The sequence below is a fragment of the Cavia porcellus genome, unplaced genomic scaffold, assembly GCF_034190915.1.
Source record: "Cavia porcellus strain 051 isolate PalLab524CR breed Dunkin Hartley unplaced genomic scaffold, mCavPor4.1 scaffold_14, whole genome shotgun sequence".
In the NCBI taxonomy this organism is placed as follows: Eukaryota; Metazoa; Chordata; class Mammalia; order Rodentia; family Caviidae; genus Cavia; species Cavia porcellus.
The window spans coordinates 65,195,581-65,439,213 of NW_026947497.1; the positions used below are offsets into that span (position 1 = coordinate 65,195,581).

Genomic DNA, 243,633 nt, shown 5'->3' on the forward strand with positions numbered 1-243,633 from the left:
GCATTGCATCTTGTACACATACATATGCATACATGGACATATGTTGTTTCAGCTTCTCACACTAGTGAGACTATTTGATGTTTACACATGCGTGTCTGATTTATTTCGGTAATGAGTATGGTCTCAAGTTGTATTCATTTACCTATAAAAGCCTCCAGTTTATCTTTCTTTATGGCTGAATAGTACTCAAATGCATAAAAATACCACATTTTTTTTTATCCATTCCTCAGACAATGGGCGTTTAGGTTGTTTCCAGGATCCAGCTATTACAAATTATGCTGCTGTGAACATGAGGGCACATGTATCACTTTGGTATGATGTTTTTAATTTTTCTGGGAAGATACCCAGAAGAGGACTAGCTGGGTTGAATGGTAGCTCTAGTCCTAGTTTTTTGAGGACTCTCCACACTGATCTCCACAGGGCTACATTCCCACCGACAATGTAGAAGTTCTTTTTTCCCGGTGCCCCATCAGCATTTGTTATTATTGGATTTTTAAAACGATAACCATCCTTTCTGAGTGATGTGGAGTCTCAGTGCTGTTTTAATGTCTTCCTGTAATGGCCAGCCATACTGAACACTTTTTCATGAATCTATCTGTACTTCTTCATTTGAGAAGCATCTGCTCATCTCAGTGACCCAGAGTTTTATTTTGGGGTCTAATTTTTAGTTCTTTAAATATTGTAGATATTAGCCCTCTGTCTGAGATTTAGCTGGCAATCTCTCCCCCAATCTTTAGGTTGTCTCTTCACTCTGTTGGTTGTTTCCTTTGCTGTACAGAAGCCTTAGAATTTGATAGGATCCCGTTTGTAGCTATTTCTTGTACAGCTGGAGTTCCATTCAGAAAGGCTGACCTGTGCCTGTGTCTTCAAAGTTTTACCTTCTTTATCTTTTGGCAGGTTAACTGTTTCTGTTTTAATACATCTTTGGTCCATTTTGAGTTTAGGTCAGTGCATGCTAGGATCTACGGCTCTAGGTTCAATCTTTTGCATCTGTGGGGCCAGTTTCCCAGCACCCTGTGCTAGAGAGGCCATCTTTCCTCCAGTGCGGGTCTTTGGCCCCTTTGTCCAAGGTCAGATAGCTGAATATTTCTGCACCCTCAGTTCTGTCCCATGGATCTGCTTGTCTGTTTTTGTGCAAATGCCATGCTGTTTTGATCACTGCACCTTTGCAATGTAACTTAAATCTGGGATCGTGACGTCTCCTATTTTGCTCTGTTGCCCAGAATTGGATTTGCTGATGTGGGTCTCTTCTGGTTCCATATGAATGTTTAGGGTTGTTTTCCTTAGTTCTGTGAGGAATTCAGCCTTACTTTGTTTTGTTTTTGTTTTTTATTGGTACCGGGGATCGAACTCATGACCACCTGCTTGCATGGCAGGTGCTTATGCCGCTGAGCTAAATCCCCAGCCCCCTCAGCCTTACTTTGTTATTTTGTTTCTTTATTTATGTTGCTTAGGCTTGCTTTGGCTATTCTGGATATTTCATGTTTCCATATGAATATTTGTTTTGGGTTCTGTGAAGAATGTCTTGGAATTTCGATGGGAATTGCATTGACTGCAGATAGCAGTGGTGATATGGACATTTTAACAATATTCTTCTTGCCAGTCGTGAACACGGGAGGCCTTGTCGCCTTCCAGTGTCTTCAGCGTCTTTCCTCAGTGTTTGGTAATTTCCACGTGAAGGTCTTTCATGTCCTCTGTTTAGTTGTTCCCTAGGTGTTTTAGTTTTCTGACTCTGAAGTTACTGTGCATGGCACTGTTTTCCTGACTTCTTTCCGGGCTCATCTACTATTGGTGTACAGCAGAGGTCTTCATGTTTTATTTAATGTGTTTTCAAGTGGAGCCTCTGAGGTCTGGAAGAAGGAGGGTGCATACAGAGGCAGCTGTTAGCAGATCCCTGGTGAGAGCCAGGAGGCTTTGCAAGGACGAGGCTGCTCCACGGACCCCGTGCTCCCAGAGGACATCTGGACCCAGTGTCCTGTGTTGGAGCAAAGGGATCGGCGTCCCCAGGCTGATTCTGGGGGCTCCTGCCTCTGAGTGAAGGAGAAATGTCATAGTTGGGCGCTACAGAACCAGCTGACGCCAGTTACAGACTTTCTAAACTGCCCATTTCCCACCAAAACGCTGGCTGTTTTGGGGGTGCATTGGAAGCCCTTGTCAGAGACTAAGCAGCGTGTTAGAGTAATTACAGACTCTAGGCAGCTCTGTGTCAGGACTGGGGCCGAAAGCAAACATCAGAACAGAAGCTTCTCTGAGCACCTCTATCTACAAAGGCTTTAGGAGCTCTGTCTGGGGCACAGGACAAAGACCAAATAAATATTTACACTTGTCTCTTTTATTTTTAATTAATGATCATTATTCTTTCTTTCTTTCATCTTTTTGAGACAGGGTTTCACTATGCAGTTCAAGCTGACCTTGAACTCACGTTATAGCCCAGGCTAGTCTTGAACTCACAGCGATCCTCCTACCTCAGCCTCCGGAGTGCTGGGGTTATAGGTTTACACTACCATGCCAGGCTATACTTATTGATTCTTATAGTACAATACAAGTGGTTTATTGTCTTTAAGAATTTTTCTTACAGCCAGGGAGCTAGCTCAGTGGCACAGTGCCTGCCTGGCAAGCACAAGGTCACACATTTGATGTCTGGTACCAGAAAAAAAAAAAAAAGAGGAATTTTTCTTCTATATAAGTAGTTGAAATTATTAGTATAAACCTTTCCCCTTCCCCCAGTCCTGGGGATTGACCCAGGGCCCTCGCACTGAGCTACATTCCTAGCCCCTTGTAATGTTTATCTGTTTAACTTTGACACAGGCTCTTTCTAAGTTGCCTGGGCTTGGCTCACACATAGTCATGACATATTTATGTCACATCCTATGTCTTTTTCTTATAAGGATATTAGTCACATTGGATTAGGAACCCCTTATCTCCTTTAACCTCTTAAAGACCCTACCTTCAACCAGACATAATGGCGTACACCTGAAGGGTAAAGCTGAGGCAGGAGGGATCCCATGTTCAAGCTCGGCTCAGGCAATTTAGCAAGTATTTTTGATACTGGCTATCGAACTCACAACCTTGAGCTTGCCAAGCAGACACTTGTGCTGCTGGGCTAAATCCCCAGCCCAGGCAAAATTTAGCAATTTAACATAACCCTCTCTTGAAATAAAACTTATGAAAGAGTGAGGATGCTTGCCTAGCACTTGCTGGGTTCAATTCCAAGTACCTCCAAAGGGGAAAATCCACCACTGCCTACAAAATCCCCAGCCGCCAAATACAGTCACATTCTTACTTGAGGTTAAAGACTTCTGCATAGAATTAGCTGGTGGTGGGAAGGGGCACAATTCAGCCCCCACAACTGGTTACCATGGTGAAGGCTGAACACCCAGCGGGGGACAATTCTGCTTCTGCGGTTGGAGTCCCTGCTCTGTATATGTTCACCAGGTTACTTCGGTCGATAATGTTATGCTGTGGTCCACAATCTTACTGATTTTCTTTCTACTTCCTGCTAAGCAGTTCTCACAAGGGAGGAACTGAAATCTTTGGCTGTCACTGTGGAGAGGTCGCCTCCCTTGCAGTTCTGTTTTTGCTTTATGGGTTCTGGATCTGTGTTGTCAGTGCCCAGGCTGGCCTCCAATTTGCAAAGGATTTTCCTGCCTCGGCCTCCAGAGTGCTGGGGTTACTGGCCGTCTCCTGCCCCGCCCCTCCTGCCCACTTCCCCCTCCCCTCCCCCTCTCCTGACAGAGGATCTCCTGTTGGCCAGGTTCATTGGAATTCACAGCAATCCTCCCTCCTCAGCCTCCAGAGTAGCCCTGGTCCCAAGGATGTCTCACTGGGTCCAGCCGCACCTGTTTGTTTTGGCACCTTAGTCTTTTGCATATGGGATACGATTTTCTACAAGAAAAGGGTTCGGTGCTGAGAGATGCATGGGGAAATTACGCGTCGTTTTTAGGAGCCCCAGCCTTAGGGTTACTTGTTACCCTCCTGCTCTGCACAGCCGCCCAAAACTGCCCCAAACTCCTGCCGATCGGCGGAGCTCTGAACCCCACGTGTTGGAGCTGGGGACCCCAGAGGACCCTGAGCACCACCCCCACCCAGGCCAGTCTTCTGCAGGAGCCCAAGCGGGGCGGCCCCTTCGGCTGCAGGAGAAGGTGCTAGGGGTCTTGCGGGACACACCCTCTTCACAGCGCCCCCTTCTCCCTAAGCGCTTCCTTTGCACTTTTTCACCTTTTTTGTTTTTTAATCTTTTTGAGACAGGGTCTCGAAATACCGTTCAGGCTGCCTTGCGCTCACTTTGTAGCCCAGACTGGCCTCGAACTCGCAACGATCCTCCTGCCTCAGCCTCCCCGAGCGTGCCTTTTATTTTTTTTTCTACTTATTTCTGCCCTAAAATACATGGTATTCTTTCCCACCCCCCCAATCGTCCGACCCTGAAAACGCTGCTAGCCCTTACTCCGCCTGGCGACTGTTTCCTCTACTGAGTGAGATCTGCTGCAAAACCGAGAGGGTAAAGTACTGTGTAGCAGTTTAGCAATGTGCTTTTTATTAGATTTTTTTTTGGTCTGGAATATTGTGGGATTAACTCACTGAACTGTCCTCCGTCAAAATACACCCTGGGTTGCTGGTCCAGAGGATTTAACTCTTCTAATACCGCACAACTCCTGGGGGTGTGGACCCCGACTCTCCGCAGGTCTCCGGACCCGGGCTGGGGTTTGGGTGCAGCTGCTTCGGCGCTTGCGCGTTTGGATGCCCTCTAGTGGGCAACAGGCGGCATTACAGGCACGTGGAGCCCGAACCGCTCTGAAGAGGGCAGGTGATTTTACCTGGTGACTTTGGATTCTTTCCCAGTGACTCAAATGGGAAGAGGATAGATACATTTCCCTTGCAGAAAACCCACTTTTTATTTTTATTTTTCATGTGTTGGAGATGTCTAAATATTCACAGCTATTTCCTGATTTTCTGAGTGAGCGGTGTGTGCAGGCCTGGAGTAGGGCATGCTGGGTCACCTACCGTGTGCATGGCTTTACGAGAGCCATCCCGCTATCTCTGAGAGCTCCCGGAGTCCCTTCCCGAGCTCAGCAGGGCAGCTCCACGGTGGGTGAGTGCTGCGTTGGCTTCAAAGAAGAGGCCAGAGTGAGGGGCAGGCAGTCCTGGGGGCATCGGAAATGATTGGTACCCAAAAGCCTCCTTGGTTCCCCAAATTGATGCAAGGTCTGCAGAGCGCCCTGGGGTGGCTGGGATACTGAGGTCCTGCCAGCACGCGCCATCCAGCGGGAACATTTTCACATAGCCAGAAAAGAAATAAAGATCGGTAAAAAGCAGAACTTAAAAACTGTGCTTTGAAGAAAAACTGCAGCTTCAGGGTACCAAAGTTACTTAAACCTTTTTCCCTTCCAGGAACTCATTCACTATTTCCACGTGTCTTAGAGATACAATAAGCATATATGTTGGGTTCTGGGCCTGTGCTTTTCACCTGTAAATTACACTTCCTCCCATAGACCTGCACCCTCAGAGGCAGCAATCTTGGTGGAATTAGTGGAATTACCTCAACTTCAAATGCATGTAAAGAGCTTGCAGATTTAGCCTGACAGGTGGGTAAGGCAACAGATCATAGGAATGTTATCATGTAGTTTCCTTCTAAAAGTGGCTCACCGAAAAGTGTTTTGTAGTGTTCACATCTCCTTCTAGAGTGGGTTTCCAGGGCCTTCTTTATCTTGAATAAAAACTTGGATGAAATAAGTGAAAAACAGCAGCGGGTTTATTTGAAAAAGTGAAACTAACAAGTGAGGGAGAAACTGGCTTTGTAGAGTATGCTTGAGCTAAGTAAAAAGAGGAAGAAGCAGGGTAAAAGTAACACCCTGGAGGACAAAGGTGGGCTGTCATGAGGAGAGGCGTGATAGTGGGACCTATGTCCCTTTACACTATCAAATCTCTAGGATGCCTGTGAAAACGTCTACATCTGGGTCCCAAGCAGCTGTGCTGGGGTCCTAACCTCAGGCTGATGTCAGGTCAGGGCATCCTATCAAAAACTTGCTCAAGCCTCATGAGAAGTCCTTGTGTGAGGCTTTGGGAACTGTAACTGTTCTGCCCATATGTCTGAGAGCCTGTAATTATCTGGTCACACCTATTTCCCCAGCCTGATTTATCATACCCTGATCTCCATCTTAGGAATATATCCTAGATTGCCCATGTTTCAGACATACACAAGCCCCACAAGAATATCCAGATCATAATGTGCCTCTCTCTCTCGAGGGCCCACACTCTAGTTTGCTCGTGGAAGTCTGGAGGAGGATTTCTGGGTCCCTGCTTGAGTGGCTCACATCAGACCCCAAAGAGAAGAGGACACAATCTGTCTTTCTGTCCATCTGTCTGCCTGCCTGCCTGATGGTGGTTAAGACCCCTGGGAGAACCCCAGTTAGCCTGTTGGTCCTGCTCAGTTTGAGCAGAAAAAGATCTTGATCAGCTCTTATTAGTTAGGGCCACCCTCAAGGGAATGGGTGTTGGGATGTTGAACTTCTGAATGCATGATGAATGAATCTGTGAGTGGAACAGACGGGGGAAGCAGTAGGCTGCTCCCTCTGTGCACCGAGGCTGGGAAGTGCTGGTCACAGTGGCTGACTGGGCCCCACGTGTGGTTCTGTGGTGACCAGCATATGGCAGACAGAGGCCTTGCACCTCCCTAGGTAAGTCATGCATGCCTAAGACCCTGTGCAGGATGCAGTCAGGCGGGCATCTGAATGGTCTCTGTCTGAGACCAAGGATACACAAGGGACACAGTAGGAAGTCAGAGGTGGGAACTAATTAGTGGAAACTGACAGTCCCTGACTGCAGGAAAAAGGGCTTTTATGGAGTCAAAAATGAAACCAAACTGCTTCTTGCATTTCAAAGAAAAAGAAAAAAAAGAAGCCCATTTTTCCTGAGAATTGTTGTGAGCCTTTTGCCACCACAGTTGCTGCCAACACCTACACCTTCACTCCCTACGCCCAACTTACCTGTTTCCAGCCAGCTGAACTGGTTCCGGATAGCCATGGTCTGTGTTTGATCATAGAGGCCCTCCCTCCACAGCTTTCTGCTTATGTGTCTATGCTGGTCAGATGGCATCATCTAATGCCCACCCGAGATGAAATTCCTTCTGAGCTCCACATTTTGACTGAGGAAAACAACTGTCAGCCCTGATGAATGAGTTGCCATGGTATTTTTAAAGGTCACCTCACCTCGAAACAACCTATGGAGCACTTCTCCAAGAAATGGGCAAAAAGTCCATCAACTGTTGTTACCCAGTGTCAGTGTCTCAGTTACTTTTCTCTTGTTGCTGGGACAAAATACCTAACACCCAAAACGAAGGAAGGAAAGGTTTATTTAGCTCACTGTTTGTGGAGGTTTCAGTGCACAATCAGTTAGCACCGGGGCAAGACTTCAGGACATCAGCCAGAGCAAAATGGGGGAAGAGCAAACCTTTTTTCCTTCTTATGTTTTGCACAGGCCACTCACCCCTCCAGGACAGGTGTAGCACTCACAAAATCTCCTTGCCCACCTTTGCACAGATGAGGATATTTACAAAGTAAGAAGAACCCTGGCTCCCTGCTGAGTTTCTTAGTTAAACTTCTCATGTCGACACAATGTATCAGCCATAACACCCAGAAACCTGATTTAAAAGAAAGCATCTAATATCTGTAAAAAAGAAAAATCCAGTCTGGTAGATGACCATACTCTTGGCTATGAGTTATTAGGACTATGATACTAAAAATAGATAAAAAGATGAAAACTCTCAAACCTGAATCAGATAACAATCCTATCATCAGTCTGATGGGCTTAGACTAGGCCACACAGGGCTGCCTTCTTCAGCTGGACCACCAGGAGCCCATAGTACCATCATCAGGAAAGCTGGGCCTCTTGCCTCTCACCCTTCTGAAACTAGGCACAAACTTGCATCCCGGGTGGCCAGCTCACCAAACACGACTTCCTGTATAAACCAATCTCCGTACCACTTCTGGAAAGGCACCTCTTCTTGAAGTTAGAAGTGACTGTCTCCTTTGCACCAAGCCAGACAGCCTCTCTCTTGTGCATCTTCACCTCTGACTGTTCCCTGAGAGGACAATGACATTGGCCTTAGCTGAGACAGATAACTGCAATCCCGCAGTTCTGAAAACTCTCCCCTCAGAGGTACAGACTAAAGACTTGTCTCTGGGCCTGGCCATCAACCATGCTGCCTCCTGTGACCCTCACTGCTGTCAGATGTCACAGGAAGCACACACAGGCATCCAGCCACACATCGGCCTGGTAGACTATTAATCACCGCTCCTGCCTGTAAAACCAGTTCAGGATCTTGGAGCTGTCAATGCTGCTGTGACTGCCCTCTCTATATGTTGCCTCAGTGTTCTGCCATACACAGCTTGCTGGTGCACCTGCCTGGACCTGAAGGATGCCTTCTTCTGCCTTTGATTGGCTCCTGTCAGCCAGCCTCTCTTCACCTTTAAATAAAAAGACCTCAGTTTGGACTCAAAATCTAACTGACCTGGATGCAATCTCCCAGAGGTTCAAAAACTTGCTTCTTTAAAAAAGTACTTCTGGTTAATGATACCCAAGATGTCTGCTAGAAAGACACAAAGCTCTGCTACAATATCTGGCAGAAACTGGTGACAAGAAATCAGCTCCACAAATTTCTTACAGCTTCTGGCTTCTACAGAATCTGGATCTTTGCATTCATAAGAACAATGAGGTTTACTGAGAACTCCAGTCCCTGGGAATGCCCAGTGGCCTATCTGTGCAAATGCTTGGATCTAGCCCCGAAGGGCTGCTTCTCACCTTAGCCTCCATGCTCTAACAGCCATTGTCCTTCTCATGAGAAGGCTGACAAGCTTACCTGAGGCCGAGACCTAACTGTCCCGGTGCCACATGCTGTACTGGACTTTGCTTGCCTAGCACTGACTGATGAACTGTTCTCAAGCCAAAATGAACCTTGGTTACGGGTGGAGGCAGATCTGTTGGAAAGGAGTGTGACAGGCTAGATATGCTGTGGTCACCTTGGACAAAATCTATTTTGGTCAAAACTCTGCTGCAGGGATGCTCTGCATAGCAAACTGCTTCCTGCTGCTGTTTGGAAACCTGCCCAATGATACAAAATAATTTGTTCCAGAGGACTAAGCCCCCTCTGGGGATCTGATTCATATAGCATCAACCCCGGCCACCAAACCTGCCCCCACAGTAAGTTCTGTGAGCTCACATCACTGCACTGGCACCCATACCCCTGCAGCCAGCTTAGCCTTCAGTCCTAACCTAACTAGTCCTAACCTCCCATTCCCTATCCATATGGAAAAGACAAGAAAAGCTGGTAGGGTCCTGCTGTAAAAAATCATTCCTAGATATAGCCTAGCCTTGATCATTGGCGGTAACAATGGGTCTATATTTGTAGCAGAGATAGACTAAAAAACTAGATTTAGAGCTGGGGATTCAGCTCAGTGGCATAAGCACCTGCCTGGCAAGCATGAGGTCATAAGTTTGATCCCTGGTACCAAAAAACAAAACAAAACTAGATTAAATAAAAACTACATATAGCATATAAACCACAAAGCTCTAGAAAAGTTAAAAAAAAACTTTGTTCCCAAGAACAGTGAGTTCTAGTTGGGCCTTGTCTCAGAAGGTTGCTCAAAGATTTGCTGAGGAAACTCACATGCATATAACCCAGGTGCATATTAACTACCTCTACAAGTTTCAGAAACCAGCCTTAGATCTGCTGGAAAATTTACCAGGACAGCTCCTTGGAGGCTCATTCTGAAGAGATAACATACTCAAAGCCCTGCGCTGATCACTCTGGATGCTGACTGGTCCATGCACAACTGAAGCCTGAGGCTATCATTCACACTGCTCTATACCCATTCCCTTTGAATTTTAGGTCTTTTCAGGCTGCTTACCCTTCCATCCCTTCCACTACCTGTTTTTTTTTTTTTTTTTTTTTTTTGCCTTAAACTCCAGCTGGTTGCCTCAAGAAAATAGAACAATCAGTCAAACACTTACCCAAGGTTTGATGAGTATCCAAGGCACATTAGATACTCTCCCAGACCAGATTAACTCCCTCATTACCTTACCAAAGTCATGTTATAGAACAGACTGGCCTAAATTATGTCTTTTTCTAAAAACAATTTAGGAAAAAACTCTGTAATAAGACAGTCTTGAGAAGCTTGGCTAGGGCCCATCCTAGGACCACTGACAACCCTAATGTTACTGCTTCTAGTTGGGCCTTGTCTCAGAAGGTTGCTCAAAGATTTGCTGGGGAAACTAAAAGATGGGGGAAATATAACAGAAAATAGCCCCCCTTCCAGTCAGTACACTTCAGTTTCTTAGATGCCCGGGTAACAGTTCTGTTCCTGTTTCAGTTCCGGTTGCTTCTGTCTCTTAGAAATGGCTGGTCACTGTGATACATAGCTGGTCACTATGATGTACATTGCATAAACCAATCCCTAATTTATAAGCCTTTCTGCTTCTGTATTTCTTGCTTGCTTATTCCTTATAAGCCGGAGGCCACCAGAGATCAGGAAATCAGGCGCTAGTACTCTTTGAATGATCCTGATCAGTGCCTGTCAGTGTAAACAAATCTGCCTCCAAATCGCAGGAGTCACTTTGCTGTTTCTGCTTGCTGTTGCACTCTGGTATGTCCGTTGAAGGTCAAATATTTAACCTTGAATTTTTAATTGTCCCACAGTATCCTACTTCCTTGCTAGGAAGAGATTCACTAGAAAAATTGGGGGATAATTCTCAAATTCTAGCAAAGGTCAAAGTGGATTTTACACTAGGCCGTGACTTCCTGACCTAATAAACCAGGTGGATGCTGCATGGCATAATGGAATACCTGATTTAAGGAAATCCTTCTTCCACATTTCAGAAAACAGAGGAATTGCTTTGGATGTTTTGACCCAAAGGCTAGGATAAGAATTCTGCTCAGTGGTATATTTTTCAAAAAAGTTAGATGAAGTGGCTGCTGGGTGCCACCCTGCCTGAGGGTAGCAGCAACTACAGTTATACTAACAGAAGAAGCTGCAAAATTAACTTTAAGACAGACTAGAAGTACTGGCCCCCTATCAGATCAGGGTTTTTTTCGGGGGGGGGGGGCTATCCTCCAAGACCCTAAAGAGGTGTGGTTCATTGATAGAAGTAGCTTTGCCTAAGGATATCAAAAGGGAGGTTATGCAGCTGTGGGTTCACAATAGGTCATTGAGGCCAACTACTCACAGGAACTTCTGCTCAAAAACACAGAGCAAACAGTTCTTATTTGGGCATTAATATTAGGCATTAATATTAGGAAAAAGTAAGCCACTATATATCTATATATCTATACAGACTCCAAATATGCTTTGCTGGTGCTGCAAGCCCAGGAAGTAATCTGGAAAGGAGTTTGCTGACTAATAAGCAATCATCTATAAAGCACAGGTGGGAAATTCTATGACTCTTAAAGACTGCCCATCTTCCCAAGCAGGCTGCTGACATTCATTGTAAGGGAGCCCAAGGAAATGTATCTAAAGTCTCCTCGGGAAGAGGGGCAGCTCCACAGCCTCTCAAGACTCGTGACTTATTCCCAGTTCCTGTGGAACCATTCTTAACCTTCCTCAAGAGACCCAGTGACAAGTTATAACAACCCTACACAGGCAGCTGTCGTCAGAATTTTCACAGGACCCAGGGGAAAGCTGTTCCTGAGAACCTTTGCAAGACCTGAGGCTCCTCTTCAGAAAGTGAGAGTCCAGTATCGCTTCAGGAGCAGATGAGTGGTGTCACTAATCACCCTAGTTCACCACAGCTAACGTGGGCCCTCTAGTGAGGGTTTTTAATTAGATCTATTGCATGGGTAATCTTGCTGAGGCTTGCAGTAACTTATCTGACCTCCGTCTTTGCATACCTTGTCCTCCCCAAGAAGCTTGGAGTTCCCACCTGCTCAGGTTACTTTCTTTTTCCCATGGAGCAGACAGCTCAATGGTCATTCATTCTTTTCTCATTGTCTTTCTCTTCCGGTACCCGGTGAGTTGCAGCACCCCAAGGTAGCTGGCACATAATCCCCAGTAGGTGGGATCCACATCCCCTCCCAGCTAGAAGAAGCTGTAGCAGACAGAGACCTTCACTCCTTTAGCATCCCAGAAAGAACTATAAAGATTAGGGTCTCCTAGGGAGGAAATGAGACGGGGAGACAGGGTGTGGTTAAAACTGCCTGGGAAAGGAGGTGGGACAGGATCCAAGGAGACTAAGCCGAACAGTTTCCAAAGCCCTGCACGCGCACTTCGTACTTCTCGCAAGACCTCAAGTGGGTTTGCCATCTGACAGCCTGGACTTGACTTCATCCCGAGTCTTGGGTGACACCAAAAGGACGTCCACGCTGAGACTCTGCTGTTGTGTTCTCTCTTGCAGGGTGTGAGCAGCCACTCATGCTGTAGGGTGCACCTCTTTTCCTGCTTGTACTTGGCACAAACTTTTCTGCAGAGCCTGTTTCTTTTCCAATTTTTATTAAGATGTTGCTACCCTTGGCACTGTCTCGACCTTTCCTAAGGACAGAACCTAGAAACTACCCCGGGAGACTCCAGCCCTCCCAAACCCGGTAACAATGGGGCCCTGGGACGGTTTTCCAGATTCTTGTGTGTGACAAAGAATGGGATGTGGCATGTGACACTAAGGCAAAGGCAGCAATGTTTAATGAAGTTTAATTTGGCACAGGGAGGCTCAGAGCGAGCCAGGTCATGCTGACCGAATGGAAAATGCCACAGGGCCTGAGCAGCTGGATTTATGAACAGAAGTTGTGCCAGGCCCAAGGCACCGTGCCCCTGGGTCTTTCAGAGCCAATGGACAACATGATTGACAGGGTGCTGAGTTACCTGCTGTGGACAACATGATTGACAGGGCGCTGAGTCACCTGCTGAGGCCACACAGCCCCAGGGATGGTGTCTTTCTGAGCTGCAGGGTCCACAGCCCTGTCAGCTTGTCTTCCTGCCCTGTGCCCAAGCATTAGCTGTTTCCATAGCCCAGGTCTCCTCCTCCTCGGTTCTGTGAGACCCAGGCCATCGTTGCCCCTCCCTGACCCCATCAGGAAGTCAAGGACTTCTGTGCCTCGGAGCCCTCATCACACTGTGATGTGACCATAGTGCCCCATGTGTCTCTCCCCTGGATTGACAGTGGCTCATTCATGTTTACCCCGTCTACCCCAGGCTCACCCCAGGCCAGTATCCTCTCCAGCCAGGGAGCCCTGGGGGAGGTGAAGAGGAAGTGAGTGATTGCATCCTGCATCTACACAAAAAAGTCCTTTCTGTTCAAAAACTGAGTCCTGTGGGTCAGAAAACAATGGACACGGAAGAGCCTCTGGTTGCAGACTGTACAGATCAGGAAGAAGTTTATTTTGTTGTGCAGAAGTCTATACACTTCAGACACTTAGCAAGAAAGACCGCACTGTAGCAGAGGAGACTAGAGAGGCAGGGTCTGCAGTTCGGGATCGCAGGACAGAGGTTCCCTGGGGCCTCCCCGACACCTGTCCCTGGGTCTCTGTCCCTCTGTGACCTCTGACCTTCCGTCATGGATTCAGTGGAACACACCGGCTTTATTTTCTGAAGTTCTAAGGCAGCTTCCTGTGTGCTCATGGGGAGACAGAGCGTCTTCTTGGGTCTGATGGGCTTAGCAGCTCTAGAAATAACCAGGACGCAAGACCGGGCCGCAGCCGGGGGACACTCAAAGTTTAGGCACCTCTAAAAGTTCCCAGCGCTGAACCAGAACTAACTAGTCCTGGGCTGGAGGTGCTGGGGAGGGAGCCTGGGACTTCTCTGTCTCCTCCTCTGTGGAGGAGACACAGGTGCCCTCATGGATCCTGCCAGCCTCCCCGGAATATCCCCACCCAGAAGTCATGGGGGCTCCAACTCTCCCGTCAACCCCTGTTGTTAACCGGGCATGGTGTATACCCCTGTAATCCCAGTCCTTGGGAGGCTGAAGCAGGAGGATTGCTATGAGTTTGAGGCCAGCCTGGGCTACACAGTGAGTTCAAGGCCAGCCTGAACCATATGGTAATATACCCTGTCTCAAAAATACAAAAACAAAGCAAAACAAAACCATCCTGTTGTGCCCCTGCAGAGACCCAGACCTGGTCTACTTAGAGCCCAGAGCCGCTGTCCCCAGATGTCTGAGTTTGGAGAATTCCAGCCTCTCCTCTTTGTCTCCACCTTGCCTCTGGGATGGTGGCTGCTTCTTGCAGGTAAAATCTCCACCATCTCCACCCAGTATCACTGCTTCCCAAACTCTCTGACTGCTGGAGCACTGAATTCCTCTGTTAACATAACTGGGCCAGCCTCTTTCTCTCTCTCTCTCTCCCTCTCTCTTTCTCTCTCAAATTGGTTGATATACTAAGTAATTCTAACCTTAACTGACTTTGAAAATAAATCAAAGGAGCCATGTAAAAATGAAGAGAATGCATTCCAATGGCAGAGACATAACTGGAAAGCCAGAGCTAAGCAACGGCAAGTAATGAAAAGAATGAAGTGAGCATAAAGATTCAGAAATACAATGTTGGAAAATAACCCTTGGAAATCAAATAATTAAACACCAAGTAACATAAACTAACTAATAAATAGATGAATGAAAAAATTCCAGACTCTAAAATAACGGAATTAAAAACTCTGTGGCCATGAGCAACTCTAAAACGAAGTAACTCAGGAGAGTCTGAGGCGACTAAGAACGTGTCACTCTAAAAATAGATAACTCAAAATCTTTCAGTGAGTTTCAGTCAAGTAGCTATAAAAATAAGTAACTCAAAAACTCCAAAAACCAAAACTCAGACATTAATAAAGATACATCATTAAAAGTAAGTAATTACAATCCAATTAATCTGAACTCTGTGGCTCAAAATAAAGTAACTTTAAATAACTGAAAAATGAAAACCAAACACAAATTTGCTGTGAAAATATGTTTGAAATGTAACTAAAAGTATAAAATAGAAACCCTAAAACAAGTGAAAAGGAATGAAGGTAAAATAAAAAATAGCTGAAAGTAACTAACATAAATTTTAAAATGTACAAATCTATAGCAACCGTGCGGAGCCACCATGGCGAGGGTCAGTGCTTGGCATTCTCTCGGGTGGGGAGAGGTGGCACACAGATGGCTCCCCTGCTGGCTGAGTGGGTCCCCAGGGACTTTGGCAGCAGTGAAGGCAACACTGATTGTCACTGTTCGGGGTGGGAAGGCAGGCATGGCATGGTGTGCCGCTGATACCTCCTGGGTAGAGGCCCGCGATGCCGCCACACATCTGACATCCCAGGATGCAGCGCCTGAAGTCAGGTGCCGTGAGTCCTTGGGCGTGAACTGGGGGCACATCCATGGCCGAGCTACGGCCTCTTGCCTTGAGGAATAAGAGTGTAATCACAGTACCACGGCAGCCTCTCTCTCCCTAGGAGGCGGATGGTGTGCAGCCTGGCCAGCTTAGAGCAATGCATGGCGCCGAAGGTCAGTCCTCTGGAAAGGGGACGCTGGGTGGCGCCGTGGGTGGCTGGATGCCTGCGTGCTCCTCTTCCACGCTGCTCAGCGCCCTGAAACACCAGCAAGGTCGGAGCAGGCCAGGCCAACACAGCCGGCAGCGCTTCCTTCCCCACCCCAGCTCACCTTTCCTGCTCATCACGGTCTCTTCCTGTCTCCAGGGTTCCAGCCGTTTCACAGCTATCGTCCAACTGGAAGAGTCCGGAGAGCTGTGAGGGGAAGAGGGGACACTGTTCATAGCCAGCGGTGGTGGGGGTGGTGGGGGTGGTGGGGTCCCACCTGAGCCAGGCCCCCTGGATGACCCCAGGTCCTCCCTCCCTCCTCCCATCGTGACCAGTAGGCAGTGCATGGCCGAGGTGACAGGGATGCGGGGACCGGGAGGGCTGGGGTCAGGGGACGCCACCCTGAAGGGTCAGGCCAGGGCCTCATGGGGGGCTCATGAGAGGAGTGGGCGATGGAGGACAGGGCCAGGCTGGGATGGGGTCGAGGGTGAGTTACACTCAGCGCGCTGCTGTCCCTTTCCAGGGCTTCTGCGCCATCGCCGCCTTCCCGAGCTGCGGTCGGGGTGACCTCCGGGCTGCAGCCGCCTGGGAGACAAAAGGGCGGGCTGGGCGCTCCTGCTGATCGGGGGCCGCAGCGCCACCTGCCGGGAGCCCGGGGAGCTGCGGGCTCTGCGGCCGCCTTAGCCAGAGCAGCCCGGGACCTGGCAGCCGCTCTGACCCCGCCGCCCAGCAGCTGGGTGACCCCGGGAAGCCACTTGGCCTCTCTGGGCATCTTTCCTTGTCTCTCAAATGGGGACACTAAGATCTATTTCGCAGTGTCGGTGTGAGGATTAGCGCGAGCTCGGCCTATCTACCCTGGGCTCCTCATAATCACAGGGGTCATACACGGCTCTAAACCAAGACACAGACGCTGGGTGTGGGGCGCACGCCTGCAACCCCAGTGTTCAGGAGGCTGAGGCAGGAGGATCCTTAGGAGTTTGAGACCAGCCTGGGTTACACAGTGAGCTCAAGTCCAGCCTGAACCGCATAGCGACACCCTATCTCAGACAGACAAAAAATTTAAAAAAAAATTAAGAAAAAACAAACAGAAGGGAAACATACCTGGAAAAACCAAAGCAAACTCACGGGGACCTGGACAAATATTTAACTGGATTACAGCAAAATAAGAAAAAAAGAAAGAAAAAGAAAGAAAGAAAACAACAGGTATGTGGCCCACACGCGCGAGGACGCGGCCTGGGGCAGGTGTCCCCGAGGGCCCGGGTGCGCTTAGGAGTGTGGATAGCAAACACTGTCGGTGGGGAAGGCAGAAAAAGAGTGGGTTCAGCAGCGATCTTCTCCTCCGAGCTCACATCACCAGCGTCTTGCGTGGTTTAGGAGACCTGGTTTAGCATTTGATGTAGAAGTTCTAAGAATTCTAGGGTTTTATTTTGCTTGGATGAGTCGAATATCTTCAGAATAGAGGGTTTTTGTTTTTGTTTTTGTTTTTGTTTTTGGTAAATGACTGATTTGGAAGACAAGGTCGTGGCTTTTTCACTGCTGTCCAGTGGCTGGTGCAATGGATCTGCTGTAGTTTTTTTTTTTTTTTTTTTTTTTTTTTTGGTACTGGAACTTGAACTCAGGACCTCATGCTTGCCAGGCAGGTGCTGTGCCACTAGCTCCATCCCTGGGCCTCTGCTGTGGATGTTGCTAGTTCCTGGCAGATTTTACACTGGCAGGCTGTTTCCCTTTCAAATTAGATTTTCCTCTATTCTTTGTAACCAGTTGAGGACCATCTCACTGAATGAAATGAGTTGCATCATTTTCACTCAGAGACTTGGGCCCTGAAGCAGTGCACCCCCCTGGGTTCTCCTTCCCTTCCCTTGGCGCCAGGCAGCAGCTCATCCAGGGCTGGGGACTGTATGTAACAAGATGCAGGCACTGGCCCGGGAATTTCCTCTCCAAGAGAAGACTGTATGTTATGACTCCATTGCACAAAACGGGACAAAAGGGCTTGAACCCAAAGAGGCACAGCTGCTCATGCCCAGAGGAAGAAAGCTGGGTTGAAGCCTGGATCCATGAGACTTCAGAGTCCCAGCCCTTCTCCGGGCCTGGGCCTGTGCTGCTGACCTGGCCGTTCTGTGCACCACCTTGGGGACACTTTCGGCCTGGTCATCCCCGCAGCCAAGATTCAATCCCAGGGAGTGTCAGCACATTCTGGGGGCTTCCAGGATGGAGAGGATGCTTTCGTTTGGGTTCCAGAGCATCAGCTTGGCTGCTGAGGCTGGTTTACTACAGAGGGTGCCTACTTTATTTGCAAACTGTCTTAGATAAGAGGAGGAAGCAGGACATTCTTTGTTTAGTCTTTTCTTTTTTTTTCTTTTTGGTACCGGAGATCAAACTGAGGATCAAACTCACAACCTTGTGCTTGCCAGGCAGGAGTTTATGCTACTGAGCTAAACCCCCAGATCTCCCACTTTTTAAATTTTTTTTTTTTTTGAGACAGGGTCTTGCTGTACAGTTCAGGCTGGTCTTGAGCTTGCAATGATCCTTCTGCCTCAACCTCCTGAGCATTGAGATTACAGATGTGCACCACCATGCCTGGCTCTGTTGCTTTCAAAGGCTTCTGAGGCCACCTTTTATGACCCAGGGGATTGGCTGTGCTGCCCGGTGGCCAGGCTGCAGCCTTGATTTCTGCCAGGCCTGGGTCCTGGTCCTGTGTCCTACCTAGGGCGAAACCCCCATGATGCTGCCAGCCCCATGCTTCCCCATAGCCTCGCTCTAGCCTTTAGTAATAGATGGTCAGGCCATACAGGGAGGCCGTAAGTGGCTGAGATACACAGGGCCGTGCCACAGCATCCATCCAGGCCACCCTGTCCACCTCTCTCCTTGGGGAGGTAGTGCTGTGTCCCACTTTTCTGTTACTTCCTGGTTCCCCCCAAACCCTAGCTGACCCTGTCAGACCCTCTGGGTGCCCCACCCGCTTCTGTCTCCATGTTCATCCTGGGCTTCTGGTGTCCTTCTCACACTCGTCCTGTCCCTATAGGGCACTTGGCCAGAGCACAGAGTATCACACCCAACAACCCCCTTGGAGGGGAAGGTGGAGGAGGACGGTGTAGGCATAAACTGGGGTGGAAATATTTACATGTCACAGCTTTGTAAAGCGCTGGACAGATGTCACATGCGGGTGTCCCTGACATTCCTGATCTTAGAGACTTGGGCACCCCCCCCTCCATTTCCTGGACACCCCGAGCCTCACTCTAGGGGCTCATGGGTCTCCCCAGGGTGCTGGCTCCCACTTGCTCCCCAGTCCATGGCAGGCCGCTCCCAGTCCTCGGAGCCCTCACTGTTTGCATCATTTATGGTGACGTTTCCCTCAGATCCTGCTTGGGGCCCCCGGCTCAGGAGACTCAGTTGTGCTGAGATAAATTTGTGTGGAATTGACCGTCTGCGAGGATCTGTGAGCGGAAAGGGGAGGGGTGCCTCCGGTCTCTCTTCCTGTTTGGTAGGGCTGTGCTTTGAATCCAAACTGTGGGCTGCAGTCTGGCTCCGCTTCTTATCTAGATTTGGCATTCCTCTCGCAAGCTCGACGCACGGTGCTAGGGGTGAGGAGGGCTTGAGCAGTGTGCGTCTGAGGCGTTAGCTGAATGCCTCCCAACAAACTTTATGGTTCAGGCCAGGGAGATTCAGTTAAAATTTAAATTGTACATTTAAATTTTCCTTGGTCTTTTTAATTTTTTTTTGAGAGGGTCTTATTAGGTAGTTCAGGGTGGTCTTGAACTCACTTTGTAGCCCAGGTTGCCTCAAACTTGTGGTGGTCCTCCTGCCTCAGCTTCTCAAGTGCTGGGATAACAGGTATGCACCACCATTCCCAGCTTTTTTTGGTGCTAGGAATTGAATTCAGGATCTTATGCTTGCCAGGCAGGTTCTATGCCACTGAGCTCTATCCCTGGCAAGCTTTCATACGTTTAAAGTTGGGTCGTATTAAAATCACTAGGGCCAGGGATTTAGCTCAGAAGCATAAGCACCTGCTTTGCAAGCATGTGGTCGTGAGTTTGATCCCTGGTACCGATAATAAAAAAAAGAAAAGAAAAGAAAAAAGTTAAAATCATTTGCACCTCAAAAGTTTCTTTCAAGGGAATGAAAAGATAGGCCAAACAGTGCAAGAAAATCCTCACAAAGCATTTGCCTGATAAAGAATACACACCTAGGAGATACTTTTTTTAAAAAAATACTTTCAAAACTTAATAATAAGGGAACAATGAATAAAAGATTTGAATGGTCACTTCATCGGAGAAGACACACAGATGGGAGAGAAGCCCGTGCTTATGAAGGAAAAGCAAATGAAGATCTGGATGGCCGTCACTGTCCTCTAACCAGAAGGCTGACAATTAAAAGGACCAGCAAGGCCAAATTCTGCCCTCACACACTGCGGTGGGAATAAGATGGCCTAGCCATTTTGGAAAATACCATCTCGTAAAAGGTCAAGACACATGCCTGTTGTGTGTCCTGACCGTTCCACTCCTAGGCATTTACCCATGAAGATGAAAACACACATCCATACAAAGATTGCACTTAAATGTTCTCAGCTCTCTTATACAAAATAAGCAAAAATGGAAGCAAAGTAACTACTCATAACAAGCAGATGGATGGAGGCTGGGGATTTAGCTCAGCGGCATAAGCACCTGCCTTGCAAGCGCATGGTTGTGAGTTCAATACCAGATACCAATTAAAAAAAAAAAAACAAAACAAAACGAAACAAAAAAAAAAAAAAAACCAAGCAGATGGATGAAGAAGTTGGGGTGTAACCAAGTGGCAGGATGCTACTTGGTGATGGAAAGGAATGTACTTTTGTCATACAAGGCGACCTAGATGAATCTCAGCATGGTTACCCTGAGTGATAGAACCAAGATTCAGAAATAGATATGCATACAGTGATACTCCGCAGAATTCTAGAGAACGGAAGCTAATTTACGGAGACAGGAAGTGGCTCTGTGGGTAGGAGAGGGAGGGGTAGGAGAGTGGCTGGGTGAATGGCAGGAGAGGACTGCTGGGGTGACAGACTGGCCAGCTCTGGGCTGTGGTGGTATTTGCACACTTGTGTGCAGGTATTAAAGGAGCTGGAGGACGTGTGAGGACCTGGGTTTGATCCCCAGACTGCTCCCCCCACCACGCACACGCACCTGTTATGAAAACAGACACTTAAATATATGTATCTTATTTTAAATATATGCATCTTATTTTGTCTTTCTACTTCAATAAAGCTGTTTAAAAAGTGGTAATGTAGCCAGGGATATGCTCCGTGGCACAGTGCCTGCCTGGCAAGTGTGAGGTCCTGATAACCCTCCACTCCAAACTGTAATATAAGTTCCCTGTCTAGAAAATTTAATAAGCCCCAAATCCATGTCCTAGCTCCGTTAATGCCGTGGTTCTGGAGTGGGACCTGGGTCTCCGTCTGTAGGGAGCCCTTCCAGTCATTCCCGTCCCTAAGCCACACTTACAGAAACACGGTTACGGGGAGGAAGGGATTCTAGGACAATTTTGTGACCAAATGTCAGTCCTGGGGGAAAACAAGTGACTTTCTCTGCTGGAGATGCTGTTTCTCTGTGACCATCGCCGATTTCGCACACTACCTGTTTTTCTTTTTCACAGTGTTAATAGTGAGAATCAGAAGTCAGTCAGTCTCTCCCATTCTTCCTTGACAGATGAAAATCAACCAGACAGTCTCACTACTCTGACCTGGAAGAGGCCTACAGTTTAAATCAAAAACTTTCACCTCTTGGTTACTGCGACAGAAAACTGGTGCTGCTGTTTCCCAGTCATGCTTCTTAGCTTTCCTTCTGTCAGTTTGAAAGAGGCGGAAAACCCAGAGTCGCCCCCATCTCCACCAAACCCACTGTCACATCCTCTGGACCAGCTGATAGCAGAAGAGATACAGAGAAAGTGTTTCCCAAGGCAAAATTTCTCTTTTCAACATTGTACACTGTTTCTTACCAACGCACAAATCATTGACCACATAAATAACAGCAGACAGGCTCTCACGTGAGACTGGCATTCCCTACCCTGGTGACACTGCCTGCAGGGAACTTGGCATGAATTTTCCCACCAAATATCCCTGCTGCTATGAGGATTGATAAAAACAAAAACAAAAACACACCCAAAAGAACAAAAAATTAAATGTAAAAGGCAAAATCTTATACAGGGTGATTTTCAGTTATTAAAAGTGAAGTACATTAATGGAAATGGTGGAGAAAAAGCCACATTAAAAAATCTTTTTTTCCATCAAAGCATGGAAAAAACTGGGAAAACTGTCAGAAACAATTTTTTTTCCTCCTCAAAAACTGGAAATTAAAGGCATACAGCAATCTGGACAGCATTTATTTACTGTCAGGATGAGCAGTGAGTTTTGTGGAACCCTAACTTGTTCCTGCCTTCCCTGCCTTTTGGGGGGCAGCCTTGGGAGCTAGCGGTCTATGACGGTGGTGAGACCAGCCAGAAAGAACAAATTCAAAGCGCAGCAAAGATATAACTGCATGGTATTGGAGGAAAGCCTGGTTGCTAATCTTCACAGCCTTGGATGAGGTGACTTTTTGGGATACTCAAAACACAGGAAACCAAAAGGAAAAATAGACAAATTAAACTTTGTCACAATCAAAAACTTTCGAGCTTCAAAGGACAGTATCAAAAAAATAAAAACAAAAGCACCCAATGGGGAAAAATACTTGCAAATTATATTTGACAAAGAGTTGTACTATTTAGAATATATCAATAACCCTTGCAAGTCAATCATAAAAGACATATTAATTTATGTAAGTGGACCAACACCTGTGACAATTGTAATTATTATGTCCTACAAACATGTACTAATAAAAATTTTTTTAAATGCAAAGGACACAGACGTTTTCCTGGCTGTGAAAAGACACTCGACAGGGCTGGTCCTGAGGGAACTGTGAGCCAGTGCTGCTGGGGGTGCTGCTTCATGCTGCCGAGGGGGTGCTAAATAATATTAGTGACAGACACTAACGGGTCTTAGCGAGGATGTAGACAGGTTGGGACCTGCATGCACCGCTGACGTGAATTTCAGACGGTGGCACTGCTTTGGAAAACAGTGTACAGAGATCTTCAGAACATGCACCAGAGTCACCGTGGGGTCCAGCCACGCTACGGAATACCCAGGACAATTAGGAATGGAGATTACCACAAAAAACTGTATGCAAATATCCATAGCATCTTTAGTTACAATGACCAAAAAATGCTCACAATCCATCAATGAATAAATACAGGCACTTTAACCTGAACACACCCTCTAGGGCTCCTGTGTTGGAAATCTGATGGCCAGTGCGGGAGGCCTGGCCCACGGGGCCACCGCACTCACATGTAAACTCATGGCCCTGTAACTGTGGCATCACAAGGGTGGGCTCCCGATCAGAGCACGAGTCCGGTGCCTTCTTGCTGGCCCTCACACATGCACCATGCTCTCCCTTGGCCTCTGTCCTCCTTCCCCTCCTCCCTCTGTTTTCTCTCCCATGGGACGATACAGAGAGGACCCTCAGGAGACGTAGCCCCTGACCTTGGGCTTCCCAGGGCTGGAGCTATGAGCCACTATATTTCTCTGCTTTATAAGCCACCCAGCCTGTGGCGTTTTGCTCTAGCAGCAGGACCTAGATAGACTCAGACAATGACCCATCTGTACACTGAGGACTAATTTATCCATCGCCTCCTGACACCTGCAGAACATGGGTGAAATTCAAAAAATGATGCTCAGTGAAAGCATCTGATAGAAAGAATGTTTTCCCATATTCCATTGACATAAAATGTCTATAGAGTAAGGAAACTCAGCAGCGGCCAAAAGCAGAACAGTGGCCGCTAGAGAGGGGAGGGGAAGACCGCATTACTGCTAAGCCATGCAGGACTTTTTAGTCGGGGGAGAGCACATAATTGTTCCAGAGTTAGATCAGAGTCAGACTGGTGATGGTCACAGCTTTGTGACTAGGTGGAAACCCGTTGAGCTGTGTGCTGCAAGAGAGTGAATGTTGTATATCAGCTTATGGAAAGGAAATTCTGGGCATTTGTATCTCAAGTTAACATCTTCTGGGACGGCACTGGATTTCTGATTAAGAAGCTGCCCTTAGCCGGGCATGGTGGCTCACGCCTGTAATCCCAGCACTCCGGAGGCTGAGGTGGGAGGATCATTGCAAGTTCGAGACCAGCCTGGGCTACAAAGTGAGCTCAAGGCCAGCCTGAACTGCATATTGAGACCCCATCTCAAAAAAGACAAAAAAAAAAAAAAAAAAAAAGAAGCTGCCCTTAGCAATTAGTGTGTAAGGAATACAACTGGAAAGGTATACACCAACACAACCACACACACACACACAACACACACTCCATTTAAGACAGGCACAGATGTTTCCAGGGACTGTGAAAATGTGGACACAGTCATTTTCCCCAGCAAACCCTTCTCCAATGCACTGATGGACACACCCATCATGAAACCAGAACTAGGTAACCTTTCAGACTGAAGTCACCTACCTTTAACATTGTTTCGCTGTTCCACCAACAATCTACTTATTTCTGAAAACCAACAGTCTTTGATTTCTTTGGATGGCGCCTGCAATTACAGATCAAAAAATACTACTATGAGAATCGCATCACCCTGAGTATTAGCTGCCAGGGCTTTTCTTCTCTGGGTGACCTTCAGAGGAATGAGACAGAATTTCCTCGCCAAATGACAGGAAGGCAGCAGGGGACGAGGAGGGGACATCTGGGGGAGAGCGTGAGCCTCACCTGCAGGACATATTTCTCAAGTCCATTTTGGCTGGAGATTTCAAACTTCTTACTGCTCCCCCTTCCAAGCTGGTGAACCGAAAGTGTCGCCAGCTATGGGAAAGAAAGCGGAGAAAAACGCTCTGCGCCACCATTTTGGATGCTAGAATTTCTGCTGCCCTGATGGCTTCTGTCATCTTCTGCCAAGTGTCTTGCTTTCCTCTCTTAACAGCCCGAGGTGGCAGAAAACACAGCGTGACACAGCATTCCATGTGCTGCGTGTTTTGCAGGACTACACTTCCCTGCAGCCCAGTCATGAAGCTAAGAAACCGTCTCTTTTAACACCTGTTGTGCAAATCTCTAACAGTAAATGAGTGTCAATTATTGAGAAACATAAGCATACACAACTACAACTAAATCATTAGTCTTAATCACGAGTGTGTGTGTGTGCGTGTGTATGTGTGCGTGCGTGCGTGTGTACGCACGCGCAGGTATGTGTGTGTGTGTGTGTGTGTGTGTGTGTGTGTGTGTGTGTGTGTATGTTTGAGACAGCTTGCGGCTATGGAACATTTCCTACTCAGGCAAGAGACAGGTGGGGACCTGGGTTTGCGGAGGCCTAGGGAAGGGTCAGGATGCTGCCTATACCCACACACGATGACATGCGTTTGAATAAAACATTTAAAGAGCAAAATAAAAGACATGATAAGACCAGGGAAATGGATCTTTTGCAAACAGGAAGGGGATGGGGAGCGGGAGGGGGGAAGGGGAAGGAAAATGATGAGAGGTGCCGTGTGCACCAAGATGACGCCATCATTATGTCCGGCAAACATGGATGATTGACAATTTGAAAAGTTTAAATATAGGTGCTAAAAAAAGGTTAGAAAAGAGACAAGGAAGTGTCACTTAGGTCAGGGGGTGTGCAACTGAGAAGGGTAGGTCTAAGATGAAATCCAGCTTGGGCCTAACCACCAAACTCTATCCCCTCTGCCTGCAGGAAAGAGAGTCTCTAATTAGTTTGTCTAGATACCCTAATGTACGGTCACCAACGGGGCCCTGTGCGGGGCCTGGCTGCGGGCCTGAGTCTGGGTCACCCCAGCCTGGGCGCGTATTCTAGCTCTGTTGCGAAGTACTTGGCAGGTCACCTTCACTGAAATTTTGCAAATCGAAGATCTTGCAAAATAAAAATAACTATCTGCAAACTGTCGGCTGTCTTCAACTCCCAATGCTCCTGCCTCAGCCTCCGGAGTGCGGGTAGGGGGCGGTTACAGCTTTGCCCACCTTCATCACTACCTCCTGCCCAGAGGGTCGCGCACCGCAGCCCCTCACCTTCAGACACTTCTTAAAGCTGTAGCGAGGCGATGACCCTTCGTCGCCGGGCTCCCCGCGGATCTTGCAGAACACGATGCCCCGCTGGAACAGATAGATCTGCCTCTGGCTGGGCTTAAATCTCACCAAGTCCTTCACTTTGTGCCGCTCCCTGCTAACCGTCCACACGCCGAACGGGCCGTCCCTCAGCAGTGCGCCCAGCTTTTCGATGTCGTCCTTTTGGAAACACGGATCCATAAGAAAAAAGCTGGAAAGGCCCTGCTGGAGGAAGAGCCGAGCGGTCTGTCTGCAAACTGGGAAGCAGGCTTACTCGAGATTGTTCCACCAGCGCCACTTGGGCCACTCTGTCACTACATCAACACGGAGCGACCTCACTGATGACCGTGGTGCCATCGGGAAAGGAATCAGTTCGGGTCTGTGAGGGGTGCTAGGGCTGTACCCCAGCATGCTGGAGGCTGAGGCAGGAGGACTGGAGGCTGGAAGCCTGCCTTGGAAATTTCAATTTAGTGAGATTCCATCTCAGAGAAGCAAAACAGAATAAAACCAAAAAGAAGGCAAAGTGTTGGTACTCAGTATTTTTGCCTTTCTTTCTCCTTTTTAATTTTTGTGTGCTGCTTAGTTAGCAGAATTCTGTTCCCTCTTTTTTTTTTTTTGCAGTTGATCCCAGTCTATTTTATTTCATTTATTTTTTGATGGAAACAATGCCCTTTGATTATATGTATTTTATTTTTCCCAGCTAGTTTTTATCAGTACATTTTAGATATATAGAATCACATTCACTGTAGAGGACTGGTACCTGTACATGATAAAACTTGATTGTTTTCCTTCCTATTCCCCTGCCCTCCTTTTAGATCCTCCTTCCCTCCTTACTTACAAACCCTTTGTTTCCAGTTTTTCTTTCTTTCTCATTTTTGTACTTTTCTCTTCTTTCCTTTCCCACTCCCCCATCTTTGTTCTCCTCCCCATTTAAACATTTTCTTGCTATTTCACAAGACCTATTACACATTTTGGTTCTAATTTACATTTTTGGTTTCTACAGACAGTCACTTTTTTTTTGACAAGGCCTTGCTATGCAGTTCAGGCTGGCCTTGAGCTCACTTTGTAGCCCAGGCTGCTTTCAAACTTGTAGTAATCCTCCTGCCTCAGCCTCGTGAGCACTGGGATTACAGGTGTGAGCCACCATGCCCAGCTCAGACAGTCTATTTTAAAAAGCAAGGAATGAACTTTTAAAATTATGTTCAAGGGAGACAATTTTGGCTGCAATATAGACCAATGATAATCCATATTTCATCTGTATCCTAACATTGGCTTCAGGTACCTGAGAACTCGAGATTTGAAAGAGACAAGAGAGGTACAGCTAGTTTTTTATGGTGAGTGCAGAGTGAGAAAATAATCCCAAACAATGCCTTAAAAAAAAATCTTGTTGGTTCCAAACACGTATCAGCGTATCTCTGCCTGCACCAACCAGCCTGACCTCCAAGTGGGCTACAGCTGGGAGAGAGAGAGAGAGAGAGAGAGAGAGAGAGAGAGAGAGAGAGAGAGAGACAGAGAGAGAGAGAGAGAGAGAGAGAGAGAGACAGAGACAGAGAGACAGAGACAGAGACAGAGACAGAGAGAGACACGAGAGAGAGCCGGCTGGTTCCCTGCACGCTCCCGGGGCTGCAGTAGTGATGTGGCCTGGAGCACAGACTGTTATCTGATTCTCCTGACAAAAAAATTCCCTTAAAGCAAAGCAGATGGCCAAACATTTGCCTTCACATCACCCAGAGGAGAAAAAGCTATATGATTCTGAGAGTAAAATACCAGAAATTTGTACACGGTTTGTAACTGGTTATTTTGTGGCTTATTATCTAGATGTAGAACAAACTCACTGTCTTTGAGAAAGCGCTGAGTGTAGGTCTGAAATTCTGAAACGCAAACACCAGGAGTGTTTACCCCAGTGATCTCTGCAGTGCTTGGTGTCTACTTTCTGGGTTAATTTTCTCTTTTTGCTTTGTAAAATTCACCTGTGAAATCGAATGCACAGCTCCCAGTTTGGAGCTTTCTGCCCCTCAAGTGCAGGATTTCCTCTCTGTGGCTGGTGCTTAGTCTGATCCTGCTCCAAGGCAGAGGGCTGGGCGGCTCGGGAGCACCCTGAGGGTCTCACTCTGTCTGCCCTACAGGGATCCACTCCCACATCATCACCTCAGGCCTGGGCCATCACTTTCACATGGATTTATTTATGCTTCTGAGTCTGCCTTGCTATGTAGCCCAGGCTGGCCTCAAACTTGCAGAGATCCTCCTGTCTCAGCTTCCCCAGTGCTGGAATTACAGGCACGGGGCCACGCACACCCACTCGCCCATGGAGAGCATGGTGATGGCTGTAAGAAGGAATAGGAGTGACTGTCCCCGAGGACTGAGCGCCAGCACCCTCACTTCGTTCTTCAACAGGTGGATGAGGACATTCTAGGTAAGGCTGCTTGTAGGAACCACCTAGCAGTGGACATGTCCATTCCTAACGTGGCTTGCAGGGCAGTTCTAAGAACCCAGAGTGATGGGGCTGGAATGCAGGGGCAGACCCAGGGCCAGGTGCACCCCAGTCAGGGTGAGGGAGGTCCGTTAGATGTCGCCTTTCCAGGCTTCATCACCTCAGGGTGTCCAGCTGGCCCAGCCACAGGCAGAGCTGCTCACGCCCCAGCCAAGAGTGCAACCCAGAGAGGAGCCAGGCACTGACCAGGCCCTGAGTAAAAGCGACACTTCAGTGGCCACCGAAGACAGTAACCATGAGGCAGCCACTGGCAGGAGTGCGATGCTTTCTGAGCGGCAGGTTGTGAGTAAATGAGGAGTGGGGAGAGCTCTGAGAAGGGGTCCCCAGGAAAGGATGAGGAAGAGGAGAAGGCCCGGGGGAGGGAGGAGCCCGAGCACGGGGTAAGAGGAGGGCACGGCAGGCGTAAGGGCGAGTCTGGCACCCAGGGGTGGGGTACACAGGCAGGAGCCCTGAATCCCTGCCCAGGCCATAGTCCCAGAGCCACACAGATTTTACTGTGAGCAAGACCGGCAGCCCCTGAAGCCAGGAAGGGGTCCACAGAGGGAGCACAGCCCAACTGACGCCTTCTTGTTGGCCACCCAGCCTCAAAACTGCCAGAGAATGAATTTGTCTTCATTTATTTACTTTTTTTTTTGAGACAGGGTCTTACTATGCAGTTTAGCTGGCCTTGAACTCCCAGCAAGCCTCCTGCCTCAGCCTCCTAGTGCTGGGATTACAGGTGTGCACCGCCAGCACCTGGCTTTTGCATTGTTTGAAGTTACAGCAGCCCTAGAAAATGTGTACACTGCCAACCATTTTCCACGGGAGAACAAAGCGTGGCTCTGCCTCATGCACTGAAGAAACCCAGTGGGATGGAGTGACAAGGCTCACAGTCTCTGCCCTGGGGCAAAGGTGATGGCCAGATAAACCAGAAAGTACTCTGTCTCAGGCACCAGGATTTCTCAGGCAAGCACTTTGAAATGAGACTGTGGCTACAGTGTCAGAGGCCACAAAGAGACCTCCTCGGGTGCCTGAGCTTTCGTTCCTGGCAGTAACAGTGAATGTGATACAGTCTTTCTTGCCCAAAGAAGCAGGATCCACCTGGACAGATGAATCGACAGACAGATTGCGGCAGAAATGAAATTTGGAAGCTGTGGGCGCCAGTGACCCCCCCAGCCAGAGATGAAAGGGCAGACAGGGCCTTGGGCAGCTCAGCAGGGTCAGGCAGCATCTGCCAGGCACCTGCTGTGCCAGGTGCCTTCCCTGTGACTGGGTCCTCATCCCTGCCTGACAGCACCCTCCGGGGTAGGCATGGTGAGGGTGGGAAGATTGCAGGCAATCCACGGGATCACAAAGGTTGTTAACCTGTGTGTGGCACGGTTACACACGGGAGGGAAGGGGGAACTGAAATAGACACAAACAGCTGGTTTCGGACACAAAGAGCTTGTAGCCCTGATGGATTCACTGCTGAATTCTAAAGAAGACCTAATGCCACCATGTCCCGGACTCTAATGAAACTGAAAGGGAAGCAATACTCCGAAATCCATTCCTGGAAGCAAGAAATACCTTGACAGCAAAACCAAAGAAGGACCCAACCAAGAAAGAGAACTACAGGCCCATCTCTCTAATAAACATCAATGCAAAAATCCTCTGTGAGATGCTGGCAAACAAAATGGAGCAAACCATCAAGGAGATTGTACATCATGACCAAGCAGGATTCATCCCAGGATGCAGGGATGGTTCAACATATGCAAATCAATAAATGTCATGTAGTATATTAACAGAGCCAAGGACAAAGACTATACAATTATCTCAATAGATGCAGGAAAAGCATTTGACACAGTCCAACACCCATTCATGATAACAACCCTGTAGGCAATTGGAGTAGATGACCTTTATTGCAATCTGCTAAAAGCCATCTGTGACCAACCAATAGCCAGCATCATACTAAATAGATGAAAACTAAAAACTATCTCTCTGAAATTAGGAACAAGACAAGGATGTCCACTGTCTCCACTCTTATTCAACACAGTCCTGGAAACTTTACCCAGAGCAAATTAGTCAACAGAAAGAACTAAAAGGCATAAAGATAGGAAAGGAAGAAGTTAAACTATTGTTTTTTGCAGGTAACATGATACTCTACTTAGAAGACTCCAAAAACTCCATCAAAGGACAACTAGATTTAATAATCTAGTACGTGAATAACAAACTCACTGAGAGAAAAATCAGGGAAACAACACCTTTCACAATAGCATCCAAAAAATAAAATACTTAGGAATCAATCTAACAAAGGATGTGAAAGACCTCTACATTAAAAAATATAGTACTCTGAAAAGGGAGATTGAAGAGAATATTAGAAAATGGAGAGATATCCCATGCTCTTGGGTAGGAAGAACCAATATAATGTAAATGGCCATATTTTCAAAACTGTTGTACAGATTCAGTGCAATCCCAATCAAAATTCCAATAGCATGTCTCACAGAATTAAAGAAAACAGTCCTAAAATTCATCTGGAATCAGAAGAGACCTAGAATAGCAAAGGCAGTCCTGGGCAACAAAGACAGGGGGCACTGCAATCCCTGACTTGAAATTATACTATAAAGCTAAATACAATGGTGAAAAAAAGCATGGTACTGGCAAAAGAAAACGAAACAAAACAAAACCAGACCCAAAGATCCATGGAACAGATTAGAAGATGCAGAAACAGCTGCAGACACACTAGGCCACCTTATCTTTGACAAAGGTGCTAAATACATTCATTGGAAGAGAGACAGCCTCTTCAATAAATGGTGCTGGAAAAACTGGTTGTACACATGCCAAAGATTAAAACTGGACCCGTATCTTTCACCGTGCAATAAACTAAATTCAGAATGCATCAATGATCTGAATATTAAAACAGAAACATCAACTCTGCTGGAAGATAGAGTAGGCTTGTGGAAGACTCCAAATTTGTAGTGACTTGTTATGACAGTGACAGGAACAAACACAGCTGAGTCAAAATCTGTAGGATGTCAAAGTGAAAAATAGCTGTCATCCAGTATTAACCATGGTCCCCACCCCAGAAAGATCAGACACTTAGGAGAAAAATTTGCTAGGAATGCCTGGGACCTGGCTGCTCGCCTCAGTCACTCACGGGCTTTCCCTGGCTCCCCGATTACATCTCTTGTGGGCTCTGTGATGTAAAATGAGTCTAGAGACTCTTAGGACGCATTTTCAGACTACTTTCCATGTTAGGCTGGGGCTGTAGCTGAGTGTAGAGGAGCCCATGGGTCTGATTTCCTGCATCACACACACACACACACACACACACACACACACACACACACACACACAGCGAAACAAAAGACTTGCACAGAGAAACCCTAAGGCAAGACGGAGATCTTTTAACGTTTTCATAGTAGCCCTGTAACAGGAGTGAATGAAACAGCAGTTAGGATTCTGTGGACACTATCGGGTGTCCTTTTACTGTCAGGGGTCCCCTGCCCCGTCAAGAGCATGTGATCAGGTGGGCACTGGCTCAGGGGCACATGGGCCTTGCCACACTGACCGCTGCATAGGCTGAACCCTAAAGAATCAGTCTCCTGTAGGGGTGAGAACCTCTGGACAGATGGGTGTCCTGATGTCCTGCTGGGCCCTCCTGGCTGTGGAAGCTCCTATTCCTTCCCTGCATGCTCTCTTCTGTCTGCAGTTTCATTTCTCATCACCCCAGGACACGACCTTGGCACCCCGGGGTCGTATCTGGGGCTCATCCAGGAGTCCACGAGGTGGTCGTGGCTTTCACTTGGTGGCTTTCTGCTCCAAGCTACTGACGCTCGTCAACCATTTAAAAGTGATGACTCGTTCACCTGTCTCAAAGACTCAGGGAACAGGTTTCAGGGGTGCAGGCTGAGCTGATTGCCCACTCTCTCGCAGTTTTCCTTTCCTGATGAGCTGAGCCGAGAGGTAAGAGAGGCCCTATGTTCTGTTGTGTCATTTTAATTGTCTGGTTGCTGTCTTGTGACAGGTGAAAGCCATCAGGGCATCCACTGCCTCAAAGGCTGCCAGAAGAGGATCATTCAGTCCGGGATGTGGGCTCCACTGGGCTCAAGACGACCCCCATGCGTCTTCCAGGTTTACATTTTATGTTGATATACAACAGGCTGACATACCTTTGTTACACAACCCTTTCCTGCATTCTAGGTGTTTCAGTACCAGGGAAGGAGCTCACCGCCTCGCTCCTGCCAGGCAGGTGCTTATGCTGCTGAGCTAAATCCCCGGCCCTCCTAAATGTTCTCCGATGGCTGCTTCTATGTTTTGGGGGTGGGGGTGAGGTGGTTGGGTGGGGGCGTCTTGCCTATAATCCTGTGTCTCCCCTCTGAGTTTACCTCCTCCCTCCATTCCTGCCGCTAACTGCTTTCCTGTCCTCTTGGAGGACCCAGGAACTGGGGCTTTTAGGCAAAGGCCACCGTGCTTTTTATCTGAGCTTCTGTAAGCGCCTCAGAAAGCTGGATGCTGGATGAGAACAGCAGCTCCTAAACAATACATAAAGTGCTGGAGGTTTAGCTCAGCAGCACAAGTGCCTGCCTGGCAAGTGTGAGGTTCTGAGTTCAATCCCCGGAACCAAAACGAACACACAATACATAAAGTAGCAGGGGTACCTGCAACAACCTTTGAGAAGTTTTTTTTTTTTTTTTTTGGTCTTTTTCGTTTTTTATCGGTACCAGGGATCAAACTCACGACCGTGCACTTGCAAGGCAGGCGCTTATGCCGCTGAGCTAAATCCCCAGCCCCCAAACCTTTGAGAAGTTAACAAGAGCCCATGGGGGCTCATCTTGGCTGATTGATAAATTTACTTTTGAATTACAATTTCAATGGATATTTTTCTCTAATTGGCATGCACAAAATATTACTTGTACATTGGGATAGTTCTGTCTCTGTCTCTGTCTCTGTCTTGAAGCAGAGTTCCACTAGTTCAGGCTGGCCTTGATCTCACTTTGTAGCCTAGGCTGGCTTCCAACTCACAGTGATCCTCCTGTCTCAGCCTCCTGAGTGCTGGGATCAGAGGTGTGCACCACCATACATGGCCATGGAGTAGTTCTTAAACTGCAGTTACGGGGTTAACTTCTCTTCTTCTGCTTTCTACTTGGGCTGAGATAAGGATGTTATTCAAGTTCTCTTTGATGCCTTTTGGTAAATAGCCCTACATTCATTCTGAGATCCCCTCAAAAAAAAAAAAAAAAGAAAAAGGCTACTAGGGGCATTTAAAAATCCAATCAGCTACTAAGCTTGTTACAAAACAAAACACCAATAAATAAGACAGAGAAAAAATATTTAACAGTTACAAATACAAAGATGTGTTTTTTTGGTATGAGAAAATTTTATGTCATAGGATTCTGCCTGACCAAGATGGAAAAAAGAAAAGATAGTAGCAAATCTCCACTTCGAGCTGGGGTTTGAGGCCACCTTGGGACCACCCCCAAATGCTAACACTATTATTCTTCCTGGTCTCACGGCTGCCCAGACCCTGCCCCACTTTAGCCCTGACTGCGCTTCCACACAGCAGAGTCTCATGGTCTTCAGTTTTACCCACAGAGACATTTCTGTCTTACTTGGGTGAAAAGAAAAAGGTCCAACCTCTGGTCACAAAGGAAGGGTTTCAGAGACACAGCACCAAGAGCTCGCTGCTCAGTGACCGACTCTACAGCCTCACCCCCTCTTGTTGGAGTTGGCATCACTAACAGCCAGGGCCTCTCAGGTGCCCACAACACACCGAGGCTGGAAAATGCTTCAACAAAAAAATCCAAAAGTGTCTTCTCTCCCTTCGATATTTTTCAGAATATCAAAAGCTCAGTCTTAGCTCCCATCACCGCTGTAAAAGGCATCCTCAAAACAGGCTCCTTTGCCCTGAGTGAAAAAATACTCCCTAAGACGAAACTACTAGGCCGTGAGCCAGGTCACATTCCTCCCTTCTCCTCCCCTCCCCTCTCTTCTTCTCCTCTCCTCTCTTTTTTGAAATGGGAATCTCACAAGGCCAGTTCAGGCTGGCCTTGAACTCACAGCAATCCTCCTGCCTCAGCCTCCAAAGTGCTGGGATTCCAGATGTGTGCCATCACGTCCAGCACAGTTCTACTTCTTAAGACTTCTTATTGCTTCTCTAACTTTATTGACACAGACCTATACTGGGGTCCCTCAGACTCTGTATCTATAGTGTCTCTTTCTAGTTCATATAAAATTACAGTCAAGAGATAAGAGGCCTCTATTAGCTGCACCCACCTGGGGTAAAGAAAATACACAAAGTGACAGATACTACTAATACCCCAGCTTCTCTTAGTCCTCTTTCTGATAGGAAAAGGAAATATTATAACCATTCAAAAGCATAGACAAGATCCATGTTAAGACTAAATAAGACCAATCCTCACACCAGGATTATCCTTTCTGTCTCCTAAGGAGAGAGGGGTACACTGCCGCGGGCACCCCCACCCTGAGCCCAGTTTGACCAGTCCACTTTCCCAGTGTCCAGATCCCTGATTCGAGCTCCCTCCCAAGCAGTGGCATCCCTCCCTCCAGAGCCATCTCCATGCCGGGTCCCACGAATCTCCTCGCTTGCTTTATTTCCGCTCACCCAGTCTGTTAAACTCTGGAGAGTCATGCAAACAAAACCACTGCAAAGACACCCCCCATTCAATTGCGGGCATCAGCTGAGCCCTTCCTGTCACCCCTATGTGACACAAAGCAACCACATCAGCGCTGTTTCCCCAATGGCGGTGAGGATTGCCTTGGGCGGGGTGGGGGGGTAATCACAAAAATGAATGAAACTCAGGCTAAGATTCTATCAGGCGATCAGAACAGCAGGCTCCAAAGCCCCAAATAGAGTTTGCTTTTTGGAGTCACAAAACCCAAAATAGAGTCCGGTGAGTCTCGACCCTCCAGGGATCATCAGCTGGAGTCCTCTGGCCACCAGGAACCTCCCCAGAGCACACTCAGACAGGCCACTGGCCTGAGGGCTCACAGGTCCTACAGGGACATTGCACACATGCTGCATAGATCAGACCCTGACACACATCCAGCATCCTGCCGGGCAGAGATTGTGCTGCTTACACACAGCCCGATCTGCTTTCGAAACCCTTAAAAACTCCTGGATGAAGGGCCTTCCTGGATATCTGCTCGGGCCCCCTGCTGGCTCATAGGAGCTCTGGTCCTTACCTCTGTGCCTTTCAGGAAGTCTGCCTGTGCCCCACCTCCTCCGTCTGCAGTGTCATCCTTTGTCTTTGTGACATATAACTGGGAGTTCCAGCAGCAGCATGGGTTAGAAAGTGAACTGCTCTGTCAGACTTTGCCCTCTATCCAAGTGGCAGCTCCTGGGTTTCTGGTTGGTTAGAGCGTGAGTCAGCCTGACCGAGAGGTCCCCAGGCCCCTGATCACCCCCAGGGGTGGAGCAGTGTTTTGGAAGATGACCGGGCAGACTAACAGTCTCTGCCCCATGTCCAGTACCGAGTCTAACTGTGGTGGTGTCCCCTATCTCTGTAATTCTGCGCCTGCCTTTGACATGAAACCTTCCCACAGTGACTAGGAAACGCACCGGACATCCGGATACTGCGGCGAGGTCCACGGCCAGTTCACAAGACTTGATCAGATCCTCTATAACAGCCAAAGCCTGGCTGAGTTCGGCTGAGCATGTGGAATCCTTGGTCTTCTTTGGCGCATCCTGTGGAAAGCAAATGCCTCGTTGGAAATAGAAAGAGTGTCCTCTGCCAAGCAAAGCCGGAAAACGGGAGAGAGCCAAGGAGCCCAGGCCCCGCTGGCACTGAGTGGAAGGTGGGTGTGTGGCCCCAGATGGTGGCCACAGTGCGTGGCCCCTGCAGTGACAAGCAAACTCAGGGGCACAGCGCTAAGGAAGAGTGAGGCTCGGAAACCCATGACACGACCTTCCTGCTGTACAGGGAAAACAGACAGATGGGGGCTGCATCAGAATCTGAAAATAACTGGTCTCTTTAAGTCACTTCTGCCCTTCTACCCTTTCTACCTCCTCAGCTTCCCCAAAAGGACAATCTAGGTGTCTACGCCTCTTTCTGAGGATGTTTGTCACTGCCTAGAGGCAAGGGGTGAGCCACCTTGCTGAGGGTGACTGAAGACTTTGGGGTCAAAGCCATAAATGGTGACATTAGCCCCTCTTGCCCATCACTATTAAAGATGCTGAACTCATTTGCCAGTGTCACCAGTATCCCTACACCCAGAGGCCGGACAGACTGACTGATAATCACTGCCAATTACTGGGACTGGAGTGCCAGTGATTATCACGGTGACACTCAGGACGGATGTGGCATGCTGAGCATTTCAGCTCAAAGGCTTTTTGCTTGATGTTTGGGTATTTAATCCCCTGTGCTACCTAGGTGGTGTATTATCAGTTACATGGTAAATAAGAGCAAAATGAGTAGCTGGGCATGGTGGTGCCTGCCTATGATCTCAAAACTTTAGAGGCTGAGGCAGGATGATGGTCACAAGTTTGAGGCTGACCTGGACTACATAGTGAGTTAAGGCGCAACCTATAGTATACAGTGAGAACCTGTCTCAAAAAAGCAAACAACAACAATAATAATAAAAATAAAGATACATAAATAAGAAAAAGTGATTCTGGCCAGTCTGTGTAATTTTTTTAACCCTTCAATTTCACAATCAAGAACAGAAAGCTGTTTGTTTTCTGCTTCCAGGTAGGTATAGCTTTTTTCTGTCCCCTACTGCATGATATAGTAAAAGGCAGTCTTTCTTTTTTTTGAGACAGGGTCTTGTGTAGTGCAGGCTGGTCTTGAACTTGCAGCAATCCTCCTGCCTGAGACTCCCAAGTGCAGGGATTACAGGCATGTACAACCCCAGCCCCACTGGGTGTGGGCATCTTTGTGTCAGAGACAGTGCTCATGAAGGGAACAGAGCAAGCTCCTCCCCATACGGTGTGCCGTAAACTCTTATTACACATGCTCCAGCTCCTGGTGACAGACAGCAGCCTGACCCCTGGGTTTACTTGAACATCAGTGAGCAAGCGATTTCCTCCTTCTCGACACTTTCCTGGCCTCTGCCAGCCTTCTGATCACCAGCACCCAGGCAGCTGGTTTCCCTTGGTGTAGGGGAGGGATGGGAAAAATCCTGATGTGCTGTATTAAAGCCTTTTAACCCCAGGCCTGCTCTTCCTTGTTGCTGGCCCTAAAATTATTACTTCTACCTTGAATATCTTCTATTTTCTAAGGTGGAGCTACAAAGAAAACAGACACCTCACATTACCCTGCTGTGCAGGAAAACCACAGTAGAGACCCTAGGTATTCACTTCTAATCTTTTATGGTTGCATTTGACACATCCATCGATTTCTTTCTTGTGCTGGGGATCAAACCCAGGGCCTGTAACACAGCCAGGCAAGAGCTCTACCACTGAGCCACATCCCCCCCATCTGCTTACCTTCCAGTTCTCATTAAAACTTCTGTTTAGAAATTTAACTAAGAGACTCAGCAGCTAGCCAGGATCTTTACTTTGTAAATATCCTCAGCTTATGCAAGGTGGAGGGTACAGAGGTCGGTGAGTGTTGCACCTGCCTGGGGTGGGGGGTGGCCTGCTTACAGCATAAGGGAGGAAGAGCGCTTGCTTTTGCCCCTCTTTTTGTTTTGCCTGCTTTTCCTGGCTGCTGCCTGGAAGTGCCACCTCAGAGCCGTACCACCCTGCCTTGGAGTCAGCTGATGACGGACTGAAACCTCCACAAACAGTGAGCTAAATAAACCTTTCCTTCCTTCATTTTTGGCGATGGGTATTTTGTCCCAGCAAGGAGAGAAAAGTAACCAAGACAACTTCCTTAGTTGGAAGGAAGGAAATATCTTACCACTTCTCAGTGAGTTGCAGAGCCCTACTTCAAAATTCTATATATTTTTTTTGGTGACTATAGATTATAGAACATGTACTGTTTTAGAAAGTTTAGACAATAAAGATCGTAAGCAAGGAGAATGAAATTGCTGTAAATCCTCCCACCCATCGGTAAACGCCATCAACAGTCCACTCTGTAACATGTGATATTAATACCCAGTACCTGAGGGAAGCTTCCTCCTGGGTCACCTGGATCCACCTTTGCATCTGCAGGAGACTCCAAGTCCAGCAGACCCTGCAGTAACCCAAGAGCCTTGCTGAAAATCAAGAAGTAGGCTGCCGACCAAACCCGCGGTCTGCGGGCCAGGCTTATGAATTTATGCTACCTGTGCGTAAATTCACAAGAAGGGAGAAGAATGAACTCATGAGCACAGGGTTCTTTCCACGGGCACAGAACAGCATTACACACACCGCTGTCTTGTGGCTTTTTGTCACTCAATGATACCATCAGGAACATTCCTCTGTGACATTAGTGGCGGAGTATCGTGTCATACAGTAAAGCATAATTAAATGATGCCCATGGATCCTCGTCTTCTCCACCATGAACTACTTAGGTTTGATCATTTTTACTACAATAAAAATTATTTTTGTCTTTTTGAGACAGGGTCTCGCTATGCAGTTCAGGCCGGCCTTGAGCTCACTTTGTAGCCCAGGCTGGTCTTGAATTTGCAACGCCCCTCCTGCCTCAGTCTCCCGAGTGATGGGATTACAGTAGTGGGCCACCACACCTGGCTACAATAAAAATTTTGAGCCTTTTTTCCAAGGATAAATTTCTAGGAGTAGAATTGCCAGGTAAAGGTTTGAGGAGTATTTCCACTGTGCTCTTGGTAGCCAGCAAGGAGGGCTGGCTGCCTCAGCCTCTGGCATTTAAACACAGAGTTTTGCCAACTGGGTGAACAGAGAAACCCTACCTTGCTATCATTTTAATTTGAATTCCTCAGATAATTAACGAAGAAAAACTTCGTGAGAAAAATGTTTGCTGCGAGTATTTACTGTCTCGCAAACTGCCTGTGTTCTTTGTTCATCTTTTAACTACTGGTTTTGAAGACTCCTTATTAATTAGTCTTGTTGGCCAGTCCCCACACATTTTGTTGGTATTTTCAGGTGCCTTTGTTTTGTTTGTTCCTTGTACTGGGAATCGAATCCAGGGCACTCTCACTGAATGACATCCTCAGACCTTTTTCTTTATTTTTGATTTTGAGACAAGAGTCTAGCTAAGTTATCTGGTTGTCCAGGTAGAGCTCAGATTTACAATCTTTCTGCCTCAGTCTCCCTGAGTGTGGGTTATCACAGGCATGTGACACTATGCACGGCTCTGTTTTTGTCTTTGATTTGCACTTAGAAATCTTTCCCCACACTAAGATTTCACGATCTTTTTCTAAGCCTCAGTCTCCACGCTCCTCCCACCAAGCTGATGGGCTGGACCTGCGGAGAGAGCTCCCTTCCTGGGGTGTAGAGAATGCCACCCAGTTCTCCCTGCCTTCGCGGGGATCCCCAGGTTTGAACTCACTTTGCGGGCACACGGCAAGCATAGTGATGGGAAATCTCGGTGACCTGTATCACTTCATTTAATGCCCCCAAACCACACCAGAAATAGTATCAATTCTACGGTGAGGAATCTGAGGCAGAGAGAGTTTGGGGGAACTGCGGGGTTCACACAGCCCTTGTGCTGGTTTAATGCACAGAAAGCATGACATGGGGAAACCGTGCCTCCCCTCTGGACAGCCACATCTCTGGGCAGCGGAGCTGCTGGGCTCTACCCCGGCTGCTGGGTCTCTCGTCCCCCAGCAGAGCTCCTAGGTGTTCATGGCCCAGGCTGGACATTGGAGCAGCCATCTCTGAGGCCCCTTCCAGCCCTGATTCTCCGGTCTTGCGCTCACCAGGGAGGGCTGATTGAGTCTTGGAGGGAAGTCCAGGCCCGGAGGCTGAGCTGCTCCTGAGCTCGGCCTACGTGACCGATGCCCGGGTGGAAGGAGCAGGGCACAGGGCACAGCGTCTGGTTCCCTGGCCCCGAAGGGCTTACTCCACTGACCTTACCTGCAGCAGTGCCTGGTATTTTCTCAGTCTCTGGCTTGGTCCTTTGAGATACTGAAACAGAGGGCAGCCGTGGTCCAGCTGGCGCTGGCAGACCTTTGAGAGACAAGGAGCAATGACACAGAGCAAGACAGTGAGGGAACCAAGACATTAGCGTTGGACACAAGGATCCAGCCAGAGGGGTGCAGAGTCTGCCAGCCCCACGGGGGCAGGAGCTCCCATGTGCCCCAAACAACAGGGGGAGACAGGGACTGCAGGTGGGGCTGGCTCAGCTGGCAGCCAGAGGGGCAGAGCCTTCTCCTCGCTCCTCGTGGATGCTGTCATACCTGACAGAGGACATGGCCAGGCTTTCTGAGAAGAAGGCAGCTTGGCTTCCAAGCTGGGGGTGAATGGATCTATCAGGATCATTTGGAGCTTGAAGGTGCAGATGGCTTACAGGATGACATTCAAAACCCATCCTAAAAGAGGATGTGGGTTTTCTAGCAGACCTCGGGGCTCCTTGCAGGCCTGGTCTCTAGAGACCCAGGGCACTGGGGCTTCTCTTGAGTCCCCATAAAGTGCGGGGGACGCCAGGCAGATGGGGAGTCCCATGCCAACCCCCCCTGCCTTGTGCAGAATTTTAATTTTTTAAGGATTCAGCGCACAGAAACCCTTTCCAGGGAGAACAGCTGGGAGACTTTGTACGCTCAGACGTTACCCCAAAGTAGGCACAGTCCTGACACTCCTCCCAGACTGCCCTGGCGCGTGGCAGGTTCTTATGGTATTTAAAATACATCTGGAGGTCTTCTTTCTGTGTGGGAAAAAATAGAGCGAATTATCTTCGGAGTGGAGGCAATGACCGATTCATCCAACAAGCCTGAGTATTTCAATGTGTGAGGAACTGGGGGTGCACCAGGAATGAGTTTATGTTGAGGTTTGTCCAGGATGGGCCAGTGAACAGAGAGGGCTGAAAACCCCCTAAATCTTTGCCACACACAAAAATGGTGCTCGGAGATACAAGGGCTTCTCTTTCTTTCTTTCTTTCTTTTTTTTGAGCAAGATTTTACTCTGCAGTTCAGTTTGCTTTGGTTTATAGCCCAGGCTGGCCTTGAACTCACAGTGATCCTCCTGCCTCAGCCTCCCTAGTACTGGGGTACCAGACGTGTACCCTTATGCCAGGCCCAAGGGCTTTTCCTAAGTAGTAAATTCACAGACAGGGGCTGATGTTTATCTTCCTCTGCTCTTTGGCCCCCTAAGAAAACCTCTCTGGGAACAATCTCTCCCAAGTGAGAAATCTGACAGAAAATGTTGGTGGCCCCTCTTTCTCCTCGACACCCTTTCCGCACCCGTCACAATGCCAACCTTACAAAGAGGCCTAAGTAGCAACCCAAAACTGAAAACACCTCAAAAGTTTAGATAATAAATCACAGATCTGAGTCACTTGGGCAACACTCAAGTGGCAAACCTCTGCCTCCGACATCAGATATCAAGGATGTCCCTTTCATCAGAGGTGCAAGACCTTCACCTCCCCTGCCCCCCCCCGCCTCTTACCTCCCCTTCCCTCCCCCTTCCTCTCCCTCTCTCCTTCTGTGAGGTCATACCAAGTGTGCTCTTCCACTGAGCAACACCCTCAGGCTTTTTTAGTTTGAGTCGGGGCACTGGGCAAGGTGGTCCTCAAAATTGCACAGGTAGGATTTGAAAATGCAATTCTACTTCTAAACACACCTCTGGGGCCAGGGTGTAGCTCAGTGGTACAGCGTGTGCTTAGCACCCCTGTGTCTGAATCCCTGACGCCAGGAAACAAAAACAAAGATGCACTGGGGAAGGGAATGACTTCCTCTTTTGCCGCTCTTCCCCCAGCCTCAGAGGTGACGAGCAGTCATTTCGCTGGGGCCGCTGTAACTCTGTCCTCCGCTGTTCCCGCTACGGAAAAATTATGTGCATGTGTGCACACACATACAAAGGAAGGGAGATGCTTCTTGGGAATCATGTTCAGATTTGTTAAGGAATAATCCAGAGCTTAGTCTACATATGTTCCCTCATTCAAGAGCTGCCTGCTGCGGGCCTTTGCTGTGCAGAGTACATTTGTGTATTTTATTGATTTTTGAGACAGGGTCTTTCTATGCAGTTCAGGCTGGCCTTGAGGTCACTTTGTAGCCCAGACTGCAGCGATCCTCCTACCTCAGCCGTCTCATCTACATCCAGCCTGATCACACATATATCAGCCCTGCACTCCTTAGGGAGGTCAGGGTTTCACTGCTTTCAACACAAGTAGGCTTTGGAGATTTCACTGCACCCCACGTGACCCCCTCCCTGGCATCCGGCCACCTTTCCCCAAACTGTCCAGAAACATGGAGACCTGACCCTACTGGAGACGATAGGCCATTGAAACCCCTCCCGGAGACCTCCCCAGCCCCTGGTCCTGACTGCGCCACCTGGAGCATTACATGACTCCATGTACCAGCATCTGGTATTGACCTCGAGTTCTTGTGCACCAGCTCATATTCCAGAACACCTTCAAGAAAGGATGCGCACTACCCAGCAGCACATGAGAGTGCTTGCTCCCCAACAGAACAAAATCGCTTCCCCAAACTCGCATGCCACAAGGGAACGTGACTGCTTATGGGTTAAGGCCATGATGAAGTACTATGGTCTAAAGCCAGCTGCTCAGTCAACTTGACCTCAGCTTCCTCATCTATTAAATGGGCTTGTAAGAGTACTCAGTCCGACAAACACAAAATACAGGACCCTGAAAAGGGCCACTCTTGTCCAGGTGCTTTATGTTTTGTAAAACTCTTCTACAGCATCTTTATATTTGCTTCCTATGATAACTTTGCAGATTGGTACCCTCGAGCCTGTGGCACACAGAAGTGAAATAACATTGCAAAGGTGCAGGCATACTGGAAGGCTGAAACAGGAGTATCTCAAATTTAAACCTAGCCTGGGCAATTTAGTGATTTAGTAAGACATTGTGTCAAAATTTAAAAAGGGCTGGAAAGACTAGGGAGTTAGCTCAGCAGCATAAACACCTGCCTGGTGAGTGTGAGGTTGTGAGTTCCATCCCCAGTCCCAACAAAAATAAATATAATAAATAAAAAGGGCTGGGGATATAGTTCAGTGTGAAGATCCTGGGTTCAATTCCCTAGTCCCACAACCCCCTCTAAAAAAGAAAAGGTTACATTTTGTGGGGGGTACTGGGCATTGAATTCATGATGACCTCATGCTTGCCAGGCAGGTGCTTATGCCACTGAGATAAATCCCCGGACCAAAAAGATTACATTTTATGAGTCTTATTCCATTTTACCAAGTGAAATCTCAGTGAGACTGCCACACTCCATAAAGTCCTGACAAAGACTTCTAACCGAGCAGGACCCTGGGAAGGAATCTTCCCAGATGAGAGCAGTTACACGGTCCAATTTGGACACTTGGTTGAAGAGTATTTCAGAATTTGTTCTCAAGGTGAGTGGGCCCTGCAGACACCATTGAGAAAAGGTAAATGGCTCCAGTGAGCAGCACGGAGGCCTCTTCATCCACAACAAGGGGCCCCCCGTGGCCGAGGCCAACATGGCCACAAGCACGGATGCTGAGAGAACTGGGGTTTCTCACTCCTCTGTCCCAGGAGAACCTTTGAGCTCCACAGGAATTTATGGCCTGCATTTTGTCTCCAGCATCGTAAATGAACGCAAGATTAGACGAGAATTCTGCAATCTGGATGAGTGATTTCCAAAGTTCCTCCTGCGGAGAGCCAGCACAAAAACTACAAATGTCAGAAGGAGCAGAAGGAGCTTGGTCCAGGGGAAGTGTTCTCTCAGCGATCCCAGACCGTTTCCTTGGATGCAAATGATTTAGATCGTGTCTCTCTCATCTCCAGGAACCTGGCTGTCTTCTCAGGCAACAATTTCCAATCTCTGCCAGAACCTGTGTGAGCAGCCCTTTAAATACCACTGTGGTCTGAAACCAGATTTCCCCAAAAGTGGTGGATCGAGGGCAGAAATTCGAAATGGCTGGGAACACCACCGAGGCTGGAAGAGCAATTCGAAAAGGCAGAGAATGGACTAAGGACATGACAGCCACAATTCCTGTGTGGAGGAGAAGCCGGGGAAGCCAGGCTGGGCTGCTCAGGTGGGCACAGGGGACTCGGTCTCTCCATGATGTCCAGCACCTCGAGGTCTGGGAGGTTTCATCTGCTCGTCTGCAATTTGTCTCTTATGTGGTCCTCACATGTGTCAGCCATCATTTTATTTATTTATTTTTGAGACCAGGGCCTTGCTTTGTATTGTAGGCCGGCTTTGAACTCACTTCCTGATGCAGGCTGGCCACAAACTCACAATGACCCTCCTGCCTCAGCCTCCTGAGTGCTGAGATTATAGGCATGCACCATCATGCCTGGCTTCAGTCATCATTTGAGTGCCTCAAAAACTTTTAAGTTGTTTATCTGGAGATTTGGACTCACGAAAGTAAAAACAAGAAAAAAAGCTGAGAATTAGAGTGAGTGGGGAAAGAGAAGAAATGGGAAGGCGCGGGAGGATACCACATTAGGGTAAGGAAGTATGTGGTGGGGAAGATGGGTGACAGGCTCCTCCGAGCCAGCTGTCCTGGCCCGAAGATGGGGTACAGAGACAGGCAGAGCCACTGGGGAGAGTCCTGGATGGTGGAGAGGAGGAGATAGTTAGGGACATGTTGTTTGTAAATTGGCTGCTAAGCATAAGAAAGGCCATAGAGCCAGGCATGGTGACACATGCCTGTCATCCCAGCACTCAGGAGGCTGAGGCAGGCACATTACAGAGTTCGAGGCCAGCCTGCGCTACGTAGTGAGTTCAAGGTCAGCCTGAGGTACATAGTGAGGGCCTGTCTTAAAAAATAAAACAAAACGAAGAAAAAAAAAAAAGAGAAAAGAAAGAACATGAAAAGAAAAGAAAGTCTAAAGATTTAAAAATTTCTGATCATTTCCTGTTCTCTAAAATGAGAGAACATTTATTTTCTGGGATTTTTAGTTTAACACCTAAACTCCTCATCTTGAGAGCATTAAGAAGCGCAGTGTGGGCTTTAAGCCTGCTCTTGCCCTGAGGCAGAGTCAGTCCAGGATCACCCCTGGGGGATCTCAGGGAGCCCCGGCCTGGGCACGGGTGGTACCAATCACCAGGATTGTAGCCTGGGTGGAATGGAAAGGGACAGAAAGAAGGCAGGCTGCTGCCGCCACTGCTGCGGCCACCGCTTCCTCCTCCTGCCTGCCTGCCACGGTCTGTTTCTGCTCTGTGATGCCCCTCTGCCGTGCCGCCCTGCCTGGGAACCAGCCAACTATGAACCGAAACCTCTGCAAACTGTGAGCGAAATAAACCTTTCCCCTTCTAAGGCCGGGTGACTGGTGTCCTGTCTCAGCCACAAGAAAAGTAACTGAGACGTCTTCTAAACTCTGCTTCTGTGAGCTCAACTTGGCCACATCTCACACACTCACACTCGCACTCACACCTGCGGTAACTACTCAAGGTGACAGATGTGCTAATCAGCATGGTTCTGGAGTCATTCTACAGTGAATCCCTGAATCAAGTCATCTGTTAGGGCACAGGCAAGTTTCATTTGTCAGTTACATTACCACCCAGCAGGGGTGTTTTTCTCACTGTGGGGTTTCCATTCGCCCTTGCAGAAAAATAAAGACTAACTTTATTCTAGGTTTGCTGGGGGTTCAGACTTACTCTTTTGAGAAAGCAACATGCCAGAAGTTCAGGGTTGTTTGCACACTTCTCCAGTTCTTTTAGAAAAGTCCTAGGGAAATAAAAGCACATAGAATAATGTCTTGATTTTTTAAAAACATGTATGGGTTTAAAACTTAAGTAAAATCACATAAAGTTTCCAGAAGTAGCTAGAAAAATGCCCCAGACTTTATTATTCTCGGCTCATCTTCTACACCTTGAATTGGGGAAAACAGTGTGGTCAGAGCATTGCTGTGGTGGCTGTGAACCCGAAGACAGTGGTGCTGGTCACTCCGAGCACTGGCCAGACTTGGGCAGGGGATGCACTGATGGAGATGGTGAGGTGGGGAACTGCCCGAGGCCACACGGCTGCTGCCATTCATGCCCCTGAGGGTTTACAACAAGCCAGGAAGACTCAGGGCTTCACATTTAACCTTCAGCCTATTCCTGCAGGCCAAGGTTTCATGCATGGAAACCCTGAATGACTTCGCCAGGGAAATCACCAGGAAGTAGCAGAAATGTGATTCCACTTCCTGGAATGACCAATGGGCCAGAGTTGGGATCAGGGGACAGCATGGGGCCATTCTTGCAACCCCGTCCCCGCCAGTAAATTAGTTAGGGCACTTTGGGCCACAGATGGGTGACCCAGAAGGTGGGAGGTCTCAGCTCAACACTCAAGTAGCCTGGGGCCGAAAGGGGACTGATTTTGGGTGGGAGCAGTTTCTGCCAGCACGCTGGAGGGAAGTACGGTTACAGGCAGGGGTCTGGGTCATCTGGGTTCCAGTGCTGTGCACAGTGCCTGGTACAGAACAGATGCTGCAGAAACTCGGAAACATTAAATAAACACAGGGGAACACGCGGCCTGTGCGCATCTGTCCTCTTCCTGGTGGTGTTTGTCTCCTCCTCACTCCCACGCTAGCCTGGAGCAAACCCCTTGCTCCGGCCCAAACAAGTCTAAAGGCTTTCATGTCCCAGTTCTTCGAGTCCGATTCTCACCCCTCACCTCCCTTTCTGTTTTCCTGGCAACGTGAATTGTGGTGTACCTGTTGTGGAATTCATAAAGTTCTTTAATGTTTCCAAAAAGAAAGTCCTTGTTAGTCTGCAAAACATCTGGAATGAGATGCTTTAGCCAAATAAAATCCATTGGGATGATGTAGCCCTGCAGAGATGGGACAAGACAGGTTTTATAGAGAGCATCAGAGAGCATATAAATGAGCAGTTCCTGAACCAAAATTTTAATGAAACAACCAAGGAATACAGCACACGAACTTCCTGAGAATGAGTCCATTAACTATTTTCTTTTGATATCATTTTCCTCACACTATCAGGTGATAGCTTAATAACAATATAACAAAGTGGTATTTTTGTTTGTTTGTTTTGGTTTTTTTGAGACAGGGTCGTGCTATGCCATTCAGGCTGGCCTTGAGCTCACTCCATTGGTCTGGAACTCACAATGATCCTCCTGCCTCAGCCTCCCAAGTGCTGGGATTACAGGTGTGTACCACCACACCCGGCTTCAACAAAATGGTATTTTAATGAGAAGAACAAATACTTTTTGTTAATAAGTTATTATATATGAAAGGCAATATATTTTGTGATATATGCAGCTACTATAAAGTTTTACTATGTTTCCTTCATAACTTGTGAAAAGGTCATTTTATATGGTTATAACTATGATATACATACTTTTGTATTTGCTCCGTATATATGTTCGTCTCATCATAAAAACTTTACATATTATTAACTTAGGCGTCTACCAGGTACATTTTTCAAAACATTGCTACATACTATCTGAAATAACTTTTAAGTGATGAAAATGTATATGTTTGGCACATATATTTTTTAATTTTTATTTTTTCACAAGAAAGCTTTTATTTTTGACACCCAAGGTAAGCTGAAATCAGTCCTCATCTCCTTTTATTAATACTGAAGGAAAAAGGCAAAGCTATTGTTGCACCACTATGTTAAAAATCCAGAAACAATCTGTTTTAAAGGTTTCAATTCATCATACTTTTTAACCATTTCTCTTTTTAGGGATAGTTTGGCTATGTCTGAATTTTCTACTGTAAAAATAGTATGGTAAACTAAGTGTGGTGGCACATGCCTGTAACCCGAGCACTTGTGAGGCTGAGGCAGGAGGATCGTTGTGAGTTCAAGACCAGCCTGGGTTACAAAGTGAGTCAAGGCCAGTCTGCAGTACACAGCGAGACCCTGTCTAAAAGAACAAACAAATGAACAAGCAAGCAAACAAAGCTATGGTAAATAATTTTTGTAAATGTAGTTTTTTCCTTTGATTATTCCATTAGGAAAAGAGAGAAAATATACAGGTTCTTAAGGGGGAAAAAGCTACTTAAAACATAAGTAGCAGGTGGTGGTGTATGCCTGTAATTTCAGCACTTGGGAAACTGAGGCAGGAAAATTCTGAGTTAAGGCCAGCCTGAGCTACATAGCAATATCCTGTTGAGCTAGAGATGGAGATGGAGATAGAGACAGAGATAATGGAGACAGAGACAGAGATGGAGATGGAGATAAATATTTCACTATCAAAAAACAGCTGACAAGCATATGATGAACCAATTTGGACATTGGTATAATCAGTGTAAACTGCTATATTCTCTGGACCTGCTTGGTTACATGGACCAAGAGCTACTGTGCTTTTATTCCTGCCCAAGAGACACATGTGAGGTAAGACCTGAATGAGCCATAGGGGAAATTCTACCGATACCTAACAAGTATTTTGAGGCTTTTCCTGGGACCACACTTCTTGCTTGAATAGATTGCCCAATACCCCGTCTACTTACATCAATTATGCTCTTCATTTCTTTTATGTAAGTCTCTTCGGTCTCGAGCAGATCATGGATAATGTGCCTTAGTCACAGCAGCAAGAGAGCGGGTGGGAAAGAAAGAGACAGGGAGGAAGAGTGCAGTTTTAGAATTCTTTTGGAGGAACGCTCCTGTCCGTCTCCCCTTAGCATCTCACCCCTCTGGGTCTGGGCGGTACTGAGCCCATAATCCAGCATCTCTCGAAAACACATGGTGGTCCCATTCCTACCACGAAGGAACAGCACAGCTGCAAGAAGCCAAGCTGTTTGCTGCACCCTGGTCTTTTGGGTGGGCCAAGCGGTACGGGGGGTCAGGGAAGGTGGGGGCACTGGGGGTCTGGCCAACTCAAGCTTGGGCCAGAAAAGCCTGCTTGGTGTCCACTGGTGGACATAGCTCCAGCTTTCTCCTGGCTCATCACTCACACCAAGACATCTGACGTCCTCAGAGGGGTACTGAAAGGGTTTTGGCCCAGGCCGGATACTGTAGCCAGTAAAGCCAGAAACCTCCTATCTCCTGCACCCTTAGGAATTGCCTCTGGCACCGAACTAAGACCAATGGGCTACCTGTGCATCCCTAATGCCCCCTTAGGTTCCACCCCAAGCCGAGGCTACTTATGTGCCTCACTCCACGTGTTCCACAGAGAGATTGCCAGCCCCGGGGTGGAGATGCCATGCCCCAGGGGGTCGAGGGTGTCTCTCCCCACATTCCCAAAATAAATGTTACTTATATTTCATACTTTTTATCTTTTCAGCTGCTGCCGGTCCTCCTCCTCTCCCCACAGTTCTATCAGATGGTTCCCTGACCAGGAACAGCAGGCGAGAGACTCTTGGGGCTGGTTCCCAGTTTTGAGTCCCCTGCTGTTCAGGACCTACCGGACTGCATCCTGCATTAATTCCTCACTTCTACACTCAGGAACTGTAAGCTTGGCTGCTGGTTTGCAAACAACACCCACCAATTTACCACAGGTGAGCAACTCCCTGGAGACAGCCACTGGGCCAGGCTCAGGTGGATTTTCTCCCCGCTTTGCGTGGGTTCGTGATGCTTTCACGTCTTTTAGACAGCCCAAACCAAGGCCATTCTGGGCAAGCTGGTGTCCACTCTGGACAGCCCACACTGAGAGGCCCTCATGTTTTTCCAGAGCTTTTTAAGTTCTTACGGGCAAACAGCCCAAACTAGGGGCTTTCTGGGCAAGCCTGTGTCCGTTCCTGGACCGCCCACACTGAGAGACCCTCACTTTAGAGCTTTTTAAGTTCTCATGGCAGAGTGGTTACTTGGCCCATGCAAAGTCCACTCTTAATATTGGTGATGGCCAATTATTAAGAGTTTAAAGCCATATAGCCAACCCGTAGGTCTGGGGTGCAGTGTGACGACTCTAATCCTGACAGACCACGGTCTGTTGCCTCATCTGATTGTAGCCCCATGGGCTAGACCCCACACCAGATTTTATCTCGGAGACCACTTCCTGTCCCCCCCCCTCCCCCAGAAACCATACCTATTTATGGCTTATCACACTACAGACAAGCTTACAAAACTTTCTTATCTTTGTTTTGGGAATGTACCCCTTCCCGCCAGCTTCCCTGTCCCTTTGTCTCCTCCAGGATCCCTCCGCCTCCCCACACTTAAAGAGATAACAGCGTCTCTTTGTTTCCCATGTGCGCCAACCCATCCCCCGCCACTGAGATTAAAAATAAGACCAAACAATGTTGAGATACACATAAGATTTTAAACAGCTTTTTGGCTCTCACACCGTGCTCCAATTCTGTGCAGTATCTCGACTCTCATGTGGCACTTCAGGTCCACATGGGGTTGGTGTTTCTGTGTGCTCCACAAACAGTTTCAGCTCCATGTGACAACTCAGCTTCACATCCAACCCATTCCCCGCTGCGCCGGCCCATTCGTGCCGGCCCATTCGTGCCGGCCCATTGGTGCCTCCCCATTCCGTTGTTGAGAGATACGCGTGGGACTGCTTTTCAAACAGCTTTTGGCTCTTGCACACCGCAGCCCCCAACCCCACACAGCGTGTTTCAGCTCTCATGAGGCCAGGTCCCGTGCCTTGGTCTGCACCACGGGTTCAGCGTTTGGGACTGCGCCCTGGGCCACGCGCCCTGTGAGTGGCTCCTACGGGTGACTGTTCGCCAGGCTGCTGGCCGTGTGCCCCTGGGAGCAGAGCCACACTTGGCTAAAAGCTGTGATACATCTCCCAGCCCCACCGCTGCTGCCACCACCCCACCCCCGCCCTCGCCGCCCTTTGTGCCGTACGCCGCAGGCTCCATCACCAACAGCGGGCCAGCCCCTGCACCTCGGGCCCACCGCAGCAGCCACCGTGAGCCTGCCCACCGTTGCAGCCGGCACTGCCCTCCCCCTCGCCGTCGCAGCTAAAATGCATATTTCTCTGCACCGTCCTACCACCATTGTTGCCGTTTCGGGGTGCGATCTCAGCCCGCCCCTGTGCGCTGTGTCCCAGCGCTCACCCCGCCCACTCTTCATGTTCCACCTACGCGCTACATGCCAGATAATCTCGGCCCGGCCCAAGCGCTACTATGCTCTCTCTACAGGCGTGCTCTGTCTGTCTCAGAGTTCCAAACTGTCTTGGACACTTTGCGTTTCCTAGACAGGCTCCTCCCAAATATAAGCACTTCTTTAAACACAAACACATATAACACCTTGGCGGCTCCGCTCAAACATATTGTTTTTACAATTCAGTTCCACTCAAGAGAGGCTATTTTTATTACAGTTTTTCCAACCATTTATTCAAGGTTAGTGGTCACCTGGTAATTTTACCAGTCTTGATTATCAATTAAAGTCTACACTAATCTCCTGTTTTAACCAGTAAAATTAAGAGATATTTATCAATTCCTTTTTGCTGTAGACCACCAGTAATGTTCTAAATTTATTGCTTCTACTGTACTGTGTTGTCACCAATCTCCTGTTTAACAACTAAGGTTATAAATTCCTTTTTGCTGGAAACCACTAGCTCTGTTCCAAGACAAGGGTTTTGTTAAAAATTCTAATGTTATCCACCACCAGTAATGTTCTCTGTTAAATTTATTGCTTCTACTGTACTGTGTTTTCGCCAATCTCCTGTTTAACAACTTAAGGTTATAATAACTTGAGAGTATATACTAAGTTATAATAACTTGAAGATATATTTGTCTTGGTTAAGACTTGTGGGTATATAAAAAATTATATGAGGCTCAAAAAGATATAATTTTTAAAAGCTTAAAAGGTGTTAACTTGAGAGTATATACTAAGTTAATACATCTATTCATAAGATTGGTAAACCTTTACTTCAAAAGGTTTCCATTAAAGCCTTTTTAGACAGACTAAAACCTTTTTGCTAATTCCACGTGGCCCCCTATAAAAAAGTGATATGCCATCCAGATAAAGCCTGCTTTCTGATATTAAGCTCCTACATACTTACTTAATTCTACAGATACGTTTTACTGTAGTCCAGATCTCAAGCAACAAGGCAAAACTTGACCTTCAAGCTCCACAGAGACCTTGATATGGTTTTTCATATTTTAAATAACAGTTGCAGTTCTGAGACAGACAAATCTACACAAGGTAGAGCTACCTCCTCCCATCCCATGAACCACGCTCAAATGCAGCATAAGACATTGGGCAAGAAAATGCCCCATCCTGGCGTTCTTTGAGACCTTACTCCAGGGCTGCTGGGCTGTCCTGGCCACCAGAGAGTGGGTGGGCCATCCTAACTTCTAGCCCTCACAGGACACTGCCAGATTTGTCGCCTACGAAAATTGCTGCCAAAGACTGAGAGGGGCTAAGGGCCAACAACAGCCGCCTTTGTGGGTGTCTGTCTCAGAGTCCAAGTCACATTAAAACTCTCAAGGTAAGACATTCTCTATATTTATGGACATAGAGGCCATATATACAGAGTTCTTACAGAGTTTTCAGGCTACTATAATAAATCCTCAATGTCTGACAGAGTATTAAAGGTCAACCTATGCCATTTACAAACAGGGCCTATTTTGTACAGGTCCCAGTCCTAAATCTTAAAATGCTTTTATTCCCTTTTATACAGGCTGATAGATACATTTTGTCTTCTCACTTTGTTTATACTTTTTCAGGATATATAAAAACCTTTCCCATAACCAGGTAAACTGCTGATATACTTGCCAAAGTTCTGTTACACCAAATCATTCCAAGAATTAAGTTGCTAGACTGCCATTCTGATTTCACATCACTCAGGCCCTAGATCTGACCATCCTTTTTGTACTCATCTCTGCCTTGCCAAGGCCTCACAGCCAGGACTTACAGGTTGTTATGTTTTGTTATCCACTTTGGTTTCTAATTTCCTACATTTTATTAATGATCATTTTTGCAGCAGGACTCTTTAACAGTATTGCCTACAGACTCCAACGTCATGCATACCAGAGACAAGCCTTACCGACCTACCTCTTAACTGTTATGCTTTCAGATGGGGGAGTAAGCACCTCTCATAACTTCACTCCTCCTAATCCCATGTTTAATTTTCAGAATTCTGCCTTACTGTGGAAATGATCCTACCTCAATATTGTCCTGATAAAATGACATGTCTAAATCAAAGACACCTTTCCTTCTACCTCACCTGGGTCCTTAAATATGACAGTGCCATGTCTCCTCTAAACATCTTGTCTCTTTGTTTTTTTCAGTCTAACATACGTGCATTCACCAGTGAAGTTGTCCTGGCTAAAACACCTGACACCAGTTTCTACCTAGACATCAACCGTCATCCCGTCAACTCCGCTAGACCCCAGTACAGTGCCCTCAGCCAGCAGGAAGTAAAGAGAGAAATCTTCACCCCTTTTCATAATAATCATAAGATGGGATATGAAAGGGTTTTGGCCCAGGCCGGATACTGTAGCCGGTAAAGCCAGGAAGCTCCTATCTCCCGCACCCTTAGGAATTGCCTCTGGTGCCAAACTAAGACCAATGGGCTACCTGTGCAACCCTAATGCCCCCCTTAGGTTCCACCCCAAGCCGAGGCTACTTATGTGCCTCACTCCACGTGTTCCACGGAGAGATTGCCAGCCCCGGGGTGGAGATGCCATGCCCCAGGGGGTCGAGGGTGTCTCTCCCCGCATTCCCAAAATAAAGGTTATTTATATTTTATACTTCTTAACTTTTCAGCTGCCGCCGGTCCTCCTCCCCGCACAGTTCTATCAGTACCTTTTTGGTACTTGGGATTAGATGGGTACTGCCCTGTCTCCTTCCTCTGGCGTTGAGTGCTTCAGTGTGATTTCCTCTTCCAAAAGCTACAGGCTGTGTTTTTCTGGAAGAAGGCAGGTGGAGGAAGAGGCAGGGAGAATCCTGGGATGCCTCCCAGATTTCTGCCTCTTGGTGTATGAACATCTCTTCCAAAGGAAGAGGTGTTTACTTGCTAAGCACTTGCTAAGCACTGCTCTGACAGCACATCGCTGTCCAGTTACTCTTGAGATAGACAATTTTCTTTTCTTTTCTTTTTTTTTTTTTTTCTTTGATAGGGTCTCCCTATATAGTGCAGGCTGGTCTTTTTTTTTTTTTTTTTTTTTTTTTTTTTTGTCTTTTTGAGACAGGATCTCGCTATGCAGTTCAGGCTGGCCTTGGGCTCTCTTTGTAGCCCAGGCTGGTCTCGAACTCGCAACAATCCTCTTGCCTCAGCCTCCCGAGTGCTGGGATTACAGACGTGTGCAACCATGCCTGGTGAGATAGGCAGTTTTGTGCTGGGCCTGTCCTAACCACAGAGCTGCGTCAGGGCTGGACTTACAGCTAAGAGAGACGCAGTACAGGGGAGCCCACCCTTGGCTGGCCCGAAGATTTGAGCAGCCATGTGCCAAGGAATGTGGGCACCTCCAGGGACTGACAGTGTCCCTGGCTGATGACCAGCGAAGGAGAAGGAAGCTCTGCTTCGATGGCAGAGAGGGACTGGATCCTGGCACCACCGAGAGTGCTTGGCAGAGGATCCAGCACAGAAAACCCAGTCCCACCGTGCCTGGTGCTCATGCCAGGGAGACTGAGCGAATCTCTCAGGCCCCTGATCAGTTTGCACACAGCAAGAGAAAACCAGGAGCCAGAGGGGAACTATGCCCAGCCCAGCCCAGCCCAGCCCAGTGCTTCCTATCTTGATTTAGGCCATGCAGCCACAGTTGTGTTCTTTTTTTTTGGTACTGGGAATCGAACTCAGGTCCTGATGCTGGCCAGGCAGACGCTGTTCTGCTGAGCCATATCCCCGGCCACACTCATATTCTTTTTTTAAAATCGATACCAGGGATCGAACTCACGACTGCCTGCTTGCAAGGCAGGCGCTTATGCTGCTGAGCTAAATCCTCAGCCCCAACACACTCATATTCTTTTAAGGCTTCAAGAGAGGGACTGAGTGTTTACACCAGCATTGATGCACAGTGTACACATTTACAGCTTCCTGTGGGCTCTCGGTGGGTTATGTACTCCACAGAAGCACATCATGGTGAAGAATAAAAATGAATACAACAAAGGGTGAGAATACAACCAGAAAAATCAGGCAAAGATAGGAAATAAGAAATTTGTAGCAGGGTGTGGTGGGGCACACCTGTAATCCCAGCACTCAGGAGGCTGAGGCAGGAGGATTGCCATGAGTTCAAGAACAAGCCTGGGTTCCATAGTGAGTTTGAAGCCACCTTGAGCAACAGAGACCTTGTCTCAAAAAAAAAAAAAAAAAAAAAAGGTACAATTATACAAATGACTTAATCCTAGGGGAAAAATAATCTCAATACTCTAATCCAGAAAGGCAGATTAAGGAGTAAATGAAAGGGTTTTGGCCCAGACAGGACACTGTAGCCAATAAAGCCTTAGCGGCAGAACCAAGGAGCTCCATCTTCCCTGCCCCTAGGAATTTACCTCTGGCGCGAAACGAATACCAATGGGCTACCTGTGCATCACTAATGCCCCTCAGCCTCCACCCCAAACCTAAGCTGCATGTATGTCCCCACTCCACGTGTCCATGGAGAGATTCTCAGACCCTGGGGGGAGATGCCAGACCCCAGAGGGTCGGGGGGGGGTGTGTCTCTCTCTGCATTCTTAAAATAAAGGTCGTTTATATTTCATACTTCTTATTATTTCAGCTGCACCACAATTCTATCAGTAATAATTTTCACTGTCTAGGATGGCAGATAACCTAGGCTTAAAGTCATTGGGACATTTCTTTTGTTTCTGTTTTTCTTTGTTTTTTGTTTTTTGGTTTGGTTCCTTTGGTTTCTTATTCTTTGATCATCTCATTTTGTTTTTTCATGAGTGCAAACATTGGTTTTATTTTTATTTTTTTGCTTTGTTCTTATTGTTTTTCCTTCTTTCCTATTCCCCTGTGTTCTTCACCAATTTCCTAAAGTTGGCATAATATTTCTGTGCCCTTCAGCCTGGCTTCTAATCTGTTTCTTTTCTTTCTTTTCTCTACTTTTTTACTCTTAACTCCTTTAAATTCTCTCCCCTGAAGGTAAAATCACCCCACTCAGTGGGTTTTCCTTGTGCATAATTTTCTGATGGGTTTCAGTTTGTGACGTTAACTAGAAGGCCTGCACCTGCGGTTTAAGGTGGTAAATGAACAGGCACCAGTTTGTCATTTTCTGCACTGTGCTGGTGCTGCAGTTGTTACTGCTCGTAGCCAAGGCAACAGGGGTGTGATCAGTTGCTCCTTGCTGTATGCCAACACCAACACTGTCTGGGCAGTCATGAACAACGTTATAGTCCTGAGTGCCACCCAGGACTTTACTCCCTGTAAAACTGGAGTGCCATGGTTTTGAGACAGATTCGCAGGCTAAAGACATCTCTGAGAAGCAACCACTTCCTAAAGAGGTCTTGGTACGCATAACAAAGCTTCCTATCATAGCAATTCACAAACATTAATGCAGAAAACAAATAAAATAGAAAATGAGAAAAAACAGAAGAAAACCAGACCTCCAGCTTGCCCGAGGCAAATCCAGGGGGGCACTGAGGTGGAAGAACTCCAAAGCCACCCAGCTGGACTTTCCAAAATGGTAGCAGCAGAAATTTTGTTTGAGACGAGATTTTGGTGGTGTGGCCCAGGCTGGCCTTGAACTCGTGTTCTGCCTGCCTCAGCCTCTGGAGTGCTGGGGTGAAGGGTGTGCACCACCTGCCCAGCGGATGTAGTATGTTCTACACCAATTTCATGTTTGCCCCGAGAACCCTCACAGGTGGCTTTTGCAGCTGCTGTGTTACCCCCAGGATAACTCTGATGATCTAACTCTACCTCCAAAATCGGCCATCAAAGATCTCGCTGGGGTTATGTTGTTCCTACCGCCTTAGCCTACTGACGGCCTTCGGACATGAAAGCTACCTTTCTATGGAGGAGTGTTCTGTTTTCATCAGTGGCGGTGCTGTATTTTAGGCTGGGGCAAAAGCTGAGCTCTGGATATTTGGCTCCATCTCCTCTCTGCTTCTTTTACCCAGTGGAAAGACTGGAGGATCCAGCCTCTAAAATTGGCAAATACAGCCGTGTTTCTTGAACAGCATCACTCAACTCCACAGGGTTGTGTTCAGTTTCCTAGGAAGCATCCTCTGGTTGGTGCACCCCAGCTCGCCCAGGGAAGAGGCTCCCTGCAGGAGTCCCTCTGTCAGAAGTCTGTCTTAGCTCATTATTATCAGTTTGCCCCCAGAGTTTTCTTCACTTCTGCAACCTTGTGCCAACATGCCTGTAAGAGCATGTGACAAGAGTCTCACTTTAAAGAGAGTCCACTCAGCACTCAGGAGGCTGAGGCAGGAGGATCACTGCAAGTTCAAGGCCAGCCTGGGTTACAAAATGAGTCTTAGGTCAGCCTGAACTGCGTAGTGAAATCCTGCAAAAAGATAAGAAAGAAAGAGCGAAAGAATGAAAGAATGAAAGAAAGAAAGACAGTCCAGCCTATCTCTTTACCTTACAGATGAAACAGACAGAGGGCAGGTGTCACAAAACTGACACCCTAAGATCACAGCTATGCTACATCTATTTCTCCTGAACAAGCCAGACGAGCACTAGACTGTGGAGCCGCACCTCTGGCCCTTTCCTTGTTTGTTTATTTCTTTCTTTATTAAACTTGGACTCAGGGTCTCCCAGGCTGGCCGCCAACTCTCTCCTTTCTCCTGCTTCTGCCTCCTGAGTAGCTGGGGTGACAAGCATGTGTCACTGACTCATTTCGCAGATCTCCAAGCTGTGGCCTCCTTGGAGTTCCACAGCCACTATGTTATCGGTCTCCCTCTTCAAGAATTTAAATAGCTTTCAGTTGCCTGTGAGAGAGAAAGTTCCTTCCAGGATCTGAAGGCTCTGTGCACTGATAAGAATCTTCTTAAGGGGCTTGTAGTAAACTGAATCCAGGCTTCTGCATTCCGAAAGGGGAGTGGTGGCTTGGGGTGGCTTGGGGCTGCCAGCAGGGCCTGCGATTGTCCAGGAGCACCGGGAGGGACCCCTCTACAGCACAGGCTCCCCGTTCACCTGAACTGCACCCCTTCAGCAGCTCCCCACGCCCTAGAGTTAGGCGGGACTCCTTCTCTACTGCTTTCACCTCTGAGTAACCCTGAAATCCCCAACAGCGGAAAGAAATCAGTAACGCGATCTTCTTGGATCTTGTTTCCATCCACCCCAAAATCATTACTTTCCTTTGTCAACACCTCCTGACTCCCTGCTACGAGCCAGGCAGCGCACCCTAACTCTGGCTCTAGTAAGCTGCACTGAACAGAAGGGAAGAGACGATCCATCATCATCTATTGCTGATGGCTGACGTGTGCAGAGCCAGCACTGGAGGCGAGGAAGCGGCTGCCTGCTGGGCTCGAGAGGTTCAGGCAGAGTTTTCTTGTGGTTTGTTGGCTGTGAGGTTGGGAGCTGAAGTGCTCAACTATGGAGCTGCATTCCCACGCCTAAGCAGGGTTGCTTTGTAAATAAGGGCAGAAGGAAGTGGAAAGTGTACCCCAGGAGGAGGGGAACGTGCTGGAGAAAGGAGGGTGCCGGTGCCCTGGGGTTAGGCCAACTGCCTTGGTTCATAAGATGCTAACCTCGAACACAAGCCCATCCTTTTACCTTACAGGTGAAACAGAGGGTGGATGCCCCTCAACTGATGGCCTAAGATCACAGCCACACTCATCATTGGGCTTCCACGTTTATTCCTGCTATTATTTTTTTGTACTAGAATGAAACCCAGGACTTTTGCACATGAGTCACAATTCTTCCTTCCCACTTTTTTTGAGTCAGGGTCTTGCTACTTGCTAATTCATTAGTTGCCCTCACTGAGATTAAATTTATGCTCCTTCTGCCTTAGCCTCCTGAGTGCTGGGATTGTAGGTGTGCGCCACCACACCTGGCCCCATGTGCCACTTTGATTAACTAGTAAGTAACTAATGGCATCTGGAGCGTAAAGGAGGGGGGGGGCAAGATGGGCCTCAAAGGACTTGGGGAAGAAGAGGTGGGGCCTCAGGTAGGAAGACGGGAGTGGGTGTCCTGGAGGAGTCAGGGCTACAAGTAGAGTCTCACAGGGGCCAGGCTGTGGGAGCAGGGCATGGTGCAGAGCAGGGCGAGGTGGGAGGGTGCTGGGGAGAAGGTGTCAGCGGGATGTCAGGGGGCTGGGAGGGGACAGGGCAGATAAGCATCTGGGAACCTGCACCACTGAACACAGTGAGGGCCTGAGGCTTCGGGCATGTTCTGAGCTTCAGGTCTTCCTTCTGTCTTGATTTAGTGTCCTCTAATTACACCACAAATTCCCAGAAGGATGAGTAGCGACTCGAAGCACTGGAGACCTGTGATGGCGTTGCAAGCATTACCAGAAGCTCCAATGAGCAGGAGCTCTGCTTGGACTCCTTGGGGGAGACCCTTGCTTGGTGGCTCAGCTACCTTTTCTTTCCATTTGCCTTTTTGTATTTGTTTGTTTGTTTTTTGAGACAGGGTCTTGATGTGTAGTCCAGGCAGCCTTCAGCTTACTGTGTAGCCTAGGCTAGTCTCCAACTCTCAGTGATCCTCCTGCCTCAGCCTCCTGAGTGCTGGGATTATAGGTGTGCATCACCACACTATGCTTCTATCTATTCCCATACTTTATCTTACAGTAATTGGCGATTTGGTCTCAATGCCTCAATGTCTTTAGAGCAAACTATGGTAACTATAGCAGGCCAAATTTTTTTTTGGAAAAGAATGGGACTCAAATAAGTTATTAAAGTGTATATGGATGGATGTTCTTCTGTGTCACAAACAACAGCATGGTTGTATGTATACTCTACTTTTTGAGACAGGAATTTACTCTAAACACGATCTCTTCCCTCCTAACTCAAGTTAATAATCTTTGCTTTTGTATACCATTTTAGAGGTTACAGGTTTTTTTTTTATTTGTTTATTTTTAAGCAGTCTTGTTATGCAGTTCAGGCTGGCCTTGAACTCAGTCTGTAGGGATGCGTTCTCCTGCCTCAGCCTCTTGAGTGCTGACATTACAGGCATGCACACCACACCTGGCTGGCTCTTCATTTCTTTCTAAAGCCTCTGTGTCTTCCATGATAAATATGTATCATTTTATTTATCCATTCATCTGTTGATGGACCCTCGAGTCGTTGCTACAGTTTGGCTATCAGGAATATTTCTGCTGAGAACATGGATGTACGATCTCTGAGTTCCTGCTTTCAACTGCCATTCTGTGCCTGGCAGCCAGATCTCCGGACCGCAGGGTAACACTACCTTCCAGCATCTAAGGAACTGCACCCTGTACCCCACAGACAGCAGCTCTGCATTTCACTGCCACCAGCAGGGACAAAGCTTCCCGCTCTGCACATGGGCATTGATGCTTATTCTTCTCTAAGAGGACGGTAGCTCCGCTGACCAGGACAAAGCAAGGCCTTTTCCTTACATGTGCACTGTGACAGCTCTGGCGAGGACGTCCTTTGGGGCAGGCGTGCTGTGTGCTTTCCCGAGGTCCCCCAGGCCTGCAAGCAGAGGACTCTGCACTAAACAGGAATGCACAGATGATGGATAGGGTTTAGGGGCAGACACCATTTCTGTGAGGGACGTAGAGACCAGCTGTTATTCTCACTTCACGGGAAACTGAGGCTCGGCGTTGAATGAATTGGCTGAACTGGAGTTGATGCCTAGGGGCTGCCATCGTGGGACCAGGACCACCTCACGGAGGACTTTGGTGCCAAGAGTGAAAGCCCATGCACAGAAACAGTAACCCCCTTTCCTAACTGCAGCATGGGGCCCCGAGACACCAGACCTGGACCGAGGGACAGGTCAGCACCCATCTCTGAGCAGAACTGGGCGGGGAGGGGCTCAGGTTGCAGAGTCCTGGCGTGAGTGGGCTCGGTTACCAGGCTTCCTGGAATACTGCGGTAGGGACCTGACTGTAACATCAAGTCACGGGGAGGGGACTGCCGGTGACCACTCCAGCAGGCGTCCACTACTCAGTCATCGGTAAAGGGAAGAAACTGTGAAACTATTAAGTGCTCATTTCATTAAAACAAAAGGAAATCTAAGGGGCTGGGGATTTAGCTCTGCAGCATAAGCGCCTGCCTGGCAAGCACGAGGTTGTGAGTTTGATCCCTGGTACCAGGAAAAAAAAAAAAAAAAAAAAGGAAATCTATTGCAAAAAGGAAATTCCCAAAGGCAAATGTTTCTAGGAAGCAGAACCAGAAGTGTCGTGTAGACACGCTGCTGTCTCCATCTTGGGCCACCTTAGCAGCTCCCTCTTCCTCGGTCAGCAGATATCCTCTCACCTGAAGGATTCCTTTCTCTCTCTCTCTCTCTCTCTCTCTCTCTCTCTCTCTCTCTCTCTCTCACATCTTTGTGACAGAGTCTCGCTATGCAGATCAGGCTGGGCTTGGGTTCATTTTGTAGCCCAGGCTGGTCTCAAACGTGCAATGATCCTCCTGCCTCAGCCTCCCAGTGCTGGGATTACAGGCATTTGCCACTCCATCTGGCTGGATTCCTTTCCTCCTAAGAAAGGTTACTTATGCTTTTTCTATGACACCCATATCTCTCACAGAAATTTCTCTCTTATTCCAAGATTCCTTAGCCCTAAGGCTGCAGGTACGATTAGGTATTAACATTGAGTTTTATAACTTTAGACCATCAGACCAACTCAGATGATTCCTGAGATATGTATGGTTTCAGATAGCTTCAAGGACCTCAGCACTGGCTTTTCAGAAGTGCTGTTACAAGCAGCCTTAAAACAGAACTATTTCTGAATCTCCCCTCCTTACTTGCTTGTTTTTGCAGTACTGAAACTGCACCCAAAGTCCCTGCCCTGAACCCATCCACAGCCCTTCTTTACTTATTTTGAGAAAGGGTCTTGCTCAGTGGCTGAGTTGCCTGATCTGCCTGACTCAGCTTCTACAGTGCTAGGGTTACAGGTGCACGCCACCATGCCCGGCTTATTTCCAGATCTTTTCTTTAATTAGCACACAGGTGTAGTAGTTTACATGCCTTGCATGGAGTTGCTTATTTTTAATCTTAACCAATGGTCTTTTTGTGTTAAATAATACTCAAGATTAACCTAAAGCATATTTTTAACTGCTATGTTTTGTTTTGTTGAGACAGGGTCTCACTATGTAGTTCAGATGGGCCATAAACTCACTATGTAGCCCAGGTTGGCCTAGAACTCACAGCAATCCTCCTGTTTCAACCTCCTGAGTACTAGAACTTCATGCCTGTGCTACCATACTTGGCTTTAACTGTTATTTTAACTGTTGCTTGGTTTGAATGGGATTGAGTCATACGCACTTATAAAGCACTTGGTGGGCAACTATTAAGAAAGGCAGCCTGGGGGTAGAGTTCAGCAGCACAGCATGCACCAGAGGCCCTGGGTTGACCCGCAGCACCCCAAAGAGGAGCATGGGAGTAGAGTTTAGCTGTGCTTTAAATATCAAGACAACCAAACGGAAGTGCACAACGCCCCACACAGACGTCCCCAGGTCAGCGCGGCCCCCACCCTATAATAACCATCTCTGGAACCCCGCTGGGCTGCAGTCTTCCTCTTGTCCGCTGTCCCCTCCTCAGGGACCCAAGTCATTCCGCTCAGCCCGGATGGCTGCGGAAGGCTGAGCGAGGAGCTCTGGGGGTGACGGTGCCACTCGCTGGGGTCATTGCGCCCTCCCGAACAGCTCGGGGGTGAGCATAGGCGGCCTGGGGACCTGTAGGGACCCTGGTGGCCCGGGATGAGGGGCAGGAGCCCAGGGCAAGGAGAGCAGGAGGCGCGGGACGGCTTCCCAGAACAGCCGCGGGAGGGCGCCCGTGCCGGGAAGGTGGGTTCTGGGTGACCGACAGGGGGCGCTCGCGGGAAGCGGATGGGGAGCTGCGGGCCGGAGGGGGCGTCCAGGCCTTAGCCGAGGCTGAGTGGGTGCCCGGGAGAGCGCGCTGGCCAGGGCCGGGCGTTCCTGGAGGAGTGACAGGGCAGGAGCTGTCAGGGCGGTGACAGCGACACGGGACTGTGCGACCCCCCCCTCCGCCTTTCCCTCAAGGACAGGGGCTCTCTGCAGCCCGTGGTGGCCCCGAGGATGCTGACCACGCACCCCGTCCGCTGGGATGGCCGCGGACACTGTGCACAGCGCCCATGCCTGTCGCTGTGCTTGTACTCAGTCCTCAGCCTGCAGGTGGCTGTCTCGGGGTGCAGGGAAGGTGGGTAACCTGCTGAGATCCTGCGCAGGAAGCGAGACTGGGGTCCATCTAGTCTGTCTGTCCCGAGCCAGGCCCTGCATAGACCCTGGCCAGCTCGGGCATACCCAGCCTGGGGTCCTGAATACAGGGCAGGGGCTGCTCCGGACCTGATGGGAAGGAGCCCAGAGCAAAGTCATCTGAGCGAATCCAGCAGGAAGTTGTGCTAATGTATTCCACTTCTCCTCAAGGTGTCAATCAGTTATCAACCCCACTCCTCCTTTCAGGGCTTCTGCAACACGGGCCCCTCCTGTACCCCATTTCCCTGGCTGTCTGTCCCTCAAGTAGTGCTGTGTGTCCTGCCGTCCTATTCCTTGTCACCGCTCCTAAAGCTGCTGTCTCATCTGTACCTTTCCATTCTAATGAGTGACTTCTCGGTTCACCAGTATGGGACTGGCTTCCTTTCCCTAGGGCTTCCCACCCACTCTCCAGGCTCTGGGAAGTGCGTGCCTGATGGTGGGCTTTGGGGTCACCTCTAACGTGAACTCTGGGCCTCTGCTCACAAGAGGCTGCCGTGGACCAGGTCAGCACATCAGGCCTGTCCTCCTTCCTCACACTGGCCTTGCTAGTGCCATGGATGCCCTCTAATTTTGTCTCCAACTGATGTGAGCAAGACAGAAGCCGGCTCACACTTCTGTCTAGTTCTAAATTTACTTCTTGGGGCCAGGGATATAACTCAGCAACACAGCACCTGCCCGGCAAACCTGTCAGGTCCTGAGTTACATTCCTGGTACCCCTCCAAATACTACATATGTACATAAGTTTACTTCTTGAATCTAAACTCACTGTGACAACCAAGAAATCAGTGTGCCTGTGTGATAAACCTGTGTGATAAACACATGGTGTGACAACCATACAGCCTATGTGCCAAAAACTTATCTCATGAACCACTTTTAAGAGGCTTAAAAAAAGTTTTCAAAAAAAAAATATATATAGGTGGTACTGGGCATCCTCAGTCCCTAAAAAATATATTCTTACTATAAAGAAAAGCATATTTTACCACCGCAGGGTTGGCACATGTTGTTTGTACCAAAGTCCCCATGGCAGCCTCGGGCTGCTCTGGGCTTGTTCTTCTGGTTCAGCACTTGAGAACTGGGCTGCAGGGCCTGCTCCTTGCAGAGCTGTCACTCAAGCACTGTACCTGACTGAGACTGTCACCGCCCACCACCCAGAAAACCCCATCTGGATCCCCAGCTGTACCAGCCTCCAGGTCACTGTGAGGGTATTTTAAAACTGTGGTCCCCACACCAGGGGAAGAAATGGGGTTACCCCATCTTTATTCCTTACAGGAACTGGTTGTCTTACAATAGCTGTCTGTAGCTGGTGATTGGTGGTGGCTTTGGACGTCTTTGGCTGGGGTTATGAATCAAATCAATCTGTACCTCATACAACAGGGTCTAACAGAATGCAAGGAAGTGACCATAGGACAAATCCATGACAGACAGCAAGCCTGATTTCTACTTGGAAACCACCAGTTTATTCCCCTATGACAACAGGTGTTGATCCTGCTATACAGACGCTGACCCCTGTTGTCTTCTGTAGACTGCAATGATACGCCAGCTTGTGTGGGTGACAGTCAGACGCTCAGCGCCTCCACCGCCCTGGTGGAGTAATTTCCAGTAATTTCCTGCCTCACAGATGCTGGGCAGTGGACCACACACCAAGTTGCGATGCTCATCCAAATCTGACCTTCCTAACTGTATCAGAGAGATTCTATGCAGGGATTCTTCTCGCACTGTATGGTGGAACATGCCATTATCCAAACACAATCAGGCTGGCCTCTAGTACATACATAAAAACACTGTTCCAGGGGACCTCTGTAATGAGAGCATGTCCTTGTCTGATGGCCACATCCACCAAGAAGCTCACTAGCAATCTGTCCCCTGTGTCCCAGAATGCCACTGTCTACCAAGGATGTCCAGGAAGGGCATTGGACAGTGCATACCCCTACTTTGGGGCCTTCCCCCGACATACTGGATATTGGCCCCTTTGCCCTGGCACAACACTCACTGAACACTTTCCTCCCACATTACCCTAGAGGCTCCTCGATGTGCTCTTTCCTCTCCGTCTCTTCCTAATCTGCACAAGGGGACCTGTTTCTCTCCAGATCCCATTGTCAAGGATGGCCCAGTCATCCTCCTTCAGAACTTCTCCTTTGCCTCTAGCATACTCAGTAGGCACCAATCACAGAGGGACACCTTTAGTGTATGAAATTCTCTAAGGTCCTCTACCTGTCAATTCTGACTGTTCTTCTAGTTGGCTACTTCCACAGAGGTCAGATTGGACTATACAGACTTGGAGTTCCAATCTCACCTAACCTATGGCTCTTTACTCCCTTCTCTCACTAGTTCCGAGCTTGTTTATTAGTGGAATGTGTCTGGGGAATCAGGTGGCTGCTCAGACATTTCACCAGGCCCTTGCTGGATTCACAGAGGTACCTAGGATAAATTGGCCCCATTTTAGATTCACGTCTTGTAGGTCTATTCAAGCACACAGACAACTGCTGTTATGGCTGTGTCTAGATGCTCTCTGAAGCCTCACGCAGTCATGGGTGATGCTTTTTCAGAGGTGGATGGATCTACAGCGTGCGATGCTGGGATTGATTCGTGGCAAAGTCCTAGGCTCCAAGGCACTAGGACTAAGGGTCCTAGCAGCCTGGATAAGATGCAAGACACAGAAGGAGCTGTGGTCGCCCCTTACTTGCTTTGCTACCTCCTGCTCGCCAAGAACGTTTTCTCCCTTGCTTCACCATCCTGCCTTGGAGCCAGCTGATTATGGACTGAAATGGAGACTGTGAGCTATGTAAACTTTTCCTCTTTTAACTTTGGGTGTCGAGTATTTTGTCTCAGCACCTGCTCCCTATTGGCACCCCTTTCCTTGCATCTCATTCTAAACCCGGGTCCTTGATCCTCAAACCCATTATCAAGATTTTTTTCATCTGCTTCATGGCATCTGATTTTGGCCTACAACCAATGACAAACACTGAATGCTTCACCTCCTCCATCCATTTCCTCCTGTGACCAACCTGTCCTGCAGGGTGAGTAGGGCCTTGTGTCTTGGGCCCTGCAGCTGCTACAGCCCTCCAGGAAGCTCAAATCGTAACTTCCCCACACGAACTCCGGGGATGAAGGATCTTCAACTCTTGCCCCAAATTTCTCAATTCTTATACTCTTCATCCCAGTCCTGAACAGAACTTCACATTTTTCCCCCAAATTTTTAAAGGAAGATCTTGTAAGACAAGACACGATCTCATTGTAACCAATACTGTTTCTTGAAAATCAAACCATCATGTTAAAAATCCAACAACAGTGAAAGAAAACCCAAACTTGCTGGATATGGTGCTTTCTGCCATCTCCCAGGTTTGGCCACCAGAGTCTTCACCCCTTCTGATTCCCCTTGGGCACTGTTCAGGGACCCCCAAGGTGGTATCAGGGTGCAACCTCTCCAGCAACCATGAACTGTATGCTTGATTAGCTTTCTGGGTGGTGAGACGGGGAACCTTCCTTCAGTTCAGGAGAGTTGGACGCCTCCTATCTCTGGCAACTCCCACTGATGCTACTGTTAATACTGGCTTGGGCCTGGCAGTTGCAACCAAGACCTACCCCTCACCACAATCCAATTATGCAACTCACAATTATGTATCACACAATGCAGGCAGCTATTTATGGCATGCCTCCTGGAAGTCGGTGATGGGCTAATTGCTGAAGGACATGGATTTTTTTTTTTTTTTTGGTCTTTTTCATTTTTAATCGGTACCAGGGATTGAACTCAAGACTGCCTGTTTGCAAGGCAGGCGCTTATGCCGCTGAGCTAAATCCCCAGCCCCTAAGACATGAAAAGAATCTCATATCACATGGACATGGCCCTGCCAGATAGATACAACACCCAGTCCGTTCAGCTTTGGATTATGGTGCTCCGACAGCAGCTGACCCACGACATTGGCATTTCAATTATGACACTCCTGGTGACTCTAACATGCCTGACACACCGGTCCTTACCAAACAATGTAAAACTTCCCTCCCAACACTGGCTGACAGCTCCAAGCCACTAGAGACACACAGCAGGTGTCTTATAACTCATTCGTCGCTGCTGACACGCAACCTAACGCTGACTGCTCTCGTGGCCCTAACATTCTCCATCAATGTGATGCCTGGACCGCCACACGGCACCGGCTGGGTTTCCCTACCTGTTTGGGCAGAGGGCAGTTGGGTACCTTTTGGTCATGGATTTTTGTCCGCTTGGCAAGGTTCATAGACTGACTTAATGTCCTCCCTTCCTGAAACACTGATTTCTCCATTTTGTACTGTATTGGGTTCATTTTTCACTCAGCTCTGTATTGTTTCACACATCCTAAAAAATACCCATCTGTCACATGTCTGGTTTGGTTCCTCTCTGCATCTTTTGAGGCACACAGTGAGTGTCAGGGGGTGGCATGAGGTGAGCAGGACAGACACCTTCTTACACTTCTGTCTGGGTTCTGATTTACTTCCTGTGCCTAAACTTCCTGGATGATAACCTGCATGGTAACCATATGGCCTGTGCACCAGAAACTTACCTTGTGAGATGCTTTTGAGAAATTTTAAAACATAGGTTTTCTAAGAAATATATTTGTACCAATGAAAACTACATTTTTGCCATCACAAGGTGGGCACATGTCATTTGTTATCGAAGTCCCAGCGGCATAAAAGGCAGTGCCTCAAGGTTCACCTCTGGCTCAGTGCTCGTGAGTTCTGTAAATGCCTGGGACATCACTCCAGTTCCCAGCTTAGCCGTGTGAGCCCCTCTAGGCCTGGTTGTGATTAGTGATCAATAAGCCACGGCACTCGGGAAATGACTCTGCTCTTGGGATCTTTGTGTGGCAGATGCATCCACTGCCTTTGGCTCCTCTGAGCCCCAGGGTGGTCTAATTCAGGGGTCCTTTTAGCCTCATGAGTGGCCTCGGTGTCCACTCCCAGCACCAGCCCATTTCAGTAGTTTTGGTAATGCATCCATCCTGCTTTCCGGTGAGCACCGTCTTCCCTCTCCAGAGAGCAGGGACAGCCTGCTCTACGAAATCTCACCAGATGGGCAAAGGGTCTCATTTCTTGGTCTTGAGTGTGCACACATGTGTGTGGGGCCTAGGACAAGCATCCTGGGTCACTTTGCCCTTCCTATTTCTCATTCCCATGCTTTCTCCAACCAAAGCCCCAAATCTCCCCCATTGCTGGCCTGACTTTTTTCTTTTAACTTTTTTGAGACAGGGTCTCACTATGCAGTTCAGGCTGGCCTTGAGCTCACTTTGGAGCCCAGGCTGGTCTTGAACTCACAAGGATCCTCCTGCCTCAACCTCCCAAGTGGTAGGATTACAGGCATGTACCACTATGTCCGGCACCTGGCCTGACTTTTGAAATCATTTCTCCCCCATGTCTATCTTTCTGCAAGATGAAATGAACATGACTTTTGTCAGTGTTCATCAAGTTTGGATCACTCTGTATTTACTTTGGGTGAGGGTCAGCGTGTGCTTACACTGGAAACACACATTTGCTCACGCCGCGAAGGCCTGGCTCCAAAGCACCTAAAAGGAGTGGAGTCACAACTGAATGTTTGGACCCCAATGTCTGGACATCCTACACCTATGCCCGGTGGGTGGGGAGCAGGCCAGGAGTTAGGGTTAGGACAGGAACAGCAATGGAATGCAACCGGGCCAGCACTCAGGACCCAAGTGCTGCTTTGAGGGTCACTGTCGGTGACTCCAGTGAATCACATTTTGGGTTTCTCTGCCAGGGGGATTTTTTGTGATTGCTTTAAAAAAAGCAATCACAAAACATCTGAAAAACCTGGTTTGAAAAAAATGCGCATAGGACGTTGCATTTACAGTTCCAAACCCTGACGAAGAAGCAGAGTTTACCTCTAGCTCCTGACTCCGATTTTTTGCCATGACAAACCTAAACTTTAGTTTCTCCTGAAGGATTGGGACTAATCTGTGGTGTGTCTGTCGCGTTCCAAAACACGCATCATTCCGAAAACGCTCCAGAAGTGACCTGGTTGAAAGGTTCACGTTTTTTGTTCGTATAAGGAGAAGGCTAGTGCAACCTTCGGGCAACAAGAAACTCAGCACATAAAGGATTTATTTACTCCTGCTCCCGCCTCAGGGAGATGTCTGCATTCTTCGGAGAGGTCTAGTTAGGCGCCCGGGGAAACAGCTGAAAGAGGACATTCATGTGGGTTCTGGCGCACGCCCGGCTCGTCTAGGTCAAGGAGCCCAATTACCCCGCAGAGGTGCGGGGACTGACTTCCTGGAGACCATCCACGGACGGGCGCGATCGGGCGGGGCGCCGCACTTGGGCTGCCGGGGCCGGGGCCGGGCTCCGGCGGTGACGCGGCCGGGGAGGGGACGCAGGGGACCGAGGGGAGGCCCCACACGCCCCCGCCCGCCGCCTCCCTGATTGGGCCAGCGCGGCCCGGCCCGCCGCTGCCCAGCCCGCTCCCTGCGGGGACACGAGCCGAGCTGGCCCTGGCGAGGCCCTCGCCCGGGATTTAAAGCCCGCAAGTTTTGTTCTGGAGACCACCGACCTCGGCCCCGTCCGGCCCGGCCCGGGGAGCAGAGTCGATCTCCACGAGGGACGCGTGAGGACCTGGGCTCGCCCTTAGTGAGTTTTGCATCCATCTCTCCGAAACAAAGGTGAGAGCGAAGGTAAAAATCCTCGCGATGACTGGCCGGGGGAGGGAAAGGGGCGCATCGGTAAGGGGCGCAACGTCCTTGCAGAGCGGCCGCGGCTCGAGGGACACGGAGCCCCCCGCCCCGGTCTTTGTTAGTCGGGCTCCAGCAGCTCCAGTGTAAGTGCATAGAGACCAGAAACCTTTCCAAGAGTCTCCCACTCTTGCTGGAAAACTAACCCAGGATGGACAGAGGCCTGAGGAACTTTGCGTCCTATGTGACTGTCGCGTGTCCCGAGCGAGCAGGACCAGAGGCTCGGCGCTTATCGCGCGGACGGACAGCGTCTGAGGCCGGTGGCTTTGCACGGAATGAGTGTGTGCGATCAGCCGTGTGATTCAAAAACCACTGCCCAGTAGCCCGCCGCGTGCAACTCGGCCCAGGCCCTGTCTGGGTGGAGAAGGTTCCTCCCCTTCAGTCGCCAAATGGAGAAGTCCGCAGAGCGCTTCGGTGAGCGAGCCCCGGGCTCCCGTTGGGTTTCCTTTGTGTTGTGGACCTGATCCACTCCCGGGTCCCTGGCGGAGCTGGAGGCGCCCTGCCTCTCTCCCGCTCGCCCCACCACGCCCCGCCGGCCCTGCCCGGCCGGTCCGCCCCGCCCTGGCCCGTCCACTGCGCGCCTCCCGCCGGTCCGCTCGCTCTGCGACCGAGCGCGCTCTCCCGGCCGGGCTGGGCCAGGGCGCACCGGGCCGGCCGAGGTCTCCCAAGGGCAGAAAGGGAAGAGGGGCGAGGCGCGGACGACGCGCGGGTTCGCGCGCGCGGCTCCAGGACCACAGGTCGGAACGCGCCCTGGGGTCGGGGTGCGCGCACGCGTAGGACTGGGGGCGCCGCCGCCGGCGCGGACGGAGGGCGCGTTCCCTCCCCGGGAGCCTTTGTTCGCCCCGGCCTGTGTGGGCTGCCGCCCGGTCGCCGCGATCGCGGGCCCCGCCGCCGCGTGGGTGCTGCTCGTAGCTCCGGACGCCAGGGTTCCGGCGGGGGCAGGGGCCCGGAGCGTACCCCCGTCCCGGGGAGCTCGGGCCAGCCGGCTGCCGCTCCGCGATGCCTGGGGCCGGCGGCGCGCGGCAGCCGAGAGGTGAACGCCGCGCCCCCTGCCCCGGTTTCCGGCGGGGTCCGGAGCGGCCTCCGCCTCCGGGCTGCAGCGCGGGACGCGCGCGGAAAGCCTGGGCCGGCGGGGTGGGGAGTGGGGAGACCGGCGGGCGGGAGGCTTTTGGCGGCGAGTTACAGGCTGGGGAAAGGAAACGGGGAAGTGGGCAGGTAGGGGAAACTAGAAAACTAAAATCTGTTACTGGAGAGAAAGTCGAGACTACACCTTGCTTTGACGCTGCGGGTTTTATTTGCATCGGGGTGACCGACAGACGGTTGCTAGCTCAAGTACCGTTTGGACACGAAGTATAAACTTTGATTTCGCCTCAGCTACACTAGATTCTTTCCCAGTGCTGCTCTTCTTAGGTTATGGGCCCTGCTGACGGGACACTCCCGTGGTCACCGCAGAGTGGCCGGCGAGGGCACAGAGCTGCTATTTAGGCTACGTCTCTAATGAAAGCACAGCCATCAGAATTGGATTGGTTCCTCTGTGCCTTTATTTTGGGAAACCTTACCTGGTCCCTATGCGGGGAAGGGAGAAGAATGGGAGGAGCTGAAATTGACCCAGAAAAGGGTTGATTGAAAGTAAATGGCGCAAGTAGTGGCGCAAAAAATGATCCCACCCTGATCACTCTGAAGGACGATTAGCGACGTGCAGGCCAGGTTTTAGCTTTTTCTAGAAAAACCGAGGGCGGATGTCACGGCTTGCTGCAACATGGGAGGGGAAACTTTCTTTAGGGACCAAGGCCAAACAAGATAGTGAATACGTGAAGGGTTTCCACTCTAGCTTTCCTTGTCCCCGTCTTTCTCCCCACCCACGCGTGTGTTTCCAGCATCCTCTAAGATGAGGCTGGTCCACCCGGACACCTAAGGTCCGAGGAATGTTGACAGGGAAAGGTCCTGTGCACAGAGATGTTCTTTTGGGGAGAGTGACAGAGGAGCACCCCAGAGAGAGAGAGAGAGAGTACAGACGCTTAGAACTGTTTTTCCCCCAGAGAAAACTGCAGATGGGGCTGGATTTTCAAAAATAAAGTTTAGTCTCTAGTGAGTTAAAAAAAAAAGTCAGATTGTGATTCATTAAAAGTGGAAATCAAATTTCCCTTTTGATAAAAGGCGTTCGAACAGTGAGAGTGTAGTAAAAGGAGACAACTTTCTAATTCTCAAATATGGAACAGCTTGAATAATCACTCATGGGTTTTGAAATGGGTCATCTTTAAAAAGGGGTCACTTGGGCTGGAATCCTGCACTTGGGGACTTTCACATCGGAAGGGTCGAGTTCGTCCAGAGGCCCACTTGTGTTAGAATTTGCATTTCAGAACACAGAGTTCTAGAGGGACAGAGCAATTTAGAAGGACACGGTCTCTTCTCGAAGTACCAAGATGTACCCTACTTTGTGTATGCTCGGTTGAATTTTGGACTTCAGGAAATCATTTAAAGGGCTTTGCCATTGGACCTCAGATCTGTGTCCAAAAAGATGCTAGTTGGAACAATGTAAATCTAGAATTACCTCCCGTACTGTGTGCAGTATCTATGCTGTGTTAATTTATATAGAGAGGACATAAGAATATTTATATATATATATTTTTATTTTTATTTTATTTATTTTATTTTTTTTATTTTTTTGGTCTTTTTCATTTTTATCGGTACCAGGAATTGAACTCACGACTGCCTGCTTGCAAGGCAGGCGCTTATGCCGCTGAGCTAAATCCCCAGCCCCAGAATATTTATATTTTTTAAAAAAAGCAACCAGGTAAGATGTTAACTTAAATTCAAGTGACTTTTTACATTTGGCTGTTACAGGTTTAGAGAGTGGCTTTGAGCTATAACTTACTCAGATTTATCTTCCATGTGAAGGTTTGAACACTAGAATCAGCAGGCTGCTACAGAAGAGAGTGTTCTACCAGCTCTGCAGGCAACAAAACCCCCAAACATCAAGTTCAACACTTTGTTATACAGCCTTGGGTTCAGCTAAGGTTTCTTATTTTTCTCTTTTCCTTCATTGTTACAACTTTTTGACAATGTTCTAAGCAAACAGCCAAAACACTGAATCCATTAGGTTTTCTTCTCCATAATTTACAGGGCTTTATGGCCTTCCATCTGTCTCATGTCACTGAAAGATATTTTAGGTGCATAGTGTTCTTTCCTGTCAAGACAATGGGAGACCTTTTTCGGTCAATTAAGAGAGATATTTCTCAGCCTCAGCAATGTTTGGAGATGTGTTAAGTGGCCCTTAGCAATCGAATGGGTATTTTAATAAACTCTTACCTTAAATGAATTAAATACATTCTTCTCAGATACGTTTTTGAGAAGAATCATAATGAGTCTAGCTCAGCATTTTGATAGCTAAAAAATGTTAGCTATCTACTAAGGAACCCACAGTGGTAAAGATACGTGAATGGCTTTTAGAGAAAGGAAGTTATACTTAGTCAGTAACTTACCTCAACTGATTCTCGGCAAACACGGCACCCAGTTTAGACGTCAGAGCATTTTCCAGTAAATAAGAGAGGCAGGCTAGAGACCTACTTTACTTTTGCCCCTCGTTCTAAGACCCTCAGCTTTTCCCTCTCTCATTAGGTCCTGATTCCAGGTTGCAGTGGAACGCTGAGTGGCCTTCTGTCGGGGCCTTCTGCACCTGAAACATCCCTGAAGTCTCCCCAGCGTCCCACCACTGGCCTCCCATATGGTAAGTGAAAAGCTGATATCTATAGAATCAGTTAAGTGGAGGCCTTTGGGGCTGCCCACTGTCATGCCTTGAGCAGTGCAGGTGCTTAAATAATGGCTTATTAGAAAAATGTCGGATGGCAAAGACAGAAATTATCATATATAACTCTTATGTACTATTTTGCATTTTGTCTTCTGTGTAGTAAAACCATCAATCAAATGTCCAGAATAAGACAGATAAAGTGCCTTATTTCTGAATTACCATTTTTCTTACCACTGTTTGACCTCAGCTCTTCATTCTAATTTCCTTGATTCCACCATTTCCCCTTTTCCCCTAACTTCTAGCAAATGGAATGGACTTCTCTGCTCTAACCACAGGTTTTCTCCTGTAGGCTTTCAAAAGTTCCAACACCAGTCTCTCTTAGAATGACTTCCCTCCTCCCCATCTTCCTTTAAATGCCCCATTACTGTCTTTCCTTCTGGAGCATTGCGTTTTGCCTCCCCAGACCCATAGTGGAATTCTGGCTCCTACTCTAGCTCTGCTCATTTGTGCCTCTCCCACAAAGCTGTCCCCAACTTCCCCCTTCTCCCCCTCCTCTCATCAGGGGAAACCCATCCCTCGCAGCACAGCTGGTTTAGTAAACAGCTTTCCAGTATCAGACTCCTCCTTAGATTCTCCACGGCCTCCCCTTCCCCAAACCATATGCAACAAAACAAATGTCCCTTGGCTAGCTTTACTGCAGGCAAAGCCATCTTCGGAAATCTCAAGACTGAAAACTCTTAGCTTGAGCGAATGTTGATTCTAGGAACTCAGGTGAAGGCATCACAGTGTGGGAAGAGCCCTACTAGGTGGAGTTGGGAGTCGGGACAATTTTCAGAGTCTCTGACATCACATTAGTGGGCTGGGCAATTGCATATTACTGAGAGATGAATTTGTATTTTTGACTCATGTCCTGGCTGTAACCCTTATGATGGCTGGCTGGTTTACAGCTATTAATCATGTTTACTCGTTGCTTGTTGTTTCATGAGCGAACTTTAATTGTGTCTGTACATGTTTTCTGCTCTGACTCATGAAGTTTTGATGCAGCTTTTTAGTAAAAGAATGATAGCGGGACATGGTGGCTTTCACCTGTAAGCCCAGCACTCAGGAGGCTGAGGAGGAGGATCGGGGCAAGTTTGAGGCCAGCCTGGGCTACATAGTGAGTTCAGGGCAGCCTGAACTATACAGCGAGAACCTGTCTCCAAAAACAAAGATGGTGGCTTCCCCAGGGTTAAGGTGTGGCTGTGTGCTCATGACTCCTCACTTTTCAATTTACCTGACACTTGCTCATCCGATGCTTGCTTAAAACATCCTCTGTGCAGTTCAGGTGCTTAAATAATAGTCAGCTTATTAGCTGACTAAGGAACCCACACTGGTAAAGATACGTGGATCTTTCGCTCAGTGCTTTTCCAAGGCAAGCGGGGCGGGGTTCAGACTGTTGGGGCTGTTTTCCTGTCCTCTCCTTTATTCCATCCCACCTCTTTGTCCTGCTTTCTGCCACTTTGCATTTTCTGTCCTTGGATTCCTGGTGTTTGGAGAAAAACTTTTTTGTCCAGACAACACAGCCTCCTGAGGTCACTTTTGCCAGATGTTTAGCGGGATTGGGTCGAAGCAAAGAGAAGAAAGAAAGTCTGTGCCCTCTTTGGAGGGTTCGGGAAGGTTATGTTAGAGAGGAGAACGAGAAAGACAAGGAATGCTACCAAAATGCAGGTCAGGGCAAAGCCTGATGGCTCCCGGGCAGCCGGGGGAGTGGACCTTTGGTGTTTGGGTCACTAACCTTGGCCCGGCCCCACCTACTTCTCAGTCCTCCCTGAATCCATTAGGTTCCACCTGATTGGGTGGAACCGCAGAGGCCATGCCAGGGAGCAAGGGCAGGAGAGGGACAGGGCTAGGGGCTCGGAGATGCCTGGGGCTTAGGACCGTGCCCGGTAATCCGGTATCGTGGTGCCTCAGTTTCTTCTGCAAAATGCGGAGATCCTTTCCGCCTATGGATTATTGGAGGATGAAAGAGTTCCTATGTTTGTAAAGCCCTGGTAAACATAGCCACGTTGTTTACTTTTGCTAGAATAAAGAAGCTTCTTTATTCTACCAAACCATCAAAAAACAAAACCAAAAACCCAGCAAGATTTATCTTTGAGAAAGCAAGCAGCCCCATCAACCCAAAAACTGTTGCATGATTGAATTCAGAGGCCCAGACATAGGAAAGTAAATGTTTGACTTCTTTTATATTTTCCTCTATTTTTGTTGTTGTAAATTCCGTGTCATCAAACTACTTACTGGAAAATATGAGGAGCTTACGGTGCCAGCACTAAAGTAAGTAAACCTCCTGGCACCAGTTTCCATAGTAAAGACTTAGGGTTTGTCTTCATACATTTCTCCATCTGGTATTTGCTTGTCTTTATTTCCCCTATAACTAGCAAACAAATCTACACCCATGTTTAACTTCTAAAGAAATGCAGAATTTAGTTTACATAGGTGGGGATCCTAGAACTGGATTCTCATGGTAGGTTTTATAACCCAACTTTCCTCTCTGTCCTTTGCTTACTAAATTGGAATTTAAGATCTCTGGACTAACCCTGAATCAAGAACTAACTCTATAAATGTATTCTTTGTAGAAGAGTGATAATTCCAAAAGGCTTCTACATTTTTCCCATAGCTTGAGGTACTGGGGTGTTTTTTTGTTTGTTTTTTGAGACAGGATCTCACTATGCAGATCAGGCTGGCCTTGGGCTCACTTTATAGCCCAGGCTGGTCTCAAACTTGCAACGATCCTCCTGCCTCAGCCTCCCAAGTGCTATACCACTACATCCAGCTTTAAGCTTCTGTTTTATGGGTGACATCATAGCCATAAAAACACCTGAAGATAACTAGTGGGTGAAATGTCCCTCTTTTATGGCACTCGACCTACAAAACAATATCACTGTTGAAAGGATATCCTATTTCTCACAGTTATAATGCGAGCTGTAAAATGAAAATTCAAGTTGCTTCCTCCCTTGCTGAGCACACCGTGTAGACAGTGCCACCTGGTTGTGTGGTTACAGGAAATTGTCTTTCTTGCTTTTGAGTCATGCCTGAGCAGGAACCAAAATTGTCTGTCACATGAAACTTTAAGCAGTCAGAGTTTAAATGCAAATAGCATCCAGTTCTAAGGCTTCTTTTAAAAAAAGGCTCATTCTTACTAGTAGAGGAACCTTATTAATTTACAGTCATACTTAATAATCATGCCACTTTGAAAAGGATTATCAATATTTTTAAGACTCAAGGGAGATGTTCTAAATACTAAATCAATTTTTAAAATGAAGACCATCATCCATTCAGTCCTGTTTTCTATGAAACCATTTGGTGGTAGGTTTTACTACATTTTATTTTATTTCTCTAACAAAGAAAAAAAAAACCCTAAAACTAGGATAGAATGGTTACATTACCTTGTTTCTTCTAATTAATGTATTAAGATTGCCTGCTGAAGTAGAATTTCAGGATTTATTTTTGCTTTGGCAGCCAGTGAAATAAGAGAGGACTATTTTATAGGCGAGTGCTCCTTTCATCTAAGCTGGTGTTTCCCCACTTTGTGAGTCACAATCTGTTGGTTGATGCAACAATTTTCGGAAGCATAGGAGTCCAGCATTAAGAAAGAGGAAGAGACACAGGATATCGCATGTGGCAAAGTTAGTACTGTTTTAGGATACTTTTATGAATGCAGACAGGTCCGTGGAAGTCAGCAACAGGGCTTAGGCTGAGATCTGAGAGACAGGGAGATGAAAGCACAGAGATGACTCCTATTTCTATCTACAATTTTGATATTTAAAAATTTTTTTAAAAATTAACTTCAACTTTTAAGAAGTCTTTAATGAACTATGATGGTTACTGTAGTTTTGCATCCCAATTTAGGTATCTCACGTGCGTCCCCAAACTGAGTTTTACCAAGGGCTGGCTGTGGGGACAGGAGCTGACAGCTGAGGTCGGATGTCCTCTCTAGGAGGCAGCAGGTGAAGGGGTCAGCCTCAGGGGACAGGCCGCCGAAGGGACTGGGAGAAGGTGTGGGTCCAGGGCAGGAACAGGCGTGGTGACCGCTGCCCAGAGCGACGGTGCCGTCTGTGGTGGGTCGCCTGCCTGCTTGCGTGGTAGGTGTCTCCAATATCCCTGAAGGTGCTGAAGGAGCAGGTCCAGGAGTGACCTGGTCCAGGGGTGGGGGGGTGGGGGAACACACAGGACACCGTGACAGGAGAGCTCAGGTTTTGAGGATCCTACACTTGGGATGTGGAGCAGGGATTGCAAGAAAGGTTGGGAGCGTGAGTGTGCTAATGAGTGGTGTCCTGGAATTTTAAGGTCTCCAAGGAAATGTCGTTCTGCGTGAAGCCACATAACTGACTTTCTCACTGCTATGTTGTGTCAAGTGTGTGGGAGGGAATGCAGCCAAAATGGTAGGCAGGTCATTACAAGGCTTCCTAGCTGGGCTTGGTGGTGCATGCCTGTGAGTTCGGCACTCTGGGAGGCTGAGGCAGGAGAAACCAAATTTCAGAAAGGAGAGCACAGCCTGGGCAACTTAATGATTTAGTGAGACCCTGTCTTAAAATTTAAAAAAAATAAAAAAAAAATAAGCTAAAAAGGCTGCAGGTATGCTGAGTGGGAAGGCCTTAGGTTCAACCCCATGCTACAAAAAAAACAAGTTTCCTTAGACTTGTGAGTGTTGTGTGAATACAAAATAAAACACAGAAATAGTTTCCCTATTAGGTGCTATTACTAGGACAGTGGCCATAAGAGGGGTCAAGAAACATGGACAGAAGCAAAAGTATACATGTTTTAGAAATTAGAATTTACTAACTGGATCTCTGTAACATTACTCAGCCCTCAGTTTTTTGTTTTTTGTTTTTTGTTTTTTTTTTTCCTCTTTTGGTACTGGGAATCAAACTTAGGACTCTGCACTTGCCAGGCAGGTGCTCAGGCCACTGAGCTCCATTCCTAGCCGTGAGCTCTTGGTTCTGAGGTTCGGTGTGGCTTCTGGGGCAGCCCCCAGCGTGGGATGGGGCCCATCTGTAGCCCCGCTGGTTGCTCCCAACACAACTCAAAAGATCAGTGTTTGTCTTTTGCCCTTGCAGCTCTATGGGCAGGGCCGTTCTGTACTCACCTACTCCACCTATTTTCTTTTCTTTCTTTTTTTTTTTTTTTTACCGGTACCAGGGATCAAATTCACTCATGACTGCACACTTGCAACGCAGGCACTTATGCCACTGAGCTAAATCCCCAGCCCCTCCACCTATTTTTTAAGCCCATATTAATTTTCTGACAAGCAAGCCCTTTATAACAACAGCTCCTTGTGCCTAGACTCCTTCTCCTCCGAACCCTTTCCTGCTGGGCCTGTCTGCTCATCTCTCCCTGTAGAGTTCACCATGTTCCCCAAATCCAATGTCTTCATGTGCTGAGCACCACGCTGGCTCTGTGGTCTCGTTGGGCTCCAATCTTTGGTGACTTGCCGGATGTTTGTACCTTGTCATCTCTCCCACAACTCAAACGCATCCTAAGTCTGAGATCAAAAGTAACCCAGCACGTCTTGCTCAGGGACCCGATTTCTCCTCAGTTTGTCTGTAATGCTCGGCACTGTGTCCACTCCTCCTCTTCTTCCACTCCTTCCGTGTATCCACCAGGCTCTGCTGGGCCTGCTTTTCCCGCAAAGGCCTTCTTCAGCACTGCTGTTTGGCTGGGATGTGGTCTGTCCCCAGGGTCCTCAAGCTGCAGGCCCCGACCCCAGGGCTGTGGTATTAAGATAAGAGGTGATGGGCCCTTGAAGAGGGGCCTGGTGCAAAGTGCTGAGGTCATGGGGGGGGGAGGTCATGGGGGGTGAGATTGACACTGTTTTCTGGAAAGAGTGAGTTCCTGCCAGTTAGAGATAAAATGGCCCAGCCCGTTCAGCTGTTTCCCTAGGGGCCAAATGGCTGGGGCTGCTGGATCTTTCGGCCTCCAGAATGGGAGCCAAATCAACCTGTTTGTGGTAAGCATCCAACGTCAGGTGTTTTGTTATGGCAACAGAAAGTAGGCAAATCGCACCCCTGGGTGGTACCTTCCTGGATGCCGGGCCTCCGAGGCCCTGACCAGCTGCTGTCCTGGGCTGCAGGCACTCTGCTTTCCATCCTGCAACATCATGGCCAGGTTAATCCCTCGTGTTTCAACTTCATAAATATTGAATAAGGGAGTTATCATTCCAAATCCAGCCAGCATGCCTGTGACTCAGCTGTTCCCTGCAGCCCCTGGGACTCCAGGTTCTCCGTAAGCGAACGATGACCTCCTTGTTTTCAAACACATCCATGTTTCTCCAGTGTCTGCCATGAGTATGTCCTCTCTCCTTTGATGTGAAGACTGTTGCTCTCCCCGCCCGTCTGGACCCTGCTCATCCTCAGGCCTTCCTGAAAGCCTCTCACTGACCCGAGCCCTCTGTCAGGACTCTCCTGTTGCACCTTCTCGGGGTAGGGTTGCTGGACTTGTGGGTGTCCGGCTGCCGAGGGGACGACATAAGTTTTTATGTGGGGAGATGGGCTTTATCTCCAATAGACCATGTGCTCTGAGCTTACAGATCTGCAGTGTGAGACTCACCTAGTAAATACTCACATCCCTATGGGGCTTTGGTGGAATTTGGGAGACTGAAGTTAATTTGAATTTAAAGGGCAGACCTCCAAGCCGGGTTCAAGCTTCAGAATTCTAACAGGATTTGCACATTATTTCAGGGTCATAAGAGTAGACTGGACAAGGAGATGATATGACAGCTGCATCGAGGTAGAAAAACCCAGGTTAAAGTAGGAAAACTTGTAGCGGAGGCACAATAATGAACGCTAGTGTTTGCCAGAGAACTTTAAAGAGCCTGAGTGACGCAGCTCCCAGACTGCAAAGTGGGGTCCGTCACCCCTTTCCAATGTTCTTTTCTGACTACTTGGGTTAGAAGAGTGGCTAAGAAGGATAGCAGCTCCTTTCTCATGCTTCTGATTCCAAACGCCTGTCTGGCTCCCATGTACTGTCCTCTCCAGTGCTCCTCTGCGCATTTCCAGGGGGTTCTGAAGTCACCTTTTTAATTTCAGTAGGATCGCATGGCTGTCTGCCCCATGCCAAGGGTGGCCTGAGGTCACACAATAGCTCTGGCCCCAAACAGTGATGACCCTTCAGTTCGGGGCTGCTGACTGGCCAGCCGTGGGCTGCAGGCACACAAAAGAAGCTGCACCCACAGCACTCGCCACGGCTGCTGCTGAGCTGTGCGTTCGCTGCTGCATTGTTTCCTGTAAGGCCCAGCCAGCGCTTTCTTCTGCCACATCAGCCAGGCTGGTGGGCTTCTCCCCACGGCCCTCCTGGCAGTCTGAACAGGAAGCGGTAACATGTGCTTGGAGGCAGCTTTTAAGACCCTTGTGAGAAGGCAGAAGGGCGAGGGAGCTCAGCTGTGTGTGCTGGCTTCCGAGGGCTTCTTAGCGAGCTTAGCCTGAACTGGGTGCTTTTGCTTTGGGCTGGAAAAGACCTCCGAGCCACCCTGTTCCCCTGGAGGGATTTGGATGTCCTTTCACCATCAGAGTGAAGGTGAGTAGCAGTGGAAATGGGCATCTTGTCTTCCCTGGAGCTGTAAACAGTGGCTACACATCCACACTGGTGTGTGGGAGAAACCTCGTTCCGGAACCTCACGTGCCGCACTGAGAACAAGTGTGGGTTGTTGGCTCCATGACGGGTTCTTTATCATTTTTCAGAAAACATGCAGCCTCACTGAGGTCCACTTGGAACAGTGGAAAAAAATATAGGAAAATCAGGTGACTGTATACAGTTGTCGGGGGAATCACATGACTTACAGCTTTGGATGTTAGCAGCAGTGACACGGGGTTCTGGACCTCGGCTCACTGCAGATGTGGGCACCTTTGGTGCACTTGGATGCCAGAAAAGTGGATCTCGGGCAGGGAGTGTGGTGAGCAGCTCAGGCTCCTGGACTCGGGCCAGGGTTCACAGGGGAGCTAGTGTGACACTGAGCCCAACTCTCTGGAGATAGGGGCTGAATTTGCCCAGAATTGCTTGGGTCCTGAAGATCGCTCATCTCTTTGTTCCCTTCCTGGAGGCTGCTGGGGTAGAAACTGCAGATTCTTTTCAGTTGGGAATTTCCCTAGAATTCTTAAATACAGATGCCGCCTTAACCCCTGCCAGTAAGAATTTGGTTACCTCACTTCGAGCGTCTAGGCCTTTTAACATGATCTGTGGAGGAGGCAGAGAGCCCCTTGCTTTTGGCCTTTAAAGCATGGTCATTGGCCCCAATGAGCACCATGGAAAGGCGGAAAGGAAGTGGCCCCTGAATGGAAGTGGTTTTGCAAGGGTTAGGCAGGTGCCGCCATCAGAAACCCATGTTCCCTGCCATCTTTTCCAGCTTCCTCCAGGGCATCCACTCCCCAGAGCCCACCTGAAGGGGACACTGCCTATGCCCATCTACCCCTTGAGCAGAAGGTGAAGCACACTGACGCCCTGTCCATCACCTCCACGACTGACACGTGCCTCAAACTCAGTTTCATGTGAAACTCACACTCTTTCTGTGTGCACCCTCTTTTCTCTTCTTTTTCTTTCCTTTTCTTCCTTCCTCCTCCTCCTCTCCCCCCACCCTGTGGCTCCCTAAGTAGTGCCTTCCATTTTAAAATCTGTGCTTCAAGGTGCAGGTGGCGAACTTATGGCATTTGTGCCCAGTGGGAACACCGAGCCCTCTCTCCATCTGCACAGGAGCCAAGTGGCCCTGGCATCTGAGCAACAGATGCAAGGTGTTTTTTTTTCCTAACTAAAACCTCAGTATTCAGGTTTAATTGCACTGTTGGCACTTTGCATTACATACTCGGGTTTGGGGTGGCAGTGTGGGTACTCGGTCTCTAAAAGGTTTGCTGTTGCTGCTCTAGGGGATAAAGTGCTGCCTGCGCGGAGGAGCTCTGCTTGGGCCTCCTCATTTCTAACACCAGGATTTTGCGGTTTTCACCCTGGGTGAGAATGGTCATGGGGAACGGGAAATGCAGCAGGGTCAGAAGGCCATAGGTGTGGACAGAGGCATCCCAGCGGGAGCCAGGTTCATTCTGTAGGGCGCGGGGTACACGCAGTTGGTTTTATGTGTGGTCAGTGGTGGGGAGACTGGAGAGGAAGTCTCTGTCCTGGGCTTGTGATGTTGGCCCTCTGTGACCCTGAAGACATCACTTTCTTCTGCCGAGTGTAGTCAAAGCCCAGGGGACAGATGCACCTTGAGAGACAGCACCTACTTTAAGGCAAGGAGGTGTCTGTGGTGAACGCAAGGGACAGAATCCTTGAGGACATGAGTGGCGCTGTCTCCTGGTAGGGAAAGGTCACTCCGTGCAGGCATGGTTCTTGATATCAGCGTTTGATAAACACCTATTGGGTGTCAGATGCTGATGGGTGCTGAGACAGGGTGTCTACAACATCGTACTGAGAATGTCTCAGTACAGGGAGCAGAGAGGGGCTGTGCGACCCAGATAAGGAACACATCTGAGTGCGTGGGGCCCCCGATAGGCTTCCCAGAGGTCTTCCCATAAGGTCTGGGGTGAAGGCACTTCCTGGAAGCAGGGAGTTGGGGCTGATGGGGCCACAGCACTGCAGGTGTGCAGGGTGGGACGTGTGGGACGGCCAGGTGGCTGTGATAGGTGCTGGAGGAGCAGAGCCTGACGGGTTCTGCGTCCTGGGTGCTGGGCTAAGTCATAATCCAGATGGCATGTCATCCTAACTAGTGATGGAGTCCTGGAGGAGTCTCATGGGTTGTCTGAGTTTTAGGAAGGTCACTCTGACTGTAAAGCAGAGGTCGGGCTGGCCTCCCAGGCGGGTGAGATGCTTGGTGCATGGGAGGGGTGGAAAGAGGTATGCACAGGGTGCATCATAGGATTAGGCAGCCGGTTATGGAAGCAGTGGAGAAGGCAGATTTCAGATTTCTGGGTTAGGTCAAGGAAGCACCGTGAGGCACAGATCAAGAAAAGCTGGAAATGATTGTTGGGGAAGCCAATCATGCTAGCAACAGCAGTCGTGTGCTTGGTAATTAACTGTCTGCTCCCTCTCCCTGTGTGTGTCTGCACATTCCTGGTTACTCCGCGTACAACCTTTGAATCAGGTAGTGCCCTCTCGATTTTCAGTTTCTGGGTAAAATGCCTGATTTACAGCAAATGCTACCCGGCTCAGATTCCCCGACTAAAAGGCAGAGCTCACAGCCTTTGCCCTGTCCTTTCCTAGTTTAGAACTTGTTAGGTTTGAGGAGTCTTATGTTAAGTTTCCAAATGCAGAAGGTGAGGAGGAAGGGAAGGAAAATGAATATATAGCTATTTGGGGTTCACCAAGTAGCTGTGATTGGAGAGAATTTGTACTACGCTTTGACTCCTTGATCGTGAGCTGGGATATTTTTAAAAGTTTTACTCTTGGCTGGGGCAGCCATTCAGGGACTTTTATGGCCATGCACTTTCTTTTCATCCAGTATTTTGCCTTGTTCTGTATAACTCATTTCATCCTGACTACACTCATATCAATATATTCACAGATAATCACGTTTGTGGCTTTTGAATTTTAAGCATATATGATGATAACCATTTGGAAGTTTTTTTTTTTTTTTTTGTAAAGAGGGAAGAGAAAAGGGTGTCTTATTGTGACTGGAAAGATAGTATCAAATTCAGTAGTTTTTTTTTGAGACAGTGTCTCACTATGTAGCCCAGGCTGGCCTCAAATTCTCAGCCATCTTCCCGCCTCAGCCTCCCATGTGCTGGGATTACAGGCATGTGCCACCATCCCCAGTGTTTTCCTGTATTTACTCTAAAAATTTAAACAGCTATCTGCTCTGCTAAATGCTAACCCCCTCATTGCTTTTTGGGGGCAATCACTCAGGTTACATTTGGTTTGAGGAATTAGGAGTATATGTATCTTTTCGGCAACACAGTAACCCATTCTTTTGCTACTATTTTCTCTTTTGGATTCTGATAGGTCACAGTGCCTGCCCTAGGGAAGCAGTACATGAACAGCTGCTCCAGATGTGACAAAGGATGCCGCTGTGGGCGAGTTTTGATGGGCAGTGTCCTCATTCTATAGCATGTTTTACTCTTCTGCAACCCTAGAAAACATGGTATCAGAAGCAAACACCGTGTGAAAGAGGAAGGTCCTTTCCATCTTCATGACTAACACACGTTAAGATGAACATCTGTCCTACAGAACACTCCGCTGTCTGTTCCCCAAGAAGCAAGCACTTGTTTCAAACTCATCTGAAATAAAAAAAACCAAAATAGACCTGAACGGACATGAGAATGTTCGTTAGTGGCAGAAGAGTAAAAAAATGGCAGTTTATTCAGTTATTTGCCACTTGTTTTATCCTGAGCCTCATGATTTTTTGGGGACCTATTGATAATCACATCGTGAGCCATATGAAGTCCTACTCTTACAGATACCTCATCAACAGCTACGACTTTGTGAATAACACCTTGTCTGTCAAGCGCAGTTGGGAGGGGCCTCACTACCCCTACCTGATCAACCACAGGGACAAGTGTAGGGCTCAAAACGTCCTCCTCCTGCTGTTCGTGAAAACCGCCCCCGAGAACTACAACCGGCGCTCTGCGATCAGAAAAACTTGGGGCAATGAAAAATACGTGCAGTCTCAACTTAATGCCAACATCAAAACGCTATTCGCTTTAGGAGCCCCCCATCCCCTGCAGGGAGAGGAAGTGCAGAGGAAACTGATCTGGGAAGATCAGACGTATGGTGACCTCATTCAGCAGGACTTTATTGATTCTTTCTACAATCTTACTCTTAAGTTACTCCTGCAGTTCAGTTGGGCGAATACCTTTTGTCCCCATGCCAAATTCCTGATGACTGCTGACGATGACATATTCATTCACATGCCAAATCTTGTTGAATACCTTCAAGGTTTAGAACAAATTGGTGTCCAAGACTTTTGGGTCGGTCGTGTTCACCGTGGTTCCCCTCCCGTCCGAGACAGAAGCAGCAAGTACTACGTCTCCTATGAAATGTACCAGTGGCCCGCCTACCCGGACTACACGGCTGGCGCTGCCTATGTCATCTCCAGTGATGTGGCTGCCAAGGTCTACGAGGCGTCACAGACGCTGAATTCTAGCCTGTACATCGATGATGTGTTCATGGGCCTGTGCGCTAATAAGATGGGGATAGTACCACAGCATCATGTATTTTTTTCTGGGGAAGGTAAAGCCCCTTATCACCCTTGCATCTATGAAAAGATGATGACATCTCATGGACATGTGCAAGATCTTTATGACCTGTGGAGGAACGCCACCGATCCTACAGTCAAAAATGTGTCAAGAGGGTTTTTTGGTCAAATATACTGCAGGTTAATGAAGATCTCTCTCCTCTGCAAGCTGACCTACATGGACACGTATCCTTGCAGGGCTGCATTTGTCTGACAGTACTTGAATGTGTATTTTCACTGTCTCTGAGCCAAACCTGGATGGAAAACCTTTAGCTGTCTGTGCCCCCTACCAAGCGAATATGAAAAGATACTCAAAGAAATATTTCGAACACCTAGTCTATCAGAATATTTCTTTGATTGTAGAAGCTGTTCATATGCCTTCTTGACTTCCTGGCCCAACCACGTTAGAAGGAATTCATATTTCGAAGTGGTTTATATTATGGATGAAAACCAAACTAATGTGAAATTCACATTCTCCTTCAATGCCACATGAGTTTGCAGTGTAGAGAGTTCTTAAGAAGTCTTGATGTTAAGTAACAGCTTTTGGAAATACCAAGTGATATTAATTTCAAAGAAATTTATGTATTATTAGATCAGGTATTCCCATTTATTTTTGCTAAAGAGCACTTGATGGTGAGGGCAGGAAAATGTTGGCATAGGAGAAAATATATAAATCTGGTCAAAAAAAAATCTACTTTTAAGAAGGGATATAGAACAAATGTCTACAACTTTATAAACAACTGAGTCACTAAATGGTTACATCCGTGTAGCTATTTACCTAGTTAGCATCATTTAAAATGTATTTATATCATTCTTTCAAATCTTAATGTGAAAGTTGAGAAGTCGTTAGCTCTGCCCTAACTGGTACTTTGTGTGGCGCCCCTCCCCGCCCCGCAATGTTAGAAAATGACACAAACATGGGCAGTTTGTTGCCAATAGGGTCCCTCTTTAAGGAGAAATTATTAATTCCAATAAGGTCTTTTGAACTTAGTGATTTTTCAACTTGTTTTTATGGATTGAGTATTGGTCTGTATTTAAGATAGTTATTTGAAATTTTTTTTTTTGCAAAGAGGAATAGAATAGTAGAAGAGATTTCAGAAGGAAGGATAAAACGTTAAGGGCTTCTTTTCTCTGTAACTTATGAAGTACAATCTTAGTGTCTGCATTGTACTGATGACCAAAATTCACCCCTCAGTCCCCAAAATCATCTCATAAACTGCAGTATTTTGTTCTAAGTTCAGTTTTAAATTAAGAGCACTGACCATCAAATTGGAGTGGTGTTATCTAAAACAATCAATTCTGTTCTTGAATAACTGTCCAAGCTGGTTTTTATCTTTTAAGTATTTCACACTTCAAAGCAAAATAGAAGTGATTGGGAAGTTGCCAGGGGGAGATGGAAAGCATTTTATGTGTAAAGCTGCATACTGTGTATTAGATGTGGCTGAGATCTAATAAATTAAGTTACATTTATGGTACAAGGTAGGAGAAGAATGTGGCTGTGAGTGATGTAAAACACTCAGCCCCTACCACAGAAAGAATGAGGTGATGTGTTTTGCTAGGAAGTTTCTAAAAAGGCCCAAATAGTGACTTCAGCAAAAACAACTGAACTGATTAGAAACCTTTGGCCACAGAAACACTGTTCTGGACAACTCAGATGACTTGTTTAATACGAGGATGTCAGACATGGGCGGAACAGAACTGAAAAGAATTTCTGTGTATACACAACTGGATGATGATATATTTCTTAGGTAGACTTTCAATGTTTACAACAATTTTTTTTTCTGTTTTGAAATTGGAAGTTTGTTTACATCACTTAGATAATTTAGTAGGTTTTTTGTTTTGTTTTGTGTTTTTGGTACCGGGAATCAAACTCAGAACCTTGCACTTGCCGGGCAGGTGCTTATGCTGCTGAGCTAAATCCCTGGCCTAGATAACTTAGTATTTTTAACTTGTGTCAAGACCACAGTGTTGAATCCCCTAGGTTGTAGTTACTGTATTTCAGGGTAGATTCAGAGTTCTAGACATCGCAGTTTAAAATTTCTGACCAATCTTAACCACCATAGAGAACAAAAGCACAATTTGACAAAGCAGCATTATAATTAATTTTATTAGTTGATTCTTTAATAACTACTTGTCCTTGGCCCATATGTGCCCCATGTAGCTGTACTTGGAACTGTTAAAATTTGCCATTTGTTCGAAGACGTCAGTATCTCTCTGACTATTGAAGTGATCCTGTTTACAGCAAAACTTTTGTGGAACAGTAATTTATTTGTTGAAAGAACTCTCTCAAACTCTTTTATTTTTGCCTATAATACAGTAGAATAAATTTAAATTGGAAGGAAACATGAAGGCACTTCCATTTTTTTGTAAGAAGGAAGTTGCTTGATAATTCCTTTGCTGGACTTTGAGGACTGAGAGGTGTGTTTGTAAATAGAAACGTTCTAACCTTTTTAAAAGGAAGGAAAAAAATTCTTGGTGCTCCAGTGCAGGACTGTCTTTTTAAAAAATGTCAACAAAGGGAAAATAAACTACTAGCCTAGATGGTCACTTGGGTAAAAGATGACTGTACACAGTGTTATTGTTTAAAAAAAAAAAAAACAAACCTTTTACCTCTGGGTTGGTTTGCATTCTTTTTTCCATATTATTAATTTTATACCAGAATGTTGAATATTTATACTATTTTAGTTTTGCTCTTTATGACAAAATAATTAGTGTGTTTAAAAAATCTATGATTTCCAATAAACAACTTGAAAACTGTCAGCACATGTGTACTTAGACTTCCGTGGACACCGAGTCCGTCCAGGCTGCCCTTTTCGTTCGATGTTAGGGAGGTGTGCACTCACAGGCTCAGTCCTCTTGCTCCTGCGCCCAGGGTGGAGCACATCATGTCCTCTGCGTTACAGAGCCTCCCGTGATGCCTCTGTTTGTTAAAATGACTTATACAGGAATGTCTAGGTGGAGGAATGTCTTTTCCTAAAAACCCGTTCAGGTAGGGATGCAGTAGGAATGTGCATCCGAGTGCCTTGGACACCATTTAAGAGGCTGCGATTTCCTTTTGGTTCATAGCACTCTTTGGTTGGTTGAAAGCAGATTCAAAGTCAGCCTTCGCCTCTTAGAGTCAGGAAAGCTTTCCTGCCTACTCGGGTGTTTGGCACTTTCATATATTTGCACGTGGAATGCATTTAACCTGCTTTTTGCCTGATTCCTGCTCTGTGGGTTTGTACATTTGTGATTCAATCCACAGATTTTATTAAAACCAGGGAGCATCGAGTGACTCAGCTGTGGAACTTTGCACTTGCCCAGCATGTGTGCAGTTGGGCTGACAGTGATGACTGACCATTTGGAAGATTTATCCTGATCTGTGTTTGGGGGCTTTGCTTGAACCCCACAGCTGCCATGAGGATGAGACCAGCGAGCTCTGGGCACGCAGGGTTATCTGTTAATGCATGGATGGCAGCGGTCTCCCTGACGTTCTTCCTCTGGGGCAGGTCTGCAGCAGGCCAGACCTCGCCCAGCTTTCTCTACAGTATTCCTCTGCCCCAGCGCAGAGGCGCCACACTGCCTGCAGCATGAAAGTTTCTATAGGCTTTTGGGGCCCTTTTCTCCACCCCTCCAGGTGGTTTTTCCCATGCCACTGTTTTTCACCTCAGATTTTCTTCATGACCTGGTTACGTTGCTTCCTGTTGCCAGGAACGCTGTTTCTCCAGAACCTGTTGAAACCTTGGAAATCCAACTCTCTCCTTGCCCTCTCAGTGTGTGTCTCTTACCATCCTCCTCAAGTTTATAATTAATCATGGACTACCCGCTAATTATTTCCTCATTATAAAATCAGTCCTGAAGGTAGAGATTCAGCACATTCTATCACATAGTGCTCAAAATCATCCTTTTCAAATAATAAGATACAATATTTTTTTCCCAAATACTAAGATAATGTTTTTCCGGTCAGCCATCCAACTATGAAAAGAGATAAATTATTCAGAACCCTTAATGGACATTCATGACATTTTATCTACACTACTTAAAAGTTTATAATTTATTCAGCAAAATCTAAATTCTTCTCTGTGCTAAGCATATTGTACTTATCAACTGTAGCTCCAGTGAATTTATATCAGTTATAAACTCAAACCTATAGAACTCAAGTTGTAAAATTAAGATTAAACAAGGAAAAAAACATATGAATTTTTGCAACAAAGATGGGTAATTGTGAAGTATTTAACATGATAGAACAATAGTCTATCTTAACAATAGTCTTAACAATAGTCTATCTTAACAATAGTCTATCTTAACAATAGTAAAACAATAGTCTTACAGATTCATCTGTCTTTGCATAAGTTGTCTGGCTAATTTTGCTTATATTTTTGTTGCATTAGTTAAATGGTGTAAATTTTTCCCTGGTCTTTTTCTTTTTTGAGGGGGGTAGTACTTGGGATTGAACTCATGACCTTGTGCTTGCCAGACAGGTGCTTACACTGCTGAGCTAAATCTCCAGCTTGCCTGGGTCCCTGGTCCTTTTCTTTCTTTCTTTCTTTCTTTCTTTCTTTTTTGGTCTTTTTCTTTTTTATCGGTACCGGGGATCGAACTCACAACTGCCTGCTTGCAAGGTAGGTGCTTATGCCGCTGAGCTAAATCCCCAGCCCCTTCTTTCTTTTTTTAAGAGTAGAAAAATTTATTGGAGAAAAGAAATGGGGATTAGGAATAGACCCTTAGAGACAGGAGGGGTCTCGAATGGTTTGCCCTCCCTGGTGTTTTTCATTAGAAGTGTGATTTAGTGGCCTGATATAAATTACTGTGACCATTCATCAACTGACTTTAAGGGACACATTTAACTAAGACTTTTGTAATTGTAATAATAGGTGTGGGTGTCAGTAACAGAGATCACCCCACTGAGCACCCTCACATTCATGAAGGGAACATTTTAATGAGTAAGAGCCCACATCTGTTTCCTTGAGTGTAATGAATATCATTCCTTAAAGTGAATGAATATAAAGTAGTTAATTAAAATGATAATTGGCTCTGATCGAGAGGCAAGTCCTTAGAGATGTTTGTTCATCATTCTACTGGGATTTTTTGGAGGCCCCCGAGAGCCAGTTATGAAAGACCCTCCCTGGGGATAAAAAAGTAGCTCACAAGTCAGATGGCATAAATAGGGGTTATAGTCTTTGAATTCTGAATACAAAGATTTTTTAAAAAAATGAATTTCCCCTTATGCTTTTGGTCTTTACCTTCCTAATTTAGGGCATCTGAGTTAGGCAGCCTTCACTATATGCAAACACCTTCCTGCAGACTAAAAATAGCTTCGAATTTGTATAACTTGTGCTTTTGGAGGAACCAAGAACTTTTAAAAAAGTGTTTAAACCCCTAGTTTAGTCAGTGTTACTTGTCACTCAATATTCCCCGGACCCTCCATTTTTAAAAACATCCTTTTCCCGTTCTCTTGCTTGTTGCTTTTGTGGGATGCGGGTAGGGTACACAGCGAGGGTTACTCTACGAACAAATACTGTGGTTTTTATCGGGGGAAGATTGGGAATAAGGTTTAAACCGGGAATTGCCTCCCTCCCACGCATGCGTCTCAAGAGCGCCCCCACCTCCGTCCGGGTCTGCTGTCTTACCTGTCCGGGGACAGGGCCAGGTCTTCTCTGCCCAGCTGCTGCAGCTCAGAGCTCCCCCCATCATTCCGATTCCTTTCAAGTGTCTCTTCATTCTGAAGTGAAAGAAATTTTGGTGAGGGTTTATGTTTGGGTGGGCTTCTTACCGGATCATTTTTCTTTTCCCCCAATGTCTGTGTTTGGTTTGGGTGGTGATTGTCCAGGGAAGCAGCATGTTGGTTTCTGGTCCTGGCTTTCTAGGGGTTTCTCCAGCCGCTGTGAGGGCCTGGTGCAGCTCCCCCTTCAGCTGTCTCCAGGAATGGCAAATCCTCCTCCAAAGCGGGAGTCCTGCCCTCACCTTGAAGGGCTACCACATCACTCTTGTCTCCTCTACTGATTCAGAGAAACCAAGGTTTGAGCTGGAAGGTACAACAGAAGGATCCCTGGATTCAGCATCTCCTTCTCTTGTCGCTGTTGTAAGAAATCCAGGTCTAGAGAAGGCCAGGGGAACGAGGGTGAAGTGAGAGCAGGGCTGGCTTTCGCTGGTGGCTACAAGTCAGGTTTGTCCCTCCACCCCTTTCAGCAGCCTGATCCTTTTGCAGAGGGGAGGAATGGTCATCGGCATGGAGCTGAAGGCGGCCCTGCTTGCTGGCAAGCTCACTTGACCTACCTGCCTTCATTTCCTTACCTATGACATGGCTCGGTGGCATTGTCCACCCAAGGTCAAGTCACAAGGTGTGGAAATGCTGAATATAGTACCTGCTGACTGGCAGGAAGGGCTCACATACCAGCCAATTATCTACTTGCTCTTTATTAGTTAATTATTTTATGGCAATCTCCTTGTTATCAGTGTCCTAGATATTCATTTTATTATTAAAACTGTACCTCCTCCTCTGTTTTCTTCTCCTTTTTGTTTTTTTGGTACCAGGGGTTGAACTCACAACCTCGCACTTGCCAGGCAGGTGCTTACACTGCTGAACTAAATCCCTGACCTCTTCTTTTTTAAGACAGGATCTTACTAAGTTGCTCAGGCTGGCCTTGAACTTCCAATGTCCTTATCTCATCTTCCCTGCATAGGGCCAAGATTATATATATATATATATATATATATATATATATATAGTAGTGAGGATCAAACTCACGACCTTGAGCTTGCTAGGCAGGAGCTTGTGCTGCTGAGCTAAACCCTTGGCCCAAGATTATATTTTCTTAACAGTAAACTCGATCTTGCCTGTTTTGGATAAATGCCTAGGGTTATTCTCAAAAAATCCTGCCTATTTAATTTTTAAGGTACTACTAGTACAGATTCATGTTCATGTGACATACGTTAAATGCTTAGAATGTTTCAAGGTGCTACATTTATCCCTGGATAGTATAAGAGAATAATCAAAGTGAATGTTGATGAAATCCATCACACTGTGGTGTGTGTATGTGTGTGTTTTTTGTAGTACAAAGATCTACCTCTAAAAACCAAACTACAATCCTTATGGAGCCAATCTTTGAAATTGTTTTGTTCATGTTTTTAGCACATAACAAATGCCTATAATTTAGATATTTTTGGACTCAGAAACCCAATTTCTGTGAAGTACTTATTTTCCTATTTACGTATGGCCAACTTAAGTTCCTAAGAGGCAGAATAAATAATTTACTCAGGATCAAAGTACTTATCGATGAGCACTGAGGCAGTGAATAGGCCTTGCTTCTGAAGAGCATTTTAATTCATTGCATCTTAAAATTTTTTTCACTTTTAGATCAGTTACAGGGCTCTAAGTGACAGACCATGACATTGACCTCTCCATATGTGTATGGTGCCTTTTAGCAAATGTTTACGTGGTGAACCATCAGTGTTTCACCCGGTGTGTTCCCTCCTAGCTCTTCTGAGCCTCTCCCCTCCTTCTGCCCCCAGCCCCCGGCTACATGCTGTGGACAGGTTCCCGGCGTGGCCGTCTCTACAGTCACGCACTCCTTACTGCTGGTGTCTCCTATGGTGCAGACACACCCGATGGGCTCGGCTCTTTCAACAGTTTTAACCACACATTATGGGAACATCATTTTAGCTTCATAGATAAAGTGATGGTTCCGTCTCAGTTTGTTGTCTTACATTCTCACCAAAGGGAACGGGGATTCAGAAACGTTTTGTGAAGGGCATTTTAATAAGCAGATATAAGTCTAGTTCCTGCCAGTCAGCAGGAACTAGAACTGGAAGCTGAAACGTGAGCCTCTCCCAGGCTGAGGAGCTGGCTCTGTGCAAAACAGGCAGTGCAAAGTCCACTGCCTAGTTGCTGCCGATGCGATGAGAGCCTCTCCCTGCCTGGCCAAGCACAACGCTCACCACGGGCGCGGGCATTTAAAGGTGTTCACTGGGCGAAGAAAACTGGACCTTTAATCCTTCTGTGGTTTTTGCCCCAAATCTGGTACCCTAACCAGAAAGCAAACTAACAGTTGAAGAATTACCTGGGATACTGGTTTTGCCGACCGGGCTCTAAAGTAAAGCACCAATTTTATGTTACAAATTTTTATATATTTCTTTCAAACAGGATGTCATTCCAGTAAGAGTAAATCAAGTTCCCTCTGAAATTCCATCTCTACCTCTGAGCACTAAAACATGTTCATGAGCCAATGCATGGAGGCAAACACCAGCCTCGGGGCTCAACTCCAGACCAGTCCAGCTTTTCCAGCACATTATTAAAGTTCTTTCTTCATAGTCTCTATATAAAACCGGGCTGATTAGCACAGCAGCTAAGGTTCCAGTGCGTCTTCTTTTGGGTTCTGCATTTTTTTTGTGCATGCCTGAATTACCCACTGGACTCTGAACTCCAGTCTCTGTTCTCTCCGGGTCCCCAACATGCAATACAAGGTTTTCATAAAGAGGAACCACTCTCCTCCCACTGTGAAACTGGCTTCTGCTTTACAGAGCAAACTGGATTCTTTCCAACTCCATTGATCTTTGGTTTGTGGGGCAGACTCTTGAGTCTCTGGTTTCATCATTACGTAGTGGTGGACGGGTACAAGAACAAAGCATAGCTTTGGACTCTGTCACCTTTTACACTGAACAATGACCAATCTGCAATTTACAAAGACTTTACCAGGCACAAAAGCTTGTCCGGGCCTATGGAAACACGTTGGCTGGGACTGATTGCATCAACCCACGTTCTCGCTTCTGCCTGTGTGTCAGACAGTAGGGACAGGGGCACAGCAGACGCTTCTTCCCACCGAACCTGTGGGATTACAACATCACAGTGCTGCTGCAGGCGCAGCAGAAGGGTCCTCGGATGGTGTCGGACTTCCATAAAAGCCTGCGGGGAGGTCGCTGCGCTGCACGCTGAGGCTTTGTCACCGGTTTAGGCAGGGTAGTTGCATTGTTTGTACTGGAATGACTTTCAAAGTCTGACCACAGCCCGATACATTTATACCATCTCACACAAACACGCACACAGAAAACTTTCCATTATGTAACTGATGTGATAGACTCTATTATTGTTTTCATTGTTGTTCTGATTATTACATTTATTATTACCGTTATTAGTGGTGCTGGGGATTGAAGCTATGGCCTTGCATACGCCAGCTGTGCCACTGAGCCACACTCCCAGCCCTGCTGCACTTTATTTGAAATTATGTTCTTCCCTGTTCATTCTTTTTTATTCATCTGTCTTTCAATGCTACTAACCCCTGGAAGCTGGGTTCACAATCACCATATGAGCGTTAATTTAAAACCTCTTACAGAGTGAAAAGAACACAGACATGAATGAGACAGGCAGCCCTCCATGGAAATTCTTGGCTTTTATTTTAAAATGTCCTTGGATTTCTGTGTCTTCACTATCTCGTGTAAAACAGGAATAGTAATATCTAGGTCAAGGGATTGATCCAGTGCTTAGCGATCTAGCAGAGAGAGAAAGATGCTAGCTGTGACCCTCAGTCTCTTTGGGCATCTAGTTTTTTCTGCACAAAATGAGAGAGATGTGTGGTTTAGCTACGAAACACCTCTCTGCGTATGAAACAAAATACAAGGCTGAGTACCATCACTTCTGATGTGGAGATGAAAGCTGACATTGTATGTGGAGTACTTCGGGGGAAAATTCTAAATCACCTTTCATGAAAGCTCGGGCAGGAAGAGGATGCACTCAGGTAAAAGCTCCTTATCAAATAGCAGAATCAGAAAACTGACCACAGACTGGGGAGCAGGGGCTGCTTTATTTCCTTGTGAGCATCCCTTACGCTCTGCTCCTCCCAGAATCATGAAGTGATACCCTTTAAAGGCCAGATACCTGCAGCTTCTCACCAAGGCCCATCTTGTTTTCCCTTAAGCCACCTGGAGGAGGTTCCAGGAGGGGACAGTGCAGGGAGAGGCTGGAGGAGGAGCTGCTTCATAAATTACACAATCTGGAGGCCAGTCCCGCGGGACAGCCCCCTTTTTTTTATGGTTATTTTGTCCTTAGGAAAAGGGCCTGGCCCTGAAGACAGGCGGCTGGGGGCTGCTTTGGGCTCAACTGTCAATCTCAAGCCACCTCCACCCCAGCCCCTTTCGCCTTTCCCAGTGACACCAACTTAATTATGGGTTTTCTAGCAGCGCCCTGCGCACTGGACCTCTGAAGTCTTCTCAGCAAACTCACAGTATCTAATTATTCTTTGTTATTTATAAAGAAATATGTACCTTTGAAAGTGGGAGTAAGTGGAGCTAATTCCTAGCCTGAAGGAATTTGTAAGACAAAAACAAAAACTCTCACTTTGGCTGGGGATGTAGCTCAGTGGCACAGCACCTGCGTGGCAAGCACAAGGCCCTGAGGTCAATTCCTGGTACAAAAACAAAACAAACCTTTACTTCAACTTTTTGGAAGAACATATAAATCTTTTAAAATGTGTACTTGGAAAAGTATCAATAGCTAATTTGAGTAAAAATTTTTTTTCCTAAAAAGAGAGAGCAACCTTTGAATGAAACCAAGTTGTCTCCCGAAGTTAAATGACTTTACTGTATGATTTTAGGAGTGTGTGGGAAGAAACATCAATTCCAGCTCTTTTAAAGCAATGACTTCTGCTAATTTAAGATGAAGGTATTATTTGCCATATTATCATGTTTCTTAAAAAAGAGCAGCAATTAGACCTAATTTTGAGAGCGGAGAGAAAGTCAGACTTGCAGGGCTTGTACCACCCTCTTCACTTAAAGCACAGGATGATAATGAAGTGTTAAAGCCTCGGCATTTTCTGGCACTATAAATTAAATTATTAATTATGTAAATGAACCATGAAAATGAGGGCTAAAATGAAGAATGTCAAGTGAGAATGGATATATAGTTACCAGAATTTTCTCAAATGGGAGGGGAGGGTAGAGAGTGGGAAGGAAAGAGAAACCTTTCCGAAGTGGCCATCTGTGGTGGGGGCCCTGTTGTTCAGTGAGATGCACCCCCAGAGTTAGAACCCCAGGCCCGGGCTGGTGGCTGGGCTGCGGGACTGCCCTGCTGGCTCTACCTCCCCGCTCTTTCCAGCTCTTTCCAGCACTTTCCAGCACTTTCCCCTACTTCTCACTGCCACTGCTGGAAACAGCCAAAGTTTAAGGGTATCTTTGGTCTCAGCGACAAGTCTTTCCAGGAGAGGAAAGGGCCATTGCTGTGAACTGGCACCTTCAGGCCATTTTCCACCTCCAGACCCCCTGAGCTGCAGAGATGGGGGTTTCTAGGGTGGGCAGGAAGGATTCGGGACATTTCATAGACTGCAGAAACCCAGTACAGGGGAGGGTAGCTTTGAGGAACAGGCCTACGTGGTCTCAGGGTGCGTGGAGATGATTAGAGAAAGAGAAGGAAACGGATTTCGAATGCAAATTTCACTATTTCAAATTTTTTCCCAGGATCCTTTATGTTTAAGATCTTCAATTTCCTATCTAGTTTTATTCCTAATCAGTTCAATTTTCTTATTCACTAAATAAGTGTTTATAGGCTAGACTACTCAAAGCAATTTGTAATATTTTCTTTATAGGGAAAATGTCTCCTTAAACTGACTGGGAACATTGCATTAACCATAATTTGTACATCTTTAATTCTCTTTAATATATCAGAAAGTGAGGGAGGTGTCAATGATACCTCTTTCTTCCCCATTTCCAAGCTAAGCAAAGGGTACAAGTGCACCAAGGGCATTGAAAAGAAGTTACCACACATCCTGAAGCTTCCAGGCTGTCTATTTCATGGTGATTTGTAACATTAGTGCATAAATTCCTGTGTAATTTAATTTTTATGGTGGCAAATCTTAACTCATCAATAAAATCACAAATCAGAAAAGTGCTCTATTAGGCCAATGTTTGGCTTGGCAAACTTGGCCTGAAAGCTCGTTCACAATTTATTCCCACATAGCTGCAAGGCCAATGGGTCAACTTGTCTGGTACCAGTGGTATGGGGAGGGCTGTGGTTACAGGGCAGCATCAGTCACGACACGAAGACAGAGTATAGGTTGCTATAATAGATTTCCCCAGATCCTACGACTCAGTCTTTATAAATCCTCCTCCCTATTGCCCCTCTTCACTCCTTCAACAAACCCATTCCATGAGGACTCAAGATGGCGACTTCAAAGTCTTCATCAGAACCTTCCCTTTGCCCCTACTAATAAAGCTCTCCCCCTACTTATCTCCTCCATCTTGAGCTATACTCCCTCATTCACCACACTTTATCTTCAAGTCTCGAGTGTTCCAGGCCATGTCAAAAACACTTGTGTCAACAGGTGTGATTCCCACCCAGCTTCCTTTTCCGCTCAGCATTGGTGTCATCTTCATCTGGTCTTCGCTGTCTGCCACGGCTGCCTTCTATCACGCACACGCCCTCCTCCTGTCAGCCATCCTCAGCCACAGCCCTCAGCAACCTGTCTCTTCCCCACACTCTTGAACCATTCCCAGAACAGCCTGTGGCCCTCAGGCTTCCTGGCCTCATCTGGAATCCCTTCTCGGTCTTACTTACCTCTCAAAGTGGCATTTGTCCTTTAATGTGGGGTTCAGAGTCCACCCTCCCTTCTCTATGCTTTAACCTACTCTATTCCTTTAAATAGATATGTCATTGTGCTAGATGTTACAAATTATTGCCTATCTGTATTTCCCTCATAGAATGTGCAAGTTTCCTGAGTTTAGGCACAAAGATAAAATAATTCGCATGACATGGCAGTTGTCCTGAAACACATTAAACTGAGCTGAATAAGTTTTCTGAATGAGATCCATTAAATATTTTGGTCATGTCAACTTTTATAGGTCAAAGTTCAGGCCCAACAGTCCTTAAGGGAATTCTCTTTTTTTTTCTTATTCACCTTCCTCAGTAAAAATAATTCTCATAGTTTAATATAATCACCAGTTCTCTCCTCTAAGTGGTGAGTTCCTTATTGACCTGAGGGTCCAGATCCAACTTACTGAGCTCCCTTTGCCCCAACTCTCCACGACCTTGGAAGCAGCCCAAGGCAGGGTTCTAGAGAAATATGACCCTGGTCCCAAATATCCAAGTAAGAATTCAGATTCTCACACCTAACCTCAGACTTCTTTGATTCGAGATCTTTGTGGGGGTGCCTAGGAATCTGCATTGCTGAGCATCTCCAAACCATGGTGTGCAGAAAACTCCGAGAATTGTCATCCCAGAAACTCCAGAGAGCTTGGCTCCCAGTGGCCTCAAGGATTTGGTGGCAGCCTTAAACCTCTCGTCAGCTGACGCTAGAAGGCAAGTCCGGAAACGTGGTCGTGGTTGAGATCGTTGTTTTGCACACAGAAAAATTAAACCAAAACTTGTGGGAGTCAAAGTGACAAGGAACTAATTATGGCCTTTGATCTGTTACCCTTTGGATAAAAAGGTTCCCATATGAAGGAGAATCCTATTTAAGGCCCAAAGCTCATCTTCCTTTAGCCTCTTTTCAGTTTTTCCTAGAATCTGCTGTCTCTAGACATAGGATTAAAGAGGAACCCAAGTCTACTAAGAACCTGGCACAGGGCCCTCAGCCTGCTAAGTGCTTCCCACGTGTTAGTTATCTCATTAACCACCCAGGAAGTTGTAGTGTTTGTTATTTATCTTCATCTTGTAGAAGAGAGATTTAGGGTGTGAGAGATTAATCTAACTGTGGGTTTAGTAGATTAAGTAAAGAATCATGTAGGTAAATTAGTCTAGGTAAAAAAAAAATGAACTGCTGGATTAATAAACTACTAGTTTCAAGTCCCAGTTCTGCTATTGACTAGTTTCCTTGGGGAAACTCAACTTTTCAGAGTCTTGGCAGCACTGCTGACAGAACATAGGGAGCTTCGTCCCCGGCACAGGTTCTGAGGACAGGAGATGGTACTCGCACGACGTCAGGCCTTTGGTCAGGGCAGTGATGGTCTTCTCGCCTTTGCTTTCCCTTCCAGCCTGGGCTCTGGAACAGCCACACCTTCTTAGACTGGCTCAGAAGCCCGGAGAGGCCCAGGGCCCAGAACAACGTTTGCTCTTCCTTTTGTCCCGTGGGTCCAAGTTCTCCTCAGCTTCTGGCTTCTGTCTTCAGCAGAGGCTGTGGAGTGACAGCCAGGAAAACTGCTCCCATGAGTCACCCTTTCGGCTTCCTGTTGTGATGTCAAGAACAGGAAATACCTGCATCACTGCCAGTAACCGTGGCACATCTCTGGGCTTTCCCAATGAGGTTGGCACATGGTGGCACCACGGCCAGAGGCCCTGGGGACAACCTCAGCCACCTCCTCAGTTTTGGCTTGTCATGCGTCAAGATCTGGTGTGTTAGGCTCACTCCGAGGGGAAGAGGGAGTGTCGTTCTGAGAACGATTCCCTAATCCGGTCACCTGCGAGGCTCTTCCTGGCAAACAGAGCAGCAGTGAACATAGTAGTGGGCTCAGATAGTTTTGATTCACAGCTGTTTTTCTCTAAGTGCTTAACTCTTCAGGATAAGAGGGGGCATCACCATGGATGACTCACCCTGCTGCACTGGCTGGGATTTCATTTCATATCTCAATTCTAGGCCTCCAGCCAAGAGCAGAGCAGAAGCCGCCCTGAGAGCCACAGGCACGCTCCCCACATCCAGGTCATCGTCCGATGGCCGCCTTTTGACACCTGTCGGATGCCCTTTAAGAACTGATGCTCCACGCAAACATGAGTCTGTACCTTTTTCCTCCCTATGAGTTTCCTTATATATTTTAGAATAAAATTTCCCTGGTCATACAACCCAGCTTATAAAACGTTCATCACATTTGTTGGTCCTAAATAAACTTTTCAGTCTAGGATCTGGGGACGTGGGGCATAATCTGCTTTCTTCCCACTCATGTTGTTGATGATTTTCCGGTTCTGCTTCTATTTCTTCTCCCAGCCATGAGTGTTTACAAGCCAGAGTTCCTACCTTGCTTCCTCCACCACCTTGACTGTCAGCATCCACATAGTCATGGGAAAAGCTCTTCATGAAACACAGGAAGGAAAAGAACAATTAAAGCCCAGAAACACAACTTTAACCTGTGCTGTGCTGCTTAGACGCCCTCTGTCTGCACACAGGGCTGGTGGCCTCTCAGGAGGATGGTCAAGGAGTCTAATTAAGTGAGCAGCACAGCAGGGGAAGGAAGACAGCAGAAGTCCAGTGGTCAGTGCTCCTTGGAATCCACCCAGTGCTTTCCAATCCTATAGGCCTCTGATTCGTTACCTGTTTCTGCTTATCCATTTTGTCCTTTTATGGCAAATAAAATAGTGGATCTCATATTTACCATGTGCAATTGCTGAAATGATTAACTCCAGTTTGAATTTTTGTTTTCAACAGAGAACCTCCATGTACTTGAAATTCCCATGGCATCTTCTAGAGTGTTCAGGCCACAGATATGTTGCCTGAAGATGATTCAAGGAAGTCAGAGAGAGGGGAATTGTGTTGACATCTGTCATGAATTAATAAGAGCCTAGAACTCAGGGGCCAGAGCGGGGCTTTGGTGCACAGGACACAGCCTCACCTTCAGACAGGATGTCCCCTCCTAAGACTGAGCTACAGAAAAGGACAGGCTGATGCTTGTTTCTGAGGAGGACCATAGGGAAGCCTTGTGAATATTACTCCGTGATCCCGAGCAGCTCGAGGGTGTCAAGCCCGGTGGAGTTCCATTGTGTTCACCCTGTTCCCTTTTCGATGCGGCTGAGCGTGCAGAATGTACTTGCAAATGGTTTCCTACCCCAGGATGCGGCGTTGCAGCCTCTCAATCACGGGGGAGTTCACTTGCCACGTTTTGAAGCAGTTCTGGAAGTCTTTATGGAGTGTGATTAAAAAACAATATGGTGACTGCCACCACTGAGTACCATCCAGCAGAAGGGGGGCTCCTGAAAACATGACAGTGCGGCCTTTGTCACCCGGCTCACCAGATCTGGGACGCTGAAAGTCCTGGTTCCTCCTCCAAGTCAAAGTGACCATAGGAGGGAAATGTGGGCTACAGCCCACGGAGGCAGCCACAGAGCACAGCTAAAGGACCCCAGAGCTGCTCCAGGAGGAGCATGTCCCAGATGAGCGGGAGGATCCTGGCGGGGTTTAGTGGCCATGTCTCTTACTGTAATGCATTTTATAAAAACACTGAACACTATTTTCTATCACAATTCATTTGAATTGAGTTTGTGACTATACCACTCCTTTACAATGAGACAGTGTTGGGAATTTTTTCAGTTTCCATTTGATGCTCAATGGAAGGAAAGGAAGGTCTCGGGTGGTAGCTGTCTTTTTGTTGCTGTTGTTTGTTTCTTTTTATAGTGCTGGGGACTGGACACCGAGCCTTCACAGTGAGCTACATCCTGAGCTGTTTTTCATGTGTATTTTTAATTTTGAGACAGGGTCTCACTAAGTCGCTGAGTTACCAGGGAGTAGGGTAGCAGGGAGAAGGGGCTCAGACTTGCAATCCTCCTGCCTCAGCTGTCCAGAGCGCTGTGATTACAGATGTGTGTCACCACATCCATGTCCTGTCATCCCTACTTTTACAGACAAGAAAATAAGGCTTAGAGCAGGGATGTGGCTTTCACCCAGGTCTGCCTGAGTCCAAAACTTATACTTGGCTTCTTTTATTTTGAAATAATTATATAGTGCCATGAGGTAGCAAAGAAATACATGGGGAAGTCCCACATGCCCTTTCCCCCACCTCCACCAGGGTTAACATCTTACACAACCCTAGTGTAATAGCAACACCAGAAAAACTCACATTGGCACAGTCCACTGAGCTTATTCAGAGCTCACTGTGTGAGTAAGTGTGTATGTGTGTGTGTGTGCACGTGCAGAGCTCTAAACAACTTTCATGCTTTTTCTACACACTGTTTTCCAACTTTAATTGTAAGTCAGATTATAGGAATGAATAAAATGACTTCTTCCCAATAAAACAGTATCTACCAGCAGTTACGTACACAAGCAAATGGTATTCATTTCTAGTTGCAATGAAAGAGAGAGAAAAAGAGGAAAAGAACCTTCTGCAGGTCTTGAAAGCTCTGGTCTGTGGACGCATCTTCAGGGCAGGGTAGGGGAGCAGAGCTGGCTGATTTCCTGGTAATTACAGCAGTGCCCTCTCCTCTCAGAAGTTTCTATCTCTACGAGGTGATTTTACCTTGACTTCAGGTTTCGTCTCGTCATCGTCTTCCTTTTCTGGGGCTGTCAAATCTGTCTCCCTGTGAGGTTTCTCCGCTGATCTCTGAGGAGGGGCTGGAGAGACAGAGAAAACAGGACATTAATTTGCTTACGTGACATGTAAGTCAGAGCTCAGAGGGCCTCCTGACTCGGACAAGGAGCTGGACAGCAAAGGTGTGGGTGACCGGCGAGGTCGACCTGAGCTTCTGCAGTGATTTCCCAGGCAGTGGATGAAATGGAGGACAAAGGAGAGAGGCAGCAAAGAAATAGAGCCCTGGATCCCAGGGCCCACACCTAAGCCAGAGCCCACTCCACATGGAACATGAAACCCAACAGCAAACCCGTAAATTTGATACAGTAAAAACAAGAGTTCCCATACTTCCTCCTCCTCCTCTCTTTCTTTTTGAGACAGGGTTTTGCTGTGCAGTTAGGCTGGCCTTTGGCTCACTTTGTAGTCCAGGCTGCCCTCGAGCTCTCATCAACTCTCCTGCTTCAGCCTCCTGACTGCTGGGATTACAGGTGTGTGCCTCCACGCCTGGCATCATTCTCAGTTTTTCGGTCCAACTAGAAGACAGCTTTCTCCCCAAAGTCTCCCTGGACTGGTGCGAATGTCACGGACGCTGTCTTCACTGCTATTTCAGCAGTATAATTTGTCTTTAAGACTTCACTTGATGCTGTTCTTGGATTAGAAGTTAAATATATCTTTCCATTTTGTGATGGAAAATTCAAAACACTAAAATCTTATTATGTAGACACAATCACTCGGCACATCACCTGAGAGTCTTCTTTAAAACACTCACCCTTCAATCATATTAGCATGTTCATGACTGCCCCAGCCTGACGATACATGGGTGGAATTCCAGAGCCGAGGCGTCCGCACGTATTAGCTGTTAGGATGACTGTGCAGTAGAATCTGTTGGCAGGGACAAGAAGGAGCTGGGCTGTCTTGCTCTTGCTGTCTTCTCTTGGCCACTCTGTCCCTTTGTGTCCTGCCGCAGGGCTCTCAGACAACTGAGGGATACCCTTCCTCCAGGGTCTGTGGCAGTAGGACTGGGACTTGGGGAGGAGAAGACCCGAGGCCCTGTGGCTTCCTCGCCTGCCTGAGCAGCGTTCTCAGTGTTGGGGGTAAGGGGCAAGGCGAGGAGGGAAGCAACTCTGTGGTCAGTTGCGTGCATCTTGTCCTCTCGGGAGACTGCTGACACATGGGACTGATCAAAGCAGGCACCGAATCTCCCTATATCCCATGCCAAAAAGCCACACATCGAATGCCACTGATGTGTGGCTCTGATTCTTCTCTCTGGTGGCTTCATGATGGTGGACTATCAGAGGCTCCTCTGATTTTGGGAGGCAGCAGGCAGCTGTCCAGGCTTCCTCTGGGTACTGAACTCTCTAGTGAGACACAGTCCTGGCCCCGGGTCCTGTGATCGCAGCAGCTCCATAATAATACAGGACGACACGTTGGGCTCCTCTATCTTGGCAGGATCTCTGTAAAGTGAGTGACTCCCGGCATTCTAATTGGATGCTAAAGAACCCGTCACCCAGTAACTGGTGACGTGTGTGACTAACAGGCACAGTACAGTGAAATCAAGGAAGGCCGCAGAAGCCACACTGTAGCGCTCACATCTTGCTCTTCCAGGCACGAGACACGCAAGCATAGCGATCTCTGTGCCTCAGCTTCTCCATCCATAAAGTGAGGAATAAGGAGAAAACCTGCGCAGGGGACGGGCTCAGACTTCATGGGTTCCTGGGTGTAAAGCACGCAGATCATGGTCAGAGCTCGCCCCATTGTAGCTGCCATTGTAGACACGTGTGTTAGGCACGTTTTTCACATTCTTTACACACTTTCTAGACATTAAATGTCGTGTTCACGGGAGGGCCTGGCAGGAAGCAGAGCTGAATGCACAGCTCTGGTGTCGAAGCCCTTCTGGCCACCTTCTTATACCGGGAAACACCACGCTTACCTTGGCCCAGACCTGGTTACTAAGGAATCAGACCAATGTGTTTGAAAGTTCTGTTAATGACCTGCTTGAGGCCACACCCGTGGTTACTTGCCATAAACAAAAGTGTAGAATTATTCCATAAAACAAGCTGGCTGCCTGATCCAGGGTAACGACAGAATGTTCAGACACAAAGGCTCGTTTACCTTGAAAAGCTGAAAAACAGGCTATGATTCCAGCTTTCCTTGTAACAAGCATGTGTCTTGAAGCCGTGAAAGAGGCCAAGCCAAAGAAATGAACATGTTTTAATTTGAGGAAGGATGCGTGGCCGGAAGAACCCAGTCCTGTCCCAGCTGTCCAAGAAGGATCTGTGTGTGTGTGTATGTGTGTGTGTGTGTATCTGTTCTATATATGTTTGCCTGAGTGTGCATGTGTATGTGTTGATGTGTTTCACAGAAAATTTCAGAAAAGAAATACACTAAAGTGTTGTCAAGGACAAGACAACATGGTCCACTGTCACCACTCATCTCATTATGCTACTTGAAACCTTAGCCAGAGTGATCAGGCAAGAGAAAGGAATAAAAGAGATATGTATAGGAAAGGAAGAAGTCAAACTATTCTTACTCTCTGATTATATGATCCTCTCTAGAGAAGACCCTAAAAACACCAAAAGCCTCCATGGTAAGTTCAGCAATCACAGGGTACAAAATCAGTACAAAAATGAACAGTATTCCTGAATACCAACCATGAACCCACGGAGAAAGAAATCAGGAAAACCATATCATTCACAATAGGTTAAAAGATTAAGTATCTAGGCACTAATCTAACCAAAGCAGTGAAAGACCTCTATAACAAAAAGGATAGTTCTCTGAAAACAGGAATAGAACACGAGAAAATAGAAAGACATTCCTTTATCCCAGCTAGGGATAAAGGCCATATCACCAAAAATGATATATAGATTTAATGCAATCACAATCAAAATACTAATATGAGTCTTCTCAGAATTATAAAAAATAGTCCTCAAACTTATATAGAGCCTGAAGAGACCCAGAATAGCAAAAGCAGTCCTGGGCAACAAGAGTAAAAGCGGGCATCAAAATCCTGGATTTCAAGTCATATCACAAAGCCACGGTGGTGAAAAGGAAAACAGAATGGTACCGGCATAAAAACAGACTGAGGACCCAGAACCAACCTCCGGCACTTTCAGCCATACATTCTTCAATCAAGGGGCCAAAACACATATGCGGGAAGAAGGAGAGCCTTCTGGACAAACAGTGCCGGGAAAACTTGTCACCCACTCTTGGAAGAATGGCTCTAGATCCGGATCTGTTACTTTGTACCAAAACCAAATCCAAATGGATCAAAGAGCTAGATAGCGAGACAGAAACACTGAGTCTGCTGGAACGTAAAATATGTAAAAACTCTTGACGGGCATGGGCAAGAACTTTCTGAACCCCAATTGCAAAAGAATAACACCAACAATCAACAAATGGAATCACATGAAAGTAAAAAGTACCCAAATGCAAAGGAACAGAGTGGAGAGAAACAGAATGGGAAAAATGTTTTTTGCCAGCTATTCCTCAGATAGAGGACTAATACTTAGAACAAACAACCAAAAAGTTTATCCTCCCCCAAACTGACTCAATCAAAAATCGGGCAATTGAAATGAACAGACACTTCTCAAAAAAAGAAGTACAAATAGCCAATGTTCAGCATCTTGGGTGTTAGGGAAATATAAATCAAAACAAGACTGAGATTCCACCCTACTCCAGAAAGAATGACTATCATTAAGACTTTGTTAAGCTGGGGATGTAGCTCAGCGGTACAGCACCAGCCTGGCAAGCACAAGGTCCTAGGTTTGATTCCTGGTAAAATAAAGATATAATAATAATAATAATAATAATAATAATAATAATAATAAAAGATTTAAATAGCAAATGTTGACATGGGGAAGAAAAAGAAACCCTTCCACATTGCTGGTGGGAGCGTAAACTAAGTATAATCACTATAGAAACCAGTGTGGAGATTCCTCAAAAAGCTAGATAGAAATCCCATTTGACCTAGCAAATCCCCTTCTAGGTATCTTCCCAAAATAGTTTAAAGTGTCATGTGACAGTCTTACACGAGTACCCCTGTTTATAGCAGCATGACTCATGACAGCTCAATCTTGAAGACAGCCTAGACAGTCACCAATCGATAATAGACAAAAAAAGAAACAATGCGTGTTTACATGCCGTGGAGCATTACTGTGCCATGAAGAGAGGTACGTGGGAGTAATTTGTAGGAAAATGGGTGCATCTTGAGACTTGAATGCTAAGTGGCACAAATATCATGTGGTTTTACTTCTATGAGGAATCAAAGTATAAATAATTCAAAGAACAAAGTAAATGATGGATGGAATAAAACAGGGAGATAGACTTTGTGGAGATGAGAAAGCAGCTGGAAATTGGAGGGACAGCAAGGGGAGAAGGGAAAGTGAAAAGGAGCAAGATGCAATACACCCATATATATGTTCCCCGCGATGAATGATTGATTATGTATCACAAACATACACGAATAAAAAGAGGAAAAAGATTATTCCTAAAATGTAGAGTATACAATGGGAGACGGGGGCCAGGAATTTTACTAAATGGAGAATTACTCCATAATTTACAGGTAAATGAAAACTAAAATCTTGCTGCCAACCTCTCAACAAGGAATGCTAACAGGAGCTCCTTACCCTGAAGAGAGACGCTGGATGACAAGATGCCACTTCAGATCTACGGGGAGGAATAAAGAGCACTGGGGGTCACAATAAGATGCTAAAGTAAACCCTGGGAGCCTCAGTGTCCCTCTCTCTCTCTCTCTCTCTCTCTCTCTCTCTCTCTGTCTATCTCTCTTTCTCTCTCTCCTTTTTCTTAATTTCATTAAAAGACAAATGACTATCTAAACATTTTAATACCAGTTCAGTGTCAGAATATGAGCTATCTTAAAACCTATTTGATTGATTATCTGTCTTATTTGGCTCTGGGGCATGAACTCTACGTCTTTGCATTGAGCAGCATCCCCGGCTCCTTTTTCGATATTCTGAGACAGGGTCTCACTAAGTTGCTAAGTTGCCCAGGCTGAGTTCAAATTGTGCAGTGTAAATTTTCCTGTGTTTATACAGAGTAACAAGATATTGATTCAAAGTAGGATTTGAGGCATGAAGGAAGTGCATGGTCATTCCTAAATAAATGGTTCAGGATTCCCCATTTTATTGCTTTGAAGCCTTATAATGTTTTCATTAATTGGAATGGTTCTATTCTGAGTTGTTTGATTTTGTTGTCTGTGATGGTATGAACAGTTATTTTGAAGAAAACAGGACAATATAATAGCTAGTGCTGATATAATATCATCTTATTTTGAAGTCCCATGTAGCTTTGGTTCTTCTGTCTCCATTGGTTTATCATGTTGTATCTTACTGGATTTTATTATATGTGATAGTATAAACAAAAATTTTTATAGACAAGGAGATAATATAGAAACCATTGTTCATTTTCTGCTAGTTGGTTCTAAATACCCTGTAATACTTTCATTCTCTTGAATGGTTTTACACTGTCATGTTGTGTTTGATGCTATAATATATGAAGTTATACTCAAATATTTCAAGGAAAGAGACACTATGGTAGCTACTGTTATGTCGGGTTACTTGTGGTGAAACACTATGTTGCTTAAGTTGTTCCGTTCTGACCTGTTATGTCCTCTTTTATCTTAATCTCCTTCTTTCTTTTAATTTTTTTAATTAAAAAAATGTATCCTGTTACCATTTCTCAATTTCTCTGGTCCCTGCTGAGAATACAAGCTAGATTATGGTAGGAAGTCTGGAGATTCTTCAGTTTGCCCATTAGTGGATCCAAATTAGCTACATAGGAGAACTATCAGCTGCTTTAATTGCTCCCAAGCTAATTTATTGCTATTAAAGGCTTGCTGATTTTAAAAGACATTTGACATACCATAACGTTGGTAAGAGCATGCAAAATTCTTTCACTGGAGGTGACAGTTGCATCCTAAGCCTGTTGGACCACTTGGATTAGTTAATCACTGCTTCCTTTGGGCTCGATACAACTTTTTTTTCTTTGTAATAACACATAGCTCTCACTATTCAAATTAGATACTTTCTGAGGTAGTAATCTAATTTATAATTGTAAGTTTCCATTTAGTAAAGACAATGAAAAAGATCACACTGAAACTGTTTCAAAATCTTGTATATATTCACTCCCATTATTGTGTAATTCATGACAAAAATGGCAAAGTAACAGAAAAAAAAAGAAGTGGTTCAGAATCCAGTAAAAGAGTGAGAGAGCGAGAGAGAAAGAGAATAACAAAATAGTAGCCATTTTGAATCCAACTATTTCAATAATTACATTGCATATAAGTAGATTAAACACTCCAATTAAAAGACAGATGTAAACAAAATATAAAATATATTAAGAAGATAAGATGGAAGTACATGTTCCCACAAAAATATGTCGCAAACATAAAGAATAAAAGGTAAATTGTAAAAAATATTTGCTGGCCTCCTAAAAATATATTCTTCCAAAATATATTGCAAACAGAAGAATAGAAATGCAACTCATGTGTATGTGAAAGCATAAAAAGTGGTGGCTGCCACACTAATATTACACAAAACATACTTAAAAACATTACCAGAGGTAAGGGGCAAACACGAAATGAAAAACAGAAACATTATGAATACACGCGGTTAGTAACGCAGATTCACGATATATATGTGACAGATGACTTACACGTCATGTTCAAGAGTAGTTTATCCCAAGAGCATACACCTGCTTTAACATTTGAAAAAAATCACTGTAATCTACTACACATATTAACAGTGGATTGCATGGAGAAAGCCAGGCAATATCTTAATGCCAAAAAGCCTCTGAAAATTTTTCACTTCAAAAGGAATCACTAACAGAGTGAAAAAAAAAAAAAAAACAACAACAACCAAAGAATGGGAAAGAATTTTAGGCAACTATCCCTCAGACAAAGAACTTTTATCTAGAACATATAAAGAGTTGAAAAACATCAGTCCCCCACCAAATTCAAAGACCCAATCCAAAAATGGGCATCTGAGATGAATGTGCACTTCTCAGATGAAGAAATACAAATGGCAAATAAATACATGAAGAAATGTTCAGCATCACTGGTCATTCAAGAAATGCAAATTAAAACAACACTGAGATTCCAGCTCACCTCAGAAAGAATGGCTGCCATCAAGAAATCCACCAATAACAAATGCAAAGGAATCCTTCTCCACTATTGGTGGCAGTGTAGACTGATACAACCACTGTGGAAATCTGTATGGAGATTCCTCAAAAAACTAGGATGGGAGGTCCCATTTCCCTTCTGGGTATTCTCCAAAAAAACTGAAAACATCATGCCATGTGATATAAATGCACCCATGTTTATAGCAGCACAGTTTGCTAAATTTGGAAACAACCCAAATGCTCATCAACTGCAGAATGGATAAAAAAGATGTATTTTATACAGTGGAGTATTACTCAGCTGTAAAGAAAGATAATCTTGAGGCTTTTATAAGTAAAGGGAGGAAACTTGAAGCCATACTCATAAGTGAAATAAATCAAACCCACATTTGTAAATATATTGTCTCCCTAGTATAAAAAAATGAAAGAGTAGTAAGATCCAAAATGTACAATAGCGATTGTGAAAATGAAAAGGAAAGAAAGTGCAAAAAAGGAAAGAACAACTGAGATGGAGCAAAGGAGAAAAGGAAAAAGAAAGAAAAAGATTATATCTATATATTTAGGTATACATATATGTGTGTGTATGTATATACACAAGATAGATAACTGTGCTACTAATCTCTGTTAGTTCATCAAAAAGAACAGTTTCGCTTTTATTGTTTGACTGATTGATCATTTTTTGTGCCTAAATCTTGTAACCTGAACAACTACTTCTAAGATAACAATGTGCAATATATTAACGGGTATTAATTTCCTATTTTGTTTTGAAATTCTGTATCATTTCTATCCTTTTTTCTGTTTTGCTTTTTTTTAAAAAAAAAAAAAAAAAAAAGAAAAACCTCTGAACAACTCAACCATCATTCCTGATAAAAACCCTCAAAAAACTAGGAATCAATCTGTATAAAGCATACACGGAAAACTTACAGGCAGCATCATAGCTAAAGGTGAAACGTGAACTCCTTCCATTAATACTGGGAAAAGACAAAAACATCTGTTCTCACCACTTCTGCTTGATATTGTACTGTGGGTCCCAGTTATAGCAAGTAAGGCGAAAAAGCACACATACCTAAGCAGGAGTCAAGCGGGCCCCTTCAGATTCTATGTCCGTACATTGTACATAAGTGTTTTACGTGAGTCGCGTACAGTAAACTCCACTGACCATATGGCAAAATGCCTATGACCTTTATACTCGAAACCACTACAGTTTTGAGGGGAATTAAACATGACGGCGGTAAGTGAGATTTATACCACATTCATGAACTGAAAGACTCCTCTGTAAGACAAGTTCTCCCCAAATTGATCCGTATGTTCAGTGCAACCCCAGTCCCAATGCTAGCAGAAATTGAAACACGATTCCAAAATTTATAAAGACCTAAAATAAGCAAAACAATCTTGAAAAAGAAAGTGGCGTGACCTGATCTTAAAGCTTCCTAATAAGCTACAGCCATCAAGACTGTGGGGCTGGTGTAAGGACTCATCCGATTTTTAAAACAAATCTTTGCAAAGAACCAATTTTAGCACCTGGCTGGTAATAGATCACAAACCTTCTACCACCCTTGAGGGGCTCAATTCCAAGCTAACTTTATTTATGTGACTGTATTATTCCTTTACCAGACTCAGAGCCTTTTGTTACACGGAGTCCCTGGTGTTATGGGAGTAAAGTCTTCCATATCTGCACTGTGTCACATAGACACTTCGCCTTCAATCATATTTGGCAAGGCCCTGACCACTTAGACGACCACGATCTCAGCTCTCAAAGAGGCACTGGGGAAGCAGAACCTACCCGAGGTGGAGGGCTGGCTGGGTTTTGGTGACACCCATTTTGGGGAGGACTCAGGATGGGGGGCCACGGGTTGCACTGGGCGGGTCTGTTTGGCCGCCAGTTTCATCAGGCTCACTTGTCTCTTATGAAAGATTTCCTGCATGTCAGCGAGCTTCTGCAAGACTCTCTGGGTTTTGACCTGCAGGAACAGAAACAAGTCAGGTTCAACAGGGCTCTGCTGAGCCCGCAGGCGCCGGGCATCCCCTTTCCTTCCCTTTCCCTCTAGCTCTGCCGTCTCTGGCCATCCTTGTGCAAGTCACTGTGCAAAGTCTTGTTTTGCTCCAGAATCTTTTAACAGCCTGTGTGCCCAGCTGAGAGCTCTGGGAGCCACGGCCATGTTCTCTCCATTCCTGTATCTCCAGCACCTGGGACACTGACTGGCCCACTGCTGTGGGTAACTGGTACTTGGTAAATGTTTGTCGAGTGGATAAATGTTCGCTTAACCATGCCGGTCCATGGTCAAAAAGATGTCACGTACAGTAAACTCCACTGACCATATGGCAAAATGCCTATGACTTTTATACTCAAAACCACTACAGTTTTGAGGGGAATTAAACATGACGGCGGTAAGTGAGATTTATACCACATTCATGAACTGAAAGACTCAGGTGAAGAGTTTTAGACCAATGTTCAAAACAGGAGGATTTCAAAGTCAGACACAAAGGCCCAATGGGAAAGGGAATTAAGTATTCTTAGGGGGAAAGAGTGGCTAAATTTTGAGGCAGGAGCAAGGGAGTCAAGAAGGACCTGTGATGAAAAGGACACACATTCACAGTTCTCCAGTGTGAAGCAGGAAAGAGACACATAAAAGAAATAACAGGGGAAAGACGGACTGCCTGCTTTGGGACAAAGGCTCACGTCCTTCAGCTCTGGTGGTCAGGGGAAGTGGGCAGCCTTTTCTTTGGCACACCAGCCTGACGCCTGTCTGTGGGGTGAACCTGTACCCTGCCCTTGTGGCTTAGAGATGAGCCCGAGAGGACCAAGACGTTAGTGTTAATGCTGCATGAAGGCAGCATGTGAAATCGGACTCCCTGAACCAACGCCAGGCACAGGGCAGACCACGCTGGTCGAGGGCTCAGGACACTTTGGGGTGTAACTTCCGGGTGGGAACAGGCAGACCAGGCCCTGAAGTCCTCAGCTTGAGTAAAGTCCTGCAACTGCACTTCCTGCTTTTCCCTGCCCTCTTTTTGCTTGCAAATCCATTGTCCATATTGCAGTGGTCACGATCCTCCTAGAATGTGTTGCTGATCACATAACTTGCCTGTTTCAGAGCCCAGCAGAAGCTTCCACCTACACCAGGACAAAGTCCCCATCCCTTGTCCTGGAGTGCTAGGCTCCCATGATTTGACCTCGATTTCCCTCCCACCAGGGATGCTCTACACCCTTCTGCCCCACGTCCTGCAGCCTGGCACCTCTTGTGCCACCTCCACTGCTTCCCTGAACCACTCTTGCAAATCCTGAAGACGTAATGTAGGCATCTTCTACAGTGTGGAATGTGAAGTGTGATATGAGGAAAATACAGCATATATTTACATTAGAAAGAACTTTGTTACAGTAAAGGGTACATCATCATTAATTTCTCTAAAACACTTGCTTCACACACACTTATCTCTCGCTCTGGCCCTTCTCTAAAGCAGTTCTGGAAGTTCTCTTTCCTGAGTGTCTTCAGTTGCACTGTGTGACTGCGTTGGCATCTTGCATTAATTCCACATTTCCCTTTCACAATCACTTTTACTTTGGGCAGAGCCAGAAGCCGTGCAGTGTCAGGTCTGGGGAATAAGGAGAGCGAGGACATGCCGTGATGTGCTAAGAGCCTGTCTTTCCATTGGATGGCGTTTGGCAGCGGTGTTCACTGATGCCTTTTTTTTTTTTTTTTGATAGCGGGAATTGAATTCAGGACCTGGTGCTAGCCAGGCAGGTGCTTGTGCCACTGAGCTACATCCCTGGCCCACTGATTTTTATCTTACCTCATAAAGACACTCAGGAAAGAGGACTTTCACAACTGCTTCAGGAAGTGGCAACAATGAGAGGACCCCTGTGTTCAAAGGAAGGGGAGTATTTCGAGGGGGATTCATGGCAATGTGTCTTTTATCATGACACATTTTTAACATGGAAGCATTCATCATATTTCTCAATCACTTCTTGTACTCTGGTCTCTCTAAGCCACGGTGACCATCTTGTCCCCTGTGTCACTGTCCCTTCCTTTAGGTGTTTTTGGAGAACACCTAGAGAACATCAACTGGGAAGGTGCTTGTCTTGCATCAGGCTGCTGCACCTGCATCATCAAAAGGACCGTGACTCTCATGGTCGTCCTCCCAGGAAGCAGCCCAGTGTGCTTGGTGCACACTGTGTACCTGATGGGGAAGTGAACAATCACACATTGCTGTTTGCTACTGAGGTGGTTTCACACCCTGTCCTCCATAGTGGGGGCAAATGAAGGCTAAGGGTGGCCCTATAACACTTCTGAGGGCTAAGGGTGGCCCCATAACACTTCCAAGAAAGTACTGGAAGAGCCCCTGACAGTCACAGAGTGGCTCCTCTAAGAACAGCAGTTGAATTTCTGTTGTGGTTCGCAGTCACTGGACCTTCAGTGCAACAGATCCAAGCTTTAGGCAGAGATGGGCCAGTTTTCAAGTTTTGTACTTTTTTTTCAGAAGAGATTGATGATAAAATTGCAAAGTAGGACAGAGAATTTCCTATACCCCGTACCAGCTCCCCCTACAGCTAACGTCTTTGAACTGATATTGCTAGGGCAATGATTAAAGATGTACTTTGTATTTCTTAGTTCCTCCCTAGGACAAAGCATTACATTCAGCTGTCATGTCTTCTTAACCATTGATCGTCTCTAAATTTTCCTTGGTTTTGATGATCTTGAGCTGTATGATGGGTACCAGTCAGGGAGGTTATAGAATGTCCTTTGGCTGGATTCGTCTAATGCCCTCCTCACAGTTAGACTGGGAGGAGAGGCCAAGCTTGTCATCCTGTCTTATCAAGGGAGCCTCGGGTCTGTGATTTGTCACTGGTGATGGTGGCCTGGATCATCTGGTATGGTGGCATCTGTGAAGCTTCTACACTCTCCTAGCTATGCTCTTATTTCCCTTTCTTTTATATTCTTTGGGGAAAAGTTTCAACATGCAGCCCACACTTCTGGGGCAGGGAATTACACTGAGGGTACAGTATTGACACAATAATCTGGAATTCTGCCTGGGCAATTCATTTCCTCTTTCCTGCTCATGTCATTTGTATCAGTGTTTTAAGTTGTAATCTCGGAGCTTTTTTTTTTTTTTTTTGGTACTGAGACTTAAACTCACAACCTTGTGCTTGCCAAGCAGGCGCTGTGCCACTGAGCTGTCCCCGGCCCCTTCGAGTTACAGTCTTAGCCCATTTTATTCATTTTTTGCTCAGCATTTCCAGCCTTGCCCCCGAGGGCTGCTCTTCCCCTCGGCTCTCACATCCCACCACTGTTGTTTTGCTCTACAGCATCCTTGCTTCCCGGCACCACCGTGCAATGCTCCAGATCGTCTTATGTGTTTCTGGAGGCAGCTGTCTCTCCAAGGAGCCCTGGTTTCATTTTTCTAACTGAGAATGGTTTTAGAAAACAAGGCCTTGGTGGTCACACGGTGGCCTTGTTGCTTATCACCCTTTCAGCCACCTGTGTAAGGAAGTACATGTGCCTGCACCAACCTGCATGTGTCCCCCTGTGTAAGGCAATGGAGAGCACTGGCGTTGAAAACCAAGTCATCACCTTCCAGTGGATAAAACTCACTCTCTGACTCAATGGGATATTTAATCTTATAACCTAGAATCACAGTCCAAAGAAAAAGAAAAGAACTGTGTCTTTTCTGCACATATGACAGAATGTCTAATACTGAGTACAGTAGTTCTCAAAAAAGCACCCAAATAATTTAAAAACATTTTTTTGGGTCTCTTTTTGCTATGCCATTTGGGCTGGCCTTGAGCTCACTTTGTAGCCCAGGCTGGTCTCGAATTTGCAGCAATCCTTCTGCCTCAGTCTCCTGAGTGCTGGGATTATAGGCATGCATTGCTACACCCGGCTAATATGTGGCCCTTCACTTGATGTGGACTGAGTAAATCAGAAGGTTGGAACCCAGGTCCTAAAGGATGTCAGGCATCGGAAGAGGCCTGTCTTGTTGTGCCACAACAGGGTGGAGGACATCACATGCTTGGGAAGTTTGTGTGTAAGACAGGAGCAGGCCGGGGCCAAATGTACCCTTGCATCTGGAGTAACTAACTCTCCAGTGGGGGTCACAGTTGAGACTGAATTCCACTGGGGACTTTGGAAAGAACATACAAAGCACAGCCATGCGCTTTGGTTCCTTTTAGAGACAGGATTTATGATGATTATTTTTCTTCTAATCCTTCCACTCAGCCATGCTTTGTGTGTTTCTTGGAGGTGGTTTATTATGTTTTATTCACCTTCTGGCAGGTGACTGAGGGGGGAAGGATTTATCTGCTGCAGGAGTTCGGAACTTCAGCTGCGGCAGGGCTCCCTGGCTGACGTATTTCACTTCTCTTGACAGCTCCAAGCCGGCCAGCTGGGCTGAATGCTCAGCCTCAGGAATTCTGACCTGGAGCTGCTGATGCTGTGATCAGCAGTGCAACACCACCTTCTCTTTGTCCCTTGTGCACATGTGGGGAGTGGCAGGGCCCCTGTCTTGGGGGAAGGTGGCCTACCCACCCTGCACCCCACTCCAAGATCCCATCTCATGACCAAAACTCACTGGGAGGAGGCAGGAAAAGAGCTGTCTAGGTAAAGCTCCATGCCAGCTGCTCCTGTGGCCTCTGCCTGCCCGCTGTTCAACCTGCACGGGCCGCACAGTAGGCAAAAGGGCACGAGGATGGGGGAGGCACAGACCCTGCCTGTCAGCAGCTGCCAGTGCCATAAACAAGACAGACATTACAAACAGATGACCAAAATGTAAGTAAATCGTGTCATATGACAGCGTAGATTCTTGACCTAGCTCCAGGGAAAAGCTACAGGATTTTCCCCCTGTAAAAAGTGGTACAGGCCATAGAGTCTCTATTAGTAGCCCCGCTGCATCTCTCCCTGTGCTGTGCCCCAAGAAACATCTTCTAGAACTCCATCAGATGAGTTTGTGGGCTTTTGGTTGGTTTACAGCAATGGAAAGTATCACTGCCAAATCAGAGGGAAACAAACAAACAAAAAAAAAGGAGTATATAGCTGTGTTTACTCTTCTGTTACTGTAACAAAACCCCTATGATAACCAACTTAAAAAGAAGAAAGGTTTAATTTGAGTCACAGTTTTTAAGATTCCACTCCAGGATCACTTGGCCCCATTCCTTTTGAGCCAATGGACAGGCAGGACGGCATCGGGGGGGAGTGTGCAGTGGTGCAAGCTGTTCGGCTCATGGTGGGAGGCAAAGAGAGAGGAAGAGGAGAAGCTGGGGGCCCAAGGGCCTTTTCTTTCTTTCTTTTTTTTTTTTTGGTCTTTTTCCTTTTTATCGGTACCGGGGATCGAACTCACGACTGCCTGCTTGCAAGGCAGGCGCTTATGCCGCTGAGCTAAATCCCCAGCCCCCCAAGGGCCTTTTCAAGGCCACACTCCCAGTAACCCCAAGATCCCCTCTTAACACTTCCACTATTAGTGCAAACCTAAGACCACGCCTCTAACACATGGGCCGTTGGAGGTCATTTCAGGTCCAAACTGTAGCAGTGTTCTCACCCAAATCCCCACTGCTTGCCCTTTCTCAGGGTCACAGCTCTTCTTGGGTTCCCCTTGGCCTTTCTGGGTTAGCAGGAGTAGCTGCTCCCTGCTTCTTGCTAATTCAGAGTTCGCCGCCATCCTTTGTTGTGTTCCCTAAATCCTGTCCCTATGGTCATCAACAATGCCTATGTTCACTCCTTTCATCCACTTTGCAAGTACAGAACCCTGAAAATGTTTGAGTCAGATACTGGAAAGTGTCCATTACTCATAAGGTGGAGAAGTCTCTAAAACAGAGGCCCACACAGGGTGCTGTTGACCTCCAAGGACGCTGTGCCCTCTACAGCCTGCTGACTTAGCAGAAGAACAATCTTCTCGGACTGCAAATGCAGTCACGCGTTTTTTCCTGGTTCAGTCCTTCAGTGGTTTCCCCCTGCTCACGGAACAAGGACCAAACTTCTCCATGTGGCCCATAAAACCCTACCTCATCTGTCCTTCTCTAACCTCAGCCCAAATAATGTCTCCTTGCTCTCTAGACTCAATCCTGACCTTGGATTTTGCACCATGTCACGGTCCTCTAGCTTTGTTCCTTCTGTCCAGGAAGGTGCTGCCTTCTCTGACCCCTGTCCAGGTCACATTCTCCTGTCACATGCCCCCCCCCCCCCCCGGCTCCTGCCTTCAGGGTACTCCTCTCTGCTCAAATGCATTCCTTGGTGGGATTATTTTATTAGGGTCCCACTAAACTGCAAGCGCCACGTGGGATGGGAGCAGGGCTGTTCCCACTCAGCACTGTGTCCTCGGCACCCCCTGCCACGCATGATTTACCAAGAGGCTCACAGGTCTTTGTGGGGAAATGAATGGCTGCAGGAGGTATGTGAGCAGTATTTGAATTTGAACGTCTCTGCCAAGATATTCTGGCCAGGAGCCTCAGAGGCCACCTGAGGGTTCAGGGAAAAGCCGGCTGTCTCACACAGCCTGCCTGGTTTCTCTTGCAGGGCCATTCTGAGGCCACAAGCAAAGTCCCTTTCTCCCTCATTCCTTTCCTGGCCACAGGGCCGAAACAACCCAGAAACGGTACCTTGACATCAAAGGTGAGTATCAGCTCAAACTGGTTGTAAAACTCCTTGGGGCTGAGCAACTGGTACTCCTTGGCAGTGCCTAGAAATGTCTTGATGTCATTCAAGGCCACATCGATTCCCTCTCGAGACTGGCACTTGTCCACAGCTTGGGATGCCAAGAGGTAGATGCCCGCCTCACACCACTGGCTGACCTTTCGAGAAAAAGAAACAAAACATGGCACAATTTACCTGACAAGAGCCACGCTCCCAGGTTGGAGCGCCTACAGGGAGGATGGTGGGCCCACGGGAAGTTGTTGGGAGCAGCACCAATTTTAGGGCACTCCCCATTGTAAAGAAAACTAGGAGGAAGACGAGGCCAACTTATTTCTACCTGGGCCTGCACCTCAGAGAAGTCATTCAATCCATGAAGTGAATCAGATAAATGTTCTTCACATTTCCACTCACCGCTGCATCTCCAGGAGCAGAAAGTTAAATTTTTATTTCCAGGCCAGTTGACCACAGAGAAATGCAGTGGCTTTGAGGCCCCTCCATCAGTGTGATGCCCACAACAGTCACGAGAACGCAGGGTGAGAAGTGAGGCGTTAGGCCCGACTCTGAAGGAGCTTCCTAGGGCAGGAGACATCCTTCTGACACAAATATGGCTTTCCTCTTTGGATTCCCACGGGATCCCCATTTCCGTGTCTTGGCATCTGTCTTTCTTACAGAAGAATCCTAGCATATGAAGCTTTGTAACTCAGAGACTAATCCTCAAATTTTCCCGATGTTTGGATAAAATCAGGGTATGGTAGCACATGCCTGTAATCTCAGCACTCAGGAGGCTGAGGCAGGAGGACTACTGTGAGTTCAAGAACAGCCTCAACTACACGGTAAGATTCTGTCTCAAAAAAGAAGGAGGAAAAAAGATGGATGTGACTTATTTTCTTTGCTCTTTTATTGGACTTCCCTCCGACACTAACAGACAGGTGGGGTTCTTGTGCTGCCTGAGTTTTCAGAGCAAGTACATCTGTGTTTACATTTATCATGGAACGGAAGAGTGGCATAAAATAATCACGCCAATGTAAAAAGATTACAAAAGAAAACTCTAAGGTGCTTATTTCTAAGTAGGGCAATAACAGACAACTTGAGTGTTTGTCTCCCCTCAAATTATCGACAAGAAATACATATTACATTTCAAATAACAACACAAAAAGGCATTTAAAAATGAATGCTTATTCATGTGGAGAAGGGAGAGGGAATGGGAGACATAGGTGGCCATGATTAACAGCTTTGGATCCCTACGGGTTTGGATATTCAAGCTAATATGACCCTGTGCTTTAAGACTTTCGCTTTACACACCATGCTTAGCTCTGTGGAAAACGCCAAGCTGGCACCCTCTGCAGAGTAAGGAAGAGGACTGGGCAGTGAGTTCGGCACCCAGGGCAGGCCATGCACCCCCTTCCGAGCCACCTGCTTCTGGACAGCTGTACTCACTGACGTTAAAATCCCTTGGCAGTGGGGTGCTATAAACAGCCTGGGTGGACAGAAGCAGCCGTGGGAATGTGGGGTGCTGACTCATGGCCATCAGCCGGCCATATGTGGCCTGGGAACAGCTGACAGGGAAGACGCCAGCAGTCCCAACTGCTGCTTCTGAGGAACTCAGCCATGGCTCGCCTCTGCCTGTGAGGCTTGCTGTGTGGCCTTGCTGTCTACCCTAAGGAGCTGCCCTCTAATCTGACAATCTGGCTTCCCCTGTTTACACCTTGGGTGGCCTTAGATAATCACTCCTCCTGGGATTCTCAGTGTGGACCCTGGACTGCCTGCACCAGTAGCACCATCACCTGGGTACTCCACTAAAATACAGATCCCTAGGCATCACCCAGGCTCAAAAAACCTGAGTCTCCAAGGCACTGCATCAGCGAATCTGCAGTTACAGCCCACTCACTAGGGAATTCCCACAGGGCCAAGTCTTCTGTTTGTTTGTTTTTTGAGACAGGGTCTCAGTACATAGCTCAGGCTGGGCTGGACTTCACTGTGTAGCCCAGGCTGGCCTGGAACTTGAGGCTCCTGCCTCAGCCTCCTGAGTGCAGGGATTCCAGGTGTGTGCCACCACGCCTGGCGCATGTGCCAAGTCCTGAGGCCCACTGCATACCACTCTCTGCTCTGTATGGTGAGGCATTAGTACTGTCCTCACAGGCTGCCTGGAGGATTAAACAGGTGGCATAGTGATGTACCTGGCAGAAACAGTGTGGGTGCCCAGATATGGTAGGGTGTACACAAAGCTCATTCTCCCTCGAGCTTCTCTAAGAGCATTTATGAGCTCTTGCCTCTCATGAGGCACTTTGCAAATCTAATGCTTGATTCTCTATGGACCTGGAAGGTACTTGAGAAATATGCCCACAGGACGAGGCCAAAACGTGCTTTGCAAGTCTGCTTCTCCATAGAAAGACCAGGGTGCTTTTTACCTCCTGTGCTGCTCAGACCTCAAATCCACAAGTTTTTAATGTCTCCTAAGCATTTTTTATTTTACATAGGGCACTTTTTATATAAAATACTCGCTCTTCTCAGCCAGCTCATGAGGAAGGAGAACCAAGATGACCGAACTGTTTTACAGCCAGTGGTGGTGGCTCTCATCTGTAATCCCACTGCTCCTGGAGGATCCCAAGTTCAAGCCTAGACTAATCAGTTTAGTGACTTACAGAGGTCTTGTCTCCAAACAAACTAAAAAGGGCTGAAGGTCCAGCTCAGCACACAGGCTGCCCGCTAAACCCTCTTAAAACCCAAACCAACTCTTGCATATTTGCCATTCCATTTGCTCACCTTGTCCAGCTGTCTGTGCAGTTCCAGGGACTTCCCTAAAATGTTGTATTTTTTCTTGTTTTCATTGATGAAGTCGTCACAGAGGTGCCTGAGCTCTGCACACTTGGGCCTGATGGAATCCGCTGCGTAATGGTGGCTCTGGATGAGCTGGTCTCCGGCCAGGGTGAGCAGCTGTGCCTTCTCCAAGGGCTCCTGCAGAAGGGACATCTATCAGGTGTGAGAGGCTGGCACAGGAGCCGGGCATCGTGAGGCTGACAACTGCCTGGCACTGCGTGCTGGGAACCCAGAAGGAGGCTGTGGAGGTCCGGCTGACTCAGGCCTGAGCAGGGAGGTTCAATGCCCCAGAAATCGCCTGGCCTAGGCTCACCCAGATCTGCTCAGGAAGCCCGACTGTGGGAAGCGATGCCAGCAGTTGCCACATGCTCACTGTGACATTCATGGAGTTCTGGGCTGCACACTGAGGTCATAGTTCCCACACACCAGGAATTCATGGTTTAATGGCAAATGGAGATAATAACTAAAGACAAACTATTACAATCCTGATAACCTCGAGGGCAGAAAAGCATAGCAGATCTTGCACATAATGAGAGACCCCGAATCTGCTAGAAATTGAAAGGGAAAGAAAGAAAGAGACCCTTGGCCCCAAGAAGAGGGGCAGGCAGGCTGAAGGTGAGAAAGGCATGCGGACCTCCTGGTAGCGTTGGCAACACGCTTGGCTCAGCCCGAGGTCCCACCTGCCCTCAGCCCTTCTGCTCAGCAGCTGGATTCTTTCCTCTTTCTGCATAACTCACTTAGTTCTAAGAAAATATGCCACATTTTCCTTTTCTAAGCATCCATTCACTTGCTTATCACCTGTCTGCATGTAGGAAGCACTGTCCTATCTGGGTGCCTGGGTGGGTGGTACAGCAGGCCAAACTCTCTGCCCTCGTGAAACTTCTAGGGTATGGGGAGATGTAGGCAATGAACAGCAAGCTGCACACAGGTCAGACAGCATCTTAGACAGAAACCAGTGCCATGGAGGAAAATCAGACAACGAGGGAAGGGCAGGAATTCTGCTGCAGTTTTTTTAAATGGGATGGTAATCTCAGTTACTAGGGAGGCTGAGGCAGGAGGGTTCCAAGTCCAAGGCCAGCCCAATAAACTTAGCAAGACTGTGCTTCAAAATAAAAAATAAAATAAGAGGTCTGGGAAGGTAGCTCAGTGGTAGAATATCTATGGGTTCAATTCCCAGTTTCTCAATACAAATCAAGAATTGTTTTCTTAAAAAATATGATGAGAGGTCATATTGAAAAGTTGTTTTTCAAACCGTGGAGACCTAGCAGGCCTGAGGTCACTTTCCCTTAGAAAGGTCTGATTTCAAAGTTGGTTCTTTTTTGTACCCAGAGACTCAGATTTGGGGAAGTTCCCTACCACTTCTTATAAAAATAATAAAAGTAGCTTCCTAGGAACTAGGAATGCAGCCCAGTAGTAGAGCACCTGGCCAGCATGTACAGGGACCAGGGTTCTGTCCCATCACCACCAGAAACAAACCCTCTCACAGTGCCAAAATGTTTGTGTGAACAATACAATTTACCAAATATCTGCTTTTCCTGTTTTCTTTACAGGGTCTGGAATTGGTACATGCTAGGTGGAGGCTACCAATCTACACAGCAAATCCTCAGTAAAACACGGGGTTCTGAGCAGCTAACAAGCCTCCTTAATAGAGAGCACTCCGAGAATGTTATTAGCACCCACTGGCGGGTGAAGGAACCTGTCCTGTGCTCACCACCAGGTGAGCACTCTTAGATGCTGCTGCCTGGTCTCAGAACTTCACCCTGTGGACTTCCCCCAGCTGTGCATTTCGCCAGGCTCCTCTCTCCCGCACAAGAGCATGCACTGAATATAATAACTCCGTGCGGGGTCCCCTGCGCTGTCCTAGCAAATCTTCAAATCTGTGTACAGTCCCTGGAGCCTGTGACACACTGGTCAGGGGGCAAGTAAGGGATAAGCCATGCAGGGTACACCGGGCTGCCGAGGGCCCGGCCGGCATCCTGAGGACTTCAGCTCTTACCCTTACTCATGAGGTGAACAGGCTGGAGGGTTCTGAGGGGAGGAGCTGCCTCCTGCTTTGAAAGGATTGTTCCAGTCACCGCGCAGAGGATGACAGAAGGAAAAGTGGCAGGGAGGCCACTTAGCAACAATCCAGGCAAGAGGTGAGGCTCCCACAAGGCTGTGGGCCAAGCCAGCTCCTGCCCCCGGTGGGTTTCCTCCTCCCAGACCCAACTATTGTCCTTAAAGACACACACACACACACACACACACACTCGGCCCACCCAGCCTGGGCCTCTCTTACTTTACTTCTTAAGCAGCATTTATCCCTATCAGAAGGGCATCTTCTTTGTGCATGTGATTCCTCTCTCCTTGAGCCTTTACCACCAAAATGTAAGCTGCACACGAGCTCTTAGAGGCATCTGATAAATATTTGATCAACCAAATGAACGAATGAACAGTGACCTGGATGACACAGGGATCTGCTTGGCGGGATCCTATGAAGCAGTACTGACCTTCACATCCACACATTTCACAGGGTATTGGAGAGAGGAGAGTTTGCAAGTAACCCACCCAACTACACCGAGAACGCAGTACACCACGGCTGCCCAGTGTCACTGTGCACTGTAAAACTCTAAGGAGTCCTGGAGACACTACGAAGTCAGTTGTCCTTCTGTCACCCTGTGCTGGTTGATGGTTTTAGCAGGTTCCAGACCTCAGCCCACCCATCCGCTGTACCTCACAGAGCCCACATCCTTCTTAAGAACTTTAGAATCCAGGGCCCCTGAGCACCCTTGCCTTGTTACTGTTCGGGTTTGGTGCCTTCCCCTGGGGACAGCCGGTAGCCTAGGCCTCCTTCAGGCTCTCTGTTAGTTAATTTGGTTGTGGACTGAACTGGCTATCTGGAAATTCAATGAGGCACATGTCTGGGAGTGTCTTTGAGGCCGAGGACGGGTGTGGGGACCCGTGAGTGGCCTGGGAGGGGAAGACTGGCTCTGGGCATCAGTAGTGTCTCTGATGGGCAAGCCCGGAGGGAAATACTAAACCGGAAGAGGGGCCTGCACACTGCACCAAGCAAGTGTGCTTTCTGCAGCTGGTGCCTCCGTGGCCATCAGTTCGCGGGACGGCTCTTCAGCCTTTGAACACAGATTTGCCCCAGCAAAAGCTTTCAGGTCTTGACTTCTCTCTTCTGAGGTTTCCAGCTTCTTAATTTGGGCAGCTATGACTGACGCCAGCCTGCAGAGAGCCACTGTGGGACTATCCAAACTCGGGCCTCGTAAGCCGACCTAACAAAACCCCTCTAAAAATTCACATATTGATTCTGGATCCCTGGGGAACTCTGACTTTAAAAAGTGTCCTTCAAATGATGCTCCCGATGGAAGACAGCAGCAATTCTGACCTTGTGTCCCCGTCTGTCTCCGTCATTCCTAAGCGTCAAGGCCTTCTTCAGGAGTGAGTTCAAGTCCCATGCAATGCACAAGGCCCTTTGATTCTATTTTTATTTTTTATCATTAATTTTTATTAGTACAGGTTTGTCCTTCCTAGTGACGATATTCATCATGGGGAATCTGTGCCTGCACCTAACATCATAATTCTTTCTGTCCCCCATTCTCCTCCCCTCCTTTCAACCCTTCTTCCCCTCCCCACCTACAAAAGCTCTGTTTCCATTGTGTTCTTTCTATTCACTCGATCTTTTAAAAATTCCCTTCTTCTTTCCTCCCCATCCTGTTCTCCTTCCGATTTGAACGCGTTCTTTCTACTTCTGAACATCTGTCCTCCATTTGCGCCTTATTTACCTCTTTGGATTTCTCACTCACTCAAAACACATGATACTAAGCTTGCATGTCTGATTTGTTAACGTTATGGTCTCGAAATGCATCCATTTTCCTAATATGAATTAAGTCAATCCTTCTTTATGGCACAGCACTACTCTGCTGAACATAAATACATTTTCTTTATCCATTCATCTGTTGATGGGCAAAGATTTACCTACTATGACTTTGCTGCTAAACATGGGTATACATCACTGTAGCATGATTTTTTTTAAATTTTATTTTAAAGAGAATAAAACCAAACAAAATAAAACAGACTAAAGTCAATCAAAACAAATCAGGGAAAGCAATACAGGATTTCAAAACAGGATAATAGGAAATCAACAAAGGCTAACATAATGCGTCTTTCTGTCTTCAAAATTGCTGCCCATACCTTCAGACATAATGAAATCAAACAAAGCAAACAGAATAAAATCAATCAAGATAGAACATTGACTAAAACAAAACCGTAATGAATAGTAACAGAACAAAACACAGAGAGAACAATATTGGATTTCAAAAATAAGACAAATGGAAGGAAGTTGCCATATTGTATATTGCTATCCTCTAAATAGATGCTCAGACTACCAGCTTTAGGCTTGCAAAGTCAATCAAACAAAACAAGCATTGAATTGTTTTTGTACTTGAGTTGCCATCAACTCAGCCTGTGTTCCTCTGAGTCAGCTGGTTGCTTATGAGGGAGGAGAGGAATTTCTTGTCTCCCAGTCCTTGCACCTGCTGGTTCACAGGAAGGATCAATTGGCTTCATGTTTTTCCTCCTGGCTCTGCATGGCTGCCACTGGCTCATGAGAGGGGCAAATTGGCTTCTGTAGTATGATGTTCTTAACCTTTCAGGAAGATACCTAGAAGGGCAATATCTGGATCAAAGAACTTCTAGCTTTAGTTTTTTGAGGAGTTTCCTTATTGACTTTCATTGTGGTTTTATCATTTACACTCCCAACACTAATGGAGAAGGTTCCTTTTTCCCCACAGCCTCACCATCATTTGTTGGTGGACTTCTTGATGATAGCCATTCTTTGTGTTATATCTCAGTATTATTTTAATTTGCATTTCTTGAATGGCCAGTGATGTAGAACATTCTCACATATTTATTTGGTATGTGTACTTCTTCATCTAAGAAATGTCTGTTCATTTCAGATGCCCATTTTTGGATTGGGTCTTTCACTTTGGAGGGGGGTCTGATTTCTTAAATCCTTCTATTCTTGATATTAGTCGTTTGTCTGAGGAGTAGCTGGCAAAGCTTTTTTTTTTTTTTTTCCATTCTGTAGGTTGACTCTTCACTCTGTTGGTGATTTCTTTTGCTGTGCAAAAGCTTTTTAATTTGCTGTGATCTCATTTATTGATTTTGGTACTATTTCCTGTGTAATTAGTGTTTTATTAACAAACCCTATGTCTTCAGGAGTTTTACTTACTCAATCTTCTAGTAGATTAAGTGTTTTGGTTTTAATATTTAGATCTTTGATCCATTGCAATTTTAGTTTAGTGCATGGTGACAGATACGGGTCCAAGTTCACCTTCAGCATGTGGAGAGCCAGTTTTCCCACCGCCTTTTATGGAAGAGGCTACCTTTCTGCCAATGCAGGCATTTGATCCCTTTGTCAAAGAGAAGATAGCTTGGAATTGTTTCTGCATCTTCTTTTCTGTTTCACTGATCCTCCGATCTATTTTTTGCTAATAGCATGCTATTCATTTTTAATCACTGTAGCGTGGTAGTGTAACTTCTAATCAGGGATTCTGATGGAGCCTTTTGTTATGCAGCTCAGAAGGCCTCCCCTGCTTCCTCCCCTCCACTTCCCTGCCCTCCACCCTCTGCTGCGATCCCACCTAGGATCCACATGTCTTTCTCCCAACATCTGGGCAGCTCTTGGCTTCTTTCTAACCTTCTCCACCTGCTGTCACTGCCTGGAAATCTCCATTCTTTCCCTCCCCCTCTTCCTCAGTCCCCTGCTGCCCCTGTACTTCTCCGGAACCAGCTGCCTCTAAGTAACTTTTCAGTTTCCCTTCTCCAGGAAACGGCTCGGGGGGGCCACCCTTGTATTTCAACACCCCTTCTCCACTTCTCTTCACTACAGGACACATCTTGCTGTGCTGCCAGCCCTCAGTCACTATCTACCCTGCCACACACCTGCGTGGCCGAGAACCAGCTCTTAACGCAGCTTAAAAGAGGACATGACATGTATGAGGGGCAAAACAAAACAAAATAATGATATGGGAACAAAACCACACGACAGGACTCAGGCGAATACTCAGTGCGCCTGTCCTGAGCAGCAAAGGCGCAGAGGCCCTGTCACCACCCCAGACCCTTAGGAGCAGGGAAGGTTAAAATGGTAATCCTCGGGCAGAGATTTTCAGAGCAGTGGTTGGCTTAGTAGGAGACTGATAAATACTTGCAGAACAGAAAGTGACAACAGATTCTTCCTGGAACTGTTTAACCTCTGTAGATGGAACCTAGGAAATGTTCTGTAGCACGGATCTACTCTGGCAGCTCGGCCACATTTAGAGTCACGGTCGACATTTACACTGATTATTTTACTCCCCACCACAAACCCTGACACACAGGTACTGTTTTACAAAAGAGAAACGGGGCTACCACAGCCTAAGCTGCTTCAGGCAGGAAAGAGAAAAGCCAGGTTTGCAGTGTAAACAGCCTGGCCCCGGAGTCTGCTTCTGAGCCAGCGACACAGAGAGAAACAGCTGCGCTTGTCCTGGCTGGGCTCAGAGCCCTCCTCTGCTTGCTCAGACTGACCTGACACTAATTAAATATAGAAACAACAGAACTTGGCAAAGAAGTGTCTGCTAACCTTTTTTTTCCCTCCACGAGTCCAGCTGCCTAATTTATTAATAATAGCACAGTTTTCAGCTCTGGGGAAATTCACCGAGGATATGTTCAGAGGGCCCTGGTGCGATCTCTTCTCTCAGCATGTGGTAGTGCACCCCCCAGAACTGATCTTAGAGCATGGGAACTTCAGGTGACAGATGGAGTGGATCCCAGGGGATCCGAGGGGAAGATCTGCAGGGATCACTTAGGATCTACCCTAAGTTGGCCTCTGGATGGCCAAAGATTACTCTTACGGAAATGAATAGATAATAGTACTGAGTACTTACTACATCCAGACTCCCACTGAAGCCTTAAAAATCTAACTAATTTAACCTTTGCAGAGACTGCGAGGTATAAGCCCTTACATATTTTTTATCAGTACAGCTTGCGACGCACAATGACTGCAGGAGGAGCCTGTACTTATACATAGCATGTCTTAATTTCCTGTCCCCTTCTTTTCCTGTCCCTCCCTGTTCCCTCTAAGTCCCCATCCCATTTGCAAAACCTCCATTTCTACTTTTTTCTTCATTTCTCACTCACTTTTTCAAAATTCCTTTTCCTTTCTCTTCCCTTCCTCTTATTCTCCTGATAATTTGAAAAAGCCCCCCCCCACTTCCTGTTATCTATCTTTTATTTTGCTCTTTATTTATATTTTGGGTTTCTCATTTAAAAAAACCCACTATGGAATATTGAGACTTGGGTGTCTGATTTATTTCATTTAACATCATCTCAAGGTTCATCCAGGACAAACCTACTGCCAGCATCATATTAAATGGGGGAAACTTGACAGCTTTGCTCTAAAATCAGGAACAAGACAAGGATGTCCACTATCACCACTCCTGTTCAATGCAGTCCTTGAAACATTAGCCAGAGCAGTCAGACAAGAGAAAGAAATATAGGACATACCTACAGAAAAGGAAGGAGCTGGGGTATACATTATTATCTATTTTAAAGATGTGGGTGCTGGGTTCAGAAAGGTTGAGAAACTTGGCTGGGTGGCATGGTAGGTGGGTGTCAGAGGTGAGACCTGAGTCCAGCTTTGATGACTCCCACACCTGTGTTCTTGTCAGTCCTCCCCAACTTGTGCTCCCCAATGCGGGCTGTGAATGACGGCCACACAGCATGACTGAAGTCCTTTTGGTGCCAGAGGAGTTTTTATGATACATCTCCAAATTGCAGCTTGATTTTTAGTTTACACAGCTGCTGCATAAGATAAATAGTCCACCAAACCTCCAAAGAAATAATAATAAAGAAAGGGCTAAGATCTGGTTCTTTGAGTGTGAGGCATTTTTCAGATGTTGAAAATTATAGCGGATTAGATAGTCAAGCGACATGTAAATATGAAATCTTTAGTGTAATAGTAGCTGATTCTCTCTTTCCCCTGTTGCTGAGCCAGACACAACACCAGTGTCTACATGGAAAAAAACAGTGACAGGGCAACGCTGCTACACCCAGAACCGCTAGGGGATGGCCCAGGAAGAAGCGGAGGTGTGAGAAGGAAACAAGAAAGGCAAAGAGTTCAAAGTGGAGTGGTGAACACGTGGATGGTGCTTGTGCTCGGCTGGCTGCTTCCCCGTGTGTCTGAGAAGTTCACACACAGACCAAAAGGGCAAGGTCCTCCAGCCAGAGGAACCCTCCTCGTGGTGTTAATATCCTGGATTCCAGGTTTCCGGGATGCAGTAGCCTTGGAGGGAGCAGTCATGGCTGGAATCAGACTGGTTCCCCCTGCCCTGTCCTGGTCTAGCTCCACCCGGCCCTTCGACAAGTTTCATGCACCTCACAGCCAGAAGCGCCCTCCGGCTAATTCTGCTTTTGGAGAAGACAGCGGTTGAAATTTCTGTTTTTTGGACTCAGGAACTATTTAAAAACTGCTAGGCCCTCAGTGCAGAGCAAGATGAAGAACAGGCTCGGTCTGCAGACACAGGGGCCTGGTGAGCGAGCTGGTGTGTAGGTTACCTGTGAGGATGGGGTCACTACAGCAAGAGGAAACTGGGGCCGGCCAGAACCAGTCTGCAACTGCAGGGGACGGAAGCAGACATCTGAGGTGTGAGAACAGGAAGAACCTCAAAAAGACAGTTGGTGAATTCTGGCCAGATGGCACCTTGTTCCTTTATCACTTTACACGACCAAAGAAAGACTAGCCAAGCCCTTGTCAGCTGAAACATACCATGCCTCTTAGAAATCTGACAGAAGACAGAAAACTTTGTTTTGTGAAAAGCGGTTTTTTTTTTTTTTTTGAGGCAAGGTGTCACTATACAGCTCAGGTTGACCTGAAACTCACTTTGTAGCCCAAACTGGCCTTGAACTCATGGCCATCCTCAGTGCTGGGATTCCAGGCACGTGCCACCATGCCCAGTTGGATATATTGCATCTTGTAGGAAGAAGGTGTTAGAACCAGGTGAGCAAGGAACAGGCCTGGACACCACAGATCGTCTGCGTGGCTTAGTCCAGCTGGCTTAAGAATCTGGGCCGCGAGCATTCCCATGTCCCGTGATAGTAAGAGTCACCCTCAGCTCTGGGCAGCCATTTTAAAGGTATGTACCAAAGGTCGCTCCAAGAAGCAAAGTCATGTTTAAAGTATGGCCAAGACAGAAGCAAAGAGAATGTGATTCAGGCATGTAGATCCACTGTCACTATTTAGAACCAGCCCAGAGCATCATCCAATGGCTTCCAGTTCCATGAGAACACAAAACCCAAACACTCACTAGCCAAAGGCCTCAGGGCCTAACCCGACCCCTCAGCCCCTGCCCACCTCTCTCACCTCACTTCCCCATTCCCTAGGTTCCAGCCACATCCTTGAACCCACCAGTCCTGCCCCACCACAAGACCTCTGACCCTGCAGCTTCCTCTGCCTTCACACCACTCTCCAAAGCTTGGCCTCAGAGGTCAAAGGTCAGAGGTCACCTTCTCAGAGGCCTTTCTAGAGCAGCACCCCAGTAACTTTCTAGAATATCCTGTCTTTCCTTTGTGTCGCCTGTCATTATCTGATGTCAGTATTTTTGTCTTGCTTTTTAATTTTTTTTGTCAGTGTCTGCATCCCCTGTGTGGAGCTGGCACATGTACTTAACACACTTCTGTTCCTTTTCCACCCCTTTTCCCTTCTCTGCCTCCCTCCCTCCATCTCTTGATCCCTTTCTCATTAGAGAAAGGTCTATCTTCTTATTTCTATTATCATCCTTTTATTGTGATCTTTATTGACAATTTGGGTTGCTCATATGCGAAGAACCCATGCGACATTTATTTATGCGGATGCTGTTTAATGAACTTTCTCTCTCCCACAGAATGGAAACCACAAGGCAAGCTCTTGACTGGGTCTCCGCCATATGCACCAGACCCAGGACAAGGAGAACCTGCTATGAATGGACAGACTCCTTGTAGGTCAGTAAGCACCTTCACCTACACAAAAAGGCATTTTTATTGATGAGGCTTATTTTCCTAACATACACATTTATATAACCATGGATACATAGTACCTATATTTGATTAAGAGTTCTGTCTGTTCTGGAGAGTCTGTGACAGGCAGTCATCATGAATGTGAGATTCGATTTCTCCATTGCTTGCCATGTATTTCTGATGACTCAGAGCAAAACTGGTCAGCTGTCAGGTGACAGCTGATACCAGAATGGGTGCTCACAGCCAGGATGGGGTTCCTAAGGAAAGGCCGGGGTGTGCAGGAGGATTCCTTTGGGTAAGCAGGCACTGGACGTAGTGTTCCTTTTGCTACCTTTATGAGCACATGTCTGTGACCTCGGGTGCACCTCAGTCAAACAGGGATTTTTTTTTTTTTTGTCTTTGTTGTTAAGATGCAGTTTCTGATCCTGAGAGAACATGAGATTCTGGGTATTTACTACATCTTTCCCCAGGTGCTTTGATGCCACTGGCCAGAGGGTTGCCCTGTGAGAAATGAATCTTTTACACTGGGGAACGAGCATCTGGGAAATAAGTTTCCAGAGGAGCTCGGAGAGGAAACGATAAGCACAGGAGACTTGGTCCCCAAGAAAAAGCAACTTAGAGACCCTAACTGAGGAGAAGCACAAGGTACTTCTCTGGAGAGGGATGATTCATAGGCCTTAATTTATAAGAAACTAAATCTGTAAGAACTTAGAATCCCTTCCAGCACTGAGTAGTGTGAAGTCTAGGAAACTGTCTAACGCTGGTGAGGGAATCATAAAGCATGCATTCCTCTCCCGTCTGCTGTCTATGACTCTTGGGCTGTGTTTGCTGGCTGTGTACACCAAGAGGTCGCTTGTGGATGGTGTCCCCATCCATGGTCTTGCTCTAGCTTACTGCTGTGTTTTGTAGTCTTTCCCCTTTTAAAACCCGCCCCCACTTTACTAACAATGCCATGGCACGTCAGAGCCCCACAGAGCAGCCCTGAGCTGACTGGTACTACCTGAGTTTTGAGGGGTGCCATTTCTGTGACCTGAACTTGGCTGCTGAGCCCAGGAGAAATAGGGCTGGCTCATGCCTGTGCCTCTTCCCCAGCTGGGTTCGGCAGCTCAGGATGACTCTGTGCTATTGATACCCCTGAATGTTACTCTTTAGCACTGTCAACATGCGTGTGTTCTTGAAGACTTCCGGGCAGTGTGGCTGGAGGGTTGGCAGTCAGCCACTCTCTGCCAGCAGTGACTGGACATGGCCTGCCATCATCCACACCAACCTCCTGCCTGGTGATGGGACGCTCCACTCTGGCAGGTTCTAGCTTGTGAATTGAACATCAAATGAATGACAGATCCTGGGGTAAACCTGGGCACCCACATCAGTCATATACCAAGGTCTGGCTGGAAACACAACAAACCTGGCCTCTGTCCTCCAAGCTTCTGTGTTCCTTCAGAAGTTGCTCTACGTGTGTTAGGCTGTCTCCGATAGCTGTAAACTCCGCTTGCTCTTCCAGCAGATGATCCAGGGCGAGCTTCACCTATGAGACATGTGCAAAGGTGCTGAGATCAGCGACAGGCACCAGCTGCAGGGACAGGCTTGGTGTGTCCTAAAACTCGAAAACCCAGAGGGGATTGGGACTTGTGGGTGTCTCTACACACCCTTCCTTTCTTCCTCTATCTTTCCTCCTCTGTCTCTCTCTCTCTGTTTCCATCTCATTACCTTTCATGTTCAGTGTCTCTGGGTGATGCAGAGACACATGTGGGTACAATATTAGAACCGCACGGCACAGATTATCAGTTGCTAAAGGAGGTACTGAAATGTCATGGACATCAACAAGAAAATGGGGTCCTTCTGGAGCCCTTCAGTGGCTCCACCACTGAAAGCGGCAGGAAAGGGATTAGAAGGAAGCAAAGATATAAGCAGGGGGGTGAGTGAATGAGAAAAGAAAAACCCAGTGCCAAAGCTTCGGAGAAGAAAGAGAAAGTCAGAGGTCTGTATGAAAAAAGGGTGGGGGCGTCATAGTTAGAAAGAAAACCATACCTTGCAAAAATTGTGCTCGAAGCGCTGTAGTTGTAGACACTGATTGAGCTTCAGGTGATGCTCAAACCAAAACTGATTGAAGGCTTTTTCTGTTTCACCCAATTGGACTAATAACCTTTCAAGAAAGAATGGAAAGACAGCCTAATATTAGCACACATTTCTAATGTCTCACCTATGGATTCCATCAGGTTACCAACTGCAGCAATGTCCGAATCGTGAAAGATTATCACCTGCTGTTCAGGGGTCTCTGCGCCTCCTCTTTTCCAGTTAGGGTAGAGACCACCTCAGAGACTGGCTCCGTGCGTGAAAATGTGTCCCAGGTGGCCCAGCCTACGGGCCTTCCTTTTTTCCCTATTTGAGACCACGCACGCGTAGAGCTAGCACCAAGCCCAAGTTATTTGGAAATGAAACTGGACAAGTGCCATCACCTCTCTGAAATCACAGGGTGAACGCCTACCCTGAGAAGAAGGAATGAAATTCTTCTCCTGAAAAGATCTCTGACTAGAGGTCAGGCGGGCCTGGTCTTTTTTCTTGATGTCTCCATTGTTCTTTCTTAGACCACTGGGCCCAGGAGAGCTGTTCCAATCTGTTGTTGGTTAGTTCAGAGCACCGGGTCTCCATAGCCTCCCCTAAGACCAAACCCTGTTGGCCTCACCTCTCCATGGTAGCTACATTCTCAAGATCACTGGGGTTGAGTTTTCTGGAGAAACTTCTGCTTGCTGGTTCTCGGACACATGACAGCAGTGTGGCTCCCTGCTTTTCGAGCAATTTCAGCTCATCCTTAAAAAAGAAAAAGACTCTTGTTGAAGGAATTAACAAAAAACGAATTCTTTTTTATCTCAACTATTTTTTATATACACATACATACACATATACATATGTTGTTTCAGCTTCTCACACTAATGAGAATACGATGTTTGCACGTGTGTGTCTCATGCATTTCACTAAGGAGTGTGGTCTCCAGTTGCATCTATTTACCTATAAAAGTTTTTATTTTATCCTTCTTTATGGCTGAGCAGTACTCCATTGTATAAAAATATCACATCTTCTTCATCCATTACTCAGTCGATGGGCATTTAGATTGCTTCCAATATCTAACTATTACAAATTGTGCTGCCATAAACATGAGTGCACATATATCACTCATGGTATGATGTTTTTAATTCTTTTGGGAATATACCCAGAAGGGGAATATCTGGGTTGAATAGAACCTCTGAGTCCTTTGATATTGGGGACAATGAGGAAAATGGCAGATCAGTGGATTTTTCTTTTAGGAAACTAAATGCTGAAATCAAGATGCAGCTTTCAAAAAATAAGTTACCCTTGATCTAAGGATGGTACAAAATTCAAAACATACCAAAGGTTAGGTACCCAGCCTGTCTACTACATTCGCTCTCTGAAAGCAACATCTATTATTTTTTTGTGTGTGTATATGGTAATTGTAGTTATGAATGAAAAGTAAAATTGATTGATAAAATCAAAGTAAGTGACCAGAAACAAAAAAGGGACAGATACGCAATGTGAAGTGTAGAAATGGCCAGACACTAACAATGTATCTGCTGACCATGGCTCATCCATTAACACCTGCTCCTTCTAGCTGCTCCCGGGTCACGGCAGGCATTTCCAAGGAGACTCCACTGTGCTCTTTGACACAGGGACCCAGGTTTATTTGCTTCCAACAACTTGAGTCCTCTCCTGGCTCTAAGCCTGAACCGTAAGTAAGGTTCACAGGCCCAAAGGAGCACAGCCTGGCCTAGAATTTCACTCTTGGGAACTCTGGGTTGTGTTCCTGGGTTGCAGACACACTCGATGTCAGAGTAAGTCCACGGTGCAAGACTCAGGCCAAGCGGTCACTCTGTGCACCTGAGCCGCAGCTCATTCTCAGGGACAGGAGAATCGCGCTTCCCCACCTGGACCCCCTCCACCTGACAATCTGTCCCTCCTCTCCCATCTCACTCTGGTGTTTCCCTGGAAGGGTTTGTGCTGTCCATATCCAACCTCAACCTTGTGCCCAGGCCCAGTCGAGGACAGCCTTCATTTGTCTGAGGCCCCTGGATTCCCCCAGTCTCTGTCCTTTACGGGCAATGCCTCAAGCCAGCCACCTGGCTGCCTGGGATGGAACATGGCCCTGGTTTTCCACTCTCAAATGTCCACCTTCATTTCTTCTTATCTCATCCGTGCTCATTAAATATTTGTAGGGTAGGTCAGTTAATAATAGTCTGAAAGGAGTCAGGTTGCAGAGGAATAAAGACACATCAGCTGTGTGGGGGGAAGGACCCACGAGACAGCGTTCTTAGACTTTACACCCTCCCACCCACTAAAGGGGCCCTGGATTTTCCCACTGAGCTTCCAGCGTGATTGCGCACCATCTGTTCTTAAACTTACACACATGCACACACATCTGGTGATGCAGAGCTGGGAAGGAAGGTGGAGAGGCTAAAGGAGGAGGTAAGTAGCCAGGGTGGAAGGAGGTGTTAGAAGGGGAAGCTGGCCAGGAGGGTACACCCTGTGAGCTGCCGAAAACCAGGAAAACATGTGAGGCCGGGAAGGTGGATTAACACATGATGGCCCGCACTGTGTGTCTCCTGCATGCTATTAAAAAAAATAAATAAATAAAAGCAAGAACTGTGGCCTGAATCACAGCTTCCGGAGGGCTACAAAATCTGCTAAAAAAAAAAAAAAAAAATGGGAAAGGTGGAGGAACAATGGTTCCCTGCAAGGGCCAAGGTAAGTTGCCCAGCCCAAAAATGGAGTTTCAGTTTCCACGGAAAGAAATATCCATCATTGTTGAGTATTTAGTTATTTTTCTTTCCAGCACTCTGGCTGGATGGAAGAGGCACTCAGGGCTCTGGCTTCCTGGACTTGTGTATAAATTCACGCTCCCTTTCTGAGGTTTCCTCCCTTTGTGCAGGCCGGTGCCCAGCAGTGGCAGTGAGAAGCCGTAGCCAGGGGCAGTTCCTGCCGCCTTGGAGAGAGGCCAGCTGGGTGTGTGCGTGCACGTGTGTTCTCATTCATCAGGAACCCAGCCTCCAGGCTAGAGCAGGGGCTCACTTCATTCCAGCCCTCAGACGGGGCGCTGAAATCGCAGAGGAGGCAAGGCTTCAGATCTTCCAACTGAGCTCAGCGTGCCATCTGCCTGGGTGCACAGTTGCCCACACTGCGTTGAGGCTGGGGATGCTGCCGGGGGCAGGGCAGACAGACATCAAAGGCGCTCAGCCTGAGGGGGAGGAATTTAGGGTGCTCCAGCACCCTAACAGCCCTCTTTCAAGTTATTTCTTACAGGTTTTACAAATAGTTCTGCTGTGAATATTTTGAGTGATTTTTTTTTTTTTGGTTCTTTTTCTGTGTAAACAGAAGAAAAGGGATTCTTTTGGAGGTAGCATTGAACAAAATAGTGACAACCTCATAGAGAATTAGCAAAGGAGACTGTAAAAAAAAAAAAAAAAACTCACTTCAATTCAATGGCTCTCCTACTCTGATGGCTTATCCAGGTGACTGATTATATAGATCTAAGATAAGAGTTCTGAATGTCCCCAGCCAAAAGTAAACCAAGCAATCAGCCAAATCTCCCAGCTGTGCAGCAGCCTCTCCAGGCTGGGAGAAAACAGTAATTCATAGGCTGTGACTTTTATAGCTGTGTAAGTAGATTTAAAAGTTTACTATTGTAAGGAATGAACTTATATTGTATTGGTTTTTCACTTGGAAAAGGTGCTTTCCAAATGGAAAGGAAACTATTCAACTGCTGATAGAATTTTTGGTTAAAAGTTAGCAAAACACCAGTGAGTAAAATAGGTTATGGATAAATAACCAAAAACTACGAAGTTATTTATAACCATTTAAGGAACAGTTGTTTCCTTTTTTAATATAGGCCATATTTCTCTTCAGGGTATTTTTAGTTGAGAAAGAGGAAAAACATAACTCAAGTCTAATAACTTTGATATTCTTATTTTTTAAAACATATTCTTGCTTTTAAGTTATAAGACAAAGAACAAAGAAATCAAATTTATATTAGACCAATATTTAGGAATCACATATTGGCTTTAATAGAATATTAACTGGTAAAATAAAGACAAAGTAATGCTTCTCATCCAAATTCACTTACCATTCTTAAGATGAATACCTGAACACATCAAATTGTTTTAAGAATTTTATTCTCAAATAGGGATGGTTTCCCACCGTGATTTTAAGGCAGTATGAACTATAAACACAAACTTAATTAGTTTATGCAAGACTATATTTGTTTTCTTACTAAGAGGCTAATTAAATGGAGCTTCCTAAATTCTTTTCACTTGTCTTACAAGTTAGATGAGTATTTAACCTGAGAGATGATAATTATTATTTATTATTTCCAACATTCAGACTGGATGATTTATTTCTTATAAATGGCAAATAATATTTTACAATACTGTATCCCTGTAGTTCCTCTAGTACATAACCTGTGTGAGGGTTCAGTGCCCTTTGCCCCAGAGCTGCTGGTCCCCATGAATAGGAAAATGTCCCTACCCATTCAGAGCCTGGTTTTCCCCACTCTTTGGCCTCTATAAAATTACCGCGGTCCCTGCTGAAATTACAGAGAAACACCCACTCTGCCTTTCCTGAGGCCTACCTGCTGCACAGTCAGGAGGGCATGTCTGGCTTCCAGAAAGTTTTTACTTCCCAGAAATGTTTAAAACCCCCGTTTTAAAAACTTTTCCTCTTAGAGCATTGTACGTATTCTCACTGCGTCAAAGCTGGAAGAGCTAGACTCTAATTGGTGGCCCAAAATTTGCAACAGTGTTTTGCCTGCTGGTCACCAGAGGCCTTCCTGATAGTCAGACCCACGGTCGTCCCCATTCTGCTGGCCTGCAGCGGTCTGGGAGGTGAGGCAGAGTGTGCTCTGTGCTCCCGATCCCTCTGAGCAGGGCTCAGCCGCACAGATCCAGCCCAATGCTAAGCCCAGCATGCTCCAGCTCTCTGGCTGCTCTGCAGATCCTGGGGGTCTTAGCCCGTGCACGGCAAGGCCTTTCCTATCAGACTTGGTGGAGATGCTTCAAACTCAGCTTTCTGCAGCCTGGGCCTCGAAGGAAGGAATTAGGGGGTGAGCTTGGCCAGATGGTCAGAAACAGAAAATGGACAAGCTTCCCAGAGGCTTTTCCCGGGAACACCTCCAATATGTTGTCAGCCTTGATCTTATGACTTCTCAGAACAGTCTTGGGAGATGTGGACCACGACCCCCTTACAGACAGAATTCAGCACGGCCCCTCACACATGGAAGCTATTGATTTGCTGCAGCCACTAGACTCTGAGACTCCCCTAACTAAACTATGTTTCTCAAGGCTGCATTTTGGCAGTGGGTGGAGTTTCCTGGCATATAGAAGTGAACACTCAATACGTGTTGAATGAATGAGCAGATTAATCATTTGGTAAAGCGTTTTGCAAAATTTGGGTCACAAATGGAGATTTCAGTTTTTGCCAGGTTTCATTCAGCAAGGGCAGGTCTGATGCTACCACCCTCGGTTTGCTGCCAGATGGAAAAGCGGCCTTCTGGGAAAAATGGAATTCAGTCCTGGTGTGCTTCTCACAGGATGGAGTAGCTGGCACCCATGCAGGTAGGCGACCCTGGGTGCCCACCCTTACTGCATGCTCCAAAAACCCCACCGAGGCTCCTTTCTGGTGCAAGTTGTGATGGGCACTCATGAATCATCCAATGGCCGGTGCAGCTAAAAACCAGTTCAGAGCAACTTCGGTCCAGCAGTCCTTTCTCCCCAGTTAATTGCCACATAAAAAGACACATCCCTGAGAAACCAAAGCACTCAGTTTATTAGTCTGTGTCTAAACTCAGGACGACCCCTGGAAAACACACACTTTGTGCCAACTCCCTTCTTAGCCCTGTAACTTCTCACCTGTGCAGTTTCAGCGTGTGATCTTTTGCTGTGTCCTGGGAAGAGTCAGGGAAGTTTGCCTTTCTGGGCTGCTTCCCTAGGCCTCACATAGTCACTGGCCTCACAGAGATTCTTCTCTTGACCTATAGCCGATCCAGAAGGTCTCCAGTGGCCACGGCTGCCACATGACTGAAGGTGAAGGAAGAAGAACGACCCACCCTTGAATTCTGCTCCTGGCCCCGTCCAGAAGCTGACCTTAGAGAGGCCTCTGACCACTCACCTGCACCTTGTCCTGCTGCTGGGTGTGGGACATGAGAAGGTCTTCGGTGGCCAGCATGCCTTTGGGCAGCTCTGTCGTGGCCAGGCAGGCCCCAAATGTCTGCAGCATCTGCGCAGTGGTCTTCAATGTCAAGGCAAAATTTTCTATGGCCTGGAAGGTCAGATGAGAGGATCAGTGTGGAACAATGAGCTTTCACTAAGACGCTTTCTCAGGGGAAGGACACAGAGTGCCAGCAGTGGGCCACACTGTCGTTTCTACGCGTCTGTGTATTACCTCAATAATCCCGAAGGAGAGATATTAACTTCTTTTAGAGAGGAGGGGACTGGAGTTCCAACAGGTCGTGAGTTGCCCCAGAATCAATATACTCGGGCCATAAAAGGTAGGAACACATGTAGGATCCAAGCAAGGCGAGCTGTTTCAAGGCTGGGGCTCTGTTCATTACCCCAGGAACACTTAATATTAAATATGAATCAGAATTTATATTAGGTGTAAAACTGCAAAGGGCAGAATCACCCCTCCCTCTGACAACCCTGACTTTCCCTTTCATCCCTTAAGTTTCCCTCCCTCCTCTTCTTTCCCTCGCACAGACGTGTGCCTGTGTGTGGTGCCTAGGAGAAGCCTGTTGACTGCTCGAGAGAATATGGATGTCAGGGGAAAAAAATGAAGTGACCTTTGAGAGTGTCATTTCTACTCGATGTGATTTGGGGACCTCATCTTGTCACAGGCTTATCAAAGGTGGTGTTCTGGGTTCCTTCTTCTTAGGCCTCTATACTACTATTTAGTAAATCTGTGCTAACTAGTCCATGGCTTCTCAGCTAATATCCTAGATGAGGGAGCTTCACATTAGTGGACTAGGGCCTATGCTAGAAAAAGTATCGTGGGCCCTGGAGGACTTTGTTGCAGTTCTGGCCTCATGAATCATCTGCTTGTCAGATTATCCTCCAAACCCACTTCACCCTGCTGCCCAGACAGGCAAAAACCAGGCATATTCATCTCTGCACCCCGGGGCATGACACTGTGCCTTTCACACAGCTTAAGGGGCCCTCAAAAAGCTGTCCAAAGTGGGCACGGAAAAAGCAAAGAGACCTGCTGAACTTTCCTGGGGGAAGAAATGACCTCTTTTTCCACAGTATCAGAGAATATTTCCGAAAACCCAAACCCACTGGATCTAACCAAGAGGCAATAACTATGTCTGAGGTCATAGCGGGAGCTGTCGTGAGGAAGCTTCGAGAACACTGCCCACCTCCTGCTATCACAAAGTCCTCTTGGCTTCAGCCCCTGGTGAGCTTGAAGCATTGGCAGAGGGGAATCTCCCTATCAACACAGGCACTTGGAGCCACAACCTGCAACGTGACAGTACTTCTGTTCGGAAAGCCAGCCAGATACTTCTATGGAAGCCTTTCGAATACATCCACAAGCTTATGGTCACACATAAGCTAACATCTGTATGTGATGCATTTATAATTACATTACTAATGATCCATGATGAACAACAGAAAACACCCCACTTACCAAGGGAATAATAAGGACACGTAAAGTTAGGGTGTATTTCCCCTCCTCATGCAGCTTAGCTAGGTGCTATCATCAACCCAGATTCTGTTGGTGAAGGAACCTGGGTATGCCAAGGGAATGAGGGCATTCCTTGAAGCCATATAAAAAAATAAATGGCACAAGTGGGATGGAAGCCAGGTGGTTTGGTTCCTGGGCTGCACGCATAAGTTCTGCATTTTGCCAGTTCTTGGTAAGCAAAACTGTATTTGGCAAAATTGGATTGAAAACCAGATCCACGGAAGATCTGGGCCCTCAGAGCTGAAGATGTGAATTATAATCCAGCTACTGATCCTTGCTAACTGTGTGATCTTGTTAAGTCTGGCAAAGCCGTTGAGTCCAAGAATCCTCATTTGGAAAACAGGGGTCATAGTTTCTGTTCTTCAGGGTCTGGTTTTTTTTTCAGTGCTAGGAATTGACCTCGGGGCCTCAGGCATATGCTAGGGTTAGTGATCTTCCCGAGCTACATTCACAGTGGAGTGAGGGCTCTTTGAGGATCCAAACCGGACAGCAGATATGAAGGGATCCTGGGGACAGTGGGGTGCCTTACAGGTGTGATAGTAACAGTGGCCGGGAGTGTCAGTGGAGAGGCCTGAAAATGTCATTTTGAAAACAGAAGAGAGCCAAAGTGTTCCGTGAGGGCTACCTGTGAACAACTTAATTTGATTCCATGTTACCCCATGAATGATGTCTTTGGAAATGGCACAGAGGACGTCATCCTGATGGGAGAATTAAAAAGGGCATGGCTGGCCATCTGACCTTGGATAAGTCTCCTTTTTACTCTGCAGGTCAATTGCCTTATCTATAAAACAAAGTGATTCAAGTAAACACTCTTTAGAGCCTTTGAGGTCTAATTTTCTCTGAGCCTCTCATTCATAGTTGTGACATCTGGAAAGCACAGTCACACAGACACACAGAAAAAGGATCTATATCTTTAAATCATAAGATATAAAGCAATATTATATGGGTTTTTTATGGTACCAGGAATCAAACTCGCAACCTCCTTCTTGCCTGGCGGGGCGCGTGCCCCTGAACTAAATCCTGCTCTTTATATGTGTTTCTACTCTAATTATTCCCAGGTATATGTGTGGATAAAAGTATGCATAAAACATGTAAGAGTCATGTAAAGAACACTGCCAGTCTTTCAGTACTAGTTATATTTTAGTGAGTTTTTTTTTTAACACATCCACAACCTGAAACCATAAACCAGGCTACAAACTAGGTCTAGCAGGGCTGGAAGTACACACATGTCTTCAGGCTACTGCTACACAACCAGTCTCCACGACCCGATCCTGCTCTAACTCTCTGAATTCCTATTTGGATCTTTGATGTCAAGGCACACATATCCTTAAAATTAATTTGCTGCAAGTTGTCTTGGCTCAAAAAAGATTTGAGGTAGTTTGAAAAACAAACAGCATGAGTAACAAGTAGAGAAATCAGGGTGGAGGGGAAAGCCAGCCCAGCAAGAGTGGCAGGACAGTAAATTCTTCTGGATTCTTTAATGCTCGAAATGCCTAGAAAGTGAAAAACAAAGCCTGGAGGCACGTCAGGTTGTACGTGGCCTAATCAAATCCAGCCTGGGAAGGTGCGCCCATCCACTCACTCATTGATGACATTGATACATGAGCTGCCTTCTGAGTCTCTCACGATGAGACTTACTTAAAGAATGGAGCATTCCCAAGCCTAAGTGCAGTGGTGCACACCTCTAATCCAAGCACTTGGGAGGCTGAGGCAGGAGAGTTCTCGTGACTTAGTCACCCTGAAGCCCTACTTTTGAATACTATCACACTGGATCCTGGCATGTTTAACTTAGGGTCAGTGTGGCGGGGCGGAGCGGGCACACTAATAGTCAACCACAGCAGTGAGTTTTATTTTCATTTTTCCTTCAGTACTACTGAAACATCTAGATTAGCATAACAACCACTAGTACAAATAAATAGCAAAAAGTAAAATGCCATATAAGGAATGAGCCAAAAATATTCAATTAAAAAAAAAACTACAGTAAAAGACACATTGCCAAGAACAATGGAGCAAAAACAATGGAGTTTTTGAGTCAAAGGGAAGTATTCTGAGGGGATTTCATTGCAACATGTTTTTACTGTAAGGAATTTTTATTTAAGAACTCAACATGTTGTTTGATTGTCTCTCACTGATCCAACGTTTATGTCAGTGTCTGGCAGCTAAAAACATAATGGTGGGTCTTCCCCACCTCTTTCTCTGCCTCTGGCACCATGCGACTTCTGGCTCATTCCCAGCATCAAAATGACCATGAAGGGAAAGCGCTTTGACCTGACTCAGGGCATGAAGGCAGCCAGGACCGTGCAACTAAAGACACTCACAAAAGAGAACTTAGCTGCTTAGGAAAGTGGCAAGTGTGATGGGATACAGGTATCTTCAGGGAGAGCCAGGGCCTTGAGGGTGGTGAATGGCAATGAGTCTTTTACTGTCATAAATCTAAAAACACTTTCAGCATTCACTGTATTTTTTAACCATACTTTGCATACCAAGCTCTGTGTCTCTGTCCACGTCATTGTATGTTCAGGTACCTTTTGTTAGTTCAGGGTTTCCCAGCATAGGTGCTACCCTCATTTTGGGCTGGATAATTTTCTGTTCTGCAGCCCAGTTGTGCAAGGGTCTTTGGCCCCCACCCACTGGAGCCTAAAACTACCTCTGGTCAAGTTATGACTACAAAAATTACCTAATGACATAGTTAAATGTCTTCCGGGGGTCAACACGACTCCCAGCAGAGACCAGAGCTTCAGTCTCATTTTAACACAGGCGGAACCAGGGGCTTAGAAACTCACTCAGCCTGACCGTGAGGAAAGGGCACGCCATCTGAATGCAGCTAACTGCCTTCCTGCCCACTGTCCACAGGAATCATCTGGGAGTTTTATGAATTAACCCATCCCAGATCAAGTAATTTCCCTGAGGTATATTTCTGGTGTTACGGTATTTTTGAAAACTCCTCCCGGCACCCTAAGTCAAGACTCTCAAAACCCCCAAGTCAGAAGTTGCAGGAAGCCTGGCAGTTCTCGAGCAAACCTCAGCCTTTTCCCTTACACCGTCCATCTTCCCCACACCCTGGCTGAGAAATTCCAGTTTTCCTGGCAGTAGGCAGCCCTGGGCAGTGACCTCACAGCTGTGGCCTTCAGCTTCCCCTGGCTTCTGAACACACCAGCTAGTACTCACGGTGCGATGATTCAGCCACTGGCTGTGGCGATATTCCAAAGTCCCCCCCAGCTCCTGAGTCAGCTGGCTTTTGTCAATGTAGCCATGAAGATCGGAAACAGAGTTCAACATGATGATCTGTCAGGGAAAATAAAATCAAATATATTCTTCATAGACCATGAAATATCAATTCTAGTTCTGTTATTAAATAATACTTCTGCTTGGCCTTGTCAGACATTTGTAAACAAAGACAGGCGCTGTATGGTGGGGGACTATTTCAGTGTCCCTTTTTGTCTTTCCCTTCTGGACAACGAATACCAAAATGTCATACAGCCTGTGACAAAATGGTGAGTTCGATCAGGACGTTCAGTATCAGGCTACTGAGAAGACAGGTCTTGTAGGAAGTAACTCTTTATTTGAAGTTCCCAAGCTAAGGCATACTTTTTAATCACCAGACTCAAGGGCTGTGCTGAAGCCTAGAAGTCTGGACTGGGAGAATTCCAATCAAGTATGGTTTGGTGAATATTAAAATAAAATTAGAATACAGGAGCCCACAGAGCAGTTATTGAAAAGTCACTGGAGAGTTACAGCCCTAATTGATCTTGGAGGAGAAAGGGACATATTAGCAAGGGGCTTTTCATAAACTAACAGTTTGCTGATGAATGATTCCCACACATCTAGAGGAAGCTGACATCTCCAACTGGGCCTCACAGGGCTGACCTGGGCCTGACACACGCTCTCTGACCCAGGGACCAGTATCCTCTGGTCTTGTCCTAACCAGAGACAAGGACTCTTCACTCCTAGCTCTGAAACACATCCCACCAAAGCTTTTAACTAACAACTTTATACATTTTTTATTCCTCATTGATTATTATAAAAATTGATTCTTGGCCAAGCACAAAAGAATGTGGGCTTTCTATCATTAGTAAATGGCAATGGTGGTGAACCTATGGCATGTGTGCCCTAGGAGGTTGTTTGTGTCATTGAAAGCTCTAGAAGGTTTGCCATCACTGGTATATAGTATTAGTCAAGTGATAAATCTGCCCTGGAATGAACAAGATAAATCAGAGCCAAGGGCTATAGGTGAAACACAATCACAGAAAAAATTACTTACTCATTGAATAGCTATTAAACTATCTGAATAAATACCAGGTACTGGGAAATAAAATCATAAGTGATAGACCATGCCTTCAGTGACCTATGCTTAGTGGAATTCGATTGCTGTCTATTCCTTTGTTAGCCTGTCGGGGCCTACAACTTCTTCCTTCACTTCTGAAAATGGTTTGAATATTTTTTTTCATGTTTCAAGAATTATGTTTCCAATGTAAGTAAGAAAAAAAGAATCCCAAATATATGTATGTTTCCCCCCTAAATGTTTTAAATTACCTGATGGGACCTTTGAAAAAGGCTTTTAGTCTTTAAAAATTAGAAACTGCTAGGGACATAGCTTAGCAGCACAGAGCCTGCCAGGCAAGCATGAGGTTGTGAGTTTGAGTTTGATTCCTGGTACCAAAACAAATTAAATAAATATAATAAAATAAAACTAGAAATTATAGGACAGGTAACAAGAAGTCATTAATGTCTTTTGCATTGCTATGGCAACACCGGGCATCTATAAAGGTATACCTATGTATGACTTTGTTTTGGACAGAAGTGACTTCCCCACCCAGCCAGCACTCTCACGGGTGAAGGCTGCCAGAATGTACCTGGCTTCCCCGCTTTAACAGGGGAGGGAAGGGAGTCCCTGCACTCACTAGGACTGGGCTTTCCCATCTTCAACTGTGGAAGGCCAGGAGGCATTTAAGCTAAAAGTGAAAGCTAAGAGTGAAACTTGAAAAGAAGCCATCAGCAGGCTCAGTACTTTTACTATTTTAATAATGACCTACAGATTTCTAGCAGCCCCAGTCAAGATCCCAACAAACGTTTTTATAGAAACCGTCAAGCCGATTCTAAAATTCATATGCAAATGCAAAAGATGCAATTTTGGAAAAGAAGAACAAGCTGGGTGATTCACAGTACCTGGTTTCAGGACTCACGAGTTACAGGAAGTAGCAAGAGCACAGCAAGGGCCCGAGACCAAGGCAGTGGGACAAAACAGCTTCCCAAAATAGACTCACAGATCAGGTCAGCTGATTTTTAACTTATTATTTTGAAGTAACAGTAAATTCACAAGAAGTTGCAAAGATAGTACAGAAGGGTCCTTGTACTCTTACTAAACTTCCGCGCCCCCACTGGCTGTAGCCTTTTAATTACAGTACAATGTCATGGCACACACCTGTAATCCCAGCACCCAGGAGGCTGAGACAGGAGAATCGTGAGTTTGAGACCAACCTGGGCTACAAAGTGAGCCCTAGCCCAGCCAGAGCTGCATAGTGAGACCCTGTCAAAAATAAATGAATAAATGTAAAATATAAAATTAAGGACCCGGTAGTATGATCAGAAATAGATTTGGTCTTTGTCCCAGGTTCTCAGTACAGAGCCCCTCAAAGCCTTTGGAGTCTCCTGAGTGATGACTGTCTTTTCGTTTTCATTATGAGCCTGTTGGGTCATACTTGGCTTTATCCTCATAGAGCGACTTAGGATAAGACCCCTAGTAGCCCAGGGACGGGGCTGGCCACTTGAAAGCATAAATGATTATGGGTTAGAAGGAGCTCACGATGGAGATAGTGCTTATACAAACTCCTCACCAAGAAGTCCAGCAGAGCTAGGAGAGAGGAACTCTTAGGGTTCTGGGAGAAAAGAGTGTCCGAGGTTCCAAGCCCTTTTCTCCAGCCCTGGTCCTATGCACCTCTGCCAGCTGGCCCTTCCAGATGGTTGTCACGTCCATCATGTTGATTATGGTGGTGATTTCCTGGATATGCATGTATACCAGCATTTATGAAACTATGCTTTTTATGTGGAAAAAAAGAAGGCAAAGCAGCTTCACCATAATTTTGTTTCTTTTTAAAGAATCTACACAAGATCAAATGTTCGAAAAAAGATTTAAAAATTCTATATAAGAAAAAAGAGACCAAAATAATTCTACTCGTCAAATTCACAGGAACACTGTATGCACATGTAAACCTGGCCTTAAGGTAGTCTTTTTTGCTTTCACAGATTCTGTATTTGTTTGGCATCCTTTGTCTCAGGGTCAGCTATATAAACTACATTTCCTTGTTTTTTTTGCATTCCTGGTGCTCTGGCCTCAGTGGCCTCTGTGACCCGTCAGGGTCTGCAACCTGCCATGGCTAAGCACCTTCAAGGGAGAGCCAGGGGCTTGGCTGGCCCCAGCCTGTCCTCCTCCAGCCTACACACCCCAGCCCAGCCCCCAGCTGCTCTCCATCCCAAGAGCACACAAACAGACAGTATCTCCCCTGCTCTGATTGGCTCCCAGAGCCCGACAGACCCCAGCTCCCTGAAGACTACCCTTACGCCACGCCCTGAGCTCAGAGGAACCGTTCCTACCTGCCACCCCAAACCCTTTCTCCCAGCCCGCCTCACCGAAACTGCAGAAACCCAGTGATCAAAGGCTCTGGCTCTGGCTCTGCTACTGCTCCTGCTTCTGCCTCCGGCCCCAAACCCATGCTTCCTCTGCTACCCGTGTGGCATACTCAGTAAATGATCTATAACTCTCAGGTTCACCTGCCGCCCTTAGTAGCTCACACTGGAGATCTCAAGTGCAGAAACGGCCTCTCCAGGCCCGAGTTCTCCTGCGGCACCATGTCCCCCATCCAGGGTCTCACACGGCTGCCACACACACATGTGATCTCCTGTCTCCTTCTCCTAATCCGTTCCTGTCTGGCCTAAAGCTCTCCCTGCACAGGATAGATGCTCTCTTAGTTACAGATCAACTGATCCTGCTTTCTGTCATGAACTGGTATTTTTAGGGGACCAGTGCTCACACCCACACTCTCTCTAGGAATTCTGCAGCTCTGCCTCGGCGACTTCATGTGAATGGCAACGGGCCTGGCCAGCACCAGCCACTGGGCCACGCTTAGCTGTCTATCAGATGCTTCGTCCCCTGAGGAAAGACACAGGAAGCTACGCTGCATCCATGGCCCACCTGACTCTTACGCCAGCAACGCATGATGAACCCACCCCTACTGACGGAGGTAGAATTGTTATGTCTGCAGGGAAATGTTATACCAGCCAGCCAAGAGGGCCACAAAATGCTGTGATCACAATCGTGTTTTATAAAACAGGAAGACAAACTAAAAGCTGGAACTGTCATTTAAAAGATAAGATGTATTTTGAGATTTGATTCCAACTTGGTAACCTCAGAATCAGTTCCACAGACCACTAGAGCTACCAGGAGACAGCAATCATGTGCAGGAGAAAGAAATAGCTTTGGGGTGCGCTTGATTTGAGGAACACCCTCTGACATGTGCCCAGGGTTTGGGTGGCCAAAAGAGTTTTTAAAGATTGATTGTAGTTGGGTGTGGTGGTGCATGCCTGTATTCCTAGCACTTAGGAGGCTGAGGCAGGAGGATCACTATGAGTTCAAGGCCAGCCTGAACTACACAGTGAGACCTTGTCGCAAAAGACCAATCAATTAATCAATAATAAAAATTGATTTTAATTTTAAAATTAGAAGTAGATGGATATAGAATGAACATATACTACCAGAGACAGATGCAGCTAAAGTAGATATCCTGTCCCTCCTCAGTGCAGGTGGGGCATGTGAAAAGCAGGGTATAAGTCATGTATGTATCTGTACAGACTGATCCCCCAGAAAGGCTTGCTCCACACACGACCAGAGAAACACATGTGACACTCAGCCACAGGCTCAGTTCCGACTCCAAACCATTTGAGAGGCAAGGAACGAGTCTTCTCTTCCAAAGCAGGAGAGCCTGCGTGAGGTCCTGCCATTTGCCTGCCCCTTCCACATCCTCTTGTATTTCCAAACATCAATCATGACTCAAGTCAAGAAAACTGAGTCGGAATCCACAGCTTGTATTTCCCTCATGCCCTCTGTCAAGGGTTTTAAAGCGAGTAATTAAAATAGAATGGGAAATTCATTTTGAGTTTGTAAGTACCCAACATATAAGGAAAAAGTACTTTTAGACATTTGACTGCATGTGTAAAAGGAACCGAAAGAGAGACAGGAGGGTTAAAAAGGAGAAAGAGAAAAGGGAGGAAAATCCCTTGACTGAAATGGTCTCTCTTTCCTGACATTTAATTAAAGTTGGTTTTTGTTTGTTTTGAACAGATACCATGCATAGATAGTAATGAACTGAAACAGAAAAAGTCTCCCTAAATAAAAAAAAAAATTCTCCCCCTTCTTATCTGAAGGCCTCCTCACCTGAAGGAGGCAACCACTCAACATTTTCTTGTATATCCTGCATCTCTCCTGAGGTGATCTGTAGGCAGATAACCATGCCCTTCTTACTTTACCCAAATTGGTATACACTGGATACACCATTCTCCCCTTGCTTTTCTCTCCCCTTAAAAATATATCTTACATGGGCTGAAACTTAAGGTATCAGGTGTAAACTGACGTGTGTACTCAAGTGTGTATATATGTACGCACACACATGTATATACACACATAATGTGCATACATCATTATAAATATGTGCATACGTTTACAGCTTCTACTGCTGTAAGGACCTAAAAGCAAAGACACGCAGGTGGGAGAGAACATTCTGCAGCTAGATCATGGGCTGTTAGACTACGGAACACCAAGAGGAGCCAGAGGTGCTGAGCTAAATGGCTAAGTACAAGCTGAATCAGGGTGTGTGGACAAAGCGGTTTTAGGTCATCAGGTTAGGACAGAAAGCAAGGAAGTACCTAGAAATGGCACAGACACAAAGGCTGGCTTGAAGGCCCCCAGTGTCCAGCTCTGGGACAGCTGATGCACCAAAATAATCAGGGACAATAGCAAATTATAAGGCATTGAGAAAATGAAAATCTATGACAGTCTACGTGCTGTCTTACAGTGGAACGTAGCTGCTGATTAGTGATATTGAGGGAGCACTGAGGCTGGAGATGAGTCTTTTGTCATCCATATAATAAAGACCACTGCAGGCAAGAATCATCAGTGCATAGCAAAGAGAGGGATTTTTGTGTTTTGTTTGTTTGTTATTTAGGAGCAGAATGCTTGCACCATCTCAAGCTGTTTCTCCAGAAATCCACTGCTGCAGTAGCTGTGAGCCAAACAATACAACTAGGAAACTGAGCCAAACCTTTGTAAGAAGGGAGGGAGTCAGAGTTAACCACCAAGGAGGGCAGGTGAGTGCAGTGGGCTCCCAGTGATCCCCTGACAGGGAAGCAAACCACGGCTGGGATTGTGTAACCCGATCAAACCACCGGAGAAGTGACGTGAGCCCCAAGAGAGGCATGGTTTTTTTTTCTAGGGGACTACATTAGTCAAATAGTTTAATGCCATAAAAGACATCACGTGCTCTTTCCTCTCCTTTCACCTGGAACATTTCCACAGCCTTTCTTTATCTTTTATGATACTAATATTTACGTGCATGTGCATACATACACAGACGGACACTACAAACGAGATAAGCCAGGGAGGGGCTAAATGCTAATGAGAAGTGAGTGGGTTTGCATAAAGGACTTGTGATATTCTTCTGCTATTTTCATTCTGGCTACTTTTCTCGGAATTTCAAATTATTTCAAGTAAATATTTAAAAGCCCAACTACAGTAACAACCCGATTTGGCAAAATTTTGCTTCTGTTTGCGAACTCCGTGTTGGGTGAGGAGCATGACCTAGGCCATCTTCCCCAGAACAAATTAAGTTCATGAACTGAAATGTGATTGTGTGGGGACTGGGGGTGCATGGCATAGCAGGCTGAGGCAGGGGGATCACAGTGCTGAACCTAACTGGGAGATTTAGCCACTTACAGAGACTCTGTGTCAAAATAAAAATAAAAAAGGGCTGCCATGTACCTCAGTGCACAGGCCCTAATTATTTATATATATATATATATATATATATATACATAAAATATATACAAATATATGTTTATATTACATAAATATATACAGAAATACTATATATAATAAAACATATAAAACATATATATATATATATATATATATATGGACACTGCTGTGTCAAACCCAGCCTTCACATACACTGGGCAAATGCTCTACCACTGAGCTACACCCTAGTTATATCACTTTAGAATTATCTATTTTTTTTCTATTTTTCATATTTAGTTGAGATCTAATCTACATTGCTAAAACGCATGGCTTTTAAGAGTACAGTGTGGGTAGTTCTGCTAAATGCATACACAGTGCAGCAGCATTCAGTTGATAGAGGGTCATTTCCTCCCGGAGGTCCCCTCTTCCTCCTTCCACTTGGCCCCCATCACCCTTTGCTCCTAACAGAAACTACCGTTTGATTTTTTTATTACCACTACATAGTTTTGCCTATCCTTGACCTTTCTGTATATAAGAAGCCATAAAGGTATATGCTTTAATTTTTTTTTTTTTTTGAGGCAGGATCTCCCTATGTAGACCGGCTGGTTTTGAACTCACTATGTAGCTCAGGCTGGCCTCAAACTTACAGTGATCCTCCTGCCTCAGCCTCCCAAATGTTGGGACACAGTATGTGGCACCATGCCTGGCTCAGTATAATTTTTAGTGTCTAGCTTCTCCCTATTAAGAGAATATTTCTGAGACACATCCACATCTTTGCAGGTATCAGTACTCTGTTGCTTTTCATTGCTTCATGTTATTCTGTTATATAAATGACAGTTCCTTTTCCTACTTACCTGTTGGGGTGTGTGTGTGTGTGTGTGTGTGTGTGTGTGTGTGTGTGTGCAGACACGGTTTAATTCCTTGGCTGAATCACAGCTTAAGCGCAGGTTTACTTTATCAGGCACTGCCGATCATTTCTGACGTGGCTGTACCATCTCTTACCCCTTTCAGTGGCCACATGGAATGGCACCGATTGACCTAATGGACCAACTGTCCAGCATCAAATTCCCCCCAGTCTTCTGCTATCGCAAACAGCGTGGTAGTGAATCTCACTGTTTGCGCCCAGCTGTAAGACTTTCTGAGGACCAACTTCCACGACCAGGTCAGGGCACGCACACGCCAGCGTGCTGTGAATTGGGCCATTAGTCTTCCAGATTGGTCATTACCAACTCCATTCTCACCAGCTAAGTTTGAGCGTGGTGATTTGCTCATCTCTGCTTGTCAAAATGACAGGTAAAATTTTGAATGTTTTAGTTTTATTTTGTTTTTGTCTTATTAACAGCTCACTACTGAGTTTTTGCCCTACAGTATTTTGGGGCAAGGCGCGGATATGGGGAATCAAACTCAGGACCTCATGCTTGCCATGCTTGCCATGCTTGCCACTGAGCTCCATCCCTGGCCCTGCCCTGCAGGTGTTTTTTTGAGGTCATGCTCATGTTTTCTTTCACCTGCACATTGGACCTTTCTCTGGTGGAAATGGGCACAGGACCGCACTCACCGGCACCTTCATTCTGAATTCATCCCGATAGTACTTGATGCCCAGGTCCGTGAAAGTCCTCTGGAGGAAGCGAGCCGGGCGGAGGATGAAGATGAGCTGCAGGTTTCCCGGAAATGCCACCTGCAGGCGGGGAGAGAGAAACTGTGGCATCCAGGACCGAGGTCTGCTTTGTTCTCCTCTGGCCCAAAATCACAAGAGAAAAAGTGAAGGCGGTCCCATTCATGCCAAAGACTTAGAACAGATTTCACAGAATTTCAGAGCAGAAGGAGACCTCACAGTTCAGGCAGCTCAAACCCCTCCTTAAAAACCAAGTCAACAAGCAAACTCCTCCCTTTCTTCTTGTTTCCTTCTTTTTTCTTTCTTTCCTTTTTTCTTTATCCCTCTCTTTTCTTTTTCTTTACTTCTTTCCTTTTTTCTCCCTCTTTTTCTTTCTCTTTCTTTCATCTCTTTCTCTCTTTCTTCTCTTTTCCCTTTCCTCCCTTCCTTTCCATTTTTTGACACAGAGGCTCACTGCACAGTCCAGGCCGGCCTGACCTTGCCGACTACCGTACCTGCAGCTACAAGTCGGGTATGGTTATCTCAAAGTCCCGTACCCCAAACTAAACTAAAGGGACAAAATCCACGCAGTCAGAGAAAGGAGTGTCCCTTCCCATCTTCAAAACACGGGCTCCTAAAGGGAGAGCCATGAGTTTGGTCGCGTGGGGACACAGGACGTCAGCCGAGGCACGCCGTGCACCTGCCTGAGCTCTGACACGGTCCGAGAGCAGCTGTGGGGTGCACGTCCGCAAGCTGCTTCTGTAGAGGGCACAGTGGGGCTCATGAGGCCCCACCCCGTCCTAGCTCTTGCACCTCATTCCCACCCTGCCTCTGCTGCCCTCTTTAGCCTGCGCCGAGGTAAGGACATGGTTCCCCATCCCTGTCTGTGGTGTCCTTGTCTCGCTGAGCTCCCAGGCCTGAGGTCCCAACAGAGGAAGAGCAGATCTATTCACGGAAAGGCAACAAACAGGATCAAGAGCGGACTAACAAGGAAAAGGAAGCCCATCGGAGGGGGGCAATTTAATGCCGAGCACAAGCATCCTTCCGACAAACCTACTTAGGTGGTGTTTCATCTGAGACTACTTTCGTCTTTCTAATACGGGAAAAAGTTGTTTGAATGGTGAAATAAGGACTGTGTTAAATCAGGCTGGCAGATGAGGACTTGGGAGTGAGTGGTTTTCTGGGGAGAAGATTCCAAGGAGCCTGACAGAGACAGTGGAGAGGTGGACAGACAGCAAACCAGAGAGAGCCAGGATATTACAAGTGAGGGGTGACTGCTGCAGGCACAAGGGCCGGGGCCCCCTGAGATTTTGTGGCTGACACCTCAGCACTGCCCCAGTGAGGGTGCAGAGGCTGACGTATGTGTGCACCAACTCCTAGAAGGCTGTGGGTTACTCCTGTACCCTGACTTGCTGTCCCTCCCTCCCTGCCCTGTCCTGTGCTCCAAGAAGCTAGCAGGGTAGAGGTGCAGGGAGCCCCTGGCCTGCTCAGGGGTTGTCTGCAGGATGTCCTCAGGTGGCAGTGGGGCCATGAATGTGACAGTTCAGCACCTGCCACCGAGACCTCCTCAAAAGCTGACATAAGGTATTTGCTTTCTCTCCAGAACTTTGATAAGAAAAAGTTGGGCGGACCATTCAAATGACTTCAGTCACTGTAGCACAAAATACTCACAGCTATTCGCATCAAGGATGCCTTTATGGAGCTCCACTTGTCCCTCCGTCTGTCGATGACAATAACAAATCCGATGCTGGCAGCCTCCACACTGCAAAAAAGGGAGTCACTGTCAGAGGTCAGGTGAGGTCCCTGGGTTTGGCCTGGCTCTGACCACAGACAGAGTCCTCTGCCTCCTGCCCACTCCAGGCTTCTGTGTGACGCCCTGCTGGCACAGGCCCAGGACTGGTCAGGTTTCCCCACACGGGCACCAAGCCCCTCTGTCTACCCTGGGCTGACAGCCTCGACAGAACAGTACTTTGTCCCCCAGACCCTCTCTGGGACTCTGTTTCTGGCTGAAAAATGCATGAAACCCCACAGGACACACGCACTGGTGCCTGTGCAGGCTGGGGAGCATTTGGTGTTCCCAGGGTAGGCAGGGGGATACTTGGGGACCTCTTTCTACTCCCCATGTGAGCATTCACAGTGCTTTCAACTTCCTCCCGTAGGAGTCAGTCCCAGAAAGATTCGGAAATAACCTAGGCCAGCAGGGATGCACCCTTGTCCGGAGGCACCAAGAGGGGTTGTGTGAGAGAAGACACCGTCTCCAGCAGGACCAGACCCCACGAAAGACCCCAGTCTCGCGAAATCTTTTGAGACTAAAGCCCTAAAAGTGAAACTACTGTCCTTGTCTCCTTTGGGTACAGGTGTGATCTAGAACAAGGGCTTTGGGGGCTAGCTCACGCCCTAGTGCTGCTACATCCGGGCAACGGGTCATTGCAAAGGCTGCCTAACGTTTCTCAAATGCATTTCCTCCTCTGTAAAATTAGAGTACTATCACCAACAGGGAAGTGGTTAAAAGCTCCAATTCTGAAACCAGCCTGACTAGAGCTGAGTTCTGAATTCTACCATTTATACGTAGTGTGGTTTTCGTTTTCCCTTTGATGAAGGGAGCTACTTAACCGCTACACTTTCTCAGACTGTGTTTGTAAAGCAGAAATAATAAAATACCACAATGAGTGTAATTCTCGTGTATTACAAACATGCATCAATAACAATTTTAAAAATTAAATACGGTTGATGTGAGGATTAAATAGGTGTGTGTGTTTGCATGTATGTGTGGACATAATACTATTTAAGTGCTATTACTATTTTTTTTACAAGATTAAAAGAGACACAGTACACAAAACGTAGTTGTTAGTAGGCCTTGAATAGCTAATACTGGGGGAAATGTGTACTCTACACTCCACAGTGTCTGCAAGTAAATGTGGCAGAAGATCTATGCGAAATATGAAAGAAAATATGAACTAATCATTAATGTGTCAGCTCATTATTACAGATCCGTATCAACCAATGCAAGGAAGCAAGAAAAAGTGACCAATAATCCAGAGAGAAAACCATCAATAAATTCAGACTTAGAGATGCTTCTGTTGTTGGCAGACAAACCTTTGAAACTATGATCAGTATGTTGAAGAAAATGAGAAAATGCAGGCCAAACAGCTAAAAAATAAATTATTTCCAGAACTAGAAACTATCCTAAAGGAGAGATGAGCCTTGTAAGAGGACAGAATACTGATGCCTTAAATGAAGAGCTCACTGGGTTTGTAAAATAGCAGCTTAACAGGGTAGGTGAAAATGAAAACCAGTCAGAACTGAAACTATTCGAGCGAATCACACAGAGATGGGGAAATGGAAAGAACAGAACGGAAGAGAGGTATGGTGTGCGAACAAGTCTCAGCAGGAGAGGAGGAAGAATGGAGAGCAGAAACAAAGCTTTCAAAAATGGTCATGAATTTTCCAAACCTGATAATGACATCATCAACCCACAGATTCACACGAGATAAAGCAAAGGAAGACGGGGCAAAGGAAGTCATATCAGAACCAAACTGCTGAAAACGAGAGTGAAGGAGAAAAATCTCAAGACAAACAGGGCAAAAAAGACACATGGTCTTCAAAAGAACAGTGCTAAAAAGTCACTTACTTTCCAAAAGAAACCGTGACAGCGAGAGTGGAGAGAATTAATTAATCCGCAGACAGATTTTTCAAGAAATACTAACAGAGTTCCCAGGCTCAGAAAAGTCGCAAGCTGGGGATGCAGCTCAACAGCACAGTGCCCACCCGGCAAGGGGGCGGCCCTGCATTCCACTTCTGGGACCCTTTAGGAAAAGGACAATTAATCACCATGCAAAGGATCAACACTGGGGACTGTACTTTAGCTCTGGTTTAGGGAGGCTTGTATTCCTACCAAAAACAATGCTGGTTATATTAAAAATTTATGTCTTCCCTTAAGTATGATAGAACCCTGAGACAAACAATAAATGAACAAAATCCAAAGAGAGTTAAGACCTCGGGGAGTAAATCACTTCTGGAGTGGGCCTTTGCTTTCCTCTAGGGTGACAGGCAGATGCCTCTCCTGAGAGCAGACAAGGGCACCAGGGAACCTGAAAACTAACCCCACACCATGACCAAATCTGCAAGCAGGAATGAAGCATGCTGAGCTCTAAGTATGTGGATAGACACTATCAACCGTGTTTTCACTTCACCAAAGACAACTATCTATTCAAACAAAAATAATAAAGTATTATTCAATATACTGCATATTGATAGGCTTATTTCCAAAAGATGAGAAGTATAAAACAAAAGAGGCCTTTATTCTGAGAACACGGAGAGAGAGCCAGCACCCCTGACCAACCACTGGAGTCCGACTTTCTCTCTGGTGGACACGTGGTGTTTGTGTGTGGGGTATGTAAATAGCCTCGGTTTGGGGTGGAACCTAAGGGGGCATCAGGGATGCACGGGTAGCCCATTGCTCCTAGGTTTGGCACCACAGGTAAGTTCCCAGGGGCGGGGAAGATGACGTCACAGGTAAATTCCTAGGGGTGGGGAGATAGGAGCTTCCTGGTTCTGGTTGAGGCTTTTCTGGCTACAGAGTCCTGTCTGGGCCAAAACCCTTTCACATATCCCACTAGCATTAAGGCTGGGACGGAGCACAGGCAGTCATACTACTGAAACTAGCATTGAATGAGATGAAAATACACTGTTTAGACAGTTTATGAAGCTGCGTGATATTAACAAAGGTAGAATTACTACGTTAAGGATACAAGCTGTAACAGTAGGGAAACTGCTTTGAAAAGGAGGTCAGTGGAACATTGATGATACTGAGCAGTATAGTGCTTACCTAACATGCAAAGTCCTGGGTTTGGTCCTCAGCACTGCTTTAAAAAGAAGAAGGAGAAGGAAGAAGAGGAAAAGAATAAAAAGAAGGAGGAGGTGGAAAAGAAAGAAGAAATTTGAATAACACAAAAGAAGGCAGGAGAGGAAAAATACAAGAACAATCCATAGATGGCATAAATGGCAAAATGGTGTATTTAAACTCAGTTTTACTAATAATTACATTAAGTGAAAATGGTTGCTATTATTCCATTTAAAAAGCAAATGTTGACACAGTGAATCTACTGCTTATAGGAGATACATTTTAAATATGAGGGCAAAGAGAGACTGAAAGAAAAGGGTCATAAAGGCTACATTATGCAGACACTAATGATAAGAATCTGGCCAGCGTAATTATACTGATATAAAAACAAGTAATGCTCAAACAAGGAGCATTGATAGAGAGAAACGATTAAAAAGGAAATGTAACATCATAAAGGTGCACGCATGCACTAACAGTGCTTTGAAATACACTGATCAAAAGTCGGTAAAACTAAAAATTTTTAAAAAGAAAAAACTTATAGAACTAAACTAAAAATAGTTGAGCACAAAAAGACTGCAATTTTATTACTTCTTTCTCAGTAATTGTTAGAAAAAGAGTCAAAAAAATGAGAGTTGACTTTGAAGAACTTAAAATTCAGCAATCACAGAACACATTTCCTTTTCAAATGTTCAGGACACAGTTATCAAGACAGACTGCGGTTTGGCCACGAAACAAGTCTGAACAAATTTTAAAGAATTGCAGTTACAGAAAACATACCACGGAATTAAAGTAGAACTCTTTCTTTTCTATTTCATTTATTTTTGCTTCCCTCTCTTTACAGTTTCCTTTCCTATTTATTTGGTTTTAATCGTTCTTCTTTTTGTTTCTCTTTAGCTTCTTATGGTAGAAGATAAAAGCACTGATTTTACATCTCGCCTCTTTTCTAATGTAAGTCCTGGAAAGTTTCCCTTTTCTCTTAAGCGCTACCTTAGCCGTGTCACATAGGTGAGATACAGCTTTCATTCCTGCTCAGTTAAAAATGCTTTCTTCCTTCCTTTGTGATTTGCGATTTCTTTTTGGACCCACGGGTGATTTAGAGGCAATTTCCTACCTTTCGAATGTTTTGCAGTTTTCCCAGTCAACCGTATGACAGTCAAAAGGCCAAGCAGCCAGTCCCTGGGGCCGGGTTACTGATGGCCATGAGGCAGGGGTAGAGCTTCGAACAAACATTTTGTGCCCTCCTCAGGGTGGTCATGGAAACAGGTAAACAGTCACCACATTAGAGATTAAGATTTGTATACTTTATGTAAATTAGAACTCAGTTTAAAAACCCAAAGGGCGGAAGCCAGGTGGGAGACCACCTGTGACAGAAGTGAGGTCCTGTCTGGAAAACCAAAATGTTCAAGAACTCAAGGTGCAAGAAAGGAAAACTATTTTAAAATCTAAACCAAACTGGTCACTCCCAACAGAAACAACTATCTTAAGTAATGTCTCTTATCTGTTGGGCTCCCATGACTTGTCAGAATTACAGTTTATCTCGCTTTACGACATCAGTGTCCTTACAGCTGAGCAAACCGCTGACCCCGCGCGGTACCAAGCTGGGTTTTCAGATCAGAGCTCTCTTCTGCCCAGGCGCCTGTCCTCAGCCCTCTCCCATTGTTTCCCTTCATTTTTCTCCCCCTCCTGGCCGCGATGCTGCTTATGCCCATGGCAGTTCTGTTTTGTACTTTATGTCAGCACTGTTTGGTTTTCCTCTTTCTTTCCTGTTTTTCTTTAAGTTACATAATCCTGGGAAGAAGTTCTAAGGAACCTACCAGGGCTGTTAAGCAAGAAAGCTCAGTAAACAGAACACAGCAGGTAAACACAGACTGTTCTCTGAAAACCAGAGCTCTGGCACTATCGTCTCTCCATACAGGAATGCTCCTCTTAGCTCACACAGACCAAATTGTGGCCGTGCTAAGAAAGTCAGTGATGTCATTTTCATTTCATAGATGCTGGTCACCTGAGGGGTCTTTTAAATATGCCAGTTTGGATGCAAAAAGTTGGGGGTGAGACTGAGATTCTGTGTTGTCAACCAGCTGGCAGGCACGTCATTCTCTGGGCCACACTACACTTGGAGCCACTGTTGTGGTTGCCACTCCCCAGCTGCGAACAGACAGCAGCCAGCTGTGGCAAAGGCCTCCACCTTCAGGCTGGTGGAGCTTTTCCTTCACAGGGAAGGGGATGCTGAAGCTCGGCAAAAGGGAGCGGAGCTTACAGAAACTCCGCAGCCCACGGAAGATCCAGGAGAACAGCGAGGAAAACAGGTCCTTGCAGGCACAAAACCGACTGAAAAATCCTGCATCCAGAGCGCAGTGCTCTGTCAGGGTTTTTACCTGGATGGCCCCCAGCCTCATGCTCTCAAACATACGTAACTGGATGATGGGATGGAATGACCAGCTTGCTGTGAGGAGGTGAGGTCTGGTTGGGAGAGGTGTGGGGGTGTGACCCAGGTTACATCTCCTTTCCTGGCTCCTTGCTTGAATCTCTGCTTCCGGGCTGCAGGAGGTGAGCAGCTCTCTTCTGCAGACCCTTCTGCCAGACCACCTTTGTCGGGGGGCTGCCAACCGTGAGAGGACTGATACTCCTGAACCGTGAGCCAAAATAGACCTCTCCTCCTTTAAGCTGTAGGTGTCAGGTATTTTGTCTCAGCTAGGAGGAAAGGGAATAAGGTATACTCTTTATTGCAATGAGTAAAACTTCAGGCTGGGTATCATGGTGTGTAGCTCCAACTATAGGGATGACCATGGGAGCCTGGAAGTGGGAGGCCAGCCTGGACAAAGGATGACTCCCTTTCACCAAACAAAACAAAACAAAACACACATACAACCAAAAAGCATGCATGAAAGGAAGTCTATCTATAGGACCTGCTTGCTGTTGCAGTTTCTGGATCCAATCTCTTCCTATTTACATGCAAGGACCCTGGTTAAACAAACCTACCCAATTACAAAGGAAACTCAGGTCAACCAGTGGCATTAAAATATAACCTATCATTCATAAATATGAAAAGGAAACTCATGGTCTTCTGAAATGAATAAAACCAGGTGAATAAACAGAACTATCAACTAAAAATAAATGATGAAAAAATAAGAAAGGAACTTGTATGTTTTTCTAATTAGTAGACCCAGACACTGGTTATAAAAGACAATATTTAATGAGCTTTGCATCCTGGTAACAGGGAATTCATCATCTTCTGAAATGTTGATGGAACATCCACAAAAATTGATCACTAGAAGCCGGGGGGGATTTAGCTCAACTGCATAAGTGCCTGCCTGGCAAGTGCAAGGTCCTGAGTTCGATTCCTGGCACCAAAAAAAAAAAAGATCACTTGAAAATTTAAAAGCTTTATATTACACAATATAGTCACTCTGTGAGATTTCTGTCTGTCTTGTTTTTGAAATCTAGTATTGTTCTGTTTTATTTAGTTTCATTTTAGTCCCTTTAAATAAATAAATAAATGAAAGCTTTATGTTAAACAACTTTTTGGCAGTGGGAAAATATAAAAGTAAAATTTTAGAATTTCTAAAACATAATGAAAACACTAAATATAAGAGTTTATGGGCTATATTTGAAGCAGGGAGCAGGAAAAAGTCAATAAAACGAAAGAACAAAAATAAAATAAATTCTCTACCCAGAAAAATGGGAAAAAATGAAGCAAACCAAAAAGAACAAGCAAGAAATTACAAAAAACAAAAGCAGAAATGAATAGAGAATGGAAAAAGAAGTTTCAAAGCACACTAATAAAAAATAAGCTATTGTATAGGTTACTTTTCTCTCATGGCTGAGACAAAATACCTAACACTTATAATTAAGGAAGGAAAGGTTTATTTAGCTCACAGTGTGTGGAGGTTTCAGTCCATAATCATCTGGCTCCAAGGCAGGGTGGCGTGGCACTGGGGCAGCGCTTTAAGGCAGCAGCCAGAGCAAAAACACCCAAAGAGGGAAGAGCAAGCTTCTTTTCCTCCCCTAAGCAGGCTGCCACCTCCTAGGGCAGGTGTAGTACTCCCACCATCTCCCTGCCTTCCTCTTGCACAGGCTCAGGATGTTTGCAAAGTGAGCACCCTGGCCTCCAGCTGAGTCCCTTAGTTAAACTTCTAAACTTCTCAGCAAGAAGGCCTTGAAGGTTCCCAGGAGAATTCTACCCGATCATCAGTGACCATGCAGAGTCCCAGTGCCAAAATTTTAAAAAAGTGTCAGAGCTTTAAAAAAAAGTTAAAATACTATTATTATATATACATGTATATATATAATGGATATCTAACCTAATAAAGACAATATGAAAAATAAAATTGCTAGTTAAGTATATAATGACAGAATTCTATTTACATTGCAATACAAGATAAAATACTTTAAAATAAACTTAATAAATGTACAAAATTGTGTCATGAAAAGTTCTGTACACTTCTAAAAGATGGAAAAGTGACCTGAATAAATGGAAGGACCAGAAAGGTGCCATTTTTCTCTAAATTAATTTATAAATTTAACAGTCTCAATGATAAGACCAACAACATCTTTCTCTCTTTCTCTTTTACTTTCCTTCCTTTCTTCCTTCCATTCTATGTTATTAGAAGACACAAAGAAAAACATTATGAAAGAACAGTTAGGGAAACATTGAAAAACTAAGTATAAAGCCTAAGGAGAATGGGGATGGTAATTAATCCTACCAGATAGCAAACATACTTAAATACTTGATAATTAAAATAATTTCTCACTGATGAACAGATTGACCAATTAGCTCTTAAATCATCGAGGTAAGGATTTTAAAATTAATGGTGCTCAGATGGCTGAATAGTTACTTAGAAAATGATAAACTTGAATCTATATTTCATACCACACAAGGAAATAAAAGCCAAGCACATCAGAATTAACTATAAAAAAGCAAGTATACTATATCTATGTCCTTGGAAAGCATGAGTAAATATGGCATCAGAAAACTTCGTAAAGCCAGGCATGGTGGCACACGCCTGTAATCCCAGCACTCAGGAGGCTGAGGCAGGAGGATTGTGAGTTTGAGACCATCTTGAGCTGCAAAGTGAGCTGAAGTCCAGCCTGAACTGCACCCTGTCTCAAAAAGCGAAAAGCAAAAGACAAAAAAGAAAACTTCATAACAATGACTTAAAATCCAGATGTAATAAAAGGAAAAAAAACCTGGTATTTGATAATAAAAACTTTGCAAGGCAAAAAAAAAAAAAAAATCACATTGTCAAAGGACAAATGAAAAAGTGAGAAAAGTAAACACAGCACACATTTCAGATAAAGGGTTAGTATCCCTAATACATAGAGAATTCTTAGAAATTTGGAAAAAATGAAGATGAAAAACTCAGTAGACAAAAAAACCTCAGTAGACAAAAAAGACAAAAATATTAACAAACATATCTATGATTAAAATGTGAAGAATTAAATAATTAAAATATGAGAGAGAAGCTAAAGGGATGGAGTCCAGGAACAGACAACAAGAGTCTGAGGAAAGGAATAACCAAAGAAAATAATCTAAGCTGAACAGAGTCTTAAACAAAGGGTTCAAAGGCTTGGCCAAAATGAACCTCTGCTTCAGGTAGCAGCTCTCAGTATTTTGTTCCAGTGATGAGAAAAATGGCTTTAACAACCACTAGGACCAAACTCCACATATTCATAATGATTAGCACTTACAAATTCAAGCTAAAGATTGTGCTTTTAATTTCTGAAGAATCCTAAACTCAGTGTGTCAGAAAATTATTATCCTAATAGAAAGGTGACCCAATGGCAAGAGACAGCACTCAAGCAAAAGAAAAAATAAGGCTATTAGGTACACATGAGGCCAGCCCACGGGTACGCAGTAACTTCAGATCCCGTTTCACACAGAGGAAGACGGAAACCTGGCATGTTACATGCTGTTCTCCCCTTTAAACAACGTACTTAAATTCTCCTGTCATACAGGATTTGTCTGCTGCTGACTGGTTATTTGCAATAAATCCATGGGTTGGTCTAACCTCAAGTCTGAGCTGGGTCCCCAGGTCTGGCCTTGAGGGCAATCACCCTGCGGGCTCTGATGCCAGTCCATCTACTCTGCCACAGAGATGTCCACTCCGGGCCTCCATCCTCAGTGCTCCAATGAATGAATCCACCTTCCCGACTCTTTAAGGGCCAATTCCACCTGGGAAAACACCTCACTCTACTCAATCAAAGCAGCACCTTTGCCCACTAACCAAAAATAGGGACTATTCTGTGGTCTTCATTAGAGTAAGAAGCCTGGATTGGACTCACTTTTCTGGGGAGGCCGGTTACTAAGGCTTATCATCCCATTCAGAGAAGCAAGCACCACTACATTCACAGGCTGAGCAGAAACTCTGCCCATCTCCTAGCCCTTCCTGGAGTACAAATATCAGACCACATTCTAGGCCATCATCATAACAGGACAGGACTCCTTTCAAAGACTATTTATCATATTTCATGTGAGGGAAACACATGTAGGAAATGGCTCTAGCTCAAATGGGTCCTTCAACAAATTCATTACAGAAAAAAGGCCTTTTAGAAATAGCAAATGTCATGGTTTGGATCTTAAAGGTCCCCAACAGTGACTTTAAGGCTTGGTCACCATCCTTTAGGAGGTGAGGCAGCCTTTAAGAGGTGGAATCTAGTGGAAGGGAGTTAGATCGCTGGGGTGTTGCCCTTGAAGGAGATATCGGCATCTGGCCCTTTCTTTCCCCTCTTTTTGTCTCTTGGCCACCATGAGGTAGACAGACCTGTGCCCCATGTGTTCTCACCATCATGGCCCTCCTTGGCACAGCTCAGGGTGACAAGGCCAAATAGCCATGATCTGAACTCTCTACCAGGAGCCAAAATAAACCTTTCCTCCTTCTAAGTTGTTGGTCTTGGGTATTTTGTTACAGCAACAGAAACCTGCCATAGCCAACAATCACAAAATGCACCTCCATCATGAAGTAGTTCAACTTAAAAGGACCTGATCTAATCTCTTTTTTAATAGTGAGCCTAGAACTGTGACTAAAACAAAGAGAGGGAGTAGTGTACACAGTCATCACGCTGCATGCTTAATGATACTATTGTTGCTTTGGGGACAAAGGACACAATTTGAAATAGTCGAACTCCTCTGTGGTTTGCAGTTTTTGCTAATGCTTTTTACAACTGCCTGGCTATAATCTGTAGGCTCACACCACATGCTTTACATGATATCTTGCTTGTCAGTCAGCTTTCTGTTTTTGTAACAAAATACCCGAGGCCATCAACTTATAAGAGTAAAGGTTTCTTTTGGATCACAGTTTTAGAGATTTCAGTCCACAGCGAGTTCTCATTACCTTTGGGCCATGGCAAGGGAGCACCGTGTAGTGGGGCAGAGCAAAAAGCAACAGTAGCACCAAGCTGTGGACTAAGCCTTTCACATTTTAGAGTCTTTGAGACACACTCCAGACCCAAAGGTAGCATCTGTATAAGTAAAATAGCTGAGAAACAAGCCCCAGGACTTACTATTATTGTTATATGCTGGGCTGTGAAACCTATTAGTACAATTTGCACAGTGCAGGCACCCCATAGGCCCTCAGTTGTTTTTAGGAACTTAATGGTAACATAGTAATATGTGTGTGGGGGCATAAACTCGTGTGCAAATGTTCATATTTGTTCATTTTAACACCATGAGATCCCTTTGGGGAGCGTTATAATTCAGCTGCTCCTTACACACTGCAATAAGTCAGGAAGAAGTCCCAGCTCATAAGCCTGAGACATTTCTAGATAAAGGGGTGCACCTCGAGGCCATATGCTTACGTGAAATGAATCGGACACACGTGTGTAAACACTGCATTGTTTTTCCAGTGTGAGAAACTGAAAACATAAATAAGGACCGAAAGGTATAATAGATATTGTAAAACAGGAAGAACAGGTCAAGTGGGAAAGGGAACTAGAGGGAAGAAGGGAGAAAGGAAGGAAGAAAAAGAAAAAAATGAGAAAAGAAGGGAAAATGAAGCAAAGCTTTTGTAAATAAAAAGGGGAAGAAAGGTGAAGAAGGGTTGAAGGGAGGGTAGGGAAAGGGGGGAAGAATCCAGATATTGCACGCACAGGTACAGATTTCCTATGACGAATGTGATCATTACATATACCTAAAATGTACCCCCAAAATTTAATCAATTAAAAAAATCCTAGGCTCAAGGACGCTCAGGAACTTGATTTGCTTGTACACAATACGTGCGAAGAGAAGAAATACAAACTGGGATGGAAAGGGGAAAGCTCTGGGAGCAGACAAAGCCAGGTTCCCTCCCAAGCTTTCTTCCTCAGGATCACAGCTTCGCCTGCTCAGTTCCTAGCACAGGGGCCCTCGCCCTGGCTGCAGTGGGCTGACACAAGCTGGAAGCACAGTGGGGTGCTGGATTCTTCCCCAGAAATCTTGATTTGATCCATCTGGATTAGTCTTGGCAGCCAGGACCCTAGCATCTCTCGTGGTGACCCTAACGTGCAGCTGAGCTTGGGAACCACTGTCTTGGCATGACTTGGATCAGGAAGAACCACAAAGAATCAGTAAAATGAGACCATCAAAAGCAAATGAGGCCAGCACTGCACACACCCAGACATGAAAAGCAATGTTGGCCACTGCGAGCAGGCTCCCAAGTTTCTCCTCCCCCACTTCCAGGGCGCCCGTCCTCCTGTCTGTCCTCTGCCATCCAGTCTGCCTGCCGTCACCATACTTACTGCACACATCCAAGGCAGAGAGGCCTTAGTGAGCTCGCGGGTCCACCTTCCCTGCTCCCTCCCACGGCCAACTAGGGGCCCTCAACCAGTCAGCCCTCAGTGTCCCCTTAGAAATCTGGGGGCCCGCTCACAGAGCTAAAGCCTCAGAACCCCCGACCTCTTGAGTCTGTTACTCTTAAGAGCAGCACTTGCTCTGCTACAGTCAACTACACGGGTTGCAAGGCCAAACCACATTCTGTTTAAAACTCACAACACGTGGGGGCTGGCAATAGAGCCAAGCAGCTCATCCCAGACTGCAAGGTAGTACCCTAACCCTAACCCTAATTCTAACCCTAGCCCTAGGCCTAACCCTAACCCTAATGTGAGCTGGAGGATGGACTATCTGCCAGCCTCTCTCCCTGTCTCTGTCTCTGTCTGTCTGTCTCTCTCTCTCTTGATGTGTCTGTCTGTCTGTCTGTCTGTGTAGTAACTGTACCATCAAGACCATTTCATTCCTGTTCTTCCCCTTCCTCTGTTCTTCGTGTCTGAGTGACTTTTCCGTCTTCTGAGCCCCTATAACAACTTAATTAACACCGACCTCACACCATAGTGTTGCAGCTGAGGTGAGGGGCCTTCAAGGGTTCAGGGCCTCCAAGGGTTCAGGGCATGGTCTCATGGCCTTTCTGATCCTCCACAGCACCTCGCACGGCACTGTACACTCCACGATTGCTCAGAGAGACTGGGGAAGAAGGGAAACTTGTCTGTGCTTTCCTGAGCCGCCCCTGGGGAGATGCCTGAGAAACTCAGGCATGGGGCCGGCCTCCCCCCACCCCACCACCCTTCCCTTGTTCTGTTCCATATCCTGAATCCATTCTGTCCTGCCATATGCCATGACCAGGCTTCCACCGACTGCCTATAAAACACTTTGCAAACTGGGAAGGGCCCTGGTCACTGGCTAACATTCAAATCATGCAAATCATGATAAACAGAGGTCATAAAACAAACAGGATGGCTCTTTGTTCGGAACTGGAAGTCAAGGCTCAGATCCATTTCCCCTTTCAGGCCTTCTTACCCTTTGTCTCTGCTTTGAACTGAAAGGAACAAGGGGTGAGATAAAGTAAGTGAGAAGGAAGTGAGAAAAAGCCAGAGTGGAAGGGAAATAACTGCACGGGAGCTAACAGTTCTCAAGAAACAGGCAGCATTCTAGGAATGCGCCCACAGTTTATGAGAAATACAAGGCACATGAAGCAGATGAAGCCCAAACAGGAGTCCCTGGCTTTGCTTTTTTTGCTCTTCGGAGGCAGGAGCAAGAAGCCTCCCAGCAGGGCGTCAGGCTGACCGAAGGGAACGGTCTCTCTCAGGAAGGCCACAAGTGCAAGGGCAGGTCACCCCTTACGGTGCCCTTTGGCTCTGCCCAGGGAGTCGGAACCATTAGTGAGCTCACAGCACATCTAAGGAGCATGGGTACTGGGGTTCGTGCTCCTTGCTGCACCCACAGATGCAGAGGTTGCTGAAGTGCAGTGAGGCCAAAGAGGAAGTCCAAGCCCAACTGCCCGGAACCCAGCCTTACTCTAAGCCACAGCCGCAGTGGGGAGCAGGGTGGCCCTTTGCCTGCCGGGTGGGCCCCTTCTCACCTTAGGACCTTTGGTTTGGAATGAATCACTATTAAAACCGGACCTCCTACCAATGCTCCTTCCCCAGAGTGCCCAGTACTGGGTACTGTACTACTGCTGGAGGTCAAACTGCAAAACAAAACAAAAAAGCACACAGGCCTCTGCTCTTGAGAAGCTCGCAGAAACCACCTCCATATTCTAGCATGTTCTGCAGGATGGAAGCTCAGGGAGTGGGGGAGGTAAAGGAGAGAGCGCGTCTGCCAGAGTCTGCCAGAGTAGAGCCCAGAACTGGGTCTGGATGGTTTCCCTAGAGACAGGTGTAGGCTGAGGGCTGAGGAATGGGGAGGAGTCCTGCCTGGGGGGACACTGGGGGTGGGGCAGAACCAAGTGAGCCAGGCCCCAACCCCACATATGCTTTTCCTCCAGCAGCCCAGGGTTCCCCAGGCTGCTCAGGCTACCACCAAGGAGTAGGGGTGGTGGAGAGGGGCAGTGGGTGAGCCATGACCTAAGTGTTACTGAAAAGGAGAAACTGCTGAAGCCGGATGTCAAGGTGACTGAAGGCGTACTGGAAGGAGTCTCTAGCCTCTCCTGAGAAGCAAGATAGGTGAAAGAAAGCAAAACACAGCCCTCTGGGGTGGGTTTGGCTAGAGCAGAGGGCGTGCTGATCTTCCTCAGCAGCATCGGACTCCAGGCGACCTCTGGGTCCCAAAGCTGTGCGTTTACCTCCAGCTCATATGAAGCAATGGAGCCAAGCGCGGGGGGCACCGCGGTGCTGCCAGTGAAGGACGCGGCAACCTCATGCACGGTGTAAACCCACGCAGGACGAGGCCTCGCCTGTCTGGATCAGGACTTGGACCCCAGCCCCTGCTGTCTTCGTCAGTGAAACGTGGTGATAGTGTGACCCTAGGCCACCTCCCACCCCTTGGAGACCCGGGGATATTGCCTGAAGTGACTCACAGCTGTGAGACCTGGGCTGGGGAGGGCGAAGCCAACGAACGCCGGGAAACATTTTGCTCTTGGGCTGAGCTAGGAGCACAATTTTCATCCTTGGTTCCCTCATTTCCTTGTTCTATGCCTCAGTTTCCCCATTGGGCAATGGCAATTATCTGCGTGATTTTTATATGATTTATTGCACACACCCCTATAATTCTTTACCTTGCTTTTTCTACTAAAATGTGTTATTTCTCAGTTTTATTAGTCTGTGATCGTGATACATAGTACATTCCTCGCAGGAAATCAGTGCTTGCACATATCACATCCGGGTCCTTTTCTCTGCCCTCTCCTCTCCTCCCATCTCCCCCATCCTCAGATCCCCTCCTGATCCTTTCAAAGAACCAACCCTGACTCACCGATCCTCTATTATTTTTAAAGTCTCAAGTTCCTGCATTTCCACTCTCATCTTTATGATTTACTTCATTCTGTGCCTTTCGAAGACGGATTGTTCTCTTTCTGGGAACTTGCGTTGCATCATCATCCTTCTTTGAGAGGATTCGACTCTTTTTTAACTTGTGTATTTGCACCTCTGACCTTTCTCTCTTAGAACCACTTTCACTGAGACAATGACAATGATAAATTTTGCCCCTCGCCTTCTTGCTTAGGAAAGAGAAATTAAATACGTAGCTGTGATGTGGTTTGAGCTCCTTAAGTGACACAACCCAGAAAGCCAGATCAGTTAAGAGTGACCAAGTGGAAGACCAGGACTCATCGGGGGACTCTGTTTGTTCATCAGCTGCTTGGTGTTTACTAAGGGCTCCTACATGTGCAGAAGGGCCCCACACCGACAGGATTTGTCTCCTGTTGCGTTCTCTCTCTCTTTGCAAGTACTGACTCTGCTTCTGCAAAATTCTTAGCCCAACTTGTTGCATGCAAAATGCCATGAGGACATTGTATGGTTTAGACCTAAAATGTCCCCCCAGATCCTCAGGGGAGTGAAAGGTGATTCGATGGGGGAGCGTGTGTTCATCAGTGTGCTGCTAGATTGTGTGGCCTGGCTGGAGGTGGCTCACTGTGGCATGACATGGAAGGGTGTATTTCTGTCCCTGGCCCTGCTGTTGGCTGTCTGCTTCCTGCCTGCCATAGACTGGACAGAGGCTTGTCTGCCGTGCCTCTTCACTTCCTGTGTCTGCCCTGGAGCCTGCAGACCATAAAACTGTAAGTCACAATAAACCTGTCCTCAAGTTGTCAGTGATGGGAAAGCTGACAGCCGGCGACCTCAAGTGAGCTCACCTGGGGATGCTGGTCAGGTAGGTGAGCACATTCAGGAAGTCCTCCTCCTGGATGTGCTTGAACCCCACGAACTCCGGGAAAGTGATGATGGGAGCGCCATCCTTCCCACGGCCACCTGCAACAAAGACAGGCGGCGGGGGGGGGGGGGTTACCAAGGGTGTCAGCATCGCCCCTTCAGGGGAGGTGAATGTGGGCAGTCGCATTGTCTATCTGTTCTGTCTCAGACTGCAATTTGCAGAACTTCAGCACAACTATTTTTAGGAAGTTTCCATTCTTCATTTTTTTGTTTCATGGCATCGTAAGAACTCAGTGTTGAGTCCATTGAGGATCACTGCTGTATAAAAGTTATTATTGATTCGATAAAGAAGGAAATGGGCATGGTGGTGCCTATCTATAACCCCAGCACTCAGGAGGCTGAGGCAGGAGGATCATTCCAAGTTTGAGAGCAGTCTGGGCTACAAAATGAGCTCAAGACCAGCCTGAACTGTATAGAGAAAACCTGTCCCAAAAACACAGAAAAAAAGAAAAGAAAAGACAATGATGTTGCATACATACTATTTCTCTTCACTGCTAGCCAGTAAATATCAAAGGCAATATTGCATGGTAGTTAAGAGAATTTTAAAATCAAATAGCCTGGCTCAAATTGTACTTTGGCACTTAATTATTACATGATGCTAAGCAAGATACTTAACCTAAGTAGTTTTCTTACATATATATGTATATTTCTAATAGTATACATCTTATATATGATATATGTTTCTTTTATCTATATAATAAGAATACCTGTACCTACATTAAAAATATTGTGAAGGTTAGCTATAAACACAAATAAAAGGTAAAATAAAATATTTATTTAATAAATATTTATTACAGATAAAGTGCTCAGTGGAGGATGAACATTATCATAATTATTACTATTACAAAGAGGTGATAATCATCCAGGCTATGAGATTCAGTTAAATAGATTCTATTCCCAATCTCCTTGCAGCTACATGCAGTCATGTGGTGCAAATTCCAGCCTCTCAGTTCCCGCGCTATGCAGCAGAAGCCCAGGGAAGCCCTGGAGAACTCACAGTGACACCATGAATATTTTAAATTTTTGAGCGAAACTGCAATAGTTCACACCTGTCAGATGAAGTGTATTCTACTGGCTTGATGGTCTTCAGCCCACATTAAATCACATAATATGTTTTTGGCTGGCACTGTACCATCTTATAAAGCAGGATTTTTGGTGGCTTCCCCAGGGTTAAAAAAAAGAAAAAGACCAGGCCACAAACACAAGCATGGGCTGTGATTTCATGAGCATCACGCGGAATGCACCAGCCCCATCTCTGTGGAGTGATGGTGCGTGAGCCTCTCCCAGCGGCTGCGTTGCCCTCCTCCAGGAGGTCACCTCAAAGTGGGTGGCTCGCTAGCTGGGCACTGGAACCCGGAGAAACTAAAAGCGGAAGGAGGCTCTGTGTTGCAGACAGTGGTTTTAACTTCCTAAGCTCGCTGCCCTCTCAGGCTCGAAACTTCCTGAAATGGGCCCACACACTGCTTTGGTTTCCTAGCCCGGCCTGCTGTCTGTGATGCAGGGGCCCATGGTGCCCAGAGCCTGTGGCTTCGGCCTCCCTGACGGCCACCAGGCTTGTCCCTCAGTCCCCTTCTGAGGTGAAGGTGGAGTCTCACAGCTGACGCCGAGGAAGAGTCCTTAGTGGTCACCCTGGACCACTGGCCCACCACCGGGCCCTGTGGGCTGCGAAGCCTCCCGACTCTCTCTAGTCATCCTGTGCTGCCCGAGATTAGCCATTTGTCAGCCTTTGAGAAGGATACGCAGCGAGTGAGGAGGTGTCATCAGATTTACTTAGCATTTGTTCTCTTGGCAGTTCAACAACCAGAGAAGGTTTCAAAAAAATGTAAATTTAAAAATTTATCTCCAGCCAGGCTAAATTTATGTGCATGATAACTCTCTACAATTTATATAGCAAACATTTGCTGAATGAATGTTTCAAGAAATGAAAACACCCTAAAATATTCATTAGGATGGGATTAAGTCATTTAATTTTACCTTTTTTTGGTTTTATTTTTTTTAACTATACTGGGGATCTAACTAAAGACCTCACACATACTAGGGGACTGAGGGCCCGCTAAGCTACATCTTTACTTTTAAAGTAAATCTTACTTCAATCTTAATCTTTAATCTTTTACTTTTAAAGTTGACTAAAATAAAGCTTTTCCCACCTAAGCGGAAAAAAAGAGGTGCAGTTTTTTTCTGTCTTGGTTATTACTGATTCTGAACACCAGAGAAGCCCCACGGTTAACCCTGGACATCCACCTGCAGCTGAATCTTCTTCTTAAACTGAAGCGCCCAGGCAACAAAACACGGTTTAAGGAAGCAGAACCCCTGACCACCCGCAACCGGACACTTAGCGCCATCTTGTGAGAAAATATGGTAATGCAAGAGAAAAAAGTAAAGGTCTCACTGAAGACAATGAACCTCAAATTATTGATACGAGGTAAAATTTTTAAAAAACCTCACTCCTCCTAGTATGGTTCTCACTTTTTCTTTACATGAAAAGAGAACTAGCGACAGAAGAAATGAGTGCTTGCGGTACTTAAGTGATTGCCTTAAGGGCCTAGGCCTGCTGGTATGTGCAGAATTTGGGGTGCTCTGATGTCCCGCGGAGGAATGGGGGAGACCGGCAACGGGGAGGAGGCGAGGCAGCTATGGCCAGTGACGCCAAGCCTCTCTTTCCCTTCCCATCCCACAAAGACCTGGGATGCCTATTGCCTGGGAAGCACTTTGGATATCCCAGGACCTGGGGCACTGAATGACCCATTCCACCACCCCCAGCAACAAAAATCCACTAAAAAAACCCAAAAACTGTCTTCCAGTTTTTTGATTTGTAAATATTTCATTAGATGCTTGATATAGATGAAAAATCCATTTATGAAGCTCTGAACCTACACTCTCTGTTTTACCAGTAAGAATAAAGAATTTAGAAACAGTTTTAACATACACTGAGTTTTCCAGCAATGTGATTATTCTATCAGTGAAGGAAAGACCTTTACCTTGCTCTGCATTTAAACTCAATGACTGTTTGCTAGTTCAGAAAAGTGCTCCAGCAAAGTCACGCAGGTACTCGACTGCCCACACCGCATTCACACCTGCCGTGGGCACTGGTGGCCCACACTACAGAATATTAGCTCTTACTACTTCTACTGAAACACTGATTGCTGAGGTACATACTGCTTTACTATAGTTCTTTCCTTTATTTTTCCTTACATTACACTGGGGACTCCACAGCCCTAAGAGATCTTTATCTATTCAATATTAATCATTTTCAAAAGGATTAAGCTATTATGAGGAGAGAGTGATTCAGATAAAATGATTCCAAGGGAGAAACAGCCATTAAAAGAAATATAAAAGAATAATTCCTCATAGTTAAAGGAACAGCATTGTGGGATTAGAGGAAAGGCATTATGGCCAACATTAGTGGCTAATTTATCCCCAAATTCCTCTCCCACTCAAGCACCATCCATATGGCAGTTAGAAAGCTAAATGCTTGCCTTTCAGATTCTCTTTGTGTGAGGAATGGCTACATGATACTACTAGAATGAAATATAAGTAGAAGTTAGTCAAAAGCTTCAGGGAAAACTTCTGCCCTCCTGGCAAAAGAAACAGATGATATTAGCATTGCTTTTTTTTCCTTTCTGCTTTGGATACAGACTTGATGTCTGGAGCTGCAGGAGCTTTCTTGGGATTGAGACTTAAACAAGGAAATGTCAGGGGAATCAGAAAGATGGCAGCCTTAATATCACTGAGCCCTGACCCAACCCTAGGAGTTTTACCTCCAGATGTCTTACATACCTCAACAAAAAAGTCCTACAGGTTAATTTCTCTTGTAGCCAGATACCATGTTGGGCACTTTCCTTTAATATGATCCATTTTATAGATGACAAACTGAGATTCAGGGCAACCTACTAGTTGAATGTGAACTCAAAATTTTCTGAGTCCAAAGTCTGGAGTGTTTCTCCTCTGCTAACCAACCTATGGGTTCTGCTTCATCCCTGAACTCAGAAATATCCCAGGCTGACTGTGAGCAATCGGGCTGCCTTCCAAGCAGGATCTGGACGATACCCAGGGCTCGGGCCTCTGCTTCTGACCCTGACCAATGCCCTGCAGGAAAGCTGTGGAAGGCAGGGTGGAGCCTCTGGCTGGGGAGGCCTGTGAGGAATTTGGAGCAGATTAAAAATGATTTAGAGAAAGGAAAGCAGTGTGCCTCCCCCTCCCTGCCCCTGTTGCAGAGGGGCATATGCTCCGAGCTGGAGCCGAGATGAAGAAACGCAAAGCTGAGGAGCGTGGTGCTCTGTGATGGGGGCCTCTCATCTCCCCCACTCGCTCCCAGATCTGGCCTTGGTGTGGAGCTTGGTACACACCTCCTAAGCCATGCCCGGCTCAGCTAAGTGATGAGAAAGGGGCCCTTCGGTAGTGACAGCTCCTCAGCACCGTACCAGCCTCGGAAAATTGCCAGCCTCTTACCAGCACCGGCCTCTGGCTAGGCCTGAGCAAATGCTTGAGGGGAATCTCCTGGGAAGAGCTGAGAGTAAAAAGTCAGATGTCTCAGAACAACAACGCTAGCAAATGCTCTGGAGTCCTTCAAACTCAGACTCACTGGAGGCTGAATCCTGGAAGAGCACAGTGGCAGCTGGCACTGAGGGCCTTAGTCACTTATTTGTCTTTGGCTCTTTTTCATCTCTGTTCTTCACAGCTCAGAGCAAAGCCTTCCTCGGGGGTGGGGAGAGCTGATGCACCCCAAAGCAAAAGGAACAGCACCCAGGAGAGCCCACAGAATGTGGAAACGCGAAGGGTTTGTCCCTTACCTGAAAGAATGGCAAACTGTCTGTGAAGTTGTTCTATTATATCCGCTGCCACCAAGGGCCGGACTTCCTGCTGCATGATTTCATCTGCATGAATGAAACACGAATTAGGTTAAATCCCTGTCAATTAGAAAGGGGAATTCAAAAAAAGAAAAAGAAAAACACAAAAATTCCATCACAAGGGAAAACTGGGATATATATGGGGACACCAAACCCAATGCCTGAGACACACAAGTCCAAGCTGTGTGTGGTGTGAAGCCTACACCCAGGACCGCAGAAGCACAGCCCTGGGGCCACACCAGGTGGTGATAGGTCCTGAAGTGTGAGCCCCACGCACGGCGTCACATCCCAAGCAGGGATCGCCCACTCTGCTGCATCTGTGGAAAAATGTTCCGCAGACATCCTAATCACATCTGTGGCCTCCTGAGCACGGTCATCAAGTCAGCCTGAGATCAATGGGAACTCTGGTTTTTATTTCCCTTCTTTCCTCCCTCCTTTCCTCTCTTTCTTTCTTCCCACTTTGAGGTAACTTTAAGGGGCTACTTCCAACTGCCAAACACATTTAATGAGGTCTGTGTTGCTACGTAGAGTCCCCTTACTGACTGAAAGTTCACAAATTTCCAAAGCAGAAATCCAAACCTTTTCAGTGTAAACCTCTGACTATCTGTTGACCCCGACAAGAGACTTTCATGCCTTGGGACAGGCATCCACAGCTGCCCCTCAACCTGCCGAGGACAGTTTGTCAAAACTGCTGTAAGTCAAACACACACTTGACACACCCAGCCCACTTCACAGCATGGCTTGGTGACAGGGAGCCAGAGGGTGCTGCCATTTACTCTCCTGGTTGTGGGGCTGACTGACTGGGGGCTGGGGTGGCTGCCACTGCCTCCCATCCCGAGACTGTTGTAATGGCTTGTCACCAGCCTGGGACAAGATCAGAATGCTCAGTGAGGATCACTTATGCATCACTGGAAAGCTGAACCACCGTAACTCAGGGGTCATTTGGGGAAATGGCGTTAGAGAGAGAGGAAGACTGAATGGGATGCGTTAGCTGGGAAAAGGAAGCATTTACAAGCTTTCTCTCTCTCTCTCTCCCCTCTGTCTCTGTCTCTGTCTCTGATTTTTCTCATATTATCCTCATTTAACTATTTCTCAGGGATTCTTTGTGTGTCCTTCTTTTCTTTTGGTACCAGGGATCAAACTCACGACCTCACACTTGCCAGGTAGGTGCTTGTGCTGCTGAGCGAAATCCTCAGCTCTTCCCTGGATTCATAAAGAATGAACTGGTTATTCTTTCTATAGAAGTTAAACACCTGTTTAGATCCACGCATGAACTGAACAGCCCTCTGCACTGACACTAAATGGAAAAATTCTCTATTGACTCAGTACAGAACAGCGGGAACATGCTATGCTACCGTGTGTGTGTGTGCATGTGTGCGTGTGTGCGTGTGCATGTGTACATGTTGTGGGCACACACGCACACACAGTACTGGGGAATGAATCCAGGGCTTTGCACTGAGCCACATTTTAGCTCTTGTTTTCATTTTGAGAAACTGTCTCACAAGTTACTGAATTGTCCAGGCTAGGCTGGAACTTTCACCCCTCCTGCCTCAGTCTCTTAGGGTGCCAGGATTACAGGATTATAGGTGTGTGGCACCGCACCCAGCTTGTTCTTTTTGAGATAGGGTCTTGCTTCATATGTGGCCCAGGCATGCCATGAGCTCACTCTACTCCTGCATCAGCCTCCCAGCAAACACCTGGTAAATATTCTGCTGTTCTTTATTCCTTCCATCAGATTTTATTGGGACATTCTAGGTCGACACAATGATCACATTCATCATAGAGAATTTGTGTGTGTACCTGATACAACTTGATTCTTTCTTTCCCTTTCCCCCTTCCGGATATGCTACTGTGGATCAGTCAAGAGGTAACTTCTGGGAAGCTCTTCAGAGAGTCTTGGCTTTGACTCTCAATTTTGGTGTGAAGGTTCAAGGAGATGATGTTTGTGGAGATGTATATACCATATGTGCTCAGTAACTAAATTCCAGCTATATCCATTCCTCTGAGCAGAGAACAGAAATCGTTCTCACATTTCTTTCTGAAAATCTTGCAAGGGGTGGGCCAAGCACCAGCTTAAGTCCCTGTAAGCTCCTCATCAAGTCTATCATTTTTTTCCCTGAGGGAAAAGGGTGAATCTAGACCATAGCTCCTTTACTCCAAATCCCCTTCCATTCTAAGTTCACCAAAATTCAAAGAACTCCTGCACCACTATTAATTTGGGATGGCAGTAAATGCCACATTTAAAATTAGAGATAATTCTCTTGTATATGTGGAATAGTGATATGACACCGGATATTTGCTTAAAAATATGGCATCCCTTCCCTCTGCCAACAGCACACATGCCCAGAGGGAGGAAAGGGAAGCAGGACTGACAAGGTGTGGCTAACACTGAAGCATGGTGTTGTGGTTGATACACTGTGTCAACCCTGAGAAGTTTAAGGGAAAGACTCAGCAGGAGGCCAGGGTTTGGTGGGAGGAGGGTAGGGAGAGATTTTATGAGTGTTATACCTGCCCTGGAGGGAGGGTGGCCGGTATACAGTATAATGGAAGAAAAGAGGCTGGTTCTTTTCTGCTTTTTTTTTTTTTTTTTTTTTTTTGCTCTGGCTGCTTTTTCTGTCTTCAGCCACCTTGAAGTGTTGCCCCTGTGCCATGCCACCCTGCCATGGAGCCAGGTGATTATGGACTGAAACCTCCACAAACTGGGAGCTAAATAAACCTTCCCTTCCTTAACTTCGGGGGTCAAGTGTTTTGTTCCAACAAGGAGAGAAAAGTAACCAAGACACATGGCTTTGAGTCCAGGAAGGTTTGTTACATAATTCTTCTGCATGTTTCAAACTTTATAGTAACATGTCACATAGAAATGGGTCTAGAAAGTGACATATTCACAAATGGAGCTTGGTTATGATTTTTTTGTAACTGAGGGAACGTATATGAGACGATGAATCCAGAAGAAAACAAAAAAAATCTTAAGGTGTGATTTATTGTTCCCATACCTTGGTACCTGAAATGTGCTATTTATTGATTTAATTTTGTCTTTTTGAGACAGAGTCTCACTATGCAGTTCAGGCTAACCTTGAGCTCACTTTGTAGCCCAGGCTGGTTTCAAACTCACAATGATCCTCCTGTCTCAGCCTCCTGAATGCTGGGATTACAGATGTGCACTGCTACATCTGGCTCTGAAGTGTGCTTTAAACCCAAGTAAGTATTTTAAAGATGTAAAATCTGCAGAGACAACAGAAATAAACCAAGCTCATCATCTTCCCACCTATCTTATTTCCTGAATGAGGAACTGGAGACCCAGAGTGATTCTGAACTTGCCTATGGTGACAGCAAACCAAGTATAGAGTGTGGGTCACACCTAGGCTGAGAGTTGGGCCATAAGTGACTGAGGTCCAAGACCCGGGTCCTGGGGTGCGAGGCTCCTCCCAACCCTAAGGGGCAGCCAGTGTCCCCCATCGTGGGGACCGGTGGTTTAAGTCGTGTGTGATTACCTAATGAACCTAAAGCAATGATTTGTGGTTCGAATAATGGAAAGGAGCCTGGGAGCCTTTGGCTTGGGTTTTGCTGAGAGTGCTTGGCCCAGCCTGCGAGTGTGGTGACATGGTTCTCCTGGAAGCCTTCCCAGCAAAGGTGCCACATGACCAGCGCTGGCCGGCTGCAGTGGGTCAGGAGGGCTCCTGACTCAGCCTCTGACTCAGAGGAGGTGGCTGTGGACACCCCTCCCCGCTATCAGGAGATGCCTGGAGAGCGTGGACTGCTGGGAGAGCGGCAGGCTGGGCTCTGCACCACACGGAGCGCAGTTATGCTCGGTAGCAAGAGACACGCGGCCAGGCCCGCGGCTGGCAACCCCTGCTACCCACTGCCGCGTGGATGGGGAGGCCCAGGTGCTCCTTGGTCCCCAGGGAACACGACCTGCTGCAGTGGGGAGGGGCTGGTCCTTTTGGACAGACCAAGCCTGCTCTTTGCATCCTCATTCTCATCTGCAAAACACTTCCTTCTCTTAGGGACAGCTGGACACAGGCAGTGATGACCCAGCAAGGCTCTGGCGCCTGGTACACATCTGTCCTGGCCACCTAGTCCTTTGCACTGGCTTCCTGCTTGCTCCTGGTGACTTTCCGTGCAGGTGGTTTAGGGAGAAACTTGTCCTTAGCTAATCCACTAGAGGCAAAGGGAAGCTACAATTCAAGGTCAACTCTGCCTTCTCAGAAAATCTTGCCTCTCTTCTATCCTGGGTAAACATACAGAAGTGTGGCAGTTTTGACACAGAGTCTCAGATTCCAAAAGTGCAGAAAAGATCTCGCGAGCCACACATAGTCCCCGGCCTCCTGGGTGCTGGAATAAATGGGCCAGCATGTCCCAAGGGAAGCCAGCTGCAGGCAGCAAGTCGCACCCCCGTGCACCTCATCTTCTAGTCTAGAGAACAACGTGGGCTCTGGGCAGGACCCTCCCTTACCTTCCTCTCTTGCTGTTCTGCAATTCCCATCTGGAGTGTGATAGGGGTGGGGCACCAGGCGAGAACTAACTAAATAAGTGAGAGGGAGAATAACGTGGCATCGGGACTAGGGGAGAGCGGCAGACCCCGCGACATTCCAGCTCTGCGGAGCGAATCAGGCGCAGAGCCCTGGGCGGGTCTGCCAAACCGCCAATCAGGGCTCAGCAGCGTCTCTAACAAAGGCTACAGAGCCGTGAGTCACCGCCTCTCCAGCTGTCGGCAACACTCAGATGGCACCTGCTGGAGCCAGGCCCCACCTCTGCACTCTGCGGGCTGAATTAGGGAGGAGACGAGGAAAAGATTGATCCTCCACGCAATGACCGCAATGACCCCCTCCGGGCAGCCGGGCCAGCATCTATCACCACCCCGGACTGCCTGAGCAGGAGCTAAGCATCTGCAGACCAGAGGGCCTCCAGAAACCAGCCGCGGGCTGGAGAAAAGCCACCCAGCGGCCACACTTCTCCACCTGATCGGTCACGTCGGAAAGAGCACACACACACCTCCCTGGTAGAGCACACACACACCTCCCTGGTTCCATCCTAAACTGCCCGGCACCCACTTAGGAGTGCAGCCTTGACCATAAATCAACAAAGGAATAAAAAGCCTTTGAAAAGCAGGCCAAAGAATTTTAAAGAAAATTTTAAAATATCAAAACTACTAATGGACCCAACTTGCTAGAAGTCAGCTAATGTAATTAAAACAGCAATAGAATTCAGCATGGGTGTCCTTATTCCAAAACTCCAAACTATTCTGAGCACTGATACGACACCAGCCTGACTGTTTCATCCATGGAGGCTGAGGCAGGTATGTCACACACTTGAACCCAGCATGGGGAAGATCCTGTCCCAAATAAAACATCTGTTTAAAATTGACTGGGGAATGTAGCTCAGTACAAAAGCTCTGGGTTCAATCACCAGTACCACAAAAACATAGATAAATAAATGTAATAAAGGTAATTATATAATTACCCTGAAGCTATATATATATAAAGCATATATAAAAATTATATATAAAAAGCATATATAAAAATTAGATGTGGGACCCATCCACAAGATATCTCATGAGATATACAGAAATATTCCTAAAGCTGAAAAAAAATACAAAATCTGCAACGTGTCCAGTTCTAGTCCTTTCAGATAAGGGGTACTCAATCTGTATTTCATTTTACCTGTAAAATAATTGAGATTCTGACACTCAAGGATGAAGCTATGCTAGCCAATTAGCACTTGTGTGTCCCCTGAGAGAGTGAGGTAGGTCGGGTTTGTTTAGAAAGCAGTTTCACAGTATTTTACCCAGTGATTATTGAGCACTTGCATGGCTGATTCTATACCAAACTGTGTATACATATTTATGTATGTATGCATATATATTTGTATATACATATATATGCATACACAGGTGTGTATATATACACAGTCGTTTGGTATAGTATTTGGTATATACATACCAGTGATTATACATAATTACTGAACCCTTAAAACAACTCTGAGGGAAAAAACAAAAACAAAAACAAAAACAAAAAACAACTCTGAGGGTAACACTGACCTAGATTTGAAATGGTTCGTCCAAGGACCCACAGAGCCTAAACTTGAACCTGGTTTATTCTTTTCTTTTTTTTTTTTTTTTTTTTCGGTACCAGGGATCAAACTCATGACTGCCTGCTTGCAAGGCAGGCGCTTAAACCGCTAAGCTAAATCCCCAGCCCCTACCTGGTTTATTCTTAACCCTACAGTTCAGCATCTTAACCACTGCAACACACAGTCATTTAAATCTTCAGATTGTTTTACTCATTTGTTCTATATCTAAAGATGTTACAAGAACACCATAAAATAAAAACTTTATATGTAACAATGTAGACTGTAGTGTTAAGAATGTAGGAATGGAAACAATAATTATATAATTATGAAGTCCATATCCCCAGAAAATGATTTAGGATACCATGTCAAGGACAGAAAAATCATTGCAGTCAGGCTTATAAAAGAAAAGAAGACCACAGTGATACATGTGCACCTGTATTTATAGCAGCACAATTTGTAATAGCTAAATCTTGGAAACAACCCAAATACCCATCAACCAAAGAATAGCTTTTTTTTTTAAAAAAAAGATGTGGTATTTTTATATAATGGAGTACTATCAAGCTATAAATAAGCATAAATTTGAGGCTTTTATGGTAAATGGATGCAACTAGAGACCGTACTCTTAAGTGAAATAAATCATACACATGTGTAAACATTGTATTGTCTCCCTCATGTAAGAAACTGAAAGATTAAATAAGATCCAAAAGGTACCATACATATTGTGAAAGAGAATGAAACTATTCAAAAGGAAAGAACATTCAAAAGGAATGGGGAAACGAAAAAAAAAGGGGAAAAATATATACACACACAGATAGTTAAGAAAACTGTACTGTTGATCCTATTAGTTCAAAGAAAGAAACTGATTGCTTGTATTGTTTGATCTGTTTTGCATGCCTGTATCTTGAAATCTGAGCAACTATTTTGAAGATAACAGTATGCAATATAGAGACTATTGTTAATTTTCTATCACTTGTTTCAAAATCCTGTATCAATTCTACTGTTTTATTTTTATTGTTTTGTTTTCTTTTAATCTCCTTAAAATAACAAAAGAAAAATAGAAATCACAGTGTGTCTGTGCACACACGTGTGTGTATATATATAATATATACATATTACACATGAGATTATACAACACAGCCGTACTGAAGAGTTAGAGCCATATGTGGCCCTCTACTTTTGTTCCTGTACAGAAAATGCAAAGTGTGGTCTCGTAGCCCTTATTTTTATACAAACAAAACTTTATTGAAGCATAATTTCCACGCAACAGAATGCACAACTCCTAAGTGCACAACCTATTAAATTTTGATCAATATGTACACTTATATAACCATGCTACAGATACAGCGCAAGATACAGCTCCCTTTCATCCCCCAGAAAGTTTCCTTGTCACCTCTGACCCATGCTCTGCCCTCGGAAGGCTCCTTACACCACGGCCTCCCTCCCATAAAACGTGAGTGAAGGTGCCTCTGTCACTCATGGGCCGCAGCTCAGTGTGGGCGGGGCTCACGGTTGCCATGACGTCCGCTCTCTTAGCTGGCCAAGCCCACGGAGAGAGCCCACGTCTCTTGGTCTAGGTCCTCCAAAGAAAAGGCGACTGGCATCCCAATGCTATGATGGATTGTGGGCTGAATTACTGCCGACATCAGGGACACACAGTGCTTCAGAGGACAGGCAGGGTTTGACCAGCGGAAGTGCTTAGGTAAGAGAAAAGACACATCAGTCAGCTTGTCAGGGCTTCTTTTGGGGCATGAATGCTGTCGATTATCATACTATGCAGTATCTTGTCCGGGAGAACCAAGCAGCAACGTTTTCCTTCTTCTAACTTACGATGCACGCACGTTCAGAACTCATGAAACACAATGACATATTACTTCGATCATAAGTACTGTAGATCCCTCTCTCACCAGAGCTCCATCATGAGAAAAATCTCAATTATAACAACATAATGATTTGGCTGACATGAAGGCAAAAATCTGTATTTTAATGGCTAACTAAAGACTTATGACTATGGGTACATACTCTGCTCATTCAAGTATCACTGGCCTATCAACAAAACTCAGGCATGGGCAACAATTTCATTTAGTCATCTTGACATTTTCTTATCTTCAGACATATGGAAATCATAGCTTCATATATATATATATTAATTTTTATTAGTATGTTTGTCAAAGTAGGACAATAGACTACATTAAAATGTATAAATAAGATATATATGTGAAAGGATTTTGGCCCAGTTGGGACACTGTAGCCGGTGAAGCTGGGAGGGAGAACCAGGGGGCTCTATCTTGAGGTCATCTTCCCCGCCCCTAGGAATTTACCTGTGGCGCCAAGTGAATACCAATGGGCTACCTGTGCATCACTAATGCCCCTTAGGCTCCACCCCAAACCTAAGCTGCATGTATGCCTCCACTCCACGTGTCTGACGGAGAGAATGCCAGCCCCCGGAGACCCCGGAGGGTCAGGGGGTCTCTCCTCACATTCTTAAAAGTCATTTATATTTCATACTTATCTTTTCAGCCGCACCAAAATTCTATCAATATGAACACATAAAGTGTACTAAGAAAGTATTTTGTCTAGCGATATGTGGGTCCTTTTCGGTACCCTTGCCTCAGGCTCTGCAAAGCTTAGGGAAGCCTGTATGAAAGTGCTTTGAGGACTAGAATGGCACTAGAAACGTGTGGTTTTTGAATACTTGTCCAACTCCTTCTTCTTTTTTAAAATTTACAGCCCAGTGAGATACTTTTTAAAAGCTTCCTCGTTTCTGCTATTTCACATTGTAACCTATACATGAGCACTCTCCCAGGCCAGGGCTGAAGTTTTCATGGGCTGACATTTGCATCTTAACTGTCCCAAAGGCTCATGGGATACAGGTTTAGCTTCAGATTAGAACTACTGGGGATGCGGTAGAAACCTTAAGGGGTGGGGCCGGTGGAACTTCCGGTCATGGGGAGCCTGCCCTGCAGGGAACAGGGAAGCTGAGCCCCTCCCCTCCCACTCCCCCCCCCCACTCCTCCTCCCATTGCTAGGGTAACCTCAAATAAAAAGTAATCAAGGCCTGAGAGGAGATTAATAAAATCTGCGAAACTGTCTAATTTCTCAGGAAAGGGCCCTTTAATGTACTACTGCACCCACAGTTTAATAAGTGTTCCGTTCTGGGAACACTACCAGAACAGAACTTCTCAAATCACCTGGGCTTTAATAATGCAGATGTTGATTCAGTGTGTCCAGGTGGGGTCAGAAATTTGGTCTTTCTAACGAGTTGTAATGATTCTGATTCAACCTATAGGAAGTGTTCACTGAATCCCAGCTCCAAGACCAGCGCTGGCGTATGCGAACCAATGGCACGCATGCTACAGCAGCTGTTTGTATTCCTGAAAGCTCTAATGTGTTCGCCATCACTGTCCTAGATTATTCTTGGTTCTTTCCCATTGCTTATGAAAAGACAGCTCAGAGGAACATTTTTTTTGGTGTGTCTTCTAGTCTTCTCTGGTCATTCAATAAAGTAGTCATCTATATGTATACAAAAATTTTTTTTGATTGTGCGTGTCAAGTCCCCACATGACTGTAACCACCATGTACTGAAAACACATATTTAAAAATTAAAAATAAAAATCTTTGAAAAAAAAGAATAAAGAATTCTTGAAACTCAGTCCTAGATGGTATAAACTTTGGACCCAACAGTTCCTTCTGTGCTGATTTTAGCGTTAGCATCCTGGGAAATCAGACAACGCTGGCTTGAAACTCTGCTTACCTTTCCTTCCAGTACACCTCAAGCCCCTTCCACTGCCCACGGGTGTCTCCTTAGTATCTGTGCCCTCCATCCTCAGCCCACTCCCAGCCATGGGCTCAGACAAATCTACTGCCTAGAAGCAGAGTCCCTAAAACACTGAGGAGAAACAGCCTTCGGACAAGGGTGGAGCTTGGGTGTGTGTTAATCCAGTGAAATCTGGATCTTTCCACTGCAGCCGGTGTTACCCCAACTGATAGGTATGCATTAATTTTTATATTTTCTATACATTTTTTTCTTTAAAAAGGGGACAATTAACAAAAAAGAAAACCTCCAACTTCTCATTCTCTTGGCCTCTAACAATCTTATAAACATACATTGCAGTTTTATTCCCTCAATCCCAAGGAACTGGTATTATTCCAATAAATTTACTGAGAGCCCCTTGTGAATGTCAGAGAGAAGTAAAGTCAGAAAGGCCATTTAGACATTGACAAAAGGTTACATTAAAACGTCCAATCTTTCCTTGTTATCTTGAGCCACAGATAGAATAAAACAATTGAGAGCCAAAGCCAACAGATGACCATGTCACAACCTCCTTAGAGGGTGGCGGTGGTGTAGGTAATGCTGTGAGCTTAGGACTCGCAAGTCCTTATTCCTCCAACTTATTTCTCCTCTCCTGACTGATAACAAAACTGTTGAGCTCTTATTACTATTTAACTTTAGTAAAATGAAGGCACTAATCTATACCTGAATTCAAGTGCCCTAAGGATTTCTGCTTATCTACACTGGACACGTATGTTTTATGTATGGAAAGCAAAATCTGATTTTAAATGGGCCTTTTCCTAAATAGCAAATATGCCAAGGCCCTTGCCTTTGAGAATATAGCATGTTATTATTTACTGCACAATGTATAGTACAGAATATAGCATGCGCATGAATCCATCCTGGCCAGAAAACATACTGCAACAAGGACTAAGGCTTGGGAAGCACTGAAAAGTCACAGCCTGGTTGCCAGCCATGAAGGGAGACGCTTGGCCCAGGACCATCAGTCTCCAAGCTCCTGTGTCTGCCGCGAACCTTCCAGACTTAATGTCTTTCTTTAGGAGCACAAATCCTATAATCTGGATTCTTTTTATTTTATACAAGCAATATATGCTAGTTCATTTTTAAAATGTAAAATACAATGGAACAAATATAAGAAAAGTAAAATTTATCACTTTATCCAAAATGAGCCAGTTAGCTTATTGAAATATAATTCCCTTCTATAGATAGATAGATAGATGTGTATTCATGTACACAATATCTCTGCTTTTTAAAATAAGCTTATGCCTCCTTATTCTATTTTAAACCTGATCTTTCAGAATCTTTGATCATCTCTTTATGACTCTTATCTCAGTGATCATTTATTATAACAGCTTATTAAGGATTTGCTTTTAGAAAATCCTTTTTAAACTTCCCAACAAGAACCAATCACAAAGTTAAAGTGTTTAATGTAAAATGTCTTCGTTAAATCACTGTTCTAAGAATGAGGATGAACAACAAAACACGCACACACAAAAACCATCATTGCGCACTGGGTACCTTCTTTTGCCCTGTACTCTAGCGCGATGCAGCTCCCTAGGAAGCGGGAATACGCCCTCATCTCTGCCTCCGTTATCCGCACCAAGGTGTAAGGGGAGAACCCGGGGTCGCGGGGCTCGCACTGTGTGCACCGGGAAGCCATGGAACCGCAAACTCCCTGGCGCTCTCCACACCCCCCAGGAACTGCGCTCTCAGTGGGTTTAATCCTCTCTCCTGGCTAAACCCTTTGAAGTTCAGTCAAGGTCGCTGCATTCCTCAGAGTTGACTCAGGGTTGGTGAGTGCTCACAGGATTAAGGCCCTGGCAGATTATCCTCTCACTTTGAAGCCAAAGGAGTTGGGGGACCTGATAGACACTATGTGATGAGAGCCAGCGAGAAGAATTTCCTTTTAGAGGTATCCTGCCAGGAGACATCAGGTATTAAAAATAAAATCACAGGGATGCTCTTGTTAAAATATTTTTCCTATGTCAAATTTCTGCTCTCCTTTTCTTCCAACCTCCCCCTGGCTACCAAGGACAAGATCTGGAGCTTAACACTGCAGCCCAGGGCCAAGGATGCTGCTCAGAGGCACAAGCCCTCCCTGCAAGCGCAAGGTCCTGAGTTCGAGGCCCAGGGGAGGGTTAAACAACAACATTACAGCCCATGGAACTCACCATGGGGTGGCAGCAGAGATAGGCACAGCACGTGGTTCGAATCCCCCCAGGTGGGCAGTAGAGTGTCTTGTGAGCTACTCCCTAGGACTGGGTCAAAGTACAGCATGCTCCTCAAAGGACGGATGCCCTCTGCCTGTCACTGTGTGGCCAGCATCCCACCTCACCCACGAGAAGCATGGTGCTCGCCTTTTGGAACCAGGATGTGTGAAGCAAACTCACTCACAGACAAAGGCTGGTTTCCCTAATACACTCTGATTGGTTCTTCATGCTTAAAGTTATTGCTAATAAACATTGTGCTCCAAAATTGCTTATGAATGTTGTGTCTTTAATAAAAGGCACACTGTGAAATAGCCAATGAGCAAATGGTGAGTAGCTTTTGTGTACAAATATTCAGTCTTTCATTGTTTTATTCCAGCTAATTTTTCACAGTAAGGATTGCAATTAATAGAAATGGAAAGATTTTATCAAATGTGTTTAACTTTAGTTTTAGGGAACAGATTAAAATAGATGTGTGATGTGGTCAAAGATATGGTTAATGATAAATTTTAAAATCTATTACAGTAAGCCACACATGGTGGCACATACCTGTAGTCCCAGCACTCGGGAGGCTGAGGCAGGAGGATCATTGCAAGTTCAAGATTAGCCTGGGCTATAAACTGAGTTTAAGGCTATCCTGAACTACATAAAGAGATCCTGTCCCAAAAAGGCAAAAATAAAATAAAATTTAAATATTACAGTGAAAAACACATTGTAATTAATCATCCTCAAAATACTCCCCCTACCTTCAGATACACTGATAGAAACCTTCTTGCCACTTTCCGAAGCAGTGTTGAAATTCCTTGTGAGTGTCTTCAGTTACACTGTTGTGGCTGGATCAATTCAAACTATTTACTTTTCATGGTCATGTTGACATTGGAGAAGAGCCAGAAGCTACCCGAGGTGTCAGTTCTGGTGAACAGGGTGGGTGAGGACGCACCTACGTGTTCTGATGACTCCGTCTTGCTGTTAGACAGCTCTTGGCAGCAGAATTCACTGTGGTTTGTAATCGTATTTGTAAGGCATCCCTGACAGAGCACTTCCAAACCACTTCAGAAAGGGACAAGAATGATGAAATGCGTGTGGTGTAAGCAAGTAGGAGTATTTAAAGGGAGGTTAACGGTGTGCGTCTTTTACTGTACTAAGGTTTTAAAATGTAAACATGACTGTACACTTTTATGACAACTTATACCTTGAAATATTTGTATCCAAAATATACATTTCAGTGAAGTTAGACAAAAAGATACTCCAGGTAACCACTCGGCTGGTTGTGACGATATACAATTTCCATCCACCCCATAATGTAACTTCAAGACCCTTCCTGACCAACCCTGGGTCCTAACCCCAAGGTGAACATGAGCATGATTATCTTTTGATGCTGGGGACGGAACCTAGGGCCTCAAACACGCCAGCCAAGCACCCTGCACCTAACTTTTCTAATTTCTATCAGCCTATCATTCCTTGCAAGAGACTCGTTCTTGGTTGGCATTACCTGGACATAAGTCTTTGAAGAAAAGAACTAAATTAATAGGAATAAATGTAATATAACAAGAGTCTAATAGTTACAAAAGCTCCTTCTTTTCTACTGGTTGGGTACTGTGATTGTGTTGACTCAGGATGAATGAAAAGTCTGAAAGTTTTCTAATACAGCGAGTCAGATAAACCAGCTTTCAGACTACGGTTTGTGAGCAATCCATCAGCGTGGCTCGCCGCAGACAGCCTGTGGGACTTGGACACTCTAGCCCCCCTTAAGCCTGTGTTCAAATTCAGTTGCTGAGGCAATGGTGCTGGAAGTGGAGGCCTTCAGGAGATGCTTGGTTCCTGGGGCTCCAGACAAATGCAGGGTTGTAGTTCCCCATGGGCAGATTAGTTACCATGGCAGTGGGCTGTTATGAATATCTGGCCCCCTCATCCGTGTCTCTCATTCACGCAGACTGCTCACCCTTCTGCTTTCCTCCATGAGTTATAGCTGCGCAAATCCTGTGCCAGCAGCCAGGCAAGCTGCTAGCTGCACATTCCTGAACTTTGCAGCCCCCAGAATCATGAGCCAAAATAAACACTTTTCCTTTATGAATTGCCGAGGGACACTGTTATTGCAACAGAAAAACGGACTAAGGCAGGGCTCTTTTGCTTAATAAATATTAACTGCTTTGTCTTTTCATTCAGATGTGAATAACCACAAAAACCCAGCTGGAGTTACAGTACAATTAAACCTGACAGCTAAGCTTGCTAACTATATGAACCCACCGTGGCAAGGTACATATAACTGCATCCACCCGGCAGCAACCATAATTACATCCTTTTTGCAGCTTACAAAACCCTAGGGAAAAGCTGACTGTAAAATCCTGGAAAATCTCCTATTGGATTACACTCAACTCTATGACATAACTGTAGCTCTTTTTTTTTTTCTTTTCTTTTTGAGACAGGGTCTCGCTATGCAGTTCAAGCTGGCTCTGGCCTCACTTTGTAGCCCAGGTTGGTCTCAAATTTGCAATGATCCCCCTGCCTTAGCCACCTGAGTGCTGGGATTACTGGAGTGCACCACCATGCCCAGTTTCACTGTAGTTTTTATAAATCCCATATTCCACACATTGACCTTTGATCCAGGTCAAGTATCCAATAAAGGACTGCACTTTCTTTAATAGTAAATTCTAAAATAATGGGCGGGGTACTGGGTAACTCTGTTTAGGAAATAGCTGATTATTTCAGTAATAAAGCCAACAGAAATGCATGGCGCCCTGATCTTTTTCCTGACTACCATTGTGAGGATAAAAGGAAAAACAAGCACTCTTAGGCCTCTTAGCTTCACCTCCTGCCATCGTTTTCACAAGCAGTATGTGTTTCATATTCCCATCAGCTTCCCAGAGCCACAAATAAGGAGACAGGCTGGGGATATAGTCAGTGAGAGAAAGCGCCTGCCTGTCAAGCATAAGGCTGTGCATTCAATTCCCGGCACCAAAAAAAAAAAAAAAAAAAAAAAATTTAATTTAAAAAGTAAGGAGAATGAAAAAGATCCACAGCTCAAGAGGGATTCAAATTATCCACAGCACAAGAGCACCAGGGTTGGTATTTTATTTCAGCCAGGTCCTATCACAGGAAGACCACTTTTGTCCTTACACAGTTCAGACTGTGTCTCCTTTTATAAAAGTCAACACCTGCATGGCTCTGCATACTTGGTGAGGAGACTACACTGACTTTCCCCAGTTGGCCTGGGATGGGGCGACTTGGCACACCCAGCTGCTCGCCTGGAAGAACCCCAGAACCTGCCAATGGGTTCCCATAGGGAGTGGGACTGGGGTCTATGTGACTCCACACCCTTCTGTGTTATTTAAGATTCACACCAACAGCACATCTTCCACGATTAAACTAAAAGTGCCCGGATGAAGATTCTTCTGATTGCTTTATGTAATTGTGGGTGTGGCTCTGCACAATGGTCCTCCCCATATGCTCGGCCTTTGTGAATTCGATGGAGCAGGACAGCTAAATAGGACAGTTGTTAAAGCTGAACAACAAAGAATATACAGCAGTATGTAAGACTGTTCTTCACTTCTGATGTCTCAATTTTTTTATTAATTAAAAGCTAAGTTACATGACTAAAGCAGAACTCCACTTTATGACTGTGGCTCTCACAGATAATTTGTGCATTACAAGTATCTCCAAACAATAGTGCAAAGTGAATGAAATACACAGGTAGGCTAAGACTGTCTTCCTATTGTCTTTGGTAACCTAAGATACAGAAGTGTGGTACAGAATCATTAAACAATGCAAAGTAAGTTGGACACTGTAATTAGGTTTTTAAATTATTTTTGTTAAGCTAATGTTAAAAATGATATTAACATGTGTTTAAGACAAAGACCTTAAGGAAAAATAAGTATAAAACCTTCTATGTAATATAAACCCAAAGCTAAACAATCAGTTCTTTTAAATAACAATTCTTAGGCCAGGTATGGTGGTGCATGCCTACCCGGGAGGCTGAGGCAGGAGGATCACCATGAGTTCGAGGTCAACCTGGGTTATATAGTAGTTTAAGGCCAGCCTGAACTGCATAGTGAGACCCTGTCTTGATAAATAAATAAATAAAATTTCTTATATATTTAGCATTGCTTTGAACCTTCTGACTGACACAAAAACAAGCAAAAATGAGAGGCATAGCTATGGGAAATGAAACATGAGGGATTGTCACTATCTGTAGATGATGACCATCAGGCATTTTTTAACAAGTACTTATTGGGAAAGGGGAAGCCATATGTCAGGAGAAAATACAGGGATGTAGGATATAGCTGAGTTGGAAAAGCACTTTGTGGCTCCAGACCCTGTACCACAAAGGAAAGAGAGAAGAAAAAAAAACCCAGAAAACTATTAAACTTAGTCATATTTCTATAAAAGAGCAGGTTATAAAATAAGTAAATCAAAATCAATACCGTAACCCTCCAGCATCAAACAGCAAAAGACATACACATTTTTAAAAAAGATTGCATTCACAATCGAGGAAATAAGAAGTAAAAAGAAAAATCACACAAACTGCTTGGGAATAACCTTTATAAAGAATGTATTAAGGGGAGGAGAAAAGACAGCAGGTTCATAATAGCAGCTACAGAGGCTCTCTGAGATAGCCAGCTTAGATTCCAGGAATGGTGCAGCATGGGGAGTCCTAAGCAGAGGGAGATATATCCTGCCAACCCAGGAATGGACTAAGCTGAGAGAAACCAATTGGAAATGCAGTTCAGGTGCTACGACTGGAACAGCTAAAGTCTTGGTGCTGCTGCTAGAACTCACAGATTGAACTCACTGCTGCTGCTGCGCCTGAATTGGCACAGCCGGGATAGCCTACTAGTTTCAACTCACTGGGGACACGAACACTCTGAGAGTGAGAGTCGGCGAACCCAATTGAGAGCAGAGCTGGCAGGAAACCCTGCATCTACCTGTGGTGAGTGAGAGGAATAAAGACCCTTCCATAGACAAAGAGGCTCCAACAGAGGACATTCTGGGACCTAGCAGACTGGCTGGAACAGGGCGCTGCAGTGACTTCAGTCCCATATTCCCTTCTCAAGCTGGATTGGTGGGGAGTGCTTGACCTGGGTGACACCACAGACTGAGGCCCAATAGGCAGGCCCAAATCAAGTCCCTGTGACTGGTAGTGCATCCTAACACAGTGAAGCCTTCAGTAGGTTGACCTGGAGGGGCGGGTCCATCATAGGCTGCCCGGGTCTGTACCTCCTAGTACACTGCAGTGGGTGGGAACACCTAGTCAGCCCACTTCAGACAAACTGAAATTGACAAAGAAAGAAATTGAGCCTCCTATACATGCCTGTATGGAAGGAACAAAAAATATGAGAAGAGGAGGTAACAAGAAAGGGTCCTCAGTCCCCAATCCTGAGAACACTGATCCAAGAAAAGTAAACACAAAGGAGAATGAGGAAAGAAAACATGCAATATCAGGCATGGCATCAATAGACATAAGGTGATATCATAGGGACCTCATAGATGAGTTCAAAAGTGAAGTATTTAATCAAGTAAAGCAAAATATAAATAGCATAATTAAAGAAATGCTAAATACCTCCCAAGAAAAAACAGATGGTAGAATGGAAGAACAAAAAAAAGGGGGGGGGGAATTGTTTGATGGAAAAAATAGAGAAAACATAGAATACATGAAGCAGATTCAAAGAGATTACCAGGAAACTAAAATCTCTATTGAAAGCTGGCATAACAGTTTGAAAGAAACCAAGGATAGATTATCTGAACTGGAGGACAGGTTTGTAATGTGGGAATATGAAAGGAAAAACTTCTTAAAAATAACAAGGAAACAAGTAGTAACAATACAAAGGCTAGAAGATGACAAGAGGATATATAACTTAAGAATAAAGAATGTGAATGAAGAAGTAGGAGTACAAAGGAACTACAAAGGCTATTCACAGAAATAATCAAGGAAAACTTCACAAACATAGTAAAAGGAAAAGATGCTCAGATGTATGAGGCATACAGTACTCCAGCCACCTACAATCAAAACAGAACTATACCTAGACCTATAATAATCAAGATTCCAGAAATCCAATATAAGAACAGAATGTTAAAAGCTGTCAGAGACAAGAAACAGATCACTTACAAGGAAACACTCATCAGAATTACAGCAGCCTTCTCGGCACAAACCATCAAATCTTGAAGAGTATGGGGTGAAATAATCCAAGCCTTAAAAGACAATAACCTCCAGCCAAGAGTGATATATCCTGCACAACTGTCCCTAGAAATTAATGGAGAAACAAGGTGCTTCCAAGATAAAGAGGAACTGGGGGAATTCGCAACTACCAATCCAACTCTACAGAGAATACTGCAGGACATTCTAAAGAGAGAGAAAAGTACCAGGATTCCAGAAACAGTGGCAGAGAGGCCACAATGAATGGAGTAGAAAGAAAAATGAAGGAGACAAACAGACAACTCATGACAGAAAAAGAGCTCAACAGAAATGAAGCAAAGAAGGTTGGATATAATTTCTAATATAGATGGCCTAGATACACTAACTTAAGGGAAAAAAGAGAGAATGTCAGGCAGAGTGGATCAAGAGGTAGGGTCCACCGAGAGGCTCTTTTTTATAGGAAATATAATTAGCCTGAAGAAGGTTATATAGACCCAAATCAAATATTAGAAAACGGAACTCAAAGTGATAGAACACTATCACTTTGAACCAGAGAGTAATAGGGGTAACTAGACCAGTATTTATGGAAAGGTTGACCAGACAGGCTTTAATAAATGAAGAAATATAACTAGAAATCCAGCCCAGAAGTGAGAAAGTTTGGAAACACTTAGGTAAATAGCAGGTTGCCCCCGCCATACAAAACCATGAGTGTTGAGGAGATCCAAAAATACACAGTTCATTCTGGGGGAACAAAGCGGAGAAATAGTCTTCAAAAAAAAAAAAAACAACAGCAGAAGATACAGCTAATAGTGTATCAGGAATTAAAACCCCTATTACTCGCACCACTCTGCTTGGTTGGAAATTGTTCCATCCTAGTTTGTATACAAGCACTGGATCTAAGGGGCACTGACAGCTGTCCATAGCACAGTGGTCATCTTTAATTTCTTATTAACTCAATCAGGATCCCTATATGACTTACACTGTTGTATCATGATTTATCATAGTTAAATCTGACTTGTTTGATTGTTGCTTATTACTGACAAATTTTATTTAAAACTGTTAGTTTGCTGGTATCAAGTTGAGGAGTATAGACAACTATACTGAAAATGACAATGATTCAGCAGGATATCCATTCTGATTTGACTACCACCTGTTTTTGTAGCTCTACACTATCTACAAAGTTGTATTTCTGTTAATTCTGTTATGTACTGATATGTTCAATTGTACTTTATCTGATTATATAGCCAATTCTGTTGATGATAACAAGAAACAGCACAGTGACCATGGTAGAATTCCTTATACAGCAGTTTTATATGTCTTTTTAGTTTTATGTGTCTATAGGAAAATGTTTAGTTCTGTCCTGCTTTGTTCTGTTTCTCCCTCTAATATAGAAAGGATAGAAATACATGTTAAGACTCATGCTTGCATAAAACTTATAAACAGTTTATGAGAACTGATCTTATGACACATGATGAAATGAACAAATACTTTGAAGGAAAGAAAGGGGCACTGTAGTACTCAGTGCTGATTCTGGAGTGTTATGATGTGAAATCCAGCAATATTATTAATCTTTGTTCAGAAGGATTTTAATCTACTAAATTTTGTTAGCTCTCAACATAAATGAAGATATGGATAAATGTGTACATGTCTAAGTGTATAGGATTGATAGCCATATTACTTAGTTTTTGTTGGATATTTGAACAGAACTGTTTGCAGTCTCCCTGGTTGAATTCCCATTTATATGTTCCACTTTTGTATCTTGAACAACTATTTGTGGGGGGACAATATGTATACATCAACTAGTGATTTATTACTGTTTATTTCTTTTCTTTGAAAGTATGTACTGTTTCTGCCCATTTTCTATTTTGTTTTGTCTTTCTTTAAATAAAAAAAAGAATGTGTGAGACCTTCATTACAAGAATAAGAAAACTTCACTGAGAGAAAATATTTAAATGGGATATATTTCTAGAAGGGCAAAATTTTTTTAACTTTAAAATATCAATTCTTCCTAAATTACAGTCTTAGTACAATTCTATTGTGCTAACTTTATAGAGATGAGGGTATTAATGATTATAAAGTTTATTTGAAAGAATTAAAAAGGCTAGAAAGTTGGGGCTGGGGATTTAGCTCAGTGGCATAAATGCCTGCCTTGTAAGCAGGCAGTCGTGAGTTTAATTCCTGGTACTGGTAAAAAGGAAAAAGACAAAAAAAAAAAGTGCTATATCAAAAAGGCTAGAAAGTAAAAATTTTTTAAAGATTGGTAAGAAGGGGAATTTCTCCTAGAAGATAATTAAAGATATTATGTAGCAATATTTCTGGCAAATATTTAAAAATATTACCTGGCAATAATCAAAACATGTAGAACTAATGTAAAAATAAAGAGAAGAACAAAACAAGACCTAGAAACATTATAAACTCCCAAATAACTGAGGAATCATCAATTTAGAAGGAGTATTTATAATGTTACTGAGAAAACTGAGTCTCATTTAATATATTAGAGAAAGTATGTATGTATCAGAAATTTAAAGTTAAATTTAAAAACCACTCAAAAGTACTAGAAGAAAACTGATGATTATTTACTCATTCTCTACAGGAAGAAGGATATAAAAGCAAGAGAAGAAATCATAATGTAAAGTATCTATACATTTTACGACAGTTTTGTTGTCATTTGTTTTTGCTTGTTTTGAGACAGGGTCTCACTATGTAGCCCGGGGTTGGCCTCAGTTATGATCCTCCTGCCCCAGCTTCTCAAGGGCTAAGGTTACAGGCATATGCTACTATGCGTGACTCATTCATAAAATTTTAGATCTTTATATTTCAAAGGCTGAGGATGTAGCTCAGTAGCAGAGCATTTGCCTACCATGTGCAAGATCTTAGGTTCAATAGCCAGCATTGCTAAAACCCACAAAAGTATCAAAAACAAGATCATTAAGTAAGCAGCAAGCTGGAAAAAAATACCTGCTATAAGCCTAACAAAAGCTTACTACCTTTACCATGTGAAAAAATTTCCCCAAAAAACTTTGTCCCAAACCTCACATGAACAAAGCACAATACAAAACTTAAGACACATTAAACATACGTATGTATAGTAAACAAAGTATGTATAGTAAAAGTTAGCTCTGTACCCAGGCAGGGTGACTCATGTCTGTAATCCTAGCTCTAAGAGAGGGTAAGGCCGGAGGATTGAAAGTTTGAGTCCTGCATGGATGAGTTAGTGAGGCCCTGGGTCAGAAAAAGTAAAAGATGGGGTGAAACTCAGTGGTATAGCATTTGTGGGTTCAATCTCCAAGATCTACTGTCCCCCAACTGAAAAAAAACAGCACCATTTACCAGTAATTTTTAAAATGCAATTAAAGTGAATAATACACCACTTTTGTCCATTAAATGAGCAAAAATTAAAGTAATAAGCCATAAAATGGACATTACCAAAGTGTTAATGACATCACAGGTATTGTACAATAGACGTAAGAGACATTATCTTAAAAGAACACAACATTCTCTATCATTATCTCCATTTAACACATGAATAAATGAATCCCAAATGCTAAAGAAGAGATCGGGTGAATACAGGGCCTGCGATACCCTGTTGATGGGTTTCTAAATGGTATAAGTTTCCTAGAAGGCAATCTAGCTGAAACATATTTTAAAATTTAATAGATGCATACTCATTGCTCAATAATATTTTCTAGAACTTCATTTAAAAAATGTGAGCCGGTGATTTAGCTCAGTCACTTAAGTGCCTGCCTGGCAAGCATGAGGTTGTGAGTTCTATCCCTGGTACCAAAAAAAAAAAAAATATGAGTGAGTGTGTGTGTGTGTGTGTGTGTGTGTGTGTGTGTGTGTGTGTGAAATATATGCAGAATTTTTCAAGCAGAGATACTCCCTGCATTATTTAAAATAACATTAATAGTTAACTATTATGCTATATGAAATAACCTATATGACCAACAATCAGGCAATAAATTTAATAATAAATTAAATTAGAAAACAATGTAGTCATTCACATGCTGTTGATATAGGTGTTTTATAATATAGGGTATTGTTTCTAAAATAATTTAATTGATAGTGTAGTTTTTAAAGGCAGGATACAATTTACATTACTGTATCTGTATTATATATGTATGTATCTTTATCTATGTCTACATATAGTAAGCTAGATTATATCACTTTAAATATATAAAAACGTCAAAAGAAAAAACTGGAAGGGTACTCCAAGGATAACTGGTTATTACTAGGATATAGAACTAAAGATCTTCTTTGTATTTTTCTGCATTTTCCAAGTGTTATACAATAAGCATGTATAGTTTTTTCTGTGCTGTTTCTATTTGTTACCACTCTAACATATTTTAACAGATAGACAGCATTGCATAATTTGAATGTTGCACATCCTCCCAAGGCTATGTTAAAAGACTTGGTTCCCAGGGGCTGGGGATTTAGCTCAGCAGCATAAGTGCCTGCATTGTAAGCAGGCAGTTGTGAGTTCGATCCCCAGTACCGATAAAAAGGAAAGAGACAAAAAAAAAAAAAAAAAAAAAAAAAGACTTGGTCCCCAAGTGATCCTACACAGAGGTGGTGGAACCTTTAAAAGGTGGGGCTAAGTGAGAGGTCTTTAGGTTATTGGGGTGGACCCTTAAAGGGAACTGCAGGGCACTCCCCCTACTGCCCATTTCTGCTACCTGACTCATGATGTAAGTGGTACTGGTCCACTTTCTGCTCTCACCATGATGTGCTGTGGGCACAGCAAGGAGGCCAACAGAACTTAGTCTGGAACCTCCAAATATGGGAACCAAAATAAACCTTTTCTCTTTATATCTTGAGTATCTCTGGTGTTTTGCTGTGATAATAAAAAGCTGACTAATACATGATAGATAAAAATACATTCTTTTAAGTATACAGTTGTATGGTTTTATGGGAGGGCTCATTTGCTTTGAGACAGGGTCTCACTACATAGTTCAGGCTGGCCTTGAATTTACCATGGAGCTTAGGCTGGCCTCACACTCAAAGTAATCTTCTGCCTCAACTTCCCAAGCACTGGGATTAGAGGCCTGAGCCACCACGCCTGGCAGTTGTATGGGTTTTGACAAATACTTGCAGCCATGTAACCATTGCCACAATCAGTACACAAAGTAGTTTCCCCTCTACTCAGACCACCACCTCTTACCCATGGAAACCATTCCATTCTGTAGTTTTACCTTTTCCCAATGTCATACAAATGGACTCCGTTATGATACCCCTTTTGAGCCTGGCATCTCTCCCTTAGCACAGTGCAGTTCAGATTGATTTGTGTTGCCATGTGTACCAAGAATTCGTTTCTTCTCAGTATTGACTGTTCCTTGGGCAGGTGGGCCATCCTGGGTTATCCATTCCCCAAGCGAGGTATATTTAGGTTGTTTCCAAGTTTGGTGGCTAAGAATAAGACTGCTGTGATATTCACATACAGCTTCTGGAGTGACCATGAGTTTTCATCTTCGAGAGGATGGGATTCCTGAGTTGTAGAGTAAGTGTATGTTTATATCTTTTTTTTTTTTTTTTTTTTTGAGACAAGGTCTGACTATGTAGCTGAGGCTGTCCTTGAACCCCCCAGGCTGGGCTCCAACTCACAGTGATCTGACGCTCGGCAAACGTGCACCACCATGCCTGGTGTTTTCAATTCTTACAAAGTGTACTTTATCAAATTCCTCTTTTGCAAATCACACACTTGTTTTTGAGCAAAAGAACTCTGTCCGATCAAGGTTCCAAAGGCTTTCTGCCATGTTTTCTAATAGCAAACTAGGTTTTCCATTTAGAATCCATGACCACATTGAGTTAATTTCTGTATACAGAGTGATGTACAGTCTTCTGCCTTTCCCTGTCAAATTGCTTTATTCCCTTAGTCAAAAATCAATTAACTCATATTTATGGGGGCCTATTTCAGAAATCTCTTTTCTGGTCCACTGGTCTAGAATTCCATCCTTTTGATAGCATCACTCTATCTTGATCACTTTGGCTCACAGTGAATATTGAAATTATTTCATGTAAATCCTCTAAATGTGTTCTCTTTCCGAAAAAAAGGATTGTCAATTATGATTGGCTTTGCCTACTACAGTTATCTTTTAGCCAAATATACATTTCTATGAAAATGCTTCATAGACTTTCACTGGAGTTACGTTTAATTTATGAGCAATTTAGGAAGAAGTGATATCTTAATAGTGAGTCACCTCAACCTTAAACACAGACCACATGTTAATTTTATAAACACAGTTTTAAAACCTTTCTGAAATGTCGCACCATGATCACTCCCTGCCTGCTCCTTCTGCTGCTTTTTTAGATCACAGAACTGCAAAGCCACAGAAAATGACCAGGAAACACAAACTTTTTCTTTAAAAATCTAGGTTAGTTTTCCCAAGGCACTGAGGAAGGAAATGCTCCCCCCATACCTGAAGGGCAGATTGGACTGGAGTGGAATTTTCCTTCTCATTTCTGTACCATATGTCAAGGTTTAAAACTCACAGCCAGAGGGCTTTTTTCTCCTTTGTTAGCAAAGTTTCTTTTGGTTTCTGGAAGAAAAAATAATGCAATAGACACGAAAGGTCCTGGAGGTTGAGGAAGCCCATCTTCCCAGTCCAGGTCCTATTTCAACTTACTTAACTAGGCAAGCAGGAAAAAGAGGAAACTGAGGCAGGAGCCGGGAACCACAGTGGAAGAAAAGAGCCAGTACCATGGTGGCAGGAAGGGTCTGGGAGGCCTCAGGAGCGGACTGGCTGGAGGGCACTTTCTGGATCCTGATGGTCCCAGCTCCACTGCAAAGTCTCTGGGGTCCCTAGCCACAAACACCTCATTGCCAGCTTGGAAAACTCCCCTTGGGCCTCCATCTGCTCCTGGGCAGGGGTCATGCCAAGCTGTTCATGCCCCACCTCTGCGCTGGCCCCATGCCCAGCTTCCAGAGCTCTTGGGAGTGTGGTTAGTCTCAATTGGAGGTTAAATAAAACAAAACAGGCACAAGTATCTCTTCAATTGAATTCTAGCTTCTTGGGATACAAAAGACAAGACCACAATGAATTTAAACTAATCCCATACAAAGTGGAGGAAAAACAGACACAAACCAAAACTGGGCTGGGCAGGATTAGGGATCATGTAACTAAGTAAAGAAAGAAATCCACAGTATGTCTGCTAAGCCACCCTGCTCCTGCATTTTGCCCTTGTGTGTACGCTTTGCCCTGGAGTCTCCTTCGTAGTAAAAGTCCTTTAAACGTAGGACTCTTCACACTATGTGTGTTGTAGTGTTGTCACCTTGCCATTACAGGAGGAAGCTGTAACTCCATTAGGCTTAAAAAACATTCAGGTACTTAGCATAAAAGGTGCTATCAGGCAGCAGTCCTAAGCATTTTTTCCTTAAAAGCTTTACTGCAGTCTAAGCATTTCATATTTATTCATATTTATCACTTCTGTATATTTGAAAACTACAAAGTAAACTCTTAAGTTTTAACTGACAGTTTTTCCTTGGAAGAAAGTGACTATTAATAAGTCAGTATTTCAAGTGACTCGTAAAATACTTAGACTTATAGATTAACACGTTCGGATTTCATTAGGCCTTTGCAAAAACACCAAAACTTTAAACTCACTAGTAACACTAGTTTACTAGTTTATAAACAACTCTGTAACGGGAAGTTAAACCAAATGTGATCATGTATGGAGCTGAAAGCTAGCCAGACCTAAATTCCTACTTGGATCCTTTCTCATCGTATAACCTTGTGCAAGTTTCCTAATCCATTTATCCTTCACAATTCCCTCTCCACAGAAAACAGACTAGAGCTTCCAATCAAATTTAATTAAGTTAGCAACTATATAAAGCACAATGTATGATGCCCAACAGGCAGGAAACAAATGGTGGTGATGATGATAACATCATTCATAACTCCATGAAGCCCAGCAGAATGAATCACCAGGCAAGGCAGGAAAAAAAAATCGTTTACATATTATTTCCATGCCCTCCAGCTAAATCCAAGATTTTTCCTTTTTTAAAATTTTATTTTAAAGTTAGTTGTTCAAGTTACAAAATCAAAGCATAAAAAATGGACAATCAAACAATGACAATGCAAACCATTCTGTTTGATGAACTAAAAAAACTTAGTATTATGGTCATCTTGAAAGCATAAAGCAAGTCTCACACACTTAAACATACATATACATAATTTATCAACTAGTGATTTCTTACTGTTTTTTTTGACTAGTCATTTCTTATTATTTCTATCCTTTTTTCTGTTTTGCTTTTTTATCTAAATAAAAAGCCCTACAAAAATTAAAAATCACTCTAATTCTTTTAAAATTTTTTATTTTAAAGAGAAAAAAATAAAAATTTCAAAACAAGATAATAGGAGGGTAACAATGGTTAATACACTGTGTATTATCATCTTTAAATTGATACTCAGAGTACAAGATATAGGCATCTAACTTTCCAAACAATATTAGCACAAACCTTTCTTTTCAATGAACTTAGAGAAATTAGTAGTGTAACTATTTTAACACTCATATTTTTTTCTTTTTTGTCTTTCTTTCTTTCTTTTCTCCATTCCCCCATCCCAATTTCTCTTTCCTTCTGAAGTTTCTTCCCATTTTACAGCTACTATTGTACATTTTGGATCTTATTTATCCTTTCAGCTTCTCACACTAGGAGACAATACGGTTTCACACATGTGTGTCTGGTTTATCTCACTTAGGATTACGGTCTCAGTCTCGCCCATTTGCCTGTGGAGGCATCCTGTGGAAAAAGGGAAGAAGCTGAGACCCTGCAGGTCTGCCTTCCGGCCTGATATCACCCTTCCTTCAAGGCACAGCTCAAGGTCGCTCCCTTGTCCAGGGAAGGTCACTGACCTTGGAGGACCGAGCAGAAAGTAGACTAAACAGGAAGAGCCCCGGAATTGAGAAAGAGCCCCCTTTCTCCTTGCCTACATCTTAGCACTTTCTTGAATTACTGACGAAGCTCACGACCACTTTCTTATCCAAACTCTTACACCTCGGCCAGTACTGACAACTGATTTGTGATTTTTTTGGGCTACCCCTTGACATAGACAGCGGCCTGGGCTTCAAACTGTTCCAGTCCAGTGCTTCACAAGCCTTCCTGCCAAAGCCCCAGGCCCTTTATTTATTACACAGTTGAAACAGGTGCTCTTCTGTTCCTAAGCTGGTGTGAGGAGCTCAGGGGCCCCCTTGTACTCCCCCTACAGCAGCCTGCAGGCTGTGGGCAGGGTCACAGTGGCATCTCATGGAGCTGTGGTACCTGAGCACCTCAGAAGCCACACAGGGAAAATAGCCTTGGAACACATGCCAAAGAAAACAGAGACACATGGAACACAGGGCCAGGCGTCTCTTTTGCCAGGCTGGGGATGTGGCTCAGTGGTACACACTGGCCCAGCAGGCACAAGGCCCAGGGTTCGAGCCCTGCACCATAAAACAACAATGACGACAACAAGAACCAACACAGAACAAATAAAACACTCTGCCCATTTTCTTACTGACTCCAAAAGTTGAAAGCATAAAGCAAGTCCCTGCCACATTATTAGATTTGTTTTGGGGTGACTGCTCAGTCCAAAGCCCTCTTCTCTAAGAACTTCTCTCATCCCAGGACAGAGCTGCTGACTGAACCCAAAGCTGATAGGGTCACAAATGCCTGTTTGCTTTGAGTTGGGCCAATCTGTGTCTCCAGACACAAAATGTGGAGATCCCGAGAGAAGAGGCAATCAGTGATTATCACTGGAGCTGACCACAGACAGGGTTAAGGTGGCCATCGGAGGTCCACACCTATTGATAAGTGAGCAGAGAGCTGACCTGGAGAGAAGGAGCAGTACCAACAGAGCCCAGTGACCAGGTGACACTGGAGAGAGGGAACCACACATCTCAGGACCTGACTGAGCACTTTCAGAACAGAGGTCTCGTTGCATCTCTTCTCCACCCTCCTCTTCCCATCCTCAGTCTAATGTCTTAATTTTATTTTACTCCTAAGCATTTGCCAGTAGACTAGTTCACATGCAGAGCTGCCATCCCAGAAAAGATGTGTCTAGAATCAAAGGAGAAAATGTTCAGGGATCTTCTCTCTACTGGTTTTGAGGCAAGGGAGGATAATGTGTGTTTTGTTGTTGTTCTTCAGTATCAGTATCTGATGTGCATGTGTGGTGGGTGGGACTTGAACCCAGGGCCTTGTGTATGCTAGGTAAGCACTCTGCCACTGAGCCAAGCCTCCAGCCTCTCTCTGCTGGTTCTGTATATTTAAATGGCTAATGTCTAAACATCTGAGCTCCTACTAGGAGTCTCCAGTTTCTTGCTTGGGAGCTGAACCCTCAGCCAGACTGTGAATCCCACAGGGTTTTCCAAGAGCAGACAACAGTAGAATCCTGTGTGCAGACCAACACGGAGTTCTGGATGAAAAGCGTTAGGGATACATTCATCATAAGCAAATCAAATGCCCTGGGCTAACAAACTCATTCAAAACCTGAAGACTGCACTGCTGTTAGCCAGAATCTGCTGCTACCCCTCCTCTCTGCTTTTTTAATCTGTCACTGCTGATAGGCGCACCTTGAGGGTGGCACACAAGCGTGAGAGCCAATCATACTTGGGTAGCTGGTTCTACTTCTGAGTTTTGTCTTCGGCTTTGCAAAGCAGACAGCGGAAGTACAGCTCCAGTGGAGAGAATTCAAATGAGAAGCCACTGGATTTGTGTCAGGATTGGCCTGGCGCCCTGCCTAAAAGACCCCCAGGAAGAAGCCCCAGGTGCTAGAGGCAAGAAACCATCCTGGACAGTCCTATAAAATGCCAAGGTAAAGGAAAAAGGCAGGACGACGATGTCCTGGCATCTGAAGCCATCTCATCTCACTTTACATCACACTTACTTCATGCTTGAAGGTAGGAATGGTCCTTGATGCTCTACACTAGAGGTAATCACCGCGCATTGCAGCACTCATTCTAGGGAACCAATCTGACAAGTTTCCATCGTCTGTCACATGGGAAGCTATCGTCATCATGACACGTCAGGTCCTACCTGACTGGGCCACCACCAAAGGCTGCCACTTCACATCATGAGCATAAGGAACCACATTCCCTCAGTCTGGGGCATCTGAATAAATCCAGGGCCTGACTCGGGTCACTAGCAAACTTCACCATCTCACAGACACCTCAGATGCACATGCTATACAATGGGTGATCAAAAAATACTGTGACTAAAAAGTTTAATTATTATTTTATTACAGAAAAAGACACCTTGTTGTTACTCGCCCTGCCAAACACTCTCCTTACTTCAAGCACACTTATCCCCCTGTTCTTGCCACTTTCCAAAGCAGTGCTAGAAGTCCTCTATCAGGAGTTTCTCAATCAAAACTCCAGCCAATGCTTCAGGCAAATGCCATCTAACCGAGAGACGGCCAAATGAACACGTTCCGTACATCCTTATCTGCTTTTCACCAGACCAGCACTGTGTAATACTTGCCTCCTTCCCAAAGTCTAAACGACAATGAAAGGTGAATGTTTTGAATCCACTGAGGTCACGGGAGCAGCCCCATACTACAACTAAAGGCGGTCACAGGACGGGCCTTCCGGTGCTGCTCCAGAAAGTGTCAAAAACAACAGATAAAAGTGTTCACAGCAGTGAGGAGTGTTCTGTGCCTTTTACTGTAATGAAATTTTTAAAAACTTAAACACACGCTCTATTTTCTGACCATACCTCCCACATTACCTATTTCTATAAAGCAATGAACACATTACCAGCTGAGACAGCCTTCAAGGTAGCAGTTGTGATACAAAAAAAAAAAATTTCTTCCCCATCTCTCAAAACATCTACAGTCTACTCCCTGGAAACTGAGAATATGTTAGGCTGTAGATAGAATTAAGTTGCTAATCAGTTGACTCTAAAACACAGAGATTATCCTGGATTACCCAGAGGACTCAATGTACTCAACAAGGGCCATTAAGCATAGAAGAGAAAAAGAAAAGAAGAAGCTAGAGACATGGTAACACAAGAAAGCCCAGGCTAACACTGCTGGCTTCGGAAAAAGAAGAACAGGGCCACAAGCCCAGGAATGCAGGAAGCTTCCAAAAGCTGCAAAAGGATTCTCCCTTAGAAAGCCCAGTGCAGAAAGGAACATAACTCTGCTGACACCTTAACTGTGACCAAATAAGACCTGTGTCTGAACTGCAGAAAAAACTACGTATGTTTAAAACTGAATTGTTTAAAGTTAGCACATCCACTGCAGCAACAATAGGAAACAAACACAGCGGCCAGTAGCACCACCTGTCCCCGAGTACATGTGTGGATCCTTCCATCAAGAGACACAGCTTATGTTTCCTCTTAAATCTGCACTGGGTTCATAGCTACTTTGACCAAAAAAGCCTGAAAGCAGTGACTTAACAGGATTGGAGTCCAAGCATCAAGATGTGCTTAGAAAATCTTGGCTTCACCTTTCTTGGAAACTTGGCCTATCAGGTAAGAATTCCAGATAGTTCCGATGGAGAGGCCCTTGAAGATGGGACTGGCACTCAACCATGAAAAGAGGTGAGATCACAGGGAGGAACACCCAGTTACCAGCCATGGGATCCTAGCTACCATCCCAGTTGAATGATGAGGCATAATTAGATGACCGCTGTCTTCATCCGCTAAGTTTGGGGTAGTTTATTACCCAATAATAGAACACTGAAACAATACCACAATGACAAAAAAGCTCACAGCATATTTCCATGCTGCATCTAGAAAATAAATCCAGCTTTAATGAACCTCCCTAAGGAAAAATAATATTCACTTAACAAATCAGCATATGCTTTTTCTCTTGGACTCTGCTGAACCATGTGGGATGTGTCTTCAGATCTGTGAACCACGGATGCCTTCCCATTGATTCAGGCCTTTCTTAATTTCTTTCAGCAGTATTTTTCAGACTTCTTTTATTACATTCATTCTCATTTTATTCTCTTGACATTGCTGTAAATTAAATTGCTTTTAAATGTCATTTTCCAACTGTTTGTTACTAGTCTTTAGAAATAGTTGATTTTTGTATATTGATCTTGTATCTGGCAACATTGTTGAGTCATTATTGTTTCTAATTTAAAAAAAAAAACGGTTAGGATTTCCTATCTGAGATCATGCTACAGAAACAGATGGCTTTACTTCTTCCTTTCCAATGTGAGTGCCTTTTGTTTCATTTTCTCCCTTACTTTCTCTGGTTGGAACCTCCAGTATAACATTGAATAGAAGAGGTGAGGGTAGACATCTTTGTACTATTCTTGAGGGAAAAATACTTAGCCATTCCAAATTACCTATGATGTTACTCACAAGTTTTCCACTAATACCCTTTATCAGGTGCAAGAAACTCCCTTCATTTCTAGTTGGTTTTCTGGCTGTTTAATCACAAAGATTGTTGAGTTGTTAAATGCTTTTTCTGCTTCTATTGAGGGGATTATGTGGCTTTTGTCCTCCACTCTTTTAATACAGTATATTACATCAATTGATTTGTTTTTGGATGCTAAATTAACCTTGCATTATCACTTGATCATAGGGTATAATCTTTTTCATATGTTGCTGAATCTGTTGTTAGAATTTTGTTGAGGATTTTCACGTCTAAGTAGCAAATGCTGTCTGTACTCTTCATACTTGTGCATTTTTTTCTGGTGTTAGTATTCAGGTAATGCCTAAAATGATGTGATAATTACTCTCACTTTTCTAATTTTTTTTGGTAAGAGTTTATGAAGACTTGCTACTAATTTTTTAAATATTTGGTAGAATTCATCAGAAAAAGCCATCTGGTTCTGAGCTTTTCTTTGTGAGGTTTTTATATGTTATTACTATCACTAATTCATTATTTTATTACTGATCTGCTCAGCTTTTCTATTTCTTCTTGAGTCAGTGTCTTGGTCCACTTTCTGCTGTTATGACAAGATACCACAGACTGGGTAACTTCTAAATAGTAGTAGTTTCCTGGCTTGCAGTTCTGGAAGCCAGGAAGTCCAGGGTTGGGGGTTCCATCTGCTTTAACCATCCCATGGCAGATGGCAAAGACAGGGTGAGAGAAAGTGAGGGATTAAACCTGCCGCCTCAAGTGCTCTCTGACCTGGCAGTAACTAGTGCATGATGGTGGAGTCCTCACAACCTGAACACCTCCCACTGGACTCCATCCCGGAATCTGTTGCCCTGGAAATCAAGTTTCCGATGCCTGTTTTTGAGGGGACACACTCAAACTATAGCCCCCCTCCCCAGTCCAAGTCCTTCATTTGTAAAGCAGAGATAAAATGCATCCCACATATTTCACAGGTTTATCAGATTACACATGAGGGTGAGACACAATGTTGTAAAGCACACAAGTGGCCAGAGGCCATTAGCTGTTCTTAAGGAGCAGAAACTACAGCAAACATGCAAGCGGTACAGCCCTGCACAGAGCTGTCACTGGGAGAAAAGAGGAAGGGAGCTGGGCAAGAACACATCATAGCCCGGCTTGCACAGGCAGTCAGGTTTTTCCAAGAATACTGCCTACTGGATCTTCAGGAATATCCTATGTCCAAAGAAATGCAGGGTGCTTAGTAATCATCCAGACTGCCTGGAACAGTGGCTGTATGGTCCCAGCTACTCAGGAGGCTGAGGCAGGAGGAGTGCTTGAATCCAGGGATTTGAAACTAACTAGAGCAACACTGTGAGACCTCCTCCCAGAAAAGATTTTTTTTAAAAATAAAACTCATCCAGGTCAATGTCCTCATTTATCAGTTTGCAGGCTTCACTCTGAGAGATGCTCAGAGACTCATCCAAGATCTTGTAACAGAGGAACCAATGAAATGATTAATAAAACATCTGTATTGTCCCAGTTGAGACATTGTTGTAAAATGCATCTCACGTATTTTCACAAATTGCTCTTGAACCAATGAGGAAGGATTAACACTCCAATTTTTCAATTTAAGGTGAAATAACTTGACCAGGGAAGGTCACAAATCTAGCTGGTCATTACCCCAGCCACTACCATTTCCCTACATCACAATTTCATGCCCACACGAATACAGTCATGCACTGCATGATGACACTTTGGGCAGTCACAGAGGTCATACACAAGAGCACTCTCATCGGGGGCTGGGGATTTAGCTCAGTGGCATAAGCACCTGCCTTGCAAGCAGGTGGTCATGAGTTTGATCCCTGGTACCAGAAAAAAGGAAAAAAAGAGGAAAAAAAAACAACAAAGAAAAGTGCACTCTCATCATATCCTATTTCCTAGGGACTTTGGAGCCTCTCTAGTCTGCTAGTTTTGGAACAGGATGATATTCCCATGATGATAAAATCACTTAACAGCACATTTATCAAATTGTATCTCCATTCTCAAGTGACAGCAGAATCATCTCAGCATTCAATCAATTTCAAATCCCAAGCTCTGTTTACTAGGAGAATTTTTCTTATTTTACCCTGCCTTTAGCAGTGTTTCCCATTCCATCGCCCTCGAGAGGATTCTGCTAACCTTTTGTCTTTTAGAGTCCCAACTCAGTGCAAGAAACGTTTTTTAAAGCTGAATTATCAAAAGTAGACTGGCCCTCCAGAGCACCTTCACAAAGTGCATGTCCACATCATATTATGGAAATGTACACCAAACACAATGACCAGGATAGTCAAAGCACAAGGGTGATTCACTTATCAAAGAAACACCTGACCCATAAGAACCCAAAGAACAGTTTCACCAAGTGCATAGAAAACTAAGACAAGCACTTCCTGGCTTTAGCAATAAAAATGACTCCTATTCAAAGGCAAGTCTCAGAGGGAGGGCAGCCACAAGTTCTGAAGCAGTGTGCGCCTCTCTCCCGGGCCAGCCCGGAAGAGACGCAGGAAGAAAACACTAAGGAGAAGGAATGGGTGGCAGCCTCACTAGCTGTCTCTTTAGTACACAAGGGTCTGTCAGTCCATGACAACCTGTAATTCAGGAGCAAAGAAAGCAGTTTCCTTTCATGGGTGCATTGCTAACAGGTTTGTTAATGTCATTTTAACTCATGCAAGGGACTTAGACTTGTTTGGTCTCCCTGGACGCACAGAGCCCTCATCTGGGCTCACCAAGCGGGTGTCCACCTCTCTGGACAGAGCAGTAACAGGCAGGGAGCAGAGGCGCGGCTACCCCATAATGAGGAACCCGCATCTGCCTTGCACTTTCTCAGGAACAAATCTGCAGGGATTTGGCAGCAGTTCCCTCTGGTAAGCGCCCACACCCGATGCTGCTCCTGGGGTCCCTCCTTTCATGCTATCCACAAATCACAGCACAACTACCCCTGCCCACCCAGAGGGCCGCGCCAGCTCTTGTGCCTCTCCATTCAGGGCTCCACAGACTTGGCAACCAACCGGTGAAAGTACCTGTCGTGCAGATGTTAGGACCTCCACGGCCTCACCCCTAGGCCTGTCACAGGGCCCTCCTACCCCAAGGCCTGGAAGCGAAAACCCCAGGACCTCCCCGCGAGAGGCGCCATCCACCAGTGCCACCCCAGGGGCCAAGAAGCTCGTTTACCGACGTGGGTGATCACCGTGGCCAGTCGCCGGGTGAGCTCCTGGGTGGCCATTTCTTCTTTTAACCAAAACAGCATTTCACAGAAAGCTCGCTCCGTGCGCGCAGTGCGAAGCCAAGCAAAACCGCGCCTCGCGTCCCCTCCCGAGGATGCTCAGCCCGCGCCCACGTCCTGGTCCTCGCTCTCGCCGGGCACAAAACCAGGATCGCTCGCAGCCAGGGTCAACTCTCCGGGACACGCCGGGCACTCCGGTTTATTTCAGAGGCGAAGCTCGGCGTCTTCCTCACCGCGGCGCCTGGCATCGGGAGCCAGGGAAGTGTGTGCCCCGGTGTCGCTGGCAGGGCGCGCAGCCTGCCTGGCTGCGGGTCCCGGCATCGGGCCTCGGGCGCCCTCCGCGGCTGTCGCGTGCAGACAAAAGGAGGCGGCCCACCCCACGCCCCAGCGTCTCGGCCTCAGCGCCCGGCGCTCCCCGCCTGCGGGAGGCGCGCTCGCCCCAGCGATCCAGGCGCCCAGGGCTCGCCGCCGGCCGCGCTCCTTCACAGCCTCGGCCCCGCCTCCGTCCCCGCCCAGCGTCTGAGAAGAAGCTGGGGGTGGGGGGAAGATCGGGCACTGGAAGAGGGGCGGCGGTCCTGAGCACAAAGGACGCCTGCGCCAGGCTCGCCTGCCGGTCCGCTTCTCCTAATCCAGACGCCTGTTGCGCGAGGGCGGGCAGACTTAGCGCCCCTGTCCCACGAGGGGTGGGGTCACGCAGGTGCCAGCCCCGTCCCACCGTGGGCACAACCGCCCCTAGAGCCCAGGCTGCACGTTCACGTGCGCACTCCAGACCCTGCCTGCGGCCCTTTTCATTTGTGCAGCAGCTCCGGTGCTGCGCTGCTTGGCTGTCACCTGTCAGATGCCCACGACTGATTCCCATCTAGAACGGCCCCGACACCGCGTGCACGCCAGCCAGCCCTTCTCATCAGTGGCAGAGACACACAGCTCCGATGCTGTACCTGAGAGGCAGCAAGAGTCTCATTCTGTTGGGCAGAGCAGGAAAAGGCTAAGCAAGGGCCAATCTGGTTACTGGTCCCCCAGTACGCTTTGCAATGAACAGGCCCTTCCACGCGTGCTTCTGAGTTCTTCCTCTTCCACCTGCGAGAAACCAAGCCCCAAAATACCCTGGGTGCAGTTTCTAGCAGTGCACATTTACCCCGGGGTATTGAGGGCTTTTCAAAATGCTTCCTGTAAGGATGACAGGCTGTGACGAGAAGATACTACCGCGCTCACCTGTGATGCAAGATTTGGACAAAGGTTCCTCTCTCCCCAAAGGTTTGGGCACTTTACTCTCTGTCTGCACAGGTCAGGGAACTGTTTTCATATCAGCCTCTCGAGAAAGATTCAGAAAAGGGTTAAAGATCCAGAGGAAGTGAGGCAGCTTTGGATTAGCGCTTTCATTGTGGTTTCTGGTCATTCAAGGATCAGATATATTTTCAAAGAACCCAACGAGGTGTTTCCTGCTGATAATAATAGGTGCCCCGGTGCACGAAGCCAACTGTGAGTTTGGAGCAGCAGAAATCTGCATTGGCCAGGGAGACAGGTGATGCTGGAACGTGCTTGGCGGGACAGCTGAGAGCCAATCTGAAGGTTTAGTGGCCTCAGCTTGCTGGCATTGTAGGCCAGGTCTCTATGCATGGGAATCAGGAATCAGGAAAAGGCATTAAAAAGAAAACTACAGGAGAGAAGCTGTGGAAAGGAATGAGAGTGAAAAGTGATAGGATTATTTCCAGAAGATGAAAAATATTCCCAAAAGATGAGAGTATAAAGCAAAAGAGGCCCTTATTCTGGGAACACGGAAAGAGGACTGGCATGCTGGCTGCTGAAATCTGGCGATTTCTCTCATGTGGACACGTGGCGTGGGGGAATATAAGTAGCCTAAGCTTAGGGCAGTGCCCTAAAGCCATTAGAGATGCACAGATATTTCACTGGCACACATTTGGCGCCAGGGGCAGATTCTGAAGGGGGGGGGTACAGGGTTACAGGTAAATCTCTAGGGGCGGGGGAGACAGGAGCTCCCTAATTCCAGCTGAGGCTTTTTCTGGCTACAGTGTCCGGTCTGGGTCAACAGCCCTTTCAGAAAGGAATGAGAGCGGAAAGAAACAGGAAGTAGGTGCCATTCAGCCTAGCGCTGTCCTTTCCCCCACGTTCTGCACTTTTCCCAGTCTTCAGAGGTTTCCATGGAGATGAAGTGGTGCGGTCTGTGGAGAGATGCAGCCGGCAGTATCTATCTTCAGAAATCGGTTCTGCCCCCATCTCTACCGCTTGCTGTCTCAGGAGCCTGACTGAGTGGGGGTGGGGTCTGTGACCTCCAAGGTCCCCTTCCTCCTGTGACTGTGACTGAGGAGAAATGACCGCTTCAACTGGTCCTGCCGGGGAAAGGGTGATGGCTCCCATTGCTCCTATGAATACTGAATCATGCCTCCTTTTTTCCCTTCCTCCTTTTCTTTCTAATTAGGGGTTCTTTCTTGTCTCCAGGCCTGGCAAAATCAGAGGCACAAACCAGACTAGCCTGCCTCCCTCCCCAGTGAAGTCAATTAACAATCAATCAAATCTCTTGAGCATCTATTATGCTTGTGACTGCCAGCACCTAGTAAGGAGGGACTGGCCCCTGCTGGCCTGCTGTTTGCCATTTAGGCCTCACAGCAGCCCCTTTCAAGGAACTGGCCTCTCGTGGGAACTGTGATTCCGCAACGAAGGGTCAAATTGTGTGGTAAGAAACTAGACCATGTTCTGCCTTTGCGTTAAGGATTTGCCTGAACTTGGAAAAAGAAACCAGCCTCTAAGACCCACCTCAATGTCAGCCACCTGTTGGTGTGACCCCTGACAACAAGCAAGACAAAGGATCCTCCTTGCCCTGTAACCACCAGCACTGCAGATTCCTCAGCTCTTGGTGTCACAGGTGAAGGTGGGGACACCCTCAGTTTAGGTTCAGTTCGTGGTTGTGGAACTTTGAGAAGGTGGGGTTTGTTTGGTTTTTACTAAAATACAGATTCTTTGGACTCACCATTCTTTGGATTCTAGTTTAGTTGTCTGGGGCAGAACTCAGTAATCAGCACTTTTAACCGAATGTCAAGAAACACTGATGCTGCTGGTCTTGGGGCCACCGTTCTAAACCAGAGCTCTTCAAACTTCTTAGATTGCAAACTACAGCACGAGTGTGGCATTGGGAAGAGAGATCTGATTTTTCAGTGAGTGTGGCACCGAGCCCCTGAAGCCTTTGCTACATCCTGAGTGACAGGGTGGTTTTAGTGCCTTCTGGTCTAAGGAGCACAGTTGGTGAACCCACAGATAGCTTTGGGATGAGAGCCGGCCACCAAAAGTCAGCTGTTGGTGACAAGCTTGGAACTTTCTGTCCCACCCCCTGCCTCCAGGGAGAGGGGGGAGAAGGCTGGATGCAAGGAATAACCAAGAGCTAATGATTTAATCAACCATGGATACATAATGGAATCTCTATTTTTAAAATCCCTGAATGTTGGGGGGTGAAAAATGTCCTATTTGGTGAACCCTGGAGGTCCCGAGAGGGTAGTACACTTGCAGAAGGCGTGGATACTCTGCACAGCCTCTCCCCTCATAATCTATTTTTTTTTTTTAACTGGAAGTTGAACTCAGGACCTTATGCTTCCCAGGCAGACACTTGCTGCTGAGCAGCAACCCCAGCGCAACCCCTCATATGCTGTGCTCTGCATTGCTTCTATCTGCCTATTCCTGAGTTGTAGCCTTTACATTAACCCAGCACAGTAAACAAAGCCCTTTCCTGAACTCTGTGAGTCGTTCTAGCAGATTATGGGAGCTGAAAAGGTTAGGGAACTCCTAAGTAATAGCCTGCAGAAGTACAGGAGGCTGAAGGCTTGCAACTCTTGACTGAGAGGGGCAGGTGTGTTAGGGCCGAGCCTCTAACTGTGGAGCCTGTGCCAGATCCAGGTGGTTGTGTCAGGATTGAACTGTTATACTTCCAGGTGGTGTGAGAGAAATGGTCCCTTACAGCCACATACTTCACAGACAATCGAGTATACAAATCCAAGCAATGCACAAAGCAGCTGTTATGGTTTGGGTTCAGATGTCCCCGCAAAGCCTTGTACAGTTTCAGATGGGCCTTCTTCTGAGGTGGCTGAATCTACAGTTTGTGACTGATTTATAGTGCAGTGCTGGGATTAGGGAAGAGTGATGGATCAATCAGTCCACCAATTGGACTGTCACTGGCCTGACCCCAACAGTCTGGATAACATAAAAGGAGAAGGAGGCCTGTTTTCTCCTTTCACTCTTGCTGCTTTTGCTGTCTTCCACACCCTGCCCCCGGCCTGCCCTGAATTGTCACCCTCTGCCATGTGCCACCCTGCCTTACAGCCAGGCCATTATGTACTGAAACCTCTACAAATTGCGAGCTAAATAAACCTTTCCTCCTCTAACTTTGGGTGCTGGGCGTTTTGTCTCAGCATTGAGAACTGTCTGTCACTGAGATGTCAGCTGTGTGCACAGCATCCTAAGCCACTGCACTAGCATCTCTCCCCTTGCTGAAATCAGCCTGCGGCCCTGGTGTAGGAGTGGTGCGCATGCAAGTGTCTGCACAGAAGGGCGCCGGGCGGCTCGCCTGCCTCTACCTCTGCATCACCGCTCTCCACCCCATATGCTTCCTTTCTTGATTTTTTTATCTCATCTTGCAAGAGTCTCAGTCACAACCTAAACTGAATTCCTAGCCTCGTGGGATGTCTACTGCTAAAGTGATCACACTGACTGAGATTAGGACCTGGACACTGAAATGACACACAGGAAGGCCATGACAGAAGCAGGAGCCTTGAACCCCTAACTTCTTCTTTGCCAGTAGAAGTAGCTTCACCACCCCCAGAAATGGTTTCTCCACTTCCATCTGGGAAGACTGACCCTGCATTGGTTGAGGAAGCTGTAGGTTCCCCTTATACTTACACACACACACACACACACACACACACACACACACACACCATCAGATGTTTACAAAATAGTGCTGAGTGCCCTCAGGACCTCCCCACCTATCTCTTTTTTTGCTCCCAGACCTACAACTGGACTCAAGTCCCAGCAGATCCCTAAAGGTAAAATACAAAATATGGCCCATGAGGAGGTACAGCGTAGCCCAGAAGAGTTACTAAAGAGTTCTATTGTACACAGACAACAATCGGGAAAATATATGTGACAGTAGATGTGAAGGATGTGATAATCACGGAACTCTTGTTGGATCAGGCCGAATTTAGTGATACGGGCCCATAACAGAATCGCTGCATTTAGGGCTGCAGCTTCAAGGGCCAGGGCGTTGGCTAGTTGAGCATGGTGTTTCTAGAGGTGAACAAGGTACACCTATTAAATTCTTATTTCATCTGTATAATACAGATACAGATCTGTACTGATCAGTATTTGATCTGTATCAGCAGAATAGTTCTAGGTCAAGTAATCAAAAGTCATAAAAACAGAGCCCAGGCCCCCTCAGTCAATTCCCATACTTGAGCCACTTTATAGATCCAAACCCCTTGAAAGAAAGAAAGAAAGGCTGGATCCCCATTAGGAAAGACCCTAATGTACTGGCAAAATTTTTAATGTTAATTTTTGCCCATCCTCCTCCAATGGATCTGGTAGTCTTTTCTTCCAAGGGGGAGTTACACATTACAGAAAAGGAAATAATGATACTTTGGGGAGACTATTAGATACTGGATCTGTATTGTTTTTAATTCCAAGAGACCCAGTATGTGATTATAACTCAGCCATTCAGAAGAGAGGCTTATGGAGATCATTCTACCAATGAGGTATGCTATACTCTGTGTCCCTGAAAATTCACGCTGGGCTAGGGATATAGCCCAGTGCTTGCCTAGCATTCTGAGGCCCTGGGATCAATCCTAAGCACCCCCCCCACACACACACACAATCACATACTGAAACCCTAATCCCTACAGTAACAGCATAAGAGACAAGGCTGCAGGAGTGGTTAGGTCACGAGGACCCTCATGTACGGCCTGTACGGTAGAGCTTGGTTTTCCTTTCTGCCATGTGAGAAAATAACAGGAAGTTTGTAGACTAAAACTCAGAAGAAGGCCAATCAGAAATGCCCATGCTGGCACCCTCATCTCTGACTTCCCTGTCTCCAGAACTGTAAGAAATAAAGTTACATTGTTTATAACAAATTTATAATTATAATTATATACCCGATCTGTGGTACGAGTGCATTAGATGGACTAATGCACAACCCCATAGACTCAGAATCATAACTCTGTTCTCACAGCAGCCCAGTCCCAGTGCAACACTGGAACAGATACATTCGGCATGTGTAGATTCTTTCCTGTGAATTAAAAAAAAAAAAAATGAGAAAAGGTATCAGCTTTGTGCAGCGGCAGTATTGTAGCCAATAAGGTCTTTTTGAAGTGCAATTATTGTTAATTGAATGTGGTATCAGTTACAATTTTCCACCCAGATTGTTGTCATTTTTGGCTTATACGTATTTGCCACTTGAAAAAAGTACATGCAGAATTCATGGGAACACGGCAACCTCACAGCAGTGACCTCCTAGTGAATGTCTGGAAATGCTGATCACTTGTCCAGCCAAGCGGGGTTTAGAATCTCATTTCACAAATGGCTCACATGCTAAATTTCAGGCCAGAGGAAGATGACCTGAAGTGGACTGTCCAAATAAACTCCAGGAATGTGGGGACCCCAGAAGTGCTGCTCAGTTTTTCTTACTATGAGCAAGAAATGAAGGGCAAGAGGAATCCTTAGTGGTCAGCTGGATATCTGGGAGGCCAGTGTACAAATCCTGCTGTAAAGGCAGAAAGAGCCAAGATCCTGGGGTCCATCGTCTAAGTCATATCCTGTGTGGCCCAGCTCAGACTCTTCCCATGGAGGCTGGTAAGGCCCAGCACCCAGCACCCATCAGCTCTGGCTAACTTTTATCTACTGTGAGGTCTGGAGAGGTCCTGTTACCTGGCAGCACCAGTTACGTTGTGCCATTGTTTCCCCGTGTTAACTCACTCTCTCAAGGGTGGTGTAATGCACAGAAACTGATATGATGAACGCTAATGATTTGAAAGGGAAAAGAAAAATTCACACTTGCGTTTAAAGCATCCGCAGAGAATTTCACTTTGCAGTCAATGGGTCCCTGCCCTTCATCTGACTTTGTACTAGCAGTGCTTTCATTCAAAACATCGTGTGACAAGCACTGAGGTTCCTTTGGGCTCAAACTCCACTTCCCTTTTTGGGATCCAGGGAAGAAATTCAGGGTGTCTTTGTGTCAGGGTTCTGTGCACGGGTAGCTGTGATTTGAGCAGAATGGTTTTCAGGACACAGAGTAACCTAGTGCCAGGAATACTGGGATCTCCTATTTCAGGGAAGGGCGATACAGTGAAAATACTGTCCAAGCCCGTGTGTGCATCTTTCTGTACACTTCTGCCATGTGTCCTCTGCACAGTGGTGGGACGACATAAACCTTGCAGGGTTTTATATTGACCAGGAGATGAACTGACTTAGATATTTTTTACTCATTGCTGAGACAAAATACCTGATACACCAAGTTGGGAAAGGAAAGGTTTATTTCTTACAGTTTTTGGAGGTTTCAGTCCTTACTCAGTTGACTCCAAGGCAGGGTGGCATGGTGGGGCCGCAGTTCATGACAGCTGCAAATAGCAAGGCAGAAACCAGCAAGAGAGCAAGACACACCTTTTTCCTGCCATTACATTGTATACTGGCTCCACCCCTAGTTGGATGTAGCACTGACAGCATCAAGCATAATGCAAATGCATGCGGCCTTGGGGCCACCAACATAACAAGAACTGAAGGTGGTTTGAGCCTCACAAGCCACTGAAGGAGAGCCTAGGTGACAAGGAACCTCCTATTTCAGGACTATCAACTGGCTGAGGCACCCACTTGACCCCATCCTTGTAGGGCAGACATGCAGGTGATACCAGTGATTTTCTTGTGTCTGTGCTGGAAGCCTTTGTGAACTGGTGGGTTTGCTCTCCTTCCTTTGATTTGTCACAGCTGATGACTGCCTTGTCTTGGGGACCTCTTGCTGCACTGTTAAGTGCAGGGCCCAGTGATTCAGCAGTGAGGGACTGAGTGACTCCTGTGCCACACACAGCCACTGAGGCCCTGGTAGGGGAGATAGTATTGTAGTTTGGGAAAGAAGGGGTCCAACAGTCCCCTTATGAAATTCTTTAAGAAAACGTATTAATTTTTCCACTTTTTCCTCAGTATTTCATATTTCATAATGGAAAAGTGTGAGACAGTGCTGAGAATCTACTTCAATCTACTTCTCACCTATTGTTTTAAACTTTTCAAACAGGTTCAGTTTTATGATTCTTGATTTACAAGCAGCCATGGTGGACTGGGGGTTTAGCTTAGTGGCATAAATACCTGCCTGGCAAGCATGAGCTCATGAGTTTGATCCCCAGTACCAGAAAAAGAAAAAAAAAAAAAAAAAAAAAAAAACCCAAGCAGCTGTGGTGAATATTTTAGCTTTTCTCTCTTGGCAGGAACTTTTCCCACGTTGGCTCCACATACTTCCAGTATAATCTGTACTTCAGCCGCCTATCATTAAGACTTCCAGAGAAGGGCTTTTGTCACAATGTCCCTTGTTTTTCCTTCTGAAATAGGTTCCTGTAAACCACTCAGCTCTTTGTGTTCCTTCTCAGCCTCTGAGGCTCTTGTAAGCTGGTCCTCTGTGGCAGTTTCCCTGATGTCCCAGGATGTTTTCTTCCAGAATTCACCCTATTTGGCTGTTTTCTTACAGATCCGTCAAGTCTGTTTCTGCTGCCATACTTCCGCTTCATTAACTTTTACACTCTCTGCCCCGGGTTTTCACAAGGCATGCAGTCACTGTAGATGCTGCTGTGTCAGAAGCCTCTGTGGTGTATTCAGGTCCTGGGAGTGGAAGGCAGCAGCCTCAGGGTGCTGGGAACCTACTCCAGGGTCCTTTTCACGCAGACCTTTCAGGGTCCTTCTGTGTGCTCTCCTGCCCAGTCCCCTGGCCAGAATTTCTGTTTCATCCCTTCACATTTCTGTTCAATCATTTTTTTAATCCTACTTTAGTGTTTCTGTGCTACTGCACTTTAAACTTAAAAGGAAATAGCACATTTGAATATCTAATTATGAGTAACATCTTGGATTTTGAGATTTATATTTTTTTGTTTTACACTGATTGTCTTTAGCCAACCAACTATAGACTTCTCTTGAACAAATGTCACTTTGTTGGATAATAAAATGATCTTGTGATCTTGGATTTTGGGAAATATTTGTGTGCTTTGAATAAATTCTGTTGGAGACACTTCCATACATGTATTTCAATATGAACAGTGACTAAAAGCATAATCAATGATAAAAGATGTACACAAATTTAGTCTACCAATTTTCTGTTGTATGGCTTCTGGGCACTGCTATAGAACATATCAGGATTTCTTCAAGGGCATTTATACTTTCTCTCCCCCATTTATTCTTTAATCATCTGGAATTTATTCTTATGTAAAGTATGAATTATTAGTTGCCTCTTTGCAATGGCTAATCCAGTTGTGCTAATCCAGCTCACACTTGTGAATTTTTCAAGTTTTTTAAAATCAAGGATATATTTTGAACTTCATCAAATGCCTTTTTGGCATTGATGATAGTTTTCTTTTAAATAACTAATACAATTATATCTACATTTTTAGAAATGGCATATATTTATTTAGTTAGGATTTTTGTGTTGATATTCATGAATAAGAATTTCTCTGGTCAGTATAGATGTGTATGCTGCACATGTTTTGGGAGACTTTGATATAGTACTTTATAAATAGAATTTGGAATGTTGTCTTCTTTTTCTGTCTTCAAATAGAAACAAGAACAAAGCATGGTGGTGCACTCCTGTAATCCAGCATGCTCAGAGGCTGAGGCAGGGGGCTCTGTAGGTTTAAGCACAGCCTGGCCAATTTAACAACTTAGCAAGACCCCCCCCCTCAAAATGAAAAATAAAAAAGAAAGAAAAAGCGGTGGGGTGATTGCTCAGTGTGAAGGTCTTCAGTTCAATCCTCAGTACCAAAAAAACCAAACAATAGCAACTTTCTCTGATCCTTAAGGTTACACCATAGAACTGTCAGAAATAATTTGACTCTGTGGATTTAGGTATGGGAAAATGCACTTCTCCATTTCTTCTTTGATAATCAGCCTACTTAGTATTTTTATCCTTGGAATATTTTGGTAGATTGTATTTTCTTGGCATTTCATCCATTTTATTTATGCCTTCAAACACACTGCATAGTTTAGTAATCTCAATCTCTATTTTTTTGTGTCTATAAATTATTTCTCCTACCATTTTGTATTTTGTGCTTCTCTTTGTTTCTTGCTTAGTCAGCCAACCATCTTATTGCCGCCTTTTTCAAACCTTTTACTTAGTGTTTCTATAGCTATTTCCTCAGTGATAGACTTCTTTTAGCTTTACTGATACCTTTTTCTTTCCTTAGGTTTCCTCCACTGTTTTTTTTTTTCCCCTAAATTTCTGAATTGGATATCTCACTTATTTTGTAGTTTCTCCTGAGCACTGCATTAGCATATTCCAGATATATTAATATGCGATGTATCTTTATACCATTTTTAAAGATAGCCAGGAATTTCGATTTTCAGACGGTTAAAAGAAGGATGTTTTTTCTAACGCGCGTTTCTCACATTTTTGAAGAATCCTCGCAGTTCTGTATTCTTTTTACTCTTCACTCCTTTTTTAAAATCCTATGATAGCACTGCTCTTTCGCCTCTGATGTTCGGACTGAAGTCATGAGGGCAGTTTCTCATGCCGGTGTCCGCAAAAGAGACGACACTGCGCCCCTGCCCCGGAGAAAGACGGACCCTGACCCCTGCAGCCCGCGGCGGGGAGACCCCTCGGGGAAGGCGCAGGCGCGGCCGGCGGGCCGGAAGCAGGTGCCACTAGGCGGGCATGCGCCCCCCGCCCCCGCCCCGAATGCCTTGCTTCGATTGGTCAAGCTCTTGGCTCGGGCCTGGACGGTGGCCAGAGTAGGCCAAGCGCTTCCAGACTTAACGGAGCGCTGATGCGGGAGACAACGGAGACTGTGAGATCTCCGGTCCGGCTCTGGGACGTGACGCTGCTGGCACGGCGGAGAGGAACCAGGGGCAACGTCTCCAAGCCTGCTGTAGCCGCCGAGGTAACGGAGGACAGAGCACGGTGGGGCACCAAGGAACTCGGGGGAGGGAGGACAGGAACCTGCGCGTCGGTGGACTTTGTTTCCAATCCCACTGCCTGCCCGGTGAGACCACACATGGTCCCGCTTGTCCCTCGCCACCGGACACAGGGTACAGGACGCTTTTCTATTGCCAATTTTTCTACGTAGAGATAAGTTGTCCTTTCTAGGACATTTATTTATTCATCCTTTGTTATCCAGCAATTCATAAACTCATTCTGTGGATCGTAATACATCAGTATTTGTTGATTATGCCATTGTTTGACCAGTGGGAGTCAGCAACATGGGTCATTTTCACCTGATCCCCTCATCCTGTCTTCTAGCACAAGGTATTCCAAGCTCACCTGCCTCAGAATCAGCTATTTCTCCAATAAGTCCTGCTTTCTATATTTATTAAATATATTACCATAGGAAACTGTTCTTGTCTGTATCCATATATCTTCACATGTATTTAAAAACAACAACAACAACAGCAACAGCTTTATAACGTCACCTCAGTTCCAGTGCAACATCTCAGGGTTTGCTTTCTTTGGTCTCCCCTTTCCATAATTGTATCTCCTCCTTTGAGAACAGGAAGGTTGGCTTTCCCTGTTCATGGTATAGTCACTTAGTTGTTTAATCCTGTAATGTACATAGTTTCAAAATGCTTGCTCATACCATTGTGAAAAATAAGCCAGCTCACTGGAGCTCAGTGCTACTTTTACAGTTGTTTTTGCCCTGGGTTTCTATTATAAAAAATATAAAGGTTACAAAGGCTACCAGAGGTGTTGTGGTTACATAGGCTACAAAATCTCTATAATTAAAATATGAAATGGACGTGTGAATATATAAAAAGGCAAGTAGAATAGAACAGAACAATGAAAAAATAGTTCCAAATGCACACAGAAAGATTAAAGATGGCATCATACATCATTGGGACAGAGTTGGGTTTTGCAGTAAAATGGTGCTGGGCCAAAAAGGATAATCATTTGGAAAAAGACAAAATTAGACCTATGCCTCATCTCATGTACAAAAATAAAGTCCAAATGGACTAGGGGTCTCTGTAAAAAGTGAAACTGCCAAGGAGGAAAGAAAAAAATGATTTTTAAACTATAACTCAAAATTCACAAGCAGCAAATGAAAAAACTGTGATTAATTTGATTACATAAAACATTGAATGACACATTCACCACAAATAAGTCAAAAGACAACAAACGACTAAGAGCAAATATTTGGAACATGTATCACAGGTAAAATCTTTAATATTTAAATTTGAACTTTAAATCTTTTCCAGATTACTTTTCCCCATTTACATTCAGTAGTGGCCCAGTTGTACTTTTTTGCATCAAAATGTCTAAATAAATTATATTGCCTTTAAAGATAAGTATCATTCATTTAAAAAAAAAAAAAAGACGTATGTCCTGTGTTGTAGGGACTCAGAAGTAAACCTGAGGGAGGAATTAATGTTTAAATGATTGATTAAAAATTTTCCAGGAAAAAATAGAAGAGGAAAGCAGGAGAATGGGATCAGGAGGGGAAGAAGGCGAGCCAGCTGCCCTGCAAGGTGCTCTTTGAGCCCCACATCCCCAGCTGAACAGCTGTGAAATCAGTGTAGTGAGTTCCTGATTGACCTTAACCAGAGAAACGCTGGTGGTTTTTGGGTTTGTTTTTCGTTGTTGGATTTATTTATTTATTTATTTATTTATTTATTTATTTTTGGTACTGGCAGTCAAACTCAGGACCTCATGCTCACCAGGCAGATGCTGTGCCACTGAGTTAAATCCCTGGCCTCCAGCAAGCTGGTGTTCTATCCCCACCCCTTCATTCTTTAGCTAAGGATCTAAATTCCCACATACTTGGTGCTGGTTTTATTTTTTTTAAAAATACTAGCTTCAGACAGTGCAAAGAGGATTATTCAGAACCTCCTTTTAAATTTTTGTCTGTGTGCACGTGGAACAGCATGTCTGTAAAACTGTGAAGCTGAAGCTTTCATTCTTTCTGTGTAGACTAGGACTAGTGCCCTTTGTGTTGATCGTTGTCAGTTTTTCTGTTTTTGTTTTTGGGAGGGGTTCATTATGTGTTCCAGGCTAACTTTGAACTCACTGTGTAGTCCAGACTGGCCTCAAATTTGTGGTTGATGCACCTGCCTCAGCCTCCGGAGTAGTGGGGTTACAGTCATGTGCCATCTCACCTGGCTTGTCAAGTTTGAATGTCGTTTGCAACATGAAAACTGCAGTGATGTGTTACTGGTTAGGAGTCTTTGTGCTCTGCGATCCATCTGTTTCAGGCTGTTTTCAAAGCTCACTGGTAATAGTTATGGAATAAAGTTTGTCTTAAGAAAACTGTAGGCTTCATTAAGATTGTGATGAATCAAGCTACAGTTTCCTATTACAGAAAGACATTTATCTGTAAAGTTAATGATCAGTAAATACATGTCTGAACATTGTGCTTCTTTCATCATTTGTACATCTACAAAAAATAATGTGAGAAATGTTTGTTCTTTGGGGTTTTTAAAATTATGTAGCTTGTATCACAAAGAAATGAGCATCCCTAGCTTAAAAAAGACACAAAACTTAAAACGAGATGCTGAAGTAGTATTTGTTGAGTTTTTCCCTTAGGAAGTCCCTTTTTCCTTTTTTCCTTCCCTCCTGTACTAGTTGTAAGGAAGTTACAGTTGTTAGATTTTTTTGGTGAGGTAGGGAAAACAAAAGCAGAAAAACAAAACAAAACAAAAAGACCGTTATTGCTATTGCAGGTAGGGAAAGACAGCAGAACAGTGGGCAATCCCTCTGAGGCAGAGGGAGCAGCCATTAGGCTGCTTACTAGGTTTTATAGGGGGTGGAGCTTGAAGTGGTAGGCAGAATGACCTATTGATAGCTGATTGGAGGAGTGCTGGCGCATGCGCATGCACACACCCACAAAAAGGAAGTGTACCTCGAGTTTAGAAGAAGAGTGTGAAAGTCAGTGTTGGAGAGGCGTGTTGTTGTTCGAGGGTCCCACCATGTTGGGCAGGCGCCATGCTGGGCCTGATAAGAGCTCCAGAAAGGCAGATCCTATCAGCCGTTTTTAGGTCACACTTAAGCAAAACATTTTTTTAAACTTTCAAGTTATTCATATTTGATGAACCAGATGAAAAGGTTGAGCTAGGGCCGTGGTGGCAAATCTATGGCAGGGGTATTGTTTTTCTTTTAACCACTTACCAGAACAATTATCTAAATACAGAATGGCCAAAATTTTCCATAATTTTTTCATTAACTGCATAAGGTAACGTGAAATATAAAAATGACAATTTTATTAAATGTATTTAATACAAGGATCCATGGGTTCAGGTGACCCCTGGATAGCACTGCCAGAGCAAACCCTTAGATGGTTCAGTGGTTGAGACGAATGTTATTGATTGAAAACTGGTGGTCAACTTAATGCCAGTGGAATTAAATTACGATGCTGCTGAGCATAAGTGTTTCACCTGAGGAGAGTTGCCAGCATAAATAGAGATGTGGAGAAGGAGAAGGGAGGTGCGTTGGGGCCTTGAGGCTTTATGAGAACTCATACAAGTTGCTTGGGGCTAGGTAATGTTTTTCTCATGGATACACATAAAATAGTGTGGTGCCTTTCAGGACAGCCTTGGTCTTTGTTGTGTGACTTCTCTGCTTCAGCGTAGAACCCTCGTCCCACTAGCACAGCTCTTTCACCCTGCTGGCATAGGCTTCCTAGTTTCCACCACTGACCTTTGGGCCTTCCCGGCACAGATCCGTAAAAAAGACTGGCATGAGTCCTTCTTGTGGGTTCTGGACCTTCAGTTGGTCTTGTGGGAGGCATTGTCATGAGCTTTGGGTCTTCATCTGGACTCATGTGGGACATTGCTGTGGGATTTAGGCCCTTGGCTAAGTATTCTGTCTTTACGTTGTGGATTCCTGCATTTCTTTGTGTTAGCTCTGGGTGACCATTATAAAAATAATATTATAAATTCCCTGATTCTAATTGTTCTCTGCACAAACCCTGACTACAACAATGAAAGCTGTTAATGTAGGAGGTTTTTTTTTTTTTTTTTTTTTTTTTTCCTAATCTAAACCTCAGTAATGAGGTTTAACTTCAGTATTGGCACTTTGAAGTACATAAGTGGATTTGGGCCTGCAGCTGAGCCCTTGTCTCTTAAGAGATCACTGAGCTGGGGATTCAGGGTCAAATCTATGAGGTTGACTAGGCATTCAATCCAGGGTTCAGTGTGCATAGCCCCTTTCTCTGGCCGGCAGGTTGGGATGTCACAGTGTAGCTGGGAAGTGCTATATTGTTCTGTCCCCCTGCCAAGAGGAAGTGTTTCCCACAATCTCTGTCTAACTCAGTTCAATAGTAAGACAGGGACGCTTGGTCTCAAACATTTCTCTAGTTGTATTATGAAAACTGTCGTATCTGCTTAGTTGATTGTTCAGCATTATTTATTCTTGTCTCTTCTTTAAGACTGTGTTGCTTTCTGCCTCAGAATTAATATACCAATGTGATCGAGAAGATAGTGAGAGATCCACTTCAAATTCTGGTGAAGAAGGAAGAGGTAACCCCTGGAAAGGACCTGTGTTTTACAGTAATTTTGAAAGAAGGTAATGTTTTTTTCATGGATACACATAAAAACAACTGCCAAGGCTTTTTGATTTTGTCTTTTTTATTGAAACTCTGCTGAAAATGAAGAAACCAGGATCGTGTCTTAGTATTCGTAATGTGGCTAGCAGAGTAAGCACAAGATGGAAAACAAGGGCGGATGTGGTAGTGCATGCCTGTAATCCCAGCATTGGGGAGGCCGAGGCAGGAGAGTTGCTGCAAGTTTAAAGCCAGCCTGGGCTACATAGTGCTGTTGATATCTACTTATTTTCTTAGTAAGCAGAGGCAGGATCTAGGTACAGTGTAGCGTTGAAGTGCTGCATTGTGTGTGTTTCCTGCTCTAAATAAAACTGTCACCTTCCTGGCCCTGCCTGCCATGGTATCTTAGCAGCAGGGATGCTTGGTCTCATACATAGTTACCATTCAAGCCTGCGATTGACAAGGGACTCTTGGGAATAAGGCCTGTTAATATTTTGCAGGTGGTAACAGAAGGAAAAAGATGTTATCTGGAGGGGATCCAGGTAATAAACAAATGATACTTTTGTCACTGACTAATTGGTAAGTATTCCAGTTCCATGTTTAATTACATTATTAGTCTGCCAAAAGTGGGTAGAGAGAAAGAGTAACAGTCCTCTACCCACTCTAGCTGAGGGAAACAAAGGCCACAGTGGCATGCACAAAAGTGTGCGGAAATTTCTCTTCAGATCAGAATTTGGATATATACTCTCTTACCAGATTCTCGATTTTTACATACTGCTAATGGCTGTGGTTTTACACTGACCTGCCAAAGTATATTCTTAAGTATGTGTTACCTGCTTTGAATCCCTTGCTTTTTTTTTTTTTTTTTTTGGTCTTTTTCGTTTTTATCGGTACCGGGGATTGAACTCACAACTGCCTGCTTGCAAGGCAGGCGCTTATGCCGCTGAGCTAAATCCCCAGCCCCAAATTCCTTGCTTTTGTTTGGGTGAAATAAATTCGTGTATTGGTTTTCAAGGTGGTTTTTGTTAACCGGAGAACTTTTAAAGTCAGGCAGATGGACTGGGGATTTAGCTCAGCAGCACAAGTGCTTGCCTGGCAAGCACAAGGTTGTGAGTTCAATCCCCCATACCAGTAAGTTAATAAAAAGAATAAATATCAGGTCAGGCAGATGAATTAGGAAAATGATCCTAGCACCTTGTAATATAACTTGTTTAAATTGTATTGGGGGAGATTTGTGGTTGATCAGTAGGCTATGAAAAAGCACATGTGATAGGTAACCCAGATTTTGGACACAATAGTGTTTATATTAAAAGGTAAAAAATCAACAACAATGTTATATCTAGTTCTCCTTAGCCTACACATTTTTTGTGTGTCGTGTTGCTCATTTCTTGTGCTTTCTTGACAGTTTATAATGGGAGCTTTCTCAGCATTTTCTGGTAGTGGCTTGTGTTGGTCTTGGCTTACTTTTAGTGGTTTTAGCACTAATAAATTGAATCGTGCCTTGCTATTAATGTAAAAGTCACTTTATTTTTGCACAGTAGTTGATAGTAGCTGACAAGGAGGTAATCAGAAATGTCATGAACCCAGGTTAGGACATAGATTCATAAGTGAAACAGCATGACATTTGGATAAACAACAGTCGGTTTCTTTACATTTCTTTTTCTCTCAGCTTGGTGCTTGGATATTTTAAGTTAAGGATTTTTTGATAGGTTGTTTTGACAGAGAGCTGTGGTGGCAAATACGTTTCAGTCATTTATGTCACAGCACATGGAAAGAACTGAACAGAAAGCAATGTAATTGTGGGTTAAGAGAATAAATCCCTAGAGATTTCTCCTTCCTGGAAAAGGTTTTAAGTCCTGGACCAAGGCTGTCACATAGAACTTTCTGTGGTGGCAGAAATGTTCTGTATCTGCCCCATCCAGCAGGAGTGACAGCTTACACCTGGGGGATAGAAGGTGACTAATGCAGCAGAGAAACTGGATTTTCTAATTTAATTTTGTTTTATTTGTGATTTTGAGACAGTGTCTCACTATACAGTATAGCCTGGTCTTGAACTCACTAGTAACTCAAACTGGTCTTGAACTCTCAATGATCCTCCTGCCTCAGCTCTTGAATGCTACAATTATGGATGTCTGCCACCATGCCTGGCCTCTATTTAATTTTAATTATTTTAAATTTAAAGTTACATGTGGCTAGTAACTGATTCATTGAACAACATAATCTTAAACAGTAGTGAACATTTTAGAATTTAGAACATTTTAAAATTTAACATTTGCAAAAATGTGTCAGTGGTTTATGTAACTGTTCCTTTTGTTCTGTCTCTGGGTTGACATCTGTTGCAAGCTGCTGACCACTCTTGGCTTTGCCACGGGCTTTAATTTTACTGCTCCATACCCAGTACTACTGCCTGCTTTATAATTACTGATGGTGGGGTGCTGCACAAGCTCAGCTCTTGTCTTTCCCTGGGGGGAGGGTGGTGGAGGATAAAGAAAAACAGAGACAAGATGTGGAAAGGTGAGGTCAGGGGAGCCTCTTCTCCTGGTGCGAGAGAAAGAACCACTCCACGCCTGCAGCATGTTTATTTATACACTCAGGAGGCTGCTGTGGAGTCAAGTCCCTCCGCCTAGCAATCCGTTTGCCTGGCTCAGCTCACATGCCTCACGTTCTTGGAGCTGGAACAGCTCGTCCCTGAGGCTCACCTTGGGTGCTCTGTGTCCTCTGTGCTGGCCTTGCTTTACCCCCACACATGTGATCAGTCTCCAGCTTCAGCCCCTCCCCACACTGGAGATGCCTGGTAAAAATCTTCTTTTGCAGCCAGAGGAGTCTTAAATCCACAAATTTTTGTATTAACCACCAATTTTTTTCTTTTTCTCTAAATACTCTAATCAGTATCTAGTACTTCAGTGAAAAGCACGCTCTGTATAATCTGGGGCAAATAATCAGCCAACAATGGTTAGTAAGTAATTCACATTGTTCAGTAGTTTGTGTGCTGCTGGATTAGTGATATTCTGATCAATAATTTTCCTATTTTTCAGAATTTGCCGTGAGAGTCAACTTAGAAGACATTTGTGACCATGAATATTAAAGACAAGGATTCTTTGTGACGCTGAGGTTTTTTTCCAGTACTGCGGTGGAGGAAACGTCCGGGGACACAGTCAGTGTTATTTCGTTCCTGGTATGAGAGGAAAGTGGCTGCGGCTACTGAAAAGGTGATTAGAAGGCATCCTGTACTTTTTCCTTTGGGAATATTTAACTATTGTCTCAATGCTGAAAGCAGATCAGAAAGAGATTTTGATAGCAAACCAGTTTTAGTCATGAGTTCACATGAGGAAAATCATTGGCTTTATCTTAACTCTGTCAAGTTAGGTATTAAAAGACAGGGTTTGTAAGAATTCTTCCCAGAACTTTTTTCATAGTTCTGAAAAGGGTTATATTGGATGTTATTGTAGTCAGGGGTTTACAAGAACAATACAGTACAGGACACAGAATTGATAGTATTGTATCTAATGGCCACCCAAGGAGTCAAATACAAAGAAAGTGCAGGAAATCTGTCTATACACTAAAGACCTAGACAATCCAGCTGAGACCCTGAATCCCATGGCAGTATTCTGCTTGAATTCAGCTGAAGACCTAGAGCCCATGACAATGACTCATGCAAGTCTGTTTCACAGATCTAAGCTAGAAAGGCCCCAAGGTCAGCGATGGAATCTAGAAAGTCTGTGCCAGCGTGGTGAAGGATCTGTGCCAGCAGGAGAGGGTTCTTTACTGCAGCCAAGAAGCAATTGTGCTAGCAGGCTGAAGGTTTTATACTGGAGCTAAGAAGCAAAGCTTAAATAAGGACCTGGGCTCCCCCAAAAAGTACCACAGCCATCCTTGGCTACAGTGAGGTCCCAAGCTCCTCTGATGATGAGAACAGCTGAGTTTGTATTAGGAAGCCAGTGTGACGAGCTGCTCCTGGAGACTGAACAGCACACATCTTCCCCTGCGGAGCCAGGGAGCAGTAAAGTAAGGACCAGAGCTCCCCCAAAGTGAGCTGCAGCCATTCTCAGCAACAAGGTCCCAAGCTCCTCTGATAACAGCCAAGTTCGTATCAGGAAAGAAGCCTGACGAGCTCCTCCAGGAGAACCAGCTCTTCTTCCTCTCCAGGTCTCCTTTTTATCTTTGCAGCCGTCCTCCGGTGGGCCCTCACCCAGCACCACGCTGACGCAGCTCAGCTGGTATTAAGTGGACCACTAGGTTTTAATCCACCATAGAAGCTTTCTAAAAGTAAGGTGTGGTGAACCAAAAGGTACAGCTGTATAAAATCCGGCAGTTACATCACAGGAGCAAATCTGCCCTTGCATATTTTTCATTGGGCTGAACACATTACACAGTAAGTGTTCAATAAGTTATAATAAAATATATTTTTCTTTAAAGTGGTTTGGTTCTTATTCCTCAAAAAAAATTGTAGTTTTTGCCATAATCCCATTTTCAAAGGAAGATGAAACAGCACTTTGGAATATGCATAGACGAATTACATGAAAACATGGTATTTCATTAATAGATTACATGGTTTCAGGCTCACTGCTGTTGCAGTAGTGCACAGTGATCAGCACAGTGTTCACATACGCTGTCTGCCAGTCATCCGCTCTTTACGAGAGAAAAGCGTTTGCGTGTGGATTTCTCTCTGAGTGGCAGGCATTTCTGGTACATGCAGAATCACAGTAAGGTTCCCCTGAACCCAGCCGTCCCTTCATAGCACCTCAGTTTTTCTTTCCTTCCTTTCTTTGTTTTGTAAAGAGTAGAGTCTTATACAGATGTAAGGCTATGCACTCTCAAGCTATCACAAGAAAGCTACCACTGATTCAATTAGACGTCTTTAAAATTTTTGTATAAATATATTCACAAAATAACTAGGTGGCTGGAGGACTCCAGCACTTCACAGAGTAGAGCAGGATTCATAGAGACCTACAAGTGTTTGGAGTGTGGGTTAGGGTTACAGAGACAGCTTTGATTTTTAAACATCATTAATACAAATGCAGGACTTGTAATATCATTATTGAAAATGCATAAAATAAAATGTCACTTAGGCATTTATGTCAAATATTTAGATGATTGTTTTCATTCTGAAAGAATAATACTTTTTATTGTAAAGGATAGATTTTTAGACTAAGGACTAGTGAAGGCTTCTAAGAAGTAAAGTTTAACTTTTTTTGGTCAGTACTGGAGCCTTTGTACCTATAGCCCCATACCTTTAATTTTTTACTTTGAAACAAAAAACAAAAAGTCTCTAAACTGCTAAGTCCCTAAACTGCCCGGATGCACTTAAACTTACAATCCTCCTGCCTCAGCGTCCCCAAATCCTGGGATTACAGGCAGGTACCGCCATATGGCAAAATTTGATCACAGAACAGCAATAATCTCTGGGTTTCCCTTAAACATAAACTACAGAATTTCCATTTATACTAATTGTTACAAATTAAAAAAAAAACAAAAATTTTTTTGAAGCTAGTTAACATCGTAGGCCTGAATGTAAGGAAGGAGAGGAGATGGGAAAAGACAATAAAATTTTTCCAATCTGGAGCCCTGATTGAAGTTGTTCCAAACAAAATAGCACCACTGAACCATTTTCACCAAACAGCATTCACCCTTACTGTGTATATCCTGAGTTCTCCTGTACTCTGGTGGTGCCTGACTCCGTAGCCCTGAACTCAAGAGTGAATGCACTTTGAAGAAGCTGCCAGGAGAGAGCTCCCAAGTTCTGTTCCCCGCGAAAGTGGTGGCGACTTGATCATCACCGCAGCAGAACCAAGCTCCAGGTTCCCTCGCAGTGGACAGTGTAATCAAAAGGCCATATTAGGCCTAGCACTGGGGGTACGAGGTATCTGTCAGGAAGTCCCTTTAATCCTTCCCATGTGGCTCCACCGTCCTCCTTGTTGGAGAAGGATTTTCATGAAACCTTTTCTGAATGTTCATTTTTGTGAAAATACACTCAAATTACAGGTTTCTTAGTCTAGCCTGAAGACCTGATCTTATATGTATTGTGAAATAATATTAGGATTTTAACGGAAAAGTCCATCTAATGTTCAAAATACTCCACAAATCCTGTTGGTGATTATTAAAGACAAAACCAACAAATTTAAAAGTAGGGCATCCCTGGGTTTCTCTAGGGAAGCTGCAGTAAAAACCCTTCCCACTTTGTGCCTTTGCACTTTCAGATTCTGTATTTGGACAATTCTTGGCTCCTGCCTAGTGATGGCAAAGGAAAGAAATTATCTGTGAAATATTTACACCAATTTCTACATTTTAAATATTTTTTCTTCCTTGTGCTCTGTATACCCCATTGAACAGAATTTCCCTGTCTGAGAGACCAGTTGGCATCACAAATCACCCAGAATTCACTGGCAAGCATTATTTCAATGTCAGGAATTTTTCTCCATCTTTTGTAGTGTCTGGTGCTGAGAAATGTTACGGCTTAGTAGTAAATACTTGTTCTGTCTAAAAAGGAAGGGAATTCTTTTAACCCAAATATTGTAACCCTTTTCCCATCCTCCTAAAGGTAGGGAAATTTATATTTATAATCCCGTTGAAATGTTATTTGAATCCTGGTAAATTAATTTCAATCTACCACCTCTGTGCAACCCATGGCGAGAATAAAGACACTAAGACATTTCTAGTTACAGCTCTAGAGGTTTTGAGTCTGGTTCATGAGGATTCATAGAACAAAGGCCCTGGTCCAGCACCTCACTCAGAATTTATTAATTTGTGAATAATAAATGAGTGACTGAGGATGAGTGGCGGTGAGAATGGCAGGGATTATGTGAGTACTGTGAGCTGGGCTGGCCAGAGGGCCAGAGGTCTGCAGTGTGCAGAGAGAAGAGTGTGCAGAAGGACCAGTCTGCATAACTCAGTTGGGGTAGCCGGTGAATGTTCAGGAGGCTGTGGCTTCAGTTTCTGATGTGTACACTTGTGTGCCCTGGGAAGTCATAGCCTGTCATTTTGAGACTCAAACCCAGTTGACATTCCTGGAGCTATGTGGCTCCTCCATCTCACTGGGGTCAACCATTTATAGGGAGACACAGGCAAGGAAACAGGAAACTCTGCTGGCTTCAGAGGTCACACAGCAGCATCTCAGCCAGCTCTATTTACATCACTTCAAGCCAATTGAAGGGAGAAGGAAATAGCATAGCCAGCTCAGTACCTATCAGTATATGGAGACAGGGCCCAGTGTAACTAGTGAAAATGTAATTGTTCTGTATCAAAGGAGAGCCATCCGAGCGGTCTACAAGGAACAACCTGAAATTGAATTTATAACTCACATAGTAAGTGTGGGAAGTTGTGCATTCTTTCAGTTTGTAAACCATTGATTCATTCAGAGTTGAAGCCTGCCAATTTATTTGACACTTCTAGAAAAGATAAATTCTCTGGGACCATCTTTGGGTGTTTAATGGCTGTGGCAAGCTATAACTACCATGGGCAAAACTTAGGGAGTTTAGAGCTGTTATACTTCACAAAAAAGTATAACCATAGAGAATTCTTGCTTTAGTGTTAGTCCAAAGACTTTAAACTCCAGCTTTGCACAGATACAAGGCAGAGGAAAAACTCAGGTTGTGTTACCATCTTTCTATGCCAATTCAGCAATAAGATCTCCACTTACACAAAGTGGGTTTTATTTTTGCTTACAATTGAAACACTAGGGAAAATCTCTTGTATTAGGTACTTTTCTTGCTGCTAAGACCAATGTCCCAAAATTAAAGGAAGAAAGGTTTATTTAACTTAGTTCGTAAAGGTTTCAGATCATAGTCTGAGGCTCCCAAGGCAGTGTGGATGTTAGAGGGACATTGCAGAGGAGACACAGTTCATTGTGGGCAGAAGGCAGAAGATAGAAAAGGCAAGCAACAAGCCTCTTTCTGTCCCTTCTATCTTATCCAGGCTCTGCACCCTTAGGGTAGACAGCACTCACACCTTTAGCCCTAACATCACGTCCTGACCCCAGCATCACACACCCTAGATCCAGCTGCCTCGGAAAAGCCCCTCCATGAACCTACAAAAACAGAAGGCCTTAGGGTGACATCTAGGCACAAACCATAACATCTCTGCTCACTGGGATGAAGGCAGGAAAATGTCACACAAATGGCAAATGACAGGCCCTTAGTAAGGAAATTGGTGGCACAAGGACTATAGAGGGCTGGTGTCTGTGAGGCGACAGGTCCTGAAAACGTGCAACAGATGAAAAGAAAACAAGACAAAGTTATGGGTTTGGGAGGCCATAGTCTCTGGTCTGAAGCCTTGATTATAATTTTCTCTGGCTGTTCAGCAAAGCCTTCTCTTTACAGAAAGCAGGAGTGGGAAATGGGAGGGGTAAAGTACAGATTAGTGAGAGCTTAATTGTGTGACTCTCCCAGGGACCATGGTTGGCTGTGTCTGGCCTTCACGTTTACTGTCCTTCTGGACACATCTTGGCAAAGCACCTCTTGCTGTCCCACAGCATCCCACTGGCACCAAGGTCCTGTTTTCATTTCCTTATACACTGTGCTTAGCAAGTCTTCCTCCAGGGCACAAGGTTGTGTGGCCTAGCAGGGCTCAAAGGCCCTGGAGTTATAAGAGGCCAGGTTAATATATGACATTTCTTTCTCCCACAGTGGAGTGTCACTGTGTTTTAAAGGAGTTGTTCCCCGTACACCACTTGGATGTCTCTCCTTTATGCAATCACCACTAAGTAGTCTGAGCATGCAGAATTTGAAACAAGTGAAAAGGCTGAACTTCACAGTTAGGTCTCAGAAGAGGGAAGGTTGGTGGGGGTGCTCACATTGTAATCCCAAATATTGAGTTCGGCAACGTAAGTAATGTAATCCCTTTTCTAGTCTTCCTCACAATCCAGAAAGTTATATTTGTAATCCCATCGAGATGTTATTGGAGTCCCAGCGAGTTAATTCCCATCTACCACCTCCAATGCAACCCATGGTGAGAGTAAAAACCCCAAGATGTATTCAAAATTACGGACAGCCAGTCCCCATGAGGATGTGCAGACAGAGGCCCTGACCCTAGGCCGCTCCCAGAATTTATTACCTTGTGAAGAAGGAGGTGGCTCTGGATGAGTGACAGGATGGCGGGAACTACATGAGTAACTTGAGCTGGCTGGCCAGGTGGGGAGAGAAGCATTTCTGCAAAATGCAGGGAGAATGACATGGAGAAGGATCAGTCTTCGTAATTCAATTAAGGTAGTGATCTAGTTGTTTTTGGAAGCTGTTGCTACAGTTTCTGATATGGGAACTTGTGTGCCCTGGGGACTCACAGCCTCTTTACCTTGAGGCTCCTACCCGCAGACATTCCTGGAGCTGATGGCTCTGACATTCTGCTGCTCATATCTTACAGAGAGCACTGTGTGAGGAAACAGGAGACTGTCTGCTGGCTTTAGAGATTACATCCCAGTACCTGGCCGGCCTTTTTGCAATGCTTAGAGCCGACAGAAGACAGAAGGAAATACCAACAGGCCTTGAAATCATCAAAGTTGCAGCAGTTGTTCTCATTCAAGGGGAGTCGCTCAGAATTTCTCCTACAGCCCTCACTGTTCTGACAAGCAGCAGTCCTGTCGCACCTCCCTGAATGTCCCGCCCCCGCCAGTGTGCTCTCCCGGGTGCCCCCTCAGCCCAGCAGGCCGCAAAGCCCGATCCGCCCCCCTCCTCCCGAGCGCCCCCTGCTGGTCTCCCAGACTTGTCTCGCTGGCACAGGCGCCCAGGGTGTGATTCTGCAGGGCCAGTGCGCGGGTGCCCACCCGCGTCCTCCTGCTCTCCCTGTCCTGGGGCTCCTGCAACCCATCCAGGCCCACGAGGGTCCCGGCAGGCGCCAGGTCGCCTCTGCCCTCCCCGTACTGTTGTTCCATTTCCTTAATTTAATAATGACTAAGTGCTCATGACTTACTTTATGGAGCTTATGGGTTCTAATCCCACCCGTCAACTCCGAGAGTCGGTTATAAACCTGCTCTGGATTTACAGCGAATTATAAAAGTTAATGGATCATTTGTTAAGTTCATTAGGAATGTGTTTGCAACACTGAGATATTTATTTTAACATTTTAAGAAGCCCACAACTAATACCTTTGACATGTCCGAATGACTTGAAACAGTTGGCCGAAAGTAAGTTAACATCTATTGATCCTGCACATTAAAAAAGAGTGTTAGAAACAGTCGCTCTGTCCTGTGACTGTATGGAGGTATTGGACACATTTCTCTTGGGAGTCAAGGGATTAGTAGGATAGCAGCTTCTCTGCTGGGCAGAGAAGAGGAAATGGGCCTCGGGACGGGCAGAGGAACAGGGAGCGGAGTGTGAGTCAGGGATACTCTCAGTCCATTGCTCCACTGCTCTCAAGTTTATGTCTGCGTGATTCTAGATGGGTGCTGGTGCTGGCTTCTCCCTGGATGTCCCACTGTGCTCACAGGGAGGCTTTGGGAAGGTGACTGAACCCTGCAGATGATAACAGCTGATTTGCTGTTGGCAGTGTGGCTGGGTGGCAGGGGTGGGCCATGCCACTGCAGCCTGGGAGGGTGCATCTCGCTTCTCTCTCTGTTTCCTGGCTGCCAGGATGTGAGCAGTTTTTGTCTGCCATGTTCTTGTGATCTGTCGCTTCTGCTTGGGAGCCAGCAGGCCACAGATTAAAAACAGGAGCCAAAGTAAGCCTCTCTTTTTATTGACTTCTTCTCCCCTGCAGTCTGCAAATGGCGCAGAGAACAAGAAGTCAGCAAGGAGCAGCCCTCCCTGTGAGTCACAGCCGTGCACAGGCCACCGAGAGAGAACCAGATGCCAGCTCCTTCCAGTGCACAGGCTGCGAGTCGAGAAGAGCCAAGGCCCACCCCAACCCCAGCCCACTGCCCCAACATAGCCTAAGCAACAGGCTGATCTGGAGACACACGGGCTGAGGTGATAGCTAATGAGGCAAAATACTACTTATTGGAGGCTAAACACTGCTTGCAGTGTTTAGCGTCTCACTGACTTTGCAGGATGAAACCTGGTGGTCTGTTCATCTATTCAGAGGGTAACAACACACAATGCACCATCTATGGGCATCTCCTGCAGAAGGTGGTGGCCCCTGTTGATGCCCTGTTATCTGGTTTTGAAGTCCTGTATCATTCTTATTGTTTTGTTTGGTGGGTTTTATTCTGCTTTGTCTTGTTTAATTTTATTATATCTGATGGCATGGGCAGCTATTGAAAAGATAGCAAGCTCCATTATGATAGCCATTTGGATTTACTAATACCTTATTTTAAAGTCCTGTGTTGCATTCATTGCTTTGCTTTTATTGATTCTGTTCTGTTCTGTTTTGATTTTTCTTTGTCTGAGGTATGGGGAGCTATTCTGAAGATAACAGAGAGGCATTATGGTTACTGTTATTGATTTCCTATTCTCTTGTTTTGCAGTGCTGTATCATGTACACTGTTTTGTTTTGGTTGGCTTTATTCTCTTTAATATAAAAATTATAAAAAAAAAAGTAAGCCTCTCTTCCTTTAAGTCATGTGTGCCTCTGTGATGAGAGAGTGACCGTGACAGCAGAGGACATGAACACCGCACTCGTCCTGAATTTACAGCCTCAGGGACTGACTTAGGATTTGGTGAAAATCGCAGAACATATGTGCTAGTGGTACAGGATGGAAATACGTTTTGTGTTACGCTCTGGGATAATGTGACTGATCATAAGCAATTCCGTTTCATTTACATATTACATGGCCAACTCATGGTTTGCTCCCAAGTGTTGTCTTAGGTATTGTGGCAGTAATTTCAGTTGCCACTGGCTTAGCAGAAGTCATTTTTCCAAACTAAAATTATCAAAATCTGGTTCCTGACAACAGGGTCCTCAGTGCCTGTAGTGCTCAGGCGATCTGTTTCCATAGCACACGCCTGACCTTGCGACGCTGTGGGTATTACAGGAACAGTGCCACCATCCATCATGAGTCTGGTGCCGTAATTAGTGTATTTTAAAAATTAAAGTAAAAAGAAGATAGATAATGAAATAAACGGTTTTAAAAGTAAAAGGAGGGCCAGAGATTTCCCTTCAGATCACTTCCAGCACAATTCCTCCTCAAGTGTTGAAGCAATAATTTTTTCCAGCAGTTTCCATGGCAGTACCCCAGGAATCTTTGTGGCAGAGTCCAAAACTGGTCACTATCAACACTGACCCATCAGGTTCCCTAATGATTTCTGTCCTCTGAGCCAGGATGTCCAGACTGGACCTCTTAGCCAGCAACTCAATCTCAGCCTCACTCTAAATCCTACTTTCATCCCGAGGCTGACAAATGTTTGAAAATAGCTCTCACTGCAGTGTGTGCTGGTTTCTGTGGTGTCATCAGTCCCAGGGTGCCCGGTTGCAAGCTGCCACAGTGAAGTCACTTCCAGAACTTGCAGCTGGGAGAAATGTAGGCCAGCGCTCTCCTGAGCAGGTGGGTCCTGGAGACCCCAGCACACTGCTGCTCCTGCCCCATTGAAGCAAGAGGAATGGTTGGCTCTTCAATAAGCGTTTACTTATTTATTGACTCTGTCTAGGTTGAAGCACTGTGGTAGGTACTGCGGATGAAAGTGCCGGAAGGGCCTTGGTAGCATAAATAAAGAATGCCCTTTAACAACAACAAATGAAAACCCCTCTTTAATTCTTAAAATACTGTACAAATGCAGAGATTAACTGGAACTTGGAACAAGGAGACTAGGTGTGCAGAAGATTTCAGGTCCTCTGTCCAAAAGGGCTGTATGCACAAAGAGCTGGTTTGTCACTACGTAGCACCATATGACACTGAAGAGCGTCTGTCTAGGAAAAGTTAGATCATCATTTATTTATAGCGCATCCGCATCCCAAAAGCACTCGAAACAGTTTATTATGCTTTTAAAAAAATCAGAAGAGTGATGCTAGATCCAGGGGTCACGAACACAGAACTGAGAAACCAAGGAAAGAGGAAAGAGCGGCAGGCACCGAGCAAAGCCGTCCTCGCGGAAGCCAGGGAAGAGTTTGAGTCCATCAGAGTTTTTGTTACTGCCTGAAGCAGCACCTGATCATCAAGGCTCGCGTGCTTCCTGCTGTCACCATTTACAGTCCTGGAAATTTGTTGTGTAAGCAGGGATGGGAACAAGTTCAATTTCCACACCAAAACATCCTGGTGTGGAAGAAAGAAGGAGACTCAAAACCTGCAACTTCCATTCTAACCTTCCAAAGACTTGAACTGTAGCAAATCATTTCATGGCCCTGAACCTCAGTTTTTCCATCTATAAAATGGGAAGGTGAACTAAATGACCTGTTTCTAGCTTTTTATGACCCTCTTTACTCACCAAAGAATTGAGAAGTACCATAAATCTCACACCTCTCTTCCTTCCTCTGTGCTTTTCTCCTGGGCATGGGACACGATTCCCCTCCTTGTTACTTATGTTCCCCCCAACTCTCCTGAAATTTCACTCAGCAGGTGTAGCTGGGTCTTCCTCCTACCCGAGGCTAAATTAGCTATTCCTCACAGTTTATGTAAAATCCTGTGTAATGACTACTCTTACCCTGTCACTCTATCTTACTTCCTTCTTCTCTAGTAGAATATAACTTACTAGAGACCGGGATTGCATCTGGCTCATTATTCAAGTTCAAGTCATGTATTACAATGCTCAGCTCACAGCAGCAGAAGGGTAAGAAACATTCAGTGAGTGAATTTAATTCTGCTAGACTGGGAAACAAATCGAGGCAGTGGTACTGATTTGGGCTGAATTTGTTAAAGAGATAGCTTGATGGAGGAGGGGGGATTGGAACTGAAGTTTCAGGAGTGAGTGGAATTCGAGAGACGTGGAAGAAGTGAAATAGCACTTTCTAACTCAGGGGTCATCAAACCTTTCCTGTAAAGGCCAGATAATAAATATTTCAGGCTCTGTGGATCTAAAGACGGGGTCATCACAACTGCTCAACTCTATCCTTTTATTAGCTCCAAAGCAGGCACAGGTCATCAGGAAACAAGCAAGCACGACTGTGTTTCAATAAAACTTTATTTAGGATCATGGACTTTACATTTCAATTCATATTCGCTTATTACAAAACAGGAATTTGTTTTTGGATGTTTTTCAACTACTTAAAAATGCAAGTATCATTCTTGGCTATCGATCTTGGTCTGAGTGCTGTATTTGCTGATGCGTGATGGGAAAGACCGCAGAGAGGGAGTTGGGGTGCTGCCAAGGTCAGTCTGGTTCTTAATGGATGGGTGGAAAAAAGAAAGAATTTGGATGAGGTTGGAGAGATGAATAATTAGGAAGCAGACTGTATGGAAAGCTCTGTCATCTTTTGGGGGAACTCTGGCGTTGGTGGAAGGGTGAATCATTAGAAGGTTTGGAGAAGAAAGTGCCATGACCTGACTTTGGTCTGTAAAGGATCGCGAAGTCCAAATTTAACTTGGCTTGGAAATGGGAAGTAGCTGGAATTGAATGGGTGAATTCACAGATGAAACACGGGGAAGGGTGTTTCGCCATTCCTTGTGATGCTTAGTCCCCCACCATGTGTGCCCAGTCAGCTCCTGACTCAGGAAGGGCACAGGGGAGCCCCAGGGACACTGCTAGAGGCCGTCCTGTGCCCTCTACCAGAACGCAGTCTGTTCCCTGCACGCGTCCAGTGCATTCCGGTGCAGGACAGGAATGAGTTCTATTTCCATTGACCTCACCGGTCAGGAATGGGCTCTACAGCTCTGATATGCATTAGTTTTCTTTTCTGGAACTAGTTTGTATAACTTCAGCAAGGAAAGTTCTTTTTTTTTTTCTCCATAACCACTATGAAGGTTCAGTTGCCTATAGCTTCTATTTCTGTGTGGGCTCTAACCCTGACCCTCGCCCTGACTAGCCCTGGCCCTAACCCTAACCCTCAGTGGAGTGTTAGCTACAGAACTGACCAATAACCCTAGCGCCACAGTGGAGCTGCCTGGGCCCCTTCCCACCCTCAGGGTCCCTATGCCAGAGTGCACAGTCAGGAAGGACTGAGGACCAAGTTGCAGGGAAGGCACCTGGCACCGAACCTGCCGAGCTGCCCGGGGCCCTGACCACCGGGCTGGAAAGGAAGGTCACCAGCACCCACGGCTTCTGCCTCTCATTGCCGCCCCAGGCTGTCGAATCACCTATCCAGGTGGATCCTACTTCTCTGCACAAGAAGGGCTCTGTCACATTCACTCTTGCTGCCAGGAACAAACCTGGGGCACCAGCAGAGGTCTCTGCTGAGGCCAGTGCCACCCGGTCTCCCTGGCAGCCCGGCCCTTCATGTGTCATATCTGAAGTCTGACATCAGAGCTCTTGCTAGTGAAACAGCCACTTGACAAAAGGATAGAACGGTTTCATCCAAACGAAAGTGGCAGAATAAATGAGGAGAAGCCGATGGACTGGCTCCTGGCTTAGGGCAAGCTTTCTCTCGTGTCCCTCAGACCAAAGAGACATGGCCAGGGCTTCAGGCCTTCGGACAGGAAGATGGCAAATCTTTCTTTATATGATGGAGATGGTCCTTGAAAAGCTGTGTATAAATTCTTTCCTCTTCTAAAAGGAAAAATTGCAGGAGCCAAAATAAAAAAACTCTTTAAATCCCTGTGGGAAGAACGGGATCTACAGTGGTCCCACTCCGCCATCTAGTGGACAGGAAGGGAAACACCAAATTTAGAGCCAAATCCCTGAATCTCACAATGTAGTTTTCAAAATCTGAAATTCGCCAAGAACGGGTTTGCTGACCCGGGTAATTTAAATTCTCTGTTAACTTGTTAAGCTATTTCACTTGTCAACTTAGATAACAATCAGAGAACGATTCTCCAAGGTTATCTGAGAACAGGTGACCACTGCAGTGGGAATTCCTGGGCCAAGGTACATTGCCGGCACCTGAGGCTCGGGGAGGTTTTCAAAGGTGAGTGGGGGTGCCATAGACATTTTGAAACAATAATCCTTAGGGACGAAGATCAATAACAAAGATTAAGTCAGACCTAGAATAAACAACCAGCTGCTGGACAGATGTTCTTTGATTTCCCTGTAAGGTGGCAGTGCACTTTGTGTAAGGTTTGGGCTCTGGAAGAGGTGTTTGTAAAATAGTTCTCATTATCAGACACAGAGGTATGAGGTCCTCTGCTCCACAAACATCTCGCTCTGTTATTGTTCTGGGTAATAGATCTCCAGATAATTTCAGAGTGGAAGAAGCTAGACCAAAAAAGGTACATACTGTGGGATTCCGTTTACATAGCTAAAATGCAAATGGTAGGATTCTATTTACATGAACTTCTAGAAATGCACCTGATCTGTCCTAACAGAAAGCAGATCACTAGCCGCCTGTACAGGGTGAGCAATGAGTGAAAGAGAGGAATTTGAAAGAGGCAGAGGAAACTTCTAGAATGAGAGGTCTCTTTTATGTTGTGTTGATAATGGTTTCACAACAGGTATCACATGGTTGGAACACATTCTGTGCATTTTATTCTGTGTCACTTATACCTCAGAAAGAATTTTCACAATATTAATATTATTTCACAATAATAATATTATGACTTCGTGTTGACACAAAGCTGTGTCCCGAAAACCATGGAGGTCTCAGTGCCCACCGCCTGGTGTTTTCTGACAAAGCAACAAGTTCTGTGCGATACTTCTGTAAGAGATGCTGCATGACACTGTCACAGAGAGTTGCCTATATTTCGCTAAACAATGCAAATAAAGGTTAGGAGAAGTGGCCAGCTGCCTGAAGACTCAGGATAAGAAACTTTAAAGCCCAGAAAGTATGGTAGAATTGACTGGTGTGATTTCATCATGAAAGCACTGTGTCACTTTCCTTGCTTAGAGTCTCCTAGAATAGACGTGCATCTTATAATCAACGGTATCTTAGACTCAATGAACCCAGTATCTGGGGACCACAGTCACCCCAAAAGCCCCCTTGGGAGAGGAGGCCTGGCCAGAATCTTCAAGAAGCAGATGAAAACTCCAGGGCTGCAGGATTCAGGCCGAGTATAGTTCAGGAGCTTGTGGACATCTTCTGTCCCCTGGTAGATGATTTTAGAAGGGCTGCCCCACCTCCCACGAGAAAGTCTGTTAGGGCTGGGAGGAAATTTAAAAGGTCACTTTCAGCCCATGACTTTTTGTTTGTTTATTTGGTTGCTTGGTTGGTTTGGGTGGGGTTTGTTTTGTTTTGCACATGTCCCCGGCTTGGTACCTGTCACACGATGGTTGATAATAAGCATGTCTATCTGTCTCCAGGTCACTTAAAAATCATGATGTGCATGATCAAAAGCTCCTCCTGCCCTAGTGCCACAGAACTAAAGAAGACCCAAGCCCTCACTGCTCTCACTGGGTCCCCTCTTTGCAAGCAGCGGTGGGCGGAGAGGGAGAGCCGAGCTGCAGAGAACCACAGCGTGTGTGCACATCTGACTCAGGAAAGTCACCCAGCTGCTCTGGGCCTCATTTTCTCTCCCCGAAGCATCAGTCCATGTTACGGGGTAAGTGCCAGGGTTAAGCAAGGCACCGCTATCAGAGGTGCATACCCACAAGCATTTGGAGCCAGACAGGTCGGTGGGGACCAGCACGCCAGGCAGACCAAGCCCTTTCCTAAGAGAACGTCCCCTATTCTTTGGCTCAGCCTAGTAGGAAGAGGACGGCGGGCCACCAATGTTTAAATGTATTGCACAGTGCAGGAAAGCACCTGTGGTTTTTCTGTTCAGCATCCAGTGTGTGGACAGGGCCCAGCAGCTGATAGATGATGGGGTAATAAGGGTACAGGATCTGACCCCCACAACCTCCCTGACAGGGCTCCCTGCGGCCCTTGGGCTGAGCATTCACAGGCTGCCCAGCTCTGTGCCAGCGCTGCAGTCAAAGACCAGCAAGAACGCAGTCCCCAGCACTGCAGGCTTTCAGCTGAGAGCAATTGCCAGGCAGTGAGCTCAGCGCTCCGAGAGTCTGATCTGTAATCCTCACCCCAACCCCATGAGGTGTCATCTATTATTACCCAGCTTTGAAGTCGGAGCCATCTGGAGTTGGAGGTCAAGTGAGTGACCAGGCTGCACCCTTCCCCACCCTCCCCACATCTCAGCCTTGATTTCCCCAAAAACTCTAAGCCCCCTCCCAGGCAGACACATTCTTGGAAGTCGTTT

At 45.7% G+C, this 243,633-nt stretch overlaps 2 protein-coding genes, 1 long non-coding RNA gene and 1 other non-coding gene across 10 annotated transcripts; 2 read left to right on the forward strand and 2 right to left on the reverse strand.

Moving 5' to 3' along the window:
• Positions 1-13,327: 13,327 nt before the first annotated feature.
• Positions 13,328-210,256, reverse strand: Mcf2l2 (MCF.2 cell line derived transforming sequence-like 2). Of its 6 annotated transcripts, none has more exons than XM_063261110.1 (28): positions 209,799-210,256; positions 175,071-175,154; positions 170,205-170,319; positions 154,503-154,593; positions 152,796-152,915; positions 144,403-144,519; positions 139,666-139,815; positions 134,180-134,304; positions 133,525-133,639; positions 132,902-133,021; positions 121,426-121,617; positions 118,629-118,820; positions 111,828-112,005; positions 102,860-102,954; positions 91,351-91,442; positions 48,435-48,501; positions 46,677-46,792; positions 45,637-45,706; positions 40,662-40,754; positions 39,968-40,060; positions 38,094-38,165; positions 35,609-35,734; positions 25,545-25,802; positions 24,240-24,332; positions 23,985-24,063; positions 15,976-16,064; positions 15,604-15,686; positions 13,328-15,530 (listed from the first exon to the last, which is right to left on the reverse strand). In XM_063261110.1, the coding sequence occupies exons 1-28, from the start codon at positions 209,872-209,874 to the stop codon at positions 15,449-15,451; spliced, it is 3,183 nt and encodes a 1,060-aa protein (XP_063117180.1). In that variant the 5' UTR covers positions 209,875-210,256; the 3' UTR covers positions 13,328-15,448. The 6 variants fall into 6 exon arrangements, with proteins under 6 accessions (XP_063117180.1, XP_063117179.1, XP_063117181.1 ...); XM_063261109.1 differs by having other exon boundaries at positions 25,545-25,805; XM_063261111.1 differs by having other exon boundaries at positions 25,545-25,760; positions 209,799-210,249.
• On the forward strand, positions 69,190-88,501 carry B3gnt5 (UDP-GlcNAc:betaGal beta-1,3-N-acetylglucosaminyltransferase 5). Of its 2 annotated transcripts, XM_013160280.3 has the most exons (3): positions 69,190-69,740; positions 73,428-73,536; positions 84,511-88,501. In XM_013160280.3, exon 3 carries the CDS (start codon positions 84,822-84,824, stop codon positions 85,953-85,955), a length of 1,134 nt encoding a protein of 377 aa, XP_013015734.1. In that variant the 5' UTR covers positions 69,190-69,740; positions 73,428-73,536; positions 84,511-84,821; the 3' UTR covers positions 85,956-88,501. The 2 variants fall into 2 exon arrangements, with proteins under 2 accessions (XP_013015734.1, XP_063117186.1); XM_063261116.1 differs by lacking the exon at positions 73,428-73,536.
• LOC134478750 (uncharacterized) lies at positions 182,408-209,791 on the reverse strand. The gene is made up of 2 exons (XR_010051610.1): positions 186,505-209,791; positions 182,408-182,890 (listed from the first exon to the last, which is right to left on the reverse strand). It is a non-coding gene; the product is annotated as an uncharacterized LOC134478750 (long non-coding RNA).
• Positions 210,257-225,636: 15,380 nt separating the features above from the next.
• On the forward strand, positions 225,637-225,761 carry LOC111753628 (small nucleolar RNA SNORA81). The gene has a single exon (XR_002788426.1). It is a non-coding gene; the product is annotated as a small nucleolar RNA SNORA81 (small nucleolar RNA).
• The last annotated feature ends 17,872 nt before the right edge of the window (positions 225,762-243,633 follow it).

Excerpts from the sequence above, each read along its gene's own strand:
- B3gnt5 (XM_013160280.3), top strand. The coding sequence starts at position 84,822 with ATGAGAATGTTCGTTAGTGGCAGAAGAGTAAAAAAATGGCAGTTTATT.
- Mcf2l2 (XM_063261109.1), bottom strand. The coding sequence starts at position 209,874 with ATGCTGTTTTGGTTAAAAGAAGAAATGGCCACCCAGGAGCTCACCCGG. Across the intron at positions 40,061-40,661 it reads AGGACTGTGCCTACTTTGGG|GTCTGCCAGCGCCAGCTGGA; the intron begins GTAACGTCTGAG and ends TGTCTCTCAAAG. Across the intron at positions 24,333-25,544 it reads GCTTTAAGAAGTGTCTGAAG|CTGGCGACACTTTCGGTTCA; the intron begins GTGAGGGGCTGC and ends TCTTTCCCATAG.